This window comes from Choloepus didactylus, chromosome 26, assembly GCF_015220235.1.
Source record: "Choloepus didactylus isolate mChoDid1 chromosome 26, mChoDid1.pri, whole genome shotgun sequence".
In the NCBI taxonomy this organism is placed as follows: Eukaryota; Metazoa; Chordata; class Mammalia; order Pilosa; family Megalonychidae; genus Choloepus; species Choloepus didactylus.
Genome location: NC_051332.1, coordinates 12,853,222 through 13,141,579, shown reverse-complemented (window position 1 = coordinate 13,141,579; position 288,358 = coordinate 12,853,222). Strand labels below are relative to the sequence as shown.

The following is a 288,358-nucleotide window of genomic DNA, read 5'->3' as shown; positions in this document are numbered from 1 at the left end:
GAAAGGGATGATATTGACTGTGTTTTGAAACCTCAACTTCTGTATGAGATGAGAGGAAGAAATGTTTATTTGGTGCAAAATCTATATTTTATTTAGTATGCTATATAGTTTAATTTGTATGGTCGGTTTATTTGAACAACTTAATTACAGAGAACCTTGATTTGCAGGTGAGATCTTGTTGGTTTGTACAGGTTACCATGAAACCCCAATACATCCCAGTGTAATTTGGGCAGAGAATAAAAATTACTTGCAAAACTCCTGGAGGACCTGGAGAAAATTGTGGAAATATTAAGCCTCCACACCTTGGGATATCCTGATATTCTCACAAATGTTGGGGGCTATCATTTTTGTAAGCCAAAACCTCAATCTTAGTGCTTACCCTTATGAAGGTTGTTAGTGCAGAGGCAAATCCTATTTATAACTGTGCTTAAGATTTACCCCCAGAGAACCTCTTTTGTTGCTCATATGTGAACTCTCTCTCTCTAAGCCAACTCAACAGTTAAACTCATGACCCTCCCCACTATGGGGGACAGGACTCCTAGGGTTGTAAATCTCCCTGATAACATGGGACATTACTCCTGGGAATGAGCCTGTACCCCACATGATGGGATTATGAAAGCTTTCTTGACCAAATGGTGGAAGAGAAATGAAAAATAAAGTTTCAGTTGCTCAGAGATTTCAAATAGTGTGGAGAGGTCATTCTGGAAGTTATTCTTATGTGTTAAGTATATATCCATTTTTAGTTTTTAGTGTACTGTAATAGCTAGAAGGAAATACCTGAAACTGTTGAACTGCAACCCAGTAGCCTTGATTTTTTAAGGTGATTGTATAAATATGCAGCTTATATGATGTGAGTGTGTGATTGTGAAAACTTTGTGGCTCACTCTCCCTTTGTCCCTGTGTATTGACAGATCAGTAGAAAAATGGGGGCAAAAGAAATGAATAATAGCAGGGGAAAAGAGGTATGGGATGTTCTGTGTGTTCTTTTTTACTTTTATTTTTTTTTCTTATTTTAATTTTTCTTTTTTGGAATAATGAAAATGTTAAAAAAAATTAATTGTGGTGATGAATACACAACTATGTGATGATACTATGAGCAATTGTTTGTACACCTTGGATGATTATATGGTATGTGACTATATCTCAATAAAATTGCTTTAAATACAAGATCACTTTCTTCTAATTGGCAATGACACATTCATCATTTTCTTTAAGGACTCATAAGAAGTACCTTTAGAGATCATACTTCTACCAATAGTCTCTTCAAAACAATCTAGGCCTTTTCCATCAATCTCCTCAGAATTCAAGAATATTCTGCTTATCCATGTAAAAAACATTCCAACATATCTGGTACCTGCAAACTCAGCAGTCCCCACTTTTCTGGTACCAAAATCTGTTCCAGTTTGCTAAAGATGTCATTATGCAAAATATCAGAAATAGGTTGCTTTTATACAGGTGTTTTATGTTACAAATTTACAGTTATAAGGCCATAAAAATGTCCAAACTACGATATCAACACCTTAACTGAAGAAAGGTCAATAGCATTCAGAGCACCTCTGTCATCTGGGAAGGAACATGGGTTGTGTTTCCTGGTCTTTTGCTCCCATGGTTCTTGTTTCAAAATGGCTGTCTCCAAAACGTATCTGTGCTTCTGTCTCTCTTAGCTTCTTTCTTACTCTGCTTGGTTGTCCTAGGGTGTTTCTCTTTAAGCATCTATGAGTCATTTCTTAGCTTCTCCAGGGCAAACTCTGGGCTTCGTTTCTTAGCCCAGCCTCTACAAATCTACTCCTGTCTGCATCTCCCAGTGTTGACAAGTGTCGGTCTCTGTGTAGGATCTCAGTTATCTTAAGAAATCTAACAGTCTAATTTAGATCTACCTTGAATGTGTGGGGTCATATCTCCATTGAAGTTGGTAATCAAAATATCCCACTGTACAAGGTTGAATTCAAAGATCATGGCTCTTCTGGGTTCCATCACAGCTTCAAAATGGCACACCAGATAAGGTAGTTTGTGTGTTTTCTTAGCAATTTTTCTGCTTCAACTAAGTTCTCAAATTTGTTGGCAAACAGTTGTTCTTATAATCCTTTTATAATCATTTTTATTTCTGTGGGGTTGGTTTAAATGCCCTCACTTTCATTTCTGATTTTAATCATTTGTATACTCTCTCTTTTCCTTTGTCATTCTAACCAAAATTGTGTCAATTTTATTGATCTTTCCAAAGAACCAACTTTTGCTTTTTATTCCATTCATCTTTATTTTTTGTTTAATTTATATTTACTGTCATCTTTGTTGTTTCCTTTATTTTCCATATTTAGGGTATGGTTTGCTCTTATTTTCCTAATTTCCCCAGAAATAAGGTTAGGTCTGTGCTTACAGGTATTTCTTTTATGTAAGCATTTAAATTTGTAAATTTCACTCTCAAACCATGTGTTTTGGTATATTTTTGTCATTTTCATTTACCTCTTTATAACTCCTAGGTTTCCTTGTGATACCTTCTTTGACCAATTTGTTTACAAGTGTGTTTAATTTTCACATAATTGTGAATATTCAAGTTCTCACACTGTTATTGATTCTAGCTTCATTACATAGTGGTCTGAAAGGTAGAGTGTAAGATTCCAATATTTTTGAATTTTTTGAGATTTGTCTTGTGACTTAATACATGGCCTATCCTGGAGAATGACACATGTGTACTATTACAGAATGTGTATTCTATTGTTGTGTGATGTACACAATACAGATATCACTTAGATATAGTCAGTTGATAGTACCATTGATGTCCTCTTTTTCCTTATTGATTTTCTGCCTAGATTTTCTATCAACTATTGAAAGTTTCATATTGAAGTCTGCTATTATTACTGGAACATTTATTTCTCCTTTCAAATCTGTCAAGACTTTGTGTGTTTTGGGTGCTACTTGAGTGCATATATATTTATAATTCTTAAGTCATATATAATTATATATATAATTATATAATGCCTTCCTTTCCCTTGTAGAATATTTGTTTTATTAGAAAAGTTGTGGTTTACATAAAAATCATGCAGAAATTATAGTATCATGTCCCCTCCAGACACAAATGAATTTCCCCATAATTAACATTGTGCATTGTGTGGTACTTTCAATAAAACTAGTGAAAGATATTATTATAATTATACTTTTTAATGTAGTCCATAGTTGTAGATAATCAATATACACAAACACTGTTCCTCTACTCTCCTCCTCCCACCATTTTGTTGTATTTGCTGCCTTTATTTATTGCAAAACCATGATATATATCAATATCACATATTATCAATACCTTTAATGAATTTGCATTTTAGAGCCTAAAGAAGGAAAAATGGTGTTACAAAGCAAAATTACAATCCAAAACAACTGGCATTTTTAATTATCCAAAAGGCTTCCTTTACTGGAGATATTTTAGCTGTCACTTTAGTACACTGTATAGTTTCTTTACTTTTCAGTCTGAAGATCTCTTTTTTGCTTTGCTTGTATGACAGGTGTAGTAGTGACAAATTTCATTTGTTTTCCAGAAAAATGCCTTAATCTCTCCCTAATTTTTGAGAGGGTCTTTCCAGATATAAAACTTGTGATTCAGAATTGATTTCATTCAATGCTTTAAATATTTCATAACCACTGCTAAATTGTCTCCATGATTTCTGAAGAGAGATAATTGTTTAATCTCATTGAGGGTCCCTTGCACATAGCATATTGTTTTCTCTTGCACCTCTCAGAAATCTCACCTTATACTTGGCAATTTAGAATTTACCACATTGGTTCAGGGTATGGTTCTCTTTGAGATTACTTTATTTGTGGTTTGCTGGGATTCTTGAAAGTGTATATTACATCTTTTGTTAAATTTTTGAAGTTTTATTATATTATATGTCTTTTAATATCCTTTGTCCCATTTATTTGTTTCTCCTCATTTTAGAATCTGCATATGGTGAATACTTGCATGCTTGTACTGATCTTCTTTACTTTATGCTCCTCACTCATAATCACATCATTTGCCTTATCTTCTGATAACTGATTCCTTATTTTACCTTTTCTAATGTATTGTTGAAACCCTCTGAGAAGAATTTATTTCAGTTATTGTGATCTTCAACTCCTGTATTTCTGTTTGGTTCCATTTAATAAGCTCTCTCTCTTTATTGGGATTCTCATTTTGTTTGTTCCTCATTTTTCTGATATCCTTTAATTCTTTCATCATGTTCTTGATCATCCTGAAGATTATTTTATGTGCTTTCTGATGTAACCAAAGACTTGTCTTTTTCTTTGACAGTTCCTGTATTTTGTTTTTAGTTTTGAAGCTTCTTTGGATGAACCATATGTCATCTTTTTTTTTTTTTGTCTTGTAAGTTTTTGCACACTATATGTTTGAATGTTTTAACATGTTAACTCTGGAATTAAGTCCCCAATTTATCTGTTCTTTAAGTTGGTATCAGGTAGTGATAAGACAGAAATATGCTTAAGTATGAGAAACTAACCAAAACAAACTGATGCAAAAAAAAAAAAAAAAAAAGCAGAAACACACACATACACACACCTTTCACAGCTTTTGCAAATTGGCTATTTTTTAGCTGGTGTTCTCCTTCAAAGTGTAGCTCTCCTCTCAAGATAAGACCAAAGCATATATAGGGGATCCTTTCCATTTTTTCTATACCAGTTTCTTTTCATTGTAATGTGCCTGTAGCCTTAACAAATTCCCTGTTTACAGGGATCTGAATATTCCATCTTTTTCCCATGAAATAATTCCCACTCATGCCCCATTCTAGCTGTACAAATTATGTATTGAATGGGTAATCTTTTCACTATGCTTTTTCAATTTGATTGATTCTGCCAAAGATTACCTGTGAACAAACAGCTTCTGTCTGCAGGGCAAGGTTTTGAAGGTTGAGCCATAGATAACTGTCCTGTTTCAGTACTTTAGCCTGTCGCCCCATAGATTGTCACCAAAATACATGCACATTTGTCTGGATACAGGAGCTACTCTGCTTCCTGTAGAACAGGACTTGAGACCCGCAATGAGAGCACAGCCAGCTCCACACCATGAAATGGAGGGAGGGGAAGAGACCAGCATGCTCTCAACCTCCTCCTCCAGTTTATTAAGTGCTGTTTCCTTGATTCAGTGCTCATGCAGTTACTGTGTACAGTTGTTTCCCAGAACTTTGAGGAAGTTGTCTCTGCTGTGTTTTTTTGATAGCTTTCCAAGATTTTCTGGAAGAATGGAAGCCTGGAGATTCTTACACTACTATTTTGACAACCTGCTCAAAATATTCATTTTTGAGAGAATAACTGTCAAAAAACAATGTCTGACTACCTGTTGTCTGTTTGTCAGTAATGAACCTATTTAATTCCTCATATCAATATTTTTCTTCCTCTCTTTGTTATTGATTAAACTAGGTAAGAGTTAACTTATTTGGTTGTTTTTTCTCAAGGAAAACTATTTGCTTTTGGCAATTTTTGCCTTTGTTTGTCTATTTTTTACATCTTTGATTTCTATTTCTTTCCTTATTAAATTTTCTTTCCATTTTTAACTTGAGAACCACTAGGCATTTTTTTCCTGGATTATTAATCTGGAACTATAAGTCATTTCTATTTAGAACTTTCTCTTTTTCTAGTATAAATACTTACAATTTGTTCTTCTCTCTAGGTACATTGTTATTTATATTCCATTGTTGTCTTTCACTATCACTCAATTTGAAATATTATTTAAATTTCTGGTTTTTATTTTGATTCACAGGTTGTTAAAATTTGTTTTTTTTTTTTTTAGTTTGAAAAGTTTTGGGCATTATTGATATTTGATTTAATGTCACTGTGGTCAGAAAACCTATTTGGTTAATTAAATCCTTTCCAAATCATGGATGCTTGTTTAATGACTCAGTAGGTAGTTCATCCTGGTATATTATCAAGTGAAATGGTGACTGAAAGGAATATGATATAGTAATACACACCTCTGGGAATTTGAAATGAACAAACCTGGCAAAAGCTAAGTATGGTGATGATTAAGCTTAACTTAAACTCTCACCAATTGTGCCAGTACTGTGAGACATTATCCCTGTTTTGTGAATGATGAGTGGTTTCTTGTAAAAGTGAATAACACGTATCATATGAACAGTGCTTCCTGTATTTATTATTTATCCAATGTGACTGAAAGCTTCATTCAAAGGAATGTGTAAGACTTTACAACAGGTTGATTATTAACCAAATCATGACTAGGTCACAGGAAATAATTAAAGCAAAACTGTTAAACAAGTGGTAAATAATTATAAAATTTAACGTTACTCAAAATTTAAACTGAGCAGACAACTGTACACTTAACAACAGGTATCAACCTCATAAATATATTAATTTCATTTTGAAAAAAATTACTTTGCACAAAACATTGACAATTGCACGATGTAACTGTCCATTGCATGTATATAAAAATTTAGAGCAGAAAAATTTACTTATGGTAAAATGAATGAATAAATGAATAGACTAGTTGTTACCTCATTAAATGTGAGATATATGAGAATTTAATAGGACATGCCAAGGGAATTCTCCATGGGATCATTGTAATATATTTTATTTTTTTACATGTGGCATAACAAGTATTCTACATCTCTCAAATTTATTTCAATAATATAGACAATTTTCATACCTTCTACTGTAATTATGAACAGAAAAGTAAAAGTAGTATACTAAGATAATTATCTTAGTTAATGGTGTGCATCTTGAAGTGTTTACAGTAAAGAGTATTGATATTTGCAATGAAAATATTTATAAAAGTAAAAAAAATGGTTTAAAAAACCAGTGGATTGATGAACAGATATTTGGCAAAATATATATAACAAAATGCTCATAATACAATTAACTAAATCATTTTGTGTAAATGTGTTCACTCTATAATTCTTTCATGTTTACTATATGTAAATTCTTCATGAAATGAGTTGTACAACCAGATGCAAATTAAAATTTTTAAACAAATAAGCCTACAAAAATTTTAAGAAATGTAGTGTTATTCAAAGAAGTGGACAGCAAATTTTATATGGTGCCATGTTCAGGTATCAAAAATAATAATTCTGCATCGTACATCATATAGAATCAAGTTGAATTTCTTTGGAATATGTAACATTTTAAATAATTCCTTTAGTTTTATTTTAAAAACCAAGAGTGGTGACCATATATTTGCTTTGAAAGTTATTTTAAATGGAAAAGCATTTAAAAAGACTGCATTGTTTAATGCCACAAACAATAACAGTCTCTAACAAACATTTCTTTTAAAAAGACATAGTCATTTGTCAAGCTTCTCATATGATGACAGTAATTTAAATTGGTAGACATAGACTTTGTAACAGGACAATAAGTATATGAAAGAGGTATAATGAGAAAATTTAGAAATTAATGCTCTTTTTGAAAGTTTGGAATATATTTTTCAATGTTAATTTAAAACATTGAGATGCTCACTTTTCATAGTTTTCTTCTTATCCAAAGTTATTCATGCACTAATTGCTTTGTAAAATCCATGGTAATATTGTAGAAGTATAGAAAAATATGCATTGAGAACATATACCAAAAACTAACAGGATATAAGAATGAATATATGTTTATATGTCTGAATAATATCATTATATTAGTTACAAAATGTATTATGTCTATTAATTTAGTATTATAATTTCATATAACAGCTGAGTGTGGAAAAAATTTTATGGTGTTCAGATTTCTTCCTATTTGTTGTTTATACTTGTTTATTATTTCCTACGATACTGATTTTTAAAATACAAATGCATTAATTTATAGCAGCAAAGTTATTTTCATACTAAGTTAATGACAAAAACAGAATAAACGTATTAAAATATCCATCAAAACATTATCTTTGAGCTATAAATTGACCTCATCTATCTTTTTATTTCTCATCCATTTATGTATACTTACTTTCTGCTATGAGAAATGTGTAGATGGGTTAGGGATTTTAATGAATGCCTTTCATTTTTTTTTTCAACATTAGTGAAAATATCACATGCATCATTTAGCTTAATATTGGACAAGACAGCTAGAAACATCTTTAAGGTATATAACATAAAGAAATAAATATGGGTGAGACACTGAAAAGCTGTTCAGAAGAAACAGACTAAAATGAATCTAAACATGGATATTGAAATAATGGTAAAATCAATTAAAAGAGAGCACCTCATCCCAGTTTGTAGGTACCAGGCATTTATTCCCAGTCCAAAGTTAACCAGAAATTACCCTAAAGAAATGTAACAGGAAAAATAGAACACTATGGGTTTTCTTGAGTGGGTATTATTCTTTCTCCATTGGAATTTATGGACTTCCAGAAGCTCTCTCCACACTTAATTTCAAGTCAGTTTTGCCAGTTTTCTAGTTCCATATGTGACATTGCTCCAAACTTGAATTCCTTTGAAACACCACAAATCATGGGAAAACCATAAGCACAATACCATTATTTTGATATAAGAAGAGTTTATTTGGGTTACTAGGTTCAATACTATATCTACAAATCTACAAATACATAACAATGAAAAATAATTTTAATGGAATGAAGAGGCTAGTTTTATATCCTAATTTAGTATGTATGTGGAAAATAATGTGCAATGAAAAATGAACAAAGAGTAAACAGTGGCCTGGGTGGAGCAAGATGCTGGAGTGGTGAGGTGTAGGTTTTAGTTACTCCTCCAGGGCAGTATGTAGAAAGCCAGGAACTACATGGACCAGACACTGGAAAGCAATTTGACTTTGGGCACACTTCATAAAACACTCATGAATGCATGGAGCAGCTGAGATCAGCAAAAACTGTAAGATCTCATGGCCAGGGGACATGTGCCCCTCCCTGCCAGGCTCAGGAGGGGCTATCCATGCTGGGAATAAGGAGGGAGAAGTTCAGTTGTGGGTCTTATTGAAATCTCAGGTGGCTGATCCAAACTCCAAACATAGACCAGACACTGCAGTATCTGGGAGCAGTCAGCCCAGCAGAGAGGAGATAGGGCTAGCAAAAACAGCAAGGAAAACACAAAAATAGAAGCAGAGATTTTTTGGGGTTCTGGTGAAAATTGAACAGGGAAGGACAGGGCTCAAGCAGAGTCAGGTTCATTTGCAAATCTGGAAGCCTAGTTTCCTTGTCTGAAGAGCCAGTTTCTCTGCTTTCCTGATTGTTCCTTAATGTCTCTAATCTCCTTGTCTTTTAGCATTTCAATAACCCATTAGATCTGCAAGGAGGACCCTTCTTTTTTTATCTTTTTATCTTTTTCTAAAACAATTACTCTAAGAAGCCCATTAGAGAAAGCTTCAAAGATTTGCAATTTGGCCCAGACAACAGCAGATCTGAGAGATCTGAGACACAAGGCAATAAGTCCAGTGGCTGAGAAAATTCACTAAACACCACAACTTCCCAAGAAAAGGATGGCATCCTCTTGCAGCCATCTTACCAGTGGGCAGGGAATGCTCCTGCCTGGCCCCAGTGCCATAGCCCAGAGCTGCCTCAAACAACCCAGTGTGAAGGAAGTGTTTCCAAAATACACACACACCACAATATCAGGCATGGACAATAGCCTTTCCCACTCCCTCAGCTAATTGTCCCAGAGCTGGGAAGGCAGAGCTTTGTGACAATGGGGAAATTAACATGCCCCATTCAGCCATCCTATCAGCAGACTTGGAATGCCCCTACATAGCCCTGCAGCCCAGAACTTCCCTTGGTGGACAGCACTCACCTGTGACATAGCACAGTCCTTCCTCAGCAGAAGACCAAGGAGTGCATGGATTGCAAGAGGGACCCAGTCAGAAGTCCCAGGGACCATAAGCCAATACTAAGGACTTGTGGATCAGTGGCAGAGACAAACTATGGCAAGACCGAATTGAAGGATTAGACTATTGCAACAGCTTTAAATCTCCAAGAATACCTGAGAGATTTGATTGTTAAAGGCAACCCCACTCCCTAAACACCTAAACACACACCCCATACGCAGGGCAGGTAACACCAACCACACACACAAGCTTCATGCACCAATTGGACCCCACAAGCCTCACTCCTCCACTCACCACAAAGACAAAGTGGGGGAGTACAGGCTTGGGAGGAATAGGTGGTTGCAGATGCCAGCTGCTGGTTAGTTAAGTTGTACTCCATGAAGCTGTAGATCTGACAAATTAGAGATAATGGTTTGAATCAGACTACATATCCTAAAAGAACCCTATCAAGTTAAACAAATGCCAAGAGGCCAAAAACAACAGAAAAGTTTAAACCATGTGAAAAAAAAAACACGATAATGATAACCCAAGCCCAAAAACACAAATCAAAAGATTAGAGGAGACACATTACTTGGAGCAATTAATCAAAGAACTAAAGATGAATAATGGAAGCATGACACAGGATATAAAGGACATGACTAAGACCCTAGAAGAGAATAAGAAGAAATTGCAAGGTTAAATAAAAATTAGATGATGTTATGGAAATAAAAGAAATGGTTGACCAAATTAAAAAGATTCTGGAAACTCATAGTACAAGAATAGAGGAAGCTGAGCAGTGAATAAGTGACCTGGAGGATGACAGAATGGAAATGAAAGAACAAAAGAAAGACTGGTGGAAAAACAGAAAAAAATCAAAATATACCTCTGGGATATGATAGATTATATAAAACACCCAAATATAGGACACATTGGTGTTCCAGAAGGAGAAGAGAAGGGTAAAAGTCTAGGAAGAGTATTCAAATAAATTGCTGGGGAAAAACACCAAAATCTTCTAAACACCAAAAATACACAAATCATAAATGCCCAGTGAACTCCAAATAGAATAAATCCAAATAAATCCACTCTGAGACACACTGTGCCAGTTTGAATGTATTGTGTCCCCCAAATGCCATTATCTTTGATGTAGTCTTGTGGGGCAGACATTTTGGTGCTAAGATTTGCTTGGAATGTGTCCCACCCAGCTGTGGGTGATGACTCTGATGAGATATTCCCATGGAGGCATGGCCCCATCCATTCAGGGTGGGTCTTGATCAGTGGAGCCATATAAATGAGCTGACTCAAAAAGAAGGAACTCAGTGCAGCTGTGAGTGATATTTTGAAGAGGAGCTTGCTTGCTGGAGAGGAATGTCCTGGGAGAAAGCCATTTTGAAGCCAGAACTTTGGAGCAGACACCAGCCACGTGCCTTCCCAGCTAACAGAGGTTTTCCAGATGCCATTGGCCATCCTCCAGTGAAGGTACCCAGTTACTGATGTGTTACCTTGGACACTTTATGGCCTTAAGACTGTAACTGTGAAACCAAATAAACCCCCTTTTTATAAAAGCCAATCCATCTCTGGTGTTTTGCATTCTGCAGCATTAGCAAACTAGAACAGATTTTGGTACCAGAAGTGGGGTGCTTTTGCTGCTGTGTTTGCAAATACCAAACATGTTGGAATGGCTTTTTAAATGGATAAAGGGAATATTCTGGAAGAATTGGGAGGAGCTTGATAGAAAAGACCAAAACTGCTTAAAGAGACAGTTTATGGAAATATGGACTCTAAAGATACTTCTGATGAAGACTTAAGCAGAAAGGATGAATGTGTTTTTGCAAACTGGAAGAAAGGTGATCATTATTTTAAAGTGGCACAGAATTTGGCAAAATTGAGCCCTGGTTTCAGATGGAAGGAAGAATTTGAAAGTGACAACCTGGAATATTTACCTGAGGAGATCTCAAGACTACATGTGGAGGATGTACCCTGGCTTCTTCTTGCAGCTTATAGTAAAATGCGAGCAGAGAGAGACAAACTTAGAACTGAACTCTTCCATTCAAAGAAACCAGAAGCTGATGGCTTGGAAAATTATGAGGTTCCAGAGGGTGGAATCCCAGAAGCTACAGCCTAATGTGAGGATGTAACCAAACATGGAACCCAGCCACCATGGAGATGGAATTATCCAGAAAGGATTTGTGGAAAGTCCAATTGTCTGATGGCTTTGACCCCTGCATGCTTCATGTGAAGCCAACAGAATTTTGGTGAGATCTTTACAGACAGAGCCATTGCCAGTCTGGACTGGAGAAGACAGACAAGGAACAAACTGAAAGAAAAATCTCTTCAAAGACAGAGCCATGGAGGTTGAGGTCTGGAGTCAAGAGGTCTTGGCCTGAGAGAGTGGAGTGGCCCACATGCATGGAAAGGGTGAGTTTGCCCTGGAGGTCGAGGGCGGGCCTTCCACCTCAATGTTCTGGAAGAGTTTTGTCACCTGAGGTCCCAAAGAGGGTGGAGCACATTCCTGGGGAATTGGGGAGAGCCTGGATGCCACCACACTGTTCTGAAGGAGCTGAGCATGTGCCCCAGAGATGGAAGGGAATCCAAGAGCTGCCCCAATGTTTGAGGAGGGTGGGGCTGAGAAGGTGGAGTCCCTAATGTGTGGATATGTTGGAGCACTCACGCAAGTGTTTGGAGAGGAAAGGGCTGCCACAAACGCCCTTAGGAAGGGTTAGGCTCCTGCTCTCTCAAGCTCCAAGGATGCAACCTTGCTTTGTTAATGACTCTCAGACTTTGAAATCTAATGGAGTTTGTCCTGCAGGTTTTAAGAACTGTTTTGGTCCTGTTAACCCTGTTTTCCTCAATCGTTCTCCTTATAGCAATGGGAATGTTTATCCTATGAATGTCTCTCCTTTGTGTATTGGAAGCACATAACATGTTCTAAGTCCACAGATCCAAAGCTAAAGGAGAATTATGCCTTAGGACCCACCAAGCCTGTAATTGATTTTGATAGGATCTTATACTTAACTTTTGTTACTGAAATGATTTAAGCTTTTGTGATATTGTGATGGAATGAATGTATTTTGTACTTGGAAAGATAATGTCATTTCGGGGTCCAGGGGGTGGAATGTGTCAGATTGAATGTATTGTGTCCCCCAAATGCCATTATCTTTGATGTAGTCTTGTGGGGCAGACATTTTGGTGCTGATTAGATTTGCTTGGAATGTGTCCCACCCAACTGTGGGTGATGACTCTGATGAGATATTCCCATGGAGGCATGGCCCCACCCATTCAGGTTGGGCCTTGATCAGTGGAGCCATATAAATGAGCTGACTCAAATAGAAGGAACTCAGTGCAGCTGTGAGTGACGTTTTGAAGAGGAGAAAGCTTGCTAGAGAGGAATGTCCTGGCAGAAAGCCATTTTGAAACCAGAACTTTGGAGCAGATGCCAGCCACATGGCTTCCCAGCTAACAGAGCTTTTCTGGACACCATTGGCCATTCTCCAGTGAAGGTACCCAATTACTGATGTGTTACCTTGGACACTTTATGGCCTTAAGACTGTAACTGTGTAGCCAAATAAACCCCCTTTTTATAAAAGCCAATCCATCTCTGGTGTTTTGCATTCTGCAGCATTAGCAAACTAGAACACTGTCAAATTTGGAAGAGAAGGAGCAAGTTCTGAAAATGGCAAAAGAAAAGCAAGTCACCACATGCAAAGGAAACAGCATAAGACTAAGTAGTGACTACTCAGTAGCCACCAGGGAGGCAAAAAGGCAGTAGCATGACATATTTAAAATTCTGAGAGAGAAAAATTTCCAACCAGGAATAATTTATCCAGCAAAGAGCTCCTTCAAATTTGAGGGAGAGCTTAAATTTTTCACAGACAGGCAAATGCTGAGAGAATTTCCTAACAAGAGACCTGCCCTACTTGAGATACTAAAGGGAGAACTACTGACAGAAAAACAAAGAAAAGGGAGAGAGATATGGAGAAAGGTTCAGAACTAAAGAGATTCAGCATGGATATGTTAAAGGACATTAAGAGAGAGAGAGGGAAAAAATATATCTGACAAACATAAACCAAGAATAAGATAGGTGATTCAAGAAATGCCTTCACTGTAATAATGTTGAATGTAAATGGATTAAACTCCCCAATCAAAAGATATAGACTGGCAGAATGGATCAAAACGAATGAACCATCAGTATGTTGCATAAAAGAGACTCATCTAAGACACAGGGACACAAAGAAATTGAAAGAGAAAGGATGGAAAAATATTTCATGCAAGCTACAGCCAAAAGAAAGTAGGAGTAGCAATATTAATCTCAGATAAAATAGACTTTAAATGCAAGGATGTTAGGAGAAACAAAGAAGGCCGGTACATAGTAATAAAAGTGGCAATTCAACAAGAAGAAATAACAATCATAAATGTTTATGCACCCAATCAAGTTGCCATAAAATACATGAGACAAACACTGGCAAAACTACAGGAAGCAATTGATGTTTCCACAATGTGGGATTCTTCAACATAACTCTCTCCTACAGACAGATCAACCAGAGAGAAGACCAATAAGGAAATTGAAAACCAAAACAATCTGATAAATGAATTGGATTTAACAGACAATATAAATTATTACATCCCAAATCACCAGGATACGCATTCTTCTCTAGTGCTCATGGAACTTTCTCCAGAGTAGATCATGTGCTGGGACATAAAACAAGACTCAATAAATTTAAAAAGTTAAAATTATTCAAAGCAAATTCTCTGACCACAATGGAATAAAGTTAGAAGCCAATAACCATCAGAGACTTAGAAAATTCAGAAACACCTGGAGGTTAAACAACATGCTCCTAAGGAATCAGTGGTTAAAGAAGAAATAGCAAGAGAAATTGCTAAATATATAGAAATGAATGAAAATGAGATCACAACATACTAAAACTTATGGGATGCAACAAAAGTGGTACTTAGGAGGAAATTTATAGCACTAAATGCATACATTGAAAAGGAAGAAAGAGCCAAAGTCAAAGAACTAATGGATCAACAGAAGAAGCTAGAAAATAAACAGTAAACCAATCCTAAACCAAGTATAAAAAAAAGAAATAACAAGGATTAAAGAAGAAATAAATGACATAGAGAACAAAAAAACAATAGAGAGGATAAATATCACCAAAAGTTGGTTCTTTGAGAAGATCAACAAGATTGACAAGCCCCTAGCTAGACTGACAAAATCAAAAAGAGAGAAGACCCATATAAAGAAAATAATGAATGAAAAAGGTGACATAACTGCAGATCCTGAAGAAATTAAAAAAATTATAAGAGGATATTATGAACAACTGTATGGCAACAAACTGGATAATGTAGAAGAAATGGACAATTTCCTGGAAACATATGAACAACCTAGACTGACCAGAGAAGAAATAGAAGACCTCAACCAACCCATCACAAGCAAAGAGATCCAATCAGTCATCAAAAATCTTCCCACAAATAAATGCCCAGGGCCAGATGGCTTCACAGGGGAATTCTACCAAACTTTCCAGAAAGAACTGACACCAATCTTACTCAAACTCTTTCAAAACATTGAAGAAAATGGAACACTACCTAACTCATTTTATGAAGCTAACATCAATCTGATACCAAAACCAGGCAAAGATGCTACAAAAAAGGAAAACTACTAGCATATCTCTAATGAATATAGATGCAAAAATTCTCAACAAAATACTGCAAATCAAATCCAAAGACACATTAAAAAAATCATACACCATGACCAAGTGGGGTTCATTCCAGGGATGCAAGGATGGTTCAACATAAGAAAATCAATCAATGTATTACAACACATTAATAAATCAAAATAGAAAAAAATTATAATCTCAATAGATGCTAAAAAAGCATTTGACAAAATCCAACATCCTTTTTTGATAAAAACACTTCAAAGGGTAGGAATTGAAGAAAACTTCCTCAATATGATAAAGAGCATATATGAAAAGCCCACTGCCAGCATAGTACTCAATGATGAGAGACTGAAAGCTCCCCTTCTAAGATGAGGAACAAGAAATTATGCCTGCTGTCACCACTGTTATTCAACTTTGTTCTGGAAGTGCTAGCCAGGGTAGTCTGGCAGACAAAGAAATAAAAGGCATCCAAGTTGGAAAGGAAGAAGTGAAACTGTCATTGTTTGTAGATGATATGATCTTATATCTGTAAAACCCTGAGAAATTGATGATAAAGCTACTAGAGCTAATAAACAAATTTAGCAAAGTAGTGAGATACAAGATTAGTGCACATGAGTCAGTAATGTTTCTATATGCTAGAAATGAATAAATTGGAGAGACACTCAAGAAAAAGATACCATTTTCAATAGCAACTAAAAAAATCCACTACCTAGGAATAAATTTAACCAAAGGTGCAAAAGACCTACACAAAGAAAACTACATACCTCTATTAAAGAATTAGAAGGGGACCTTAGAAGATTGAAAAATATTCCTTGTTTATAGATAGGAAAGCTAAACATTATCAAGATGTTAATTCTACCCAAACTCATGTAGAGATTCAATGCAATCCCAATCAAAATTCCAACAACCTACTTTGCAGACTTGGAAGAGCTAGTAATCAAATATATTTTGAAAGGGAAGAAGCCTTGAATTGCTAAAGACACTCTAAAGAAGGAAAACAAGGTGGGAGGACTTACACTCCCTTACTCTGAGGCTTATTATAAAGCCACAGTTGTCAAAACAGTATGATACTTGCACAAATATAGACATATTGATCAATGGAATCAAATTGAGAATTCAGAGACAGACTCCCAGATCTATGGTGACTGATCTTTGATAAGGCCCCCAAAGCCATTGAACTGGGACATAATAGTCTTTTCAACAAATGGGGTTGAAGGAGTTGGATATCCATATCCAAAAAAAAATGAAAGAGGACCCCTACATCACACCCTAAACAAAAATTAACTCAAAGTGGGTCAAAGATCTCAATATAAAAGACAGTACCATAAAACTCCTAGAAGATAATGTAGGGAAACATCTTCCATACCTTGTATTAGGTGGCCACTTCCTAGACTTTACACCCAAAGCACAAGCAATGAAAGAAAAAATAGATAAGTGGGAACTCCTCAAGCTTAGAAGTTCCTGTACCTCAAAGGAATTTGTCAAAAAGGTGAAGAGGCAGCCAACTCAATGGGAAAAAATTTTGGAGACCATGTATCTGACAAAAGACTCATATCTAGCATATATAAAGAAATCCTGCAACTCATGACAATCAAACAGACAGCTCAAAGACAGTTCTCTGAAGAGGAAGTACAAATGGTGAGGAAATACATAAGAGAATGTTCAGCTTCATTAGCTATTAGAGAAATTTAAGTTAAGACCACAATGAGATACCATCTCACACCAATTAGAATGGCTGCCATTAAACAAACAGGAAACTTCAAATGCCAGAGAGGATGCAGAGAAATTGGAACTCTTATTCATTGTTTGTGGGACTGTACAATGGTTCAGCCACTCTGGAAGTCAGTCTGGCAGTTCCTTAGAAAACTAAACATAGTGTTACCCTTTGATCCAGTGATTGCACTTCTTGGTATATACCCAGAAAAACTGAAAGCAGTGTCGTGAACAGATATCTGCATGCCAATGTTCATAGCAGCGTTATTCACAAATGCCAAGAGATGGAAAGAACCCAAATGTCCTTCAACAGTTGAGTGCATAAATAAAATGTGGTACATACACATGATGGAATATTAAACAGCTGGAAGAAGGAACAATGTCATGAAACATATGACAATGTGGATGAACCTTGAAGACGCAATGCTGAGTGAAATAAGCCAGGCACACAAAAGAGAAATATAATATGCTGTCACTAATGTGAACATTGAAATATGTAAAACAAATGGTTGGTAATGTAGAATGCAGGGGAACTAGTGATAGCAATTAAGGAAGGGTGAATTATAACCCAATAAGAACAGATAAGCTATCATGGTAAATTTAACATTCTAGGAATGCACAGGAATTACTATGGTCTGTTAATTTCTGATGGGTAAGGTAGGAACAAGTTCACAGAAATGTTGCTATGTTAGGTTACTTTCTTGGGGTGGAGAAGGAACATGTTGGAAGTAAGGTAGTTAGGTTAGTTGTCTTTTTTTTACTCCTTTGTAATGGTTGGTTTGAAATGGTTTTTTAATTGTATGTTTTTAAAAAATTTTTATATAGCTGATTAAAAAAAGAATTAACTAAAAAACAATTGAAAAAATATGCAGAGCCCACTTGAGGAGCTGGTGGAGTATGCAGGTATATTGGGCTTCCCCACCTCAATTGTTGCTGATGTGCTCACAGACATAGGGCACTGGTGGTTTGATGAGCTGAGCCCTCTACCACAGGACTTGCCCTTGAGAAGACTGTTGCTGCAAAGGAGAGGCTAGGCCTCCCTACAATTGTGCCTAAGAGCCTCCTCCCAAATGCCTCTTTGTTGCTCAGATGTAGCCCTCTCTCTTTAGCTAAGCCAAGTTAGCAAGTGAAATCACTGCCCTCCCCACTACATGGGATATGACAATGAGGGGAGTGAATTTCCCTGGTAATGTTGAATATGATGCCCAGAGAGACATCTAGACCCACCATCATAGGATGGAGAAAATCTTCTTGACCAAAAGGGGGATGTGAAAAGAAATGATCTGCAATGGCTGAGAGATTCCAAAAGGAGCTGAGATCTCACTCTGGTGGGCACTCTTATGCACAATATAGACAACCCTTTTTAGGTTCTAAAGAATTGGAATAGCTAGCAATAGATATCTGAAACTATCAAACTACAACCCAGAACCCATGAATATTGAAGATGATTGTATAAAAATGTAGCTTATGAGGGGTGACAATATAATTGGGAAAGCCATATGGACCACACTCCCCTTTGTCTAGTTTATGGATGAATGAGTAGAAAAATGGGGGAAAGAAAAAGAACAAAAAACAAACAAAAAGACACTCAGTGTTCTTTTTTAGTTTAATTGCTCTTTTCCACTTTAATTTTTATTCTTACTATTTGTGTGTGTGTGGTAATGAAAATGTCAAAAATTAATTTTGGAGATGAATGCACAACCATATAATGGTACTATAAACAATTGAATGTATGCTTTGTTTGTTTTGACTGCATGATATGTGAATATATCTCAATAAAATGAATTTAAAAAAGAGTAAATTGTACATTTCCCAGGCCTTAAAAATATGTTTAACAAAATAAATTAAGTGAAGTATAGGAACATTTTCAGAGAAAATTTAAAGATCTAAAGGGAAAAACAAAACTATTTTACAAAGAGTTCTGAACAAAGAATTCCAATGTCTGGAAAACATAAGAAAACACAGAAATTGGAGGAAAGAATATCATAAATAAATATTGACTCTATGCTTTTAAGAGAATCTTATTCTTCCATTTGAAATGTCATACAGAAAAGATTTTTTAAAATACTAAACAATTGAGCATGATGATTCAGACATAAAAGATAAATAAATCTTAAATAGAATATCATACTCAGGAAAATATGAATGTGATAGGAGGATGAAAAATGTCAGAAATATCAAGTATTCATCTCCTGAATAAGCACATATACTTTCTGAGCATACTACACAAATACAATTATTATTAGAGATCCATTTCAAAGACTTATGGAAGGAGATATTAACCTTATGGATGCAAATAAGGCATAAAATGTAATATTGCAAATTCAAAAAAGAGGCTAGGAAGATTTGGAAGGTAGTTTGGTGGAAAAAAATGGATTTCAATATAGTAGAATAGAATATATTCAAAAAATTAGGGATTTCATAAATTAGCAATTTTGTAAAGATTTTATAAAATATGAGTGATATAAAAATACCATATTTCATAAGCAAACAGTATTTATCTAAGAAGTATAAATGGTTTAACATTAGGCAGTTAAATATATTAATATTGTATTACATCCTAACTTATATGATGTTATCTTATACATGATATGATTATGCCTTGTTTGCCGAAGGTATATCTATCTTGATGAAATACTCATTTTGTTGTTTATCATGCAACATAGTGAGGTAATAATAGGCAAGAAAATATGTAAGAATCTAATTTTTAAAAAATTTGCATTAGCAGCAGATTAAATATAAAGTGATCAATAAGTATAATAAAATCAATTTTAAAAATGTATTACTTAAAAGTCTTTAAGAAGAAAATTGGCTGCAATAAAGTGAATAAATAAATACCCTAAATAGTACAAATTCACATAAAATGGATTTTAATAAAGTAATTGAATATAGAATGCTATATATATATATATATATATATATATATATATATATATATGTAGTTGTGATATAAAAGATGTTAATGAGAAAAACAAAAATTTCATGGAGAGATATTAAAGAGCTAAACAAATGAGAGTTTGTCCACATTTATTGATTGGATGACTCAGTATCATAAAATAGTCAAGTATATTAACTTATAAAATGACAGTGGTATAAAAATCTTAGCATATATTTTTCTTTAGAATTTGACAAATTGTCCACAAGTATTCACAGATATCCCAAACAACCTAAGCTTCTAAAAGGAAAGAAAAGTAGAAGGGTTTTCCTAACACATATTTAGTCTTGCTATAAAATAATAGTAATTAAACATTATGGTATGTGAGCAGAAGTATACAAGCAATGTGATAGAATAAACAATAAATATTGAAGATTCAACAATTACAAAAACCATACTGCACTGCTTTGAAATGGCATGTATAATTCAGTGAATTGGGTGAAATTATTTGAAAACTAAAATTGTATTCATATTTCTGAACATATGCAAAGAAACTGAAAGCAAATGGAAGAATAAAATGTGACAAACAATAGCATAATATTTGGGAAAATATTCTGAACCTTAAAGAGTGGAAATAATTTCTTAAAAAGAGGAGGAAATGGAGGGGAAAATGACATATAAATTCAAACAATGGAAATGTGCTTGTGAATTTGATTACACTAAGATGAAGATTTTCTTTCTAGGGTCAACCATAAAGCACAAAAATGTAAACCAAAAAGCAAGGAAAAACAAATATAACTCATAATACTGTTAAAAAGGACTTTCATAGAAGGAGAATCACAGATACTTCATTTATCCATTATCACCAAAGGAAACTAAAATGTATAATAATAATGAGGTACTGCTACAAATGCAGTAAATTGTAAAAAGTAAAACTGGAAACACAAATTGTAGATGAGGACATGGAGCAAAGGAAATATATATATATTAATATTTTGTGTATAGAACTTGGTAAAACTTCTTTGGAAATCTGATATTGTTTCAGTCAGCTACAACCATGTTATGCTGCCATGACAAAAAAATCCCTTAAGTATTTGTGTTGATTCACACAATTTATTTTCAACTCGTGCCATATGTCCCTTTTTTATTGGCTATGGCTTTACTCCACACCACACAAATTCTATGCCCAGGCTATTGGAGCAGCATGAGAACCAATAATATCTCATTTAAAGATATTGCAATGATATGCACATATATTAGCTCTGAAATCCATAATTCTTACTTTTCCTCACAATTGATAGGCAAAAAAACCATCACATGACACTATTGGCTGTAATGAATTGTGGCAATATTGACCTATCTTAGCAGGGGCATTGCATCTCAGAAGGGGTATCCCATATATTGAATTGTGGTCCAAACTCAGCTCTATTTATTAATTTGCCAAAACTTGTGCTATGACTGTGAGTTTACAATCAGAAGAGTGGTTAACTGTATAGTGGAAGAAAATTTCTTGAATCCAGAAGGGAAAAAGCAAACTTATTGGATTCTCAGTGTTCACATCAGCACAAAACTATGTTTTTAACTTGAAATGTGATTTGAAATATAATATATTCTTCCTTAAAATTAAATATATATTTTTTATATATATAGCCACAGTAGTCTTCAAAATACAGATTAAATTTAGTAGTAAACTCCATTCCACAAAATCAACAATTCATTAATATTTATCATTCTCTTTACATTAATATTTTTCATTCTCTTGAGGTTACTGTCAAAATATTGAATATTTGTCCCTAATTTCTGAAATATGCTGATTCTAATTTTCTCAATATTCATTGCCTCTGAGGAGTCAATCTCCTGATAAAGTTCCATGTGTTTATTCATTCCTGACCATAGGCAATTACAAGAATTTACCTGACTGGCCACATAAAGGAAAGCTGACTTCCCCATATCAGAATTGGTGCACAGCTGGAGCACTGTTGTCTCAGATAGGAATTGTAGACAGGACTCAAGTACCCCTGGCGAATAATGGTGTTGTGCATATACAATTCCTAGCTGAAGTACCTCCGTAAGGAGTACTCCATATCAGTGACCCACAGTGGAGGCCTTCCTCAGGCTCCTCTTCTAATATCTCCTTACTGCAAGGAGGTGGTAGAGAACTTGAGGATACTTTCTCCATTCTAAGTACTCAGTATTTAAACTCTTGGCCATTGGATCCAAAAGAGTGCAGGAACATTTTGTTCAGTGCTCCCTCAGTGGTGAGATTACACCATGTCTGTGCTGATCCATCTGACACTATGTTGGTGGTACTGTTGCACAGGGAAAAAGAACCATTGTGAGTTGGTGTCTTTCTTCAGGTTATCCTGTAACTTATGCTAACTTAGTAAATTGTTAAAGGCCACACTCTTACTTTCATTTTCTCTTTGACTCTTTTTGCAGCTACCTTTGATGCCTGAAAGGTTAGCTTCATTCTTGATAACAGTGACAAAGGGTTCAGAGTAGTAAATTAAGCATAATGCCATACTGGAAAAGCAGAATGACTTTAGATCCTGTGGGGTACCCATTGGGGGTACTAACATAGGCTGCAAGGCATTCTGGAGAGATGCTAGTAAATCATTATCAAGAATTTGAGTTTCTCATAGAACACTTCACCAATGGATGCTACCTGAATTCAATGGTCACTGTCAAAATGTGGTGGATCATATGGAGGCATATTTCCAGCCAGCCAATAGGTCTGGAGAAATGCTAGTAGAGGCTGTGGGACATTCTTGGAAAGAACAAGTGGATGGTGCATATAAGAATTGTGGTTCAGAAGGGGTCATTGGATGGTATCTTTAGGCCCAGACCACCTGATAGAGCTTGCTCACTGGGCCGGTTTAACAAGCTAAATGAGTAATTTGAAATAGTTCAGTGGAGGAATTCCATAGTCATTGCCCAAGGCCCTCCAATAATGGGACAACTGAAGGTCAGTGGTATCCATGATCAGAGCAAATCTAAGCAGGTACTTTAGATACTGGTCACAGGTGACTATGATTCTGACCACCCCTGTCAGCAAGATACAGGGGAAGGGATGATGGTGTCAGGTTTTAGGGTGAAGACTTCCACCAATGGGACCTTTGAAACAGCTCAATTATTGGTGGACCCCTTCAGGCCTCTACCAACCTACATTTTATGGCCCCACTTATAAATGTATTATTGGTACTAAGGTACTGGCTGAAGGTGGGGGTAAATGAATTATTTTTAGACCACCTAGCAGCATTTTCGCTGACTCAGGTCTGTTATTTACCCTGGCCATTTGACCAGGCTGCTGACAAGACTCTAACTTGCGTATTAAATGAGATCCCCTACAGAAGAAGATATGTGGATGAATATAAATTCTGCTGTTTAATAAGCTTTGGTTTACTCATGTGGACATTCAAAAGAAAGTTTCCGATGCATTTGGAGAGGCGGGGCAAGATGGCAGACTGGTGAGCTGTAAGTTTTAGTTACTCCTCCAGGAAAGTAGGTAAGAAGCCAGGAACTGCGTGGACTGGACACCACAGAGCAATCTGTCTTTGGGCATACTTCATACAACACTCATGAAAATGTCGAACTGCTGAGATCAGCGAAATCTGTAAGTTTTTGCGGCCAGGGGACCCGCGCCCCTCCCTGCCAGGCTCAGTCCCGTGGGAGGAGGGGCTGTCAGCTCCGGGAAGGAGAAGGGAGAACTGCAGTGGCAGCCCTTCCCGGAAACTCATTCTACTGATTTAAACTCCAACCATAGATAGACTGAGACCAGACACCAGAGAATCTGAGAGCTGCCAGCCCAGCAGAGAGGAGACAGGCATAGAAAAAAAAAAAAAAAAAACACGAAAAACTTCAAAATAAAAGCAGAGGATTTTTGGAGTTCTGGTGAACACAGAAAGGGGAAGGGTGGAGCTCAGGCCTTGAGGCGCACATGCAAATCCTGAAGAAAAGCTGATCTCTCTGCCCTGTGGACCTTTCCTTAATGGCCCTGGTTGCTTTGTCTATTAGCATTTCAATGACCCATTAGATTTCTGAGGAGGGCCCCCTTTTTTTTTTTTTTAATCCTTTTTTCTTTTTCTAAAACAATTACTCTAAGAAGCCCAATACAGAAAGCTTCAAAGAATTGCAATTTGGGCACCTCAAGTCAAGAGCAGAACTAAGAGAGCTCTGAGACAAAAGGCAATAATCCAGTGGCTGAGAAAATTCACTAAACACCACAACTTCCCAAGAAAAGGGGGGTGTCCGCTCACAGCCACCATCCTGGTGGACAGGAAACACTCCTGCCCATCGCCAGCCCCATAGCCCAGAGCTGCCCCAGACAACCCAGTGTGACGGAAGTGCTTCAAATAACAGGCACACACCACAAAACTGGGCGTGGACATTAGCCTTCCCTGCAACCTCAGCTGATTGTCCCAGAGTTGGGAAGGTGGAGCAGTGTGAATTAACAAAGCCCCACTCAGCCATCATTTGAGCAGACTGGGAGCCTCCCTACACAGCCCAGCAGCCCAGAACTGCCCTGGGGGGACGGCACTCACCTGTGACATAGCACAGTCATCCCTCAACAGAGGACCCGGGGTGCACGGCCTGGAAGAGGGGCTCACTTGCAAGTCTCAGGAGCCATACGCCAATACCAAGGACTTGTGGGTCAGTGGCAGAGACAAACTGTGGCAGGAGTGAACTGAAGGATTGGACTATTGCAGCAGCTATAAAACTCTAGGATCACCAGGGAGATTTGATTGTTAGGGCCACCCCCCCACCCCGACTGCCCAGAAACACGCCCCACATACAGGGCAGGCAACACCAACTACACACGCAAGCTTGGTACACCAATTGGGCCCCACAAGACTCACTCCCCCCACTCACCAAAAAAAAGGCTAAGCAGGGGAGAACTGGCTTGTGGAGAACAGGTGGCTCGTGGACGCCACCTGCTGGTTAGTTAGAGAAAGTGTACTCCACGAAGCTGTAGATCTGATAAATTAGAGATAAGGACTTCAATAGGTCTACAAACCCTAAAAGAACCCTATCAAGTTCAGCAAATGCCACGAGGCCAAAAACAACAGAAAATTATAAAGCATATGAAAAAACCAGACGATATGGATAACCCAAGCCCAAGCACCCAAATCAAAAGACCAGAAGAGACACAGCACCTAGAGCAGCTACTCAAAGAACTAAAGATGAACAATGAGACCATAGTACGGGAGACAAAGGAAATCAAGAAGACTCTAGAAGAGCATAAAGAAGACATTGCAAGACTAAATAAAAAAATGGATGATCTTATGGAAATTAAAGAAACTGTTGACCAAATTAAAAAGATTCTGGACACTCATAGTACAAGACTAGAGGAAGTTGAACAACGAATCAGTGACCTGGAAGATGACAGAATGGAAAATGAAAGCATAAAAGAAAGAATGGGGAAAAAATTGAAAAAATCGAAATGGACCTCAGGGATATGATAGATAATATGAAACGTCCAAATATAAGACTCATTGGTGTCCCAGAAGGGGAAGAAAAGGGTAAAGGTCTAGGAAGAGTATTCAAAGAAATTGTTGGGGAAAACTTCCCAAATCTTCTAAACAACATAAATACACAAATCATAAATGCTCAGCGAACTCCAAATAGAATAAATCCAAATAAACCCACTCTGAGACATATACTGATCACACTGTCAAACACAGAAGAGAAGGAGCAAGTTCTGAAAGCAGCAAGAGAAAAGCAATTCACCACATACAAAGGAAACAGCATAAGACTAAGTAGTGACTACTCAGCAGCCACCATGGAGGCAAGAAGGCAGTGGCACGATATATTTAAAATTCTGAGTGAGAAAAATTTCCAGCCAAGAATACTTTATCCAGCAAAGCTCTCCTTCAAATTTGAGGGAGAGCTTAAATTTTTCACAGACAAACAAATGCTGAGAGAATTTGCTAACAAGAGACCTGCCCTACTGGAGATACTAAAGGGAGCCCTACAGACAGAGAAACAAAGACAGGACAAAGAGACTTGGAGAAAGGTTCAGTACTAAAGAGATTCAGTATGGGTACAATAAAGGATATTAATAGAGAGAGGGAAAAATAAGGCAAACATAAACCAAAGGATAAGATGGCCGATTCAAGAAATGCCTTCACGGTTTTAACGTTGAATGTAAATGGATTAAACTCCCCAATTAAAAGATATAGATTCGCAGAATGGATCAAAAAAAATGAACCATCAATATGTTGCATACAAGAGACTCATCTTAGACACAGGGACACAAAGAAACTGAAAGTGAAAGGATGGAAAAAAATATTTCATGCAAGCCACAGCCAAAAGAAAGCAGGTGTAGCAATATTAATCTCAGATAAAATAGACTTCAAATGCAGGGATGTTTTGAGAGACAAAGAAGGCCACTACATACTAATAAAAGTGGCAATTCAGCAAGAAGAAATAACAATCGTAAATGTCTATGCACCCAATCAAGGTGCCACAAAATACATGAGAGAAACACTGGCAAAACTAAAGGAAGCAATTGATGTTTCCACAATAATTGTGGGAGACTTCAACACATCACTCTCTCCTATAGATAGATCAACCAGACAGAAGACCAATAAGGAAATTGAAAACCTAAACAATCTGATAAATGAATTAGATTTAACAGACATCTACAGGACATTACATCCCAAATCACCAGGATACACATACTTTTCTAGTGCTCACGGAACTTTCTCCAGAATAGATCATATGCTGGGACATAAAACAAGCCTCAATAAATTTAAAAAGATTGAAATTATTCAAAGCACATTCTCTGACCACAATGGAATACAATTAGAAGTCAATAACCATCAGAGACTTAGAAAATTCACAAATACCTGGAGGTTAAACAACACACTCCTAAACAATCAGTGGGTTAAAGAAGAAATAGCAAGAGAAATTGCTAAATATATAGAGACGAATGAAAATGAGAACACAACATACCAAAACCTATGGGATGCAGCAAAAGCAGTGCTAAAGGTGAAATTTATAGCACTAAACGCATATATTAAAAAGGAAGAAAGAGCCAAAATCAAAGAACTAATGGATCAACTGAAGAAGCTAGAAAATGAACAGCAAACCAATCCTAAACCAAGTACAAGAAAAGAAATAACAAGGATTAAAGCAGAAATAAATGACATAGAGAACAAAAAAACAATAGAGTGGATAAATATCACCAAAAGTTGGTTCTTTGAGAAGATCATCAAGATTGACAAGCCCCTAGCTAGACTGACAAAATCAAAAAGAGAGAAGACCCATATAAACAAAATAATGAATGAAAAAGGTGACATAACTGCAGATCCTGAAGAAATTAAAAAAATTATAAGAGGATATTATGAACAACTGTATGGCAACAAACTGGATAATGTAGAAGAAATGGACAATTTCCTGGAAACATATGAACAACCTAGACTGACCAGAGAAGAAATAGAAGACCTCAACCAACCCATCACAAGCAAAGAGATCCAATCAGTCATCAAAAATCTTCCCACAAATAAATGCCCAGGGCCAGATGGCTTCACAGGGGAATTCTGCCAAACTTTCCAGAAAGAACTGACACCAATCTTACTCAAACTCTTTCAAAACATTGAAGAAAATGGAACACTACCTAACTCATTTTATGAAGCTAACATCAATCTAATACCAAAACCAGGCAAAGATGTTACAAAAAAGGAAAACTACCGGCCAATCTCCCTAATGAATATAGATGCAAAAATCCTCAAAAAAATACTTGCAAATCGAATCCAAAGACACATTAAAAAAATCATACACCATGACCAAGTGGGGTTCATTCCAGGCATGCAAGGATGGTTCAACATAAGAAAAACAATCAATGTATTACAACACATTAAAAACTCGAAAGGGAAAAATCAATTGATCATCTCAATAGATGCTGAAAAAGCATTTGACAAAATCCAACATCCCTTTTTGATAAAAACACTTCAAAAGGTAGGAATTGAAGGAAACTTCCTCAACATGATAAAGAGCATATATGAAAAACCCACAGCCAGCATAGTACTCAATGGTGAGAGACTGAAAGCCTTCCCTCTAAGATCAGGAACAAGACAAGGATGCCCGCTGTCACCACTGTTATTCAACATTGTGCTGGAAGTGCTAGCCAGGGCAATCCGGCAAGACAAAGAAATAAAAGGCATCCAAATTGGAAAAGAAGAAGTAAAACTGTCATTGTTTGCAGATGATATGATCTTATATCTAGAAAACCCTGAGAAATCAACGATACAGCTACTAGAGCTAATAAACAAATTTAGCAAAGTAGCGGGATACAAGATTAATGCACATAAGTCAGTAATGTTTCTATATGCTAGAAATGAACAAACTGAAGAGACACTCAAGAAAAAGATACCATTTTCAATAGCAACTAAAAAAATCAAGTACCTAGGAATAAACTTAACCAAAGATGTAAAAGACCTATACAAAGAAAACTACATAACTCTACTAAAAGAAATAGAAGGGGACCTTAAAAGATGGAAAAATATTCCATGTTCATGGATAGGAAGGCTAAATGTCATTAAGATGTCAATTCTACCCAAACTCATCTACAGATTCAATGCAATCCCAATCAAAATTCCAACAACCTACTTTGCAGACTTGGAAAAGCTAGTTATCAAATTTATTTGGAAAGGGAAGATGCCTCAAATTGCTAAAGACACTCTAAAAAAGAAAAACGAAGTGGGAGGACTTACGCTCCCTGACTTTGAAGCTTATTATAAAGCCACAGTTGCCAAAACAGCATGGTACTGGCACAAAGATAGACATATAGATCAATGGAATCGAATTGAGAATTCGGAGATAGACCCTCAGATCTATGGCCGACTGATCTTTGATGAGGCCCCCAAAGTCACTGAACTGAGCCATAATGGTCTTTTCAAGAAATGGGGCTGGGAGAGTTGGATATCCATATCCAAAAAATGAAAGAGGACCCCTACCTCACCCCCTACACAAAAATTAACTCAAAATGGACCAAAGATCTCAATATAAAAGAAAGTACCATAAAACTCCTAGAAGATAATGTAGGAAAACATCTTCAAGACCTTGTATTAGGCAGCCACTTCCTAGACTTTACACCCAAAGCACAAGCAACAAAAGAGAAAATAGATAAATGGGAACTCCTCAAGCTTAGAAGTTTTTGCACCTCAAAGGAATTTCTCAAAAAGGTAAAGAGGCAGCCAACTCAATGGGAAAAAATTTTTGGAAACCATGTATCTGACAAAAGACTGATATCTTGCATATACAAAGAAATCCTACAACTCAATGACAATAGTACAGACAGCCCAATTATAAAATGGGCAAAAGATATGAAAAGACAGTTCTCTGAAGAGGAAATACAAATGGCCAAGAAACACATGAAAAAATGTTCAGCTTCACTAGCTATTAGAGAGATGCAAATTAAGACCACAATGAGATATCATCTAACACCGGTTAGAATGGCTGCCATTAAACAAACAGGAAACTACAAATGCTGGAGGGGATGTGGAGAAATTTGAACTCTTATTCATTGTTGGTGGGACTGTATAATGGTTCAGCCACTCTGGAAGTCAGTCTGGCAGTTCCTTAGAAAACTAGATATAGAGCTACCATTCGATCCAGCGATTGCACTTCTCGGTATATACCCGGAAGATCGGAAAGCAGTGACACGAACAGATATCTGCACGCCAATGTTCATAGCAGCATTATTCACAATTGCCATGAGATGGAAACAACCCAAATGTCCTTCAACAGATGAGTGGATAAATAAAATGTGGTATATACACACGATGGAATACTACGCGGCAGTAAGAAGGAACGATCTTGTGAAACATATGACAACATGGATGAACCTTGAAGACATAATGCTGCGCGAAATAAGCCAGGCACAAAAAGAGAAATATTATATGCTACCACTAATGTGAACTTTGAAAAATGTAAAACAAATGGTTTATAATGTAGAATGTAGGGGAACTAGCAGAAGAGAGCAATTAAGGAAGGAGGAACAATAATCCAAGAAGAACAGATAAGCTAACGTTCTGGGGATGCCCAGAAATGACTATGTTCTGTTAATTTCTGATGGATATAGTAGGAACAAGTTCACAGAAATGTTGCTATATTATGTAACTTTCTTGGGGTAAAGTAGGAACATGTTGGAAGTTAAGCAGTTATCTTAGGTTAGTTGTCTTTTTCTTACCCCCTTGTTATGGTCTCTTTGAAATGTTCTTTTATTGTATGTTTGTTTTCTTTTTAACTTTTTTTTTCCATACAGTTGATTTAAAAAAGAAGGGAAAGTTAAAAAAAAAAAGAAAAAGAAAAACAAGGAAAAAGAAAAAAGATGTAGTGCCCCCTTGAGGAGCCTGTGGAGAATGCAGGGGTATTCGCCTACCCCACCTCCATGGTTGCTAACATGACCACAGACATAGGGGACTGGTGGTTTGATGGGTTGAGCCCTCTACCATAAGTTTTACCCTTGGGAAGACGGTTGCTGCAAAGGAGAGGCTAGGCCTCCCTATATTTGTGCCTAAGAGTCTCCTCCTGAATGCCTCTTTGTTGCTCAGATGTGGCCCTCTCTCTCTGGCTAAGCCAACTTGAAAGGTGAAATCACTGCCCTCCCCCCTACGTGGGATCAGACACCCAGGGGAGTGAATCTCCCTGGCAACGTGGAATATGACTCCCGGGGAGGAATGTAGACCCGGCATTGTGGGACGGAGAACATCTTCTTGACCAAAAGGGGGATGTGAAAGGAAATGAAATAAGCTTCAGTGGCAGAGAGATTCCTAAATGAGCCAGGAGATCACTCTGGTGGGCGCTCTTATGCACACTTTAGACAACCCTTTTTAGGTTCTAAAGAATTGGGGTAGTTGGTGGTGGATACCTGAAACTATCAAACTACAACCCAGAACCCATGAATCTCGAAGACAGTTGTATAAAAATGTAGCTTATGAGGGGTGACAATGGGATTGGGAAAGCCATAAGGACCAAACTCCACTTTGTCTAGTTTATGGATGGATGTGTAGAAAAGTAGGGGAAGGAAACAAACAGACAAAGGTACCCAGTGTTCTTTTTTACTTCAATTGCTCTTTTTCACTCTAATTATTATTCTTGTTATTTTTGTGTGTGTGCTAATGAAGGTGTCAGGGATTGATTTAGGTGATGAATGTACAACTATGTAGTGGTACTGTAAACAATCGAAAGTACAATTTGTTTTGTATGACTGCGTGGTATGTGAATATATCTCAATAAAATGATGATTAAAAAAAAAAAAAAAAAAAAAAAGAAAGTTTCCTACACTGACAAAGGGAACATAACTTACAGAAAGACCATGCCTCTTGGCCAGATGTGGAGAATGACTTTTCCTCCACCCCAGAACAAGTGGATGTATGCCTATTGCCTCCTGGAACCATGAGAGGATGGTCCATGGGATTCAGACATGGTCCTGATATGTTCCTGCATTCAAGGAGTGCTGGCTGCCTCAGAATACACAGAACAGATTGAAAAACCTGACCCACCTGCCAGACCCTGAACAAGATTAAAATGCTTCTCAGCTTTCCAACCCAATGAATCAGGTTATTCTGAGACATTCTGAGCAGGCAGATCATATTGGGTCTCTTATTCCAGGGCCATACTGGTTCCTGTCTACAGTCGCCACTTTCTTCAGGTTTGGGTTTTGCCATTTCTGTATGCTTCACTAATTCAAACCATGCTATCCAGGCCCTATAAGACCATATTTATTTCCTCTTTTGTTTAGTAAACATACTGCACTTAAAACAGGTGCAGGATTATGATCCAAACTGCACATCACTGACCCAATCAGGGGTATAAATAATCTACAATCTGTATCACCAGAAGCCTCATGCATAGTGTCTTCATTGACAATTAAAAGGTAGACTTAAGTGACTGTTACATGTAGACAAGAAAACAGAAGTCCAGATTACACATCTCAGGTGATCTGACCTCTATCACAATGCAGCAATTCCCTGAAAGAGCATTTCTCATCTTCACATATGTTTGATCAGAATGTCTTCCCCCCTCCTATAACTGTACAATTTTCTTTACAGTTATTGATGACTTGATATCTATGGAGGGAGGTCCTTTCAGGGCCTTTTGTATCATCCAGTACTTCATATAAAAATAACATGGATGAGACATTACAGTAAATATTAAGTGGAAAGGTGTAGGAAATTATGGAAACCTATGGTAAAATTATTTTAAATATTCAGGGTTTATGCTTAGCTCTTTTAAAACATGATTTATGTTTCTGATTTAGTTATCTGAAAATGATTTTCTGTGAAGTGGTTTTGTGCCTTTGCATTCAACTTTTGCATAAAAATATCTAGAAAAGACTACGAAATGTTTACATAATATTTATAAATGTGAAATCTTCTTGAAATTGTGGGCCTCTGATAATCCTAAAACAAGGACTATATTAAATGACTGGGATTAGACTGGGAACTAAGGACAGAAGGCCCTACAGTGGGATATAATAATGGGAGCCAAGTTAGAGTCCATTAATATATATCCTTCTTGGGTTTCCCTAACATTATTAAAACATTATTTCCAGGCCTGACTCTTCATGTGCCTCTGAGATTGGACTTCTAATGAGTAGCCTAAATATCATAAAACTGTCCTAGTGCTGGAAGACATTCATGTCAGCTTCAACTTAATGGCCAGTGATGAATTGTACCTAAATTAATGCCAGGTCAACTTAATACAAAAGCCAGATTATATACCTTTTTATAAAATATCAAATAAAAATATGGTAGAGCAAAAAATAAAATCAAAAGGGAAGAAAAATCACAGAAGTCTATTCCTCATGAATTGAGTTGCAAAAATCATCATTTACTTGCAAACTAAATCTAATGAAAATTAAAAGAATTATACAAAATGATCAAATTGGATTTAATTCATTATAGCAGCCTGCTACAAAATAAGAACAGAGTATCATAAATAACACTAATAGAATGAAGAAAAAAACATACTCATCTCAAATAATGCAGGAAAGGCATTTGATTAAATTTAGAAAACTTTCCTAATAAAAACTGTCAGAAATTTACTAATAGAAGGAAGGATTCATATTAAGATAAAAGGCATATATGAAAAACTGACAACATCATACACCATGGTGAAAGACTGAAATCTTTCCTTCTAATGTCAAGAACAAGACAAGAAAGCCTAATGTCACCATTATTAAACACTGTATTGGAAGAACTAGCTAGGGCAGTAAAACAACAAAAAGAAATTAAAGTCCCTCCAATGAAAAATAAGAGGTAAAACTCTCACTATTGGCAAATGATATAATTCTACTCATTGATATTCCTGAAAAATTTACAAGAAAAGATGCTAGACTTAATAAAGAAATTCAGCAAAATGATGGGGTGAAGATCAATATGGAAGAATCAGTAAATATAACTTAAATCAGTAAACAGAATGCCAAAGAGGAATTATTTTAAAAATCCATTTAAGTAGAAATTAAAAGAATGAGATATCCAGCAATAAATGCAAGAATGATGTTAAGGTCATACAAGTAGAAAACAAAAACTATCATGAAATATATTAATGAGGATCTAAATAAATGGAAGGATCAAATAGATTCTAAGCAGAAATGGAAAATCAAATCACCAATTCATATGGAAGTGGAAGAGACAACTATTCGGCAAAACCAACCTTAAATCTGGAGGCTTCATACTTACTGATTTTTCATTAACTTTATTTATCAAAAAATAAAAATATCCAGATAAAATAAAACAAAGGAATAGGAAAAACAAATATCCTGAAATAATGTTCACTGTTTCCAATATGCTCCTGCCATACCACAAGAAAATTAACAAACAATAGCCATTCCTGAACATTCCCATATCATTAAGATTACATGAATATCTTAACAGTTCCTATTAGATTATCATCCCCCCTTCACTAACTGCTATCTCTAGGTCCCCTATATTCTACAATAAGATTTCATATTACTGGTAACATAAAATGTCTCTCCCTTTGTATCTGACTTATTTCATTCAACATTATGTCCACAAGATTCACCCACATTTACATATGCTTCATGACCACATTCCTTCTCACTGCTGCATAGTATTCCATTGTATGTATGTACCACAATTTTTAATCCACTCATTTGATGTAGGGCATTTAGATTGTTTCCATCTGTTGGCGATTGTGAACAGTGCCATTATGAACATGAGGGTGCAAATATCTGCTCATGTCACTGCTATCAAGTCCTCTGTAGAAATACTGAGAAGTGAAATTGCTGTATAATAGGGTAACTCAATATTCAGTTTTTTAAGGAACCTCTACACTGTCTTCCAGAGTAGCTGAACCATTATACAGTCCCACCCAGCAATGAATAAAGAGTCCCAATTTCTCCACATCCTATCCAGCATTTTAGTTTCCTGTTTGTTTCATGGCAGCCATTCTAATTGGTGTGAGATGATACCTCATTGTGGTCTTGATTTGCATCTTATGAATATTTAGTGAAGATCAACATTTTTCATGTGTTTTTTAGCCGTCTGTATTTCCTCTTTGGAAAATGTCTTTTCATTTCTTTTTATCATTTTATAATTGGGCTGTTTATACTATTTTCATTGAGTTGTAAGATTCCTTTTATATAGAAGATATCAGTCTCTTATCAGATAGATGATTTCCAAATATTTTCTTTCTTTGTGTTGTCTGTCTCTTTAAGTTTTTGACAAATTACTTTGAGGTACAGAAGCTTTTAATTCTGAGGAGTTCCCATTTATCTCTTTTATTCCTTTCATTGCTTGTGCTTTAGGTGTAAGTTCTAGGAAGCAACCTAATACTAGGTCTTGAAGAGGTTTCCCTACATTTTCTTCTAGGAGTTTTATGGTGCAGTCTCTTCTATTGAAATCTTTGATCCATGGTGAATTATTTTTTCTATAGGGTGTGAGGTGGGGGTCTTCTTCATTCTTTTAGATATAGATAGCCAATATTCCCAGCCTCATTTGTTGAAGAGGCTGTTACATTCCAATCCAGTGGATTTTAGAGCCTTATCAAAAATTAGTTAAGCATAGATCTAGGGGTCTGTTTCTGAATTCTCAATTTGATTCCATTGGGCAATATCTGTATCTTTGTACCAATACCATGCTGTTTTCACTGTTGTGGCTTTATAGTAGGCTTCAAAGTCAGGCAGTAAGTCCTCCCACTTAGTTTTTCTTTTTTAGAATACTTTTAGCAATTTGAGGCATCTTTCCCTTCCAAACAAATATGATGACTAACTTTTCCAAGTCTGAAATGTAGATTGTTGGAATTTTGATGAGAATTTCATTAAATCTGTAGACCAGTTTGGGTAGAATTGACATCGTAACTATGTTTAGCCTACCTATCCATGAACATGGACTATCACTCCATCCTTTTAGGTCACCTGTTTCCTTCAGTAGAGTTATGTTCTTTTCTGTGCAGAGGTTTTTTTTTTTTTTACATCCTTCATTAAATTTCTATTGAGAATGGGATCTTTTCCTTGAGTGACTCTTCAGTTACATCATTTCTACTGTATAGAAACATTACTGATGTGCATTATCTTATGTTCCACCACTTTGCTGAATTTGTTTATTAGATCAAGGAGATGTGTCATCAATTTCTCAGGGTTTTCCAAGTATAAGATCATATCATCCACAAATAATGAGAATTTTGCCTCTTCCTTTCCAATTTGGATGCCATTTATTTCTTTCTCTTGCTGAATTGCCCTGGCTAGAACTTCTAACACAATGCTAAATTATAGTGGTGAAAATGTGCATCCATGTCTCATTTTGGATCTCAGAGGGAAAGCTTTCAGTATCTCACTATTGAGTACAATATTGTCTGTGGGTTTTTCACATATGCCCTTTATCATATTGTGGAAGTTTCCTTCAGTTTCTCAATTTGAACTGTTTTTATCATAAAAAGATGGTTGATTTTGTCAACTGCTTTTGCAGCATCTATTGAGATGGTTGTCTGATTTTTCCCTTGTGATTTGTTAAAGCATTTATTACATTGATTGAAGTTCTTATGTTGAACCACCCTTGCATACCTGGTATGAACCCCACTTGGTCAGGGTGTATGATTTTTAATGTATCTTTGAATTTTATTTGCAAGTATTTTGTTAAGAAATTTTGCATCTATATTCATTAGGGAAATTGGCCCATAGTTTTCCTTTCTTGTAGCTTCTTTATCTGGCTTTGGTATTAGAGTGATGTTAGCCACATAAAATAAAGTAAATAATGTTCCATTTTCTTCAATTTTTTGAAAGACTTAAGTAGGAATAGTGTCAGTTCTTTTTGAAAAGTTTGGTGGAATTCTGTGAAGCCATTTGGGCCAGTGGAACCTTTTTAAGAAATGATTGGATGTCTTTACTTGTGATTAGTTTGTTGAGTTCTTCTACTTCTGCCTTATTCAGTCTAGGTTGTTTGTGTGTTTCCAGGAAATTATCTATTTCCTCTAAATTATCTTGTTTGTTGGCATAGAATTGTTCAGAGTATTCTCTTATGATTCTTTTTATTTCCTCAGGATCTGTAGTAACATTCCTTCACTTATTTATTACTTTGTTTATTTGGGTCTTCTCTCTTTTTTACTTTGTCAGTCTAGCTAAGTGTTTATTGATTTTGTTGCTCTTCTCAAAGAACCAAATTTTTGTTTTATTTATTCTCTCTTTTTTTCTAATTCATTTGTTTCTGTCTTAGTCCTTTTTGTTTCTTTTCTTCTGCTTGCCTTAGGATTGGTTTGCTGATCATTTTCTAGCTTCTTCAGTAGTTCCATTAGCTGTTTGATTTTAGCTCTTTCTTTCTTTCAACACATGCGATCAGAGCTACAAAATTCCCTTTCTATGTTGCATTTGCTGCATCTGCTAAGTTGTGATGTGTTGTGTTTTCATTTTCATTTGTCTCTAGATATTTAGTAATTTCTCTTTCATTTTTTTCTTTTTTTAAATTTATTTATCAGAAAATTAAAAAAGAAACAATTCAAACAAAAAAGGAATAAGAAAAACAAATAACTTAAAATAAATGCATTCCTTCCAACATGTCCCTAACCTATCCAAAGAAAATTAGCAAACCATAACAAAACAAAGGAATAATAAAACTGAATAACCTAAAATAATTACATTGCTTCCAACATGTTCTTACCATACCCAAGAAAATTTAAAAACCATAATCTTTCCTGAGCATTCCTATAACATTGTGATTACCCTCAATAGCATATCTGTTCTTATTAGATTGTCATTCCCCCTTCACTAGTTGCTCTCTATCTCTGGGTCCTCTATATTCTACAATACATAACATTTATTTTACATTTTTCACAGAGTTCACAATAGTGGTAACATTAATCACTGCAGTTCTATAAAAAAGCTCACAAGCAGAAGGACCTCAGAGCAGCTGAGAGCGGCAATTTGGAGAACAGCACATGTAGCACAATGTTGAATTACAGTGATGAGAGCAGGCATGTTTGTCTCACCCCTGATTTTAGAGGGAAGACTTTCAATCACTCATCATTGGGTACTCTGCTGGCTGTGGGTTTTGCATATATGCCCTTTATCATATTTAGGAAATTTCCTTCAATTCCTATCTTTTGAATTGTTTTTATCAAAAAAAAGATGCTGGATTTTGTCAAATGCTTTTTCAGCATATATTGAGATGATCATTTGGTTTTTCTCTTTTGATTTGTTAGAGTGTTGTATTGCATTGACTGATTTTCTTATGTTGGACCATCCTTACATGTCTGTAATGAACCCCACCTGGTCATGGTGTATGATTTTTTTAATGTGTCTTTGGATGCAATTTGCAAGTATTTTGTTGAGAATTGTTGTGTCTATATTCATGAGGGAGATTGGCCTGTAGTTTTCCTTTCTTTACCTGGTTTTGGCATTAGAGTGTTAGCTTCATAAAATGAGTTAGATAGTGTTCCATTTTCTTCAATTTTTTTGAAAGACTTTAAGTTTGAATGGTGTCAATTCTTTTCTGATAATTTGTTAGAATTCCCCTGTGAAGCCATCTGGCCCTGAATATTTGTTTGTGGGAAGCTTCTTGATGACAGATTGGATCTCTGTGCTTATGATTTCTTTTTTGAGGTCTTCTATTTCTTCTCAAGAGAGTCTAGGTTGCTCATGGTTTCCAGGAAATTGCCCATTTCCTCTATATTATCTGGTTGTTGGTGTAAAGTTGTTCATAGTATCCTCTCATTTTTTTTAAAATTTCTTCATGATCTGCAGTAATGTTGCCTCTCTCATTTATTATTTTGTTTATTTGATCTTCTTTCCTGATTTTTTCAGCTAGCTAACAGCTTTTCAATCTTGTTGATCTCGAAGAACCAATTTTTGTTTTTTTTTATTCTCACTATTGTTCTATTCCATATGTCATTTATTTCTGTTATAATCTTTACTGTTTCTTTTCTTCTTCTGGGTTTAGGATTAGTTTGCTGTTCATTTCCCAGCTTCAGTTGTACCATGAGTTCCTTGGTTTTATCTCTTTCTGCCTTTTTAATATATGCATTTAGAGCTATATATTTCCACTAAATACTGCCTTTGCTTCATCCCATAAATGTAGAAAAGTGGTGCTCTCATTTTCATTCATCTTTAGATATTTAACAATTCCTTTTGCTATTTCTTCTTTAACCTGCTGATTGTTTAGGTTTGTTTTGTTTAACCTCCAGATATTTGTGAATGTTCTAAGTCTCTGATGGTTATTGACTTCCAGTTATACTCCATTGTAATAGAGAATTTACTTTGAATAATTTCAGTGTTTTTAAATTTACTGACCTCTGTTGTTTGGCCCTGTCTATGATCTATTCTGGAGATAAATACCCAGGCACTAGAGAAGAAAGTGTATTCTGGGTGATTTGGGATTTAACATTCTATATATATCTTTTAAGTTAAATTCATTTTTCACAATTTTTAAATTGTCATTTTCCTCATTGGTGCCCTGTTTGGTCTATCCATAGAAGAGACTGATATATTGTACTCTCCTAGGTTTATTGTGGAAACATCTATTGCTTTCTTCAGTTTTGCAATATTTGTCTCATGTAGTTTGGGGTACCTTGATTGGATGCATAGTCATTTATGATTTTTATTTCTTCTTATTGAATTGTCCCTTCTGTTGGTATATAGTGTCCTTGTTTGTATTTTATAGCATCTTTGCATTTAAGGTCTATTTTATATGAGATTAATATTGCTACTCTTGCTTTCTTTTTGGATGTAGCTTGCATGGAATATTTTTTCCATCCTTTCACTTTCAATTTCTTTTTGTTTCTGGGTCTAAAATGAGTCTCTTCTAAGCAACATATTGATGGTTTATATTTTTTCATCTATTCTGCCAATCTATATTTTTCAAATGGAGAGTTTAATCCATGCACATTCAATGTTATTACTGTGAAGGCAGTTCTTAAATCAGTCATCCCATCCTTTGGTTTATATTTGTCAGGCATATTTTCCCCCTATCTCTTTATTTCCCTCAGTGTACCCTTACTAAAATTCTTTATTTCTGTGCCTTATTCAGACCTCTCTTTCCTTTCTTTTATACTCCCTTTAGTAATTTCTGTAGGGAAGGTCCCTTGTTAGCAAATTCTCTCAGCATTTGTTTTTCTGTGAGGGTTTTAAGCTCTCCCTAAATTTTGAAGAAGACCTTTGCTGGATAAAGAATTCTTGGTTGGAAGCCTTTCTCTTTCAGAATTTTGAGTATGTCATTTCACTTCCTTGTTGTCTCCATGGTGGCTGCTGAGTAGTCACTACTTCATCTTATGTTGTTTTCATTGTATGTGGTGAATTGCTTCTCTCTTGCTTCTTCTCTTCGCATTTGACAATCTGATCAGAATATGTCTCAGAGTGGGTTTTCTCAGATTTATTCTGTTTGGAGTTCATTTGGTATGTATGATTTGCATGTTTATGTCATATTCATGGGTTGTTAATTTTTCCCAAAAAATGTCTTTGAATACTCTTCCCAGTCCTTTTCCATTCCCTTCCACTTCTGGAACATTAATGATTATTATATTTGAGTGCTTCATTTGGTCCATCATATCCCTGAGATCCATTTTAATTTTTTTTTATTTTTTCACCTTTCATTATTTGTGTTTTCATTTTCCATCACCTGAGCTTTGAGTTTGCTAATTTTGTCACCTACTTCTTCAAACCTAGTGTTATTTGTCTCAAGAGTCTTTTCAATTTGATCAGGTTTCTTTTATTTCCATAAGATCCTCTGCTTTTTTAATTTACTCTTGCAAATTCTTCTTTATGGTATACTAGGATCTCCTTGATGTCCTTTATATCCTGAGCCGTGGTATTGGTGTTTGTGATTACTTCTTTGATTAGCTGCTCCAGGTTCTGTGTCTACTCTTGTTTCTTAATTTGGGCATTTCAATTATCCATATCTTGTGGATTCTTCATATGTTTTATAATTTTCAGTTCTGTTTGGTCTCTTGGAATTTGCTTTTCTTGATATGATTCTTTTAGGATATACAGGCTTATTAAAAATTATCTGTAATTTGGCAGAGCTACAGCTTGGTGGAGTGAACTTTCCCTAACCTACCAGCAGATAGTGCTCCCAAACCATCTCTTACCCTCATTCCAGTTCTTCCCAACATTGTTTATTCAACAAGTAGAGTCCAAGCCATGTGGAAGTCCAACCAGTATACATATTTTCCATGTGCAGGGTGGACCACCAGTCCTGTGGGGGGGCATGCCCTGTGTAGTTAGGCAGGGAGGATGGCTGTAAGACCCTGTACTTCCAGCCATTCTTTGGGCTTTGGCTGGAATACCCTGAGGCTGCAACATCTGTCTAACCCTTCAGCTCAGTTTTCCCACAGTCCCTCTCTGCCGTGGGCCCACAAGCCCCTGGGATTGATGTAGGGATCCTGGCAGTTCCATGTGGCACCCCTGCCTCTATGCTTTGTGCCCCACAGGTTTCTTCAGAGGAGGGCTGTGCCCTATCTGAAGCCAGGTGAATCCCAGATTCCCTTGAGGAAGCTCTCAGGCATGGGGCTGCAAAGGTGCATCTCCATGTCCACTGCAAAGGTGTCTCCATCTGGCATGGAAACTACCCACTTCCTTGATCATCCAACTACTTCAGTGGCTTGTTCCTGGCTCAGTGATCTTAAGTGTGGGTGTGCAAAGGGCTATGACCCATGCCAGCTACTGATGTTAGTGCCTGGGGAATGGAAGACTCCCCACCCTACTTGATTCTGGCTCCCTTTGCCACCTCCCTAGACACTTCCAGGTCTTACTCTAACCTACAGCCAAACACAGTCTCATGGTTTCTCCCCTCTCTGGGGTGACTCCGGCTGCCAATTTCCCGGCAGCTCTCTGGGTGAAGCACTCACACATCTCAAAACACAGTCTCTCAGTTTCTTCAAGTGCACAGTCACTTTGGATGTAGAAGACACTGCCCAGTCTGTGGAACCCAGGAACAGCTATTCTGGAGAACTTTCTGTCTTTTATCTAGTGTTTTTCACAGAGGAGAATTTTGCTCTATCTTTCCCAAGATGTTATCTGCCATCTTGGATCCCTCTGCAATTTCTTCTTTGACCCCAATGGGTGTTTTATCATGTGTTGTTTAACCTCCATATATTGGTGAGTTATTTGGTTCTTTGGTAGTTATTAAATTCTAGTTGAATTCCATTGTCAGAGAAGATGTTTTGAATAATTTTAATGTTTTTAAAATTATTGATTCTTGCTTTATGCACCAGCATATGATCTATCCTGGAGAAAGTTCCATAAGCACTAGGGAAGAATGCATATCCTAGTAATTTGGGATGCAATGTTTTATATATATATAAAAAGTCTAATTCATTTATCACATTGTTTACATTCTCAATTTGCTTACTGGTCTTCTGTCTAGATGATCTATCTCTAAGATACTGTGTTGTATTGAAGTCTCCCACAATTATTGTGGAAACATCTACTGCTTCCTTCAGTTTTGACAATATTTGTCTCATATACTTTGGAGAACCTTGATTGGATGCATAAATGATTAAGACTGTTACTTCTTCTTGTGGAATTGTCCCCTTTATTACTCTGTAGTGTCATCCTTTGTCTCTCATAACATCCTTGGATTATAAAGTCTATTTTATCTGAAATTAGTACTGCTTCCCCTGCTTTCTTTTGGCTCTACTTTTCATGGAATATTTTTTCCATCTTTTTGGTTTGAATTTCTTTGTCACTAGGTCTAAGATGACTCTCTTGTAAACAACATATTGATGGTGCATATTTTTATTCCATTCTTCCAATCTATATCTTTTAATTGGGGAGTTTAATCCATTCATATTCAATGTTATTACTGTGAAGGTTGTTCTTGAATCAGCCATCTCATCCTTTAGTTATTTTTTTTTAGATAAATTCAAAGTTAGATGAATAGTTGCAAAAACAATACTAGCCCCATACACAGAATTCCATCATACCCTGACCCCCCTCCCCCGATAGCTCAATCCACCAACTTTAGCATGCTGTCACATCACTATTTCGCTCCCTCCCTCCCTCCCTATCTATCATCCATTGTATTTCTCTGTCTTCTGAACTTATGAGAGTTAGCTGCACACATCCTTGAACATACACTATAATTCACGTATGTACTTAGCATGAATAAGAATATTCTTTTATGTAATTCCATTAAGCACAGCTAAGTATAAGAGATTCAACAATGATACAATGCTTACATTCTATATTTCCTTTTCCTTATGTCTCAACTGTGTCCCTTTGAGCCACCTGTCCTCCACCCTCCAATCCCATCCAAGTTCATCCTTAGCATTCAATTGTCATCTAGTTAGACTGTCTTTTTTTTTTTTCTTTTTTCAATTGTGGAAACATATATACGGCCTAAATCTTCCCATTCTGCCCCCTCCCTAGCCTTCCATTAGTGGCATTAATCACATTTAGAATGATGTTATGCTGTTTTGCACTATCCATTACTAGAAATTTCCCTTTGCCTCAAACAGCAACCCTACACTCCTTTCTTAACTCCCCATTGCCCCTTCCCCCATTTCTCTTGACCCAAACTCTACTTTTCATCTCTATGGTTATATTCTCTGATAATATCTTTGTGTTTACTGTGGGGCTTAAAATTAACCTCTTAAATCTCTATTAATCTTGTTTTTCTTTGATACCACCTTCATGTCAAGAGGGCACATAAACTATGTTCCTATACTTCTTCATTCCCCCACCTTTATATAGTTGTCTAAAATTGCATATTTTACATTGAGTTCAAAACCACTGATTTGTCCTTAGAGTTTGTGTATTTTTTATCATGTAGGAAGTAAATAGTGGAGTTATGGTTCAAAAATTATTGACTTCTATTTGTATTCCCTTGTGTTTGGAGAATGTCTTTTGAGTATATTCAGTTTTTTTTTTAATTTTTTGAGGCTTGTTTTATGTCCCATTTTATGGTTTCTTCTGGAGAAAGATCTGTGATCACTAGAGAAAAATGAGTGTCCTGGTGATTTGGGATGTAAGGTACTATATATGTCTGTTAAAATTCTCTATATCTCTTTCTCCTTTCTTTGTCTCTCTGTTGGTAGGGCTTTCTTTAGAATCTGAAGTAGGGCAGGACTTTTATTGGCAAAGTCTCTCAGCATTTGTTTGTCTGTGAAAAATTTAAGCTCTCCCTCAAATTTGAAGGAGAGTTTTGCTGGATAATGTATTCTTGGCTGGAAATTTTTCTCTCTCAGAATTTTAAATATGTCATGCCACTGCCTTCTTGCCTCCATAGTGGCCACTGAGTAGTCACTACTTAGTCTTATATTGTTTCCTTTGTATGTGGTGAATTGTTTTTCTCTTGCTGCTTTCAGAACTTGCTTCTTCTCTTCAGTATTTGACAGTCTGATCAGAATATGTCTTGGCATGGGTTTACTTGGATTTATTCTATTTGGAGTTCACTGGGCATTTATGCTTTGTGTGTTTATATTGTGTAGAAGATTGGGGAAGTTTTCCCCAAGAATTTCTTTGAATACTCTTTCTAGACCTTTACCCTTCTCTTCCCCTTCTGGGACACCAGTGAGTCTTAAGTTTGGATGTTTTATTTTATCTATCGTATCCCTGAGATCCATTGTGATTTTTTCTATTTTTTCTCCATTCTTTCTTTTGTTATTTCATTTTCTGTTCTGTGGATTTATAGGACACTGAGTTGTTGTTCAGCTTCCTCTAGTATTGTATTGTGAATATCCAGATTCTTTTTAATTTGGCCAACAATTTCTTTTATTTCTGTAAGTTCTGCTATTTTTTTATTTACTCTTGCAATGTGTTCTTTATGCTCTTCTAGGGTCTTCTTTATGGCACTTATATCCTGAGCCATGGTCCTCTTGATGTCCTTTAAATCCTTTGCCATGTTTTCATTCTTTGATTGTAGTTCTTTTATTAATTTTGTGAGGTATAGAGTTTCTTCAGAAATCTTGATTTGTGTGTTTGGAGCTGGATTCTCCATATCATCTGGTTTTATCATATGCATTAAGATTTTCTGTTGTTTTTGGGCTCTTGGCATTTGTTTTGCTTGATAGGGTTCTTTCAAGTTGTATCAGAAAAAAAAAGGGGGGATATCAATCTAATTTTTCAGAGATACAGTTTGGTGATGTACACTTTCTCTTACTAACCAGCAGATGGCATCTGTGAGTCTTTAATTTGTTAGAATTGCAGCTTGGTGACATACAATTTTTCTAACTAACCAGCAGATGGTTTCCATGAGTCACTGATTCCCCTCAAGTCAGTTCTTCCCAACTATGTGGTATGTGGGGATCTGATTCTTTTGGGATTCAATTGGTGCACTTAATTTGGGTGTGTTGTTGGTGCTGTCTGCCCCCAACGAGGGGTATGTGCCTGAGTGGTTAGGGAAGAAGGGCAGGTTTAATAATCAAATCTCCCAGGCGTTCCCGGAGATTTAAGCCTGTTCTCTGCCACTGATACAAAAGTTCTCAGTATTGGTGGAGGTTCCCTGGGATTTCTGAGCAGTTCCCCCCTCCCTGCTGTGTTTTTCCAGGATCTCTGTTGGAGGGGGGGTGGGCTGTGCCATGTCACAAGTGAGCGCCGGCCTCCAGGGAAGCCTTGGGCCACTGGGCTGTGTAGGGGTGTTCCCAGCCCACTTCAAAGATGGTTGAATGGGACACGTTAACTTCCTCCTTTCTGCACAGCTCCACTCTCCCAGCTCTGGGACAGTCAGCTGTGGGTGTATTCAAGGCCACTGTCCATGGCCAATATTGTGTCGTGTGAGTGATGCTGCTGGAAAGACTCCCTGTCAGGCTGGGTTTCTCGGCTAGGCTCTGTGTTGTGTGTTCAGCCAGGCAGGAGCAGCCCCACCTACTGGGGTGATGGCTGGGAGGCTGGGCCTCTTGGCTGGGCTCTGCGCCGTGTGCTCGCCCTGGGCAGGAGCAGCCCTGCCCACTGGGGGACCGGTGCAAGCCGTGCATCTCTTCTTTGTTTCCCTGGACCCAAGACAATCAGCAGTGGTTGTGGGAAGGGGTATCCTCCACCCCAGACACCGAGGCGTTAGTCTAGAGCACTCCCGTCTTAGCTGCAGCTGTTCCCAGGCTTCTTTCATATATATATATATATATTTTAAAGTCCAGCCCACTGTTTCCCCCCAATGCAGCATGGCCAAGGGATTCAGCTTACTCACTCACTCATTTCAGATTGCAGACTCCTGGTTTCACCAAAAGCACATTCCCTGTGGCTTTAGCAGAACTTGTCCAGCTGGTGCTACTTTGGAAGTGGTGTCCTGGGACCTTTCTGGTTTTTTATCTAGTGTTTTCCATGAAGGTGTTTTTTTCTTTGTCTCACCTAGTCGCCATCTTAGGTTCCTCCTTCTCATCCTTTAGTTTTTATTGGTCAGATATATATTTTCTCTCTCTCTCTATTTCCTTTAAGGTATCCTTACTAAGATTCTTCAGTTCTGGACCCTACTTCAGACCTCTTTCTCCTTCCTTCTTTCCTCAGCTGGTAGAGCTCCCTTTAGTAGTTCTTGTAGGGCAGGTCTCTTGTTAACAAATTCTCTCAACATATGTTTGTCTGTGAAAATTTTCAGCTCTCCAATTTTGAAGGAGTGATTTGTTGGGTAAGGAATTATTGAAAGGCAATTTTTCTCTTTCAGAATTTAAAATATGTCATATGACTGTCTTGCCTCTGACATGCCTGCTGAATAGTCAATCCTCAATCTTATATTGTTTCCCTTGTATGTGGTGAACAGCTTCTCTGTTGCTGGTTTCAGAAATTTCTCCTCTTCAACATTCAACAATCTGATCAGTATATGTCTTGGAAGAGGTTTATTTGGATTTATTCTATTTGAAATTCATTATTTATGTTATTTAGAAGAATTGGCAAAATTTCCCCAATACCTTAAAATACTCTTTCTAGCCCTTTATTCTTTTTGTCCCCTTCTGGTACACCAATAACTCTTATATTTGGCACTTCACATTGTCTATAATTTCCCTGAGATACATTTCAATTATTTTTATTTTCTTCACCATTTTTTATTTTGTGCTTCCTCTTTCCATCACCTGATCTTCAAGTTTTCTAAGTCTGTCCTATACTTCAAATCTAGTGTTATGTGTCTCAAGAATATTTTTAATTTGATCAGTAGTATCTTTTATTTCCATAAGATCTGCTATTTTTATTTATTCTTTGCAAATTCTTCTTTATGCCCTTCTAGGGTCTTTTTCATATCCTTTATATCCTGAGCCATCTCTTTTTGTTCTGAACTATAATATTAATGTTTGTGAGTAATTCTTTGACTAGTTTTTCTGGGTTTTTCATTTGGACATTTGGGTTTTCCATACCTTCTAGTTTCTTCATAAGCTTTGTAATTTTCTGTTTTTTTTATGGCCTCTTGGCATTTACTTATCTTGATAGGGTTCCTTTAATGTATATGCAGAATTATTTAAGCAGTTATCCATACTTTGACAGAGCTACAGCTTGGTGGAGTGCACTTTCCTGACCTATCAGCAGATGGTGCTCCTGAGTCACTTTTTACTCTTAAGTCAGTTCTCAACTTTGTTTATGTACTGTGTGGGGCACAGATGTAGAAGGTAGCACAAAACAGTAAGTGTAATTAACAGAGCAGAGTGTGAGTAGGGTTGGAAAAGAAAGCGTAGTGGCATGTAAGACACCAGAAGGAAAGAAAAAAGGACTGGCACTGGTATAATGTAGCAAAACCTAGAGTGAACAATGATGGTGATTAAATGTACAAGCATAAAAATGCTTTACAGAAAGGAGAAAAAATGAATGTCAACATGGTAAAGTGTTAATAATGGGATGTTATATTGGAAATTATAATCAATTCAAATTAGTATCTATAGTTAAAAACATTATAATATAATTCCATGAAATTTAACAAGGGTGATATACAAAATAAATGTCAATAATAGAGGTATATAAGGGAGGGGTCTGGGATTCTTTGTGTTGTTTATGCTTTGTATTGTATTGTATTTTGTATTTTGTATTTTTATTCTCCATTTTTCCCTTTTTTCTTTGCAGAAGAAATGGGAAGTCCTCATATGAGTTCTGATTGTGAATGCATAACTATGTGATTGTCCCAAGAAACATTGATTGGTTACTTGAGATGGATTGTATAGAGTGTTAATATAGTTGTTTAAAAAACAAATAGAATGATACAGATGCTGGGGAAAATGTAAAGGGCTGTACATAACTCTTGTTAAGGAAGAAGAATGGTGCAGCCCATCTGGATGGCAGTGTGGTGGTTTCACCAGAGACCAAGCATATGGCTGCCATATGATCCTGCAACCCTGTTAATTGATATATCCTTGAAAGAACAAAATACAGGGTCAAGGATGTACATTTGCACAGTGGCAATTTAGGCAGCAGTATTCATGACTTGCAATAGATGGGGGAGGCCTAAGGATACATCAACTAATGAATCAAAGAGCAATCCGTGGTTTATACATACAGGGGACAATTTAGCATCTGCATGAAGTCATGAAACTGTGAGGTATGCAAATAGATGAAACTTGAGGATAGTATGTTGAGTGAAATAGTCCAGAAATTAAAAGACTAATAATATAATGCCTCACTAATATGGACTCAATTTAATGTGCAAACTCTGAGAATTGAATTTGAAAGGATGGGTTTTCAATGGAAGATTTATTGTAAAGGCTTCTAGATTGTAACATCTACAGTAGTCACATAAATTCCTGTGTTGTTATGGTTATTTCTAAATTTTGAGATGCTGTGTTCTTTGTGTATAATTTTGTCATTCTCTGAAACACTTATGGGATGCAGCAAAGGTGGTGCTGAGTGGGAAATTTATTACCCTAAAAGTCTATTTTAACAGAGAAGCAAGTACAAAAATCTAGGCATTAATGGTGCACCTGGAGGAACTACATAAAGAACAGCAAGATAACCCCAAATAAAACAGAAAGAAAGAAATATCAGATATGTAAGTGGAAGTAAATGAAATGATAACAGGAAAATAATAGAGACAATCAAGAAAACCAGAGGTTGTTTCTTTAAGAAAATCAATAATATCCATGGACCTTTAGGTAGACTGAGAGAGAGACAGAGATGAGAGAGAGAGAGAGAGAGAGAGAGAGAGAGAGAGAGAGAGAGGGAATGCAAATAAATAAAATCAGAAATAGGAAAGGAGACTTAACTATTGAGTTTGCAAAATAAAAGAGATGATGAAAGGATACTATGAATAACATTTTGCTAATAAACTAGACAACTTAGACAAAATGGACAACTCCCTTGAAAAGCATGAGCAACCATCACTGACTCAAGAAGAAAGAGATGATCTCAGCAAACAAATTACAAGTGAAGAGATTAAGTTAGTCATCAAAAATCTCCCAAAGAAGAAAGGTCCAGGAACAGATGGCTTCATATGTGATTTCAACCAAGGAGTCACAAAAGAATTACTAACAATCTTGCTCAAACTCTTCAAAAGAATTGAAGAGGAGGGAAAGCTACCTAGTTCACTCTATGAAGCCAACATCACCCTAATACCAAAGTCAGAAAATGATACTACAAAAACAAAAATTATAAACCAATCCCTTTAATGAGTATACACACATGCAAATATCTTCAACAAAATACTTACAAATTGAATACAGCAGCACAATTAAAGAATTATACACCATGAACAAATTGGATTTATTCAAGCTATGCAAGACTGGTTCAGCACAAGAAAATCAATTAATGTAATGCACCACGTCAAAAAGTCAAATTGCTAAAACCACATGATCATCTTGATCAATTCAGAAAAGGCATTAGACAAAATTCAATTTAATTTTCTGATGAAAACAAAAAAGGATTGGGATACAAGGGGTCATTCTCAGTAGGAAAAAGGCAATATATGAAAAACCCACAGCTAAAATCATACTCAGTTGGGAAAGACTGAAAGTTTCCATCTAAAATCAGGAATAAGACAAGGAGACCTACTGTCAACATTGTTATTAAACATTGTGTTGTAAGTTCTGACTAATGCAATTAGGCAAGAAAAAGTAGGAAAGTCATTCAAATTGGAGAGGAAAATGTAAGACTTTCACTATTTGCAGATTACATGTTCCTATATGTAGAAAATCCAGAAAAAATCTACAGCAAAGCTTCTGCAGCAAATATATGAATACAGTAAGCTGACAGGTTATAAAATCAACATGCAGAATCAGTAGTGTTCCTATACACAAGTGATGAAAACATGAGGTTGAAATGAAGAAATTAATTTCATTTACAATAGAAATCAAAAGAATCAAGTGTGTAGGAATAAATATAACCAAGTTCACAAAGGGCCTATACAAAAAACTACAAGAAATTGCTAAAATAAATTGAAGAAACCCCAAAAATGGAAGAACATACCACATCCATGGATTGAAAGATTATAAATTGTTAAGAAGTCAATTCTACATAAACTGATTTATAGATTCAATGGAATACCAATTAATATAGTAACAACCTACTTTGAAGAAATAGAAAAACCAAAAACCAAATTTATCAAGAAAGGTAGGTTGCCCTGAATGGCCAAAAAATATCTCAAGACAGATGATTGAAGTGGAAGGTCTAACCCTTGACTTTAAAGCATATGACAAAGCTGCCATAGTGAAAACAGCATGGTACAGGCATAAAGATACATATACTGACCAATGAAATCAAATAGAATATTCAGAAAAACAACCTCTCATCTATAGATAATTGATCTTTTATAAGGTTTTTAAGCCAATGCAACTGGGACAGAGCATCCTTTTCAATAAATGGTTTTTGGAGAACTGGATATCCATATCCAAAAGTATGAAAGAGGACTCCTATCACAGAATGTACACAAAAATTAACTCAAATTGGATCAAAGAGCTAAATGTTAGAGCCCAGATCATACAATTTTGGAAGAAAATATAGGGAAGTATTTTAAATGTCTTGTGATAGGACATGGTTTCCTAGACTTTACATTCAAATTTCAAGCAATGAAAGAAGTAATAGATAAATGAGATATCAAATTTAAGCACTTTTGTACATCAGAAGATTTTGTGGAAAAAGTAAAAAGGCAGCCTACACAATGGGAGACAGTATTTAGAAACCACATAACAGGTAAAGATTTAATATCCAGTATATAAAATCTAAAGTGATCCTACAACTCAACAAGAAGACAAACAACCCAATTTAAAAATGGTCCAAAGACATGAACAGAACCTTTATGAAGAGGAAATACACTGGCTAAAAAAATGTGAAAGGATGCATAACTGCACTTGCTATTAGGGAAATGCAAACCAAAATTGCAATGAGATATCATCTCTCACCTACCAGAATGGCCATTACCCAAAAACAAAAACTTACAAGTGCTAAAGGGGATGTGGAGAAGGAAGCACACTTATTCACTGTAGGTGGGAATGTAGAAAGTTGCTCCCACTTTGGAAGCCAGTGTGGCAGTTCCTCAGGAAGCTAAGTATAGAATTTCTATATGAAGCAGAGATTCCATTATTTGGTATATACTCATAAGAACTGAAAGACAAGACAAGAACGGATGTTTGTAAACCTATGTATATAGAAGCATTATTCATCATGGCCAGGAAATGAAAACTGTACAAATGTCCATCAACAGATGAGTGGATATACAAGCTGTGTTAACACATATGATGGAATATTACACAGCTGAAGACAAAATAAAGTCAAGGAGCATATAATAACATGAGTGAATATTGAGGATATTATTTTGAGCAAAATTAGCCAGAAATAGAGGGAAAAGTACTGTATCAATTAATTAATATGAATTAAATTTTATGAGTAAACTTTGTTAAAGCTGAGAACACAGGTGATAGAAAAGGGGTAGAGATCAGAATCTGATGATGAAGGAGCATAGAATGTTCAACAGGATTGATGGCATGGATCCAGAAATGGACATGAGAAAATAACGTGATGGTGACGCAAAATTGTAAGTATGCTGAACAAAGGTGACTGTGAGTGAATTTGAAAGAGGAGGTCTAGGGAGATGTATGACAACAGAAGGAAAGATAGATGATAAAGGCTGGGACTGTATAACAGTGAAACCTAAGGTAGCCAATGATGGTGATCAAATGTACAAATATAAAGATGTTTCTACATGTGGGAGAACAACTGTATGTCAACTTGGCAAGGTTTTGATAATGGGATGGTATTGGTGAAATATGTGAGCAATGAAAACTAGGGTCTATAGTTAATAGTAACATTGTGATATGCTTCCATTAATTGTAACAAAGGCAATATGCCAAAGCTAAATGTCTATAAGATGAAGATATAAGAGAAGGGTAAGGGATTCTGGGTGATGGTGGTGTTGTCTGACCTTTTAATTGTATTGTATATTATTTTATTTTAATATTTTCTATCTTCTTAGTATACTTATTTTAATTTTTGGAGTAATGGTTCAATTGTTGATTTTTGTGATGAATGCACAAATATATGAAGATACTGTGAACAATTGATTGTACACCATGGATGATTATATGCTATGTGTATATACACATATACATCTAAAATACTGCAGATGAAAAAATAAACAGATACACAACTGTTGGAGGAAACACAGAGAGAGTGGTGTAACTTGTCACTTTTGGTGGGGAAGTAGAATGTTGCAGCCCATCTGGAGGGCAGTGTGATGATTCCACAAGAAGCTAAGCATGGGTTGTCATAAGTTCTTGCAGCCTCACTCATTATTGGGTATATGCTTGAAAGAACTGAGAGCAGGGATGCAAATAGACATTAACATATTGGCATTTATGGCAGGAGTATTCATGATTTGTAAGGGATGGAGGTGGCCTAAGGGTACATCAGTGATGAAGAGAATGTTGAAATGTAGTGTCTGCATACAATAGAATTTTTGAGTGACTACAAGAAGGAATGAGATTGTGAGGCATGCAAACAGGTGAATGGATCTTTGAGACAGCATTTTGGGTGAAATAAGCCAGAAACAAAAAGACAAACATTATAATGCCTCAGTAAAACAGACTAAATATATTGTGTAAACTCTGAGATTTGAATCTTAGAGCATAGTTGAACAAGGGAAGACTTATTGCAAAGATTCCTATACTGTAAGTTCTTACAGCAGTTATATCAATTCCTGAGTTGTATTGGTTAACTCTAAACCCTGAGATGCTGAACTATTTGTGTATAACCTGATAGGTCCCTGGAACTGTGAGTGTCTTGTGACACCTGAGACTCAGAGCTAGAGTTCAGCAGATATGAATGTCACTATTAGCTCACATGGCAACAGTTTAAAAAGCTTAAAAAGGGGTCAGACTTCAATTAGAGGTAATTGAAGTACATTATATCATTTCACACCTACTAGAATGAAGCAGATCTTGTCAGAAATAAGGCAATTCAAACTAAAGGATAAAGGACTGTATTGGCTGGGTTTTAAACCTTCAAGTCCTGTGCAATACCAAAGGATGAGGTTTATTTGGTGTAAAATGAAATTTTCTGAAGTACACTGAATAATTTAAATTTTATGGTCAGTTCCTTAAAACACCATAATTTCATGGAAATTTGAATAGGGATTGAGATCTGGTTGGTTTGTACAGATTAGTGTAAAACCCAATAGATCCCAAAGTAATTTGGGCAGAGAATAAAAATGTATTTGCAAAGACCTCCTACAGACTGGGGAAAATGCAGAAATATTAAACTTCCCCTCTGATATTCTCACAAACATTGGGGACTACTAAGTCTGTAGGCTGAGCCCTCTATCTTGGGACTTGCCACTATGAAGGTTTTTTTCTGCAAAAACAAGGCTAAGCATACTTACAATTGTGCCTAATGGGTATCTCCAAGAAAACCTCTTTTGTTGCTCAGATATAGCCTCTCTCTCTCTAAGCCCACTCAGCAAGTAAAGTCCCTGCCCTACCCCCCATTTGAGATACGACTCCCAGGGGAGTAAATTTCCTTGGCAATGTTGGACATGATCTGGTGATGATACTGCATACAGCATTGTGGAATTGAGAAGGTCTTCTTGATGAAAAGGAGGAAGAAAAATTAAACAAAATAAAGTCTAAGTGGCTGAAGGATTTCAAAAGACATTGTGAGGTCATTCTTCATGTTATTCTTACATGTAATATAGATATCCCTTTTTAATTTTTAGTGTATTGGAATAGCTGGAAGGAAATATCTGAAACTGTTGAACTGCCACCCAGTAGCATTAATTCTTTAAGATGATTGTATAGTTATGCAGCTTACACAGTGTGACAGTGATTATGAAAAACTTGTGGCTCACACACCCTTTTTCCAATGTATGGACAGATGAGTAGAAAAATGTGAACAGAATTTAAATGAATAATAGTGGGTATAGGAATTTGCTAAGTTTTGGGTGTCCTTTACTTTTATACTTATCTTATTTTCTATTTCTTGAAGTAATATAAATGTTCAATAATTGATTTTGGTGATGAATGAACAACTATATAATGGTACTGTGAACAATGATTGTACACTCTGGATGATTGTAGAGTATGTGAATATATCTCAATAAAACTGAATTTAAAAACAACATATTGAAAGTTGCTGAACTTCACTGACTATGAGGAAAATACAAATCAAAACCACAATTATATATCTTCTCACACCTACTAGAATGGCCAATTTCCAAAATACAGAAAAGTACCAGTGCTGGAGAGAATGTACAGAAAGTGGCACACTTATTCACTGTTGGTGGGAATGTAGAATAGTACAACTACCCTTAAAGGCAATGGAGCAGTTTCTCAGAAACCTAAGTATAGAATTGCTATATAATACAGCAATGTCTTTACTAGGTACATATTTGGAGGCACTGAAGGCAGGGACATGAAAGAACATTTGCACACTGATTTTATAATGGCATTATTCACTATTGCCCAGAGATGGAAACAGTCTAAATATCCATCAATGGACATATGGGTAAACAAACTGTGGAGTATACATTTGATGGAGTATTATGTAGCTATAAGGCAAATAAAGTCACAAAACATATAAAAATGCAGATGAAACTTTGGGACATTTTGTTGAGTGAAATTAGCCAAAAACCAAAGTACAAGTATTGTATGGTCTCACTAATATGAATTATCATTAATGAGCAAACTTTGGGATTTAAAGTTGAGGACACAGGTTATTTATAGACAGAAATAGGGTAGAGATTGGGCATTTGATGCTGAGGCTGTATGGAATGTTCAGTAGGATTGATTGTAAATATACATAAATAGATAATACTACCTGATGGTTGCACAATGTTGTAAGTACACTGAACAATGCTGAGTGTGAGTATGGCTGGAAGAGAAAGGCTAGGGACATGTATGATAATACAAGGAAAGATAAAAGACTGGAACTGTAATCCTAGAATGGATAATGATGGTGATTAAGTATATATTTATAATAATGTTTTCACATGAGGGAGAAAAAATGTCAACATTGCAAGGTGTTGAAAATGGGAGAGTATTTGGAAAAAGTCAATCAGTGCAAATTAGAGAGTATAGTTAAGAGTAACATTGTAATATTCTTCTATGAAATGCAACAAAGGCAATATAACAAATCTAAATATCAAGAAGAGGGGGATAAAAGGGAGGGGTTTGGGATTCTTGGTATTATTGTTTCTCCTTTTTATTTTATTTTATTTACTTTGCTATTTTTTATTTTTCATGTTTTCCTCTTCTTTCTTGGCAGAAGAAATGGAAATGTTCTTATATAGATTGTGGTTGTGAATGCATAACCATGTCATTATACCAGGAACCATTGATTATATACTTAGGATGGATAGAATGATGTATAAATAAAACTGTTTGAAAAATGAACAGAAAAGTAGAAGTGCTGGAGAAATTGTGGAGAGAAGGATGTAATTATTCATTGTTTGTGGGGAAATAGAATGGTGCAACCCATCTGGAGGGCAGTGTGTTGGTTCCACTCATCCCACAGGAGGCTAAGTATAGGGTTGTCATATGATCCTGCCACCCCTTTATTAAGTTTATACTTGGAATAACTGAAAGCAGGGATATGAATAGACACTTGTGCACTGGTATTTATGGTGGCAGTATTCACAACTTGCAATGGATGGGGGTGTCCTAAGTGTATATTTACTGATGAAGGGAAGGGAAATCAGTGGTGTGTCATACAATAGCATATTGAGCAGCTATAAGAAGGAATGATGTTATGAGGCATGAAACTTGGTGAATGAAAGTTAAAAACAATATGTTGAGTGAAATAAGCCAGAAATGAAAAGAAAAATATTATAGTGCCTCACTAATATGGACTTAATATAATGTGTAAACACTGAGAATTGGGTTTGAGGGTATAGGCTCTCAGGGAAAACTTACTGTAAAGTTTCCTATAATGTGAGTTCTTACAGAAGTTACCTCTATTCCTGAGTTGTTAAAATTATTTCTAAATTCTGAGATGCTGAGCTATTTGTGTATAACCCAGTCATTCCTTAGATCTTTGGGTATCTGTGTGCACCTGAGCCTCAGAGCTAGAATTCTGTAGCTATGAAAGTCTGCACTACCACATACAGCAACTGTTAAAGAAGGTGAAAAAGAGGCTTCAGTTAGAGATATGATTGAATCTACTCTGTTTAGGTCTAAGGCAAATGAGACAGAAGCATATAGGATGATATTGTCTGTGTTTTATAACTTCTACTTCTCAGTGAGACCAAAGGAAGAAATGATCATTTGATGTAAAAAAAAAAAATATATGTTTTCTGTGGCATACCATATAATGTAACTTGAATGGTAATTTTATACAAAGACCATAATTGCATGGAACATTGAATAGAGAGTGAGAACTCCTTTGTTTGTAAAGGTTAGTGTGAAGTCCAAATACATCCCAGAGTAATTTAGGCAAAAAATAAACAGTATTTGCAAAGCCCCCTTGAGGGGCTGCGGAAAAATGTGGAAATATTAATTTTCCCCACCTGTGGATTTCCTGATATTCTCACAAACATGGGGGACTACCTAATTAGTAGGCCAAGCCCTTGGTCTTGGGGCTTGCCCTTATGAAGTTGGTTACTACAAAGAAAAGTCAAAGTCAAGGTATAATTGTGCCTAATTGTAACCCCAGAGAACTTCATTATTTGCTAAAATTATTGCCTTTGTCTCTAAGCCAACTAAGCAGGTGAACTTGCTTCCTTCCTTCCTATGTAGGGCATGACTCCCAGGGGTGTAATTCTCCCTGGGAATTTGGGAAACGACGCCTGGGCATGAGTATGGATCCAGCATTGTCATACTGAGGAAGTATTCTGGACCAAAATGAGGAAGAGAAATAAAATAAAATAAAGTTTCAGTGACTGAGAGGTTTCAAATTTGGAGTCAAGAGGTCATTCTGGAGGTTATCATGCAAGGTATAGATATGCTTCTTAGTTTTTAGTGTATTAGAATAGCTAGAAGGATATGCCTGAAACTGTTTAACTGAAATCCAGTATCTTGATTCTTCAAGATGATGATATAACTATATAGCTTATATGGTGTGACAGTATGATTGTGAAAACCTGGTTGTCCATACTCCCTTTATCCAGTGTATGGACAGATTAGTAGAAAAATAGGGACAAAAGTAAGTGAATAATGGAGGGAAGGATTATTAATGTTTTTGGGTGTTCTTTTTTACTCTTATTTTATTTCTATTTTTATCTTTAGGGTTAGTGAAAATATTCAAAAATTGGTTGTGCAGATAAATGCACAACTATACGATGATACTATGAACAATTGATTTTACAGTTTGGATGATTGTATGGTATATGAGTACATCTCAATAAAATTGCATAAAACAAAACTTTAACTTCTGTGTGTGATCAAAAGAAGAGATGTTTTTTTGGTGCAAATTTTATATTTTCTTTAGCACACAGTGTAATTTAACTTGTATGGTCATTTTGTTCGATTACCATAGGTATCTGGGACCTTAAAAATAATGAGTGAGCTATTGTTGGTTTCTATAGCATGATGCAATGTCCTGACACATACCAGACTAATTTGGGCAGAGAAGTACTTGCAAAGCCCCCTTTAGGGACTTGATAAAAATGTTGAAATACTGAACTTCCCCAATGAGTAATACTTGATATTCAAAAAACGTTGGAAATTTCCTACATAACTACTTAATAATACTTTGAAAGATGTTTTCTTTTGTATATATGTTATATTTCACAAAAAGGAAATTCCTGATATTCCAAAAACTTTTGAATTTCCTATAAAACTACCTGTTAAATCATACTTTGAAAGACATTATATTTTTGTACATATATTTCACAATAAGGAAATAACTGAAATGTTGGAAATGTAACCCTAATATTAAAATTTGCTATGTAACTCCTTGTTAAATTGTGTTTGGAAAGTTATCACTTCTATGTATATATTCTATATTCTATAATAAAATAAAGATTTGGGGACCACCAATTCAATATGCCAAGTCCTGATCTTGGAGTTTTCCCTTATGACACTTATTCATACAAAGATGAAGCTAAGCTTACTTATAATTATGTCTGAGTCACCCCAAGAAAACCTCTTCTTTTGCTCACATATGACCTCTCTTTCTAAGCCAACTTGGCATGTAAACTCATTGCCCTCTGACCAACATAAGACATGATACTGGAGGATAAATCTCCATGGTAACTTGGGACATTACTTCTGGGATGAGCCTGGTGCTAGCATAATGGGATTGACAAAGACTTCTTGGAACAAAAGTAGGGAGAGAAATGAAACAAAATAAAGTGTACATATCCGAGAGATTTCAAATAGCATTGAGGGGTCATTCTGGCAGTTATTCTTATGCAATATATAGAAATACCATTTTAGTATTTAGTGTATTGGAATTGCCAGAAGGAAATACCTGAACTTTAATCCAACAGCCTTGATTGTTGAAGATGATTTTATAGATATATAAATTTTATGGTAAGAATGTGTAATTGTGAAAACCTTGTGACTGACATTTCCCTTACCCACTGTATGGACAGATAAGTAAGAAAAAAAAGACAATAAATAAATAAATAACAGGGGTGGATAAGTGTTATGGGATATATTGGATGCTCTTTATAATTTTATTCTTATTCTTATTTTTTGATGTAATGAGAATGTTCAAAAATTGATTGTGATGTTGAAGACTCAACTATTTGATGATACTATGAACTATAATACATTTTGGATGATTATCTGGTATGTGAATATAGCTCAAGAAAATTTCATTACAAAATGGTCAAAAGGCATGGATAGACACTTTTCCAAAGAGGAAATACAAATGAAAGTACAATTTGTTTTGTATGACTGCGTGGTATGTGAATATATCTCAATAAAATGATGATTAAAAAAAAATAAAATAAAAAGCACATGAAAAGATACTCAACTTCACTAACTTTTAGAGGAATGACAAAACCACAAGGAAATGTCTCACACTTACTAGAATAGACAGACATTAAAAAACTCAAAAACCTACAAGTACAGGAGAGTATGTGCATAAATTGTTGCCCCTTTTGTGGGACTGTAAGTGGTGAGGAATGGGAATGTAAAATGGCATGGACACTTTGGAAGGCAGACAATCAGTTCCTCTGGAAGCTAAGTATAGAATGATGTATGCTCCAACAATCCTACTACTAGGTATATATACAGAAGTACTTAAAGAAGGGACATGAACAGACATTTGCACACTAATGTTTATATTGGCAGTACTCATGATTGCCAATAGATGCAAAGAACACAATATTCATAAATGAATGAGTAGATAAACATACTGTGGTATACACATATATGATGGAATATTGTGCAGCTGTAAGACAGGTTAAAATCATGACACATGCAAAAATTTGGATGAAACTTGAAGACATTGTGTTGAGTGAAATAAGCAAGAAGTAAAAGGACACTTTATCGTCTTCCTAATATGAACTAACTACAATGAACAAACTCTGAGAGTTAACTTATAGAGCTCATGTTATCAGGAGATAGAAAGATAGCAGATTGTTTAATTGATGCTTAAGAAATATAGAATATTGAACAAAGTTGATTGTAGTGGTTTGAAAATTGATAGCACTATACTGTGTGATGGTAGCAGAATTCTGTAAGTATAATTAACAAAACTGAATGTGAGTATGGTTGAAAACAGTAAGGCTAGAATAATGTATGTCACCAGAAGCAAGCTAGAGGATTCAAACTGGGACTGCAGAATTTAGCAAAATCTAGAGCAGACAATATTGGTGGCTAATTGTACAAATATAAGAAGGTTTTTATATGAACAAGAACAATGTATGTCACTATCACAAGGTGTTATAAATGGGATGGCATATGGGAAAATACAATTAATGCAAACGAATGTCTTTACAGTAACACTGTAATATGCTTTCACTAATTATAACAAAGGAATAGACCAAATCCAAATGTAAAGAAGAAGGGAATTTAAGGGAAGGATATGGGCTTTTGGTTGTTGGTTTTTTTCTTCTTTTTTTTGGAAGAAATTGGCATGTTCTCATAAAGATTTTCGTGGTGAATTAATAACTATGTAAGCCATTGATTGTACACTTAAAATGGATTGTGTTCTGTGTGAAAAAGACTTAAAAATTAACATAAAACTACAAGTGATGGAGGACAGCTGGAGAAAATTGTACCTATACACTATTAGTTGATAAGTAGAACTGTGCAGTCCCTCTGGAAGGCAGTGTGGTGGTATGGAGTTGCCATATTATCTGTCAATCTTGTTACTAAGTGTATGCCCAAAAGAACTGAAAGCAGGGACACAAATAGACATTCCACACTGGTCATATGGAGACATTAATATGATGGCCAAAGGTTGGGGGTGGGTATATTGAATGATGACTAGAAGGGTGAACTGTTGTATATACATATGATGGAATATTATGCAACTACAGAAAAGAAGTTGTGAGGCATGCAATGATATGAATGAACTTTGAGGACATTATATTCAGTGAAATAAGCCAGAAATAAATAAAAAATATTATATGGTCTATGATATTGTCTGTATGCTAAAACTTCAACATCTGTGTGAGAATAAAGGAAAAGATTTTTATTTGGTACAAAATTTAAATTTTCTGTAGCACACTATCTAATTTAACATGTATGTTCAGTTTACTTAAACAACCTAAATACATGGAACTTAGAATAGGGAATGAGATCTTGTTATGACTCACAGATATGAGCCTGTCCCTGGCATCATATGATTGAGAATGTCTTTTTGACCCAAACAGAGAAAATAAATGAAAAAATTAAAGTTTCAATTGCTAGGAGATTTCAAATAGAGTTGATAGGTCATTCTAGGTGTTACTCTTAAAGAAGCTATTAGCTCACATGGCAACAGTTTAAAAAGCTTAAAAAGGGGTCAGACTCCAATTAGAAGTAATTGAAGTACATTATATCATTTCACACCTACTAGAATGAAGCAGATCTTGTCAGAAATAAGGCAATTCAAACTAAAGGATAAAGGACTGTATTGGCTGGGTTTTAAACCTTCAAGTCCTGTGCAATACCAAAGGATGAGGTTTATTTGGTGTAAAATGAAATTTTCTGAAGTACACTGAATAATTTAAATTTTATGGTCAGTTCCTTAAAACACCATAATTTCATGGAAATTTGAATAGGGATTGAGATCTGGTTGGTTTGTACAGATTAGTGTAAAACCCAATAGATCCCAAAGTAATTTGGGCAGAGAATAAAAATGTATTTGCAAAGACCTCCTACAGACTGGGGAAAATGCAGAAATATTAAACTTCCCCTCTGATATTCTCACAAACATTGGGGACTACTAAGTCTGTAGGCTGAGCCCTCTATCTTGGGACTTGCCACTATGAAGGTTTTTTTCTGCAAAAACAAGGCTAAGCATACTTACAATTGTGCCTAATGGGTATCTCCAAGAAAACCTCTTTTGTTGCTCAGATATAGCCTCTCTCTCTCTAAGCCCACTCAGCAGGTAAATTTCCTGCCCTACCCCCCATTTGAGATACGACTCCCAGGGGAGTAAATTTCCTTGGCAATGTTGGACATGATCAGGTGATGATACTGCATACAGCATTGTGGAATTGAGAAGGTCTTCTTGATGAAAAGGAGGAAGAAAAATTAAACAAAATAAAGTCTAAGTGGCTGAAAGATTTCAAAAGACATTGTGAGGTCATTCTTCATGTTATTCTTACATGTAATATAGATATCCCTTTTTAATTTTTAGTGTATTGGAATAGCTGGAAGGAAATATCTGAAACTGTTGAACTGCCACCCAGTAGCATTAATTCTTTAAGATGATTGTATAGTTATGCAGCTTACACAGTGTGACAGTGATTATGAAAAACTTGTGGCTCACACACCCTTTTTCCAATGTATGGACAGATGAGTAGAAAAATGTGAACAGAATTTAAATGAATAATAGTGGGTATAGGAATTTGCTAAGTTTTGGGTGTCCTTTACTTTTATACTTATCTTATTTTCTATTTTTTGAAGTAATATAAATGTTCAATAATTGATTTTGGTGATGAATGAACAACTATATAATGGTACTGTGAACAATGATTGTACATTCTGGATGATTGTAGAGTATGTGAATATATCTCAATAAAACTGAATTTAAAAAAAACATATTGAAAGTTGCTGAACTTCACTGACTATGAGGAAAATACAAATCAAAACCACAATTATATATCTTCTCACACCTACTAGAATGGCCAATTTCCAAAATACAGAAAAGTACCAGTGCTGGAGAGAATGTACAGAAAGTGGCACACTTATTCACTGTTGGTGGGAATGTAGAATAGTACAACTACCCTTAAAGGCAATGGAGCAGTTTCTCAGAAACCTAAGTATAGAATTGCTATATAATACAGCAATGTCTTTACTAGGTACATATTTGGAGGCACTGAAGGCAGGGACATGAAAGAACATTTGCACACTGATTTTATAATGGCATTATTCACTATTGCCCAGAGATGGAAACAGTCTAAATATCCATCAATGGACATATAGGTAAACAAACTGTGGAGTATACATTTGATGGAGTATTATGTAGCTATAAGGCAAATAAAGTCACAAAACATATAAAAATGCAGATGAAACTTTGGGACATTTTGTTGAGTGAAATTAGCCAAAAACCAAAGTACAAGTATTGTATGGTCTCACTAATATGAATTATCATTAATGAGCAAACTTTGGGATTTAAAGTTGAGGACACAGGTTATTTATAGACAGAAATAGGGTAGAGATTGGGCATTTGATGCTGAGGCTGTATGGAATGTTCAGTAGGATTGATTGTAAATATACATAAATAATACTACCTGATGGTTGCACAATGTTGTAAGTACACTGAACAATGCTGAGTGTGAGTATGGCTGGAAGAGAAAGGCTAGGGACATGTATGATAATACAAGGAAAGATAAAAGACTGGAACTGTAATCCTAGAATGGATAATGATGGTGATTAAGTATATATTTATAATAATGTTTTCACATGAGGGAGAAAAAATGTCAACATTGCAAGGTGTTGAAAATGGGAGAGTATTTGGAAAAAGTCAATCAGTGCAAATTAGAGAGTATAGTTAAGAGTAACATTGTAATATTCTTCTATGAAATGCAACAAAGGCAATATAGCAAATCTAAATATCAAGAAGAGGGGGATAAAAGGGAGGGGTTTGGGATTCTTGGTATTATTGTTTCTCCTTTTTATTTTATTTTATTTACTTTGCTATTTTTTATTTTTCATGTTTTCCTCTTCTTTCTTGGCAGAAGAAATGGAAATGTTCTTATATAGATTGTGGTTGTGAATGCATAACCATGTGATTATACCAGGAACCATTGATTATATACTTAGGATGGATTGAATGATGTATAAATAAAACTGTTTGAAAAATGAACAGAAAAGTAGAAGTGCTGGAGAAATTGTGGAGAGAAGGATGTAATTATTCATTGTTTGTGGGGAAATAGAATGGTGCAACCCATCTGGAGGGCAGTGTGTTGGTTCCACTCATCCCACAGGAGGCTAAGTATAGGGTTGTCATATGATCCTGCCACCCCTTTATTAAGTTTATACTTGGAATAACTGAAAGCAGGGATATGAATAGACACTTGTGCACTGGTATTTATGGTGGCAGTATTCACAACTTGCAATGGATGGGGGTGTCCTAAGTGTATATTTACTGATGAAGGGAAGGGAAATCAGTGGTGTGTCATACAATAGCATATTGAGCAGCTATAAGAAGGAATGATGTTATGAGGCATGAAACTTGGTGAATGAAAGTTAAAAACAATATGTTGAGTGAAATAAGCCAGAAATGAAAAGAAAAATATTATAGTGCCTCACTAATATGGACTTAATATAATGTGTAAACACTGAGAATTGGGTTTGAGGGTATAGGCTCTCAGGGAAAACTTACTGTAAAGTTTCCTATAATGTGAGTTCTTACAGAAGTTACCTCTATTCCTGAGTTGTTACAATTATTTCTAAATTCTGAGATGCTGAGCTATTTGTGTATAACCCAGTCATTCCTTAGATCTTTGGGTATCTGTGTGCACCTGAGCCTCAGAGCTAGAATTCTGTAGCTATGAAAGTCTGCACTACCACATACAGCAACTGTTAAAGAAGGTGAAAAAGAGGCTTCAGTTAGAGATACGATTGAATCTACTCTGTTTAGGTCTAAGGCAAATGAGACAGAAGCATATAGGATGATATTGTCTGTGTTTTATAACTTCTACTTCTCAGTGAGACCAAAGGAAGAAATGATCATTTGATGTAAAAAAAAAATCTATGTTTTCTGTGGCATACCATATAATGTAACTTGAATGGTAATTTTATACAAAGACCATAATTGCATGGAACATTGAATAGAGAGTGAGAACTCCTTTGTTTGTAAAGGTTAGTGTGAAGTCCAAATACATCCCAGAGTAATTTAGGCAAAAAATAAACAGTATTTGCAAAGCCCCCTTGAGGGACTGTGGAAAAATGTAGAAATATTAATTTTCCCCACCTGTGGATTTCCTGATATTCTCACAAACATGGGGGACTACCTAATTAGTAGGCCAAGCCCTTGGTCTTGGGGCTTGCCCTTATGAAGTTGGTTACTACAAAGAAAAGTCAAAGTCAAGGTATAATTGTGCCTAATTGTAACCCCAGAGAACTTCATTATTTGCTAAAATTATTGCCTTTGTCTCTAAGCCAACTAAGCAGGTGAACTTGCTTCCTTCCTTCCTATGTAGGGCATGACTCCCAGGGGTGTAATTCTCCCTGGGAATGTGGGAAACGACCCCTGGGCATGAGTATGGATCCAGCATTGTCATACTGAGGAAGTATTCTGGACCAAAATGAGGAAGAGAAATAAAATAAAATAAAGTTTCAGTGACTGAGAGGTTTCAAATTTGGAGTCAAGAGGTCATTCTGGAGGTTATCATGCAATGTATAGATATGCTTCTTAGTTTTTAGTGTATTAGAATAGCTAGAAGGATATGCCTGAAACTGTTTAACTGAAATCCAGTATCTTGATTCTTCAAGATGATGATATAACTATATAGCTTATATGGTGTGACAGTATGATTGTGAAAACCTGGTTGTCCATACTCCCTTTATCCAGTGTATGGACAGATTAGTAGAAAAATAGAGACAAAAGTAAGTGAATAATGGAGGGAAGGATTATTAATGTTTTTGGGTGTTCTTTTTTACTCTTATTTTATTTCTATTTTTATCTTTAGGGTTAGTGAAAATATTCAAAAATTGGTTGTGCAGATAAATGCACAACTATACGATGATACTATGAACAATTGATTTTACACTTTGGATGATTGTATGGTATATGAGTACATCTCAATAAAATTGCATAAAACAAAACTTTAACTTCTGTGTGTGATCAAAAGAAGAGATGTTTTTTTGGTGCAAATTTTATATTTTCTTTAGCACACAGTGTAATTTAACTTGTATGGTCATTTTATTCGATTACCATAGGTATCTGGGACCTTAAAAATAATGAGTGAGCTATTGTTGGTTTCTATAGCATGATGCAATGTCCTGACACATACCAGACTAATTTGGGCAGAGAAGTACTTGCAAAGCCCCCTTTAGGGACTTGATAAAAATGTTGAAATACTGAACTTCCCCAATGAGTAATACTTGATATTCAAAAAACGTTGGAAATTTCTTACATAACTACTTAATAATACTTTGAAAGATGTTTTCTTTTGTATATATGTTATATTTCACAAAAAGGAAATTCCTGATATTCCAAAAACTTTTGAATTTCCTATAAAACTACCTGTTAAATCATACTTTGAAAGATATTATATTTTTGTACATATATTTCACAATAAGGAAATAACTGAAATGTTGGAAATGTAACCCTAATATTAAAATTTGCTATGTAACTCCTTGTTAAATTGTGTTTGGAAAGTTATCACTTCTATGTATATATTCTATATTCTATAATAAAATAAAGATTTGGGGACCACCAATTCAATATGCCAAGTCCTGATCTTGGAGTTTTCCCTTATGACACTTATTCATACAAAGATGAAGCTAAGCTTACTTATAATTATGTCTGAGTCACCCCAAGAAAACCTCTTCTTTTGCTCACATATGACCTCTCTTTCTAAGCCAACTTGGCATGTAAACTCATTGCCCTCTGACCAACATAGGACATGATACTGGAGGATAAATCTCCATGGTAACTTGGGACATTACTTCTGGGATGAGCCTGGCGCTAGCATAATGGGATTGACAAAGACTTCTTGGAACAAAAGTAGGGAGAGAAATGAAACAAAATAAAGTGTACATATCCAAGAGATTTCAAATAGCATTGAGGGGTCATTCTGGCAGTTATTCTTATGCAATATATAGAAATACCATTTTAGTATTTAGTGTATTGGAATTGCCAGAAGGAAATACCTGAACTTTAATCCAACAGCCTTGATTGTTGAAGATGATTTTATAGATATATAAATTTTATGGTATGAATGTGTAATTGTGAAGACCTTGTGACTGACATTTCCCTTACCCACTGTATGGACAGATAAGTAAGAAAAAAAAGACAATAAATAAATAAATAACTGGGGTGGATAAGTGTTATGGGATATATTGGATGCTCTTTATAATTTTATTCTTATTCTTATTTTTTGATGTAATGAGAATGTTCAAAAATTGATTGTGATGTTGAAGACTCAACTATTTGATGATACTATGAACTATAATACATTTTGGATGATTATCTGGTATGTGAATATAGCTCAAGAAAATTTCATTACAAAATGGTCAAAAGGCATGGATAGACACTTTTCCAAAGAGGAAATACAAATGAAAGTACAATTTGTTTTGTATGACTGCGTGGTATGTGAATATATCTCAATAAAATGATGATTAAAAAAAAATAAAATAAAAAGCACATGAAAAGATACTCAACTTCACTAACTTTTAGAGGAATGACAAAACCACAAGGAAATGTCTCACACTTACTAGAATAGACAGACATTAAAAAACTCAAAAACCTACAAGTACAGGAGAGTATGTGCATAAATTGTTACCCCTTTTGTGGGACTGTAAGTGGTGAGGAATGGGAATGTAAAATGGCATGGACACTCTGGAAGGCAGACAGTCAGTTCCTCTGGAAGCTAAGTATAGAATGATGTATGCTCCAACAATCCTACTACTAGGTATATATACAGAAGTACTTAAAGAAGGGACATGAACAGACATTTGCACACTAATGTTTATATTGGCAGTACTCATGATTGCCAATAGATGCAAAGAACCCAATATTCATAAATGAATGAGTAGATAAACATACTGTGGTATACACATATATGATGGAATATTGTGCAGCTGTAAGACAGGTTAAAATCATGACACATGCAAAAATTTGGATGAAACTTGAAGACATTGTGTTGAGTGAAATAAGCAAGAAGTAAAAGGACACTTTATCGTCTTCCTAATATGAACTAACTACAATGAACAAACTCTGAGAGTTAACTTATAGAGCTCATGTTATCAGGAGATAGAAAGATAGCAGATTGTTTAATTGATGCTCAAGAAATATAGAATATTGAACAAAGTTGATTGTAGTGGTTTGAAAATTGATAGCACTATACTGTGTGATGGTAGCAGAATTCTGTAAGTATAATTAACAAAACTGAATGTGAGTATGGTTGAAAACAGTAAGGCTAGAATAATGTATGTCACCAGAAGCAAGCTAGAGGATTCAAACTGGGACTGCAGAATTTAGCAAAATCTAGAGCAGACAATATTGGTGGCTAATTGTACAAATATAAGAAGGTTTTTATATGAACAAGAACAATGTATGTCACTATCACAAGGTGTTATAAATGGGATGGCATATGGGAAAATACAATTAATGCAAACGAATGTCTTTACAGTAACACTGTAATATGCTTTCACTAATTATAACAAAGGAATAGACCAAATCCAAATGTAAAGAAGAAGGGAATTTAAGGGAAGGATATGGGCTTTTGGTTGTTGGTTTTTTTCTTCTTTTTTTTGGAAGAAATTGGCATGTTCTCATAAAGATTTTCGTGGTGAATTAATAACTATGTAAGCCATTGATTATACACTTAAAATGGATTGTGTTCTGTGTGAAAAAGACTTAAAAATTAACATAAAACTACAAGTGATGGAGGACAGCTGGAGAAAATTGTACCTATACACTATTAGTTGATAAGTAGAACTGTGCAGTCCCTCTGGAAGGCAGTGTGGTGGTATGGAGTTGCCATATTATCTGTCAATCTTGTTACTAAGTGTATGCCCAAAAGAACTGAAAGCAGGGACACAAATAGACATTCCACACTGGTCATATGGAGACATTAATATGATGGCCAAAGGTTGGGGGTGGGTATATTGAATGATGACTAGAAGGGTGAACTGTTGTATATACATATGATGGAATATAATGCAACTACAGAAAAGAAGTTGTGAGGCATGCAATGATATGAATGAACTTTGAGGACATTATATTCAGTGAAATAAGCCAGAAATAAATAAAAAATATTATATGGTCTATGATATTGTCTGTATGCTAAAACTTCAACATCTGTATGAGAATAAAGGAAAAGATTTTTATTTGGTACAAAATTTAAATTTTCTGTAGCACACTATCTAATTTAACATGTATGTTCAGTTTACTTAAACAACCTAAATACATGGAACTTAGAATAGGGAATGAGATCTTGTTATGACTCACAGATATGAGCCTGTCCCTGGCATCATATGATTGAGAATGTCTTTTTGACCCAAACAGAGAAAATAAATGAAAAAATTAAAGTTTCAATTGCTAGGAGATTTCAAATAGAGTTGATAGGTCATTCTAGGTGTTACTCTTAAAGAAGCTTCAGCCAGATATTGCAATTTGCCACAGTATGCCAAGCCCCAACTAACAGTATTCCTGAGAACCCTAAAGACTACCCTGGTCTCTATCTAAGACTATGAAATTTTGCTTATTAAGTTTATTGTTTCAGAAACTTAAAGACTCCAGGTTATTTCTATGCCGGATAAGCCCTAAAGCCCAGAGTTATCAGTCTCTCCAAGAACATCATCCAGTTAATTCCTCTTCCCTGTATTGTTGAAACCCCTTTTGAGGATTAACAAGTTAGAATTTTCATTTCCCAGATACCCCTACTGATTGAAAGAAAGATCAAAGGAGGGGGATGAGCTGTAATGGAGGAGCTAGGACTTAACAAATGATTATGATTATTGACTCATTATATAGATGTTTATTTTTAGTTTCTAGTGTATTAGAGTAGCCAAAAGGAGATACATGGTATTGTTGTATTGTAACCAGTAGCCTTGACCTTTCATAATAACTGTATATATAGCTTCTATCATGTGACTGTGTGAGTGTTTAAACCTTGTGACTGACACCACCTTTATCTACTGAATAGGTCAATAAGTAATAGAATATACATGCATGAAAAAAGTAAAGGAAGAAAGTATAATTATCTTCCCTGTGTAGTATTTTCAAGAAAAGGAAGCTAATACTGCCTTTTTATCCTGGGAAAGCAGTTGGAAGATAATATGAAATAATTGAAGAGAAGGGAATGAATTCCCTGGTGGACTGAAAACTTAAGTATCTGTCTTACTGTGGAGATGCAGAATAGGGGTTTTCTTGGAATGAAAATTCTTCTAATTTACACAGCATCTTTGTGTCTTCCTGAGAAACTACAGAGGGTAAGGTTTAAATAAAATCACATTTCAGAGTAAGAATGAGTTCTAGATTTAAAGAATGCTTCTAGAAAGTAGGTGGAAGTGAATTAGTTAATTTTGATTAAAAACTCTCTGGAAAGAAACATATTTTCAGGATCATTTGGCAACATACATGTTATCTGTAAAATTATCATAATATTGATTCTCTATTGAGGTTCAGCAATATAACATGTTTGAGTGTCATATTTAAAAGTGGGTATTATGATGACTTTGAGGTACTCTCATGAATGCTTTTGATGTGTTCCTTAGCTCTAGTTAATTTAATCTTTCCCTTCGTTTATCAGTAGTGATAAGGCTTCCAACTGTGTGTTAGGTACTGCTTTTTTTTAAATGAAGATGAACTTACAAAAACATACAAGACAAATATTTGCCTTTCCAAAAACCTACAATCTCACTGGAAGTTTATCCTCTTCAGATACATGAAAAGTGGTGAAATAAAGAACCTGATGAGATGCTCTAATATATTGCCAGCATTTCCATTGACGATAGTGAAGATAAACTATTTCTTAAATGGTCTTTGTTCTGTTTCATAAACACTCTTTTTCATTTTATCCTTAAAATATTCCTTTGTAAATTGTGGTACCCTCCTTTTGAAACTGGGCAACCTTGGATCTACAGTCTGATTCACTCAATGACCAATTCTGTGACAATGGAATTTCAAAAGAAAAAAGGAGCTTTAATTATAGGGCACAATACAAGGTTAACAGGAGGCTAAAACCTCAGATCTGTCTCCTAAAACTGCAGAGACTTGGATAGTTTTATAATATGCAAAGGCAGGGAGGCTTAGGTTAATGAGCAAGGTGGCTGTATCTAGCCTAACATGTTACTTCTTTAATACTTATCAGGGGGCTACATGCAGGGGTACCAGGCTTTGGAGTTGTACAATAAGAGGAGAAGGTTTCATTGAGTCCAATTACAGATTTGAGTTATGGAGTCTTGGCAGAGCTAGTAATGAGTTACAATGTAAATGCCATTATCCAAACAATCAGGTAACTGGATTACAGGTATTTACTGCTTCAAAGATTAACAGACACTTAGATAAGTAAGGATTTGCTGAGTTTGCTGACAGAGCCAGTTATAAGTTTTGAATAAATGTTACATTCTTCAAAAAATTTACATTTACAGACAAGGTCTATATAGCTACTTAATAAAGCATTATTGAATCTTTCAGGAACACAGATTGCTGTACAGTGCCTTACAGTAGTTATAGGTTTTTGATTCTGCCTACTTCAAAAGTTACAGACTGTAGTTCAGTGAGGTGCTCTATATTTAAAGTATTTGTCTTGTGGCTACATCAAATGTTATCACACTTTTGGATTTCAGTTATTTTAAGGATTGGTGATTATAATATATATATTTATATACATAAATATGTCAAGAATGTAATATGAATAAAAGCTAGTTTTATAAAGTAATTCAGTTGCTAATAAAAGATAACACATGATTGTGGGTTTGCAGGTTTCACTTTCAGGAATAAGGAAATCAAGGCAGAAGTGGTAAGTTATCTGTGTCAGCTCACAGATGGGAAAGAAAAATATGAATTGATTTTTTTCTTTTTCATTTCACATTGGGATTCCTAAAGTTAGAAATAAATTGTGGATAGGAGTCAGTGGGAGAAGAGTGGCAGGACACATCCAAGATATTTGAGAGGCAGGCTTAGGGCACATTCTCTTCTAATAATTGCAGGACATATTCATGGATGCTTTACATGTGCCATGTGCTCTTCTAAGGCCTTACATCTGTTTTAAATTGTTTTACTAGACTTCAAATAGGTCTAAAAATCTATTTATGCAAATTTGTTAGAAATAAAGGATTTTTATAATACAATTTAAAGCAACATTCTCACAGTTTTTAAAAACAAATATGACTATTTCTCATCACATAACCTTCCTGGTAAACTCCACAGGTGACCATTATCCCCCTATTGCTGTGCATCATTCCCTTTCTTCTGTATTTGTCTTCACACTAAAGTTCTTGTGATATAACATTTGCATAGATCAAACTTTATATAAAAGGTTTCATGCAAGTGTAACATTATGATCTTTGTTCATTCATCATTCCATTCCTGAGGCTCATCAGTGCTACTACCTGTCATAATGGTTAAAAATCCTATTGTTAATGTGTATTCAGATTCTATTTTGCTATTAGAGACAAGGTCACTGTGCTCAATCCTGCTGGAGTGACCATGTTTTGTTGGTGTTGTTTATTTTCTTTTGTTTGTTCCCTGATAATATATGTTGTAAGAGGTTGTTATCAGTTTAGCAACCAGGGTTGATTATAGTAATAATTACAATCATGGCATCTTTTTACATAAGGACTTGCTTATTTTGTTTCCAAATCAGGACACTTAATGTGTCTTTTCCATTATTTGACTCAGTACTCTTTTTTCAATTTCCAGCCATGGCATCCATGAATTTGAGATTACTGTTGCTATGGAAATCAATGCCTTACCACAGTATCAAGAAATCTAAGATTTAGAATAGTGATGCAGTTTAGACACAGAAAAACCACTATTAAAAAAATACTGAATGTGTATACTGTTTCTGCTCACAAAGTAATGGAGTTTTTCTTTTTACCAGAAAAACTAAGTAGAATATATAAAATAAATACAAATAAAAGCAGAAAATAATGAAGGGAAAAATGAATGCACTACAGGAAAAAGATTTGAAAGCAGAGTACAAAACTTTGTACTTTATATTATGAATATTTTGAGATGTTAATAAGTATACTGAAAAGTAAAAATATGTCAATAATAGAAATCTATTCAAGACAGATTGTTTTTTCCCTCCTGCTCAAAAGCTGACACTTAGATTGCTCTGACTTGTTTGTGAATAAATAGTCCTGCATAACTTGGAGTTCCAAAAAGTTTTTCACCATTGATACATCTTTGTTAGAGTACATGTAAAAATCTTATAGAACAACAATTCTCTCTGGAACACATTCTAACATCACCTTCATCCTGTTTAGCTGACACCGGTCTTCAAAATTTTGTCTGATCTTCCTTTTGAAAATAAGAAGTATGCTGATTCAGTCCAAATTTCTTCCTAGCTAAGAAGAAACATCCTGTTTTATCATAGAAACATTTTTAACAGAAGGCTCTTGAAGAAATATTCATGTGATCTTATTAATATAAAAAGTATTAGGTGATGCAGTACTCAATATCTTATTACCAGGAAAATACTATAAAATTTTATATGGCCATTTTTTGTCAAGTTCTCTGATAAGGGAAGATAATTTTACATCAAAGATGTGAAGGAAACTGTAAAGCAATGAAGAGACATACAATTATATATACAATTATATAAATTCAGCTTAATTAATAATGGAACTGAGAAAATTAAGAATATTTGGTTTATATATGTGTTATTCAGTTCTATTTCAAACTTGCATCACATAGCTGTGTTTAAAACTATATTGCTGAGAGAGGCAGAAGATGGTGGCTTAGAGAGGAGTGGAAGCTAAGTAGTCCCCCTGGAACAACTAAAAAAACCCAGAAGCAACTAGTAAATAATCCAGAATAACTGTGGGGGGACAAATGAGACCATCCACTCATCATACACCAACCTGAATTGGGAGGAATGCCTTAGATCACAGCATAAAATCTGTAAGTAAAACCTGTGGATCCAAGTCAGGAGACCCCCTCCCCCATAGCCTGAGCTGCAAAGCCTCATGGCACCAGAAAGAGCTCTCTCCCAGCAAACGAATATAGCTCAGCTGAGCACTAACTGGGGTTTTAAGTAGCGAGTGTGAACTGCTCACTACAGGTACGAATCCCCAAAAAACAGAGGCTTTGGGTGATGACTGACCTTGGAGAGCTGGGGGGGTCACCTCAGACTAGATCTGAAGGGGACTAGCTGTTTCTTCTTTGGCTCAGTGGAGAAAGCCCATGCCATTTTCAGTTCCCAGGAATGTGACTCAGAGAAGTATGGATATAGCACAAGCAGAGAGAGAGAGACCATTGAAATGCTAATGACCTCCCCATAGGGGGTCTATCTTCTCTAAGAGGAAAGGGATGGGGCCCTTTCCATTCAGAACCAGACCCCAGAGCCTGGGGGAACATGGTCATACCTCCTCATACCAGTCAAGAATTATAGGCTAACAGGTGCTACATGCTGGGCAGAAAAGCACAGTGACCCGAGGAATCACAGGTGGAGCAATTTTGTAAGGCACACCCTCAGGGAAACCAGATACTGAATATTTCTTCCCTCTGGGACCTGAGCCTGTTCTGGTCTGGGAAAACCTGATTTGGATAACCAAGGAAACCATGCCTAGACAACAGAAAATTACCACCTACACTAAGAAAAACAAAGTTATGGCTCAGTCAAAGGAACAAACGTACACTTCAACTGAGATACAGGAATTTAAACAACTAATGCTAAATCAATTTAAAAAGTTTAGAGAAGATATTGCAAAAGAGACAGAAGCTGTAAAGAAAACACTGGGCATACATAAGGCAGAAATTGAAAGTTCAAGAAAACAACTAGTAGAATCTATGGAAATGAAAGGCACAACACAAGAGATGAAAGACACAATGGAAACATACAACAGCAGATCTCAAGAGGTGGAAGAAAACACTCAGGAACTGGAGAACAAAACACCTGAAAGCTTACATGCAAAGGAGTAGATGGAGAAAGGAATGAAAAAATATGAGCAAAGTCTCCAGGAACTTAAGGATGAAACAAAGTTCAATAATGTACGTATCATTGGTGTCCAGAAGGAGAAGAGAAGGGAGAAGGGGTAGAGGCAATAATAGAGGAAATAATCAATGTAAATTTCCCATCTCTTATGAAAGGCATAAAATTACAGATCCAAGAAGCACAGCATACTCCAAACAGAATATATCTGAATAAGCCTATGCCAAGACACTTAATAATCAGATTATCAAATGTCAAAGACAAAGAGAGAATCCTGAAAGCAGCAGGAGAAAAGCAATCCATCACATACAAAGGAAGCTTAATAAGACTATGTGTAGATCTCTCAGCAAAAACCATGGAGGCAAGAAGGAAGTGGTGTGATATATTTAAGGTACTGAAAGAGAAAAACTGCCAACCAGAAATCCTATATCCAGCAAAGATGTCCTTCAAATATGAGGGAGAGCTCAAAATATTTTCTGACAGACAATGAGAGACTTTGTGAACAAGACACCTGCCTTACAGGAAGTACTACAGAGTGATAGGAGTAGACAGGAGTACAAGGTTTGGAACACAATTTTGGGAGACAGCACAGCAATGTAAGTACACTGAACAGAGATAACTATGAATATGATTGAGAGGGAAAGGTTGGGAGCATGTAAGACACCAGAAGAAAGGAGGAAAGATAAAGAATGGGACTGTGTAAATCAGTGAAATCTAGACTGTTCAACAATTGTGATAAAATGTACAAATATGTTCTTTTATGAGGGAGAACAAGCAAATGTCAACCTTGCAAGGTTTTAAAAATGAGGAGGCATTGGGAAAGGGATGAAATCAATGTAAACTAGACTGTAGCAAACAAAATCATTGTATTATGCTTCCTTTAATGTAACAAAGGTGATATACAAAGGTAAATTCAGATAAGAGGGGGGGATGGGGAGGCATGTTATACACTTGGCATTAGTGGTGTTGTCTGACTCTTTACTCTACTTTGATTTAAGGTTAGTTTTCCTTCTGCTACTTCCTAGCTGTCATTTTTTTTCCTCTTTCTTTTGCCTCTCTACCTTCTTCGACTCTCCCTCCTGCCTTGTGGAAGAAATGTAGATGTCCTTATATAGATAGTGGTGAAGGTGGTTGTGCAACTTTGAATGTATTGTGTCCCCCAAATGCCATTATCTTTGTGGTTTTGTGGGGCAGAAGTTTTGGTGCTGGTTGGGTTTGCTTGGAGTGTGCCCCACCCAGCTGTAGGTAATGATTCTGATGAGATGTTCCCATGGAGGCATGGCCCCACCCATTCAGGGTGGGCCTTGATCAGTGGAGCTATATAAATGATCTGGCTCAGAGAGAGGAAACTGAGTGCAGCTGGGAGTGATGTTTTGAAGAGGAGCAAGCTTGCTAGAGAGGAACATCCTGGGAGAAAGCCATTTTGAGGCCGGAGCTTTGGAGCAGACGCTGGCTGCCTTCCCAGCTAACAGAGGTTTTCTGGATGCCATTGGCCATCCTCTGGTGAAGGTAACCGATTGCTGAGGTGTTACCTTGGACACTTTGTGGCCTTAAGACTGTAACTGTGTAGTGAAATAAACCCCCATTTTATAAAACCCTCTCCATCTCTGGTGTTTTGCAATTTGCAGCATTAGCAAACAAAGACAGATTTTGTATTTGGAAAGAATATGTTTTTCTGGGGTCCAGGGGGTGGAATGTGCTGGTATGAATGTATTATGTCCCCCAGAAAAAGCCATATTCTTTGATGCAATCTTGTGGGGCAGACATAATAGTGGGGATTAAGTTGGAATGTTTGGATTAGGTTGTTTGCATGGAGATGCGCCCCACCCAACTGTAGATGATAACTGATGGGATATTTCCATGGAGGTGTGGCCCACCCATTGAGGGTGGGCCTTGATCAGTGGAGCCATATAAACATGCTGACTTAAAGAGATGGAATTCAGTGCAGCTGTGAGTGACATTTTGGAATAGGAGCAAGCTTGCTAGATAGGAGCGTCCTGGGAAAAAGCCATTTTGAAAGCAGAACTTTGGAGCAGACATCAGCCACATGCCTTCCCAGCTAACAGAAGTTTTCCGGATGCCATTGGCCATCCTTCATTGAAGGTACCCGATTACTGATGTGTTACCTTGGACACTTTATGGCCTTAAGACTGTAACTGTGTAGCCAAATAAACCCCTTTTTTATAAAAACCAGTCCATCTCTGGTGTTTTGCATTCCACAGCATTAGCAAACTACGACAGTGGTGAACACATAAATATGTGACCATACAGAGAGCCATTGATTGTTTACTTAAGATGGAATGTATGGTGTGTGAACAAAACCATCTTAAAAAAATGGGTTGATGACAAAACCTCAAGGGCAATATCCTGAGTGAAATAAGCCAGACACATGACAAATATTGCAGGGTCTCACTGATAAGAACTAATTATAATATGTAAACTCATAGACATGGAATATAAGGTACCAAGATATAGGACAAGGCTTAAGAATGGGGAGTGGTTGCTTAGTATGAGCAGAATGTTCAACTAGGATAAACTTAAATGTTTAGAAATGAACAGAGGTGTTGGTAGCAAGATGTGAGAATAACTAACAGTTCCAAATGTTGCATGAATGAGGTGGAAAGGGGAAGCTCAGAGTCATATATGTCACCAGAAGGAAAGTTGGAGGTCAAAAGATGAGAATGCATAAAACTGAATCCTATGGTGGGCAGTGTCTATGATTAACTGTACAAATATTAGAAAACTCTTCCATGAACCAGAACAAATGTATGACAATACAACTAGAAGTTCATAATAGAGGGGCATATAGGGAAGATATATATACCTATTACAAACTGTATACTACAGTTAGTAGTATATCAACATTCTTTCATAAACAATAACAAATGTACTATACCAACATTATGAGTCAACAAATTGAGGGAAGTTGGTTACAGATATCGGAGGATTCCAGTTTCCTTTTCTTCTTTTTTCTTTTTTCATCTTTGACTTTATTTCTTGTCTGTAGTAATTAAAAGGTTCTAAAAATTGAACAAAAATTAAGTGCGGTGATGGATGCACAGCTATGTGAGGGTACCAGGGGCAACTGATTGCACACTTTGGATCTTTGGATAATTGTATGGTATCTGAACAATCCCAATAAAAATTAAAGAAATTAAAAGCAGTGACATATGCAGATGTCAACTGTTATGGCTACAACATCATAGGCATGAAACTTTTGAATTATCTCATGTATTCTCCAGGCTATACTAATTGTTCCAGTTCTCATCTAGGAGAAATGAACCTGCTTCATCTGAAATCTGAATCTGGTCCATTACCTGACCCTATATATAATAGACAGTAGACAGCAAGATTAATAGACTTAGGTTACTAGATTTTGATGTGGATTTTACACAGAAATACACATCTTAGATGCCATTTATGAAGTTTATATACATGTAGACATGAACATACAATCACAGAGAAACATATATTATGTTATGTTATAAAGCATGTTGAAAAGAAAATGTGTGAAAATGTCCATGGCAGAGTGGGGAGTGGAAGAGATTGCCTTTAAAAAAAAGAGTAAAGTCCAGATACAAATTTGGTTTCTTATGAACAATGTTAAATGCAGTGGAAATGTTCCAAAATGCTAACATTTTATAAGGAAATAACTTTGATCCCATAATAAAATAACCACTTATCCTTTGTAAGAGAGAGGATGAAGACGTACAATTTTCAGATAACCAAGGATCAGAAAGTATATATTTTGTTTGTGGGAAGATGGAGAATAGGAAACCCCAGGATTCAGTCCACAAAGCTGAACAGCTATTAAACAGGGATAAACTGTATGAAACAACTATTTTGGAACCCCAGATTCCAGTAGAATACAATACAGAAATAAGGAAGAGCATAAGAAAGATGCTAGTAAATTAAGGGCTGCATGCAGCCAGTCTGTGCTCCATTTGTTGGTTCCTGGAAGTATTTCAGCTAGGAGAAACTCATCTAGAAAAATTTCCTCTGGCATACCAACCCTTCCAGAATTTGCCTGTCAGATGAAAGCAACATGAGACAAGGAAAGGAGTATAAGAAACTGTTGAGGTGGATAGTTGGGGCAAAGACTTACCTACTTTTAACACATTGGAGAGAGAGGTCTATCTTCTGGGAAATAAAGAAATCATACAACAGCAGATGTGAATAGGCAGAAGAGGGAATCAGTGAATCAGAAGGCAGGAAAAATTAATCATACAGTTGAAAGATCAGATACAGAAAAGAACAGAAAAAAATGAGCAGTGCTTCTGAGACTAGAGTGAGAGCATGACATATAGGTACATATGCATCATGAGTGTCCCAGAAGTAGAAAAGAAGGTAAAAGGGGCAGAAAGAGAATGTGAGGAAATAATGACCAAAAATTCCCCAACTCTTATGGAAGACATAAATTACAAGTCCAAGAAGAACAACATACTCCAAATAGAATAAAAACTAGAAGACTTGTTCTGAGAAACATATTTATCAGAATTTCAAGTGCCAAAGATAAAGACAAAATCCTGAGAGCAACAAAAGAAAAGAGATTTGCCATACACAGGGGATCCTCAATAAGGCTAACTACTGATTTCTCATCAGAAACCATGGAGGTAAGAAGGCAGCCATATGATTTATTTATGTAATGAAGAGAAAAACTGTCAGCCATATATTCTTTATCTGGAAAAGCCAACCTCCATAATTGAGGGAGAGTTTAAAATATTCACAGATAAAAATAAACTGAGAGAGTTCATCAACAATATATCTGTCCTACAGGACTTTAAAAAGGGAGTTCTTCAGGTTGAAAGGAAAGTTCAAGAGAGAGTGGCTTGGAGTAGAGTGAAGAAGTAAAGATATTCACTTAAGGTAAATAGTAGCATAATTTTAAAACCCAATGGTACTTTATCCTCACTATATAACACTACTCTAATCCCTATTAGAGACAAAACAAAGTTGAATAGAAAAAATATTTTCTGAAAATTTACAAGTGAAATATAAAGAAGGAATGTGGGACAGAAAATATACTGAGAGGAAATGGAGAGATATATGAGCAGGGGTTGCATGTGTTTTTAAAGCTAAGGAGTAGATGGCATCACAGGTGAAATTCTACCAAACATTCCAAGAAGACTTAATACAAATCGTTCTCAAATTCTTCCATAAAATTAAGCAGAAAATGAGGAAGAAGATGGTGGCATAGAGAGGAGGGGAAATTACTTTGTCTCCCTGGAACAACTAATAAACAAACAGGAATAATTAATAAATAATCTGAAATAACTGCTGGGGGACAAATGTGATTGTCCATACATCATACACCAACCTGGATTTGAAGGAACGTCTGAAATTGCAGCATAAAATCTGTAAGTAAAAACTGCAGACCTGCACTGAGAGCCCCTCCCCCACATTAGCCTGAACTGCAAAGCCTCACTGTGGTAGACAGCAGCACTATCTGAACAAGTGAATATACCTCAGCCCAGATCTAACTGAGGTTTTAATTAACAAATGGGGACTGCTCAATACAAGCTGAGTCTCCAACAAGCAGACAGAGGCTTTAGGTAACAACTGACCTTGGAGAGCTGGAGGACCTCTTTGTGAGGGAGAGGGAGCCCAGAGGACCAGGTGCTATCTCTGGATGCTGGGTGAAACTGAGGGTGGCCAAGAGAACCTGCCATGAAGGAAAGTTTTATGTCCATTTTTTGGCTCAATGGAGAAAGCTTCAGCCATTTTCAGTTCCCAGTGCTTTCTCTCAGACAAGGTTGGAAATAGTAGAAACAGAGAGATCATTCAAATGCAAATGATATCTCTCTAGGGAACATATCTTCCCTAAGAGGAAAGAGGTAGTGCCAAGCTCTTCTACCCACATTCCATTCAGTAGAAGACCCCAGAGCCTGGGGGAAACAGCCATACACCACACCAGTCTGGAGCCACAGTCTGACAGGTGCCACCTGCTGGGCAGAAAAGCACAGTGACTTGAGGCTTCACAAGGTTGGAAGACCTGATAATATTGTCTCCTTCCAAGACCTGAGCCCATTCTGGTCTGGGAAAACCTGATTGTGGTAACCAAGGAAACCAGATGCCTAGACAACAGAAAACTACAACCTATACTAAGAAAAATGAAGTTATAATCCAGTCAAAGGAACAAACGTGCACCTCAACTGAGATACAGGAAATGAAACAACTAATACTAAATCAATTCAAAAATTTAGGGAAGATATGGCAAAAGACATGAAGCATATAATGAAAACACTGGGCATCCATAATGTGGAAATCAAAAGTTCAAAAAAACAACTGTCAGAATCTATGGAAATGAAAGGCAGAATACAAGAGATGAAACACACAATGGAGACATACAACAGCAGATCTCAAGTGGCAATAAAACCAAAACACTCAGGAACTGGAGAAGAAGACACCTGAAAACACAAAAGTACAGATATGGAAAATAATTGAAAAATATGAGCAACATCTCTGGGAATTGAATGACAAGATGAAATACAGGAATGTACATGTCACAGGTGTCCCAGAAGGAGAAGCAAAGGGAAAAGGGGCAGAAGCAATAATAGAGGAAATAATCAATGAAAATTTCCCATCTCTTATGAAAGACATAAAATTACATATCTAAGAAGTGCAGTGTACCCCAAAGAGAATAGAATATGCATCATTCCACAGAATACCTCTAAGTTTTCAATAGCATTTTCATATAGTGGTGACAGTCAGGTATGTCTTAGTTTAGGATTTCCCAGAAGCAGACCTTGAGACAGAGAATTGAAGTAAGTTGTTTAACTGAGATTAGGTGCACACAAGGTTGATAAAGGGTGTCTTCTTATGTGAATTATCACAGTTGGTGAACACAGCCTAAGCCAGTGGCCCACCTTGGGGAAAGTATATGAAATAAATTCCTCAGAATCATCTCTTTCAATGGGGCAGGGTGGTGAAGCACATTGGCCTTGATTGACTTTCACCAGTGGTTGCTTGAGAGCTTCTCTGTTTGAAGATTTCTTTCTCTGACACTTCTAGCCTGTTACACATTGATAGAACTACCTTCCTTGGAGGTTGAACAAGTGTGAGTGGGGCTAACAGCACAGGCAGAAAATTCCTATGCAAGAAAGAATAGTCTTCACACCCACCTATTGCAATAACAGAATAATCCAGTGTTTTATATCCTGATCTAAATAAGCTCATTGTAAAAAGGCATAAGATCTCTGAGATAATCAGAAAATATGACTATGGATAGGGTATTTCATGACATTCTGGAAATACTATCAAATTTCTTAGCATAATAAGTTATCATGGTTATATAAAAGGGGGTATAGACTATAGAGATAATGCACAATGAAGGAGTCACAGTATGTGTAAGATTTGTTTTAACTACTTCTAAAGAATTAAGTGTCTGGAGGCATATTGAGGGGGGCAGAGGTAAATCCAGATTTGATGGGCTCATGGTAATTTCTTACACATCTGTTCCAGTTTGCTAATGCTACCTTTTTCAATATACCAGAAATGGATTAGCTTTTATAAAGGGGGTTTATTTGGTTACACAGTTACAGTCTTAAGGCCATAAATTGTCCAAGGTAAGGCATCAAATGTGTCTCTCAACTGCAGCTCTTCAAAATGTTATTCTTAGTTGCTCTCCTTTGGCTGAAGCTTTGAGCTCCTTCTGTCTGAGTTTTTATAGGGCTCTAGTGAACTAATCAAGGTCTATGCCAGGTGGGCAGGGCCACATCTCCATGGAAATTATCTAATCAGGGCTATCACCTAAAGTTGGATGGGTCACATCTCCATGGAAACATTCAATCAATAGTTTCCAACATAATCAACACTAATACATCTGTCCCCACAAGACTGCATCAAAGAATATGAAATTTTGAGGTAGATAATACATCCAAACTGTCAAACCATCTCTCTGTCATTTCATGTTTATTAAGAAATTTACAATCATGTCTTAATTCCAGCAACCAAAACAAGAAAAAAAAAAAAATAAAGAGAAAACTTTCCCTCCTTATGGTGACCTTCTCTGATCTCTTCTAAGAAAAATATTTGAGCAGATATTTCATGGAAAAGGAGACCCATGTGGCTGACAGACATCTGGAATAGTGGTCAAGGATAGAATTTTAGCACCATTCAAATGGAAAAAGTAAAATATTTAGAAAATATCAAATTTTCATTAGCATGTGCATGAGTAAAACCACTTAGTATTCCTGATGAGAATGCAAGCTGGTATGAGGACTTTGGAAAATAAATGAGCATTGTCTTACATATGGAAAATTCACATTTCATAGAGTAAAATATTTACATTTTTGTGCATGTATCCAAGGAAGATTTTCTCTGGTTCCACTAGAACTTATGTGAATATCCAAGAAAAAAAGGAAAACTTATTTTCAGCAGAAATATGGAAAGACTAAAGATATATCCAAAGAAAAATAGATATATAATTTGTGGTGTCTTCAAATAATGGAATGTGTTACAACATTTAAATACAATTCACTACAGCAATCCAGAACAAAAACAAAAAACAAAAAATTAAGGTGAATATCTGTAATATAATGGCAATATAGTACAATCAGGAATGTTAAATTCTACAAAATAGCTTTTCTAAAATTTTATAAAACATTAAAAATTAAAACAAAAGATGTTTTAATATCTATATATAGATGAGATATAACTAAATGGAAAGGGGAACAAAGTGATACTGTACTTTGGGTTCAGGATGTGAATTCTTCTGGGAGGGGAAGTAGGGAAATGCCATATAAGAATGTCTCATTTTAATTGCAAACTTCTGTTAATTTCCTATAATTCATAGGACAAGTCAACATGCACTTTTAACATAATTAAAAGCTAATGAGAAATATTCAAGGTAAATGGAAATATGAGAGCATCTTGCCAGAGAATGTTACATATTTGAGATAGACATTAAAGAAGACTCACATCAATGTTCATGGATTGGTGATTCAAAATTTTTTATCTATGTTTTTCTCCAAATGATCAAATGATTTAGTATAATCACAAACAAAATCTCAAACTGTTATCATGAGTGTAATTGGCAAGCTATGAACATTTTTATCAATGCAAAAATGGCCAAGAACAGATAAAACAATCTTAAAATAGAACAAAATTTCAAGAAATCCCCTGACAGTAATTAAGACAATGTAAAACCATAGTTATATTAATGTGCAGACATGAAATTTCAGAAACAATCTTCCATACTCTGGATACCCCAGAAGGGAGATCCCTGGGTAATAGTTTATAACCACTGTTACTTTGTGGATTGCCATTCCCATCCCTGGGAAACAGAATTTTGTAAAACAATGAGTACATCTGGAAGAATAAATGGACAACTTGATGATGTGTCACAAACTTAATCTATGGCAAATTCAAGTGATGACTCAACCATACAGAACTATCTTCCAAGATCCATAAAAACTGGTCAACTTTATCAACTTTATCCTGTCCCCCATTGTCCATCATTTTCCCTGTAGGAAATCATCTCCCCACATTTTCAGGTTGCACATTCACAGACATTGAGTGCTCTGACATTTTAATCTTTTTGAAGGGGGGTCAGGTGTAGGACCCAGACACAGAGAGCATCAGAGGTAGTCAGCACAGAGACTGAACAGAGGGGTCATGAACTCAAAGATCCTGGTGTCAGAATAAGTTCATGGGATCATAGGTGGTACACTAGAGGGATGCTGTGGATTGAACCATTCCCTCCATACATACAGGTTCAAGCCCTAATCCCCAGTCCTATGGACATTAATCCTTTACTAAAAAGGATCTCTAAAGATGTTATGGTTTAAAGTGAGGGCAAACCAAATCACGGTGGATCTTAATCTAATATGAATGGACTTATAAAAGGAGTAAATTTAGAGACATTAAGGGACAGAGACAGAGACAGCCATGGTTATATGACAGAAGCATCTATAGAGTTATGGAATGTCTATGAGCCACTAACAGAACATTATAGACACTAGATAAGTCATGATACTGCCAAAACCTTGATTTTGCACCTCAAGTTTCCAAAAGTGTGAGAAAACATATTCCTTTGATTAAGCCAGCCAATGTGTTTGGAATTTGTTACAGCAACCCTGGAAAACTCTTGTGACTATGTATACAAGAAATAGCAAATTATCATAGACATTGAATTTTTATTGATATAAATATTTTCTTACTCTCCAATATACTGTAAAATAGCTAAGGCACTGAAAATGCCTGAACTGCAACACAGACATATGTTAACTTTTGATATACTCAGAAGGCAAAATTTATAATCATTGTAAACCACTGAGCTATATTCTTGACATCTGTTAACTTTTGAAGTAGCCCAATGCAAATAACTGCAACTGCTATAACTCACTGACCTGTAACCCAGATGCTTTGATGTTTTGGTGATGACAACTTATTGTGTAACTGTATAATCCTTGACTTGTAACTGTAAGGCCTTATGATAACTCATGATTGGCTCTGCCTGTATCCCTTGTCTTGATAATGTAGTCTTGTGATCATGTAAACAGCTCCTTAATGTTTATAAGTGAAGAAACCTGGGTCAGCCCAGAGCTAACCTACCTCAATTCCTACCTATCTTACTAGAAAAAGCTATTTCAAAGCAGAATTTTTCCACCTGATATGTGCTGTAGCTTAAACCTTAACCTATATGTGACATATACCTTAATATAGTACTAAAATCACATCCATTGTTACATTAGGTTTACTATATTCTTACATATATTCTATGATTAAGCATGTAAACAATATGTGCATGCCCAATAATTAGAATATGTCTAACTTTGTCATCTAGACCCATTATACTCATTATCCTAAACTTGCCTGCATTTGTCTGAATGCTACAAAACTGTCAAAGTTTCTGCAGTTCAGGAAGATGGATCTGAGGTTTCTACCTCCTGTTCTCCTTGCTTTGAGCATTGCAATAAAAGCTCTTTCTTTCTTTGAAATCCTAATGTCTCCAGATTGTTCATTGAGTGCATTTTATAAAGCACCACTGTCTTCTGAAGTTTGCTGAGGACAGATCCCAATTACAGCCTGGATCAATAAGGGAAAATACAGGGAGATTTCTGAATGGTTATCTTTCTTTGTGATATGTGCCTCAAGTAAGCTATTGCATAAATCACAGGGAAAGAGAAATCCTTCTCCTTTGGAAAGGGAATGGCTATGTTTACTGTCTCTGAAGGTTTAGAAAATTTTGGTGTATTTTTAAGGTTTTAAGATCAGCTCTCACCACCAAAATGATACTGATGTATGTCTGGGGTCCTGCTTTTTTCCTGTCAGCACTCTGATTTTGATACAAGGGACCTGAAAGGAACAAGAATCATCTTCCAATGCCTCACTCACAATTAACTCCTGAACATAATTTTGACATATTCTCCTTTGTGACTGAATATGAGCATCTTTCAACAGCTGCTGCAGGAACTCTGTTCATTTTTTTTCTTGAAAATGTCTAGAATTTACTTAGAAGTTGGCTGATTTAAATTAATAGTTTCCTCCTTTCAATCTTTGATGATTCTTAACAAGACCCAGATTAATAAGAAACCCTTATAATTTTCATTGCCCCATCCCATTAAATTGCTACAGCTACAAAATAACCCAATTTATCCCATTTCATCTAATTCTTATCTAGTTTAACCACAAGGTAAGTTCCCTGCATACCAGGTTTATCTACCCAACTCTACATCAATAACCATGTCTCATCTTTAGAGTCTTCTTCCAGAACAATTCCTACTAACATATCCCCTTGTCTTACAATTCCCAGAAAGCAAAGTTTGAGGAAAAGACTTGGGCACTACTACTTCATGAGCGAGAACCATATAAGGGAGCAGGAGTAAAGTAGAAAAGAGCAAGGCAGGGAAGGAAGGAGCACCAGCAGAGAAGTAATTTCAAAGTTGGCCACAACAAAGTTCCACTAATAGCTTCTTTGCATGTGACCATTTTTTGCAAACCCATATAACATTCCTGTAACAGAGTCCTCCTGGGAAGGAGAAAAGAAAAGAAATTATCCATGTGATCTCATCTATTAATTCCTCATTTCTGTATTGCATATGAAGGTATGCTAAGCATCTTCAATGATATTTGTTGTCTCAATGAAAAGAGAAGCCCAGACAAAAGGAATATAATGCAAGTATGACATTAGGCTCTATTGAGCTGTTTGCATCAATAACTAGTCTCCTGAATTCACAGGTGAATTTAACAAGTTAATCTCCATTTTTAGTTATAAGGAATAATAATTCTCTTGCAAGTTGGACCCTCAGAGATATGTGTGAGAACTGACACTGACCCTGTATATATTTCTCCAAGGAAGGCCATCAAATGGGGGATTATAGAGAATGAAAACTGGGATGTTGTGATTCTGAGTCCTTGGATAAACATCCTCATTATTTACAAAAATCCACATTGCTCTGCAATGATTTATAGGAAATCTATCATTGAAAATTAATAAAGTATATTAAATCATATGAGGAAATTGACCTCAGAAATGAAAGAGTCCAAGAACACCAAATTTTTGTTTAAAATACAGTAACTGAGTATAATGATCAGCTAACAAGTTATTTTTTAGTTTCTTTAAATGCTTGCATATTAAACAAAGAGAAACAAGGAATAAAGTCTCCACTGCCCCTAACTTTTTATGTTTGAGAGTTTGCCACATAATCCAAATCACCAATAGGCTTGCTGAATTTACAATTAAGTTTATTTTAATTTAAATACCTTATGAAATAAGGGAATTTGTGTTTTCTTCTATTATTCAAAATATGTTCAATGAAATTTGTAGAAGTAAGTTGAAGAGCTGTTGAATTTTTAGCCACCTGGAAGCCTATATAATTCTACACCAAAGGGGATAGGATGTGCACTAAGGAAGAGAAAAAAGCACTAATTACTGGCAACTATGTGTCTCTGGCCTATGTGTGGGGGAAAGGATGTTAATTGGAAGAGCAGTGTTTAGGCAGTTATTAAAGGAGGCATCTGGGATTGTGACAGAAAACTTTTAATGAATTGTGACAATGCAGATCACCCAGAGAGCATTATTAAATAACTTTCCAATTAACATGGGTTAAAACTTTAGTCCCCTTGGAAGTTGGAATTAATTGGCTTATTAATCTAGTAAAGGGATTGAGAGAAATTCTCAGAGATCAGTAAGGATCTTTATTAGCAAACTCAAAGGAGACAAAATTGTGTGGTCACCATGGATAATGCCTGGCAGAGAAGTGAATCTCAGAGCAGTAAACATAACCCTTAAACTGCACATCATACCAGTTAACTGTAACCCATTTTTGTTCAGTGTAAAATGATTACTAGTTATATGATAAGCTTTTATCTGTTAAACACTGTCTCCTGCTGTCCAAAGAAAAAGGAATATAGTCAAATTGCATTAACTCAAATTCAGATGCAGAAGATATTAGACCAGTTTTTGAGTATTAAAAAGAACAAATTTCCATTTTAAAATGCATTCATGATATTTAATTGTAAGATATCTATTTCATATTAATGAAACCTAAGTTAGATATATCACCTCTAGGAATACTCTGATAATTTATTTCATCACCACACTTTATAACAGGCCATTATGTATCCATGAAGAGATACTCCTTTTGGATTTAAAGACTATTCAGGATCCAACTAAATAATTTCCTCAACTTAATTTTACACTGCCTTTTCAATATTCAATCAGACACAAATGATATTTTTCAATGTCATAATACTTTCATAAAAAGAGTAAATGCTGTGGTGATGTCACCAACATGGTACTGAAAATCTCTCCCCAGAAAATCAATGAAATATAAAGGACAATTCTGAATTTTTCAGAATTAGGAGGAAAACAGATTGGAGAATGTCCTATAAATGTTGAATTGAAGACAGGGATAAGTATCAGGTAGGAATATCCTGTTGCAGACCAGCAGGTCCTCTTCCATACCCCTCACTCAATCACCCACAGCAGCTGGGATTCATTACACTGGGGAGACAGAATACAAAATCTCTCATAGCTGTTAGACCCCCACCATCTGGAGACCCAGGGGACAGGGAAGGACATTTCAAGGCCCAGATCAGTGAGGGACAAAATCTGAGAGAACATGGACAGAGACTGTTTTTCCAACCCTGGGTCCAAAACCCCTTTCCTCACCCCTGAGTAAAACAGCAGGGGTTAGCAGTTTCCTTGCCTGGGGGATGGCTGAAAACTGGTTCATCTGTGGGTGTCCTGTGCCACAAATAAATTGAGGGAAATAGTCCCACATTGATACAAATTTTGCTCAGCAAAATAAGGGCACAGGAAACCCATAGTTTCAGCCTCTTCATTCAAAGGCAGCCTGAACACTAAGGCAAATTCCTTCTGTGGATGATCAATTTACCAAACATTGACAAGGGAATAAAAGTACTCTTCATAGGCTATTTCAATCTCACTGGAGCTGGTCTAGATTGCTGTACAGTAATCTGTACATTTTGGCTTGGAAATATGGATGAATCCACTGTTATAGTAGTGCCCTAAAACAAACCCAGATCCTGCTGGTAGATGAAAAACACAGCACTGCTGGAAGCCAGCAGACTGTTTTACCACACACAGAAATTTTGTTGTGGTGTCCAGTGCCTAACCTCCATGCCTGAGGACACTCAGAAAATCAGATGCCTTGACGCCAGCAAAAAGTCATGAATCACACCAGGAAGAATGAAGATATGGCCCATTCAAAGGAGAAAACTAACACCTCAACTGTGACACAGGAGTTGAGACAGCTAATTAAAGCTATTCAAGCAAATCTTCTAAATGAAGTCAATGAGTTGAAGGAAAATGTAGCAATTGAGATGAAGGATATAAAGAAGGCACAAGTTATCCATATAGAAGAACTTGAATGCTTGAAAAATCAAATGACAGGACTTATCAGAATGAAGGGCACAAAGGAAGAGATGAAAAACACAATAGAAAGATACAACAGCAGATTTGAAGAGGCAGAAGAAAGGATTAGTGAAATAGAAAACAGGACATCTGAGACCCTACAAATAAAAGAACCAACAGGGAAAAGAATGGAAAAATATGACCATGGTCTCATGTAACTGAATGACAACATGAAGCATATGAATATGTATGTTATGAATGTCCCAGAAGGAGAAGAGAAGGGAAAAGGGGTAAAATGAATAATGGAAGGAATAATCAATGAAAATTTCCCAACTCTTATGCAAGATATAAAATTACAGATCCAAAAAGTGCAGCATACCCCAAACAGAATAGATCCACATAGACCTATTCAAAGAAATGTACTAATCATATTGTCAAAGTTCAAAAGGAAAGAGGGAATTCTAAAAGCAGCAAGAGAAAACTATTCCATCACATACAAGGGAAGCTCGATAAGACTAAGTGTGGACTTCTCAGCAGAAACCATGGAGGTGAGAAGGCAGTGGTGCGATATGTATAAGACAGTGTAAGAGAAAAAACTGACAAACAAGAATTCTATAACTGACAAAACTGTCCTTCAAAAATGAGGGAGTATTTAAAATATTTTCAGATAAACAGACACTGAGAGAGTTATTGAAAAGTGAACTTGCTCTGAAAGAATTACTAAAGGGAGTTCTCCAGACAAATAGGAAAAACAGGAGAGAGAGGTCTGGAAAAGAATGTAGAAATGAAGATAGCATAAAGGGTAAACAATAGGGTAAAAAGAGAGAAAAAATAAGATAAGACAGATAAAAATCCAAAAGAGAAAATATCTGGAAAATGTACTGCCATTACAGAAAAATACATTAACTGTTAATGAATTAAACTCCAATCAAAAGCATAGATTGGATGGATGGATGGAAAAGAGGACCAATCTGTATTTTGTGTGCAAGAGACTCACATAAGCTTCAAGGACAAAAACAGGTAGAAAGAAAAACAGAATAAAGCAGGGGTAACTATACTTATATCAGGCAAATTAGACTTCAATGGTAAAATGAAAGAGGCAAATAAGAACAGTATGTATTAACAAAAGGGATATCTATAACAATCATAAATATCTATTCACCAAGCCTGACCTAAACATTAGTGTTAAGGTCATAAAGGTATTAGAAGAAAATGTAGGGAAATATTTTTAAACTTTGGTGATCGGAGGTGGTTTCCTGGACCATACAACCAAGGCACAACAAATGGGATCTCCTCACAATTGAACAATTTGTGCATCAGAAGACATTGTCATGAAAGTAAAAAGGCAGCCCATGACCTGGGAGGCAATATTTGGGGACCAAATATCTGATAAGGGTCTAATATCCAGAATATATAAAGAGATCATACAACTCAACACCATAAAAACAAAGGACCCAGTTTAAAAATGGGCAAAAGACATGGGCTAACACTTTACAAATGGCTCAAAAACATATGGAAAGATGCTCAACTTCACTAGCTATTATGGAGATGCAAATCAAAACCACAATGAGATAATAACTCACACCTACTAGAATGACCATTTTCAAAAAAACAGAAAACTACAAGTGCTGGAGAGAATGTGGAGAAAGAGGCAACTTATTCAGTGTTGGTGGGAATACCCAATGATCCACTTTGGAAGTCAGTCTGGCAGTTCCTCAGGAAGCTGATCATAGAATTACCATGGGATCCAACAATCCCATTATTAGGTATATAATTAGAGGAACAGGTTGCAGGGATACTAATGGACATTCGTACACCAATGTTTATAGTGGTATTTTTCATGGTTGTCAAGAGGTGGAAACAGCCCTAATATCCATCCAGTGGATGAGTGGCACACAGCTGTAAGAAGGAATAATGTTATGACACATATAATGAGGATGGACTTTGAGGACAATTTGTTGAATAAAATTAGCCAGAAACAAAAAGACAAATAGTATAGGGTCTCATAAATATGAACTAACTATAATAAGCAAACTCTGCATGCTAAACTTAAGAACACAGTTTAACAGGAAATAGGAAGAGGGAGCAAATTGGGCATTTTATGGTAAGGAGTACAGAATATTCATGAGGATTGATTGGAGCAATCTTGCAATGGATAACACAATACTTGCTGATGATGGCATAATAATGTAAGTTTAATGAAAAAAGTTGAGTGTGGTTATACTTGAAAGAGGAAGGTTGGGGGCATGTATGACACCAGAAGGATAGGTAGAGAATAAAGGCTGGGACTATATAGCTTAGTAAAACCTATAATAGACAATGATGGTGATTAAATGTACAAATTTAAGAAAGTTTTTACATGACAGGGAACAAATGAATGTCACCATGGTAAAGTGTTCAAAATGGGATGATATACAGGAAAATACAATCAGTGCAAACTAGGGTCTATAGTTAACAGAACGGTGAAATATTCTTCCATTAATTGCAACAAAGGCAATATATAAAAGTAAATTATTAGATGGGAATATAATGTAGGGATATGGGATTCTTGTTGATGTGGTTGTCTCTCTTTTTTTACTTTTTATTTTTTTATTGTTTATTTTTTATATTTTCCTCTTCTTCTGTTGTGGAAGACAAGGAAATGTTCTCATATGGATTGTAGTGGTGAATGCATTACTATGTGATTATACCAGGATTCATTTGTTCACATAGGATAGATTGTATGATGAATAAAATTGCTCATAAAATAAGCAGAAAGGTACACATGCAGGCAAATTTGTGGTGAGAGAGACATAGCTATGCCCTGTTGGTTGGAAAGTAGAACAGCAAACCCCTCTGGTGGACACTGGGGTGGTTCCACAGGAGGCTGGAGGTGGGCTGCCATATGATCCTGCAACCAAATTATGTGATGTATACTTGCAAAAACTGAAAGCAGGAACCCAAGTAGACATTTTCATATTGATGTTTATGGTGGCACTATTCATGATTTGCAATGGATGGAGGTGGCCTAAGGATATATCAGTGAATGAATGGAGGGATCAACTGTGGTGTACAAATACAAGAGAATATTGAGCAGCTGCAAAAAGAACTGAAGTTGTGAGGCATGTAACTAGGTAAATGAATCTTGAAGACATTACTTTTTATGAAATAAGCCAAAAATGAAGGGAAAAATATTGTCAGCCCTCACTAATATAAACTAAGTATGATGAGCAAATGCTGACAATTGAATTTTAGAGCATAGGTTATCTGGGAATAGAATGGGGGCAGAAATTGAATGATCAATGATTTAGCAGTTCAGAATATTCAATAAGACTTACTGTAAAGTTTCCTAGATTGTAAATTCTTACAGCGGTCATATCTATTCTTGAGTTATAACTCATTTCTAAATTCTGAAATGCTGTGCTCTTTGTGTATAACCTCTTAGTTCTGTGGGAATTTGGGTATTTGTGTGACACTTGAGACTCAGAGTTGAGAGTTAGGCACTTTTTAAGGGAGTATTACCCCATACAGCAACTGTTAAGCTGAAAAAGATATCAAACTACAGTTAGAGATATGAATGAAACAGACTTGGTTAGGACAAAGGTAAATTATAATATAAGATAAAGGATGATTTTGACTGTACTTAAAACTCCAACTTCTGTTTGACACCAAAGAAAAAGAGATTTATTTGATAATAAATTTACATTTTCTCTATCACACTTTTGTTGTTTGCTAATGCTGCTCTTATGCAAAATACCAGAGATGGACTGGCCTTTATAAAGGGAATTTATTTGGTTATAAATTTATAATCCTAAGGCCATAAAAGGGTCCAAGCTAAGGCATCAATATGAGTATATGTTCACTGAAGGAAGGCCAGTGGTGCCCAGAAAACCTCTGTTAGCTGGGAAAGCACATGGATGGCATCTGCTGATCCCCAGTTGTGTTCAGCTCCTGTGTGTTTTTTCAAAATGTTTCTCTTGGGATGATTTTTTCTCTTAGCTTCTCCAGAGAACACACTGGGATAGCATCCCTTAAGGGTCAGCAAAAATCTGTTTTCAGTGGCCAACTCCAAAATGTCTTTCTTGGCTGCAGCACTAAGCTCCTTCTGTCTGAGCACTTATAGGGCTATAGTTATTTAATTAAGACCCAAGCTGAATGGACAGGGTTGCACCTCAATGGAAATAATCCAGAGTTATAACATCCAGTTGAGTTGGTCACATCTCCATGGAAACAACTTAATCCAATGATTCCAACCTAATCAACACTAATATGTCTGACCCCACAAGATTGCATTAAAGAACATGGAATTTTGGAGGACATATCTCATTTAACCTTTCTGATCAGTTTATTTTAAAAATGTAACTACAAGGAATCTAGAATAGAGAAGGAGTTCTTGTTATTCTGTACAGGCTAAAGTAATATCCCAATTTCATCCCAGATTATTTGGGGAAGAAAATTAAAAATATTTGTAAAGTCCCTTTGAGGGACTGGGGAAAATAGTGGAACTGTTAATCTTTCCAACCTGGGAATTCCTGCTATTCTCTCAAGCAATAATTACTACCAATATAATAAGTCAAGCCCTTTATCTAGTGGTTTGTGCTTATGAAACTTACCTCTCCAAAGGCAAAGCTAAGCTTACTTATAACTATGCCTTAAAGTCGCCACAGAAAACTTCTTTTTGGCTCAGATGTGACCTATATCTCTAAGATAACTTGGAAAATTTACTCTAACTACCCCCTACATGGGAAATGACATGCAGGGGCCTGTATCTCCCTGGCAACATGGGACACAACTCCCAGGGATGAGCCTGGACCTAGAATCATGGGATTGAGAATGTCTCCTTCAACAAAACATGGAAAAGAAATGAAAGATAATAAACTTTCAGTAGCTAAGAGATTTCAAATAGATTCAAGAGGTCATTCTGAAGGTTATTTTTATGCATTATATAGATATTCCATTTTAGTTCCTAGTGTATTAGAATAGCTGGAAGGAAATACCTGAAACTGTTGAATTATAATGCAGTAGCCTTGATTCTCAATCATTATTGTTTAACTATGTATCATTTATTGTGTGACTGAATGTGAAAAACTTGTGACTGACCCTCCCTGGGTAAAGCATGTGGGCAGAAGAGTAATAAAATAAAGACCAAAATATATGTATATAAATAATACGGGGGGAATGGGTTATGGGATATTTTGATTGCTCTTTTTAATTTTAATTTCTATTTTTTTATTTTTATGATATTTGGGAGGAGTAATGAAAATCTTCTAAAATTAATTGTGGTGATGAATATACAACTATATAATGACACTGTGGACCATTTATTTTACACTTTGGAAAGATTAAATGGTGTGCAAAATTGCAACCATAAAGAATAAATGCTTAGTCTATCTTGAAATACTTCAAATATGCAGACAAAATTAGCAATGATGTAATAATACCTAACATTTAAGATTATCTTATTCAAAATTATACAATATTTTTCCTAACACTTTTCCTTAAAAATATGACATACAGACACAAGTAAAGCCTTTGATGCTTTTCTTAGTCCCACAGTTATTTCTTCCTCCTTCTACTACTCCAGTAGTAATCAAAAGACTAATAAATTCTTTAGTAGTCAATCTCTATGCATAATGAATACTGATTTCTTATTCAAAATGCATTCTGTTATCCAAGTCAGAAAACTACAAACATGATTTTCCAGATTCCCCTTTTTATTTGGTCCCCACATGTTTAAGCTGCTCTGCCAGTTGGAGCTCCACTTCTGTGATTTGAATGGGGGAAGTAGAGTTCACATGTCTTCTGTCTTCATTGACAGTGGCTGATATGAACCAAAATAAAGGAAGTCAGAGCAGGCCACTTTCTCTGCTGCATACTTTTAGCATCCATTCTCACTTTCTGTGTAAAATGCCCCCATGGTGGATTGGTTCTGAATTATACTGGTGTGGGGGAATGAGTAGAATCCCTAGATTCTTGGCACCAAATTCCCTTAGAGAAAACCCTCCCATTCAATTTGCTGCAATTTAGCATGAATGAAAAAAAATGCATGTGAAATTTTTGGTTAAATATATATAAATCCGCAAAGATTACTTAAAATTAATGAAACATTTTTGAAATTTCAGCATAAGATATGCTATATATAGTATAATGAAGCTTGCACTTTTGTATATTTATTTAATGTGAATAGTTATGGAGAGATGCAGTTGTACATAATTCATTTGAATTGCTGAACTGTATTCCATTGTTAAATTTCCATCATAATATATTTAACAATCTCTCTGTTAATAGGCATTTTGGTCCTTCCCACAAGCTATACAAGAAATGTAGTGCATGCGTCTTCTTATGCAAATCTATAGGTATCTAATTTGTTTATCTCCTATCATTACTAAAGGCAAGTATCTCTAAAATATGTATTTAGTTTTTGTTTCCCCTTCCATTAATGGTGTTTATAAAGTGCCAAATATTTTCTAGTGTATAGGACTGATATTGAGCTAATATTTTATGGTTGGATCCTAATAATTAGATGAGTTTGTAATGCTTTAATGGATTTCTTATATATTTTATTACATTCTCTATGTAGATGATCATATCATCTTCACAATTTGGAGGATTTTCACTTATTTACAATGGTTTTGTATCATATTTATTTTTACTGTCTCATAGCATTATTTAGTACTGAAATACAGTGTTAAATAAAAGATTAAAATCAAATGATTTATACTTATGATTTTATTTGCCTTGAAATCAATGTCCAAATTTCATATCATGTTGTCTTAAATTATATATACACATACATGTATATGTTTTGTGTGTATATGTATAATATATATATTATACATAATCTTCTTTTTATTGTGTTAAGCAAGTTTATTTCTCTTTGTACTTGGCTAATGACTATTTTTTAAATAATGAGGTGAGTTAAATGTTCATGGACTCTTTTTTTCCTTTATATGATTTCACTTTGATAATTTATTAATATGACATAATATATTGAATTGAATTATGATGTTCCATGTCAATTCAATAGAGAAAGAAAAAACTAAGTATCCATAAAACAAATAAAACTTAAGCCTAACCACAAAAATTATTTCAACATGGATCATTTACATATAAAACCAAGATGTAGGACCATAAAAATTCTCAACAATAGGAAACTGTACTCATAAACACAAAAATGCAATAGACAAAGATATTTTCTTTTTCTATTCTCCTAAAACATATGGTAGGGAATTTTTTTCTACCTTTCATTTCTGGTAAAAGCATATTGTAAAATCATCTGAACCTCATGTCTGCTGGTGTGGGATAGTTTGATTATCTATTGGATAATTTTAAAAGTGATTGGTTCATTTTTGTTTTCCATTTCCTCTTGATTACATTTTGTATATTTTTAATTTTAGAAAAATTCTCTCCATTTATTTGGTTTTAAGATCTTTAGCAACTTTGTTGAGCAAATTCTATGATGTTTAAGAAAATACTCTGAAATTTTATAGCCATTTACTTTTGATTTGTGTGTGTGCATGTGTGTGTGTGTGTGTGTGTGTGTGCATATGCCAGTATTGTCTTTATTTTCTCTAATTGGATCATTTCTACTAGAGATATATTTTGATTGTTAACATTTAATAAGAACTATATTTTAATGATGTTGATGCCATCTAATCTTTTTTATTTGATTAATTTTTATTCTTATCTCTTGCAGTTTAATTTTAAAATATTCATCTCTAAAGTCTTAGTAAATTATAATTTCTTTCTCAAAGTATGAAATATTTAGCATTGTGTTTTCACATTTCCAAGTCCTTAACAAGTTTCTTTGAAGTTTTTGTTATAGATTTTAATTATACCATTATCAGAAAATGTCTACATTTATCAATTACTTGATATTTGTTGCATTTTTTCATGATTTTTTATTTTCAAATTTTGCATTTTATCTTTGAACTTGAAAATAATTTAACTTTACTATATTTATTATATGTTTTAGTGAGTTTTCTAAGATTTTTATTTTTTGGTTCAATACATTTAATAATATGTTCAAACTGCCAAATTGTTTTATTGCCACTGTGAATTTATTATTTCCAATATAATTATTTAGGATTCTAAAAATATATTCTAATGGAACCACTAGGCAAGGAAAATAAATAAAAGCTATTGAAATTGGAAAAGAAATGTTAAAGTATCTCTATTTAGAGAAGTATGATTTTATATATACAAAATCCAAAGAAATCCACAAGAAAATCATTTGTGCTAACAAATGAATTCAGCAGAGTTGTGTGCTACAAGGCCAACATGCAAAACCATTTATTCTCACACACTAGCAGAGAAATTCCGCAGAGTAGATTAAAGGGAAAAAATTCCATTAACAATAACATCTAAAAGAATAAAATATCTAGGAAAAATGTATATAAGGATACAGAAGACTTTATGTTGAAGACTGCAAAACACTACAGAAAGAAGAACTAAATAAATGGGAAGATATATTAGGCTCATGGATTGGAACAGTTAACATTGATAATATGTCAATATTACTCAAAGTAATATACAAATTCAATGAAATCCCTATCAAATTTCCAGCAGCCTTTTATGGGTTTTTTGTTTGTTTTTTGTTTTTGTTTGTTTCTTTTTTGTTTGTTTGTTTTTGCAGAAATTTGGAAGCTGATCCTCAAATTCATTTGGAACTGAATGGGGCAATGAATAGCACTATTGATTTTGAAAAAGAAGAACAGGTTTGGAGGACTCACACTTCCTGATTTCAAATTGTTTTACAAGTCAACAGTAATCAAAACAGTGTGGTACAGGCCTAAAGATAGACAAATATAACAATGGAATGGAATTTGAAATGCAGAAATAGACCCACACATCTATGACTAATTGACAAATAAGGTAAATACATGCAGCAGGTAATGAATGACCTCTTCAAGGGAAACTGGATATCCATATGCAGAAAAATGAAGGTAGACCCCCATCTCACAGGGTACTCCAAAATCAACTCAAAATGTATGAAGGACCTAAATACAAAAGTTAAAACTGTAAAACTCTTAAAAGGTAATATAGGATCTGCTTAATGAGCCCTGGAGCACAGCTATGGTGGAGAAACCAATGCCAGGTGGGCCCCCACTATCACTCCCTCTCCTCCTTCCAGCCCCTTATCCTGTCTAATTAGTGCTGTCTGCCCTGAGTTCCCAGAGAGCTGCCCAGAGTTCCCAGAAGCCACAGGTGGTGAATATTAATTCTGCTGGAAAGGAAAAGAGTAATATGCTTCCCAAGTTCAAGTGCCACATCAATGATGATGATGTCACTGTTTCTGTGAAAATTGAGAGGAGAAATAGTTTGGATGATGACTGGGATGGAGAGGAGGATTTTTTCCTAAGGGGAACTTCTGGACCAAGATTTGGACATATAAATAATAAAATTAAGCATGTTCGGAATCAAGTGAATGGAGTTATTGAGGACATGCAAGAAATTTTTGCAAAGGTAATTGAAAGAGGGGATAGACTATATGAAATACAGGGAAAATCAGAAACCTTATTGTATAATGCAACTACTTTTATCAAAAGATCCAAACAGCTTTGAATACAAATGTTATGGCACTGATTCAAAATAAAAGCTATCATTGTTTTGTTGTTGTTATTTTGCTAGTAATTTTCATTCCTATAGTTGTGAAATACCACACTTAATTTGATGAGAGAGCTCTTCATTAAAAATGATCTGGGATAATAATAATAAAAGATGGCTGCATAATTTAAATGAAACCCATATATATAACTTTCAAAACTTCTTTTTCAATAAACTAAGAGGCAAGTATCATTTCAAAATGGAGCACTGAGAATGTCAAATTATCTTCTACTCTTTGAACAAAACGTGATTTTAATAATTATGTTTAAGACAAAAATAACCAGCCTCTATTTTGCCATATTCCAGGGATCTAATTTGAAACTAGATATTGCCAATTAATTATTTGTGTATATAGTTAAAAACTGATGGTAATATTTCATAATATTATTTTAATGGCATAAGGATTTAAATTATTGCATCATGATGGTGGGTCATGGTGGAGGTGAGGAAATATTTGTAGAGCACCAAATCCTTATGCTAAAAGAGATACACAACTATACGGTCAATATTTACAAGTCTATATTCTTCTTTCATTAGTTACTCTGCAAGTAATTTCCCCAGTGTTTATAGGTGTCACAAAAGCTAAATATTGTAAATATTGCTGTCTTCACATAGAACTAAAAGCATTCCAATAATCCTGTTTTAGAGTCTATAAGGGAAGGGATAGAATTTATTTGGTTATTTGGATTATGGAAATGGGAAATATGAACAATGTAGAATGTATGGTATGAAACCATAATAGTGGAGATAATGAAATTAATGATGACTGTAAATGGAGGTTTGAAAATGACCTAATATAGCTGCAAATAATGATCTGGACTGTTTTCAGTTAACTGCCATAGGGAGGGGCTAGCCATAATGTGAGTAAATGAAATTCACAGGTAACTTATTCCCTAACTTTATTTTAATTAATAGCTTTCCTCTTTAACTTCAGCTAGTGCTTTCCCCAGAAGGTTGAAAGCAGCAAAATTGTCTCTGTAAAATGGGATACATTTGTTTTCCCTTGATCATCCACTGGGAGATGCATATTGTGTCAAATCAGTCACCACTAATGAGGAATCAAAAATAAGGAGCGGGAGAGGCGGGGCAAGATGGCAGACTGGTGAGCTGTATGTTTTAGTTACTCCTCCAGGAAAGTAGGTAAAAAGCCAGGAACTGCGTGGACTGGACACCACAGAGCAATCTGTCTTTGGGCATACTTCATACAACACTCATGAAAACGTGGAACTGCTGAGATCAGCGAAATCTGTAAGTTTTTGCGGCCAGGGGACCCGCGCCCCTCCCTGCCAGGCTCAGTCCCGGGGGAGGAGGGACTGTCAGCTCCAGGAAGGAGAAGGGAGAATTGCAGTGGCTGCTCTTGTCGGAAACTCATTCTACTGATTCAAACTCCAACCATAGATAGACTGAGACAAGACACCAGAGACTCTGAGAGCAGCCAGCCCAGCAGAGAGGAGACAGGCATAGAAAAAAAACAACACGAAAAACTCCAAAATAAAAGCAGAGGATTTTTGGAGTTCTGGTGAACACAGAAAGGGGAAGGGCGGAGATCAGGCCTTGAGGCGCATATGCAAATCCCGAAGCAAGGCTGATCTCTCTGCCCTGTGCACCTTTCCTTAATGGCCCTGGTTGCTTTGTCTATTAGCATTTCAATAACCCATTAGATCTCTGAGGAGGGCCATTTTTTTTTTTTTTTTAAAATCCTTTTTGCTTTTTCTAAAACAATTACTCTAAGAAGCTCAATACAGAAAGCTTCAAAGAATTGAAATTTGGGCACGTCAAATCAAGAGCAGAACTAAGAGAGCTCTGAGACAAAAGGCAATAATCCAGTGGCTGAGAAAATTCACTAAACAACACAACTTCCCAAGAAAAGGGGGGTGTCCGCTCACAGCCACCATCCTGGTGGACAGGAAACACTCCTGCCCATCGCCAGCCCCATAGCCCAGAGCTGCCCCAGACAACCCAGTGTGACGGAAGTGCTTCAAATAACAGGCACACACCACAAAACTGGGCGTGGACATTAGCCTTCCCTGCAACCTCAACTGAATGTCCCAGAGCTGGGAAGGGGGAGCAGTGTGAATTAACAGAGCCCCATTCAGCCATCATTTGAGCAGACTGGGAGCCTCCCAACACAGCCCAGCAGCCCAGAACTGCCCTGGGGGGACGGCACTCACCTGTGACATAGCACAGTCATCCCTCAACAGAGGACCCGGGGTGCACAGCCTGGAAGAGGGGCCCACTTGCAAGTCTCAGGAGCCATACGCCAATACCAAAGACTTGTGGGTCAGTGGCAGAGACAAACTGTGGCAGGACTGAACTGAAGGATTAGACTATTGCAGTAGCTTTAAAACTCTAGGATCATCAGGGAGATTTGATTGTTAGGGCCACCCCCCCCTCCCCGACTGCCCAGAAACACGCCCCACATACAGGGCAGGCAACACCAACTACACACGCAAGCTTGGTACACCAATTGGGCCCCACAAGACTCACTTCCCCACTCACCAAAAAGGCTAAGCAGGGGAGATCTGGCTTGTGGAGAACAGGTGGCTCGTGGACGCCACCTGCTGGTTAGTTAGAGAAAGTGTACTCCACGAAGCTGTAGATCTGATAAATTAGAGATAAGGACTTCAACTGGTCTACAAACCCTAAAAGAACCCTATCAAGTTCAGCAAATGCCACGAGGCCAAAAACAACAGAAAATTATAAAGCATATGAAAAAACCAGACGATATGGACAACCCAAGCCCAAGCACCCAAATCAAAAGACCAGAAGAGACACACCTAGAGCAGCTACTCAAAGAACTAAAGATGAACAATGAGACCATAGTACGGGATATGAAGGAAATCAAGAAGACCCTAGAAGAGCATAAAGAAGACATTGCAAGACTAAATAAAAAAATGGATGATCTTATGGAAATTAAAGAAACTGTTGACCAAATTAAAAAGATTCTGGACACTCATAGTACAAGACTAGAGGAAGTTGAACAACGAATCAGTGACCTGGAAGATGACAGAATGGAAAATGAAAGCATAAAAGAAAGAATGGGGAAAAAAATTGAAAAACTCGAAATGGACCTCAGGGATATGATAGATAATATGAAACGTCCGAATATAAGACTCATTGGTGTCCCAGAAGGGGAAGAAAAGGGTAAAGGTCTAGGAAGAGTATTCAAAGAAATTGTTGGGGAAAACTTCCCAAATCTTCTAAACAACATAAATACACAAATCATAAATGCTCAGCGAACTCCAAATAGAATAAATCCAAAAAAACCCACTCCGAGACATATACTGATCACACTGTCAAACATAGAAGAGAAGGAGCAAGTTCTGAAAGCAGCAAGAGAAAAGCAATTCACCACATACAAAGGAAACAGCATAAGACTAAGTAGTGACTACTCAGCAGCCACCATGGAGGCGAGAAGGCAGTGGCACGATATATTTAAAATTCTGAGTGAGAGGAATTTCCAGCCAAGAATACTTTATCCAGCAAAGCTCTCCTTCAAATTTGAGGGAGAGCTTAAATTTTTCACAGACAAAGAAATGCTGAGAGAATTTGCTAACAAGAGACCTGCCCTACTGGAGATACTAAAGGGAGCCCTACAGACAGAGAAACAAAGACAGGACAGACAGACTTGGAGAAAGGTTCAGTACTAAAGAGATTCGGTATGGGTACAATAAAGGATATTAATAGAGAGAGGGAAAAATATGGCAAACATAATCCAAAGGATAAGATGGCCGATTCAAGAAATGCCTTCACGGTTTTAACGTTGAATGTAAATGGATTAAACTCCCCAATTAAAAGATATAGATTCGCAGAATGGATCAAAAAAAATGAACCATCAATATGTTGCATACAAGAGACTCATCTTAGACACAGGGACACAAAGAAACTGAAAGTGAAATGATGGAAAAAAATATTTCATGCAAGCTACAGCCAAAAGAAAGCAGGTGTAGCAATATTAATCTCAGATAAAATAGACTTCAAATGCAGGGATGTTTTGAGAGACAAAGAAGGCCACTACATACTAATAAAAGGGGCAATTCAGCAAGAAGAAATAACAATCGTAAATGTCTATGCACCCAATCAAGGTGCCACAAAATACATGAGAGAAACATTGGCAAAACTAAAGGAAGCAATTGATGTTTCCACAATAATCGTGGGAGACTTCAACACATCACTCTCTCCTATAGATAGATCAACCAGACAGAAGACCAATAAGGAAATTGAAAACCTAAACAATCTGATAAATGAATTAGATTTAACAGACATCTACAGGACATTACATCCCAAATCACCAGGATACACATACTTTTCTAGTGCTCACGGAACTTTCTCCAGAATAGATCATATGCTGGGACATAAAACAAGCCTCAATAAATTTAAAAAGATTGAAATTATTCAAAGCACATTCTCTGGCCACAATGGAATACAATTAGAAGTCAATAACCATCAGAGACTTAGAAAATTCACAAATACCTGGAGGTTAAACAACACAATCCTAAACAATCAGTGGGTTAAAGAAGAAATAGCAAGAGAAATTGCTAAACATATAGAGACGAATGAAAATGAGAACACAACATACCAAAACCTATGGGATGCAGCAAAAGCAGTGCTAAGGGGGAAATTTATAGCACTAAACGCATATATTAAAAAGGAAGAAAGAGCCAAAATCAAAGAACTAATGGATCAACTGAAGAAGCTAGAAAATGAACAGCAAACCAATCCTAAACCAAGTACAAGAAAAGAAATAACAAGGATTAAAGCAGAAATAAATGACATAGAGAACAAAAAAACAATAGAAAGGATAAATATCACCAAAAGTTGGTTCTTTGAGAAGATCAACAAGATTGACAAGCCCCTAGCTAGACTGACAAAATCAAAAAGAGAGAAGACCCATATAAACAAAATAATGAATGAAAAAGGTGACATAACTGCAGATCCTGAAGAAATTAAAAAAATTATAAGAGGATACTATGAACAACTGTATGGCAACAAACTGGATAACGTAGAAGAAATGGACAATTTCCTGGAAACATATGAACAACCTAGACTGACCAGAGAAGAAATAGAAGACCTCAACCAACCCATCACAAGCAAAGAGATCCAATCAGTCATCAAAAATCTTCCCACAAATAAATGCCCAGGGCCAGATGGCTTCACAGGGGAATTCTACCAAACTTTCCAGAAAGAACTGACACCAATCTTACTCAAACTCTTTCAAAACATTGAAGAAAATGGAACACTACCTAACTCATTTTATGAAGCTAACATCAATCTAATACCAAAACCAGGCAAAGATGCTACAAAAAAGGAAAACTACCGGCCAATCTCCCTAATGAATATAGATGCAAAAATCCTCAACAAAATACTTGCAAATCGAATCCAAAGACACATTAAAAAAATCATACACCATGACCAAGTGGGGTTCATTCCAGGCATGCAAGGATGGTTCAACATAAGAAAAACAATCAATGTATTACAACACATTAAAAACTCGAAAGGGAAAAATCAATTGATCATCTCAATAGATGCTGAAAAAGCATTTGACAAAATCCAACATCCCTTTTTGATAAAAACACTTCAAAAGGTAGGAATTGAAGGAAACTTCCTCAACATGATAAAGAGCATATATGAAAAACCCACAGCCAGCATAGTACTCAATGGTGAGAGACTGAAAGCCTTCCCTCTAAGATCAGGAACAAGACAAGGATGCCCGCTGTCACCACTGTTATTCAACATTGTGCTGGAAGTGCTAGCCAGGGCAATCCGGCAAGACAAAGAAATAAAAGGCATCCAAATTGGAAAAGAAGAAGTAAAACTGTCATTGTTTGCAGATGATATGATCTTATATCTAGAAAACCCTGAGAAATCAACGATACACCTACTAGAGCTAATCAACAAATTTAGCAAAGTAGCGGGATACAAGATTAATGCACATAAGTCAGTAATGTTTCTATATGCTAGAAATGAACAAACTGAAGAGACACTCAAGAAAAAGATACCATTTTCAATAGCAACTAAAAAAATCAAGTACCTAGGAATAAACTTAACCAAAGATGTAAAAGACCTATACAAAGAAAACTACATAACTCTACTAAAAGAAATAGAAGGGGACCTTAAAAGATGGAAAAATATTCCATGTTCATGGATAGGAAGGCTAAATGTCATTAAGATATCAATTCTACCCAAACTCATCTACAGATTCAATGCAATCCCAATCAAAATTCCAACAACCTACTTTGCAGACTTGGAAAAGCTAGTTATCAAATTTATTTGGAAAGGGAAGATGCCTCGAATTGCTAAAGACACTCTAAAAAAGAAAAACGAAGTGGGAGGACTTACACTCCCTGACTTTGAAGCTTATTATAAAGCCACAGTTGCCAAAACAGCATGGTACTGGCACAAAGATAGACATATAGATCAATGGAATCGAATTGAGAATTCAGAGATAGACCCTCAGATCTATGGCCGACTGATCTTTGATAAGGCCCCCAAAGTCACCGAACTGAGCCATAATGGTCTTTTCAACAAATGGGGCTGGGAGAGTTGGATATCCATATCCAAAAGAATGAAAGAGGACCCCTAACTCACCCCCTACACAAAAATTAACTGAAAATGGACCAAAGATCTCAATATAAAAGAAAGTACCATAAAACTCCTAGAAGATAATGTAGGAAAACATCTTCAAGACCTTGTATTAGGAGGCCACTTCCTAGACTTTACACCCAAAGCACAAGCAACAAAAGAGAAAATAGATAAATGGGAACTCCTCAAGCTTAGAAGTTTCTGCACCTCAAAGGAATTTCTCAAAAAGGTAAAGAGGCAGCCAACTCAATGGGAAAAAATTTTTGGAAACCATGTATCTGACAAAAGACTGATATCTTGCATATACAAAGAAATCCTACAACTCAATGACAATAGTACAGACAGCCCAATTATAAAATGGGCAAAAGATATGAAAAGACAGTTCTCTGAAGAGGAAATACAAATGGCCAAGAAACACATGAAAAAATGTTCAGCTTCACTAGCTATTATAGAGATGCAAATTAAGACCACAATGAGATACCATCTAACACCGGTTAGAATGGCTGCCATTAAACAAACAGGAAACTACAAATGCTGGAGGGGATGTGGAGAAATTGGAACTCTTATTCACTGTTGATGGGACTGTATAATGGTTCAGCCACTCTGGAAGACAGTCTGGCAGTTCCTTAGAAAACTAGATATAGAGCTACCATTCGATCCAGCGATTGCACTTCTCGGTATATACCCGGAAGATTGGAAAGCAGGGACACGAACAGATATCTGCACGCCAATGTTCATAGCAGCACTATTCACAATTGCCAAGAGATGGAAACAACCCAAATGTCCTTCAACAGATGAGTGGATAAATAAAATGTGGTATATACACACGATGGAATACTACGCGGCAGTAAGAAGGAACGATCTGGTGAAACATATGACAACATGGATGAACCTTGAAGACATAATGCTGAGCGAAATAAGCCCGGCACAAAAAGAGAAATATTATATGCTACCACTAATGTGAACTTTGAAAAATGTAAAACAAATGGTTTATAATGTAGAATGTAGGGGAACTAGCAGTAGAGAGCAATTAAGGAAGGGGGAACAATAATCCAAGAAGAACAGATAAGCTATTTAACGTTCTGGGGATGCCCAGAAATGACTATGGTCTGTTAATTTCTGATGGATGTAGTAGGAACAAGTTCACTGAAATGTTGCTATATTATGTAACTTTCTTGGGGTAAAGTAGGAACATGTTGGAAGTTAAGCAGTTATCTTAGGTTAGTTGTCTTTTTCTTACTCCCTTGCTATGGTCTCTTTGAAATGTTCTTTTATTGTATGTTTGTTTTCTTTTTAACTTTTTTTTTCATACAGTTGATTTAAAAAAGAAGGGAAAGTTAAAAAAAAAAATAAAGAAAAAAGACAAACAAGGAAACAAAAAAAAGTTGTAGTGCCCCCTTGAGGAGCCTGTGGAGAATGCAGGGGTATTCGCCTACCCCACCTCCATGGTTGCTAACATGACCACAGACATAGGGGACTGGTGGTTTGATGGGTTGAGCCCTCTACCATAAGTTTTACCCTTGGGAAGACGGTTGCTGCAAAGGAGAGGCTAGGCCTCCCTGTATTTGTGCCTAAGAGTCTCCTCCTGAATGCCTCTTTGTTGCTCAGATGTGGCCCTCTCTCTCTGGCTAAGCCAACTTGAAAGGTGAAATCACTGCCCTCCCCCCTACGTGGGATCAGACACCCAGGGAAGTGAATCTCCCTGGCAACGTGGAATATGACTCCCGGGGAGGAATGTAGACCCGGCATCGTGGGATGGAGAACATCTTCTTGACCAAAAGGGGGATGTGAAAGGAAATGAAATAAGCTTCAGTGGCAGAGAGATTCCAAAATGAGCCGAGAGATCACTCTGGTGGGCACTCTTACGCACACTTTAGACAACCTTTTTTAGGTTCTAAAGAATTGGGGTAGCTGGTGGTGGAAACCTGAAACTATTAAACTACAACCCAGAACCCATGAATCTCGAAGGCAGTTGTATAAAAATGTAGCTTATGAGGGGTGACAGTGGGATTGGGAATGCCATAAGGACCAAACTCCACTTTGTCTAGTTTATGGATGGATGTGTAGAAAAGTAGGGGAAGCAAACAAACAGACAAAGGTACCTAGTGTTCTTTTTTACTTCAATTGCTCTTTTTCACTCTAATTATTATTCTTGTTATTTTTGTGTGTGTGCTAATGAAGGTGTCAGGGATTGATTAAGGTGATGAATGTACAACTATGTAATGGTACTGTAAACAATCGAAAGTACAATTTGTTTTGTATGACTGCGTAGTATGTGAATATATCTCAATAAAATGATGATTAAAAAAAAAAATAATAAGGAGCCTAGATAATCTGTATATGGGGTTATCAGTAAGTAAGTAACAAAATGCTAGGTTGCCATGTTTATTTCAGCCTCTTTTTATAACCATAAGATGTGCTATAATGCTAACTTTAAAATGTGCCAACATCCTTCTGTTGTTTAAGCAAGTCAAAGTGAAAATACATAATACACAACTGTAGATGGGGAGGAAGCTTCATAATAAAATTGGAAATTCCAGAAAACCTGGTGTACATGGACATCTTGAGAACATATATAACTCACTAAATTTGAAATAAGTTTAGTAGAAAATAGCAGTATTTAAATAGGAAAAAAATGATCCTATAGAGTTTTATTTCTTTGTTCATTTTAATTCAAAATATATGAAATGTAGAACTTTTTTTAATTCTACAGGATTAATGTTAAGAGTCAAAAATGTTCTGTGTAGAATGGGAAGTAATTTGAAGGGAGAAATCCAATAAGAGATACTCAAGACAACTGCAAATTATGAATATCTTAATATAACCACTAAATTTTATAGTTTGCTAAGAGCAGTAAAAATGTCTCTGGTCTCATCACTCTTTGCAGATGTTAATTAATATAAACAACTTCTGAACTGCCCATAAATCCTTTGACAAAATATGATTAAATCCCAGACAAATGAGCATTTTTAGAATTTCAGTAACTGAAGTTGAACAAGGGAAATGTTTTAACTGAGTGATTAAAATCAATCCTAATGTATGTAAGTATATATGTTCTTTGTTTGATATTGGAATTAGACTTACAGATGGTCAATTTCCTAATAATTGGTGTGGAAAACATGTTTCTGTATGATATATACTAGTGAAGGTGAAGAATATTTCTCAAAAACCGTTTCAGCCAGAATCCACATTTGTAGTGTTTCTTTGAATAAAGTACATCATTTTAAAGAAAGAATTATAAAATTAAAGGAAATTATAAAATTACTTCACAAATTGTTTTTTTCTAAAAATAAAGGAAATTTTTAATTAAAAAATATATAAATAAGGGCAAATCATCATGACCTCGGATTTTTACATATGACTTCAAAAGCAGAAGTAACAAAAAACAACCTACAGAATGGGGGTAAATGGTTTCAAAACATACATAAGATAAGGGCTTAATAGCCAGAATATATAAAGAACTTTTACAATGCAACAACAAAAAACCATTCAACAGAATTTAAAAATGGGCAAAAAACTTGAATATACATTTCTCCAAAGAAGATATGCAAATTGCCAATAAACACATGCAAATTTGTTCAACATCATTAGTCACTTAGAAAACACAAATTAAAACCATGATATACTACTTCACACCCACAAGAATGGCTATTACTGAACAAATGGAAACCCTAATGTAAACCATGGATTATAATTATTAGTACAATTATAAAGATATTATTTCATCAATTGTAACATATCACACTAAGGTAAGGTGTCAATAATAGGGCTGTATATGGGAATTCTGCATTTTATGAATATTTTTTCCATAAATCTAAAACTTCTCTAATAAAAAGTGATTGAAAATGGAAAAAAGCTTTGGAGAGAATGCGGAGAAATTTGTACTCTAGAATATTGATAGTGGGAATGTAAAATAATGCAGCCTTTGAAGAAATCATTATAGTGATTCCTCAAAAAGTTGAATATAGAATTACTACGTGTTTCAGCAATCCCATTTCTAGGTGTATATCCTAACAGGTTTTCATAGAGATATTTGTCTATCCATGCTTATAGCAGCATTATTCACAATAGTCAAAAGATGAAAACAACACAATGTCTATCAACAAGTTAATGGATAAACAAAATGTGATGCATATACACAATGGAATATTTTTTGATCATAAAAAAATGAAGTTAAGAGACATTCTGCAACCTGGAAGAGCCTTGTAAACATTATGTTCAATGAAATAAGCAAGACACATAAGGACAAAAATTGTTTATCACTTTGATGAATAGAAAGAGTACATTTGCAGAAGCAGAAAGCAGACTATAAGTTGTTGAAGGAAGAGGATGGGGTATGGGGAGGGAAAGAGAGAGTGCTTGTAAATATTTAAAAATAAATAAAATAAGTGGGTGAAACATAATAGGAGTGATCTGGAGATATAAAAGTATCTCAGCCAGTTGACAAGAATCTTCTGCAAGCACTGATCCATGAAGGATAAAGAGAAACTTCCCTAAGATTTCCAGGTGAAATAGGAAATAAGTATTCATACTTGTTTTGGAAGATAGGGTGGGGTGGGTTAGGTCACCACCACTATAGAGAATAGCAAAGCTATCACCTCCACACCATTTAAAAATGATCTGTTCACAAATGCATTCAATATTCTACCATTGGTTCTAGAGAAACATATTTGTGACCAGGGGCCCATGGCTGGGGCTTCTATTCAGTAGGAATAACCATCTTTCCATACAACAATCATCATAATGTAGCAAGTACACTCTTTTAGTTTCCTGGCTGTTAAAGCAAATACCATACAGTGGGTAATATTAACAACAGGAATTTATTGGCTTACAGCTTCAGAGGCTAGAAAGCTTGATTCCTTCTGGGGTAGGTATCACCTGGCTGGTCAGCAATCTTTGGGTTTCCTTGACTTTTCTGACACATGGCAATGCACATGGTCATGTCTTCCCATTTCTCTTTGGGCTTCTGCTGATTTCCAGCTTCTGGCTGCTCCCTGTGGCTTTTGTCTTGTGTCCAATTTCCTTTGCTAAGGAGGACCTCAGTCATACAGGATTAAGGGCCACCTTTATTCATTTTGGGTACATGTTAACTAATAATATTTCAAACACTCTATTCAAAAATGGTTTCACATCACAGGACCAGTGGTTGGAACCTGAATATGACTTTTGTGGAGGACATAATTGAATCATCATGCATATAGTAAATAATAGTAATGACAACAATAATAATAAATATAAAGTATAAATCCAAGTTGAATCACAAGATTCAGATTTAGATACAGAATATAGGTATTATTATTTTCAGTCATTAAGTAAGAAAATTTAAGACAATTTGCATCAATTTCTGTATTCACATTTTTTTTTCATCTCCCATGCCTGTACTTTGAATGCATGTATCTTCTTAGTGAAGTTAGAGTCTTCTCATTTCCTGTAAAAGAATCTGTGTATGTGAAAATCTTTCAATATTTTTATTTACAGAAAATGTGTTTTTTTATCCCATATTCTACATGGACATATGCATGGATATTATTCTCCCTCAGCAATTGGAATGGGATACTATAATACACAGATGTGATTTCATATTATTTAATTTGTCTCCTTCCTCCTACAGTTTTTCATCTTTTATTTTTTCACTTCTTTCTCTGAAAGTAGATTTATTTTCTCATTTTTCTTAAGTTCAATAAATATTTTATTTAAAGACTATTTTGTGTTTTTACCTTATAAAACATGCAGTTATTAACTGTCAGAAAACTTACACATTTCATAGTAGTTATTACGCAAACATATATATCTTCTACTATACTGTTGGGTTCCAGTTGGTAAACCTAAAATTCCTATTTTCTCTTATATAGCCTAATCATGAAAATCCAACTGACAGCTGAATAGAGGAAAATACTCAACATTATCCTTTAGCTGGAAAATGCTTAGTATAGACTTTGTTAACTAGAAATGTTTATTATCATTTCACTGAAGCAGCTTTGGATTCATTTCAAGCCTAAGAAAACTTCTTGGCAGAGTTTGCTGTAATTAATCTCAGAATTTTACTCTCTGTTCCTGGTTACATTAAAGAAACCTTCCAGCTCTCCTTTCAGGGATAAAGATAACATACAAAGTGGGATGAAAACACAATATAGGCTAATATCAACACCTTCTTACCTGCGGAAGGACAAGGTCAAAGCCTGAATGAGGGGAGGACCTCTAAGATAAAGAATATTCTGACAAAACAGCTTTTCCTTTTCTATTTTTTCTTTCTTTTTCTTTTTGTTTCTTCTTCTTTCTTCTGGATCCCAGCCATTTCTTTATGTCTTTGGGCTATACAAGCCCAGATAACCCTTCTCATTCTGAATTGGTTTTGGAAAATTATCTCCTCCAGTTCCTTACATGTGCATCTGTAATAAAACTCACTGTCTCACCAAAACAAAGAGACTTGCTTCTCTGTTTGATGGGAGTTCAGATGGGCCAAAACATGGAAGACTACATTTTTCTGATGGTAACAGAACTACGTAAGTGATTCTTCATGTGTGTTTTTAATACAGGTGATTATTCAACTTGTGCCTTCTAAAGAGATTCCTGTCCCATAGTGAGACTGTCCTTATTCAAATACTGTTAATAAAAATTCTGGTAAAATACATGAAATGAGTTCTAGCAAAATATTTCATGCTGACATCTTTAATTCATGTATCAAAAATATATGTATTTCTATTTAGTACAAAGTATCTATTATAGGATGAACTATATACCTTTACACAAAGCTTTAACATCTTCAATATATTCCTAAATGTTTATAAATATGAATTATCAGTTATTCAATAAGATATCATTTCTGGGTAAAACATTTTCCCATAATATTTGGTATCTTCTTGGGAGTTTTCTGCTATGTTCCTAGTGTGAAAATAAAGATTTTTGAGACTTCAGCATGTTGATAGAGATTTATACTCAGTGTGAGTTATTTGATGTTTCATTTTACTCTTAGGATTTCTCTTTTCTCTATGTACCTCAATGAGTTGTGAAGAATGATTCCTGATAGAAGGTTTTCCTACATTCATTATATTCATAGGATTTCTATCCCTTGTAGATCTCCTGATGTTCTTTGAGTTTTTACTGCCCTGAGAATTTTCTACATTCATTACATTAATAGGATTTTTTTCCCTTCTCATTGAGTTCTCTGATGACTAATGAAGATTGGCATCTGAGATGAGGTATTCTCACATTCATTTAACTTTTAGTGCTCCTCCCTATTACTGAGCTCTCACTGCCTGACATGTACAGAAGTCAATGCCATGACACTGGTATTTTGAGAAAAGAAAGAGCTTTAATGCAGGGTCCACTAGTCCAGAAGCCCTGGAAAACTGTCTCTTAACCATTAACAGTAGAAAGTGAAAAATTCTGAATTTTTTTCACTAACTTTAATGAAAGCTCTGTCCAAGCTGCCATCATTGCTGTTTTACTCCACACACTAAACACTCTGGCCTTGTGTCCTTAGCATATGGCATAACATTTGTTTGGGGAGTCCAACTTAGAAAACCATCTTTTAAAATCCATGGCTTTTCTACTTGTTTCGGCATGATTAATTTTGGCTTAGTAATGCAATATTCCACTTGGACAAGGTTGTCATACATCTCCAGCATTGCATACCTGTACAGGGCTGAGTAGGGCTAAGCTGCTGTCAGTTCCCAGAGTGCAACCAAAAATCCTTTCCATGAATGGCAATGATTCCTGAACCTCTATTTCTATATTTCTAGAAAATGTACAGAACTATGAAGGTGTTGCTTTGTCTTCTGAAACTTGTCTCAATCCTCCCATTGTGTTACCTGTTGAAATGTCTTCCTGATGTTACCTGTTCTAGTTTGCTAATGCTGCCATTAGGCAAAATACCAGAAATGGATTGGATTTTTTAATGGGGGTTTATTTGGTTATAAATTTACAGTCTGAAGGCCATTAACATGTCCAAATTAAGGTATCAACATAAGTATACCTTCACTGAAAGAAGGCCAGTGGCATTCAGAAAATTTCTGATGGTGGCAAAGGCATGTGGCTGGTGTCTGCTGATCCTGGATTGTGTTACAGCTCTTCTCTCACCTGCTCTCCAAAATGTCACTCTCAGATTCTCTGTGGTCCTTCTGCTTGTCATCTCTTTTACAGGACTCCAATTATTAAATTGAGATCAACTCTGAATGGGTGTAGTCCATATATCCATGGAAATAAATCAAATATTTCACCCACAGTTGATTGAGTCACATATCCATGGAAATATGAAATCAAAAGATTACAGCCTAATCAACACTGATACATCTGTTACCACAAGACTGCATCCAAGTACATGGCATTTTGGGGGACATAATACATCCAAACTGGCACATTCTACCCTCAGACCACAAAATGACATGGTCTTTCCATATACAAAATCCATTCATCCTATCACAATATCACAAAAGCATAAATCATTTCAGTAACAATAGCAAAGTATAAGATCCTATCAAAATCAGTTACAGGCATGTTCTGTCCTAAGGCAATATTCCCCTCTAGCTGTGGACATGTGAAAAATAGAAATGTTATCTGCTGCCAATATACAATGGAGGGATAGTCATAGGATAAATATTCTTGTTGCCATAAGGAGAAATTTAAAGGAAAACACAGTTAATAAGACCAAAACAGTTCTTAAAAACCACAAGGCAAATATCATTAGATTTCAAAGTCTGAGAGTCACTTATAGAATGACATTTTATCCTTGGGGCTTCAGAGAGCAGGATTCCAACCCTTTACAAAAGCCTTTGAGGCTGCTTTTTCTCTCCAAATTCTGGGGTGAGTGCTGCAATATATCCACATATTGAGGAGACCACCTTCTTGGCCCTACCCTACTCAAACATTAGGACAGCACATGGAATCTCTTCCATCTCCAGGGTACATACTCAACCTGTTCAGAACAATAGGGTGGTGGCCAGGCTCTCCTCAATTCCCCAGGAATGTGCTCCATCCTTTCAGTGGTAGCACCCTTCCTGACCATCCAGGCAGAAGGTCCAACCTCTGGCTCCAGGGCAAACTCACCCTTTCCATATTCATGGGTTGCTTTGCTCTTCTTGCCTGAAATTTCTTGATTCTAGACCACAATTTCCATGCTTCTGTCTTTGAAGTAATTTTTCCTTCAATTTGTCCCTTCTCTGTCCCCTCAAGTCTGGACCAGCTGTGGTTCTGTCTATACAGAGCTCATAAATCTTTCAGTCTTGGCAGCCAGTTTATAGGGGTCAAAACCATCAAACAATAGCACTTTTGACAAATCCTTTCTGGATAACTCCATCTCCAATCCTGACTTGTACTGAATTGGTGGTCAGGTTCCATGTTTGGGTAAATCCTCACATGGGGCTGCAGATGATTCTGGGGTCTCACTTTCTGGAATTTTCTAAACTATCACTTTCTGGTTTCTTTATATCCAAGAGTCAATTTCTCAGCTTATCTCTGCCTGCTGCATTTTACTATAAGCTGTCCAAATTAAGGTATCAACACAAGCATACCTCCACCAAAAGAAGGCCAAAGCATCCAGAATATCTCTGCTAGCTGTGAAGGTATGTGGCTAGTATCTACTGATCCCAGATTTTGTTCCCCTTCCTCTCTCAGCTGATCTCTAAAATATGACTCTCAGCTGCTCTGAGATCCTTCTGTTTGTCAGCTCTTTTATAGGACTCCTGTCATTAAATCAAGACCCACCCTGAATGGGTGGGTTCCATATCTCCATGGAAATAATTTAATCTAACATTTCACTCACAGTTGATTGAGTCGTGTCTCCATAGAAACACTCAATCAAAAGATTCCAACCTAATCAACACTAGTACATCTGCCCTGCACAATACTGCATCAAAGAACATGGTGTTTTGGGTGGACATAATACATCCAAACTTCCACACTATCCAAAATGCTTGTGGACATGATATCAAGGGTCTGCCCTTTCTTGGCCTCTGTTCTAGTTTGCTAATGCTGCCAGAATGCAAAACACCAGAAATGGATTGGCTGTTATAAAAGGAGGTTTATTTGGTTACACAGTTACAGTCTAAAGGCCATAAAGTGTCCAAGGTAACTCATCAGCAGTCAGGTACCCTCACTGGAGGGTGACCAATGGTGTCTGGAAAACCTCTGTTAGCTGTGAAGGCACATGGCTGGTGTCTGCTCCAAAGTTCTGGTTTCAAAATGAGTTTTTCTCAGGATGTTCCTCTCTAGGATGCCGTCCTTCAAAAATGTCACTCTTAGTTGCTCTTGGGATATTTGTCCTCTCTCAGCTTCTCTGGAGCAAGATTCTACCTTCAATGGCTGTCTTCAAACTGTCTCTCATCTGCAGCTCTTGTGCTTTTTTCAAAGTGTCCCTCTTGGCTGTAGCAGCTTGCTCCTTCTGTCTGATCTTATACACTGCTCCAGTAATTTAATTCAGACCCACCCTGAATGGGCAGGCCAACACCTCCATGAAAATTATCCAGTCATTATCCACATTTGGATGGGGCACATCTCCATGTAAACACTCAAAGAGTTACAGTCTAATTAACACTGATAGGTCTGCCCACACAAGAGTACATCAAAGATAATGGCATTTGGGGGACATAATGCCTTCAAACTGGCACAGCCTCTTTCTCCTTCACTTTGAATTTCCTATAAGGATAAGCATTCTTAGGTCAGTTGCCTGATTTTACTGATGGGATTCTTTTTCCTAAGGTTCCCTGCTTTTTTTTACAAAAGATGCTCCTTTTCCTGGGAATCAGAACCTGGGCTAATTCATGTCAAGCCCTTGGTTGCACACCTCACACTTACTGGCTCTTCCTAGAGTAGAGAGGTCACACAGTTTTATACTTGTGCTAAGGAAGAACTTCCCACCCCACCTCCACCAGCCTCACCTAGTTAGCCAGTCACTCAGAGTATACTCATGTCAGATCTTTAATTAAATTTAATCCTGGTGTTTTACATTTCAAAATTCTATTAAAAATGGAATTAAAATTTTTCATTTCTGAATGTTTGTCCGTAATAGACATACAATTTTTACATTGGTCGTCTGTCATGCAAATAGTCTAAATTAATTTATTATGTGTTGTAATTTCTGTAGGTTTGCTGATTATGTAACATTTTCTGTTTTCTGTTATTTGAAGTTTTACTTTTCTCTTCATTAAATTTAGGCATTAGTGTCAGTTTGGATATATTATGTTCCTGAAAAGCCATGTTTCAATCCAATCTTGTAGAATATATGGATTAGATTGTTTCCAAGTAGATATGGCTCACCCATCTGTAGGTAAAAAAATATGATAGAAATACTTCCATGGAGATATGGCCCTGCACATTCAGCATGGGTCTTGATTCATTTACTGGATTCCTTTATAAAGGGCCAAAAAGGCCCAGACATTGCTGATACTGACACATAGAGATGCCTGGAGATGTGGACTGAAGGACATTTGAAGATGCTAAGCTAAGAAATGAGGCACAGAGTTTGCCCTGGAGAAGTGATGAGAGATCCAGAGACATTTTTCAGAATGTCATTTTGAAAGACAACCTAGGAGCAATGGAGCAGCAGATGCCAGCCATGTGACTTCCCAGTCAACAGAGGTGTTCTGGACACCATCAAACATTTCTTCAGTGAAGGTATTCTCTTGTTGATGTCTTATTTTGGACATTTCACATAATTGATTTCTGGTTTCTTTGTTTTAAAGGAGCAGATAATTTGGCAAACTGAGTTCTGGTGTGGATGGAAGGCAGAATTTGAAAGCAACAACCAGGGATACTTAGATGAAGAGATCTCCAAACTACATGTGAAAGATATAGCCTGGTTTCTACTTGGAGTTTATAGTAAAGTGTGTGAGGAAGGAGATAGGCTAAGAAATGAACTTTTGGGTTCAAAGACACCAGAAATTGATAATCTGAAATTGTCTAGGCTTTCACATCAGGTTTTAATGAAACCTAGAACCAGCCAGCCATTACAACTAGGATTGGAGATGGAGTTACCAAGAAAGTATTTGTGGAAAGTCCTACTGTCTGACAGTTTTGGCACCTGGAATTTGCATGCCAAGCCAACAATTTTGTGAGATCTGTATAGAAAAACCATTGTGGGTCTGGACTGGAGGGGGCAGAGAAGGAATAAATTGAAGGCAATATTTCCTCAAAGACAGAAATGGAGACTGTGTTGTAGAGTCAAGAAATATTGAGCAAGGAGAGCAGAGAAACCCATGCCAGGCAAAGGGTGAGTTTGCCCCAGAGACAGAGGCTGGGTCTTCTGCCTCAATGCTCAGGAAGAGTGCTGCCATCCCTGGCCACAGGGAGTATGTAGTACATTCCCTGTGGACTTGGGAGAGCCTGATCCTCACCACACTGTTCTAAAGGGGTCAAGCATGTACCCTAGAAATGGAAAAGAGTACAGATGTCACCCCAATATTTGAAGAGTGTGGGTCCAAGAAGAACATCATCTCCCCAATGCATGGATATGTTGGAGCACTCACCCCAACATTTGCATAGAAAAGGGCTGCTGGAAAGGCCCTTGGAAAGCATGGGACTCCTGCTTTCTCAAGCCCCAAGGATAAAAGAACATTCTGTAAATGAGTCTTAGACTTTGAAATCTAATGGAGTTTGTACTGCAGGTTTTAGGAATTGTTTTATCTTTCCTGTGAACCCTCTTCTCCTTTCAGTTTCTACCTATGGCAATTGGAACATTTTTCTCATTACTGTCTCTCCTTTTTATATTGGCAGCAGATCACTTGTTCTAAGTTTCACAGATCTATAGCTAGAAGGGAATTTTGCATTGAGATGGAACATTCCTGTAAATGATTTTGATAAGAGCTTATGCTTATATATTGTTATTGAAGTGATTAAGTTTTTGGTATTGTGAATTAATGATTGTATTTTGATATTTGGAAGAAACATGTATTTTTGGAATCCAGTGGTTGGAATTTGCCAATTTGTATATATTATGTCCCCCAAAAAGCCATGTTTCAATCCAATCTTGTGGGATATTTGGATTAGGTTGTTTCCATGGAGATGTGAGTCACACAACTGTAAGTGATAAACTCTGACTGAATATTTCCATGGATATGTGGCCCTGCACATTCTACATGGGACTTGATTAGTTTACTGGAGTTCTTTCAAAAAAGCCACACAGGACCAGATGTTTGCCCATGCTGACCCATAGAGATGATTGGAGATGTCTACTGAAGGAGACTTGGACATGCCAAGCTAAGACATGAGGCCCAGAGTTTGCCTCAGAGAAGCTCAGAGAGACCTAGAGACATTTTGAAGAATGTAATTTTGAAATGCAACCTGGGAGCAAAGAAAGAGCTGATACCAGCCACATGCCTTCCCAGCAAACAGAGGTGTTCTTGATGCCATTGGCCATTTCTTCAGTGAAGTTATTCTCTTGCTGATTCTTTAATATGGACATTTTCATGGCCTTCTGACTGTAAATTTCTAACCTAATAAAACCCCTTTATAAAAGCCAATCCATTTCTAGTGTTTTGCATAATGGCAGCTCTAGCAAACTGGAACGGCTTTATTTTTATTTCATATTTCTTTTACTTTATCCCAGAAAGCATCTACAATATAATGCTGAAGATAAATTATGAATTTGGTGTATGTGTTAGGAAGAAGGTATTAAGTCTTCCATTATGAAATTTAAATTTTTTTTGTAGACAGTCTTTAACAGATTAAGTTACCTTCTTCTTCTAGTTTGCTGAATGTTTTTGTCATGAAAGGGTGTGGTATTTTTTCAAATGTTTTCTTTTTTTGGCATGTATTCATCTAAGAATATGACTTTCTTCCTGTGTTCTGGTAATATGGTGAATTGTGTACATTCAGTGAAGATATAAAACCACTAACATTCATCTATAACCCTCAATTGGTAATAAAGTACTATTTTTTATAAATTGTTAGATTCTGTTTGCTAACAATTGCTAAAGATATTTTGACATATAAATGAGGTATGTTTTTCTGTATGTTTCATTAATTTTATGACTGACTATATTTGATGTTAGGTATGCTAGCCTCATTCATCTCTGATTTTGGTAGTCTGTGTTATTTCTCTTTTTTGATATTCATCAGTCTTGCTGGGGGTTATTTATCTGTATTTCCTTAATCTTAAAATTTATAGGTTGAGAGGGACTTCCAGGAAGATGGTGGAATGGAAGAGGCAGGGCAAATTTCTACTCCATGAAAAAAACTTGAGGAAGGACAGAGAGCACCTAGAACAGTGGCTCCAGAGTGTGACAGACCAGAATGGGACCTCTATAACACATAGTGGGGATGTGGATGAAAATGTAGAGAAATTTTTTCTCTAAGGATGGGGTAAGTTTATTCAGCTGGGACTGATGCTGAGGGCTGGTGGCTGTACCTGGCTGCAAATCACAGGGAGGAAGCAGTTTCCACTCCCCATGCAACCATCTTAGCAGTTGGCTGGGGAAACAACCCTTCATAGCCCTTCAGCTTGAGATCCCATGAGAGAACTCTGGATTCAGCAGACTTGTGGTGACTGCATTTACTCTTTCTCCATGGAAACCTGTGGTGTGCAAAGGTGAGAACCAGGGAGAGGCAAGGGTGTTAAGTGGATGTACCAGGAGCCCCTCCACAACTCCAAAGCCTCATGAACATATGACATACAGGGACTCCAGGGCATTTGATCTGGAGGCTGAGATGTGTAGACCCACAGAATTACAGTGGTCAACTCAGAGGCCCAGGAAATATCAGATCCACTGTGCCATTGAGCAAAATCTCTGGGGTAATGAATAGGGTCTAACCCCACCCACAGGGCTGGCAGTCCCCAGTTTACAGGGAGAACTGGTGCACTTATTGGATACACACCTGGTTTGAATCCTGCACAGGGCAGAGACAAATTTGGGGGAAAGATGGCTTGAAGGTAAGGGGTGGTGCCAGAGTGCCATCTGCATAGAAGAGAGGCAAAGTGCACTCAAGCAAGCTGTGGCTCTGCTAAACTATAGAAAAATGTTCAAATAATCCTGCATATCCAAAAATAACATTATTAAGATAAGTAAATGCCCCCAAACCAACAGAAAATCTAAAAACACATGAATGCCAAGGTAGATATGGACAAGCTAAATGATCAATTAATCCATCATTTGTGGCTGGTTAATAAACCAGAAGACTGGTTTATTAAATCAGCAGTCAATTATGGTCAAATGACTGCATCTGTAGCTGATTACATCAATGATGTGTCTTCCACAATGACAGAATTCAATCAGCTGGATTTAATTCAATGAGTTGAAGACTTTTAAGCAAGAAGAGAGAGAACCTTCAATTATTCAACTAGCCAGTGTCTCCTGTGGAGTTCTTCAAGTACCTTCATTGGAGTTACCATTTCATTGCCTACCATATGGAATTTCATCTCGTGTATTCTGCCCTACAGAATTTAGACTTGTGCACCCCCATAGTTTTATAAGCACTTTAATAAAATCATATTTACCGATATCTCCAGTTGGTTTCATTTCCCTGGAGAATCTTAATTAATACAGCTTGATACCAGCAGTGGTTCTTGAGAAACAGAATCTTAAAATGGGCTTTTACAATTGGTTTTCTACTCTGATTAGATTCCAAGGCTCTGATGACTTAACTTCCAATAATCAAGATGGCACTGACAGCTGATGTGTAAGCTGGCAATGGAGATTCACAAAATATCACCATCTGATTATCCTAATCATATGCTTGTATGAAGCAAGGCTTTGGGTGACAGTGTTTTTGACACCTTAACAGAGTTTTGCAGAGTTAAGTCGTAAAATTATGTTGGCTGATTGCTCTTAGACATGCTGGATAAAGTAATAAGAGAAAGGGAAGAGCTAAAGGCTTCAAATTTAAAACTTTACACCATATAACAGCTGTAAAGATTTCTATGTGTGCCTTGAAAGAAAATCTTATTTCCTGTGACTGCAGGCTTGAGATTTCTGAAAACCGGACCCAGAGTCTTATTGTGCTAGTATCAAATTTACAACATAAACTAAAATCTCAACCTTGCAGGGTGTCTGCTGTTAAAATAAAGGCATTGATTGGAAAAGAATGGGATCCTGAAACTTGGGATGGGGACATATGTATTGAAAATAATGGCAGTGAGGATAGTGAAACCCTGGTTCTGCTGAGTCTTTGTTAGATGTACCTATAGAGGTCTATCATGAGGAATCTGTTCTCACCTCCAGTCTGCCCTAGGGAGACTGCCATCCAAACTCCACCTAAAGAGATTAACCCTTCAGTGCCTGCTAAACCTGTAATTACTTCCCCTGAGGAAGCACCCATCATTCCTCTCTCTGGGGACATTGATCCTGTTTCACAAGATGAAATTGCAACAGAATGCCCTGAGGTACATGGTTTGAAGTATACTTCTAATTCTTTTAATGACCCACCACCAACACCAGTCTTTGCTTCAAGACCTATAACTAGACTAAAGTCCCAACAGGCCCTGAAGGGTGAGGTACAAAGTGTGATCCATGAGGATGTATACTCTACTCTGAAAGAACTGCATGAGTTTTCCAACTTATACAGATAGAAATCAGGGGAATGTGCATGGGAATGTATATTAAGGGAATGGGATAAAGGTGGAAGGAATATAAAGTCAGATCAGGGTGAATTTACTGATATGGGCCCACTAAGCAGATATTCTGCATTCAATGTTGTAGATTTACGGGTTAGAAAGTGTGTTAACCATCTGTCTGGATGGTTAGCTGAAATATTGATCAAAAGTTGGCTCATGTTACATGAGGTTGAAATGCCAGAACCGCTGTGGTATAATGTAGAGGATGGGATACAAAGGCTTAGAGAGATTGGAATGTTAGAGTGGATTTATCATGAAAGACCTACTCACACAACCCTGGATTGTCCAGAGGACACACTTTTTACCAGGACTGTGAGTAATAAATTTGTGAGACTAGCTCCATCATCCCTGAAGAGCTCTGTAGTCACACTTCTCTGTGGGTCAGATATTACTGTGGGATCTGCTGTCATGGAGCTGGAATATTTAAACACACAGCATAATCAGATCCTCAGTTGGCAGAAGCCACTAAAGGGCACATGCTCATGGAATTCTCTGGTCTTACCATGTTCCCCATCATCCAGGCAGGTGGGTTGATAGAATGGTGGAATGGCCTGCTGAAGACTCAACTATGATGCCAACTAGGTGGCAATACCTTGCAGGGCAGGGGCAGTGTTCTCCAGGGGGCTGTGTATGCTGTGAATCAGTGTCCACTCTTTGGTGTTGTTTCTCCCATAGCCAGACTTCACAGGTCCAGGAATAAAGTGTTGGAAACAGGAGTGGCACCACTCACTATCTCTCCTAGTGATACACTAGGAGAATTTTTGCTTCCTGTCCTTGCAAACTTAAGCTCTGCTGGTCTACAAGTCTTTGTTCCAAAAGGAGGAGTGCTTTCTCCAGGAAATAATAATTCTACCTAACTGGAAATTAAAACTGTCACCTGGCCACTTTGGGCTTCTTCTGCCTCTGAATCAACAGGCAAGGAAGGGGTTTGCTGTACTGGCTGGCATGATTTATCCTGATTATCAAGAGGAAATAACATGGCCACTACACATCAGAGGTAAAGAAGAACTTACTGCAACAACAGAATCCAGGCAGGACTACCAATGGCCAAGAAACTTCAGGAATGAAGGTTTGGGCCACCCCACCAGATATAGAACCATGGCCATCTGAGGTGCTTGTTGAGGGTAAAGGGAACATGGAATGGGTAGTGAAAGACAGTAGTGATAATATGAATTATGGCTGTGTGACCAGTTACAGGTATGAGGACTATGATGGCATAAATGTTTCCTCCTCATTTTGTTATGAGTATGTTTGTGTTTATCTGTAAAGCAAATATCCTTGCCTTCTTCTCTGTCTTATTCCCTTACCATATGAAATAAGATGTATTGTTCATTTTTCAGTATTTAAGTTAAAGGAAATCAATTTTAAATGTCAATGTCACCTAAAGACCTGCACCCTGTTCTGGAGAGATTTAGTGCATTTCTGGTTGTATGCAGGACAGCAGAATATGTTAGGCAAAATATCTCTGTTACTTTCTCTACTAAGAGATAAGATATGGTTTAAGGTGATGTGTATAATTGCCATGTTGAGAAGGGGTGGACTATGATGGTTAGGTTCATGTGTTCACTTAGCCAGGTGGTGGTATCCAGGTGTATGTTCAAGAAAGCACTGGTCTAACCATTACTGCAAGGAAATTTGTGGCTGGTGAATAAAATGGAAGCCTGGTTTATTAAATCATCAGTCAACCACCTGCAGCTGTGACTGAATACATCAATGAAGGACATTGCTTCTCCAAAGAGAGAATGCACTCAGCTGGATTTACTCCAATCATTTGAAGACTTTTAAGTGAGACAGATAACCTTCACTTCTTTGGCTGACCAGCAAAGCTTTCCTGGGGAATTCATTGAAGTTGTCAGTTCATTGTCTGAGCAGTTCATCAAACACATTCATTGGAGTTGTCAGTTTGCGTCTGAGGAGTTCATCCATCTTCTTCATTGGAGCTGAAAGCCTGCTGGCTGCCCTGTGGAATTTGGTCTCATGCATATCCACAGTTGTGTGAGACACTTTTATAAATCTTATATTTATAGATATCTCTTGAATCTGTTTCCCTAGAGATTCCTAACTAGTACACAAATTCTGAGAGAATTTCTTAACAAGAGACCTGGCCTGCAAGAAATACTATAGGGAATTTTGTAGGATAAGAAAAAGAAGGGAGGGAGAAGTCTGGATAAGTGCACAGAACTTAAGAAGATTACCAAGAGTAATGCAGGAAAAAAAGAGAGAGGGGGAAAATAGATCTGACAAAGAAAAACCAAAGGATAAGATGGCTGGTTGAAGAACTGCCATCACAGTAAGAATATTGAGTATGAATGGATTAAACACCCAATTAAATGATACAGACTGGTGGAATGGACTAAAAAGTATGACCCATTAACAGACTCATCTTAGACCCTGAGACTAAATTCAAAGGGTGGAAAAAACATTCCAAGCCAGCTGCAACTAAAAGAAAACAGGGGTAGCTATACTAAAATCAGACAAAATAGGCTTTAAATACAAAAATGTCATAAGAGAAAAAGAAGGACACAATATATAAATAAAAGGGACAACTAACCAAGAAGGAATAACAATTAAAATCCTTATGCACTCAATCAAGGAGCTCCAAAGTACATGAGACAAACATTGACAAAACTGAAGGAAGACGTAAACATGTCCACAATAATAGTGGAAAACTTCAATATATCACTGTCTTTTATAAATAGAACATTGAGACAGAGGATCAATATGGAAATTGAGAACCTAATGATGTGATAAATGAGTTAGTCTTAGCAGATATATATAGATCATTATGTTATAAATTACCAAGATATTCATTCTTGTTCACTGCACATGGAATGTTCTCTAGGATACATCATGCACTGCGGCACAAAATGCATCTTAATAAATTTAAAATGATTGAAATTATTCAAATCACATACTCTGAACATAATGGAATTAACTAGAAATCAATAACCATCAAACATCCAGATCTTTCACAGACATATGGATGTTATGAAACCCACTCTTAAATATACAGTGGGTCAAAGAAGAAATTGCAAAGGACATTGGTAAATATCTGAAGATGAATGTAAATGAGAACACATATCAAAACCTAGGGGATGCAGTGAAGTCCGTGCTGGGAGGGAAATTTATAGGTCTAAATGCATACTCACAAAGGGAAGAAAGAGCTAAAACCAAAGACCTGACTGAACAACTGAAGAGACTAGAGAATTGCCAGCAAACTAGACCCAAAGCAAGTAGAAGAAAAGGAAAAACAATATAAGAGCAGACATAACTGATCTAGAAAACAAGAGCAGTAGAGAGAATAAATGAAACCATAAGTTGTTTCTTTGAGAAGATCAAAAAGATATGACTGTAGCTTTGTAGCCAAATAAACCCCCTTTATAAAAGCCAATCCATTTCTGATGTTTTGCAAAAGGATAGCATTAGCAAACCAAAACACAGCCATTATGCAAAATATCATAAATGGATTGGCCTTATAAAGAGGGTTTATTTGGTTACAAAGATACAGTCTTAAGGCCATAAAGTGTGCAAGATAAGGCATCAACAATCAGGTATCTTCATTGGAGAAATGCCATTGGCATCCAGAAAATGCCCGTTGTCTGGGAACTTATGTTGCTGCCTTCTGCTTTCCTCCAGGTTACATTCCAAAATGGCATTGTCCAAAATGTCAGCATCAGTATTCAATGGCTATCTTCAAAATGTATCTCTAAGTTGCAGCACTGGGTTCTTTCTGAGATTTTATAGGGCTCCAGTGATTTAATTAAGACCCATGCTGAATGGACAGGGCCACACCTCCATGGAAACAATATAATGAAAGTTATTACCCACAGTTGGGTAGGTCATATCTCCATGAAATCAACCTAATCCAAAGATTCCCACCTAATAAACACTAATACATCAGCCCCCACAAGATTTCATTAAAGAACATGATATTTTGGGGTATATAAAACATCTAAACCAGCACAGTATTCAATTTTGAGAGACTGAAAATCTCCCCCCCTAGGATCAGGAATGAGCCAAGGATGCCCACTGCACAACTATTATTTAACATTGTGCTAGAAGTTCTAGCTATAGCACTTTACCAAGAGGAAGAAATAAAAGGCATCCAAATTGGATTTGCAGATGATATGTTCCTATATTTGCAGATGATATGTTCCTATATTTGGAAAATCCTGAGAAATTGACAACAAAGCTACATGAGCTAATAAATAGAGCACAGTGGCTGGATACAAGATTAAATCATCAATAATGTTCGTATACAATAATAATGACCTAATAGAAGAGACAATCAAGAAAATAATTCCATTCACAATAGCAACTAAGGAAATCATCTACTTATATATTAAGTTAACTTGTAATGTAAAAGATTTCTACACAGAAGATTACAAAGTGTTACTAAAATTGACCACAGAGGATCTAATTAGCTGGAAAGGTATTCCCTATTCATGAATTGGAAAGTTAAATGTTCTTATGATGTCAATTGTACACAAATTGACCTACAGATCTAATGCAATTCCAATCAAATTTCCAGCATCCTTCTTGGGAGACTTGGAAAATCTATTTATCAAATTGATTTGGAAGAGAAAGGGGTCCCAAATTGCCAAAAATATTCTAAAAAGAACAAAATGGGAAGAGCTACACTTCCTGACTTTAAAGCCTACTATATAACCACAGTGGTTAAAACAGCATGGTACTGTCACAGAGATAGACGTAGTGATTCATAGAATTGAATCAGGAGTTCAGAAATAGACCTCTAGATCTATGGTGAACTGATTTTTGATAAGGCCCCCAAACCCACTGAATTGCAAAAGAAGTCTCTTCAACAAATTGGGCTGGGAGAACTGCATATCCATTTCCAATAGAAAGAAACAGGACTCTACCTCACATCACATACTAAAATTAACTCAACCTGGATCAAAGATCTTAATATATGAGGTAGTACTGTAGAACTCCTAGAAGACATTATAGGGAAATGTCTTCAAGGTCTAGTAATAGGGGGTAGTCTCTTAGGCTTTATACACAAAGCACAAATAATAAAAGAAAAAAATAGATAAATGGGAACTCCTTAAAATCAAAATCCTCTGCATCTCAAAGTACTTTGTCAAAAAGGTGATGAGACTGTCAATTCGGTGGGAGACAATATTCAAAACCATATATCTGATAAGAGACCAGTATCCAGAATATAAAAAAGAAACCTTGCAACTCAACAATAGTACAAACCGCCCAATTATAAAATGGGCTAAAGATATGAAAAGAGAGTTTTCTGAAGAGGAAATACAAATGACTAAAAAACACAAGAAAAAATGTTCATCTTCATAAGCTATTTGGAAATGCTAATCAAAACCCCATGAGGTATCATCACACAACAAGAATGGCTGACATGAAACAAACAGGAAAATTCAAATGTTTTGGGGAATGTCATGAAATTGGAACTCTTATTCATTGCTGGTAGGAGAGTTTAATAGTACAGCCTTTGTGGAAGCAGTTTGGTGATTCCTCAGAAAACTAGATATTGAATTACCCTATTATCTGGCAATTCCACTTCTCATTGTATACCCAGGAGATCTGAAAGCAGTGACACAAACAGATATCTGCACACTGGTATTCATAGTGGCATTGTTCAAAATTGTCAAGATGGAAACAATCCAAATGTCCTTCAGCAGGTGAGTGGGGAAACAAAATGTGATATATACATATGATGGAATGCTATACAGCAATAAGAAGATATGAGGTCCTGAAACATAGGACAACTTGGATGTACCTTGAAGACATAATGCTGAGTGAAATAAGTCAGATACAAAAGGAGACAAATTGTATGTGTTCTGGTTTGTTAATGCTGCTGTTATGCAAAATAACAGAAATGGGATTTGCTTTTATAAAGGGGATTTATTAAGTTACAAAATTACAGTTCTAAGGTCATGAAAGTGTCCAAAACTAAGGCATCAACAAGGGGATAACTTCACTGAAGAATGACTGATAGTTTCCAGAACACCTCTGTCAGCTGGGAAGTCAGGTGGCTTACATCTGCTGTTCCTTTGCTCCTAGGTTGCATTTCAAAATGGCATTCTCCAAAATGTCTCTGGGCTTCTCTCTCTTAACTTCTTCAGAGGAAATTCTGTATTAGCATCTCTTAGCTAAGCATCTCCAAACATCCTTCTGTCCACATCTCCAACCACCTCTAAACATCAGTGTTAGCTCTGATGCATCTCTAAGCATCTTTAAGCATCAGCAAGTGTGTGGGTCGGTGTGTCCTGGCTTAGACTATCCTGGGGCATTTTCATCTCTCTGCTCTGTGTGAGCTCCCTTTAAAGGACTCCAGTAAGCTAATCAAGACTTACCGTGAATGGGCAGTGATAAATCTCCATTGAAACTTTCTATCAAAAGGTCACACCCTAATCAGAAAGCTTTTTAAATCTTCCCCCACAAGACTACATTAAAGAATATGGCTTTTGGGGGGACATAATATATCCAAGCCAGCACAGTATGTTACCACTGGACCGTACGTGAACTTCCTGGACAATGTAAAATCAGTGTCTTATAATGTGGAATATAGGGGACTTAGTTATAGACAGAAATTAGTGAAGGACAATTGTAACCTAATATATTCAGTCATATTAATGAAAGTGAACATAAAGGCATGGGAATGGACATATGTGATGATTTCTTCTTAATTGGAATATAAGCATCAGAGCTGCATTGAAGGTGTACATGATCTAATGTATTTGTTTAAAGGCATGTATCCCACAGAATAGCTGTACAAATATACATGAATGCTTTCATGATATTCTTATACATTTTGACACTGGTACAAAGAGTTAAAGACAGAGTGGTATATCATAAAGCTATCTGTTACACATTAGGGACTATAGTTAATAGGAGTGCCTTACTAGTACCACACAAATACTAGGGATAATTAATTAGGGGTAGATAAGATCTTTGGGGTGTTTTGGGTCATAGTAATTGTTTAACATTCAGAGTGATGAAGATTGTTAAGATAATGTGAGACATTGTCTTGGACATAACATATTTTATATGAAATTAGGAACCCCCTACTTAATAAAGGCTTGCTCTTGTGAAACTTATGGATGTAAAAGGGAGGCTAAGCCCACTTATAATTAGGCATAAGGGTCACCTCCAGGTAACTTCTTTTGTTTTTCAGATGTGGACTTTCTCTCTCTAAGCTCAACTTGACAAATAAATTCATCACCTTCCCCCTATGTGGGATATGACTCTCAGGTATGTGAGTCTCCCTGTCAATGTGGGACAGAGATTCTAGGAATGAGCCATGTTACTGAGAGATAGAGAATGTCTTCTTGATCAAAAGGGGTGGTGGGGTAAATATAACAAAATAAGGTTTCAGTGAGATTAATTACTTACACAGTCTTGTGCTACCATCACCAACATCCATTATCCAATCTTTTACATGACCTCAATGAACCTCTGCATCCAGTAAGCAATAACTTTCCCTTTCCCTCACCTCTGTTGGTCAATTTTTATTAATGTTTTACATTTACTTGGAGAAAATGTTCATCCTGTGTTTGTTTACTTGTTTCAGTTTCTTCTTAAGGGTATACCAATTACATAAGGCTCATTAACTTTCTGGAAGAAATATTTTATCCTTACCAAAATTTATGGGCTTAACATATAATTATCTGATAGTTGTGTTATGAAATCTACTTTTCAGATGATGCATGAAATTGATACAAGGATGAAGTTTCCTAACTTTACTAGTTGTGTCCTTTCCATCCACTCTCAGAGAAGATTATTTGAATGGCAAAACATACAGAATTCTAGCAACTCAGTACCTTTTTTCCAAGCACTGGATGTTGAGAATAATAACCAAGGTAATCAATCTCTTCTCCTTGGACAGATTTCTGGTGACTACTTAAATCTCTCCAGAGTCTCTGGACATGGTTCAAGGATTTACATATGCTAATCCAGTTATCTCAAATAGCTGTATGATACTTGTACTTTGAGCTCTACATGAGGGAAGAAATTTATTACCTTTTTCTAAAATATTTCTCTTTTGGAAATAAGATGGAACTGAAATTCCATTTAACTCCCATTCATTATTGAAGATAAATATTTCTTGGAAACTCTCAGTTATTTCTCCCTGTATTTTAAAAACTGGTTTATTTCTTACAAAAAGGAAAGTGTTTCATCTTCAAACACCTAAGAAAAAACATATTAGAAGAAAGTGTGTAAAACTGTAAATGAAACAATATAATATATATACTGTATGTATGTATTTTGTGCTTTGTCATGGACCTATATTTTAAATTATGGCTAAATACTTGAGCAACTATTCAGGACTGAGCATAGAAAATGCTTTAAAAATGCTATACCTCATTGCTATTGCATCTCTCATTTAACCAATTTCCCATTTACTTATGCATTAATTTAACTTTCTCTATTTGACTTAATAATAGAAATATGTCTTATAAAATTAAAGATGGCTTTGAATTAAGTAAAAAGTTCCAATACATTTTGCAAATTAAAATAGTTATTTTTTAATAAATAAATCTTAAGTTTGATACATTAATTAGTTCATTTATTAATCAAGTGTTTTGTTGCTATTCTTTGAGCAATGCTGTAGTATGATTTTGGGATACACATATTTTTAAGATTAATTCAAAGGCCTAATTTGTAGTGAAATCTAAGTAAATGAACTCAGATAGGTATAACAAACCCTAAAAATTGAAAACAATATTTACAAAATGTATAAAATATTAATAGGAACTTGCACACATTTGATATTGAGAAACCTTGAACTGTGGAACTGAGGTTTTAAGCTAGCACATTTCCCCAACCATTTCCTTAAGTTTCCTTAAACTCGTTGTTCCTCAACCTGCAGATTAGGTGGTTCAGCACAGGAGTGATGATAGTATAAAAAGCAGGCACAACCTTATTGTGGTTAGCTAACCATGATACATGATTTGGATCCAATGTAAAAAAAATAGCAGCTCCATAAGAGTCCCACAACAGCAGGTGGCAAAAGCCTTCTTGCCAGCTTCTGTTGATTGCATGTGGAGAGTAGCAGTAAGGATGAGACTATAGGAAGTCAGGATGAGGGAGAAGGAGACCAGGAGCAATAACACACATCAGATATTCATTACATTTTCAGACTGAAGTGTCAGTACAAGCCAAGTGCACCAGCATGGGGGACTTCACAGAAGAAATGACTGATCTCATGTGCACTGAAAAAAGGGAAGCGCAGGGTAGTGGCAGCCTGCATGAGCCTGTTAGCTGCTCCAAGGAACCAGGACCCTGCTTTCATATGCAAGCATAATTGCCACTTCATGAGGACAGAATATTGCAGTGGGTGGCATACAGCCACATAGTTGTCATAGGACATGGCTGCAAGGAGGAAACTCTCTCCACCACCCAGAGTGAGGGAGACAAGTATCTGTAACCCACATTCAGCAGAGAAGTTGGACATCTTGCCAATCAGAATTCAGCAGATAGTTTGGACACAATGGTGAAAATCAGCATCATGTCCATGAGGGAGATCTGGCTCCAAAGAAAGTACATGGGTGTTTGAAGGTGGAGGACCCAGTGAATCATGAAGATCATGAATGCACTCCCCAGCAGGGAAACTCTGGCTATTGTCAGCACCACTGTGAAGAGTACGATGTGGCATCTCTGTGCCTAAAGAGTCCTAGGAGAATGAAATAGGAGACGGTGGCTCTCTTCTCCATGATTTCTGCTGGAGTTCATAGAAAATGTAAATATAATTAAGGAAGGGGTTTTCATCATTCTACTACACTTAATTTGACTGTGTAACCTGGAAATACACTGGATTCAAAGAACTAACTTCCCATTTAATATTTTCCCTTATTACTTCACTCCTCTATGGTTAGACATTTAAAATAGTTCAACTGAAATAGAAAAGCTGTAAAAGACTAAATGATAATTAACAGTTGTTTTTAGTATTTTTACATTATTTGTATGATTATGATTGTCTTTTTGTTGTGTGTACTGGATCAAAAAACAACCAGTTGAGAAAAGTAACACTCAATTTAGGAGCCTATAATTTATATTTGCTTGAGTCACAGATAATTTAAATGCAAGTTTTTGAATGTATAAACATATTCAAATTATTGTAAAATAAACAGGAAGTTACAATTGTTTTATCACTGGTTAAAAAGAAAAAAGAATGGAACAGATGCTTAAGAATAAAACAAAATCTCCCTTTTGAAGAAAAATCATAATATACAAAATAATCTTCCTTTAATTAAGTAACTGTGCTTACAAGATTTAAAAAATTCACACATTCTAGTTTCTCACTTCTAGCCCTGGACACTTTGGTGTCCGCCCCTCACACTTGGAAAAAATATAAGATCATTCCTCAGTCTTTTAGGGCTTCTATACATGGCCAATTACCATTTTCACCCACACAATATACTGCCATGGAGATTTCAGGATTCAGAGAACATAAATAGATTTTTGGTTGTTTTCTTCAAAGTATCAGTATACCTGGATGTTATTTATCTATTCTAGGCCATTTACTCTAGGTCATTATTTGGACAAAATCTAAGCAATTTTGTGTCAATTAATCCCAAACCCATGTATTTTCTGATGCCTGTGGGGAAACTGACTATATTCACCTTCTCCATATTTACACTTACTTGTAAGCACAGGCAGATATTTAATATGCTATCTTATAGAATTTCATTCCAAAATATCCTTTTCCCTTCTTTCTTTCATTCTTCTTTCCACAACCAAAGTGTCTATATGTCCACAAGTTATTGGAATAATATGGTCAATCACTTGAAACAACCAAAAATTCTCAATGAAAAATTCAACTAAAACAAATCCATCATTTGACTTCTTTGCATATTCAAGAAAAGGTTTTAGCCTGATGATTCAGATCATTTCTTAGACCTTCAGGTTACCAAGTGTACAGTAAGGAAGACTTTTACTTTCTATCATTTACAAAGGAAAGTTTACAAAAATAACTGCAATTCAAAATTTTCTTGTAAAACAATCACATCATAAACATGAATAATTTGAAATGAATTTCTAAAATAATAGAAATGTAATTCTCAAACTAGACTCATCTCCATAACCCATAACAGGGGATCAGAGAATCATAGATAACACACACACACACACACACACACACATATATATAACACATAATATATATAATATTACTGAATCCTTTTAATAGGCCAAATAAACCTGTTTTATTCCATCAGTTTGGAGGGTACTGCTTGCTTCCAGGCCCTGGTAGTGGAAAGTCCAACGTGATCATTGAAAATTTCTTACACCTACAAAATAACTTCCCTGGAGCAATGCCACTTAAATGGCAATTTGCCTTTGGCAAGGAAGCAAGGATTCAACTATTTCTTAAGGTGTGAGTGATTGCAATGAGATAATTTACTCTTCAGGCTTTGCTAAAAGCTAAAGCAATATGAGTGAGAATGTGGAAAGATATGAAAGAAAGGAACTGTAAAGATGAGGCTGGAATTAATGAAGGTGAAAACTGGAATTCTGTTCATTGGTACTCCTTGAACTGACCAAATGAGACCTAATTGTCTGAAACAAATATCCACTTTGTGAAAATATCTGACAAGAACAACAGATTTTATTCACTGAGCATTCCTACATGTTAGAGAATGTGCTCAATATTTTATATGTATTATTTTAGTTAAGATTCAGAGTCCTTTGATCTGTGAACTACATTTTACAAGAAAGAAAACATTGTTAAAGATTTTATGTTACATGCCTTGATTTAACAGTTCTGAAGAAGCAGTTAGAAGAGATTTGAAGTTTAAATCACTTTGGATTTGTCATTTTAAAATGCTGGAGAACATGGGAATCACCCAGAGTTCTTGTTAAACACAGGGCCAAGACTCAGTAAGTTCCTTAATATATATGTTCTAAAGTGGGATCTGAGAACTTATATTTCAACAAGCTCCTAGATGCTGGTGATGCTGCTGCTTCTGATACTGCATTTGAGAACACCTGCCTTAAGTATCCTAAAGTTGAATTTTTACTCTATCCTGAGCTGTTTTTCACTGCTTTGGTTACCTAAACACTAATCATTTCCAAATTTGGGGTGTTTTTTTGTTGTTAAATATTTCTTTAGTCCTTACCTTTCCAAGACCTTAGATACTCATTAGCAATGAGCTTTTAAATGAAAATTTCTTTATACTTATAGTGAGGTGCACCAAGTATGGGTGATACCAGAGCTGTTTGAAAGAATATTTCATTAGTACTTACAGGTACTAAAACAGAAAGTGATAGTGTGCCCCAAATGGGGAAACACATCTGGAGGCTGGATTCAATGAAACAGGTGGGGAAAAGAGGGACACAGTGAAGCTGGGGATTCTGCCTTTTTAGTATTATAGGCATGGTGCTCTAACAGTTGGTCAAGGAAGAGTGGGAATTGAGGGGTTTGTATTTAACATTGGTGGGGAAACAAAACTAGGCTAGACACAGGGAAGAGAGGGAAAATATTTTCATCTTTTAAAAGCACATTTCAGGGACCCAACAGGAAGGTCTAAAATGCAGATGTATCAAATCCTGACAATGAAAATCTCTGATGTTATTACTGATCAGAGATGCTGAGGCATCATGATGGTGTGAAAAACAGTCCCTATTTTATTTTAGTTCACTTCAAGCATCATATTCTTCTCTATAAAATATTTATAATAAAATTCCTTACTTGTAGGAATATTAGAAAGATTAAATGAAGTATATGTAAAGCACCTGAAGGGTTATTTAGACGATAGTAAATACTGTGTATCACCATCAATTATCAATATCATTGTAATCATTTAAATTAGAAACAAGGTCTCTGTGATAGTTTGAAGCTGTTACGTACCTTGGAACAAGGTCATGTCCTTTTAATCCATTCCTGTAGGTGCAGATCTGTTGTAGGTGAGAAATATTGGTCAGGTTATTTCAATGACCCAGCTCACTCAAGTTGGCTCTTAATTCTTTTACTGGGCTCCTTTAAGAGAGATGAAATTAAGAGAAGCCCACAGCAAAAAGTCCAAGAGAAGTTAAGAGAGGACCCACAGAAGCTCAGAGAGGAAGCCACTGAAATAAGAAATCGATGAAACCTGGGAAAGAATGACAAGCAACCACCAGTCATGTGCCTTGCCATGTGACAGAGGTATCCCAGATTATGGCAGTCTTTCTTCAGAGTTCTCACCTATTGATGTCTTAATTTGAACGTTGTCATCACTTTAGAACTGTAAATTTATATGCTATTAAATCTCCATTGTAACAACAAACCCATTTCTTGTACATTGCATTCTGGTATTTCCTAAAACCTGCAGTACATACTCCATTATATTTTATTGTCTGAGAGTCATTTTAGAATGATGCTTTATTCTCAAGGCTTGAGATAGTGGCTGTGCCACCTTTCCCAAAGGCAGCCTTTTCTCTCCAAATGCTGGGGTGAGTGCTAAAACATATCCACATATTGGGGTGACCACCTTCTTTTCATCTCCACCTTCCTCAACCATTTGGGTGCCACCTGGGCTCTGCCTTTCTAAGGAAAAGGCTCTCCCCTCTCTAAACAGTGGGGTGGTAGCCAGGTAGTCCCCAATCCCTGGGGAATGTGCTCCACCCTCTCTGAGGCCTGGGATGGCAGCACTATTCCTGAGCATGAAGGAAGAAGGCCCACCCTCTGCTTCGAGTCATATTCACCCTTTTCACAAGCAGGGGATGCTCTGCTCTCCTTCCTGAGATTTCTTGACTCCAAACCTCAATTTCCATGGTTCTGTCTTTGAAGAAATTTCTTCCTCCATCTTTCCCTTTTCTGTCCCTTTTAGCCCTGACTGAAAGTGGTTCTGTTTATAAAGGTCTCATAAAAATTTTGTTGACTTGGCATGAAGCATAGAGGGGTCAAAATTTTCATGATAGGCTTTCCACAAATCCTTTCTGGATAACTCCATCTCTAATTCTGGCTTGTACTGAAATGGCTGGCTGGTTCTAGGTTCCATTAATTCCTCACATGGGATGATAGCCTGTGGGGTTTCACACTGTAGAAGCCCAGTTTTCCAAACCATCAATATCTGGTTTCCTTGTACCCAAGCTCAGTTCTTACCTTTCTCTTTCCTTTCACCTTTTACTATAAGCTGCAAGGAGAAAGCAGGGTACACCTTCTCAGCTAAGTATCCCAGCTATCACTTTCAAATTCTGGCTTCTATCCAACACCAGGACTCAGTTTTGCCACATTCTGCACCATTTTACAACAAGGATCACCTTTCTTCCAGTTGTCAATGACACATTCATCTTTTCTGTTTGAAGCCTCATCAGAAGTATCTTTAAAGGCCATATTTCTATCAAGAGTCTATTCAAAGCAATCTAGGGTTTTGCTATCAACCTTCTCACAATTTTTCTGGAATCTGTCCCTGGTCCATATAAAAAGCCATTCCAATAAGTTTGATATTAACAAACTCAGCAGCACCCCACTTCTCTGGTACCACATCCCCAATCAAATATCCTATATGGCCTGTGCAGAAAACAGATTGGTCTTGAGGATAGCAGTGGATTATTGTAAGCTTAACAAGGTGGCTGCTCCAATTGCAGCTGCTATTCCACATGTGGTATCATTGCTTTAGCAAATCAACGTATGTCCTGGTAACAGCTATGGAGCTATTGATTTGGCAAATTTTTTTTTTTTTTTTTTTTTTTTTTTTTATAGCTGTTAATAAGGACCACAAGAAAGAGTTTACATTCAGCTGGCAAGGCCAGCAGTATACATTGACAGTGCTAACTTAGGGGTATATAAACTCCCCAGCCCTATGTCATTGTATTATCTGCAGAGATCTTGATTATTTATTCATCCCACAGGACATCACACTGGTCCATTATATTGATGATATCATGTTGATTGGACTTAGTGAGTAATAATTAGCAACTACTCTAGACTTACTGGCAAGGTGTTTGTGTTTTCAGGGGATGGGAGAAAAAACCAACAAAAATATAGGGGACTTCCACCTCAGTAAAATTTCTAGTTGTCCAGTGTTGTGGTGCATGTTAAGATGCACCTCATAAGGTGAAGGATAAGCTGCTACATCTGGTACCTCCTGCAACCAAAAAGGAGGCACAATGTCTAGTTGGCCTCTTTGGATTTCAGAGACAAAATATTCTTCATTTGGGTGTGCTACTCTGGCCCATTTACCAAGTGACCAGAAATCTTCTAGAATTGAGTGGGGACTGGAAAAAGGTAAGACTCTGTGACAGGCCCAGGCTTCTGTGCAAGTTGCTCTGCCACTTAGACAATATGATACAGCTGATCCAAAGGTGTTGTATGTGTCATGGCAAATAGAGATGCTGATTGGAGCCTTTGGTGGGCTCCTATAGAAGAATCACAGTGTAGGCCCTTAGGATTATGGAGTAAAGCAGATAACTACTCTCCTTTTGAAAAACAGCTGTTGGCTTGCCATTGGGCCATAGTAGAGATAGAATAATTAACCATGGGTCACCAAGTTACCATGAGACCTGAGTTGCCTATTATGAGCTGGGTGTTTTCTGACCCAACAAGCCATAAACTTGGGCATGAACTAAAGCACCCCATCATAAAATGGAAATGGTTCATACAAGATAGGGCACATGTGCACCCTGAAGGCACAAGTAAGTTACATGAGGAAGTGTCCAAAATGCAGACTGCCCCTACTCCTGCCCCATTGACTTCTCTTTCCCAACCCAGAGCTTTGGCTTCTTGGGTAGTTCCTTAAAATCTGTTGACTGAGGAAGAGAAAATTCAGGCCTGGTTTACAGAAAATTCTGCAGGATAATCAGGTACCACCCAAAAGTGGACAGCTGCAGCACTGCAGCCCATTTCTGGGATGACCCTGAAGGATAGTGGTGAGGGGAAATCCTCACAGAGAGTGGAACCTAGAGCAGTGAATCTTGTTATTCATTTTGCTTGGAGGGAGAACTGGCCAAAGTATAGTTGTATACTGATTCATGGGCTGCTGATAATGGTTTATCTGGATGGTCACGGTCTTGGAAAGAATATGATTGGAAAATTGGTGACAAAGAAATCAGGGATAGGTATGTGGATAAAAGTTTATGAGTGGGCCAAAAGCATGAAGATATTTGTGTCCCATGTGAATGCTCACCAAAGGGTGAATTCAGCAGAGGAAGATTTTAATAATCGAGAGTATAAGATGATCCATTCTGTGGATACAAATCAGATTCTTTCCCAAGCCACTTCTGTCATTGTCCAATAGGCTCATGAACAAAGTGATCATGGTGGTAGGGATGAAGGTTATGCATGGGCTTGGGAACATGGACTTCCACTTACCAAGGCTGATCTGGCCACAGCCACTGCTGAGTACCCAATCTTCCAGCAGCAGAGATCAACACTTAGTACCAGACATGGCACTGTTCTCTGAAGTGATCAGCCTGCTACCTGGAGGCAAGTTGATTACATTGGACAACTTCCATCATGGAGCTAGCAGTGATATTTTCTAACTGGAATAGACACATACTCCAGATATAGGTTTGCCTTCTCTGCATGCAATGCTTCTCCCAAAACTACCTTACATGGACTAATGGAATGCCTTATCCACCATCATGATATTCCACACAGAATTGCTTCCTTTTTTATTTTCAATTGAACCTTATTGATATATATTCACATACCATACAATCATTCTAGCTGTACAGTCAACTCACACAGCATTACTACTGATCAAGTAACCCACTTCACTTCACAGTGAATGAAGTTCAGGAATGGGTACATGCTCATGGAATGCTCTGGTCTTACCCTGTTCCCTATCATCTAGAGGCAGCTGGGTTGACAGTACAGTGGAATGCCCTGTTGAATACTCAATTATAGTACCAAATAGGTGGCAACACCTTCCAGGGCTTGTGCAGTGTTTTCCAGTAGGCTGTGTACACTCTGAGTTATCATCCACATTATTGTGCTGTTTCTCCCATAACTAGGATTCATGGGTCCAGGAATCAAGGGGTGAAAATGGGAATGGCACCACTCACTATCACTAGGAAAAATTTTGCTTCCTGTCGATGGTCAATAAGCCTTATTTCCAAAAGGAGGAGTGCTCCCACTAGGAGACACAATAATTCCATTGAACTGGAAATTAAGACTGCCACATGGCCACTTTGGGCTCCTCTTGCCCCTGAATCAACAAGCAAGGAAGGGAATTACTGTACTGGCTGGGGTGATTGAGCCTGACTATCAAGGGGAAATATGGCTGCAACTACAAAGTGGATGAAAATAAGAGTTTCCTAGAATTCAGGAGATCCCCTAGGTTGTCTCTTAGTACTTCCATGCCCTGGGGTTAAATTCAATGGAAAACTGCAACAACCTAATCCACTCAGTGCTACTAATGGCTCAGAAACTTTAGGAATAAAGGTTTGATTCACACCACCAGGCAAAGAATCATGGCTAGCTGAAGTGCTTGCTGAGGATAAGATGAACATGGTATGGGTAGTGGAAGGGGTAGTGATAAATGTGAACAACCATGTGACCAGTTACAGAAATTAGGACTGTGATAGCATGAATATATTTTCCTTGTTTTGTTATGAGTATATTTGTATTTTTCCATAAATCAAGTATCTTTTTTCCTTCCCTATCTTATCCCCTTATCATAGGATGCAATTTGTATTGCTAATTACATAGTATTTAAGTTATAAGATATCAAGTTTAAGAGTGAATATTTCCCAAGGACTTGCACCCTATTCTGGAGAGATTAGTGCATTTCTGGTTGTATGAAGGACAGCTGAGTATTGTTAGATGAAACCTACATGTGGTATTCTGTTTTACTTAGAAATTAAATATGTTTTAAGGTGATGTGTATAGCTGCCAATTTGACAAGGGGTGGAATGTGATGGTTAGGTTCATATGTCAACTTGGCCAAGTGATGGTGCCAAAGTGTTTGGTCAAGCAAGCTCTGTTATAACCATACTTCAAGGACATTTGTGGCTGGTTAAAAAATCAAAAGGCTGGTTTATTAAATCACCAGCCAATTTACTGCATCTGTGATTGATTAAATGAATGGAATTTGTGACTTCTTCAATGAGAGAATTCAATCAGCTTTATTTAATCAAATCAGTTGAAGAATTTTTAAGGGAGAACTGAGAGAAACTTCCTTTCTTCTTTTTAGCTAGCCAGTGTTTCCAGGGGAGTTCATTGAATACCTTCATCAGAGTTTCCATTTTGTTGCATGCCATATGGAATTTGGATGTGTGCATCCCACCATATGGAATTTGGACCCATACATTCTTCTGTATGTTATTTGGATTCATGCACCCCCATAGTTGTGTGAGACACTTTTTTGAACTCTCATATTTATGGATACCTCTGGTTGGTTATGTTTCCCAAGAGAACCCTAACTAGTCTAGCATGGAAATCTGTCCTTCAGCCTGTATTATTGACAGGACATGCCAAATGACAACCAATAAGACCATTAATTTCAAACACTATAGAATAGAAGCTGGAATGCTGATATGAACAAATTCTCTATATTGTGTGATACTTCTGTGGAAGTTTAGACTACAATTTGTTCCAAAAATTTGTGATCACCACCTAGCAAGATTTGTAGGAATTTTGGACCAGAGAACTTCCATTTGATGGGAAGTTGCTAATTTGCTATCAGGAACTGACTAAAATTTTCCTTATGAATGAAAGACACAAAATGATCTTTAAACATGAAATATCCATATATTGGGTAGTGTGCCAGTTTGAATGTATTATGTCCCCCCAAATGCCATTATCTTTGATGCAATCTTGTGTGGGCAGATGTTATCAGTGTTGATTAGATTGTGATTCTTTGAGTGTTTCTTTGGAATGTGCCCGACCCAGCTGTGGGTGATGGCTCTGATTGGATGGTTTCTGTGGAAGTGTTGCTCCACCCATTTGGGGTTGGTCTAAGTTGAGTCACTGGAGCCATATAAATGAGCTGATGGACAGAGGGAACTCAGTGCAGCTGCAGCTGTGAGTGATGATTTGAAGAGGAGCTATAGCCAAGAGGGACACTTTGAAGAAAACACAGGAGCTGCAGATGAGAAAGCAGACTCTTGCTGTAGAGAAGCTAAGAGAGGACAAATATCCCAAGTGCAACTAAGAGTGACATTTTTGAGGAACTGCAGCCTAGAGAGGATCATCCTGGGAGAAAGCTATTTTGAAATCAGAACTTTGGAGCAGATGCCAGCCACGTGCCTTCCCAGCTAACAGAGGTTTTCCAGACACCATTGGCCATCCTCCAGTGAAGTTAACTGATTGCTGATGTGTTATTGTTGGACACTTTATGGCCTTAATACTGTAACTGTGTAATGAAATAAAACCTCTTTTATAAAAGCCAATCCATCTCTGGTGTTTTGCATTCCAGCAGCATTAGCAAACTAGAACAGGTGGTTTCATAGGAGTGCTCTAATAGTGAAGGCAATGACCAGATTTCCACGGTAAATAAGATGGTTGATATAGGAACATGCTACTGAGGAAATGCAAGCAGGTACGAAGAAACAGGGTGTCTCTGTTCCTCTAGGACAAAACAACTTTGGAATCAAGTCAGTAGATGTTGGATTCTATTGCCATTTGTGTGTGTACCTATAAACAGCTCTAGATTGACCAGTAAGAGCTGATTTTTAAAAGAATGTAAGTTCTGTGGTAAGTGGACATCATCCTGTTTAGAAAACCAGCACCATGAGTGATGAAGATAAAAACAAATCAGGTTGGTATGCTGAATTCCATGCTGTTTGCCTCTATATCTGGGTTTTTATCAACTCATGGGTAGTGTTCAGTCGGTGTGGCATGTGTACAATGAAAGAGTGGCCTAATAAAAGTGTATCCCAAGGAACAACCCCATAGAAACCACTAAAGGAATCTGAGTGGAGCATTAAAGTAGGACATGTTGATTCCCATCAAAAGATCTACCTTCAGGGATAGAAGGTGATTACAGCCTATGAGTACATAACCTGTTGTTCTTGCTTGAGGTGCTCACCAGGTCCATGACATCAGTGGAAAATGAGGGGTTACAGTAATGGAAAGATGAGGTGTGTCTTATTTTCCAGGCTGAACTACTATAAAATTTATTAAACCACACAGTGGGTTATCTTAAACAATGTGAATTCATTGTCTTCAGGGTTTCAGAGGCTACAAGGCTTGCTTCTTCCTGGGATTGACAGCATTCTGGTGGGCTGGCAATTTTTAGGGTTTCTTGGCTTTCCCATCATATAACAATTACCTCTCCTTTCCCTTTTAGGTTCCTGGTCATTGCTGGCATCCAGCTCTCCCTCATGGTTTTCTCTTTCTAAGGCCTCAAGTAAAAATATGAAGACATATCCTGATTTGGTTGGCAACAGATTAACTAACATTTACATATTTAGAAGGTCCTATTTGCAATTGGTCAACATCCACAAGAATGATATTAAGATTAAGTAACTGTTTTCTTCTGGTTTACATAACACAATCTGCCACTAGCTGAATATGGACATATTTTTCTTGCACCCTCTGAGGCACACAATGTTGATAACAACTATTCTGTTGGCAAAAAGAGACATAGAGACTGCAGATGACTATGGGTAAGATTTCCTAGCAGTAATGCTCTGGACATAGCTAGCAAGTTAGACAGATACTGGTAGCTCTATAGATGAATACTGACAGAAATTACACTTACTCTAGACTGGGTTTTACATAGCTAGTAGTAGGGGCAAATGATCAGAGTATTATAAAAGAATGAGAACAGAAGATACTGTTGTAATTTGGACCACCAAGTCATGTTTCTTCAGAACAATGAACACACACCCTTAGAGTGATGGTTTGATAGGAAATTGAAGTAGGTGATAGGAATATTAGTTTTCTAAAGCTAGGAGATACACAGGCATGATGGGCTGGCTTGCACACTTTCAAGAGTACATACCCAGGACCAGGGCTGCAACTGCAAGTGCCAGAAGCAGAGATGATTCGGGGAAAGACAAATCAGAGCCAACTTTTTTAGACTCTGACATTTTATTAGAGATGCCAAAATTCTGCTGTAGCAAAGGAAACCAGAACAGAAGTAACATTAGGGTTCTAGGGATGTTAAAAAAAAATTTATAGCCATAAAAAAGAAGTTAACTTGACTTCTATTGTTTGGATGTGGATTTGCTATTGTCATGGCCCAAGGGGGCTTTTCAGCTGAAGGACTAGAGAAGGCAATGGGCAAGGTTTGAGACAAGAGCTTTTATTCAAGGCTTACTTACAAGGAAATGGAATTCAGTTATATTGCTCTGAATGGCAGTAAGTTCAAAGCTCAGTGTGTAGGTATTCTACACTACGGGGGACTGGTCAGTCTGGTTATAAGGGCTTGAGACAAAGACATTCCAAAGGGTATGAGAGAATAAGCATGGGAGTGGGGATCTTATAGATTACATTTAGCACTGGAAGCCTGATTTTACAAGGACAGTAGGTCAAACCTTATCAGACCTAACTTACACAAGCTGCTTTGTGCAGTCTTCAAGGCCCTTAGGGAAGGCCCTGGGATAAGACATACATGACCCACCACTATGCAGCAATTTGCATTCACCATAGTACAGACATTGCATCCATAATCCATAACAATACAGTAGACAGCAGTGTACAAGTAAACCAGTATATATAGACAGTAACCTTATTAATAAGTGGTACCATGGCCAAGTTAAAGAATTAAACCATTTGGATGAAGGAACATTGGATAAATATTCAATATTTTATAGATAGACTTTAAATTTTACATAACTTTGGCCACAGAAATAAATTTCCTTTAAATAACTTATGCTTTATACCTTTAAGATTAAACTTTTTAGAATAACACTAAATGCTCAAAACACTTTAGTTAATGCATTATTGAAACAGTAGTATACAATTTTAACAGGAATTAATGGCACATGTAGGCATTAACTGGATAGTTTAATATATAAGCTAATTTTTATTAGATAGAATTATTCCAGGTGAGAGGATTTTAAATATTGTATTTTCTCCCCTTGGAGTAGCAGGGAGTCCTTCAGTGTCAGATTGACAGCCAGTTTGGGGCATAATGATTGTGTAAAAGATTGTGCATACTGTCCCCTGGGGAGTGGAGGACCCGGATTTGTAAAACAAAAATCTTTTGGCATTTTATGTAATTCTAATATCCTATGGGCTTAGGATTCTCAACCACTGTGACTGCATGGGCCAGAACCAGAGACAATTGACCTTATTTTCTCCAAATTCTAGTGCTTGTGGCAAAGGCAAGAGTAAATTGTTATTGTTATGTCAGTGTAGTTGTAAGTTTGCTGGTCTGTTTACCTGAATTCAGAAGCCTTTCATGGGTCCAGTGGTTACCATCTCATCATGAGTGGGGGCAGCCACCTTAGGCCAAGTGTTGATACTGATTAGTGTTGAATACAGTCATTGAGTTAATTGCTGTAGGAAACTTTTATCAACTTTCAAGTGTTCTTTTAAAGGGCCATTCATTCTCTCAATCAACCTTTCTGCAGTGGGGTTGTAGGGCAGGTGGAATGTCCAGAGGATATCATGTTCAGCAGCTGAGGCCTGGGTTAGCTGCCTGGTAAATGAGGTCCCTCTAACATTGTCCACCTGTGTGGGGACCACAAAGAAGACAGTTAATTTTTGTAGGCTACATATTGTATCCTGTTTTTTGGCCTTGCCCACCAGGAAGGCCAGCAGCTGTTCTGTAGCTGTGTCTATGGTGGTAAAAGGAAATTTTTCCCCTTCAGACAGATCAAGGGGTCCAAGATAGTATAATTGCCACCAGGCAATAGGGATCTGGTCTTGGCTGATGTGCCCAAGATTGTGAGGAAGCATTCTGGGCTGTCACAGCAAGCAGGAGAGCAAGCATCCCCAGTAGTTGAAACTGCTGTGCCAACCTCCACAGGGTATATTTTCCTCAGTTCCCTATTTTTCAATGTAGTCACTCAGCAGCTTCATGGGTTGATGATGCTAAACTGCAGATCTTTGCCAGGGCATCTGCTTCTATGTTACTTGGAATTGAATTGGTGTTATGGGCAGAGAAATGAAAAATGGTTACCTTGAATTTGTGAAAAATGACCATCCATATAGACCATAGCTCAGCCCACTGGCTGCTTTGAAAAGGTCCAATCTCCCAACAGTTGGTGTCAGTACTGGGCTGGATAGCCATGGCTGTCCAGGTAGCAGGCTGCCCATCTGCCTGTCAGTACACCATGCAGAATCAGGTAAACTCCATTGTCTTTCAATGTTGGGTATGGAAGGAGCCACCTCAGAAGGGTTGATAGGAAGGAGGACATGTTGCTCTTTTACAGAGGAGACTGGTCCTAAAATTTCATGTCTCTCTACTCAAGGGAATTTTGTTAAAAATGCTGCATTGTAGGAGGTAGGCTTTCCATTTTGTCAGCATGCTTAGCTGAGCACTCCATGAATGGAGTTTGCTTACAGTTTCATGTATCCACCACTGAATGAGTATGGCCATCCATCAGGTCACTGGGCACCTCTGAGTGAGCCCTTTCATTTTTAACAGAGCATTATAAGCTTCACACAATTGTGTTTCCAAAGTGTTCTGAGTTCTGCACCCCTCCATAGTTGGGACCACAATCGAATAGGAACACATTGACTATTGCCTTTGCCACAAACCCCACCCAAAGCCAATATTGGCACTGGTCACATTCAATACACAGGGTACATTGAGTTCCAACCCCTTAAAGACTGTGCTTGCATAGTAGTTCAGGTCACTTTTTTAAACACAGATTGCCATGGAAAAATCTCATTCCCATGTGTTTCCTTTTCTAATTAGGGTATACAAACATTTTAGAATTTGTGCTAAATAAGAGTATAGACAGTTTCTGATAGCCTAATAAACCAAGAAAAGCTATTAATTGTTTAGGAGTATCCAGTGTAGGATAACTTTGTATTTTATCAATGACAGCTGGAGACATGGCTTTAGTTTTAACCAGCCAGACAGTACCAAGGAACTTGACAGAATGTCCAGGTGCTTGTAATTTGCTTTGATTTATCACCATTCTTGACTTTCAAGGTGGGTCACCACTATGCTTTCAGCAATTTCTAGTTCTGGGAAAGAATTACTGGTTAACATATCATCAATATAGGGAAACATAATGACATTTTTAGGGGGAATCATTTTCTTTAAATCTTGTGCTACCAATCCATGGCAGATGGTAGGACTGTGGAAGTATCCTTGAAGAATTATAGCAAGTGTCCATTATTGTTGTTCCCATGTGAAGGTGGACACCGGCTGGATGTAGGGGTCTAAAAAATACTAAATGCTTTTGCAAGGTTTAAAACAAACTGAAATGGGCTTAATTAAGTACATATATCCTACAAGAAAGTAGCTATAATCAGTACAGCTGCAAACAAAGGAAGAGTTACTATATTAAGTTTTCTATAATTAACAGTAATTGGCCAGATACCATTAGGTTTTTTCATTAGCCAGATGGGGCTAATAAATGAACCATGTGTGGGGATTATAATGCCTACTCTTTCTAATTCTTCAACAGTGGCAGTATTTGCTTGATGGTCCCTGGTAGTTTGTTGTGATGTATTACCACAGTACATCTAGTGGAAGTCACTTTTGATCAGGAGCTGCTGCTTGGGTCATGGCAGCCTTCACACCGTCTTCCCTTACTGGGGTATCAGGTCATTGAATTTACTCTGCCTTAAACTTTTGTTGGACCAGAGGATGAGCAGGCTTACTTTTCTTAGTTTTACTTTACGAACCAGACAGTAGCTCATCCTCTTTTGATGAGGAATTGACAGGGTCCCACACTTTATGGTCCCAGTTAGGAGAAGCTAGGATAAACCTAATTTGCCCTTTGGGCAGCTTATGCCCTCTTACTCTAGTGTACAGACAAGCCTGTATCTCTAAACTTTTATTCAGATTGTCCTTCAATTCTGCTTGGGTCAATTGCACATCCCTTTCTAACTTCAATTCTTCTTCTAAAAGGCAGACTGCCACATAGCCTATTAATGTCTTTTCTGTAGCTCCACACAGTCTCCAAGAGTGGACAGGTTACTGCTGCAGCAGCCTGGCGGCTATCCTTTTTCTCATGAAAACATAATAGTCCTGTGGCCTGTTGCAGGAAGGCTATTAGTCCATCCAGAGAGTTGTAAACATTTCCATATGACCTTGGCAGATTTCATTCATCTAGGAAGGTAGACGTCACTCCTCACATAGATGTCCCTTCATTTAGGTGGGTGGGTATCCCTCCCTATATAGACATCACAGGCCACCATGTATCCCATTCAGGAATTTCCCCCTTCACTTCCAGAAGTTCATGATGTCAATGCCTGGGTTTTCTTCTGTCTCCAGGATTGAGTGTCATGGTCCAAGGGGGCTTTTCAGCTGAAGGATTAAAGAAGGAACCTGGCAAAACCTAAGAAAGGAGCTTTTATTCAGGGCTTACTTACAAGGACATGGAAGTCATTCATTTTTGCTCTGATGGCAGCAAGTTCAGAGCTCAGTGTGTAGGTAACCTTTGCTTTGGGTGCTGGGGTGGGACTGATGAGTTCACTTATAAGGGCTTGAGACAAAGACATTCCAATAGGAATGAGAGCATAAGCATTGGAGGGGGGAGGTCTTGTAGATTACATTTAACACTGGATACCTGATATTACAAGGATAATAGGTCAAACCTTAATTGACCTAGGCCATGCAAGCTGCTGTGTGGATAGTCATCATGGCCCTTAAGGAAGGTCCTGGGTCTGGGGCTTCCACATCAATCCTATTGGGTTGGTTTAGGGCAGGTGAGTTTTATTTTTTATTTGATCAAAATAATAAATTCAGGGCTTGATTGACTATCTGGTTCTGCTGTCTTGGTGGGGATTTCAAATTTCAAAACATAAAGAGGAAATTCAATATGGCATGTTTTTTTGTTTGTTTGTTTCCCTGTCATTAAGGACTAGACCAAAGATGTTAGTATCTCATTCAGTTTAGTTTGCTCTTCTTTTTCTAGTTCTTCCTGTTTTGAGGTTAGGCATCTCATTTTAAGTCTATCATTTTTCTTAATTTAATTTATTGAGCTTGTTCACATACCATTCAATTACCAAAGATCAAAAGTTTATAATCAATTACCCATGTTACCATCTTATAGCTATGCATACATCAACACAATTATTTTTTTCCAATTTCTAGAATATTTTTATTACTCCAGAAAAGAAACAAAGACAAAAAAAAAACTCAAAACCTGCCATAACCCTAACCACACCCTCCTCTATTATTGACTCATAGTAGTGGTATAGTATATTTGTTACTGATGAGGAAAGAATGTTAAATACTGCTAACTGTAGTGCAGAGTTTGCAATAGGTATGTTTTTCCCTATATACCCCTTTACTATTAACTTCTGGTTATAGTGTCATACATTTGCTCTAGTTCATGAAAGAGATTTCTAATATTTGTACAGTTAGTCACAGGCATTGTCCACCACAAGATTCACTGTTTTATACATTCCCATCTTTTAACCTCCAACTTTTCTTCTGTTGACATATGTGACTCTAAGCTTCCCCTTTCCAACACATTCACACACCATTCAGCACTAATTATTCTCACAATAACATGCTACCATCATCTCTGTCCATTTCCAAACACTTAAGCTCGACCTAAGTGAACACTGCTCATAATAAGCAACCACTCCCCATTCTTTAGTCTTGGACTATATCCTGGTAACTTATAATTCATGTCTATGATTTTTCATATTAAAATTCATTCACATCAATGAGACCATGTGATATTTGTCCTTATGTGTCTGACTTATTTCACTCAAGGTAGTGCCCTCAAGGTTTCTTCATCAACCCATTTTTAAGACAGTTTTGTTCACCCACCATACTTTCCATCCTAAGTAAATAATCAATGGTTCCCTGTACAGTCATATATTTATGTATTCAGCACTATCACCACTATCTATATAAGGACATCTCCATTTCCTCCACAAAGAATGAAGATGAGTCAAAGAAGGTAGATAGACAAAGGAAAAGAAAAACAAAGGAAAAAAGCGACAGCTAAAAAGCAACAAAAGGAAATATAGAATTAACCTAAAGTAGAATAAGAGTCAGACAACATAACTAATGCCAAGAATCTCATATGCCTCCCTTATGTCCCCCTCTTAAAGGCATTTAGCTTTGGTATATTGTCTTTGTTACACTAAAGGAAACATAGTACAATGTTTCCATTAACTATAGTCTCTAGATTGCATTGACTGTATTTTTCCCCATTTTTAATGTCTTGCAAGGTTGACACTCATTTCTTCTCCTTCATGTAAAAATATATTTGTATATTTTATCAAAATTGCTGAGAACTCTAGATTTCACTGAGTTATACAGTCCCAGTCTGTGAAAGAAGGGGAGCACAACTCTGTCCTCAGTGTCCATGCAAAAGAAAGTTTTATTCTACTCCTTTCTACAGGTCTTTATAGCATACAAGGTAGTTTTCTATGTGACTGTTCTCATGTACATTTTTTCTAAAGCCATGAGGTGGATTTACATATCTTTAGTCTTAAGGGACAATTCCTTTGGGGGCTAAACAGGAAACAGCAGGGGCAGGAGGCAGGAGACAGGAGCCCAGGAGCCCAGCAAGAGCTCAGAGACTATTCCCTTATCTAAATTGCAGTCTGCTTTCAGACATTCAAGGCTTTTGGCATTTTCCCATTCTGGAGCCTGCCTTCAGGCTTCCAGATTTTGGGAAATGGGCCCTATGTATAATCTATCAAGCCAGGGGACCTTCTGTGTCTCCACATATCCCCCCTTTTTATTATGATTACGGTTTGGTGTAGTGACATAAAACTTATACATGGAGATATCATGGGGCTTTGGGAATGGGTGCCACATCTCCTTAGGCTGGTCCATCTGCACTGGAGTCAGCTTTGGGAGGTATCTTTGTGCAGTTGTTACAGAATCATTGGTCCTCTGGGAAGCAGGATGGTGGGCTTCAGGGTTCCACTGGGCTGTTTTGTGACAGATAACATTTTAAAAATAACTGAAATTATAATTATTAGTATTGTATTGTTTCATGTTATGCATAGTAGGAACCAAAAGAAGTTTAGAAGTTTTTAATTTTTATAGCATTGTCTAAACTTTTTTTTTTTTGCAATTTATATCATACTGCATGAATTTAATTATTTTTAGTAGTTTATTTATTTATTTATTTTTCTAAGGTGAAAGAATAAATTCTTTGTAACTGTTGGGAATAAAAAGATATTAATTAGGTTTTGACCTTGAGAAAGTAAAATGTTAAAAGTTATTAGGTTTGAAACAGTATAGATATATATATTTTAGTTAGTTAAAGTTAAGGAAAAGACTTAGCTCTTTTAAAAGTAAGAAGACAATATTTTTAAACAACCAAGGACATGATAAACTTAACATACATTGTGTAAGAAGTTATTTTGATAAAAGAGACTTTTTCATCTTATACTGATTACTTAGAAAAACACTTTTACAACCTTTTATCAAGAGATAACACCTTAGTAATTTAAGGAAACCTTTTCTTAATAAAAACATCAGGAGACTGTAACATGAGGAGCTTGCAGTACAGTGAGGAGAGTTTATATTTTGTGAATTATTAGGCATATACCCACAACATTGAATATTAATTACTGCTTTGGGTGGTGGTTAAAATATTTAATGTTATTTTGTTTTATAAAACCACCTTTTTATTTAAGTTATGAGGTTTTATTGTTAAGCAGTGCTACTAGTTTTTACCATTTTTTAATTTTGACCACAGAAATAACTGTTTTCACAAACTTTCTACAGCTTTCTGTACCTATCTTTCAAGCTTGACTACAGAAATAAATTTTCCACTCTACAAACCTTCTACAACTTTCTGTACACATCTAAGCTTTATCCCACATTCCTAACCTTCCAGGCTTTATTTTACATTCCTGAACAATCAGTCATTTAGGACAAAGCTACTTGCTTTTTTCCCTTAATTAGAAAAACATACTTTATACCTTCTATACAACCTGCTATCACCACCAAAATTAAACTTCTTAGAATGATGCTAAATATTCAAAACAAAACATTCTCTATAGAGAGAGGGAGTTAAAGTTCTCAGATTCCTTAGTAAAGATATTTTATGACACTTGTTTGATAATTTGTACTTTTGCTGATTTTTAAAATGTATTAGTTACTTTTGATGTTCTTTTAGCAATTTTAGGTTTTGTAAAGACCCTTTTGAGTAGGTCTTTTTGACTTCTTAATTTAAAAACTGATAGGCTAGCACACTTACATTATTATTTCTTTTATTTTAATTGCTTTGGAAGTTGATATTAAAGCAGAGGTGGAAGTTCTGCATGTATTTTTAAAATGTAACTTTTCTTTTAACTTACAGATTTCTTTGTCTTTTTTGAGACAGTTTGCTATAGCTAGCCATACCACACATAAAGGCCAGCTGGCTACAGCTATAGCTCATTAACTATTTTAATGACACTTTTTAAATTTAGACTAATTATTAAGAATAGTATTTAAGAAATATGTAACTGGCACATTTTGAGAGCTTCCTATGGCTGAACAACAGCAAAAGAAATTATAAAGACAGAACATAGGAGTAGGAGATGTTTAAACGTAACTGGTTTTTTCACACAAATGCAAACTGTGCAAACTACATAAAATTTAAAAGGAGAATTAGAAACTTCGGGTTATAGTTAGTGGGGATGAAACCCACTGAGTTTGCATGCATGAACCTTGCATTAACTTAATTAGCTTTACTACACAATAGACTAATTGAAATAAAAGAAAGCAAAGTGAAGACAATAAACAAAAATTACACACTTACCCAGTACAGGGAATGTTTGAATTGTAAAGCTACCTTAACTCAGATGCATTTAGGCATTTGTATGTGGCAGACACTTTCATCTGGACTTTCCAGTCCCGGTACTCTAGTAAAAATTTCTGGGCAACTAGTTAAGCATAATGAGGCAAACAAAATTTCTGGCTAATGCTGCCTTGTGAAGACAGCAATGCAAAACTGGTGCAGCACTTTTAGGGAGGGAAGGCAGCAGTGGTGGCAGTGGCGGTGGCACTGGTGGTGGCTGTGAAGGTGGCAGTAAAGGAGAAAGGGGAAGGAGCAAGGTCATGGTTGTTTCCCCTCTGCCTTTATCAGCTGGCGGTATGGGGACCGAGGGCTTGGGGGGAGGGAGGCATTTATCAGAGAGAGCAGTGGTTTCTCTTTCAGGGACCTCAGTTTTAGAAATCTCAGTCTTGGCAACATGCATAGGGGCCAGAGCAGTGCCAATAAGAGCCCATGTAGTAAATGTTTTAGAGGAAACTTTTTGTCCTTGCTTAAAGTGGCACTTTAAATTTTGTCCAGCATCTGGACATCTAAGTCTAATGTGCCTTCCTCAGGAAACAAAGGGTTATGTTGAATAACATCATACAATAAAGAGTACAAATTATTTTCTGAAACAGAAGATTCACTAGCCTGCAGCAGCCATTGTAAAACTAAAACATACTGGCTCTGGGGAACACTGAGAGACAGACTCATATCGTTGAGTGGCTGAAACTACTGACCCACCACAAGACAACTCGCTTGTACTTACTGAGCATCTTCCAAACATCATGGTCAGGATTAGTGAGCCTCACATGGGGCACCGATTGTGAAAGAAGGGGAGCACAACTCTGTCCTCAGTGTCCATGCAAAAGAATGTTTTTTCTACTCCATTCTACAGGTCTTTATAGCATACAAGGTAGTTTTCTATGTGACTGTTCTCAGGTACTTTTTTTCTAATGCCATGAGGTGTATTTACATACCTTTAGTCTTAAGGGACAATTCCTTTGGGGGCTAGATAGGAAACAGCAGGGGCAGGGGGCAGGAGGCAGGAGACAGGAGCACAGAAGGAGCCCAGCAAGAGCTCAGAGAGTATACCCTTATCTAAATTGCAGTCTGCTTTCAGACATGCAAGGCTTTTGGCCTTTTCCCATTCTGGAGCCTGCCTTCAGGCTTCCAGATTTTGGGAAATGGGCCCTATGTATAATCTATTGAGCCAGGGGACCTTCCATGTCTCCACAGCAGTCTTTAGCTTTCTTCTTTCCCTCCATTGTCCCACATGCTTCTATACTTCCTTTTTCACCATACTCATCTTTGTTCAGTGTACTTACATTGCTTTGCTATCATCACTCAAAATTGTGTTCCAAACCTCTCACTCTTCTCTTTTCCTTTCTGTTTGTATTTCTCTATTTAGTACTTCCTGTAGTGCAGGTATTGTGTTTACAAACTCTCTCATTGTCTGTTTCTCAGAGAATATTTTAAACTCTCCCTCATAGTTGAAGAACAGTTTGCAAGATATAGTATTCTTGGTTGTTGGTTTTCTCTTTCACAATTTTAAACATATCACACCACTTCCTTCTTGCTGCCATGGTTTCTACTTACAAATCTGCACATACTTTTACCAGCTTCCTCTGTATGTGATGGAGCACTTTCCTCTTTCTGCTTTCATGATTGTCTCTTTGTTTTTGATGTTTAATAATCTTATTATTGTCTTAGCATAGACATATTCAGATCTATTCTGCTTGGCTATGCTGTGCTTCCTGGATCTGTGATTTTATGTCTTTCATAAGCGATGGGTAATTTTCATTGATCATTTCTTATATTATTGCTTCTGCCCCTATTCCCTTCTCTTCTCCTTTTAGTACACCTATGATATGTACATTCGTGTGCTTCATGTTTCATTCAATTCCCTGAGACTTTGCTTATATTTTTCCATTCTTTTCCTTATCTGATATTTCATGTGAAGGATTTCAGTTGTCTTTTTTCTCCAGTTCCTGACTGTTTTCATCTGCATCTTGATATCTACTGTTGTATGTCTCCATTGTGGTTTTCATCTCTTTTGTTTTGCCTTTCATTTCCATGGTTTCTGCCAGTTGTTTTTTCAAACTTTTGATTTCTGCCTTATGTTAGCTCAGTGTTTTCTTTATAGCCTTCATCTCTTTTGCTGTATCTTTTCTGAAATTGTTGATTTGGTTTTTGATTTGAATAAGCATATTTCTTTGAAAATCCTTAATAGACTGCTTCATTAAAGTGAAACAATATCTCAACTACATCTTGACTGAGGTGTAAGTTTTTTCCTTTGAGTGGGCCATATCTTTGTTTCTCCTAGTGTAGATTGTGGTTTTCTGTTTTCTAGGTATCTCCTTTCCTTGATTACCCCAATCAGATTTTCCCAGAACACAACAAGTCCAGATTTCACAGTGGGGTTATATTCAGTTTCACATCTCCCTGCAGGTTTGTCTTGTAGTTTGACAGACTTTCCTTTGAGATCTCTAGCTGCTGTGCTTTTCCTAACCTGCCCAGCCCATGGTGCCTGTCATCCTGTTGCTCCCCACTGGTTTAAGGAGGTGTGGCCTCTCTACTTCCTGTTTTGGCTGTTTACTCCCAGGCTCTTCGGTCTTGTTATGAAGGGAAAGCTGAGCCCCACCTCCTTACTCTTAGAGAAGATACACACCCTAGGGTATTATCATCTGCATTTGAATTGTGGTCTCTCTGACTCTGTTGTATCCCCCCTTTCTGGGTAAGAGCACTGAGAACTAAAAATTTCTGAGGGTATCTCTGCTGAGCCCCTAAGGTTGAGAGAGAGAAAAGGTACAGAAATTACAGAAATCCCCTTTTTAGAGCCAGTAGACAGCCCCCTTGTTTTATTCATCAGCCAGTTGTAACACCTGATCTCCTTGTCTCCCCCTCCTGGGACAGATGAGTTGTCTGGTTCTTTATGGTCAGTCATCATTAAAAACCTCTGTCATTTTGTTGGAGTTTTGTAGCTTGTATTCAGCAGTCCATATTTCTTAATTAAAACTCCAGTTGGAGCTCAGTTGAGCTATATTCACTTGCTGGGAGAGTGCTGCTTTATACCACATTGAGGTTTTGCAGCTCACCCTGCCATGGGGGGAGGGGGTTCCAAGCATGTGTCCACAGTTTTTACTTACAGATTTTATGCTGCATTCTCAGGCATTCCTCCCAACCTCAGTTTGTGTATGATGTGTGGACAGTCATTGCTGTCCCACAGCAGTTATTCCAAATTAGTTACTAGTTTTTCCTGGTTGTTCATTAGTTGTTCCAGGGGAGTAACTAAATTGCACTCCTCTCTATGCCACCATCTTGCCCCCTCAGCCTGAAATCTATATTTTTATAATCTAATGTAAGCATTTAGAGCTATGAACTATCCTCTCAGCATAGCCTTTGTTGCATTCCATAAATTTTGGCATGTTGTGTATTCATTTTCATTTCCCACAAGGTAGTTCCTAATTTTACTTTTGATTTACTCTTTACCCATTAGTTATTTAAAATTATGTTGTTTAATGAAAACATAATTTTCAATTTTCCTTTTCTCCCTCTTTTATTTTTTTCTAGGTTCATTCCTTCACGGTTGGAGAATATACATAGTATGATTTCAATATTATTTTTAATTTATTGAGACTTGTTTAGTGACTCAACATATGATACACCCTGGAGAATGACCCATGTGCACTCAAAAAGATTGTGTATTCTGTTTTATTTGGGTACATTGTTCTATGTGTGTGTGTGTGTGTGTTAGTTTTAGCTAGTTTAGTGTTATCATTCAAGTTCTGTACTTCCTTTTGACATCCTGACTAGATTATTGAGAGTGGTGTGTTCAAGACCCCTAATATTAATATAGAACCTTCAATTTATTCCTTCAAATATATCAATATTTACTTTCTATATGTTGGGGCTCTGAAATCAGATGCATATTTAATTAAAATTGTTACATCTTCCTGTTGAATTGTTCACTTTGTAAGTATATAATGACTATATCTGTCCCTCATAAGTACTCATGAATTTGATATATTTACTAGTGTAGCCATCCCATCTGTTTTTGTTAATATTTGTGTGGTATATTTTTTTCCCATCCTTTCACACTCAATCTACATGTATCTTTGAATTTAAGGTGAATCTCTTGCAGACATCTTATAGTTGGGTCATGTTTTTTTATCTTTCTAATATTTGACTTTTGATGAGAGAGTTTAATCTATTTACTTCTTTTTAAGTAATTTTAAAGAAAAAATCTTGACAAATATTTAATTCTTTCTGATGCCATTATCTTGCCTGAATCCTTTCTTTTTTCCTATTTGCATTTTCTTCTGGATTTTGCTTTTATTATTCACATTTTGATGTCAATTTTTATGGATTGGTATAGTGCATGTGCTGTTTATTTAAATATTATAAAAACAAAGAGATCATCAGGAATAGAAACACACTGTCCACACTATCATGTAGACAGACTAGAAACAACAAATGGAAAAGAATCATTAAATTGCTTGACTTGATATCCAATCTTGTGAAGTTCCCCTTTCTTTTTTCTGTTGGGGGTAAAAATAGGACCAGAGATATGGAAGGGGCTCCCCCACTCCCTTGGTTGTTGAGCAAATGAACAGTTTCTAGTGTTGTAATATATATATATATATATATCTTGGAGTTCCAAAGGAAAAAGGAAAAAAAAAATACCCTCTTTGAAGCAGGGTTCAAAGTTTTAGTTCTGTAATTACTGTGAACAAACCTGGATATTAAAAGGAAACCACCCCTGGAATTTCCCTAAGGCAGCAAAAGGCTGCCAGAAGCCTGCCTCTGGAATAGCAAGAATCTTTGCCAATTGTCACGATCACAGCTTTAAGTGAAATAGATCTAATAATTGGAAATAATTAAAAGTAGGGTGTAGAAACTTCCAAATCTCACAGTCCTTTTAAATTCAAGTTCAACAATATAAGTAAACCTTTATCTTTGTCTCACCTCTGTCTGAAGTCCTAAGCACCTAGGGCAGCTGTGGGGGAAGGGCTGGTGTAGAAAGATGGGGGGTATGTAGTTTAAAATTCTTTTTTTTACTGGGCCTGGAAGTTAAACATATTAGGTATAGAAAAAATACTGCATAATAGGACATGTTTGCTAAAACTATTTTTTTTGTATCTTCCTAGAAAAATCAAGCCATCTTCCATTTGTCTTCTCCTGGGGAGGCCAACAATGGTCTTTTACGGTGTGTCCCCAAGTCTATGCACATAGCCTGGCCATAAGCAATGGTCTCCTGGCAAAGGATTAGCCAATTGAAAAAGTCCAACAACTGTAACTAAACAGTAACCCTTTTTAAGGTTTAATGTTTCCCTGCACCACAAACACCAAAGCAACTAAAGTCTTTCTTGATATTGCTGAGGCATTGGAGACCTTTGTTCCTCACTTAGCTCAAATGTTAAAACCTTTGTGTATCTTGATTAGTAAAGGCTATTCCTGGAAATGTAATACCTCCCAATAGGCTGCATTAAAAAATGCAAACAGGGCAGGAGCACAGGCGCAAGCATTGGGGGGTGGGTGTAGATCTAGTCCTGCCCTGTGAATTGGATGTAGCCAGCACTAATACTGGCTTTTGGTGGGGTCTGTGAAAGAGGCAACATTCTAAATGAATGTCCCTTGGCTTTGGTCACCATTATGAAAAGGGGTGGAACTGAAATACATCCCCTGAATAAAAATAATTGTGTGCTGCATATATTTTATTGCAAGTGGAGGGGCTGATGCAAAGATGCCCAGTCACCTTAAAAATGGCCATCCCTAGTCAGGGGTCAATTACTGACATAGCTTCTAAGCCACAGTCTGGCAGTGCCCAGCTGAGCACACTGGCTAGGTGGAGAGCTTACTTGCTACAGTACAGCATTTTCAATACCAGCCCTCTGAATGCAGAAATGCATGAGACTCTTGGACCAGGACCCTATAAAGAGGATTCAGCAGCTAAAATTGCTGCACCTGAGGAAGCTGTTGAACTAACAAGAATTGTGGGAAGCCTGTTAATGGTGAAGGATAGCTGTTGCCAGCAGCTTGTGGGCATCAGTAAAGTGTGCCCTTTGTGCTCCCTGTGTCAACCATTTAGCCTACCACACCAGACAGGACACATGGGCTACATAAGTCCCTTTCTGTTCTCAAGGTATAATTTTACTGCCATAAACAGGGTTACTGGACTTTTGTTAGCTTTTCCAGTGGGGAAGGCAAACCAGCAAGTTGGAAAGAGTATGCTCTCTGTATGGCATACCTACACAAATAGACAGTGATTTGGGGACACTTGTCTCTGAACAAATGACCCAAGCATGGGCTATGGAGCATAAAATCTCAACAACAAAAAGGTGTTATCCAGGCCCTAACACTCCTGAACTAGAGCTGCAACCCCAGCTCCTATTGAAATGCTAATGGTGGGACAAATGCTAGCACTAAGAACCCAAGTTGAAGAGGAAAATAGGTGGGGAAATAGTAATAATTTATTGTTGCCTTTGTCTTAGACCATACAAAATGGAGAAAACAAGGTCAATTGCTCTTGGTGCTGGCCTATGCAGCCATGATGGTTAGGAATCTTAAGTCCCTGGGGAATAGCAGTTACCAAAAATATTGTAATAAGACCTGAATGCCTGTCCACCAATCCAGGGCCGCCTATTCCCTTGGGAAACTTATGCATAACTATGTGGAAATCAGGAGATATTACTCCTTATTATTCCCAATAAACAACTTTCTTTTTGCTTAACACACACCTTCCTGCCTCAGCAGTAATTCATGCCCCAAAATGAACTCAATGTTGGGCTTGCACAGACTTGCCACCTTTAGGTGTTACTTATTTTTATTGGACTGTGACCACTGTGAAATGGACTGCATGGAATAACTTATTGGCCTGGCAGAATTCAGCAATTCTAATTCCCTTTCTTGGCCATGGAGGTATCTCTTTGGTGAAATTATCTCTGTAGGGGGGACTTCTATTGTTCTGTTGTCTGTGAATGCAATGTCTGTCCTATGGTAAATGTAGTCACTATGTTGGGGTGGATAGTAGGTGCCCAGGGCCCAGGCCCCTTCCCCTCCATAGTGATTTCATATAGCTACCTACTTGACCAGGACAGATGTTAAAAGTCATCAGACCTCTCCAGGGGAGGAAAAAATGTATTGTTAACAAGGCATTGAAACTCCCCTCTCCTGACCACTGTTGATAACATATCTCCACACACTTGTGTTGCAAGACCTTGCTACAACTTTTTGCACACCATCCTTGTCCTGTTATAAACCAACTCCTGACACACCCTGCTGCTTTTGCAGAGCACTAGCTTCCATCTTTCCTGGCCAACTGCTGCTATGGAACCATAACTCCTATCAGTCCTACTAAAGTCATGTCTGACTCTGTGCCTGGCATGTTCTTGATCCTAGGGCTAAGCTGTGTTGTGACAATAGTTTAAAGTGATGTTTTTCTCCCATGTGTCACTTTCTCCTCTGGCAATTGTGTCCACATCCATAAAAACATATTTAACTTTCTAAGATGAGTAGATCAATGCAAAAATCCATGCTTACCTTTTAAGAACTTGGATGTGGAACCTGTCTATGCATATTTCTTCACATGACAAGAAAAGAAAATGATTAGATCACTGTCTTTCTTTAAGCTTCCTATCAAAAAAAAGAAAAGAAAAAAGAGATCAAGGGCAGTGCTCTTTAAAAAATGAAATTCAATATTTAAAACTGATAACAGAAAATCTGTGATTGGAGGCAGCCCTGGGCCCTGGATCCCAAGTTTCCACCAAAAACTGTATTTTGGGTGCTGTCCAGAGAATGTCCTCTGATGCTTAGTGGATTTCCTCCCTGTGGCTATGACTTGTCATTTACCAAACCATGCATTCCTGTCACCATGACAACTGCAAATAAAATGAGTCACATCTTTACTCTTCATATTTTATCTAAAATCACTCTATTTTTATCTAATATTAGAAGACATACTTAGCAAAGTTGGCAAAAATTCTCTAGACATTTTTTCATATATATATCTGCTGTTCTGGTTCTGCTGCAGGCTCAATATTTGTATAGGTTCTTGAGATACCTCCACCCTAGGCCTAAGTTGGGTGTTCTGAACTGTTTATAATGAAACAAGTATCTTTTTGAAAAAATAGAAAGGCAGGTGACAAGCCACTCAGAAGCAAATTTCTAATAAAACAATAGCTTTTGCAACTGTGCTTTGATTTTAAAGATTCTTTTATTCCCATGTCTTTTTTAAAGATTCTCATGATTTAGGGGGATAAAGGAATAGTTAACAGAGAGAATGTTAAAAACTAGGTGAACAGATAAATTTGATTGCATACTTTTCTAAGTTTTCACTTTCTTCTCATAGAATTTTAAATCTATACTGTAACATATATTTGAATTTTAATAGTGATCATGGATTATATTTATTAAAACCCAGGGATATCAAATAAGTTTAAAGTCATCTTTGCTATTTCTTGATATTATTTGTGTTCCATTAATTTCTTTTGTTTAATCCATGTACACAATCACCTGGTCCCCACATTTCCCTTATAGGTAAAGTGGATATCACAATAAATGACTGAGTCATTGCATGGATTCTAATATAGGAGAATTGCACAGATTGTACAGTCTTAGGAAAAGGACTTCTTTCTTAAAGAAATTATGGTATGGCCAAAGGAAAATGGAGAAAGAAGCAGAGACCTATAGAAATTGTTGAAAATATAAATCTGAGAATAGGAAAAGACACAAGCCCACCACACCAAGGAGTGTATTGGAATCTTTAGTTACTTAAAGAATGTAATTTAATAGAGAACTTACTGAAAGAGTTGATTAAAGTTTCCAATTCATGGCTCAGATGGACACAAATTAGGAATATGTTGTGGGAAACTATAACATATGAGTATATATTTAAAAATAAAAAGCATTAGTTGCTACAATTATTTGATGAAGTTTCACAGTGTGTCAATTCTCTTCTTGAAACTGCATTTCAGCAGTGTGGAACTGTGTTCAATACCAGCAACTATTATCAAAAATGGAAGAAGAGACAGCCAGAAAAGACCTTGGCACATCTCTGGACACCTATGCTGTGGAAAATATCAAGGGTGGGTCCTTATCTACATTTGCTTTTCCACATTCTGGCACTTGTTCAACTAGGTGGGAATGCTGAAGGACTGTGGCAAGCCCTGAGGGGTTTTTAACTATTATCTAAATCTTGATGTCACCACAGTGACATCTTTCCTGGCCCACTGCCAGGAAATATGAATGTAGATCATACATACACATTTCTGGATAATATTATTTATCCCCTTTTAATCAATTCTACTGTTAATGAACATATGTGAATATCACAGGATTTAACTATTGTAAATACTGCTGCAATGAACTTTCTTATCCATATGTTTGGAGACCATATGGAAGAATTTCTGTTGGATGTGACCCAGGAGAATAGGTGCTAAATCACAGGACATGACTATGTTTATTTTTAGTATAAACTTCCAAAACATTTCCAGATGGATGACCCCACTGCAGACATTACAAACTTATGTGAGAGTTCCAAATTAAGTCTAAGTCTGTTATAAATTCAGTGTTTTTGTTGCTCAAATTAACAGAAATGTAGGAGTTTTAAAGGGAAACAATTTCCAATGTTGTCATATATCATTTCAAAATAATTTTAAAAGCAATTGCTCACAGAATAGCAAGGAAATAAACACTGTCTCTCAGTTTCTATCACTATGAACTTACAATGGGTTCCTTCTTTCAAGGTTTCAGTGATTTATTGTGGAAGTCCCTGACTGTGGTCTTCCACATGGGGAGTGGAAAACACTTTTGGTGTTGTTGCTGCCCATCATCATGATTTGAATCATCTTAGCAAAATGTGTTTCATTAAACATTAGTCCAACCTATTTGAACAGCAGCCATGCTAGGATCCTCCAAATGGGAGGTGTACATCTTCTCATCTCTTAGCATCACAGAAGAGGCTGTGGGGTGCATGGAGGGCAGGAAAACCCTGAAGAACAAACTGTTTCTTCAACCCCACATCCCATGCACACTATTTCCCATTATGAAAAGTTAATACTTAAAGAACAACAATGTTTTCTGAGTAGACACCCTGCATCCTTGTGGTATAATATATTTATCATTGAGAATCTGCAATCATCCCTGCTGCCTAGCCTTGTGTCATCTGATGTCAACAGGGATCAGATTTTTCTACCGCTGATATGTTTCAGTACTTCCCACTAAAGGAAAACACAGACAAACATCCCAAGTGACAAAGGAGGGCCTCAAACTAAAAATTTCCTCTATGATACTTGGGTAAGACCTGGAGCTTTCTGAAGTTGAAGTGAATGATGCAAAAAAGTTGTCTCCAAAACTGGCTTATTGTGGGCAACTCAGAAAGTGATGGGCTTGCTTCTTATTCACTACTCAGTGGCCCTCCTTAGTACCCACAGCCCTTTCACAGGCTTATGAGCAAATTAGTGTTATCTACAGCAAAGAGAAGAAATTGCCCAGATTATAGTTTTTACCATGTAGCCAATGAAGTTGGGGTTATAAACTGTGCTCTCCGTTTAGAAAATTACTATCAATTCTATATTAAAAATTCTAATTTTTCTCTTGGTCAATCAATCATTGAATACAAAATCACACAGTTCTTCTTTGGGAGAAAATTGAATCCAAGAGAAATACCCCAATAGCCAAATTCATATTGTGTATTGTAATGTGACAATTGCCTGCTCAGGTGGCTGAATTTCCCCATGGATTACCTTGAATTTTTAAAGCCTTATAGATGATATAATGATGATGATGTTGAAAATGATGATGATGATTAACAAGTTTATTGAGATACATTCACACACCGTAAAACCCATGCAAAGTATATAATGAATGGCTCACAGCATTATTGTATAGTTGTGCATTCATTACAAGAATTTCAGAATATTTTCATTATTCCCCCAAATTCCATAACACTTTTTCCCCTTATTATTTACCCTTAGCCTTGGTATGGTACATTTGTTACTGTTGATGATAGAATATTAAGATATTACTGTTTGTGAAAGTTTGCAATAGATGCATTTTCCCCCACATACCACTCTATTAACTCCCTGCAATAGTGATGGACATTTGTTTTAGTTCATGAAAGAATATTTTTATACTTGTGCTATTAATCCCAGTCATCATCAACCACAGGGATCACTGTATTATACAGTACCATGTTTTATCCTCTCCTTTTCCTTCTAGTGACATACATGACTCTAAACTTCCCCTTTCAATGACAATCATGCACATAATTCAGTGCTGTTAATTACTCTCACCACAATAGGCTACCATCACTTCTATTCACTTCCAAACATTTAAATTCAACCTAGTTAAATATTTTGCCCACATTACACAATTGCTTCCCATTCTATAGCCTCATTATATCTCCTGGTAACCTTTTTTTTTCTGGATTTTAACTCTATGAGTTTACTTATAGTTACCTCATATCGGTGAGATCATACAATATTCATCCTTTTGTATCTGACTTATTTCACTCATCTTAATGTTGTCAAGGTTTATCCATTTCATGCTTCAGGTCTACATTCCTTCTAACTGCAGAATAATATTAATAACATTTTTATCCATCCATCAGTTGACAGACACTTGGGTTGCTTCCTTGTTTTGGCATTTGTGAATAATTCCAGTATGAACATTGATGGGCAAATGTCTTTTTACATACCTGCTTTCAGTTCTCTTACATTTTACTTTCCCAACAAAAATGAATGTGTTCCTATTTCTTCACATCCTCTCCAACACTTGCAGTTTTCTATTTGTTTAATGGTGACCATTCTGGTAGTTGTGAAATGATATCTCAATTTGGTTTTGATTTGCATTTTCCTAAAAGCTAGCAATGTTGAGCACCCTTCTATAGACACAATAGGTTCTTCATGTGTTTCTAGAAAACAGTGCATTTCACCAAAGTTGTTGAGTATTGTTGGCATCTAGTTGTTTATAGTATCTTCTTATGATCATTTTTATTTCTCTGGGTTTTGTGGTAATGACCCACTTTCATTTCTGATTTTAATCATTTGCACCATTTTTCTTTGTCAGAATAATAGTTTTTCAACTTTCTTGATCTCAAAGAACAAACTTTTGGGTTTTTTTATTCTACTCATGTTTTTTTCTCAATTTCCTTTATTCTGCTCTTTCTTCCTTCTGCTTGTTTTGAGATTAGCTTGCTTCTCTTTTTCTTGTTCCCCCAGTTGTGAAATTAGATTTTTGATTTTAGTGATTTCTTCCTTTTTTTAGATGTTTAGAGCTATAAATATCCATCTATCACTGCCTTCATTCCATCCATAAGTTTTGATATGTTTTGTTCTCATTTTCACATATCTTAAGATATTTACTAATTACCTTGCAATTTCTTCTTTCCATTGACTGTTCAAAATATGTTGCTTAATCTCCATGTATTTGTGGATTTTCTCATTTTCCACCTCATTAATTTCCAGCTTCATTCCATTGTGGTAATAGAAATACATCATATAATTTCAAATTTTTAAATTTATTGAGACTTGCTATTTGGCCCAAAAATTGTTCTATTCTGCAGAATGACCCATGGCCTCTTGAGGAGAATGAATATCCTGCTGTTTAGGGGTGTAATGTACCATAAATGTTATATCTAGTTCATTTATCATGTTATTCAATTTATCTCTTTCCTTATGATGCTCTCTCTAGATGTTCTATTGATGAGTGTGGTGTACTTAAGTCTCCAACATTACTAAAGAGACAATGTATTTTTCCCTTCAGTTTTGCCAGTGTTTGTCTCTTACATTTTGGAACACCCTGGCTAAATGCATAAATATTTATCATTGTTTTTACTTTTAGTGGATTGCCCCTTGTATTATTGTCTCATAACATTTTTCTACTTAAAATCTATTTTGTCCAATATTGTATAGCTACCCTAGCTATTTTTTGGTTACTATTTGCATGGAATATCTTTTTCTAGCCTCTCTCTTTCAACCTATTTATATCATTGAGACTAAGGTGAGTCTCTTATAGACAACATATACATGGCTCTTTTTTATCCATTCTACCAAATGTGTCCTTTGATTGGAGAGTTTAATACATTGACATTCAATGTTCTTACTGTGAAGGCAGTACTTCAACTATTTTATCCTTTGGCTTTAACATGTTATATTTTATTTATATCTCTCTTTTTATCCTCTCAGGCACACTTACTGAAAGTCTTCATTTCTACACTCTCTTCTGAGTCTCTATTCTGTCTTTTATATTCAGCTGATATAACTTCTATTAATATTTCTTGCAGAGCAGGAGTCTTGTTAATGAATTCTCTCAGCTTCTGTTTATTAGTGAATATTTTAAACTCTCCCTCATTTTTGAAGAACAGTTTTGTCAGATAAAGAATTTTGGGCTGGCAGTTGTTTTGCTTTCAGTAGCTTAAATATGTTATACCATTGCCCTCTTGCCTCCATGGCTTCTGAAGAGAAATTGGCACTAAATCTTATTGCAGTTACATTGTAGGTGATGAATTGCTTGTCTTTTGATGTTTTCAAAATCCTCCATTTATCTTTGACAGTTGATATTCTGAGTGATATGTCTCAGAGAAATTACTCTGCATTTATTGGTCTTGGATCTTTATGCCATTCAAAATAGTTGGGAATTTTTTTGCCATTACTTCATTGAACATTCTTTCTGCCTCTTTTCCTTGTGGGAAACCCATGACATGTATGTTTGTGAGCTCCATGTTATCATTCTACTTTCTGAGGCCCTGCTCAGATTTTTCCATCCTTATTACTATACGTTCTTTTTTTACTTTGATTTCAGATGTCCTGTCTTCTAAGATGCTATCATCTGCTGTTGTTTGCCTTTAGCATATTTTTAATCTCATCTATTATGCATTTCTATATCTTTTCTTTGCATGCTTTCAATTTCTTCTTTATGATCACCCAGTGCATTATAGATATCTTTATGCACATTTTCCTTCTTCTCCTTGAATTGGTTATATTTGTTTGAATCTTTTTGAGATGTTTCAACTTCCATATCTCTCTAACTTTTTAATTTTTTCCTTTCACTGGTCACATTCTTGTTTCTTAGCATGGAATATAATTTTTTGCTTATTAACTGGGCCTCTGATTATGTTGAAAAGATTATGTTTTTTCTCTCTTGTCTAAGATTTTGTTGTCATTAGGGTTCCTGTTACAGCTCTTGACACTGAGCTTTTATTTCTGACCCCAAACAGGGCCAGGGTTCCAGGCAGAGGGTGCAGAACAGCTCCAATGGGACCTAGGAAGAGTAGGAAACAGCTTCCCAAGATGGCAGATTGCCAGCCTGCCAAACAGATGGTACTCTGGCAATATACTCCTCATTGGCCATACAAATTTCTGAAATTGGATATTTTTCCTGAATATGAAATGCATTCATTTGAAAACATATATGGGTAAAAGACAAGGGAGTTTCACATGGCTTAGTACATCTGTTTGATGATGGGGAATTACAGACTCATGTCTCCTGGGAAGCTAATCACTGACTCCCTGTTGCAATGTTGTTTTGCCTGCATGGAGGAGGACAAAAAAACAAGACACAGAGAGAAACCACCCATGCCAGTTTAGTCTGGGAGGCTAGGACCATAACAGTGATATTTCAAACTGTGGGGGACTTCCCATAAAGTAAAATCACCTAGAAGACTGTCCAGGAGGCCATAACTTCCCTCCAGGTAAAGGAAAAACACTTGGCTGCCTATTCCTGGTTAGGACAAGAGGCAGTCCTTCCTTTGACAGCAATACAGGGATTAACAAAATGAGAGCCTGCCCAGGGTAAGACCCTTGTATCCTTCCTATTCTCCTCAGGAAGTAATGTGGGAATTGATAAAAAAGACCCACCACAATTTCCTGCTTTGGGGCCAAAATCAACAGCACAGCATCAGTTATTTTCACTGAGCTATCCCAGAAGGATAGAAGCCCACCAATGGGAAGCTATGACAGATGGGCCATGAACCAGAAAAAAAAAAAAAAAAAACAACCAAGGAGACACAAGAAGGGAGAAGAAACCACCCAAAGAACAATTTGCCTATGGTTACCAAATCAGGGGATAAACAAAGCAGAAAAGGAAAGGATCCTTACAGAAGAACTGCCAATGTTTATGGGACAGAAGATATTTCCTGTAAGTAAGAGATTAAGGCCCTATTAGAAGACATAACAGAGCAGGAGGAAAAAGGCTCACAGACATGGAAACATTTAGAAATCTTCATTGGCCTAATGAGAAACAGATACAGTCCAGGAAAGAGGAACATGTGGATTGCCAAGTTTTCCTTGTGTATGGACCAGGATGGTGAGGACAATTCTGACTGTGAACATGATGAATCAGATAAGTAGGATGCTCCTTATTGCCTGTAACCTGATCTTACTCCCTTTAAAAAGAATGTTTAGGGATCAAAGACTCTGGGTGTCCCCAAGGATCAGAAGTCCCCATAAGGTGATTGGGGAAAGAGTGGATACAAACCCTCATGGGTCTCTTAAATACAGTTGCTCAAGTGGCATATATCCCAAGCCACTGCAGAGAAATCAATACAGTGGGTAACAAGGAATTCCTGCAGACAGTATGGCTTGGTTCATGGAGGAAACTGCAAAACTCAATAGAGATGAGTTTTGTAATGCAATTTTATTGAGATATATTCATATACCATATAATCCATCCAAAGTATAAAATCAATGGTTCATGGTATCATCATATAGTTGTGCATTCATCACTACAATCAATTTTAGAATATTTTCATTACTCCAAATAAAGAAAAAAAAGAATACCCCAAACAACATCCCATAATCATATCCCCTTACTGTTATATATATGCCTTATATGCGTCTTTATTTTATTATTCATCTGCCCATACACTGGATCCAGCAGTGGTGATCACAAGGTTTTCACAATCACATGGTCACACAATAAAATGTATGTAGTTATGCAATCAAGAATCAAGTCTAGGAGAGGAGCTAAGGTGGTGGCATACAGAGAAGTGGAAGACTGTTAGACCCCCCTGGAACAATTCACAAATGACCAAAAAACAAGTAAATAACCTGGAATAACAGCAGGGAGACTAATGTGACTGTCCACTCATCATTCACCAACCTGAATTGAGAGGAATGCCCAAGATTGCAGCAAAAAATCTGTAAGTAAAACTGTGAACCCACACTGAGAGCCAAGAGCCAAGAGCCCCTCCCTCATGGAATTCTCATGGTGCTAGAGAGCAGCACTCCCTCAGCCCAGCTCCAACTGGGGTTTTAATGTTAACTGCTCAATACAGACAGCAAATCCTCAACAAGCAGAGGCTTTACATGGCAACTGACCTTGGGAGAGTTGGGGGATATATATGTCTCAGGATGGGGAGCCCAGATGATTGGTTGCTATCTCTGGCTGATGGGTGAACCTGGGAGCTTTTCTGTCCCTTTCTCTCTCTGTGGAGAAAACCTCAGCCATTTTCCGCCTGCAGCACTTTGCAGAAAAGACAGCCTCAGTCATTTTAAAATCAAAACACCTTGATCAGCAGAGTCAGAGAAACAAAGAACTTATTGATATACAGATGACCTCTCTGGAGGGGTCATAGCTTTCCAAGAGGAAAGGGAGGGGCCCAGCTTTACTGCCTGCCTTTCTGGAACCAGACCCCAAAGCCTGGGGGAGGAGAGCCACAGGTAACACCCTCTTACACCAGCTCATGACAGGATGACAGTTGTATCAATCTTCTGAGAAAAACCATCAGGGAAATCAGATACTGAATATTTCCTCCTTCTGTGACCTGAGCCTGTTCTCATCTGGGAAAACCTGATTGGGGTAGCCCTACATCAAGAAAAATGAAGCTATGGCCCAGTCAAAGGAACAAAAGTACTCTTCAACTGAGATACAGGAATTTAAACAACTAATGCTAAATCAATTCAAAAAGTTTAGAGAAGATTTTGCAAAAGAGATAGAGGCTGTAAAGAAAACACTGGGCATACATAAGGCAGAAATCAAAAGTTCAAAAAAACTAGTAGAATCTATGGAAATGAAAGGCACAACACAAGAGATGAAAGACACAATGGAAACATAGAACAGCAGATCTCAAGAGGCAGGAGAAAACATTCAAGAACTGGAGAACAAAACACCTGAAAGCCTACATGCAAAGGAGCAGATGGAGAAAAGAATGAGAAAATCTGAGCAACATCTCTGGGAACTTAAGGATGAAACAAAGTACAAGAATGTATGTATCATTGGTGTCTCAGAAAGAGAAAAGAAGGGAAAAGGGGCAGAGGCAATAATAGAGGAAATAATTAATGAAAATTTCCCATCTTGTATGAAAGATGTAAAATTACAGATCCAAGAAGTGCAGCATACACCAAACAGAATAGATCTGATTAGGCCTACACCAAGACACTTAATAATCAGATTATCAAATGTCAAAGCAAAGAGAGAATCCCAAAAGCAGCAAGAGAAAAGCAATCCATCACATACAAAGGAAGCTTAATAAGACTATGTGCAGATCTCTCAGCAGAAACTGTAGAGGCAAGAAGGAAGTGGTGTGATATATTTAAGATACTGAAAGAGAAAAACCACCAACCAAGAATCCTATATCCAGCAAAGCTGTCCTTCAAATATGAGGGAGAGATCAAAATATTTTCTGACAAACAGACAATGAGAGACTTTGTGAACAAGAAACCTGCCCTACAGGAAATACTAAAAGGGAGCACTACAGAGTGATAGGACAAGACAGGAGTGTGTGGTTTGGAACACAATTTTGGTAGATGGCAGCACAGCAATGTAAGTACACTGAACAAAGATAACTATGAATACAGTTGAGAGAGGAAGGTTGGGAGCATGTGAGACACCAGAAGAAAGGAGGAAAGATAAAGACTGGGACTGTGTAGCTTGGTGAAATCTACAGTGTTCAACAATTGTGATAAAATGTACAAATATGTTCTTTTATGAGGGATAACAAGCAAATATCAAACTTGCAAATTGTTAAAATGGGGAGGCATTGTGGGAGGGATGCAATCAATGTGAACTAGAGACTGTAACTAACAGAATCATTGTATTATGCCTCTTTTAATGTAACAAAGGTGACATACCAAGGTAAATGCAGATAAGAGGTGGAGATAGGGGAGACATGTTAGACACTTGACATTGGTGGTGTTGTCTGACTCTTTACTTTGATTTAAGGTTACTTTTCCTTTTGCTACTTCCTAGCCATCATTTTTTTCCTTTCTTTTGCCTCTCTAACTTCTTTGACTCTCCCTCCTGCCTTGTGGAAGAAATGTAGATGCCCTCATATAGATAGTGGTGAAGGAGGTGAACACATAAATATGTGACTATACAGAGAACCATTAATTGTTTACTTAGGATGGAATTATGGTGTGTGAACAAAACCATCTTAAAAAAATGGGTTGATGACAAAACCTCAAGGGCAATATAGTGAGTGAAATAAACAAGACACATAAGGACAAATATTGCAGAGTCTCACTGGTAACTAATTATAATATGTAAACTCATAGACATGAAATATAAGGTACCAAGATATAGGACAAGGCTTAAGAATGGTGAGTGGTTGCTTAGTATGAGCAGAATGTTCAACTAGGATGAACTTAAATGTTTGGAAATGAACAGAGGTGTCTGTACCAAGATATGAGAATAACTAACATTGCCAAATGGTGCATGAATGAGGTGGAAAGTGAAGCTCAGACTCATATATGTCACCAGAAGGAAAGCTGGAGGTCAAAAGATGGGAATGTATAAAACTGAATCCTATGGTGGGCAATGTCCATGATTAACTGTACAAATATTAGAAAACTCTTCCATGAACCAGAACAAATGTATAACAATACAACTAGAAATTAATAATAGAGGGGCATATAGGGAAGAAATATATACCTATTGCAAACTATATACTACAGTTAGTAGTATTTCAATATTCTTTCATAAACAGTAACAAATATACTATACCAACACTATGAGTCAACAATTGAGGGTGGTTGGTTAGGGATATGGGAGGATTTGAGTTTCCTTTTCTATCTTTTTCTTTTTTCTTCTTTCACTTTATTTCTTGTCTGGAGTAATGAAAAATTTCTTAAAATTGAACAAAAATTAAGTGCGGTGATGGATGCACAGCTGTATGAGGGTACCACGGACAACTGATTGTACACTTTGGATCTTTGGATAATTGTATGGTATCTGAATAATCCCAATAAAAATTAGAGAAAAGAATCAAGTCTAATGAATAAGAATTAAAAAGATTCTGATTATTTCCTCCTAGCTATTCCAATACACAAGAAGATAAAAAGGAATATCTATATAATGCATAAAAATTATTTCCAGAAAGAACTCTCAATTATATTTGAAATCTCTTAACCACTGAAACTTTGTTTTCTTTTCCCCCTTTTGGTCAAGAAGTCATTCTCAATCCCGTAATGCCAGCTTCAGGCTCATTCCAGGAAGTTATGTTGAGAGGGAGACTTACACCCCTGGGAATCATGTTCTGCATAGGGGGGACAGTAGTGAGATGAGTTTTTGTCATAGACAAAAGACTTTGTAGGCACATACTATGGATAAGAGGCAGTAATTCTCAGGCATGATATAGCAGATGAAACCACTTTTGTAGCTGTGGAGAAACACCTGTGCAGTGTTCAGATATCCAAGCAGACACCAATCAGTTCTTGGTACCTCATTTACAGCACAAGTGACCCCCAAAAAATGGCACAGTCCCACCCAACAGAGTTGGGATGAGAGGATACTAGAGTGGAAAACTCAAATAAAAGCTACAAAAATTCCATCAGGAAGAACTTACTGTGTGGTGACACCACCTAAAGGTATTTCAGCACTAAATATTGCAATGTAAGGAAAATGAGGCACTGGAGCACATGACAGGAAATATTGGACTTTGAGCGAGTGGAGGACCAGGGAGCTCCCTATTTAGACCACAAGTTCAAAATTCATGTCTCAACATACCTGTTCTATTTTCTCACTGGAATGCATTCACCATGGGTAGACTGCAGTGGTATTACCAGAAAGGCACCCTGATTCCTAATTGAAGGTGATGCAGATGTTGTCCTCCAGAAAATTAGACACTCTGATTATTGGCATTCTGTAAATTGAAGACTCCCTATGACTACAAAATACATTCTGTTCCTTGTTTGGTGTGATCTCCGTGTTGTTGGCAAAAGCCTTTCTGCAATAAAATACTAATGTATGGAATGACACTGACAGGTTCTGAACTTGGGAATTTTCTGGCCAATGAAACTACAAGTCCCCATGCCATGTCTTGCGTTATTTAAATAATTTTGTTTTTAATTTCTACAAAATTATGAAAACATTAAGTATGTTAAAAGAGGAGTATTTACATATCATAAAACCCTATTTTCTGGTTTGCTAAATCTGATGTTATGCAAAATAACAGAAATGGATTAGTTTTTATAAGAGGGACTTATTAGGTTACAAGTTTAGAGTTCTAAGGCCATAAAAGTATCCAAACTAAGGCATCAACAAGAGGACACCATCACAGAAGAAAGGCCTGGGAAATGGATCACCTCTGTCAGCTGAATACATATTTGGTTGCTGGTCCTTTGCTCTGGGGTTCTGGTTTCAAAGTGGACTTCTCCAAAATGTCTCTGGGCTTGTCTCTCTTAACTTCTATCTCTCAGCTCCTGTGTATCCATGCTTATTCTCTCAGGGCATTTCTAAGTGTCTGGGGGTCTTCTTAGCTTCTTCAGGGCAAACTCTAGGTTTCATCTCTTAGCTTAGTAACTCCAAAAGGCTTTCTGTTCTGCATTTCCAAGTGTCTGACAGCTGCACCTGCCTCTTAGGTCTCTTAAGGAATCCGGTAAACTAATCAAGATCCACCTTGAATGGGCAGGGTCACAACTCAATGGAAAAATCCTAATCAATAGTTCCCACCCATAAGTCTGCCCCAAGATTGCATTACAAACATGGCTTTTTATCGGGTGCATAAGAGACTCAAACCAGCACACTCTAGTTGTAAAGTGTTTTTATTTATCAGTGTTTGCATTCATCCTTGCCATGAACATATATAATACTAAGACAATAGTAAAGAATAATAACATTGTATTCTAGATTTTTGAGTTATTATTCCAAGTTACTTTCTGATTGATTCAAATCTTTGTGACTGCAACTGCATAGAAAGAAAATTAGAATATGGCAGACATTAGATTTTCAGCAACAATATTTGTTGTTCATATATACACAAGAACCAATCAATGAATTAACCTCACTTCAGAATGCTTTTTAGAAATTCAAAACTCAGTATACCCATTCACTGCATACTTTGTACTGCTATCATACATAACATCAACAGTAAGTCTTGTTCAAAAGCTTGAGTCTGTGCTGAATTTTGTGCTCATGGGCAACATAAAGTATTTCATTTTCCACTATGAATTTTCTGATGAGAAATCATGTTGCTGATATTTCTGAATGGATTTTAGGATTTTTCTTTCCTCTGTATATGAAAATTAATGTTAAAGGAATGAGTGATCACTGATTTCATGCCTGTATTCATGACACTGATAAGAGATTTATAAAGTGTGAATTCTCAATTGCCCTACAAGTGTGGGAGTACAAATAAAAAATTTTGTGATTTTTCATGAATAACATCTCCAGCATGAAGTACCTGGAAATTCCTCAAGAAGCTCCTTCATCTGGTAAAGATTTGTCTATCAATAGGAGCAGAGAATGAAGACCCTCCAACTTCCATTAAACATATAACATGAGTTCTCTCACATTGTATATCAGACCTTCTTACTAAATTCTTTGCCACAAAGGTGACATGATTCTAATTCTCTCCAGCATGAACTGGCTTACATTGATGTAGAAAGAATGATTTAAAGCTCTACCAGATTGATGGCCAATGGTGTTTCCTCAGTGTGTGAGTTGTCTGGTATGTTTAAAGGATAACTCAAGGACTGAAATCCCTTCAATATTCAAATCATTTATGGTATGAGTTCTCTCACATAATCTAATAGGTGAACATTGGCTGAAGCCTTTCACATATACTGTTCATAAGGTTTCACTCAATTTGAGTTCTCTCAAGTTGTCTAAGTTTACAAAAATAAACTAAGTTTCCCATGTAGATGATATTCTTATGGTATCTTTTCCTGGACATTTTGCTATGTTTTCTAAAACCAGAAGAGTGGGTGAAGGCTTTCTGACATCAAACCTTTCTCAGAAGGTTTCTCTCCAGTGTCAGTTCTCTTACATTGTCTCAGATGAACATATTGTGACAGCTTTCCCACACAGAAGACATTCACATGTGAGTGTTATCAAGTACTAAGGCTAGAATAACAGGTGAATACCTTCTCACATAGATGACATTCATAAGGTTTCTCTCCAGTGAGTTCTCTCATGTCTTCTAAGGGAATAATAGTGAGTGAAGACTTTCCCACATAGATGGCATTCATATGGTTTCTCTCCAGTGTGAGTTCTCTCATGTTGTCTCAAGCTAGAGAAATGACTGAAGGCTTTCCCACATAAATGACATTCATAAGGTTTCTCTCCAGTGTGAGTTCTAATGTTGTCTCAGGTGACCATATTGAGTGAAGGCTTTCCCACACTGAAGACATCCATATGGTTTCTCACCAGTGTGAGTCCTCTCATGTCATTTCAGGGAAGAGAGATAAGTAAAGGCTTTCCCATACAGATGAAAATCATGTTTCTCTCCAGTGTGAGTTCTCTCATGAGCTGTAAGGGAAGAACACTGAGGAAAGGCTTTCCCACAATGATGGCATTTGTATGGTTTCTTTCCACTGTGAGTTCTCTTATGTTGTCTCAAGCTAAAGAAACAACTGAAGGCTTTCCCACAGAGTTGAAATTCATAAGGCTCCTCTCCAGTGTGAGTTCTCTCATGAGCTCTAAGGGCAGGACATCAAGTGAAGGCTTTCCCACATAGATGGCATTCATATGTTTTCTTTCCAATGTGAGTTCTCTCATGTTGTCTCAAGGTAAAGAAATGAGTTAAGGTTCTCTCATGTAGGTGACATTCATAAGGTTTCTCTCCAATATGAGGTCTCTCATGTACTCTGATGCCAGAATAGTGAGTGGAGGCTTTCTCACACAGATGATATTCATAGGATTTCTGTCCAATATAAGTTTCATTGTAATGTGTAAGGACAGAGCTTTCAACAAAGGATTTACCAATTAGAAGACATTCATATGATTTACTTCTAGTGTGAAAATACTTTTGTTGATTAAAAGATGACTGGTCATCAAAGGGTTTTCCAAATAGATTGCTGAAGTAGGTTTTATTTCCCTTGTGATTTAACACAGGTTGAGTAAAATCTTCTGGCAATTCACTACACATAATTCCATTCTCCTGAGTACCAGAATTTGGCTTCTGTGAAGTAGTTGAGAGACTATAAAAGGTTTGTTCATAAAAATCAATTCATATACATATGAATTCTAGAATAATCATTCCGTACATATCCAATTAATATCTTTCCTCTATTAGTTACATACCATGTTATTTTTCTGCATGCAGAGATCTTCTCTTTTGTAGCATCTAAACTGCACACATCAGTTTTGAAGACATTATAATGTTTCAAAGATTTGGTATATGAGCCATGCTTATACAATTATATTTTTATTAAAACCCAGGTTATCCTTTTTCATTGAAATTAATTTTCTTTAAATTCAAACTATCACAGACTTTTTCTGGAATAGCACTTAAACCAAACTACAATTAAGTGATTGCACTGAATTACTAATTTATTCCACTTCCAGATATCTATTTGGAATACTGGAGCTCAACACCATGATTCTTACCAATTATATGATTGTAAATGTGTCTTTCCTGCAGATATGTTGCATGGAGAGCACGTCTTGTTTTTTCAAGCCACCTTCACTGCCTGAAACAATTGAAAAGAGAATTAAATGCTAGACTAGCATTAGGGAAATGAAAATGCTGAAAAGAACCACATGACCCTATAATTGTTTCAAATATGACACTTACCTGGGAAAGAACATCAAATTAATTATTATTTTAGGGAGTAGAAAACATGAAATTGACAATTAGAAGAGATGTTCAAGATGGAAGCATAAGAAAAATTACTTTTAAAATAGTATGTTGGGAAGCTAAAGGGAGGGAAAAACACTGAAGAGGAGTACCAGGAAAAGGGCCATTGAGTGAAAGTTTAAATTCAATAGTACATAAACATCCATTTCCCCAAAGCCATAGACAATTGAATACAGATTATTGAATAAGAGAATAAAATGACTACACCTGTGGAAAATTTCCCCCACATCATCACCTATATTTCAGAATATGTAGTTTACCTTAGGAAATCTGCAGGTGATATTTCAAGAACCTACTCAGTCACTGACAAGGATCTACCTTGTCATGAAGGACAGGTTCCTAGAGCTCACCTGAATTCTGGCTTTGGAAAAATCTAATTCCTTCTTTCATCAGTTTCTCTACTTGATCAAACTTGGAGGCTACATCAGATTTGCAGATCTGTTTTCCTGGTTTTGAGAAAAAATAAATAGAATTTTGAGTTCTCTGCACTTAGTGTATTATCAAGTCCAGGAAAGATGTTTTAGTTTCCTATGCTGCTCAAGCAAATATCATGAAAGTTGTTAAACAATGGGAATTTATTAGCTTATGGTTTTGAGGTCAGGAAAATATCCAAATCAAGGCATCATTGGGGCAATACTTTCTCCACAATACTGTGGCATTCTGAGGCTGGAAGCTGGTGACACTGGGTCCTTAGCCTGCCACATGGGATGACACATGGCAGCATCTCCTGGTCTCTTGCTTCTCTTCTGGGTTTCATGGATTTCAGCTTCTTACTTCTGATGGGTTTCCATGTGTCTGAATTTTATTCTTTTATAAAGGACATCAGTAATTGGATTAAAACCCATCCTGATTTAGGTGGGATACACCTTAACCCAAGGATCCTTATCCAAAGTTCATACATACAGTCAGTATACAAAGGAATGGATTAGAGGTAAGAAAATGTTTTTCAGGGGTACATACAACTTCAAACCATACTCCAACCTCTGGATCCCTAAAAGACCTGTTCTTTTTATAGGCAAAATGCATTCATTCCATCATAATATCCCAAAAGACTTAAATCGTTTCAGAAGCAAAGCTTAGTACAAAGACCAAAATCAGTTATGGGTGTGGTCTGTCCTGGAGCACAATTATCCTCTATGGATTTGTGAAATCTAAAGAAGTTATCTGCTTCCAATGTACAATGGAGGGACAGGTATAGAATAAACATTTCCATTCCAATAGGGAGAAATTGAAAGGAAAACACAGTTCATGGTTCCAAACCCTGCAAGGCATACTCCATTACATTTGAAGGTCTGACAGTCACATATGGAATGATATTTTGCCCTCTGAAACTGAAGAAATGGCAGCCTGTTCTGGTTTGCTAATGCTATTTTGCAAAACACCAGAAATGAGCTGGATTTTATAAAGGGGGTTTATTTTGTTACAAAGTTATAGTCTTAAGGTCATAAAAGTGTCTAAGCTAAGACATCAACAACAGGTACCTTCACTTAATGGCCAATGGCATTTGGAACATCCCTGTTGTCTGGGAAGGCTCATGGCTGGCATCTTCCTTTGTTCCCAGTTTGTTTTTGAAAAGGCTTTCTTCCAGGACATTTCTCTCTAGGCATCTTGGGGTATTCTCTTTGTTTCTCCCAGGCAAATTCTGGATGAAGTCTACTTTCAATGGCAATCCCCAAAATGTCTATCTCAGCTACAGCAGCACTGAGTTCCACTTGTCAGCCCTTTTATATAACTAACATATATTAAATATTTTTGGCATTGTTTATTAAGCAATTGCATCATTTGTATAAGAAAATAAATGACTCATATGAAAAGGTTAATGAAATCTAATTTAGACTCTCCCTTTCCTGCCAACTTGAAAATTTCCATCACATTCCAGAGGAAGTTGGGGAAAGTTAGTTTCTATAGTATGAGAAATTGGACTTCAATTAAACTATTAGAGGAAAAATACCCATTTCTTCCAGACAGAAACTTTAGCCTTTATTTTTCTTAGAAGGCTACAACAAATTACATGTTGTTATTAAACATCCTTTAGCTTTTTAGTTAAAAATTCCTGTTATGTATCATAATAGGACTCAATGCCTCTGATAATCATACTGTATTGTAATTGTTTGTTAAAATTAGTAACTATATTAATAATTCCCTATAAAATAATGTTTTCTAGCTATACTTATTATGCAAAATAAATCTCACATTTAAATATTCAAATTGTTTTTTGTCACTGAGAGATTATTGTCTAGTATATCTTTGAATCTTGTCATCTTTGATTTCAAACTCATACAGTAAAATTGTATAGAAAACCTGAAGGCAGTTGTAGACCATTAGGATACCTTATTGCTTGGGATATGATAGCCTAATTGTTATTGCAGATCTCTGATACAATTATATTCAGCATCTGTCCTATTAATTGAGACCCACTATGTGCCCTGCAGTGTACTAGGCTCTGGGAATACAGAAGGCAAAACAAACTATATAGTTCCTGCTCTTGTAATGCTCACAGTCAGAGCAGAAAAAGGAGGTGTTTTTTTAACATTGGTTTAACATCACAGAGACACATGTAAAATCATGATGAGTGCTACAATCAGAGGATCAAAGGGTGTGATTAGAGTCTCCAGGAAGTACTGAGGAATTTTCAAGCCAAGACCTGAAGAATAAGAAAAGTTAGTTGGGTGAAGGTCATGTGTTATTGTAATGGTGGGGACAAGCAGGAGGACATCATGCCTGAAGTGACAAGGACCATGACTAGAAGAGGTCAGAGAGCTTCAAGTATACAAAGTGATGTGAGTTGACTCTGGATCATACAAGCCTCCATAGCCATTAGTGAGGATTTTTGAGTTATAGGAGAGTAATATGAAGTTACTGAAATATTTGAAGTGTGAGACTGACAAGAAAAAGTTTACATTTTAGAAAGATCATTTGGCAATGTATGGAGAAAGGTAGATGTGGGGACAACACAGTTAAGATGCAGAGAAACCAGCATATTGAAGTTTGGTCTTTGGGGGCACTAGTAGCTGAGAGCAGTAGCTTTGCTTCTAATTTGTTGTCAGAGTTGGGACCCACTTGTTTAAGAGCAAGTTGTGGTGAATGACCCCTAGTTTGTGGTCAGTCCTTACTTTAGAGATTGCAATTAGATTGTGATCTGGTTACAGAGACTTTTGCTGGTGGGAGAGACAGTTCCTGGTGCATGTAGCTGTGGCATTGGGAAGGATCTAGCTCAGACATTTTAGTGCATTTTGTGGTGGACTGGCCACTTGGTGATTTGGGCATTCTAAATTGTTTTCAAGCTTCTGGTATTTTCTGATCTCATTGCTGAGTGGGAAATACTCAAGCAATCCCCAGAAATGGTCCCAAAAGTGGTTAGAGAAATTAGTATAAGAATAAGTGAATAGGATATTGTCTGACTTTTGTTTGGTTGTTGTTTTTAGGACATGGATATAAGTGTGAACTCTTGGATAGATAAATAATTTGCAGAAGCTCACATTGAATATTTTGTCTTTGCAGAGACATCTTCCTCTAAATTGTGTCCAGTACTGCTTCAGACTAGGAATACTCTGCAAATTGTTAGTATCTTGTTTCCAGACCCAATTTATGATATTACCAGTTATTTGACTAAGTTGTTGTAGCCAAGTTTTTCTGACCTAATTTTTGGAGAGTTCTCAGAGCTTCTGTTGCCAATTCTGTGCTGATGAAGAGTCCTCATGTGCTTTGTTTTTGACTCTGTGCATGGTGCAATCCACAGTGTCAAAGAACTGGTGTTTACTTTTGTGGTTTTGACACAGTGAAGGAAAAGCAGGTCATAACTCACCCATTTGCCATTGGACATACCCCTATGCCTAGCAAACATTGATTTAGGTCCTCATATGATATTTAGATATGGCTTAAATAATTTAAATATGTTAAATAAGTTTGCTTTGTGTTTCTCCATCTCAGTCTCTAACATTTCTATAATTGGATTGATGGGCATTTTTAAGGTTATTAGTCAAGGTCTTTAACATGAATGCTTTAAGAATGGAATTCTTATCTGTAGATGATAATGTTAGCATATTTTACTAGTTTATTTAATAATTTATTTCCTACAGTAAAGTTCAAAGATGTCAAAGGAAGAAGGTATATACAGAAATTACATCATTTTAATCACTTCATTGGAATATCTGTGAAAGGAAGTAACAGATTATTAAGGACTATTAGAGAAAGAGCTCTGCCACCTCCAGCAAAGTCTTCTGTGTCAAAGAGAAGCAAATGCCGGATACATTCTTGATCCAGCAGTAATGAAGAAAACAAAATCCTAACAGGACTTTCACACAGAGTTAAGCACCATTAGCATATTGAGGCATTTTTATAGAAATTGTTCCTTCCATATTATTAAAAATTTTTTGAAACCCAACTTCTTGGATGTATAATCTTCCATAAGATGGCCATAGTATTATCTGTTTAGTATTTCTTTGTTGGAATATAGAAAATTGGTAAGAAACTAAAAGGGAGGAGAAAATGAAAGAAGAAAATCCATACTCTCATATTTTTTCAGGTAACCACTATTAATATTTTGGTATACATCCTTTCAGTCTTTTTTACTCATATAATTTTAAGTGACTTTATATTTTATTTTCCCCACATACTAACATATAATGGATTTCTTTCTGTGTCATTACATACACTTCCATAATATGTTGTTTCTAAAATTTTAAGCATTTTAAAATGGTTTATAAGGGTCAAACACATACAGAAATTTAAAGTTATCAAGAAAAATATTTTAAAAAGTGAAAAATCTTTAAAACTTCAAACCCACCCACAAGGTACCTCCATTACTTGGTGAAAAGCCTACTAAATATTTCAATATATGTACATTTATACAACCACACACAGTTTTCAAAATTACATATGGTGTTATCTTTTTCCTCACTAAATAATCTGGTTTGGAGAACTTTCTACTTGAACAAATTAGGTATGTACTTTTCCTTTTATTATATGCATAATATTCCATAATATATTACTTATTTTTCCATCTGTTATTGATGAATATTTAATTTTTTTCCATTATTCAAATAGTATGATTTGTGCTGTATGAACATCATTTTATCAGAGCATTTCCACTGTTTTCTAATTACTTAGAAAAGTAATTGCTGGACCAGTGTGCAAGACATCAGGATTTTTGATATATACTCATTTGAGAAGGTTATATCAATATCCATTTTTATAATATTATAAATATTAAATATATGCTATTTATTATGCATTGTGCTCTTAGGTGAAAAACATTGTGCTAAGTAACATAGTCATTGAGTGGCAGAGTCAGGAGCAACACTGGGGGCTTCCTTTTTGATCCCTTAGCTATAATAGTTACCATGACCGGTGTATGATATGCCTGGTTTTTGGTGTTTTTGTTTATTTGCATTCCTACCAACGAAGATTTTAATCTCAATTTATTTGACCACAATTGACTTGAGAATTTTTACAAAATTTAAAGTCCATTTGTGTTTCTTGTCTTGTGAATTTACCTTTCATTTATTTATCTACTATTTGCTGCAATATTTTGTTTTTGCTTATTGATTGTCCTGAGTCTTTTATACTTAAAGCACAATATTCTTTGTCCCATACACTGAAGATGTTTTCCTAGTCTTTATTCTCTATATTTGTGCTTAAGGAAGTTTATATTTCTGGATGTTATCCCTAAAAAGCACATCTTTAGAGATATCTTTCTACCTATGGTTTGGCTGAGCTAATGCCATGAGGCTCTAGCACCACTTAATTGGTGCTCAGGGGTTCTCAAGATAGTCCAGTGTTCCCATACTCAGAAGGTGGAGGGTGGAGGAAAGCTAAATAAAGACATGTCCTGAATTCTGGACAAGAAATTTCTCACAGAGGTTGCCTAAACCAAATATGGCAGCATTCTCTATTTCATGCATTAATAAAGGTCTCACAATATATTAAATCTGATTTTGCACATATTTATAATTCTATCCATTGTACTCCATGCAGGTTTGTTAGAATTCTTCTGGAAATCACTGGGCAAAGTTGTATTTATTTGCCTATGCAGTAAGCCATGCTTCAGGGCAATTTTTGTGATTACATCACAGTTGGTTCTGGTCTTAGAAAGAATATTTCTCTCAACTGGACATTAGTTTTAAATGGCTTTACTTAGGTGCAATCCACAGACTTGGATTTCCAGAACAATGGCTTCTGGCGTAATGGATTAAAGAAAATATTTAGTGAGGAAACTGAGAAAGGGAATGGCAAATTATCATGCTCATATAAAGAATGAAGTTTGCATTTAATTATTTGTGATCCCTAAAATCTTATTTGACATGTTATTTCAGTGCCCTGGATTGTAAACTGATAACCTGAGACACTAAGTATTTCCTTCAAAAATTTCTAATGTACTATTTGGAAACCTTTACTTTATCATTTAACTTTTTCTATTTCTTTGTTCTGTAGAAGAAGAAGGCAGAGAAATTTATTAAAGAAAATTAAGAGTCAATTACTTAAATTAGAAAAAAAAAGAAGGAAGAAAGATGGAATAATTTATCCCTGTCAATTGAGAAGGAAATTAAAGACAATCCTAATTCTGGAATAAAAAGACTAGAAGATTTTCTCCAAATATGCACTGCTAAATCTGTAAAATTTACTGCAGAAATGGTAGGATTGTATGTGTTTTTGAAATACTGATTGGAACATTGTCTAAAACTATGTATATAAATATATAAATTTTATAAATTTCTTGAAATAATGATTGGTAAGGACAGAGCAAAAGAATTTCAATTGGCCACATATTCTGGTTATCCTGTCATGTAATGTCCTCAGAATCCCTTTCTGATGTCTAAGAGGATTTCCTTTTGTTTGATCCAGTAATAATGTCAAAGTCACTTTGTGTGTTAGGTTTTGATGGATAGATTCAGTCTGAAATTCAATTCAGCAATCAGTTCTTCAGATCTAGGCATGAGCTGAGTTAGGTGCCAATGAGAATTCTGAACAGAAGTGCCTGATACCTACTGTTAAGAGTCTTTCTTGGGTCTTGGGCACATGCTCAGATAACTGCAAAATAATAAAATAACCACAACTAATTCAACAATAGCAAATAATATTTAATGACCATTTGCTATATTCTAGAAAAAAATATGTGTGTGTGTTATGTATGCTTATAGTCTCATTTAATTCTCTCAGTCTTTTGAGATAGCTTCCATTATCTTGATATTATACATAAAAATATAGGTTTCATGATAATCAATTATGTGCACAAATGTCAGTGACAGGGCAGGATTTTAAAATACCACTCTACTCCAGAGTATATGCACAAATTAAATTGCAAAACAAGCTCAGTATTATGGATAAGGACAAAAGAATGAATGTTTTTGATTGGAGGGAAGATAAAAGACATTTTTCTCTTAATTGTAGTCTGAGGAATGTAAATAATAAATGAGTAAACAAGGAATGGCCATCTTTTTTAAGAAAATCAATTCAGCCCAGACTTCATATTAATTCTTGTGATTAATAATTATTGTCATTATTGTACCATTTTTACATGAGTAGTTTACCCATTGAGTAGAATTATTTAAGTAAAATAATTAGATTTGTTAAGATAAAACACCATAATTAAATTATATAGATCCATATAAGAATATTTCCTTTACTAAAGACACCCTTAAAAGGTGAGTATGAGTTCCTTAATTGACAATAAATTTTTCATTTGAGGTAATGCTCATAGTTAACCATTATCAAACAATATACCAATTTTTGGTTTAAAATCTAATTTAATATTGCATTTTACATACATTCTTACAGAGAATGGTACTGCCATATTAAACTGCATTTTTCTAAATATTATAGTGATGATATAGCATCTATTATGTTCCTTTTATCAGAATCATGAATATGTTAAATAGAATAGAAATATCACCCTTCCTTGGTTTACTCTGGAATAGGGTTATATAGTTTTAAAACTTATAAGATATTAAAAGATAATGAAATGATACTTATGAAGCAAAGCAAGCAGCAATATGACTGACAGAAAAAAATTTCCATGAATAGAATAAATATTGTAAAATAGCCTGAAAATCCAATATGTAATACTTATTTTAGATGGTGGAATCAGGTACCATGAAGGGTTTTTGTGTATATTCAGTTCATATGGGAGCAGCTTGCTTTCAGTTAACACACATGGGTCCTTACTTATTTCAAGAAGAAAGAAATGATCCAGATCCCAGGGTGCTACTTTTATACCAGACACATGACAGGCATTTATCTAAAGCTCTGTGGTCTGGAAAAGCCAAGAAACTCTATGGAAGTAGTTAGATGGGACCTCATTATGTGAAACCACTTTTCACTATATAAGTCATTATAGAATGCAACATCACATCAATGAAAGTAAACCATGCCTTGAACTACAGATAAAGGAACAGAGGAAAAGTCAGCTGCAATAAAAAATAGTGGTCCTGTTAAATGGTAGAACATGGATGAAAAACTAGACAAATTCCAGTTAGACTGCTCTTAACTATTTAACTATTTAATCAATAAATGTATCCACTTAATTTCACATCTCTTAACTATTTAACTATTTAATCAATAAATGTATCCACTTAATTTCACATCTAAAGTATAGTGCCTGGTATAGAATTATATTGGGCAACATTTTACTGTTTTTTAAAAGTAGTAGTGTTTTAAGATTGTCCAAATGTTTAACAGTCAAGTCATTTTAGCATATCATAATATATTGTAAGTATATGGCATATATATATATATATATATATATATATATATATATATATGCAATTGAAAAAAACAACTGTGCTTTTCTACATCTTGATCGTTCACTGGCCATTAATATATGGACAGAGAAATGGAAAGAAAAAGAATAGCAGATTGTGGTAATTCTGAATCCAACTTGAGGTTCCCCAATTTGAAGAGCTGGCCACAGGGCATCATGGGCAGGCCTGTTGCAATGATGTCTGTTTTACTAGAGTATTTTTTTTCAGATTTAAATGAGCAATTTTCTAGGAGAGGTGAGATATGAATTGAGTTAACTATAAATGACAGAAAATCATGATTCCCATGATTTACCACCATTTTGAACTTGAATACAAATTAGCCTTAGATACATATAGTTGAAGTTAAATTAAAATTTGACAATAAATATTTTTGTTAAATATGAAATCTTGATGTGGTAGACATTAGTGAGTCTGCTGTAATTGTTGGTCCCACTTCATCAGGGAAAACATATGCTTCTTACTACTGCATGGAGAATATCCTGAGAGACAGCAATGAAGGGGGAGCTGTATATGTTGCTCCAACAAAGGTATCTTTTCCATACAACACTATGTATCTTACAGTACTTTTTCTCAAATTGAATCCTGTGCCCTTAATCATAGAGAGACACCACAGTGTACAAGCTCCACTGTTACAAAATTGTGGGTTTGAGGTTTTATGTACTGTGAGAACTTGGGCTGGTTTCTTACCTTAGTATCTGCGCTTGCAATAAGAGGATAAGAGGGCTCACTTCATCCTATTGTTCTGAGTATTAAATGAGATGATGTGGTTTGGGTGTAGAAGATGATCAATAAATGGTACCAATCAACATCATTTATTTATTCTAAGGCTTAAACCTCCTTAGAAATTTAGGTCCAGCACTTATTACTGAAAAGTGTAATAAGAGAATATTGCTGAAAGAAAGTACTTGAAATCTGTGACTAGGGCTATATGACTTAAGACAGTATAGACTTGTTTGTGAAAGGGAGAGAGAGGGAGAAGTAACTCTCTCCAGTTTTGCCAGCTCTGTGGATGGATAAATGTTCTGTGAAAGATTTTCTGCAATAGGTTTCTTCCTTTACAGAAACTTGTGTAAAATGTGGTCAAGTGGCTTTGGGATAAATCAAAACATCTCTCTGCATCTAGAAAAGGATTCAGAGTATTCCTCCTTCTTGCTTTTCCAAGGAGAATAGTCAATTGCTAGCCTTGAAGATGCACTGAGTGAAGAGATTCAGAGTGCTGCTATTAGGAGGGAAAGTCTCTATATTATGGCCCAGTCCTCTCAGTTAACAAATGAGGAAATTGAGGCTTAGGGAGATTAAATGATATGATCATAATATAGTCAATTAGGTATTTAAAAATATTTTGTGATAATCAAAAAACACCATCTAATTTTAATCTATCTGAATATATATCACATTGATGTGGCTTAGTAATTTTGTTTGCATTTTCAACAGGAGTATACCTTCATCAAAGGAAGGCCATTGGTGTCCAGAAATCCCCTGTTAGCTGGAAAGGGATGTGGCTAGCATCTGTTAATCCTGGGTTGTGTTCCAGCTCCTTTCTCAGCTCCTGTGCATTCTTCAAAATATTGCTCTTGGGGTGTTTTTTCCTCTCTTATCTTCTCTGGAGGAAATACTAGGCTAGTGTCAGCAAAAGTCTTCTTTCCCCAGCCATCTCTAAAATGTCCTGCTTAGCTGCTCTCCCAAATGTCACTCTTAGCTGCTCCAAAGTCCTTCTGTTTCCTGAGCTCACTTATAAGTTGCCAGTGATTACATCAAGACCCACCCTCAATGGGTGGGGTCCATATCACCATGGAAACAATTCAATCAAATATTTTGCCCACAGTTGATTGAGTCACACCTCTATGGAAACAATCAAAGGATTCCAATCCAATCATCACTAATATGTCTACCACCCACAAAATTGCATCAAAGAACATGGTGTTTGGGTGGACATAATACATCCAAATCAGCACAACTGATGATAGCACATTTTTACAACTGTACTATTAACTATATTCCATAGTTTAATGTAGATTTCACTATTCATGTAGTTCCATTAATTTTAAAAAAATGTATTCTGTTACCATATATTCAATTTAACATTTCCCCTTTTAATCACATTCAGATATATATTTCAGTATCATTAATTATCTTTACAAAGTTGTGCTATCATCACCACCATCCAAAATCAAAATAATTTTAATCATTCCAAACAGCAACCTTGTGCATTTTAAGCCTTAACCTTCCATTCTCTATCCATACCTGTTCCCTAATAACCTATATTATAGATTCTGACATTATAAGTTTGCTTATTCTAATCTTTTGAAATTAGTGAGATGATATAGCTTATATCCTTTTGTGTTTGGCTTATTTCACTCAACATGATGTTTTCAAGGTCCATCCTTGTTGTCACAGGTATCAGGACTTCATTCTTTTTTACAACTGAATAATATGCCAATGTATATATATATATATATAACACATTTTATTTATCCATTTGTTGGTTGATGGACACTTGGGTTTTTACCCTCTTTTGGCAATAGTGAATAAAGCTGCTATTAACATCAATGTGAAAATATCAGTTCATGTTCCTGCTTCTGATTCTTTTTGGTATATACCTATTAGTGGGATTGCCAGGTCATTTGGTATTTCCATACTTAACTTTCTGAGGATGTGAAAAATTGTCTTTCACTGCAGCTGCACCATTTTGCACTGCTACCAGCAATGAATGAGTGTTCCTATTTCTCTGCATCCTCTCCAACACTTTTATTATTTTTCAATTTTTTAATAGCAGCCATTCTAATGTGCATGATTTGTTATCATATTCTGGTTGTGATTTGCATTTCCTTGATGGCTAATGAGGTTGAGCATCTTTTTAAGTGCTTTCTGATCATTTGTACACCTTTCTTGGAGAGATGTCTAGTCATGTCTTCTGCCCATTTTTGAAATGGTCATTTGACATTTTGTTAAAATGAAGGATTTCTTTATATATTCTGGCTATTAAACTTTTACTGGATATATGGTTTCCAAATATTCTCTCCCATTGAGTAGGCTGCTGTTTTACTTTCATGACAAAATTCTTTGAAGCATGAAAGTTTTTTTTTTTAATTTTAATGAGGTCATTTATCTATTTTCTCTTTTGCTGCATGTGCTTTGGGTATAAAATCTCAGAACCATTACCTAAAACAATGTCTTGAAGATGCTCCCCTATATTTTTTTCTAGGAGTTTGATAGTTCTTGCTCTTATATTTAGGTCTTTGATCCCATTTTGAGTTGATTTTTGTATATGGTGTGAGGTGTTCTCCTTTTTTTGGAAAATGGAGATCTAGTTCTTCAAGCATTATTTGTTGAAAAGACTATTCTTTCACAATTGAATTGTCTCTGTCACATTTTCAAAAACCAGTTGGCCATAAAAGTGAGGGTTGATTTCCATTGATCTCTATATCTGTCTTTGTGCCAGTACCATTCATTTTGATTACCATGGCTTTGTAATAAGTCTTAAGATAGGTAAGTGTGAGTCCACCAGCTCAATTCTTTTTCAAGATGGCTTTCATTATTCAGGGTTCCTTACATATTTATATAAATTTGGTGGTTGGCTTTTCCATTTCTGCAAAGAAGGTTCTTGTTATTTTGATTGGGATTGCATTGAATCTATAAATTTCTTTGGGTAGGATTGACATCTTAATTTTATTTAGTTTTCTGGTCCATGGACAAAATATCCTTCCATTTATTTAGGTCTTCCTTAATTTCTTTTAGCATTGTTTTGTTGTTTTCTGTGTATATGTCCTTTACATTCTTGGTTAGATTTATTCTTAGATAGTTGATTCTTTTTGTTGCTATTGTAAGTGGAATTATTTTCTTAATTTCTTCATCCTATTGTTCATTACTTATGTATAGAAGCACTACCAATTTTGGGGTATTGAGCTTGTGCCTCACTACATTGCTCAGTTCATTTATTAGCATTAGAAGCTTTGCTTGGATTTTTCTGAATTTTCTGTATACAGGATCATGTCATCTGCAAATAAGGAAAGATGTACCTCTACCTTTCAAATTGGATGCCTTCATTCTTGCCCAACTGTTCTGGTTAGAAATTCCAGTACAATGTTGAGTAAAAATGGTGAAAGGGGGCATCCTTGTCTTGTGCTAATCTTGGAGATTCAGTGTTTCACCATTAAGTATGATGTTAGCTGTGTGCTTTTCATATATTCCCTTTATCATGTTGAGAAAGTTTTCTTCTATTCCTAGTGCTCTAAGTGTTTTTAACAAAATCCAGAGGTGATGAATTTTGTCAAATGCCTCTTATGTATCAATTGAGATGATCATGTGATTTTTTCCATTATTCTATTAATGTGGTATATTACATTAATTTATTTTCTTATGTTGAACCAACCTTTCATAGCAGGGATAAATTCCAGTGGGTCATAGCATGTAATTAAAACATTTGATTTGGTTTGCTAGTATTTTGTTGTGAATTTTTACACAGTCCCTCCTGGCCTGCCCAACGGATGCAGCCCTTCAACTATTGTCCCCCACATCCCTGAGGAAGTGTAGTATCTTTTTAAATGTAATTTTATTGAAATATATTAACATACCATACAACTATACAAAGTATAAAACAATTGTTCACAGTTTCATCATATATTTGTGCATTCAACACCACAATCAATTTTTGAACATTGTCATCACTCCAAAAAATAAAAATAAAAATAAGAATAAAAAATAAAAGTAGAAAACACTCAAATCATCCCTTACCTCTCTTCATCCCTAATCCTTTTTTAATTAAAATATATTCATATAATATAGAATCATCCAAAATATAAAACAATTGTGCACCATATCATCATATAGTTGTTCTTTCATCACCACAATTTTTGAACATTTTTATTATTCCAAAAAATAAAAGTGAGATTAAAAATGAAAGTAAAGGGAACACTCAAAACATCCCATATCCCCCTCCTCCATATTATTCACTTATTTTTGTCCCCATTTTTTCTACTCATTTGTCTACACACTAGGTAAAAAGGAGTGTGAGCCATAAGGTTTTCACAATCACATGGTAACCTCATATAACCTATATAATTATGCATTCATCTTGAAGAATCAAGGATACTGATACTAAAAACTAAAAAGGAATATCTATATAACACTTAAGAGCTACCTCCAGAATGACCTCTCAACTCCAATTGAAATCTCTCAGCCCTTGAAAGTTTATTTTGTTTCAATTCTCCTACCCCTTTTGGGCCAAAAGTCTTTTGAAATCACATGATGCAGGTTCCAGGCCCATCCCTGGGAGTCACAGTCCACATTGACAAGGAGATTCATACCACTGGGAGTCATGTCCCATGTAGGGGGGAGGGCAGTAAGTTTACATGCTGATTGGGCTTAGAGAGAGAGGCCACATCTGAGTCACAAAAGAGACCTTCTGGTAGTGACTCCTAGGCACAATTATGAGTATGATTAGCTTTTCTTTGCAGTATCAAGCTTTGTAAGGGCAAGCCCCAAAATCAAGGGGTCAGCTTACTAAGTTGTCAGTCCCTAATTCTTGTGAGAATATCAGGAATTCCCCACCTTGGGAAGTTTAATATTTTCATATTTTTCCACTGTCCCTCAAGGGGGCTTTGTAAATACTTTGTATTCTGTGTCCAAATTACTCTGGGTTGTATTGGGGCTTCATGTTAACCTCTAAAATCAACAAGTTCTCACTTCTCAGTCAAGGTTCCTTGTAATTATATCATTTGAGAAAACTGCCAATACAAGTTAAATTATATAGTGTGCAACAGAAAATATACATTTTGCACCATATAACCATCTCTTCCTTTGGTCCCACACAGAAGTCGGTTTTAAAGCATGGTTAGTAACATCCTGTACCCTTTAGTCAGCTCTACCCTAATCTCAGGTTCATTTCATTTACATCTCCATATGAAATCTGGTCTCCTTTTCAGCCTCTTTAGCAGTTGATTCATGGGGAAATGCTGACACTTCCAGAAGTCAAACTTTGACTCTGAGTCTCAAGTGCCACACAAACATCTGAAGTTCCAGGGACTGACCATGTAACACACAAATTGCTCAGAGTCTCAAAAATTTAGAAGTAACTGTTACACCTCATGAACAAATGTGATTGCTGTAGGAACTTATAATCTAAGAACCTCTACACAAGCCTTCCCCTTGTAGCCCCCACTGAAGCTTATGTCATTTCCTTTCACATCCCCCTTTTGGTCAAGAAGATGTTCTCCATCATGCTGCCAGGTCTAGATTCCTCCCTGGGAGTAATATTCCATGTTGCCATGGAGAATAACTCCCCTGGGTGTCAGATCCCATATAGGGGGGAAGGCAGTGATTTCACCTGCCAAGTTGGCTTAGCTGGAGAGAGAGGGCCACATCTGAGCAACAAAGAGACATTCAGGAAGAGGCTCTTAGGTACAATTACAGGCAGGCCTAGCCTCTCCTTTGCAGCAACAGTCTTTCCATGGGCAAGTCCTTTGGTACAGGGCTCAGCCCGTAAAACCACCAGTCCCCTATGTCTGTGAGCACATCAGCAATCACTGAGGTGGGGAAGTACAACACCCCTGCACTCTCCACCAGCTCCCCAAGGGGGCTCTGCATATTTCTTTCATTTCTTTAATTAAATCTTTTTTTAATTAACTTTATTTAAAAAATTAAGAAGAACACACAATAAAAAACATTTCAAACAAACAATAACAAAGGAGTAAGAAGTAGACAACTAACTTAAAATAACTATTTTACTTCCCACATGTCCCTATTCTACCCCAAGAAAATAACCTAATATAGCAACATTTCTGTGAACTGGTTTGTACCACACCCATCAGAAATTAAAAAGGCATTGTCATTCCTGGGCATTCCCAGAATATTGAATTTACACATAATAGCTTATCTGTTCCTATTGGATTATCATTCCCCCTTCATTAATTGATCTCTATCACTAGTTCCCCTACTTTCTATATTATAAAACATTTATTTTACATATTTCAATGTTCACATTAATGGTAGCATATAATATTTCTCTTTTTGTGCCTTGCTTATTTTGCTCAGCATTATGTCTTCAAGGTTCATCTTTGTTGTCATATGGTTCATGACATCATTTCTTCTCACTGCCATGTAGTATTCTATCATGCATATAACACATTTCATTCATCCACTCATATGTTGAAGGACATTTGGGTTGTTTCCATCTCTTGGCAATTGTGAATAATGCTGCTATGAACATTGGCATGCAGATACCTGTCCATGTCACTGCTTTCAGATCTTCCAGTTATATAGCAAGAAGTGCAATCACTGGATTGAAGGGTAATAATATATTTAGTTTTCTAAGGAAATGCCAGACTGACTTACAGAGTGGTTGAACCATTATAAAGTCAAACCAACAATAAGAGTTCCAATTTCTCCACATCCTCTCCAGTATTTGTAGCCTCCCATTTATTTAATAGCAGCCATTCTAATTGGTGTGAGATGGTATCTCATTGTGGTCTTAATTTTCATCTCTCTAATAGCTAGTGAAGTTGAAAATCTTTTTCATGTGTTTTTTGGCCATTTGTGTTTCCTCTTCAGAGAACTGTCCTTTCATACCTTTTGCCCATTTTATAATTGGGCTATTTCTACTATTGTTATTGAGTTCTATGATTACTTTAGATATGCAAGATATCAGTCTTTTGTCAGATACATGATTTCCAGCAATTTTTTCCCATTGAGTTGACTGCCTCTTCAACTTTTTGACAAACTCCTTTGAGGGACAGAAACTTCTAAGCTTGAGGAGTTCACATTTATTTATTTGTTCTTTTGGTGCTTGTGCTTTGGGTGTAAGGTCTATGAAGTGGCCACCTAATACATGGTCTTGAAGATGTTACCCTACATTATCTTCTAGGATTTTTATGGTACTGTCTTTTATATTGAGATCTTTGACCCACTTTGTGTTAATTTTTGTGTAGTGTGTGAGGTAGGTGTCCTTTTTCATTCTTTTGGATATGGATATCCAACTCTCCCAGCCCCATTTGTTGAAATTACTGTTATTACACAGTTCACTGGCTTTGGGGGCCTTATCCAAGATTGGTCAGCCATGGATCTGGGAGTCTATCTCTGAAATCTCAATTTGATTCCATTGATCAATATGTCTATCTTAGTGCTAGTACCATGCTGTTTTGACTACTGTGGCTTTATGATAAGATTCAAAGTCAGGTAGTGTAAGTCTTCCCACTTCATTTTTCTTTTAAAGAGTGTTTTTAGCAATTTGAGGCATCTTCCCTTTCCAAATAAAGTTGATTACTAACTTTTCCAAGTCTGCAAAGCAGGTTGGTGGAATTGCATTGAATCTGTAGATGAGTTTGGGTAGAATTGACATCTTAATGACATTTAGCCTTCCTGTCCATGAACATGGAATATTTTTCCATATTTTAAGGCCCCCTTCTATTTCTTTTAGTAGACTTATGCAGTTTTCTTTGTATATGTCCTTTATATATTTGGTTAAGTTTATTCCTACGTACTTGATTTTTTTTAGTTGCTATTGAAAATGGTATCTTTTTCTTGAGTGTCTCTTCACTTTGTTCCTTTGTAGCATATAGAAACATTACTGACTTATGAGCATTAATCTCTTATCCCACTACTTTGCTAATTTTTTTTATTAGCTGTAGTAGCTGTACCATTGATTTCTCAGGGTTTTCCAGATATAAGAACACATCAAATGAAAATAATGACAGTTTTACTTCTTCCTTTTCAATTTGGATGCCTTTTATTTCTTTGTCTTGCTGGATTGTGATGGCTAGTACATACAGCATGATGTTGAATAACAGTGGTGACACTGGGCATCATTTTCTCATTCCTGATCTTAGAAGGAAGGCTTTCAGTTTCTCACCATTGAACACTATGCTGTCTGTGGGTTTTTCATATATGCTGTTTATCATATTGAGGGATTTTCCTTCAATTGCTACCATTTAAAGTGTTTTTATCAGAAAGGGTTGTTGGATTTTGTCAAATGTTTTTCAGCATCTATTGAGATGATCACTTGATTTTTCCCTTTTGATTTGTTAATGTGCTGTAATACACTGATTGATTTTCTTATGTTGAACCATCCTTGCATGCCTGGAATGAACCCCACTTGGTCATGGTGTATGATTTTTTAATGTGTCTTTGGATTCAATTTGCAAGTATTTTGTTGAGGATTTTTGCATCTATATTCATTAGGAAGACTGACCTGTAGTTTTCCTTTTCTGTAGCAACTTTGCCTGGTTCTGGTATTAGACTGATGTTACCTTTATAAGATGAGTTAGGCAGTGTTCCATTTTTTTCAATGTTTTGAAAGAGTTTAAGAAAGATTTGTGTCAGTTCTTTTTGGAAAATTTGGTAGAATTCCCCTTTGAAGCTATCTGGTCCTGGGAATTTATTTGTGGGAAGTTTTTGATGCACAATTGGATCTCTTTGTTGTGATTGGTTGGTTGAGGTCTTCTATTTCTTCTCTGCTCAGTGTAGTTTGTTCATATGTTTCCTGGAAATTGTCCATTTCCTCTACATTATCCCATTTGTTGTTACAAAGTTGTTCATAATATCCTCTTATAATTATTTTAATTTCTTCAGGATTTGCAGTAATGTCACCTTTCTCATTCATTATTTTGTTTATATGGATCTTCTCTGTTTTTGTTTTGTTAGTTTAGCTAGGGGCTTTTCATTCTTGATCTTCTCAAAGAACCAACTTTTGGTGTTATTTATTACCTCTATTGCTTTTTGTTCTCTATGTCATTTATTTCTGCTTTAATCCTTGATATTTCTTTTCTTTTACTTGGTTTAAGATTTTATTGCTGTTCATTTTCTAGCTTCTTCAGTTGATCCATTAGTTCTTTGATTTTAGCTCTTTCTTCCTTTTTAATGTACACTTTTAGTGCTATAAATTTCCCCCTCAGTACTTTTGCTGTATCCCACAGGTTTTGATAGGTTTTGTTATCATTTTCATTTGTCTCTATATATTTAACCATGTCTCTTGCTATTTCTTATTTAATGCACTGATTGTTTAGGAGTGTGTTGTTTAACCTCCAGGTATTTGTAAATTTTCTAAGTCTCTGATGGTTATTGACATCTAATTGCATTCCATTGTAGTCAGAGAATGTGCTTTGAATAATTTCAATTATTTTTAAATTTACTGAGGCTTGTTTTATGTTACAGCATATAATCTATTCTGGAGAAAGTTCCATGAGCACTGGAGAAGAATGTGATTTTGGATGTTATGTTCTATATATGTCTGTTAAATCCAATTCATTTATCAGGTTGTTTAGGTTTTCAATTTCCTTATTGGTCTTTTGTCTGGTTGATCTATCTATAGGAGAGAGTGATGTGTTGAAATCTCCCACAATTATTGTGGAAACATCAATTGCTTCTTTTTGTTTTGCCAGTGTTTGTCTCATGTATTTTGTGGCACCTTGATTGGGTGCAGTAACATTTATGATTGTTATTTCTTCTTGTTGAATTGTCCCTTTTATTAGTATGTAGTGGCCTTCTTTTTCTCTCATAACATCCTTGCATTTAAAGTCTATTTTATCTGAGATTAATATTGCTACTCCTGCTTTCTTTTGGCTGCAGCTTTCATGAAATATTTTTTCCATCCTTTCATTTTCAATTTCTTTGTGTTCCTGTGTCTAAGATGAGTCTCTTGTATGCAACATATTGACGGTTCATTTTTTTTAGAGATCCATTCTGTCAATCTATATCTTTTAATTGAGGTGTTTAATCCATTTACATTCAGTTTTATTACTGTGAAGGCATTTCCTTAATTAGCCATCCTATCCTTTGGTTTATGTTTGTCAGATATATTTTTTCCCTCTGTCTCTTAATGTCCTTTAATGTACCCATACTGAATCTCTTTAGTACTGAAACTTTCTCCATCTCTCTCTCTCCTTTCTTTGTTTCTTTGTCAGTAGGGCTCTCTGACAGTTTGAATGTATTATGTGCTCTCAAATGCCATTATTTATGATGTAATCTTCTGTGGGCAGAACTATCAGTGTTAATTAGATTGTAATTTTTTGAGTGTTTCCATGAAGATGTGCCCCATCCAACTGAGGGTGATGACTCTGGATAATTTCCATGGAGATATTGGCCACCCATTCAGGGTGAGTCTGAATTAAATTACTGGAGAACTATATAAGATCAGACAGAAGGAGCAAGCTGCTATAGCCAAGAGGGATGCTCTGAACAATTCCCAGAAGCTGGGAGAGCAACTGCAGTATGAAAGTTGCTGTTGAAAACAGACCCTTGCTCTGGAGAAGTTGAGAGAGTACAAATACCCCAAGTACAACTAAGTGACATTTTTGAGGAACTGCATCCTAGGGAGGAACATCCTGGGAGGAAGCCATTTTGAAACCAGAACTTTGAATCAGATGCCAGCCATGAGCCTTCCCAGCTAACAGAGGTTTTCCAGACACCATTGGCCATGCACTAGTGAAGCTACATGTTTGCTGATATGTTACCTTGGACACCTTATGGCTTTAAGACTGTAACTGTGCAAGCAAATAAACCCACTTTATAAAAGCTGATCCATTTCTGGTGTTTTGCATTATGGCAGCATAAGCAAACTAGAATAGATTTTGGTATCAGAGAAGTGGGGTGTTTGGTGCTGCTGAGTTTGGAGCAGCTTTTTAAAGGGATAAGGGGAAGTTTCTGGAAGAATTGTGGGGAGCTTGATAGAAAAGGTCTAAACTGCTTTGAAGAGATTGTGGAAATATGGACTCTAAAGATACTTCTGATGAGGTCTTGAGCAGGAATGATGAATGTGATGTTGCAAACTGGAAGAAAGGTGATGCTTATTTTAAAGTGGCAGTGAATTTGGCAAAATTGAGTCCTAGTGTTGGATGGAAGGCAGAATTTTTTTTATATTCATTTTATTGAGATATATTCACATACCATTCAGTCATACAAAACAAATCATACATTCAATTTTTCACAATACCATTGCATAATTATGCATTCATCACCAAAATTAATCCCTGACACCTTCATTACTACACACACAATAATAACAATAATAATAATTAAAGTGAAAAAGAGCAATTAAAGTAAAAAAGAACATTGGGTTCTTTTGTTTGTTTCCTTCCCCCATTTTTCTACTCATCCATCCAGAAACTAGACAAAGGGGAGTGTGGTCTCTATGGCTTTCCCAATCACATTGTCAGCCCACATAAGCTACATTTTTATACATTCAGCTTCAGGATTCATGGGTTCTGGGTTGTAGTTTGATAGTTTCAGGTATCTACCACCAGCTACCCCAATTCATTAGAACCTAAAAAGGGTTGTCTATATTGTGCATAAGAGTGCCCACCAGAGTGACCTCTCAGCTCCCTTTGGAATCTCTCAGCCACTGAAGCTTATTTCATTTCCTTTCAGTTTCCCCCTTTGGTCAAGAAGATGTTCTCCATCCCATGACACCAGGTCTACATTCCTCCCTGGGAGTCATATTCCATGTTTCCAGGGAGATTCACTCCCCTGGGTGTCAGATCCCACATAGGGGGAAGGCAGTGATTTCACCTGCCAAAGTGGCTTAGCGTGAGAGAGAGGGCCACATCTAAGCAACAAAAAGGCATTTGGGAGGAGGCTTTTAGACACAATTATAGGGAGGCCTAGCTTCTCCTTTGCAGCAACAGTCTTCTCAAGGGCAAGTCCTGTGGTAAAGGGCTCAACCCATCAAACCACCAGTCCCCTGTGTCTGTGAGCACAGTAGCAACCACTGAGGTGGGGCAGGCCAATACCCCTGCATTCTCCACTGGCTACTCAAGGGTGCTCTGCATATATTTTTCCTTGTTTTTTTTTTTAATCAACTGTATAAAAAATAGAAAAATTTAAAAAACTTAAAAAATATACAATAAAAGAACATTTCAAACAGATAATAACAAGGCAGTAAGAAAAAGACAGCTAACCTAAGATAACTACTTTACTTCCAACATGTTCCTACTCTACCCCAAGAAAGTAATCTAAAATACCAACATTTCTGTGAACTTGTTTCTACTATATCCATCAGAAATTAACAGAACATAGTCATTCCTAGGCATTCCCAGAACATGAAATTTACCCACGATAGCTTATCTGTTATTGGATTATCATTCCCCCTTCCTTAATTGCTCTCTATCTCTAGTTCCCCTACATTCTACAGTATAAACCATTTGTTTTACAATTTTCAAAGATCACATTAGTGGTAGCATATAATATTTCTCTTTTTGTGCCTGGCTTGTTTTGCTCAGCATTATGTTTTCAAGGTTGATCCATGTTGTCATATATTTCACGACATCGTTCCTTTTTACTGCTGCAAGGTATTCCATCATGTGTATATACCATATTTTATTTATCCACTCATCTGTTGAAGGACATTTGAGTTGTTTCCCTCTCTTGGCAATTGTGAATAATGCTGCTAAGAACATTGACATGTAGGTATCTCCTCATTTCACTGCTTTCAGATCTTCTGGGTATATACTGAGAAGTGCAGTCACTGGATTGAAGCGTAAATCTATATCTAGTTTTCTAAAGGACTGACAGACTTCCAGAGTGTCTGAACCATTATACAGTCCCACCAACAATGAATAAGAGTTCCAATTTCTTCACATCCCCTCCAGTATTTGTAGTTTCCTGTTTGCTTAATGGCAGCCATTCTAATTGGTGTGAGAAGGTATCTCATTGTGGTCTTAATTTGCATCTCTCTAACAGCTAGTAAAGTTGAACATTTTTTTCATGTTTCTTGGCCATTTGTATTTCCTCTTCAGAGAACTGTCTTTTCATATCTTTTGCCTATTTTATAATTGGACTGTTTGTACTACTGTCACTGAGTTGTAGGATTCCCTAATATATGCAAGATATCAGTCTTTTGTCAGATACATGGTTTCCAACAATTTTCCCCATTGAGTTGGCTGCCTCTTTACCTTTTTGACAAATTCCTTTGAGGGACAGAAACTTCTAAGCTTGAGGAGTTCACATTTATCTATTTTTCTTTTGTTGCTTGTGCTTTGGGTGTAAAGTCTAGGAAGTGGCTGCCTAATGCAAGGTCTTGAAGATGTTTCCCTACATTATCATCTAGGAGTTTTATGGTACTTTCTTTTATATTGAGATCTTTGATCCATTTTGAGTTAATTTTTGTGTAGGGTGTAAGGTAGGGTTCCTCTTTCTTCCTTTTGGATATGGATATCCAACTCTCCTAGTCCCATTTGTTGAAAAGACCCTTATGACCCAGTTCAGTGACTTTGGGGGCCTTATCAAAAGTCAGTCAGCCATAGATCTGGGGGTCTATCTCTGAATTCTCAATTCATTTCCATTGATCTATATATCTATCTTTGTGCCAGTACCATGCTGTTTTGACAACTGTGCCTTTATAATAAGCTTCAAAGTCAGGGAGTGAAAGTCCTCCCACTTCATTTTTATTTTTCAGAATGTCTTTAGCAATTTGAGGTATCTTCCCTTTCCAAATAAAGTTGATTATTAGCTTTTCCAAGTCTGCCAAGTAGGTTGTTGGAAATTTGATTGGGATTGCATTGAATCTGTAGATGATTTTGGGTGGAATTGACACCTTAATGACATTTAGCCTTCCTATCCATGAACATGGAATGTTTTTCCAACTTTGAAGGTCCCCTTCTATTTCTTTTAGTAGAGTTATGTAGCTTTCTTTGTATAGGTCTTTTACATCTTTGGTTAAGTTTATTCCTTGGTACTTGATTTTTTTTAGTTGCTATTGAAAATGGCATCTTTTTCTTGAGTGTCTCTTCTGTTTGTTCATTTCTAGCATAAAGAAACATTACTGACTTAGGTGTATTAATCTTGTATCCCGCTACTTTGCTAAATTTGTTTATTACCTCTAGTAGCTGTATCATTGATGTCTCAGGGTTTTCCAGATACAAGATCATATCTTCTGCAAACAATGACAGTTTTACTTCTTCCTTTTCAACTTGGATGTCTTTTATTTCTTTGTCTTGCCAGATTGCCCTGGCTAGCACTTCCAGCACAATGTTGAATAACAGTGTTGATAGTGGGCATCCTTGTCTTGTTCCTGATCTTAGAGGGAAGGCTATCAGTCTCTCTTCATTGAATACTATGCTGGCTGTGGATTTTTCATATATGCTCTTTATCATATTGAGGAAGTTTCCTTCAATTCCTACCTTTTGAAGTGTTTTTATCAAAAAGGGATGTTGGATTTCATTGAATGCTTTTTCAGCATCTATTGAGATGATCTTTTGATTTTTGCCTTTTGATTTGTTAATGTGTTGTAATACATTGATTTTCTTATGTTGAACCATCCTTGCATGCCTGGAATGAACCCCCCTTGGTCATGGTGTATGATTTGTTTTTAATGTGTCTTTTGATTTGATTTGCAGGTATTTTGTTGAGAATATTTGCATCTATATTCTTTAGGTAGAGTGGCCAGTAGTTTTTCTTCTTTATAGCATCTTTGCCTGGTTTTGGTATTAGACTGGTGTTAGTGTCATAAAATGAGTTAGGTAGTGTTCCATTTTCTTTGATGTTTTGAAAGAGTTTAAGTAAGATTGATGTCAGTTCTTTTTGGAAAGTTTGGTAGAATTCCCCTGTGAAGCCATTTGGCCCTGGGCATTTATTTGTGGGAAGCTTTTTGATGACTGATTGGATCTCTTTGTTTGTGATGGGTTGGTTGAGGTCTTGTATTTCTTCTCTGGTTTGTCTAGGTTGTTCATATGTTTCCAGGAAATTGTCCATTTCCTCTCTGTTATCCAGTTTGTTGGCATACAATTGTTCATAGTATCCTCTTACAAGTTTTTTAATTTCTTCAGGACATACAGTAACGTCACCTGTCTCATTCATTGTTTTGTTTATATGGGTCTTCTCTCTTTTTGATTTTGTCAGTCTAGCTAGGGTCTTGTCAATCTTGTTGATCTTCTGAAAGAATCAACTTTTGTCATTATTTATCCTCTCTATTGTGTTTTTTTTTTTGTTCACTATGTCATTTATTTCTGCTTTAATCCTTGTTATTTCTTTTCTTGTACTTTGTTTAGGACTGGTTTGCTGTTCATTTTCTAGCTTCTTCAGTTGATCCACTAGTTCTTTGATTTTGGCTCTTTCTTCCTTTTTAATATATGTGTTTTGTGCTATAAATTTCTCCTTGAGTACCACTTTTGTTGCATCCCATAGATTTTGGTATATTGTGTTCTCATTTTCAATTTTTCTCTATATATTTAGCAATTTTGCTTGTTATTTCTTCTTTAACCCACTGATTGTTTAGGAGCATGTTGTTTGATCTCCAGGTATTTGTGAATTTTCTAAGTGTCTGATGGTTATTGACTTCTACTTGTATTCCATTGTGGTCAGAGAATGTGCTTTGAATAATTTCATTTTTTTTTAAATATATTGAGGCTTGTTTTATGTATCAGCATATGATCTATTCTGGAGAAAGTTCCGTGAGTGCTAGGGAAGAATGTGTATCCTGGTGATTTTGGATGTAATGTTCTATATATGTCTGTTAAATCCAATTCATTTATCAGATTGTTTAGGTCTTCAATTTTCTTATTGGTCTTCTGTCTGGTTGATCTATCATTTGGAGTGAATGATGTGTTGAAGTCTCCCACAATTATATTGGAAACATCAGTTGCTTCTTTTAGTTTTGCCAGTGTTTCTCTCATGTATTTTGTGGCACCTTGATTGAGTGCAGAAACATTTATGATTGTTATTTCTTGATGAATTGCCCCTTTTATTCATATGTAGTGGTCTTCTTTGTCTCTCATAATATCCTTGCATTTAAAGTCTATTTTATCTGAGATTAGTATCATTACTTCTGCTTTCTTTTGGCTGTAGCTTGGATGAAATACTTTTTCCATCCTTTCACTTTCAATTTCTTTGTGTCCCTGTGTCTAAGATGAGTCTCTTGCATGCAACATATTGATGGTTCATTTTTTTTTTATCCATTCTGTGAATCTATATCTTTTAATTGGGGAGTTTAATCCATTTACATTAAATGTTATAACGGTGAAGGCATTTTTTGAATCAGGCATCTTATTCTTTGGTTTATGTTTGTCATATATCATCTCTATTAATATTCTTTAATGTACCCATACTGAATCTCTTTAGTACTGAAGCTTTCTCCATGTCTCTCTCTCCTTTCTTTTTCTGTCTGTAGGGCTCCCATTAGAATCTCCAGTAGGGCAGGTCTCTTGTTAGCAAATTCTCTCAGCATTTGTTTGTCTTTGAAAAACTTAAGCTTTCCCTCAAATTTGAAGGAGAGCTTTGTTGGATAAAATATTCTTGGTTGAAAATTTTTCTCTCTCAGAATTTTAAATATGTCATGCCACTGCCTTCTCACCTCCACGGTGGCTGCTGAGTAGTTACTACTTAGTCTTATGCTGTTTCCTTTGTGTGTGGTGAATTGCTTTTCTCTTGCTGCTTTTAGAACTTGCTTCTTCTCTTCCATATTTGACAGTGTGATCAGAATATGTCCCAGAGTGTGTTTATTTGGAGTTATTCTATTTGGAGTTCACTGGGCATTTATGATTTGTGTATTTATGGTGTTTAGAAGATTTGGGAAGTTTTCCCCAACAATTTCTTTGAATACTCTTCCTAGACCTTTACCCTTCTCTTTCCCTCCTGGAACACCAATAAGTCTTATATTTGGATGTTTTATATTATCTATCATATCTCTGAGGTCCATTTTGATTTCTTCCCCATTCTTTCTTTTGTTCTTTCATTTTCTATTCTGTCATCTTCCAGGTCACTGATTTGTTTTTCAACTTCCTCTAGTCTTGTACTATGAGTATCCAGAATCTTTTTAATTTGGTCAACAGTTTCTTTAGTTTCCATAAGATCACCTATTTTTTTTTTTTATTTCCTCTTGCAATGTTTTCTTTATGCTCTTCTAGGGTCTTCTTCATGTCCTTTATATCTTGTTCCATGGTCTCATTGCTCTTCTTTAGTTCGCTGATTAATTGCTCCACATACTGTGTCTCTCCTCTGATCTTTTGATTTGGGTGCTTGGGCTTGGATTATCCGTATTGTCTGTTTTTTTTAATATGTTTTAAAATTTTCTGTTTTTTTTTTTTTTTTTTTTTTTGGCCTCTTGGCATTTGCTTAACTTGATAGGGTTGTTTTAAGATTTGCAGACTGATTGAAATCCTTATTTCTACTTTGTCAGATATATAGCTCCATGGAGTTCACTTTAACCAGCAGGAGGCATCCATGAGCCACCTGTTCCCCTCAAACCAGTTCTCCCTTGCTTTGTCTTTGTGTTGAGTGGGGGAGTGAGTCTTGTGGGGTCCAATTGGTGTACCAAGCTTGTGTGTGTATTTGGTGTTGCCTGCCCTGTCTATGGGACATGTGTCTGGGCACTCAGGGAGGGGGTCGTCTCTAACAATGAAATCTCCCTGGTGTTCCTGGAGTTTTAAAGCTGCTGCAATAGTCTAATCCTTAAGTTCAGTTCTGACACAGTTTGTCTCTGCCACTGACCCACAAGTCCTTGGTATTGGTGTATGGCCCCTGAGACTTGTGATTGGGTCCCTCTTTCAGGCCATGCACCCCCAGGTCCTCTGTTGCCAGATGACTGTGCTATGTCACAGGTGAGTGCAATCCCACCAGAGTGGTTCTGGGTTGCAGGGCTGTGTAGGGAGATTCCCTGTCTGCTGAAAGGATGGCTGAATGGGGCATGTTAATTCACACTGCTCTGCCTTCCCAACTCTGGGACAACCAGCTGAGGGTGCAGGAAAGGCTAATATCCATGCCCAATGTTGTGGTGTGCACATGTGTTATTGGAATCACTTCCATTACACTGGGTTGTCTGGGGAAGCTCTGGGGTATGGGGCCAGTGATGGGCAGGAGTGTTTCCTGTCCACCAGCATGATGGCTGTGAGAGGATGCCCCCTTTTCTTGGGAAGTTGTGGTGTTTAGTGAATTTTCTCAGCCACTGGATTATTGCCTTTTGTCTCAGAACTCTCTTAGTTCTTCTCTTGTCTTGACCTGCTCAAATTGCAAGTCTTTGAGGATGTCTGTATTGGGCTTCTTAGAGTAATTGTTTTAGGAAAAGAGAAAAAGATTAAAAAAAAAAAAGTGAAAGACCCTCCTTGCAGATCTAATGGATTACTGAAATGCTAAGAGACAAGGCAATTAGGGCCATTAAGGAATGGTCCAGGGGGCAGCGAAACCAGTTTTCTTCTGGATTTGCATATGATCCTGACTGCCTGAGCTCTGCCCTTCCACTTTCTATGTTCACCAGAACTCCAAAAGGCCTCTGCTTTTATTTTTGGGTTTTTCTTGCTGTTTTTACTGTCTCTATCTCCTCTCCACTTGGCTGGCTGCTCCTGGATTCTCTGGTGTCTGGTCTCAGTCTATCTATGATTGGAGCTTGGATCAGTAGAATGAGCTTCCAATAAGAGCCACCTCTGCAGTTCTCCCTCCTCATTCCCAGTGCTGATGGCCCCTCCTATGAAACTGAGCATGGCAGGGAGGGGGTGTTCCCTGGCCACAAAAACTTACAGATTTTGCTGATCTCAGAAGTTCCATGTGTTCATTAGTGTTGTATGAAGTATGCCCAAAGTCAAATTGCTCTGTGGTGTCCATTCCATGCAGTTCCTGCCTTTCTACTTACTTCCCTGGAGAAGTAACTAAAACATACATCTCACCACTCTGTCACCTTGCCCCACCTTGAAGGCAGAGTTTGAAAGTGATGACCTGAAATATTTAGCTGATGAGGTCTCCAAGCATTATATAGAAGAAGCCTTGCTTTTACTTGCAGCTTATAGTAAAATGTGAGAGGACAGATATAAGCTGAGAAATGAACACTTTGTTTCAAAGAAACCAGAAATTGGTGGCCTGAAAAACTCTGGGCTTCCAGGTAGTGAAACCCCAGAAGCTACAGCCCAACATGAGGATGTAACCAGACATGGAACCCAGCCACTTTTTCAGTACAAGCCAAGATTGGAGAAGTAGTTAAGCAGAAAGAATTTGTGGAAAGTCATATCGTCTGATGGCTTTGACCCCTGTGTGCTTCATGCAAAGCCAACAGAATTTTTGTGAGCTCTTTATAGACAGAGCCACTGCTGGTTAGGACTGGAGGAGACAGACAAGGAACAAATTGAAGGAAAAGTTCTTCAAGGACAGAGCCATGGATGTTGAGGTCTGGAGTCAAGAGGCTTCAGGCTGGGAGAGCAGAGTGGCCCACAAGCATGGAAAGGGTGAGTTTGCCCTGGAGATTGCAGGTGGGCCTTTAACCTTGATTCTCTGGAAGAGTTTTGCCACCCCAGGACACAAAGAGGGTGGAGCATATTCCCAGGGGAATCCAGTGAGCCTAGCCACCACCCCAGAGCTCTGAAGGGGTTGAGCATGTTCCCCAGAGATGGAAGGGAATCGAGGTCTTGCCTCAATGTTTGAGGAAGGTGGGGCCAAGAAGGCTGTCTCCCCAATGTGTGGATATGTTGGATAACTCACACTAGCATTTGGAGAGGAAAGTGCTGCCAAGAGGCCCTTAGGGAGTGTTAGACTCCCACTCTCTCAAGCCCCATGGATACAACTCATTCTATAAATGACTCCCAGACTTTAAAACACAATGGAGTTTGTCCTACAGGTTTTAGGAACTGTTTTGGTCCTGTTAAACCTGTTTTCCTTATTCTTTCTCCTTATGGCAATAGGATCGTTTATCTTCTGAATGTCCCTCCTTTGTACATTGGAAGCACATGACTTGTTCTAAGTTCACAGATCCACACCCAAAAGAGAATTATGCCTTAGTACTGACCATGCTTATACTTGATTTTGATCGATCTTGTACTTAACTATTGCTACTAAAATGATTTAAGTTTCTGTGATGTTGCGGGTTGAATGTATTTTGTATATGGAAAGAAAATGACATTTTGGAGTTCAGGGGGTGGAATGTGACAGCTTGAATGTATTACATCTCCCCAAATGCCAATATCTTTGATGTAATCTTGTGTGGGCAGACCTATCCATGTTAATTAGATTGCAATTCTTTTAGTGTTTCCATGGAGATGTGCCTCACCCAATTGTGGGAGATGACTCTGGATAATTTCTATGGAGGTGTTGGCCCATGCATTCAGGGAGGGGCTGAATTAAATTACTGGAGCACTATATAAGATCAGACAGAAGGAGGAAGCTGCTACAGCCAAGAGGGATGCTCTGAAGAATGTCCAGAAGCTGAGAGAGTAACTCAGTTTGAAGATGGCTGTTGAAAGCAGACACTTGCTCCAGAGAAGCTGAGAGAGTACAAATACCCAAAGTACAACTAACTGACATTTTTGAGGAACTGCAGCCTAAAGAGGAACATCCTGGGGGAAAGCCATTTTGAAACCAGAACTTTGGAGCAGACACCAGCCACATGCCTTCCTAGCTAATGGAGGTTTTCCAGACACCAATGGCCATCCTCTAGTGAAGGTACACGATTGCTGATATGTTACCTTGGACACTTTATCTCTGCTAGATAAGAGGTCAGTGTTGAAGCAGCAAGTGACATGAAAGGCATTAGGTTTCTGAACAAAATGTAAGATCATCTGTCATGAAAGATAGATGATGAAGCCAAATGGCAGGCAACAAAAGAAGTTTATTGAGAAAAACCGCAGGGTGGCTCCAGCCAGCAGATAGAGATTGCTTGGTGGGAAAAACTGCATGGTTGGGTGGAAGGATTCTTTTTTTTATAGGGCTTTCTGTCTATTAGGAGGTTACACAGTACCTTGGAATGTAAGGTATGTGAGATTTGGCCAATGGGGGATTACACATAGTTTATCTTGTAGCTTGGCAATGCTTGGTTTGTAGATTCAAACAGGAGATGTGGGGAAGGGAGGGAGCAGAAGTGAAGTGTGAACAGGAGAAGTTACAATGAAATGGGAGAGGTAGGGAGTAGTGATGCAGCCCCTGGTCTGATCTGCAGTCTGGCTTTACAAAAGAGGGAAATTGGGGGAGTGGACCAGGGCCCAGACTTAACAATAACAACCCCACACACGCAATAAAACAAAGACAGAAATAAAATCAAAACAAACAACAAAAACACCTCTCTTGAATTAACATTTCAGTAAAGGAATAGCCAAACATCCAGGGGGTCAAACCAAGAATGAATGATTCTTTTATTTCCATCCTGCTAGGTTGGAGATGTTCAGGATTCCATACAATGCAATGAGTCATGTTTAAGTAGAGAGTTTAAGGTTTATTAGAGGAAGAAAGCAGGTGGTGGGATCCAGGAGAATACAAGAAAGATAAAGGCTATGGCTCTCTATCTGAGAGCAGCATTTTTAAAGGAAAACCCACATTGGGATGGGAGGGTGTTGGGGGGGAATTGTGCCTGCTGATTGTGTTCTGTGCCTCAACTGGGTGAGTGCCTATCAATTTCTGGGCTGGTTGGTTGCTAGGGTTCTGACACAGTATTCTCCTTAGAAAATCAGCTGCATTATCTATCTAGGGAGAGCAGGCCTTTCTGGTTGTTCATCTTATGGACATATCTGACCTTGCCTTACCTGCCTTTGAGGCACCACTGTGGCTGGAACAGCCTTGAACAGCCTTCATTCTTTAGTTTATGGGGCACCTGTTTTCTGTGAGATAAGCAGCAGGGCCCCTGGATCAGACATTCCTTCTATATGTTAGACTCCTTTTTCTGGGGTCTGACATTCCTGCCTTTTATTTTTAATAAAAATTAGTACTGGTTTGGGTTGAATTTTGGGTTAACATTTTAACTTAGTTCAAAGCATCCTTTGTAGGGAATAGGGGTGTCACACTCTTAGCTACTTCTGGCTGAGTGTGGACAGAGCTGGGGAAGAGTTGCTTTGAACTAAGTTCTAGCATTGTTAGATTGATGTTTGGATATCTTCTGCTGGAACTGGGTGGTAGTGAGGCTTTTGCTGTGGCAGGAGCAGATTTTCAATTTTTATTTTTTTTGCAGCAGTAGCATGTTTTCAGAGTTTTGCTGGTTAGTCATGGCTGCTATTGACCTATTGATAAATTTAATTAGACATTGTAAGAGGCAAGGAGCAAAAAGGAAAATTAATATAAGGATAATTACTGGCCACATAAGGGGGAGTAGAATAGCTTGTAGAGGCATAGAAAAGAATGAAAAAAGTTTGAGAGAAAGTTTTATTGAATATTTCTTACTTACTCAGACTTACTCAGCAATTACATCCCTCCTTTTCATGAAACCTTTTCTTATTTTTAAGAAACGGTATCTTCTGAGCATCTTCTATAAAAGGGAAAGTGGGTGGAGATGTTTTTTATTTTTTGTAACTGCTTTTTGTTAAGCAAGTGTGAATAAGTTTTTATATTAATCTGGAAGATGCTCTGGACATAAACTCACAGATACAATACAGGCAACAACAAGATAAACAAATGACCAGCAGAATAAAAACTATTGTAATAAGAGCTATTTTCTATTTCATGGTAAATTCATTAACCACTGAGTAAATACATTTAGTTTACTATAAGTTTAACATGACTATTATTATCTTGCATATGATTTAGTATCAAAGACACATTGTTACATTTATTTGGAAGGCTTTATATTAAAGCAGAGGTGAAAGTCCACATATTTTTTAAACTGTAACTTTTCTTTTAACTTACAGATTTCTTTGCCTTTCTTGAGACAGTTTTCTATAGCTAGCCATACCACACATAAAGTCCAGCTGACTGCAGCTATAGCTTATTAACAATTTTAATGACACTTTCCAAATTTAGACCAATTATTAAGAATGGTTTTTAAGGGAGATGTAGCTGGCACATTTTGAGAGTTTCCCATGGCTGAGCAATAGCAAAAAAATTATGAAGACAGAGCATAGGAGTAGGAGCTGTTTAAATGTAACTGGTTTTTCACATGAATGCAAACTGTGCAAACTGCACAAAATTTAAAAGGAGAACTACAAATCTGGAGTTATGGTTAGTGGGGCTCAAACCCACTGAGTTTGCATGCATGACCCTTGGATCAACTTAATTAGCCTTACTGCACAATAGACTAATTGAAACAAAAGAAAGCAAAGTGAACACAGTAAACAAAAGATTACACACTTACCCAGCACAGGGAAAGTCTCGATTACCTTAACTCAGATGTGTTTGGTGTTAGTCTGAAGTGGGTGCTTCCACCTGGACTTCCCAGTCCCAGTACTCTAGGAAAAATTTCTGGCAGCTGGTAGGCACAGAGCTGAGGGGTCCAGAGGAGCTCCACAGCTGATGAGACATGGATCAGGGCATTTGAAAATGGTTTTAAATAGTTCGGCTCACCTGATCTCACTTAAAATAGAGAAATAAGTTTTCTTTTTGTTAGAGGAGAGGAAAATTTTTAGGTAAGTGACTTGTGGCTTAGAAATTTTTTTTTTTTTTTTATCTTTGGAAACTTTATATCCTTTCTGTTGGAAGTAGTTAAGGAGAGTGACTGTTTTTGTGATAAGGTTTTAAGGAACTGCACAGGAGGTCATCTACATATTGAAGCAGCTTACTGGGATGTAAACTTAGTGTTTGTAAATCAGAGGCTAAACATTGTTAGGGATGGGGATAGTTGGTTGATAGTAAAACAGCAGGAGACAGCAACTTGAGGAGTTCTCCCCTTATTCATTTATCCTCCGGTTGCACCAGGTGCATGTGCTCTGGGCTTGCGCTGCACACCCCTGCCCAGGAGAGGTGGGCTGGAGTGTGAGATGAGGGGAGGGGTACAAGGATGGTGAGCAGGCTGTGTGTGGGTGGGGTGAGGTGAGGAGGCAGCAATGGGATGAGAAGTGAGGGGAAGGGGTTAAGGGTGAGGGAAGGGGAGTGGAAGTGGTTAGAGAGGAGTTACGAGGGAGATGGTTTGCAGGGTTAAAGAAGCAGAAGCTGCTTAAAGGCTTTTCAGGGTTAACTTTTGTAGACAAGAAAGTGGAAGATGTAGAAGGTTTTTTTGTGAAGGAGGAGGATTTGGTAGGAGGCAACAGACTGGCACAAAGATATCCAGGACTGAACAGTTTAGAAAGCTTGAGATTAGGAGCTACAGACCACTTGCCTTTGTGCCAAATAAAATTATTAATTTCAGTGAGAATTTGCCAATTGAAAGTGCCATATTCTGACTAATGTTTTTGTTGTTCTAAAGGATACTGCAGCCAAATTTTATTCATTCTACTTCCCCTTTTAATTGAATTTTAAACATCTGAGGGAGTAGATTTAGGAGGAAATTCAGTTTTGGAGCTACTGAAAACTGACTCTATATTACCTATGATTATTTAAGAAATTTAAGAGGCTTGTGGTTTGTTAGGGAACTTTGCTCATCAGAGGCTTATGGAGATCACCTGTGAGAGACCCATGGCTCACCTGTTCCTGTAGAGGCTTACAGAGGACACCCAAAACATTGCTCAAGTGAGACTAACAGCCCAGATCCATATGACCCATTACAACAACAAAGCAGGCACTCCTGGTTTTCCATTGGGGGTCAGGAAATCATGTGCAGTCTTTTGCCCAAGGCATCCCCCATGTTACTTTGACTGCTGCAAAGGGGAAAGATGTTCACAGAGCATCAGAGAGTTTTGACTGGGTGCTCAGGTTTTCCTAGGCTTATGAAGCCAGGTGCTGCATTAAAGTGGGCCAAGGTGCCACAATTGTGGGGGCCAGGGGGTCCACAGGATGCCAAATGAAACTCCCAAGGGGGGATCTGGGCAGAAAGACATCACTTACATACCTAGGGCCAAATTAGTTGTAGATATTTGAGAGCCATGAGGGTAAGCCAGCATCACATCAAGGTGGTCTGAGTTGATGGACTCAAGCCACTGAAAGCATGGAAAACTGAATGGTTGTAGTTCAGGGAGCAGAGTCAACTGGAAGGCTGCCCCATTGCCCCAAGGGGCTGGGAAACTCAAACCTCAGTTGAACCTCCATCCTGGGCTTTCAGCACCAAATGTTAGGTCAGAGTCATTCAGGAATCCACACAACATGCGAGTCATGGTTTAACTAGGGCATTTAAGGTTTATTAGAGGAAGAAAGCAGGTGGTGGAAGCCAGCAGAAAACAGGAAAGAAAAATAATGGCTATGGCTCTCTATCTGAGAGCAGCATTTTTAAAGGAAAAACCCACATTGGGATGGGAGGGTGTTGGGGGGAAGGTTGCCTGCTGAGTGTGTTCTGTGCCTTGATTGGGTGAGTGCCTATCAATTTCTGGGCTGATTGGTTTCTAGGGTTCTGACACAGTATTCTCCTTGAAAATCAGCTGCGTTATCTATCTAGGGAGAGCAGGCCTTTCTGGTTGTTCATCTTATGGACATGTCTGACCTTGCCTTACCTGCCTTTGAGGTACCACTGTGGCTGGAACAGCCTTGAACAGCCTTCATTCTTTAGTTTATGGGGCACCTGTTTTCTGTGAGATAAGCAGCAGGGCCCCTGGATCAGACATTCTTTTTATATCTTAGACTATCTTTTCTGTGTTCTGACACATCCCACCCATATTAAATTTATCAGAAAACCCAGTTGACTCAATCTCTATCTTTGTCACTGTCACTACCACCATAGTAGTTCAAGCCATCACCACTCTTTATTTGGACAATTGCAAAAATCCTTTCTTTGCTTTCTGCTTTGGTGATCTCCTCACAGCTGCCAACCTACTTTATTAAAACATAAATTTGATCTTATAAATTTCTCTGTTTCAAACATGCTATATGACTTCCAGTTGCAAGCAAGAATAAGACAAACCTTGTCTCAGAGATTTAAAGCTACTTCCTACATTTTTTTAATTTTTTAATTTTATTTATTTTTTTACATTCATTTTATTGAGATATATTCACACACCATGCAGTCATACAAAACAAATCATACATTTGATTGTTCACAGTACCGTTATATAGTTGTATATTCATCACCAAAATCAATCCCTGACACCTTCTTTACCACACACACAAGAATAACAAGAATAATAATTAAATTGAAAAAGAGCAATTAAAGTAAAAAAGAACACTGGATGCCTTTGTTTATTTTTTCCTTCCCCCATTTTTCTACTCATCCATCCATAAACTAGACAAAGGGAAGTGTGGTCTTCATGCCTTTCCCAATCCCATTGTCACCCCTCATAAGCTACATTTTTATACAATTGTCTTCAAGAATCATGGGTTCTGGGCTGTAGTTTGCTAGTTTCAGGTATCCACCACCAGCTACCCCAATTTATTAGAACCTAAAAAGGGTTTGTCTATATGGTGCATAAGAGTGCCCGCCAGAGTGACCTCTCAGCTCTTATGGACTCTCTCTGCCAGTGAAGCTTATTTCATTTCCTTTCACATCCCCCTTTTGGTCAAGAAGATGTTCTCCATCCCACGATGCTAGGTCTAAATTCCTCCCTGGGAGTCATATTCCATGTTTCCAGGGAGATTCACTCCCCTGGGTGTCTGATCCCATGTAGGGGGGAGGGTAGTGATTTCACCTTTCAAGTTGGCTTAGCTAGAGAGAGGGCCACATCTGAGCAAAAAAGAGGCATTAGGGAGGAGGCTCTTAGTCACAATGATAGGGAGGTATAACCTCTCCTTTGCAGCAACAGACTTCCAAAGGGCAAGTTCTATGATAGAGGGCTCAACCCATCAAACCACCAGTCCCCTATGTCTGTGAGCACATTAGCAAAAACCAAGGTGGGGCAGGCGAATACGCCTGCATTCTCCACCAGCTCCTCAAGGGGGCTCTGCATATTTTTCCTTGTTTTTTTTTAAACTTTTTTTAATCAACTGTATAAAAACATTAAAAAATTAAAAAATTAAAAAAGACATAAAATAAAAGAACATTTCAAACAGACCATAACAAGAAAAAGACAACTAACCTAAGATAACTACTTTACTTCCAACATGTCCCTACTCTACCCCAAGAAAATAACCTAATATAGCAACATTTCTGTGAACTTGTTCCTACTATACCCATCAGAAATTAACAGACCATAGTCATTCCTGGGCATTCCCAGAATGTTAAATTTACCCATGACAGCTTATCTGTCCTTATTGGATTATCGTTCCCCTTTATTAATTGCTCTCTATCACTAGTTCACCTATATTCTACATTATAAACCATTTGTTTTACATTTTTCAAAGTTCACATTAGTGGTAGCATATAATATTTCTCTTTTTGTGCCTGGCTTATTACACTCAGCATTATGTCTTCAAGGTTCATCCATGTTGTCATGTTTCACAACATCGTTCCTTCTTACTGCCATGTAGTATTCCACCATGTGTATATATCACATTTTATTAATCCACTCATCTGCTGAAGGACATTTGGGTTGTTTCCATCTCTTGGCAATTGTGAATAACACTGCTATGAACACTGGCATGGAGATATCTGTTCATGTCACTGCTTTCCATTCTTCTGGGTATATACTGAGAAGTGCAATCGCTGGATCAAAGGGTAACTCTATATCTAGTTTTCTAAGGAACTGCCAGACTGACTTCCAGAGTGGCTGAACCATTATACAGTCCCACCAACAATGAATAAGAGTTCCAATTTCTCCACATCCCCTCCAGCACTTGTAGTTTCCTGTTTGTTTAATGGCAGCCAATCTAATTGGTGTGAGATGATATCTCATTGTGGTCTTAATTTGTATCTCTCTAATAGCTAGTGAAGCTGAACAGTTTTTCATGTGTTTCTTGGCCATTTGCATTTCCTCTTCAGAGAAATGTCTTTTCATATCTTTTGCCCATTTTATAATTGGGCTGTCTACTATCATCATTGAGTTGTAGGATTTCTTTATATATGCAAGATATCAGTCTTTTTTCAGGTATATGGTTTCCAAAAATGTTTTCCCATTGAGTTGGTTGCCTCTTTAACTTTTTGAGAAATTCATTTGAGATACAGAATCTCATAAGCTTGAGTTCACATTTATCTATTTTTTTCTTTCATTTCTTGTGCTTTGGGTGTAAAGTCTAGGAAGTGGCCACCTAATACAAGGTCTTGAAGATGTTTCCCTACATTATCTTCTAGGAGTTTCATGGTAGTTTCTTTTATATTGAGATCTTTGATCCTTTTTGGGTTAATTTTTGTGTAGGGGGTGAGGTAGGGGTCCTCTTTCATTCTTTTGGATGTGGATATCCAACTCTTCCAGTCCCATTTGTTGAAAAGACCATTATATCCCATTTCAGTGACTTTGGGGATCTTATCAAATATCAGTCTGCCATAGATCTGGGGGTCTATCTCCAAATTCTCAATTCAATTACATTGATCAATTTCTATCTTTTGCCAGTACCATGCTGTTTTGACAATTGTGACTTCATAATAAGCTTCAAAGTCAGGAAGTGTAAGCCCTCCACTTCGTTTTTCTTTTTTAGTGAGTCTTTAGCAATGCAAGCCTTCTTCCCTTTCCAGATAAATTTGATTACTTGCTTCTCCAAGTCTGCAAAGTAGGTTGTTGGAATTTTGATTGGGATTGCATTGAATCTGTAGGTAAGTTTGGGTAGAATTGACATCTTAATGACATTTAGCCTTCCTATCCATGAACATGGAATATTTTTTTCATCTTTTAAGGTCCCCATATGTTTCTTTTAGTAGAGTTTTGTACTTTTCTTTGTATAGGTCTTTTACATTTTTGGTTAAGTTTATTCCTAGGTATTTGATTTTTGTAGTTGCTATTGAAAATATTATCTTTTTCTTGAGTGTCTCTTTAGTTTGTTCACTTCCAACATAGAGAAACATTACCAACTTATGTGCATTAATCTTGTATCCCACTGCTTTGCTAAATTTGCTTATTAGCTCTAGTAGCTGTATCATTGATTTCTCGGGGTTTTCCAGATATAAGATCATATCATCTGCAAACAATGACAGTTTTACTTCTCTCTTTCCAATTTGGATGTCTTTTATTTGTTTGTCTTGCTGGATTGCCCTGGCTAGCACTTCCAGCACAATGTTGAATAACAGTGGTGATAGCAGGTGTCCTCATCTTGTTCCTGATCTTAGAGGGAAGGCTTTCAGTCTCTCACCATTGAGTACTCTGCTGGCTGTGGGTTTTTCACATATGCTTTTTATCATATTGAGGAAGTTTCCTTCAATTCCTACCTTTTGAAGTGTTTTTATCAAAAAGGGATGTTAGATTTTGTCAAATGCTTTTTCATCATCTATTGAGATGATCATCTCATTTTTCCCTTTTGATTCATTAATGTGTTGTAATACATTAATTGATTTTCTTATGTTGAACCATCCTTGCATACCTGGAATGAACCCCACTTGGTCATGGTGTATGATTTTTTTAATATGTCTTTGGATTTGATTTGCAAGTATTTTGTTGAGAATTTTTGCATCTATATTCAATAGGGAGACTGGCTTTTAGATTTCCTTTTTTGTAGCCTCTTTGCCTGGTTTTCGTATTAGATTGATGTTAACTTCTTAGAATGAGTTAGGTAGTGTTCCATTTTCTTCAATGTTTTGAAAGTGTTTAAGTAAGACTGGTGTCAGTTCTTTTTGGATGGTTTGGCAGAATTCCCCTTTGAAGCCATCTGGCCCTGGGCATTTATCTGTGGGAAGCTTTTTGATGGCTGATTTGATCTCTTTGCTTGTGATTGGTAGGTTGAGGTCTTCTGTTTCTTCTCTGGTCAGTCTAGGTTCATATTTTTCCAGGAAATTGTCCATTTCCTCTACATTATCCAGTTTGTTGCCATACAGTTCTTCATAGTATCCTCTTATAATTTTTTAAATTTCTTCAGCATCTGCAGTAATGTCATGTTTCTCATTCATTATGTTGTTTACATGGGTCTTCTCTCTTTTTGATTTTGTCAGTCTAGCTAGGGGCTTGTCAATCTTGTTGATCTCAAAGAATCAACTTTTGGTGTTATTTATCCTCCATATTGTTTTTTTTTCTCTATGTCATTTATTTCTGCTTTAATCCTTGTTATTTCCTGTCTTCTGCTTGGTTTAGGATTGGTTTGCTGTTCATTTTCTTCCTTCTTCATTTGATCCATTAGTTCTTTGATTTTGCCTCTTTCTTGCTTTTTAATATATGTATTTAGTGCTCTAAATTTCCCCCTCAGTACCACTTTTGCTGCATCCCATAAGTTTTTGTATGTTGTGTTCTTAATTTCATTAATCTCTCTATATTAAGCAATTTCTCTTGCTATTTCTTCTTTAATCCACTGATTGTTTAGGAGCATGTTGTTTAACCTCCAGGTATTTGTGAATTTTCTATGTCTCTGATGGTTATTGACTTCTAATTGTATTCCACTGTGGTCAGAGAATGTGCTTTGAATAATTTCAAACTTTTTAAATTTATTGAGCCTTGTTTTATGTCCCAGCATATGATCTATTCTGGAGAAATTTCCATGAGCACTAGAGAAGAATTGTGTCCTGGTGTTTTGGGATGTAATGTTCTATATATATCTGTTAAATCCAGTTCATTTATCTGATTGTTTAGGTTTTCAATTTCCTTATTGGTCTTCTGTCTGGTTGATCTATCTATAGGAGAGAGTGATGTGTTGAAGTCTCCCACAATTATTGTCACAAAATAATTGATTCCTTTAGTTTTGCTGGTGTTTGTCTCATGTATTTTGTGGCACCTTGATTGGGTGCATAAATATCTATGATTGTTATTTCTTCTTGTTGAATTGCCCCTTTTATTAGTATGTAATGGCTTTCTTTGTTTCTCATAACATCCTTGCATTTAAAGTCTATTTTATCTGAGATTAATATTGCTACACCTGCTTTCTTTTGGCTGTAGCTTGCATGAAATATTTTTTTCTATCCTTTCACTTTCAATTTCTTTGTCTTCCTGTTTCTAAGATGAGTCTCTTGTGTGCAACATATTGATGGTTCATTTTTTTTTATCCATTCTTCAAATCTATATCTTTTCATTAGGGAGTTTAATCATTTACATTCAATGTTATAACCATGAAGGCATTTCTTGAATCAGCCATCTTATCCTTTGGTTTATGTTTGTCATATATATTTTTCCCTCTCTCTATTAATGTCCTTTAATGTACCCATACTGAATCTCTTTAGTATTGAACCTTTCTCCATGTCTCTCTGTCCTTTCTTTGCTACTCTGTCAGTAGGGCTCCCTTTAGTATCTCCAGTAGGGCAGGACCCTCATTAGCAAATTCTCTCAGCATTTGTCTGTGAAAAATTTAAGCTCTCCCTCAAATTTGAAGGAGAGTTCTGTTGGACAAAGTATTCTTGGTTGGGAATTTTTCTCACTCAGAGTTTTAAATATATTGTGCCACTGCCTTCTTGACTCCATGGTGGCTGCTGAGTAGTCACTACTTAGACTTATGCTGTTTCCTTTGTATATGGTGAATTGCTTTTCTCTTGCTGCTTTCAGAACTTGCTCCTTCTCTTCCATATTTGGCAGTGTGATCAGAATATGTCTCACAGTGGTTTATTTGGATTTATTCTATTTGGAGTTTGCTGGGCATTTATGATTTGTGGATTTATGATGTTTAGAAGATTTGGGAAAGTTTCCCTAACAATTTCTTTGAACAGTCTTCCTAGGCCTTTACCCTTCTCTTCCCCTTCTGGAATACCAATGAGTGTTATATTTGGAGATTTTATATTATCTATTATATCCCTGAGGTCCATTTCAATTTTTTTTTTATTTTTTTCAACATTCTTTCTTTTATTCTTTCATTTTCTGTTCTGTCATCTTCCATGTCACTGCTTCATTGTTCAGCTTCCTCTAGTCTTGTACTATGAGTATCCAGAATGTTTTTAATTTGGTCAACAGTTTCTTTAATTTCCATAAGATCATCTATTTTTTTATTTACTCTTGCAATGTCTTCTTTGTGCTCTTCTAGGGTGTTCTTGATGTCCTTTATAACCTGTCCCATGCTCTTCTTCATGTCCTTTATGTCTTGTGCCATGGTCTCATCATTCATCTTTAGTTATTTGATTAATTGCTCCAGGTACTGTGTCTCCTGTGATCTTTTGATATGGGTGCTTGTGCTTGGGTTACCCATATCATCTGGTTTTTACATATGCTTTAAAATTTTCTGTTGTTTTTGGCCTCTTGGCATTTGCTTAAGTTGTTAGAGTTCTTTTAGGATTTATAGGCCAATTGAAATCCTTATCTTTAATTTGTTAGATCTACAGCTTCATGGAGTACACTTTAACTAATGAGCAGGTGGCATCCATGAGCCACCTGTTCCCCTCAAGCCAGTTCTCTCCTGCTTTGTCTTTGTGGTGAGTGGGAGAGTGAGTCTTGTGGGGTCCAATTGGTGTACCAAGCTTGCATGTGTAGTTGGTGTTGCCCACCTGTATATGAGGCATGTCTCTTGGTGGTCAGGGAGGGGGGCAGCTCTAAGAATCAAATCTCCCTGGTATTCCTGGAGTTTTAATGCTGCTGCAATAGTCTAATCCTTCAATTCAGTCCTGCCAGAGTTTTTCTCTGCCACTGACCCACAAGTCCTTGGTATTGGCATATGGCCCCTGAGACTTGCAAGTGGGTCCCTCTTCCAGGCCATGCACCCACAGGTCCTCTGTTGTGGGATGACTGTGCTATATCACAGGTGAATGCCATCCCCCCAGGGTGGTTCTGGGCTGCAGGGCTGTGTAGGGAGGCTCCCAGACTGCTAAAATATGGCTGAATGGGGCATGTTAATTTACATTTCTCTGCCTTCCCAGCTCTGGGACAATCAGCTGAGGGTGCAGGGAAGGCTAATGTCCATGCCCAATTTTGTAATGTGTGCATGTTATTGGAAGCACTTGTGTCACACTGGGTTGTCTGGGCAGCTCTGGGCTATGGGGCTGTCAATGGGCAGGAGTGTTTCCTGTCCACCAGGATGATGGCTGTGAGAGGACGCTCCCCTTTTCTTGGGAAGTTGTGATATTTAGTGAATTTTCTCAGCCACTGGATTATTGCTTTTTGTCTCAGGGCTCTCTTAGTTCTGCTCTTGCCTTGACCTGCCCAAATTGCTAGACTTTGAGGCTTTCTATGTTGTGCTTCTTAGAGTAATTGTTTTAGGAAAAAAAGATAAAAAAGGGCCCTCCTCACAGATCTAATAGGTTACTGAAATGCTGAGAGACAAAACAATTAGGGCCATTAAGGAAAGGTCCATGGGGCAGAGGGATGGTTTTTTTTCTGGATTTGTATATGAGCCTCAGGGCCTGAGCTCTGCCCTTACCCTTTCTATGTTCACCAGAACTCCAAAAAGTCTCTGCTTTAACTTTGGGTTTTCTTACTGTTTTTGCTATCCCTATCTCCTCTCCACTGGGCTGGCTGCTCCCAGATTCTCTGGTGTCTGGTCTCAGTCTATCTATGATTGGAGTTAGGATCAGTAGGATGAGTTTCCAATGAGCCACCACTGCAGTTTTCCCTTCTCATTCCCAGTGCTGATGGCCCCTCCTCCCATGGGACAGAGCCTGGCAGAGAGGGGCATGGTTCCCCTGACTGCAGAAACTTACAGATTTTGCTGATCTCAGCAGTTCCACATGTTCATGAGTGCTGTATGAAGTATGCCCAAAGTCAAATTGCTCTATGATGTCCAGTCCATGAAGTTCCTGGCTTTCTGCCTACTTCCCTGGAGGAATAACTAAAACATCCACCCTACTGTTTTATTTTTAAGCTCCTCCCTATCGATTGATTTTATTATCCCATCTCTCTTCCCTCTTGAGGTATCCAATAAGAGGAAAATAAATAGAGGCTAAAAATGACAAGATAGGTAGGAGATGGATCACATACAGATAGATGCCTTAGCAGCATGGGGCCTGATTTTGGTTTCTTGAATATGCCAAATGTACTATGCCTTGGGGTCTTTGCATAAGCATTTTCTCCACTACAATACTCTTTCCTCATATTCGCACAGCTGGTTGCTTCTGTGCTATTTTGTGCTTCATCAAAATAACACAACTTTATAAATGCCTTTCATGAAGATCAATTTTAAAGTTGTCTTCCAGGTCCTGTTTAATACATTGTATCATATTACTTATCTTCATAGTTTTTCCCCCTTGTTTATGTATAAATTGTTTTGTTGATGTATAACATGCATAAAAGTATAAAGTCACAATTATAGAAATTACTTGGAAATTTTTGCCTCTTTTTATATTACAAGTTCTACAAAAACAAGGACTTTTTCTTCCTGTGTCTATATTGGCACCTATGTGATTTGTTAGTTTCTAGTATAAGAAGGAAACAATATCTAGCATGCTTTTTTGTAAACAAAGTTTTCTCCTAAACCAGCCACACCCAATTGTTTACATAATGCCTATAGCTGCTTTCTCCCTAGAACAGCAGATTTAAGTAGTTGCAACTGAGATAATATCCTGCAAATCTAAATGACGATTTGGCCATTTAAGAAAAAATTCCCAAACTGTTTTAGGTGATCAAGAAGGATTTGTTGAATTCAAAAGACATACTAGAGAAAAACAATATATTAGAAATTTTAGCTTTTTAATTGCTTGCTCCTGAGAACCATCCAGCAATTAGGACATAGCTTTCAGAAATAAGCTTACTGTTAAATTCCAACAATAATATCAATTATTATATGGGTAGTATAGTACATGAAAGTATGACAATGCCAAATCTTACAATGCTTTCATTTTGTAGTCAGATTTTAAAAATGCTTAAAAGAATATGGTTTTGATTCTAATTCAACAAATTTATCAAATATTAAAAGAGCAGTGTAGTTGAAAAGAAAAATATCAATCTGAGGTCTTAAATTATCAGATTATTCAGTCAGTATCAGTGTTCAGTATTGAATCATCAAGGTGACATGGAAACAGTTCAGATAAAATCTGTTGGTACAGGATCTTTCACCCCATCCCACAGGTAAATGATTCAAAATTAAAAGATAAAATGGTACTTGAAATATTAGTCCTTAATTATTTCCTCAGTTTTAAGAGCAATAAAACTGGCAATCTTGAAGAAACCATGAGACAAAATTAATGTGCATAACAAAGGTGAAAATATCCCATTTGTTTCTGAATTCTATCTTAAAAAGTCAAGCTTTGTTTTAGGAACTCTTGTCTTTCCAGTAAGTGTGCTTCTATTTGGAAAGATCCAGAAGTGTTTCATTGGTTTGTCAGAGAATCAAGGAGAAACAGGGAGTTAAGTGCTATATTTTGTTACATGGAAACATATAAGCTACAGACTGATGATGGAGAGAATTAGTCAAATGCAGCGATGGAAATTTAAATGCAAGATTCTTGATCACAGAAAATTGCTTGTTATTTGGACATTGTTGGGGATGTGTTTTTCTATATCAAATATATCCTTTCATAGAGTACTAATTTTTTTAGCAGAATTGTCATTTTTTCACTGAAATATGCCCTCAGTTATACACTGCAACAATCTGCATATACCTTAATTTGCGATCTTGTGTCTCTCGAGTTTTCATTTCTCCCATTTTGTCTTTCTGACACTCTATGTTCTCTCAATCTAATCAACTAACTATAAATTTCAGGGTCCATGCTGAAAGCCTAACAGTGTTAACCTGCCACTTGTTCAGTCCATAATTGTGAGATTCCATGAGTAATAGCCCTTTACCAGAAGTATTATGTTTCCAATGACTCCTTTTAAATGAAATAATATACTTGATTGGCATTGGAAAATGCATATTTAACCATAGTTCTAAAGCTGAAAAACTAGAGGAAAACCTCAATTTACCAGTCTAATTGCCCAGAGCAGAACCTACTTTGCAATAAAGTCAATGTGTATCTATCTAAGTTGTTCCTTGAAATTAAACACTATTAATCAGGTAGTTTCTGAGAGTTTGAATTTGTAAGCCTTTAGTACCCTAAACACAGACTTAAAAAAGTTCTCAAAATTATAAAGTAAAAGAGTAAAGCAGTGTTTTAATATCTTGACAATCTCTATATCATTGCTGGGTAAGAAACTTCATCTCAAATGCCCCAGATCAAGTTGTGCATACCTTAATATTATATTTATTGCTTCTAATATTTACTCTATGTTAGGTTGAAGTCATTCAAGAATCCACACAATGCAGCAAGCCAAAGCTTTATGTAGAAAGTTTAAGATTTATTAAAGGAAGAAAGCAGGTGGGAGCCAATGAAAAGAAAGAAAATGGCTCCAGCTCCCTATCTGAAAGCAGCATTTTTTAAAGAAATAAAACACATTGGGAGGGAAGGGTGTTGGGAGGGAAAGGTGTCTGCTGAGTGGTGACCTGTGTCCTGATTGGGTGTGGGCTTATCAACTCTTGGGCTAATTGGTTGCTAGGGATCTAACTCACTACTCTTCTTTGAAGTGCAGATGTACTATCTACGTGGAGGGAGCAGGCCTTTTCTGCATGTTTATGGTCTTTCATCTTATGGACGTATCTGATCTTGCTTTATCTGCCTTTTGGGGGTTGAGGCACCACCATGACTGGAATTTCAAAAACAGTCTTCAACCCATATTTTATGGTGCATCTGGTTTCTATGAGATAAGCTGTGGGGCCCTGGGTCAGAAATTCCTTCTATATGTTAGATGTTTTTCTGGGATCTGACATTCCTGCATTTTACTTTTAATAAAATTGGCAAAAGTGTGGGTTGAATTTGGGTTAATGCTTTAATGAGCTCAAGGCAAACTTTGGAGGGAGCAGGAGAATTGTGTCCTTTCTTTAGCTACTTCTGGCTGTGTAGGGATACAGTTGGGGGAAAGTTGCCTTGAACAAAGCTTTAGCATTATTAAATTGATGTTTGGGCATCTTCTGCTAGAACAGGCTTTTAGTGATGCTTTTGCTGTGACAGGAGCAAATTTTTGAATTTTTGTTGCAACAGGAGTATGTTTTCAGAATTTTTCTGGTTAGTTATGGCTGCTGTTGACCTATTGATAAATTTAATTAGACATTGTAAGAGGCAAGGAGAAAAAGGAAAATTAATATAAGGATAATTAATGGCCTAATAAGGGGGAGAATAGCTCATATAGGCATAGAAAAGAATGAAAGAAAATTTGAGAGAAAGTTTTTAAACTAAGATCCATCTACATTTGCTAGACTATCTTTTATTATGCTTATATATTTTTTTTTGTTTTTGTTTTTGTTTTTGTTTTTTACATTTTTTATTGTGAAATATAACATATATACACAAAAGTGATAACTTTCAAAGTACAATTTGACAAGTAGTTAGAGAGCAAATTTCAAAGAATGTTATGGGTTACAGTTCCGCCATTTCAGTTATTTCCTTCTAGCTATCTTAATACCCTAGAAACTAAAAAAATATATTTATACAAAAATTCAGTATTCATAAACCTTTTTTATCCTATCTTATCTGTTGCTACCCCTTCCTCTAGCTTGGTCACTGTCTCAGTCTTCAGGGATGTCTGGACAGTGACGACCCTAGCTTGTTCATACTGTAAAGGGGTGTCTACATTAGGGCAAAGGGGGATGCATCTGTTTGATGTTCTTGAAGAAGATGTTGCCTCTGGGTTTTGGGACTTATGTGGCATAGGAACACTCTGGAGGTTCTAAGTTTCTGAGAAATAAACTTTGTGAGTGAAACTTTTATAGAGCCTCACAGAGAGTTTTTTAAAAGGGGAAATCCTTGAATCACTTTTCTCACTTGGCCTCCATGACACTATATCTCCTGGTTTCCCTTCTGCCTCATTGGCTACTGTTTTTTCTAGACTATTCCTCCTCATCTCCTCAACAGCGGAGTGCCCCTGAGCTCAGAATCTATACTTCTTCTCTTCTCTTCTCTTCTCTTCTCTTCTCTTCTCAGCCACTTCCGATACTGATCTCTCCCAGTTATTTGGCTTTAACCACGATCTATGTGCTGACTTCCAGAGTTTATCATCTATATCTCCTGAGTTACACATACAGCTGTATACTAGACATTTCCACTTGAATGTCTGAAAAGCATCTCAAACTTAGCATGTCCTAAAACAAAGTCCTGATTTTTAATCCAAGACTTGATTCCCATATAATCTTCCTCATCTCAGTGTGGCAATTCCACCTTTCCAGCTGCTCAGACCAAACACCTTGGATTCATTCTTGACCTCCCTCCTTCTGTCATATGCCACATCTAATCCGTAGCAAATCCTGGCACCTCTACCTTCAAAATATATTCAGAACTGAACAGGTTTCCACTATAGTGTCACATCCAAGTCATCATCATCTCTGGGTAATTGCAACAATCTCCTACCTTCCTTCTTCCTTCCTTCTGCCTTTATCCCATGTAATCTAGTACTAACACAGCAGCCAGAGGGCTCCCTTTAAAATATTAAGTCAAATCTCATCCCTTCTTGGTTCAAAATCCTCTAAGACCATCCCAAGTCATTCAGAGTAAAAGCCAAAATCCTTAGAATGCCCTGTAAAATGGCATAGCCCTTAGTGATAGATTGAGATATGTACCACAGTTATGAACCCCAGAAAAAACACGTTCTTAATCCATTCTTGTAGGTGTGAACCCATTGTAAATAGGACCTTTTGAAGATGGTATTTTTGGTTACAGTGTTGCCAACTGTATCAGGATGGACCGTTTTGTTTTGTTTTGTTTTAAGAGTTTTATTCACAAACCATATAATCCATCCAATGGCCCTTGATATAGTCATATAGTTACTCATTCACTACCACAATCAATATGAGAACATTCTCATTTCTCAAAAAAAAATTCTATGCCTCTTACACCCTCCCCCATTATTGACGCTTATCTTTATTACAATTGATGAAAGAACTATAGTCCTTATAGTCCTTATAGTTTGCATTAATTGCATTTTTCCATATATCACCCTACTGTTAATGCTTTGTAATAGTAATGTACATTTGTTCTAGTTCATGTAAGAAACTTTCTTATATTCATACAATTAACAACAGTCATCATCCACTATAGGTTTTACTGTGTTATACAATCCCATGTTTTATCCTCTAGCTTTCCTTCTAATGACATACACTACCCTAGCCTTCCCCTTTCAACCATACCTACATTCAGAATTGTTAGTTACACTTACAGTATTGTGCTACTATCACAAACTATTGTGCTATCCATTTCTGAACATTCACTATCACCCTTATTAACATTCTTTACAAATTAAGCACCATCTGCCCATTCTCTACCTTCTTTCTATCTCCTGGTAACCTATACTCCAGATTTTTAACTCCCAGCGTTTACTCATTATATTTAGCTCATATTACTGAGACCATATTTGTCCTTTTGTGTCTGGCTTATTTCACTCAACATAATATCCTCAGGGTTCACCCATATTGTTGCATGCCTCAGGGCTTATATTTTGTTATAGTACTTGTAAGTTTTGTTTGACTTGTCCTGTATTATTGATGTAAAAACAACAGGTTTCATTTATTATTGCACAAGTTCATCTTGCTGTTGTGGTTAGAATGTTTAGTGCTCTTTTATTTTGTATGACTACTTTAGCTAAACTATTTAAAGACTGTTTTTGTTTTTCTAATGCCTTGATAGGGCTTCTATAACCCCAGACAAAGAAATGGCCAGAAGCCAGAAGAAAGCAGAAAGAAAAAAAAATAGAAGAGAGAAAGCTGTTTGGTTGGCATCTTCTTGTTATTTTCAGGTCCTCCCCTCATTTAGGCTTTCTTTTCAAGGTCTTGATTATGAGACCATATGGATAAATCCCTCACCTCTTCCCACAAGCAATGCTGGGAAAGTTTTTGGGAATAGAGAATAAGTTTTTGTTGTTCAGATTAGAGCAACAGCAAGTTATTTTAACAAAGGATTTTCATGGTCAGAATAACTTAAAGCTGCTTGAGTGAAGTGATCTTAATGAAGTTTTTTCCCTCTATTGGCTATTGAGTACTATATTAACCATTTTCTAACTAAAGAATTATATTGAATATTTTCTACTGATCCAGCTATCGAATTCCCCCTTTTTATGAGACTTTTTTTGAATTTATAAGAAACAGTATCTTGTGAACATCTCGTATAAAAGGGAAAGTGGGTGGAGGTCTTTCTTCTTGTAACTGCTGCTTGCTGAGCATGAGTGAAGAGGTTCTTATATTAATCTGGAAGATGCTCTGGACATAAACTTACAGATACAATACAGGCAACAAGACAAATAAATGACAAACAATAAAAACCATGGTAATAAGGGCTATTTTCTATTTCATAGTAAATTCATTAACCACTTAGAAAATGCATCTAGTTTACTATAATTTTAACATGATGATTATTATCTTGCATATGATTTAATATTGAAGAGACATTGTTATATTCATTTGGTATATATGTGTAGCACTTAATGCTAATGAATGCTCAAGTTTGTTTTCTTGAGCTGCATTTGGGTGTTAAGTTTACAATGCCATACATGCTGTCTCCTCATAGGAGCAGGCTATAATTTTAATTATGTTTCTAGGTTTCAACCACATCACACTGGCAATTACAGCTTTGGGAGGTATCTTCTTTGTACAGTTGTTGTACTGCAGCATCATTGGTCCTCTGGGAAATGGAATGGTGGGCTTTAGGGTTCCATTGGACTGCTTCACAGCACCCTCTGGCACCATGCAGCAGAGCCAGTTTGGAGGCAATGTTCACTGAAAATCTAAAGTGATTGATACTTTTCTGGCAGGCAGAGGCAAAGGTGTTTGCAGTAAAAGGTGTTTTTAGTAACAGCATGTTCTCATCTACTTCTGGAGCATGTCTATGAGATGTGTTTAACCCATGTATAGTTCTAGGGAACACAGAAATGGGTCTCACCAATAACTCTGATGGGGAGAGAGCATGCAGGCACAGTACTAGGAGCTTGGTGTAAACATGCAAGCACTTTAATTAAAACAGAGGTCTAATTTTTTTATGTTTTTACTAGGGTTATGTTAGATAATGGGTAGAACATAATTTATACACTTGCTTCTTTTTAAAAGTCTTTCTTTGCTGTTGTTGAGGATGAAGCTCTGACTTGCAGCTAACTGCAAGCATTTTCAGAAAAGCATTAGAGTAAAACAATATAACTCACAGGAAATTTGGCTGTTTTTGTGACAGATAACACTTTAAAAATAACTAAAATTATAACTAGTAGTACAATGTTGTTTGATATCATGCACATTAGTAACTAAAAGAAGGTTAGAAGTTTTTAATTTTTATAACATTGTTTAAACATTTTTTGCAACTTATATTACATGAATTTAATCATTTTTAGCACTTTATTTTTTTTTCAAGGTGAATGAACAAATTTTTTGTAACTGTTGGGAATAAAAAGATATTCTTTAGGGCTTGACCTTGAGAAAGCAAAATGTTAAAAGTTATCAGGTTTGAAACAGTATTTTTTTTTTATTTAACTCTAGTTAAGGAAAAGACTTAGCTCTTTTAAAAGTGAGAAGACAATATTTGTAAACCACTAAGGACATGATAAAGTTAACATGAAGTGCAAGAAGCTATTTTGATACAACAGTTTTTTTGCCTTTTACATTGATTATTCAGGAAAACAATTTTTTATAACCTCTTACTAAAAAATAACACAACAATCTAATGAAAACATTTTTAAAATAAAAGCACCTTATAGTTTATATCAAAAGTTACTAAAATGATTTTTGAAATTGTTTTTAAGCAAACATTTTACAACATACAATTGCCATGATGAGAAGTAGGATAGGAGAAGCAGGAAGAGAGTGGCTGGGTTGATAGTAAAACAGCAGGAGTATATTTTGTGAATTATTAGGCACATATATACAATGTTGAATATTAATTACTGCTTTAGGTGGTGGTTAGAATATTTAATGCTATTTTGTTTTATAAAACCATCTTTTTTAAGTTGTGAGGTTCTATTGCTAAGCCGTATTACCAGTTTTTACTATTTTTTAACTTTGACCGCAGAAATAATTGTTTCCACAGACTTTTTACTGCCCCCATATCCATTTTTTAACTTTGACTACAGAAATAAATTTCCCCCTTCACATACCTTCTGCAACTTTCTGTGTTCATTCAGGCTTCATCCCACACTTTTAAACAGTCATTTAGGACAAAGCTATTTTCTTTTTCCTTTTAATTAGAAAAACATTCTTTATACCTTTTATACAACATGCTATTCCATTGAAATTAAACTTGCTAGAATAATTCTAAATATTTAAAACACTTTAGTTAATGCATCTTGAAAAAGTAATAAACAATGTTTTGGCAGGGATTAATGGAATGTATAGGTGTTACATTGTTTCTCTTAAAAAATACACACAATGATTTAACTTTGCATGAATTTTGAAATTTATGAAAATATTTTGTTTTCATAGATTTGTTAAATTTTTCCAGGCATTATGGCTCTATGTACACATTTATTATTATATCACTGAATGAGGGTGAAGCCACAAATAAGCTTTATAGTTTTGTATAACAATTATTAGAATATTTGAGAGAGATTTTTAATGCTTTTGCTATTTGCTATTCTATGGCTGCTCCTCTATGCTTACCTTTTATGTGCCATAAGCAAGCTTCCTCAGCAGGTGTGGGACATGTTAGAAGGATATGGGCTGAAGCCTTTGCTTTGTGGTTACTAGGAGAAGTTTTCCAAATTTAATTAGTTACATGGCAAAGTATTCTCTTATATTTTTTAATGTAGTGTCCCAACTTAATACCGTTAAATGTCTGAAGTTTGATGACAAGTTGAAGTGAAGAAACTACATATTTTTTACATACTCCAGGTTTACCACAGTGATTACCAAGTAACTGATGGATACATTTATTTAAATTCTTTTGTAAATTTTATTGTATCAGCTGAGAAGGACTCAAGCTGTTTTTTAATTTGGCTCAAGTTTGAGAGGGAGAAGGGAACATGTGAGTGAAAGGAGGTGAAAGGGTTGGGGAGTTTGGGTAAAGTACTGGAGAGGGGAAAAAAGGTAGGTGTTAAGGTAGGAGAGGACTTATTAGGAACAGGGTAGGTTTGGGAGAAGAAGAGGGAAGGGAAGTAGAAGTTGGAGAGGAATCAGGAGGGGGAGTATTTGAGGTAAGAGAGGGAGGGGGTAGGTTTAGGAAGGGAGGGGTTAAGAACAAGGGTAGAGGAGCAGAAGGGGTTAGAGAAGAATGGGGAGGGAAAGTATAGTCAGGAGAGGGATGGTCCACAGGGTTAAAGGAGCAGAAGCTGTTTAAATGCCTTTTAGGGTTAGGAGGTTTTGCAGTTTCTGTAGAGGGGGAGTGGAAGACTTGGAAGGTTTTTATGAAGGAAGAGGATCTGGTGAGAAGTGACAGAGTGGCACAAACATAGCCAGGACTGAACCGTTAGAAAGCTTGAGGATAGGGAGCTTCAGACCATTTGCCATTGTGCCAAATAAAATTATCAAGTTCAATGAGAGTTTACCAATTGAAAGTGTATTTTCTGGCCAAAATTTTTGTTGTTCTAAAGGATATTGCAGCCAAATTGCATTATAGAAATGAATAAGGGTTTTTCGTTTTACCTCCCCTTCTAATCGAAGTTTATTGAGATTCCGGAGTAATATCTGAGGGGAGTAGATTTAGGAGGAAATGCACTTTTGGAGTCACTTAAAAGTGACTGGATATTACCCATGATAATTTAAGAAATTTAAGATGCTTGTTGCTTGTTAGGGAACTTTGCTCATGGGAGGCTTACAGAGATTGCCCATGAGAGGCTCACAGTCCCCTGCTCCTTTGGATGCTTACAGAGGCCACCCAAAATGTTGCTTAAGTGAGACTAACAACCCAGATTTATACAATCCCTTGCAACAACAAAGCAGGCATCTCTGGTTTGTTGTTGGGGATCAGGAAATTGTGTGCAGTCTTTCACTCAAGGTGTCCCCTGAGTTACTTTGACTGCTGCAATGGGGAAAAAATGCTCTTGGAGCATCAGAGAGTTTTGACTGAGTGCTCAGATTTTGTAGGCTTATAAAGCTGGGTGCCACATTAGAGCAGGCTTAGGCACCACACTGGGGCAAGCTGAGGTGTCCCCAGGACACTGAATAAAACTCTCAAGGGGAGGATCTGGGCAGAAAGACATTACTTATCTAGGGCTGAATTAGTTGTAGATATTTGAGAGCTGTGAGGGTGAGCTGGTGTCACATCAAGGTGGTTTGAGTTGATGGACTCAAGCCACTGAATGCATGGAAACCTGAATGACTGTGTAGTTTGGGGAATGGAGTCAACTGGAAGGCTGCCCTATTGCCCTAAGAGGCCAGGAAACTTAAACCTTAGTCAGTCCTCTGAATGGGGTAGACTGAGAGGCAGTCCTGTTGCCCCTAAGGGGCTGGAGACTCAAGCCTCTGTCAAACTTTTGCCCCAGGTTTCAGTGCCAGATGTTAGGTTGGAGTGATTCAAGTAGCCGCACAACACAATGAGTCAAAGTTTTAAGTAGAAAGGTTAAGATTTATTAGAGGAAGAAAGCAGGTGGGATCCAGCAAAAAGAAAGAAAATGGCTCTGGCTCTCTTTCTGAGAACTGCATTTTTAAAGAGAAAGAAAGAAAAACCATGTTGGGAAGTGTCTTCTGAGTGGTGTCCTGTGCCTGTGGGCTTCTCATCTTTTGAACTGATTGGTTGCTAGGGTTCTAATGCACTACTCTTCTTTAAAGTGCAGCTGTGTTATCAATTTGGAGGGAGCACACCTTTTGAGGGTTGAGGCACCACTATGACTAGTTTTTAAAAAGCCTTCAACCCATATTTTATGGCCTATCTGGTTTCTATGAGACAAGCTGCAGGATTTCTGGGTGAGAAATTCCCTCTATATGTTAGACTCTTTTTCTGGGTTCTAACAAGAACCAATATTGACACATCATTATTAACTAAATTCCTCAGTTCATTAGATTTCCTCATGATTCCTGAATGACCCATTTCTGTTTCAGCTTTCATCCATGACACCACATGACATTTTGTCATCACATCTCCTTGGGCTATGCTTGGCATTGATGGTTTGTCAGACTGTCCATGTTTGCTGACCTTGGCTATTTGAGGATGACCAGTCTGGGACCCTGTAGGAGGCCCCTCCATGAGCATTTGTCTGACATTCTCCTTGTATGTAGACTTGGTTATGGGTTTGGGAGGAAGACCACAGAGGTAAAGTGCAGTTTCCATCACAGCCTATCAAGAGTGCATGCTCTCAACAGGACTTATCACTGAAGATGTCAACCCTGATAAGATGGGATAGTTTAATCACTCAGATATTGCCAAGTGTCCATATACTCAGGAGACACACTGACCTGCCCTTGAGGGCTAAGTCTGAAGCAGCATCAGGAGTCTGCATAGGGGTGAGCATCGGTGTCTGCAAACCCAGGCCCAGCCCCTGGCACCTCAGCAGGTTAGGTACCTGCTGGTGGCCAGGCAGCCCTCAGCTCCTCAGGAAGTTCAAAGAAGAACATGGAGCCAGGTGCTGACCTGAGTGATGGTGCAGTGAGCTCATCGTAGCCAGCTTCCTCCCATAGGTGACCAAATGTTTCACAAGTGATCAGTGAAGTATCTGGGGGTGGTCTCCTTACAATGTGCCCAAGTCACAGAACTAAGAAAATAATATAGACAGGGAAAACCCAGCAATTTTTCTTAGAAATCAACTTCAAAAAGTATGACATGTAAACACTTGTCATTAGAAAACAACCAAGAGAGGTTCATTTTTATTTTAGAGTGGTTTTTAATTTTGGACAAGAAATAACCACTGAGCTATAATTTTCATGACATCATAATGTCCTTCAACTCAATCAATCAATGCATATTTTTAGTCTCTGACCAATGATTACATATTTCTCATGACAGCTAATGCAATGGAATTTCAACAACTCAAGAATTTGAACAATTTTAAAATTTATTTAGATGAGATATAATCTTCAGCTACTTTTGCTTTTCCTAATTGAAAACACTACTTTTCAAAAGGATGATGTTGATTTATGAAAATATTCTGTGATGAAGATTCTCCCCCACTGATTTCAAGGTTATCTCATGACCCCAACACATAACCACAACTTACACCATGTAAGCCTCATTATCCATAGGTACTGTTTAATAAAATTTTCTTCAGCTTCTAGCACATGCAAGGATTTGTCCTATGGTGGGGAGAAACCTCAAGACTGTGCAATGGTCTCTCCCCCAGAGGGTTCCACATTTGCAAGAAGCAGTCCAGCATGAGGCTCACTTGCCCAAATACAGCAAGCAGAGGACACAGCCTGTGAGAGCCATGTTCTCAGTTTGCAGAGAGGAGACCAGAAAAGTAGACCTTGTTCCAGGAGGGAGAAGAACTGCATGATGACAGGAATAGGTAGGAAAGTTCCCCTGGGAAGGGCCATTTACTAGGAGGGAAGGAGGTTAAAACACAGGGGGTTCTGCCTGTGCCACTCAATCTGCCCCAGCAGAAAGCTTCTGGATGAGAGCAGATTCATGCACCTGTGTGCCTTGGAGTGACTGGATGGATTTGGCATAGTGGAGGCTGAGTTGAGTGCAAAGTGTGGCCCAACCAGGAGGGGGGAATGAGGAAATCTGATAAAAAACAGGGGGTCATGGTGGGCAGTAATGCTAGGGGCAGGAGAGGTGCTCCTGCCCACCAGCCAGGTCTCTGTGTGATCTGGGACAGAAGACTGCACTGAATGGACCCCAGAGGCAAATATCTCAGGACCCCTCTGAGAAAGACAGTCTCTGTGCAGACTTTTGGTTGAAACAACCTGACCCCAGCCCTGCCCTCAAGTCCCACACGGATGCAGGATTCAGGATGCCCAGGTGCAACCTGGCCTGGCACTGGCTGGGAGGACCCTCCCATTTCCTGGGCATCTGTCTTGGAACCTACCTCCCACCCAGACCTGAGTGCCTGAGACTCAACAGCAAACACTCATCCAAGTGCAGTCAGCTCCCCCCACTGAGTCCCCTCTAATCCAAGAGACACAGGACACCTCAACACCACCCTTCAGGGTACAGGAGGACAGTTCCAGTCTCAAATCTGTGCCCTGGGGCCTAGGTCATCCTTTAACTCCCCTTCCTGGCCCTCTTTCTTCTTCACTAGTTCCATCTACCCAAAAGGAGGGTCTGTGCTGAGGGCTTAGGCTGTATAGAGGCCTCCAGGTCAGACTGGGGGAGTTATAGGCACTGCAACAGAGGGGGCTGCTCCATGTGACCTCCTGGAAAATGTCCAGTGGAGAGCCATAGAAATCATCTCTAAAATGTTTACTGGGGAGGGTCCCCTTTGAGCCCATGGCAGTGGCACAGTGGTGTTACCCTAAATCTCATGTAAGAAAATTAAGGCCTTGAACACATGCCAGGCTGAGACATCCACACCTGAACACACCACCTTGGTGTGCATTGGGATGTCACACTGTCTCAGGAGGTTCATGTTGAACCTGCAGATGGAGATGCAGGAATCTGCCACCTGGCATGTCACAGTCATCTGTCCCTAACCCCCATGTCCCCTCTGAAGTGGGCTCTGGACCACTGTATAGCCAGGCCACACCCAAGTTGTTTGCAAAAAACATTTGTTTCCTCCTTGTAAAATTTACATCTCAAGATGGAGGCATCCAGATTCACCAGCTTGTGGGTCCTGCAGAGGGGCTGCTCCTGCCTCTCAGCCAGATTACTTAGAAGATCCCACCTGGGGGCACAAGAGAGACTGAGACATCTGGAGCTCACTGGCTGCACCTGAGTGCTTCATGCCTCACCTGTTGCACCTGTTTCAGTGCTCCACTTGCCACACATGAGGCCTCTGTTCCTCACCTACTGCACCTGTGTCAGCACCAGCTCAGGGCATGGCCTGGGCTCAGCACTGGCTCAGCCACTCAGCACCAGTCACTGCAGAGTCCCACTGCTGGGATCATGAGCTGCTCTAGGTCACCTGTCATGCCCAAGCCAGGTGGGCAACTATCACAATGACTTTATCTTGGTTTTACACAGCTGGGGGACCTCAGGACCGGGTGGGGCTGCAACAAGTAAAGCAGAGCTTGGGGACTGAGCTGAGAAATCCAAATGCTAAATTAAAATAAATGAGATGAGGATTCAGGCTGAGAAAAGGGCAGATGGATGAGGTACATGCTCCAGCAGGATGGGGAGAAAAACTCTTCTGCTTCTCCCACAGACAGATGGAAACCCTAAGACCCAGAAAGGGACAGGCCCTGAGAGGTCCTGAGCAATACATGCACCCCAAATTTACCCAGCCCTGACTCCTGGGCCTGAGCCCTCCCACCTCTTTGGGGGCCTGCCTCAACACACCTGGCATTACAGACACAGGCACTGGCATGGAAGAGGCTTCCAGGTCCCTGGCTGACCTATGTGAGCAGGTCATCACTGCCCTTCACCTGAATGCACAGCAGCTCAGTGGCCCCCATGTCCCCAGGAAGCATTCCCATAGTGAGTCTTCCATGCACTGGCGGCTCAGCACCTGTATCCAGGGAGTCCACATCTGGTGTCTCAGCATGTAGGTGGTGTTCCCCAGGGTAGTGCCTCACTGGAGCTGCCTGCAGATCGCAGAAGCTACTGCAGGTCCCAGCAGTCCCCATACATGAGTCCCTGCCCTCAAAGTGCCTGACCTGGACCAGGCCTTTGCAGGGATGCATGCCCACAAGGAGACTCAGGGACTCCTCCCTGGCCAGGCCTTCAGAGCAAGAACAAAACAAAGAAGGCATTTCCCTTTAAAATTTTTGAGGATTAAAAGAAGTTAAAACTCACTTTAATGCAAATCCCTATCTTTATATCAAATGTCCCTATCATTATTATATCTCATTTTAGTGAACTCAGTTGCTTTAATGAAATGAAGTTAGCAATATGTGAGCATCTTTCCCTTAAAGCAGTCAGCTGATGGAGAGGCAGTTGGTGAATAGTGCTTGTGCTGTACCTGGAGCCTGGAGACCTGTGGGGTGCAGCAGACACTCACTTGGAGGGAGGGTGCAGCAGAAAGAAGGGAAAGAGCCATCCCTGGTAACTATTCTGGAGTCACACCAGCCAGCAGTCTCAGGGAAAGGGGCGTGCAGTCTGAGACCTCATCTGCTACATGGGTGAAATCTCCTCCCCAGACACCACCAGGCAGGTGCCAAGGGCCATGGGCTTTCTGCAAGCTTGTGTGAGATGCTGTGGGCATGTTCTCAGTGAGGCCTGAGCTCTGTGGTTGCAGAAGGAGGGCGCTAGTCTGCACTCACGTGGAAGATTTGACTGAAGACCTGGGATTGCTCCAAGCTCATGTGTGTCATGAATAGTAAGATGTAGCAATTTAATTCAAACTCCTAATTTTTCTCTAGGAATGGGTCCTATGGGCAGAACTAAGGACTCACTCTCCTCTTTCTGGGGGGATGTCCATCCTCAGGAAATCAGCCAGTATTCAAGGAGAGTGGCTAAAATAAATCATGGGACATGCACACAATGGAACATGAGGATGTCCTTTAAAAAGATGGTATAATTGAGTTAAGTGTAGGCAAGCCAATATGAAAAATTGGCTAAGAGAAACACAGCAAGCCAGTAGAAAGCATGCCTTATGTGAAAGATACTCTCACCTGTTCATCTCTGCAAAGGAAAGTGCTCATTGGACATAAACCATATCATCAGAACAGTTCATTTCTGGGACACAGAATGTTAGATGGTTTTTCAGTTTCTTTTTGTGCATCACCTTACTTTCTACATAATGTAAAATGAACATGGATTACTCTTCTAAAGAGAATAATTGCAATGTATCAAAATGCACCCAGGACTGGGTACCTAATTTGCAGGGCTCAATGCAAGTGGAAATGCCAAACCCTTGATAAAGATTAAGAATTTTGAGATGGCAACTGAAGTGTGGGTCCTTCTGAGCTGTTGGATGATGATGCTGGTTCTGGATGTGCCAGATGAAATGTTATAGGGAGAAGCACCTGGGCTGTCAGCCCTACATGGAGGCATGGGGAGGCTGTACAAGTCAGAAGGGGAGGCCCAGATTCTCTCAAGAGACACAGATAGACCTCCAACACAGTAGGAGACCCTTGTCAGTCCACAGCACTCCCATACCCCACTTCAGGCATGGCCCATAAAGACTCCTTTCCTGGGATCCCAGAATGATTCCTCCCACAAGATGGCAAATGAATTTGTTCAACCACACTGATCATATTTTAAGCCTTTTAGCAAAACATCCCAAACAGCTGCACAGAAAGGAGATGCTGGCCATTGTGCTGTGGAGGCTTTGGATACTCAGAGGGAGGGGAAGAGACAGACAGCTTGGGAAAGGAGGTTGGGGGCAAGAGACAGCAAAGCTAAAGCCTTGCAGCCAGAAATAGGACAGGGATATGGCCTGAGAGGCAGGAAAAGAGAGAAGTCTGGGTCAGATGTTTTTGCTCCATTTGATCTTGATCTGGACCCTCTGCCAACAACCTCACAGATCCTTCCAGCCTCCAACTGTCTGGCTGACTCTGTCCAAGTCATGAATATGTACCAACCAGTTGGCCAGTGCCTGTGAGTCCATTGAGGCTGCTTTGCAGGGCTGGCCATGAGCAGCATGACACAGATGATTGAATGGATAACCAGATATCTGCCTCCTTCCAGGACTTTCACCACCCTCCAGGGCCACCCTTAGAACTGGGAGGTATTAACAGCTCAGCACTGAGTGTACATGGCATCATGCAGGTCTACTGCTCACCAGGCCTTGGTTCTGTCTTCTGCTGCTAAGTTCCCATAAGTCCAGGTGTGTCAGCTGAGGGATGGAGAGGAAAGCAGTGAGTCAGGCAAAGGGACAGCAGAGGGTTAGGTAGGGAGAAAGCAGATGGTCTGATGGGGAGAGCAGATGGTCAGGTAAGGGATGGGCAGGGTCAGCTAAGGGGAAGGAAGAGAGACAGGTAATGGAAGTTCAGGGGGTCAGATAAGGAGAGGGCAGGGGGTCAGACAGGAAGGTAGTGGGTCAAGTAAGAGGTCAGAGAGTCAGTGTCAGTGTTGAGGATTTAGCCATCTCACCTCTGAAGGCTGGACTGGTGTAACCACAGGATGCCTGAGGAAAGTCAGGGGACTGTGGACAAATGTACTGCAGAGTCTAGAGAGAATAGGTTCAAGAACTAATGGGAAGAGAGTGGTCAGGTGGAAGAATCAGATCAGGCCACTGGGGGATGGTGAGAGTAGGTGAACATTAGCTTCCATGGGTAGCACTGAATTCTGACTGGGGATCCTAGGCAGGCAGCTCCATCTGAAGACTGGAGAAATCCCAAGGTCTCTGGAGTAGAGGTAGTTGGTCAGAAGGCCATCAGGGGCCTGAAGGAGAGGCCTGGCAGGTCCTGGTGAGGCTCTTGGAATTTATCATGGGATCACTGGGAAGACATGAAAGAACTTGAGCATGTAGGTCATAAAACCATATTTGTGTTTTTATAAGATTGTTCTAACCTTAGAGTGGACATGGTATGTTGGGGCCTATTAGCAAAAGCAATAGATCCAATTAGGAAGCTGGTACAGAAGACCTGACAAGGATTCTGATGTCTCAAACTTGTCCAGAAAAGTAAGGAAACAGTAACCAAGAAGGTTAAAGGGATGTCCATGCATTATAGCCACTTGATTCCTGGCTCATTAAGAAAGGAAAAGAGAAGCATTGAGGATAAAGACCACATCTCATGTGGATGGGGACCATCCACCCAGATAGGAACCAGGGGAGTTTGTGAGGAAGACTTGAAAATGTCCAGAACATAATTGGACCAAGAAATCTAGAGAGAAAGCTGGTCTAGAAATAAATACCCAAGATAGTCAAAATCAGGAATACAAGTCAGGAGGCCTAGAGTGGAAAGGGCAGGAAGATAAGAGATCTTCAAGGGAGACAGCTCTGAGAGAAACCTTCAAGGAAAGAGTCACAAGGACGCAGAGGTGCCTATGAAAGCATCCTGAGCAGGGCCAGACTACCTGAGAGATCACAGGTCCCTCTGCCCTGACTCTGTTTCTCCAGTGGGCTCACATATATCTCTGTCCAGACCCCCTTCCTTCTGGGAGCTCAGATATCCCTCTACCCAGACCCCCTCCATCCAGGGAGTTCACAATTCCCTCTGCCTTCACCCCATCCCCCAAGGAAGCTCACAATTCCTACTGACTGTACACCCTCCCTCCATGGAGGGACAGGAAAGATCTGCTACCCAGTGGGGTGAGCCCAGCACTTGGGGGCCTTGAGCTGGCTGAGGCCTCACAGAAGGCAGGGTCATCAACCTCCAAAGCCTGCCAATGTAGTGACTCAGAAAACACACAGCCTGCCTGACATAGGAGGCCAAAGGGCTGCACCCTAGGAATGAGACTGAACCAGAAGATCCAGTCAACCCATGGACCAGGAATGCTGAATCATCAAACTGTAACAAAAATTGCAGGCTTTGGACTTTGACTCATATTAAACCATGAGACTTGGAGAAGTGAAAAGAAAAAAAAAAATTCCTTCTAAAGGAAGATAGCACCAGTATGCTCCAGTTATTCCTTCAAATAATTTTCCAATTCAATGTTCATGTTTTCAGCTGTCTCCACCAGAAACAGCAGAAATCTCTGGCTCCAAAGAGCCCCAAATATCATGATTACCTTTCTGGGCTTTCCTGTCTTTTGGATCTTGGTCTTTCAGTAATCACTGTCTTGCCAGCTCTCAGTGCCTTCAAAAAAAATGGGGTTTTGTTGTTATTCAGTTCTTCTAGTTTTCTCAGATGCAGGTTTAATCTAAGTGATTCACTCAAAGTGGAAGCCCAGGGTTTCCCTTTATGTGTTTTTAACATTTGTTTGAAATTCCATTTTTAATGTTGAAAGAAAAGCACTAAGATACAGACCCCTGGTGAGGAGAGCAGAGAGGAATGGGCCATCCGTGTGTCAGCACCTTGGACAGAACCACAGCCACCCTGCTGGCTGGAAGAAGCACTGACTACTCAGCTCCAGCTGTCACACCAGACATTATCCACCAGTCTGCTATGTTGGAGGCCCCAGTGATGGAGACAGCACTTCCCCCTCACTCTTGATGCAGTGTTTGGAGATGTGCAGGGCAGCTGTGAGGATTAAGTTCTGTATATTTGGAAGTGTCTGGCATGTGGAAAGATTTGACGATGTTCATTGTCTCCCCTTGTCATTTTATTACTGTCCATAACTCTGTAACTATGAAGGTCATTAAACTCCAGTGAACCACAGTTTACCTGATATATAAAATGGGAATAACAACAATAGTATCTGCATCCTTGGGCCAAAATGATATCACGTGCATGAAGAACACTTTGCAAACTATGAAGTGCTGTGCACATTTGTGCTATTTTTAATCTCTGAAACACTTGGAATTTCTGTGTCTAAAAGAGACAATATAACAGAGTGGTTTAGAGTTCAGGAACAAGATAGTCTATGTTCAAACACTGCTCTGTCATTTAGTAGCTGTGACAATTTAACCTTTGTCATATATTATCACCCACTATCTTCAGAAGCATTTACTCTTTTCCAAACATAATGTTGAGTGAACCAAAGGAGAACATGAAATGACACATACTGTTTGGTTCCATTTATATGAAGGTAAATGAAACAGGCCAAACTACCTTCTGGAGTTAGGTGGTGGAGATTGTGGTCACTGTCTGGGGTGGTGGGTGGTTGGAGCATTGGGGTCTTCTGATATTCTGGTGGTATCTGCTTCTTGATGAAGGGTGTATTTAGTTCCTGAAAATTCAACAAATTATATACTTAATTTTTTGGACATTTTCTACACTTCAATAAAATATACAGACACAAAAATATCTACTCCCTTTAAAGTCTAGAGAGTGGGAGAATGCTGAAAGGGCTGAAAATTAATGCACCACAAAGGTGGGGTTAAGATGAAAGGTAGACAACTCTGCAGATAACCTCACTACCATCCCCCCTATGTGGGACATATTTCCCAGGGGTATAATTCTCTCTGGCAATGTGAAACATGACTCCCAGGGATAAGCATGGCCCTAGTATCATGGGATTAAGAATGCCCTTTTATCAAAAGGGGGAAAATAAATGAAACAAAGTACAGATTCAGTGGCTGAGATTTCAAATACAGTTGAGAGGTCTTATGCATTATGTAGATATTCCTTTTTAGTTTCTTGTGTATTAGAATAGCTAGAAGGAAATACCTGAAACTGCTGACTGTAACCTAGTAGACTTGATCCTGGATAATGATTGCATAACCATATAACTTTTATCATGTGACCATGTGATTGTGGTCTTGTGACAGACACTCCCTTTATCCAGCATATGGGCAGATGAGTAATAAAATAAAGACAACAAATAAAAATAAATATTGGGGGTGTTAAGCAGTATGGGATGTTTTTGGTGTTCTTTTTTTATTTTTGTTATTAGTATGATTAATTTTTTGGAGCAATGAAAATGTTCTAAAATTGTGGTGATGAATGCACAACTATATGATGATACTGTGAGCCTTTGATTGTTTATTTTGTATGCATTATATGATGTATGAATATATATCAATAAAATTGCCTTAAAAATAAAAGATCAAAGGCAGAGAAGGTCCAGTCAGGCCTTCCAGAGACTTAAATGTGTCCAGGTTGTAGGTGTGACCCTCTAGGCAGAGGAAATACTGATATCCTGGCTGTGTCTGGGGTATTTACAGGTTTTTGTTATGTGACAAGAATAAGCAGACTTTGAAGTGTGCTCTGGTGAAACTGCAGACCCTGCCAGGAATGAATGGTGGCAGCCTGCTATTTGCAGGAAAACTTCACAAATACCAAAATTTCAGGTGTCTGCTGAGGCAGTGAAAGGCTCAAAATGCCTCAGCCCCCTCCCCTGAGTCTAATTTTAAAATGAGGAAGCCCAGCTCAAGGTGCACAATTGACACTGTCTCCTTACCTCTTGCCTCAGCTGCAGATGCCCCAGCCCTCAGACCTAACTGCTTGTTTGAAATTGACTCCACCAGCTATGTCCTTAGTGAATTTGATAGGTCATTAATTTCACAAAGTTCTACACTAGACCAGGGCCTGGGCATTCAAGATAAGCCTCCAGGTCTCTGGACCCATTCCCTGCCCTGTGTCTCACTGCTGGCTAATGAGACAGAACCACCCAAATTTTTAATGGATGAGGAGCCTGTCCAGGAACCTCCCAAGGCTTTGCTGCTTGGCCACTGTCAGACCACTCCACTCTCTTTCTAATGATACCCTGGTGAAAGCAGCACATAGGTCTCCCAGCACTAAAATCTTTTCCCATCAAATTTTGCTTGGATCTTTGTAAAATGGAAATTTGGGCACCAAGAGGTTTGTGAACTACTCCCTAGTTGTGTGCAGAAGCAAACTTTTTCTCAGAAACAGGGCTCAGATGGGGTCAGGGGGGCATCAGATGTCCTAGAGAATTTCTTCTCAATAGCCCAAAGAATGCTGTCCTCCAGGAAATCTGGCTGGTTACCACATAGGTGCCCAGGTCTGCCTTCCACAGCTTGCCTCCATCTCTGAACCTCTTCTTTGCCCCCTTTGGTCACACTGGCCACAGTGACTTAGGGTCCCATCCTGGGCACACTGATCACATGGCTCCACCAGAACACTCTCTCCTGGCACTTCACATCATTCCACCTGTCCTCCAATTTGCAATTGGGCTTTGGTCTGACTCCTTCTCTGGGCTGTCAGCTCAATGGGGGCTACTGTCTGCCTCACCAAGACTTCCCCAGCATCTGCCACAGAAGTCACATGCCTTCCAGAGTACTTAGGATGTGCCCTGACCAGAGATGGCATGTGCCTTTTCTATTTCAGCAAAGAAAGAACTAAAGCAGTAAAACTAATATCAGTACCTATTTTAAGCATTTTTATTTTGGAAAAAGAAATAAATTTTACTTGATAAATACTGGAAAACACAAAGAAGTAAAAGCTTCCCTGATCCAACCAATAAAACTCTAGTCCAAGAGAGAAACATCCTCAGTTGGGAGCTCTGTATGTGGGCCCTGGCATGGACAGGCCCTGTGTGTGCACCTTGGCTCACTTTCCTTCACAGGAATGTGTGAGGCAGCCCTCGAGCTTTCCCACTTGCTGGGTGAGACATCTAGCCCAGAGAGTTGCACAACTTCCAAAAGTTGCATAGTGGTGACCCCAGCAGGATGGCCTCTGTGCCCAAGCTCAAACCTCATCTTCACCCAGAAGGTCACTCCACCACCTGAGAAGTCATGGGTTATCCCACATGAGGCCCTCTACCTTGTTCTTTCACAGTTAAATCCTGGCCAGTTGGACTCCCAGTCTTTCTGAATATTTCCTCAGTTTAGACAAATCTAACTCTGTGCACAAAAATCCATTTTAACATCAGAGACATTCAGGCCTATTGCCTGGGCCATACCCCCTCTGCCTGTCATTGCACATGAGTCCTTGCCCATAAACTACTGTCCTGTCACATGTTCCATCAACAGAAGGCTAGAGGTGGCTGAAATGGGTCCCACCACAGACACTTAGGTGGCTTCCTAGCACCTGCCTTTTCAAAGAGAGCCCTCTGTTCACAATTGAACTATTTCTACAGGATGGTCTTCAAGAACTGTAATAAAATTGGTGTGAGATAAGACATAAAAGTTTTCATCTACACTGCCAAATTGCATTCCAAAATTCAGTGAGAACCTATGTTTCCAAAGAAGGTAAATGGAGGATACTGTTTGTCCTGCTGATCCACAGGTCTGCTCTGACATTTTCTCCTTCCTGGCTGTCCCTGCACATTGCCCTTGGAAATCCTGAGCTGTTTCTTGCCAGGCCCAGTTGCTGCTTTTCTTTCTGTTTTCAAGCTGCCCTCACCAGGGAGGCTCACTCTAATCTCCAGACCCCCACCTCCCAAATTTTACTGGTCTACATGTCCCCAGACACTGAGTCTGGTCCTTCAGTGCAGGCCCAGGGCCACCATGCTTGTCCGTGCACCCCACTGACTGAAGGAGGCTCTGAACTTCAGATAAGGGGCTGAAAACCAGCCTCCCCTTCTCCAAGGAGTCAAGCTTCCAGAACTTCCACTGTGGGGATGGCTCCTCATGACCCCTGTTTCCTCCAGCAGAGACACCTAGCCACCAGATAGAGAGTGGCTGGAGAGGGCCTAGGGAGGCAAAATTGGAGGCCAACACTGCACATGGGCAGTCTGCCCTGGAACCCAGAACATAAGATCTGAAACAGATTCATCTGGGGACCCCTGCGTTTGATTTGGGCCCCCAGCCTTTCCAGTTCTGTGTACTTAGGGAGGGGAAAAGAGTGGAGGAAACCTGCTGAGTATGCACACTGAGTGGGACCACACCTGCCCAGCACTGATACTTGTTGGCACACACTCACACCTCCACAGGGACTCACCCTGGGCTCCTAGACTCACTGTTACCTCCTGCCATTTTGGACCTGAGCACTTGCTCCAGGAACATCTGCCTTCACAGCCACAGTCAGAGAGGTCCTGACACCAGGGTCAGGGCCACACCTGAGCTCCAATCCTGCCCTGGAGCACCACCCCTGACCTTTGGTGTGTGTCTCCAGAGCTTCCTGTCCAGAAATGTGGGTGGGGGTGGGGGTAGGGGTAGTGTTGGAGGTAGGCATCTGGCAGTTTGCCAAGCCAGTGCAGTTGAGTTTCTAACTGGGAGGGGTTGGGCCGTTCCCATGGGATTCCCTTGATTCCATGTGAAAGCACACAGGGCAGCTGCCCCCCACTGCACCCCTGCACCCTCCTGCCCCTCTCTGAGTCCCCACCCTGTACACCCTTGTGCAGGCCAAGGTCAGGTAGGAGGTGCATCCTCAGGGCCCCCAGGATGCAGCAGAAGTGCACACATCACAGCTAGATCAGTTAATAAAGTTCAAAGATCTCAAATCAATAATGTAACTTCACAATTTGAGGAGGTTTATCAACATAAGACTAAATCCAAAGTTACCAGAAGGAAGGATACAATATTAGAACATAGATAAAGGAGCTACAGAATAGGAAAACAATTAAGAAAATCTGTGAAACTAGATTTTAGGTCTTTCAAAAGCTCAATAAAATTAAGAAGCAATTAGTTACACTGCCCCATCCCCCAAAATGAGAAAAGACCCCTATAACTAAAATAAAAAATGAAAACAGTGACTTACATTCTGACCTTACAGAAATGAAAGGATTATAAAAGAAAACAGGCTGGAAGGAGGTAAATGACATGGTGGAACTGTAGCCTATAACATACTTTGGGATTTGGTCTATCGCTGCTCATTGAATTTTGCCTTGAAGGTCTTCACCTTTCCGTACATATTTTCTGTTGCATAATAGGGAAGGGATGGGACTAAGATTGTGTAACTGTAATCCAATTACCTGTATAACTGCATGTTGAGATGAACATCAAGAGTTGACACCTTTCTGTATATATGTATGTTATATTTTACAATAATGGAAATGGCTGAAGTTGTGAACTGTGACATGACATTCTTTCAAATTTGTTCTCCAACTACTGGCAAAATCATACATTGAAAGTTATCACTGTTATGTATATGTTAAAGCTCACAATAAAAAATAAAAAACACAAAATACAAAAATACAAAAAGAATACAAACAACAGTTGTATGCCAGCAAAGTAGATAATCAAGATGAAATAGACAAATTCTAGAAACACAAATTACCTATACTGACCCAAAAAGTAATTAAAATCCTGTAACAATTACAGAGAATAGATCAGCAACCAATAAACTTCACAAGAAAGAAACGTTATTGGACCAGATGACTTCACTGTTGAATTCTACCAAGCAGCTAAAGAAGAATTAACACAAAATCTTCTCAAACTCTTCCAAAAACTGAAGAGGAGGGATTACTCACTAACTCATTCTATGTGGAAAGCATCTCCCTCAAGCTAAACCAGACAAAGAGACAAAGACAGCACAAGAAAAGGAAATTATCATCAAATTTCTCTTATGGATGTAGATCCAGAATTCCTCAGCAAAATATTAATGAGATAAATCCAAAAGCTTATTAAAAGGATTATAAACAAAGACCTAGGAATGCTACAGTGGTTCAACATAAGAAAATCAATGTAATACACACTAATAGAATAACAACAACAAAAAAGGCAAACAATACATGATCATCTCCACCACATTAACACAATAACAAAAAAATCCAGAACACATATCATCTCAATAAACATAAAAGAATTTGGCAAAATTCAAAACAGTTTCATGTGGAAAACACTTCTAACACTAGGAAGAGAAGGAAACATGCGCAACATGATAAAGGCCATTTATGAAATCCTCACAGCTAACATCATACTCAATGGTGAAAGACTGAAAGCTTTCCCCCTAATATCACAAACAAGACAAATATGCCCACTTTCCTCAGTGCTATTTAACACTGTACCAGAAATTCTAGTCAGAGAAATTAGGGGAGAAAAAGAAAAGGCATCCAATTTGGAAAGGAAGAAGTAAAACCATCTCTATTCCCAGATGACATGATCATATATATGGAAATCCCAAGACATTCAAAGAAAGCTACTAGGGATAACAAATGAATTCAGTAAAGTTACAGGGTAAAAAATCAACAAAAGACTCTATTGTGTCTCTGTACCCTAGCAATGAACAATCCAAAATGGAAAGTTGGAAAAATAATTCCATATGTGAAAACATTTAAAGGAATAAAATATCTAAAAATGAATTTGAGCAAGAAGATGAAAAACTTGTACACTGAAAACTAGAAAACACTGCAGAAAGACATCAGAGAATACCTAAATAAATGGTAAGATATCCTGTATTTGTGGATTGGAAGACTTAATACATTACTAACATATCAATACTATCCAAAGTTATCTGCAGATTAAATGAAATCCCTATCAAAATTCCAGCAGTCTTACTTTGCAGAAAAATAGGTAATCCTCAGGTTCATACAGTATTGCAAGTGGCTCCAAATAGCCAAATATTTTTTAAAAGAAGAATGAAATTGCAAGCTTTACACCCCCAATTTCAAAACTCACTATAAAACTACAGTAATCAAAACAGTGTAGTACTGGCATGGAGATATTCATATAGACCAATGGAATAGAATTGAGAGCCAGAAATAGTCCTCCACATATATGGCCAATTGATTTTCAACAAGGGTTCCATGTAAATGTGATCTGGAAAGAATAATCTCTTCAAGAAATGGTGCTGTGATAACTAGATATATACATGCAAAAGAATGAAATTGGACTCCTATCTCATACCATACACAAAAATTAATTCAAAATGGATCAAGGCCCTAAATATAAGAGCTGAAAGCACAAAATCTTAGAAGGTAACATGGGTGCAATCTGCATACCCTATATTTGGAATGGATTCTTATATATGACACCAAAAGCCCAAGAAATAAAAGTAAAAATAGTTAAATGGACCATTATTAAAATAAAAACTTTTGTGCATCAGACATTATCAGGGAAGCAAAAGGCAACCCACAGAATGGGAGAAAATAGTTGCAAATCATATATCTGATAAGGGCTTAACATCTAGAATATATAAATAACTCCTACAGTTCAGTAATGTAAAGAAAAGCTAACCAATTAAATGCTGGGCAAACACTCAGCAGGTAAACTTATGGCTTTCCCCCCATGTTGCCCATGACCCCCAGGGGTGTAAATATCCCTGGCAACATAGGACATGACTCACAGGGATAAGCCTGGACCCAGCATCGAGGGATTGAGAAAGTCTTCTTGAGCAAAAGAGGAAAGAGAAATGAAAGGGAGAAGAGAAATGAAACAATATAAAGTTTCAATGGCTGAGAGATTTCAAATGGAGCCAAGAGGTCATTCTGGGTGGTATTCTTATGCATTGTATAGATATCCCTTTTTAGTTTTTAGTGTATTGGAATAGCTAAGAGGAATAACTGAAACTGTTGAACTGTAACCCAGTAGCCTTGATTCTTGAGGGTTATTGTATAACTTTGTAGCTTACACAGTATGACTGTGATTATACAAGTCTTGTGTCTCGCACTCCCTTTATCCAATGTATGGAAAGATGAGTAGAAAAATGGGAACAAAAATTAAATGAACAATAGAGGGGGTGGGGGTGGGACGTTTTGGATGTTCTCCTTGTATTTTTTTCTTATTTTATTTTTTTTTTTAGGGTAATGAAAATGTTCAAGAATTGATTTTGGTGATGCATGTATAGGATGGTACTGTGAACAACAGATTGTACACTGTGGATGATTGTAGGGTATGTGAATATGTGGAGAGCCGTCTCCCGGGACGGGCATAGTGCATGCGCTGTAAACCTGCTCCAAAGTCCCCCCGCCCATCGAATGAGCCAAGATGGCGCCCATATCCTGCTTCCGCTTATGACGTGCACACTCACTATTCCTATCTGCCAATTGAGTGCATATGCGCGGCGCTAGATCATTGGTTATGAGTAGAGTACTTAAGAGTTTGCCCAAGCGAACCTCGGAGAGACAGCCCACTAGGAGCCGTACCTGACGGCCACATCGAGGCTGCTCTCCCGCGAGGCACTCTGCCCCGCGTGGAAACCTGTAACAGAGAATGCTTATCTAGCTTCAGTAAAAGACTTGCTCTCGCAACCGCCGTGTGGCTCGAGTCGTGACTTCCAGCCAGGTCAGTTTGCGTGGTCTGCATCTCTCTCTCTCTCATCCCTTGTTTCTCCCCTCGCCGGCCGGGGAACAGGGGTCGAGCGGGGCGGCGCCGGACAAGTGGTGGCCCGTACGGGGAACGCTCCTCCTCCTGCCTCGCTCTCGACGGTCCCTCTGTGAGGAGAGCAGCGCTGCGCATCGAGCTTACGGCGGACTTCCCGCGCCTGATCAACGCGAGAAGGTGAGTGCGTCTTATTACATGATAGTTAGGGCCCGTGGGTTTTCAGGTGACCCCGGGGGACTCGGAAGAGCTCTCCGAGTGACTGAAGTATAGTGCCGACTGCAATCATGGGGCAGTCCGGAAGTTCACCTCTCTTAGCTCCCTTAAAGAACCTTTTGAAACAACGGGGTATCTCGGTCAGGAAAAGCTCCCTTCAGTGTTTTCTTGATGATGTTGATACTTTTGCCCCTTGGTTTGCCTGCACCGGCAGCCTTAGCCTACCCTCTTGGATGAAGCTCGGTCGCGACATAGACCGAGCGCGCCAGACGGGCGTGTGTATGGACCCGATTCTAGTACCCATATGGGAGACCGTCCGTGCGGTCCTTGAACTAGAATCGGCTGCCGGCCTAAGCCTGTCCTCTGCCTTGCAAGAAGCACGGTGCGCGCTCCAAGAAACCCAGTCAGTTTCGTCAGCGGACGGCTCCTATAAGGGCAAACCGCCGGAGTCCAGTGACTCTGACTCAGAGTCAGATAGCGATACTGACGAGGAGGCGGAAGCATCCCCGCTAATTGAGTGGGAGGAGCCTCCCGCCACACCCGTGCGGCCTTCCGCCCCGCCAATGTCTACCGCTGCACCCCCAGGGACACCCCAGCTCCCAACTGACGCCTTGGGCGGTCCCACCAAAGGACCTCGCCGAGAGCTCCCTCTAGTGGCCATGCCCAGTAAATGTAATTATCCTTTGCTGCCAGACCCGGAAACCCCGATGGGCCGGTCAGGGGAGGGGCAACCTTTGCCGTACCCCCCGCCCGAGTACAAAGGCCCTGACCCGGTGCTCAGCTGGGCCAGAGGCTCTGTTTGTGTTTTTCCCCAGGAACCAGGACGTCAACCAGTGTGGGTTCCGGAAAGACTGGTGAGAACCGTGACATCACCTGAAGAAGCCAAGGAACAGCTGTCAGAAACGCCAACGAATATACAACCTGAACCATTAGACCAAGCCTCCGACCCTGCTGATGATGGCGACGACCGACAAGACGATAATAGTAGGACTGACCACCCCGCGGTTGCCCAAAAAGAGGATCGGTAACTCTGTTCTTTGCTCTCCTATAGCAATCCTTCTAATCTGCCTTTTTCTTTTTTTTAGTGGAACTGTGGTAGCGCAGGAGAGTGGTCTTTGGGGCCTGTGGCATCATCCCCCGACCCTGGCCCCATTCTCTGCTGGGTCTTCCGCCTCTCCTGTGTTTTTCACTCGTACCCTGTCTCTAGGTCTCCACCACCTGCCTTCTGACAGAAATATTTCCTCCACAAGCTTCAACGAGTCCTTCCCCCTCACCAATGACACACTGATCCTCTCTTTTGCTAACCTCTCTGTCAAGGTTGTCAACACCACAGTTGCGGCGAATGCTACTTGTGAAACTGGTAATGGCGAGTTAAGTAAGGGAGTCTTGCTTGAATTTCTTAACGTTACAGGGAAGAGCCGCCAGTCTTGTGAAGGGATCTTGAGTAAAAATGAGACTCAAAGGTGCCTTTTCCTTCCGGGGTTTGCTCCTACAGTCTGCAACCGTTCCAAAGACCCGGATGCCTCGCCGCCCCGCTATCCTAGTGTATCGCCCAAGTTATGTCTGGCTCCCCGTCAAGGCAACCGACTGGGTTGGCCCTGTTTCTCAAGTTGTTTCACTTAACAATATCCCCTTCTCTAAGTCTAGGCGTCCAAGAGGCATACCTTACCCGAGACGTGCTACGCCGCCACAATCAGATGCTGAACTTAAATTTCCAGGCCATTCAGAAACTCCTAGCGGAGATAGATGAACTTGGACTAGAAATAGATGGACTCTGGAGAGTTCTCCAGCAGACGTGTGATACCCGATGGTTATTCGGGAGGCTTTGTGTCACCCCGGTTAGGGTGAACTTGACAGAGGAGCAGCAAGATGTCGCCGAGTGGCTCAAGGACACTTATCTCCCCAACTTCACCAATCTCTCCGACCAAGTGAAATCCGACCTTCAGGGACTTGAGAACATTAGGAAATTGAAGCCTATTAGTTTCGACCTTTCCACACTGGGCGAGACTGTAAAAAATCTGTGGGACCAAGTCACCTCTTGGTTCTCTTGGCCCAATTTGACTAATTGGATTCTCTTGATGGTGGGACTATTGGTGGGATTAGTCATTGTTAAATCTTTGCTAGAACGCCTGTTTCAAGCGCGGCAGTACCGTGTTACCACTATGATGGCTATGTCCTCCACCTTTGATACCCCCAACAGCGACCATTCTGATGGCCATACCCCATCCTGGCCGCCTCGGGCGGGGCACTCGGGAGCGAGGTTTGTAGCTAAGCGCGCAGCTGTGTCCCGGGTATAACGGGCGACGCCAGCAGTCATAATTTTTGTCTCAGGTAGGTCCCTAAGGCAGAGTCATAGTTGTGGCCAGACTTGACTCTAGCCAATGCATGGGGACGCCTAGTGACGCCTCCGACTCTGGTTAATGCTATCCCTGCCCCCGCCTTTGTCCCCCAGTTGCAAGGCAAAGCACTGCAGGGAGAGTCATGTTGTTTCCAGCTCACGGACTCTCCTGTCTCCATATGAGGTGAGCATTCTGGTCGGTGCTAGAGGCTCCGCCGCTAAATGGCTGAGACCTAGTCCAGACTCCCCAAAGCACCGGAACAAATTGTGAGCCATCTGGGTTCACGGGAGCACACTCATCACTGGGGACACTGGGTCGATATAAATAATAAAGGGGGAGATGTGGAGAGCCGTCTCCCGGGACGGGCATAGTGCATGCGCTGTAAACCTGCTCCAAAGTCCCCCCGCCCATCGAATGAGCCAAGATGGCGCCCATATCCTGCTTCCGCTTATGACGTGCACACTCACTATTCCTATCTGCCAATTGAGTGCATATGCGCGGCGCTAGATCATTGGTTATGAGTAGAGTACTTAAGAGTTTGCCCAAGCGAACCTCGGAGAGACAGCCCACTAGGAGCCGTACCTGACGGCCACATCGAGGCTGCTCTCCCGCGAGGCACTCTGCCCCGCGTGGAAACCTGTAACAGAGAATGCTTATCTAGCTTCAGTAAAAGACTTGCTCTCGCAACCGCCGTGTGGCTCGAGTCGTGACTTCCAGCCAGGTCAGTTTGCGTGGTCTGCATCTCTCTCTCTCTCATCCCTTGTTTCTCCCCTCGCCGGCCGGGGAACAGGGGTCGAGCGGGGCGGCGCCGGACATGAATATATCTCAATAAAGTTGAATTGGAAAAAAAATGCTGCATAAAAGGCTTGAACAGGCATTTCTCCAAAGAAGGCATATAAATGGCCAAAAGTCTCATGAAGAGATACTCAACATCATCAGCCATGAGGGAAGTGCAAATGAAAACAAAAATGAGACACCATTTCATACTCACTAGGATAAGTATTTATTTAATGGAAAATAATGTGCTGGTGAGGATGTGGAGAAATTAGAATCCACATGCTTTGTTGATGGGAATGTCAAATGGTGTAGCCAATGTGCAAAATAATATGGCATTCTACAAAAAGTTAAACATAGAATGACCATATGACCGAGCAATTCCATTCCCAGGTATATATCCAGAGGAACTGAAAACAGGGACTCAAACAGATACTTGTGCACCAGTGTTCACAGTTGTATTATTCACAATAGCCAGAGTTGAAAACAACCCAAGTGTCCATCAAGAGTGAATGGATTATTGAGGTGTTGTATATACATCTGTGCTGGTTTGAATGTATTATGTTCCCCAGAAAAAGCCATATGCTTTGATGTAATCTTGAGGGGCAGATATATTAGTGGGGATTAAGTTGGAATGTCTGGATTAGGTTGTTTGCATGGAAATGCACCCCACCCTACTGCAGGTGATAATTATGATGAGATAATTTCCATGGAGGCATGGCCCCACCCATTCAGGGTGGGCCTTGATCAGTGGAGACATATAAATGAGTGGACAAAAAGAAGGAACTTGGTGCAGCTGAAAGTGACATTTTGAAGAGGGGCTACAGCCAAGAGATGGTTTGAAGATGGCCATTGAAAGCACACTCTTGCTCCAGAGAAGCTAAGACAGAACATATACCCCAAGTGCAACTAAGAGTGACATTTCTGAGGAACTGCAGCCTACAGAGGAACATCCTGGGAGAAAACCATTTTGAAACCAGAACTTTGGAGCAGAAACTGACCACATGCCTTCCCAGCTAACAGAGGTTTTCCAGATGCCATTGGCCATCCTCCAGTGAAGGTACCCAATTGCTGATGTGTTACCTTGGCATTAAGACTGAAACTGTGTAACCAAATAAACCCCCTTTTATAAAAGCCAGTCCATCTCTGGTGTTTTGCATTCTGGCAGCATTAGCAAACTAGAACAGATTTTGGTACCAGAGAAGTGGGGTGATTTGCTGCTGAGTTTGCAGATACCACACATGTTGGACACTTTATGGACTTAAAGCTGTAACTGTGTAACCAAATAAACCCCCTTTTATAAAAGCCAATCCATCTCTGATGTTTTCCATTCCAGCAGCATTAGCAAACTAGAACATCCCATGGAATATCATTCAGCCATAAGGAAACTATAAGTTCTTATGCAAGCTACAACATGGACAATGCTTGAAATCATTATTGTGTGAAATAAGCATGGCACATAAGGAAACTTAATGTATGATTCCAGTTACATATCCAGGAATAGCAAGTGCATAGGGACAAAAAGATTAGAGGCTACCCAGAGATGAGGAGGGGGTGTGGTAGTTTTTGTTTGGTAGGTACAGTTTTTGTAAATTTTAGAAATTTTGAAACTAAATAATAAAATCCAAACCCAACTCAACTACAGACTAAGACTGACTCCACCTCCCACACCAAAAGCCTAGCAGAAGAGGAGTGCTATTTGTGAAACAAAAATACTATTCATCTCCCTTTTTACCATCCTACAGAATATGTTGGCTTTTTGCCAATATTACCACCAAAAAAAGCAAGAGAATTAAAAAAAATCAAGAAAGAAGTGATCAACAAAACTAAACTCAGATACCAAATCCAAATTTTAGAACTATCCAACAGGGAAATTAAATTAACTATAAATTATGTTAAAGGCTTTAGTGGGAAAGGTGGAAACAGCAACAAGAATGTAGAAACATAGGAAAAGACAACTCTTTCTCTCTCCCTCAACATGAAAGAGATGAAAAATGCCTTCTATGAGCCCATCTGGAACTTCAATTCAGCCATGGGAAGAATCAATGAAGATAGGTCAATAGAAGTTATCCAAACTGAAATACAAAGAAAAAAAGTAAAATGAAACAGAACAGGACTTCCAAGACCTGTGAGACAAGATCAAATGTCCTAGCAAATGTGTAATTGGGATTCCAGAAGGAGAAGAGCAAGAACAGAGCAGAATCAATATTTGGAGATGGCTTAGAAATTTCCAAAAATAATAAAATACATCAAACTAAAGATTAAAGAAACTCAGACCCAACAAGCAGGATAAACATCAAATGCATACATACACACACAGACACATACACACATGCATGTACACACACCTAAACATATCTTCAAACTGCTGACATGACATATAGAGAAATAAAGATCAGGATTACAGTAAACTCTTGTCAGAAACTATGCAAATTAGAAGATAGTCTTTCAAGTGATTAAAGGAAAACCACTTTAATCTAGTAAAATTCTTTCCAAAATGTAGGCAAAATGAAGACTTTTCAGAAAAACAAAACCATTTAATAAAGAAAGGATAGAAAACACCCAGCAGATTCACATAATACATGTTAAACTAGTTCTACAGGCAAAGGAATTACACCAATCTGAAAATTGGATCCACCAAGGAAATGAAGAACATAGGAAATGATGAAAATGAGTTGGAAAATAAAACTCCCACTTATTCCTTTTTTAACCACTCTAAAAGATTATCAATTGTCTAAAGAAAACCATGGCAGTGCATAGTGCATTATGGCATAAGTGAAATTCAAAAGTATGACAAAAAGAGCACAAAGGATGGGAGTGGGGACTTGGCAGCATACTGTTTGTGAGGCTCTTATGCTACAAATGTATTGGTACAATGTTCTTTGAAGGTAGAGTAGATGTGTATTGTAAACCCTCAGGTAACCACTAGAAAATAAAAAAAAAATAAATATTGGTAAACTGACAGAGTCATTATGTAAATTGTGTTCCTGAACATAGCATCTGGCACAAATGCCCAAGAAACAGAACTTGGACTTTAAGCTTCTTGTCTCCCACCCCATATCCATCTTAGGATCAGAGGGAAAGAAGAATTGTAGCCAGCAAAGGCGGCTTTATTTGGTGTATAACCCTGCTGCTCTGTCCCCTTGGAGCCTGAGCCAAAGAAAAAATCAGTAGTGTTGATTCTGTTTATAGTTAACATTTTGATATTTTTTTCATCATGGATATTCTAACATTAATTTCAGTTTTTTAAAATACTGCACCAAAATGTTACTTATCTTGATTACTGAGTTTTCAGTTCCTCTCTCACCTCACCCTAGTCCCAGCCCTGCTGGGGATAAAAAGCATTCAGGCAAACCTGGTCTGAGCCCTGTGGACCCAGGCTGCAGAGAATGTGGGCTCCCACCTGCTGTGTTGCTCTGAGGAATGAGGCTGGAGCCCAGGGTTTTGGAAGAGGAATTTCCTAGGGGAGCCTGGACCCTAATCCATGTGAGAGGCACTGTGGGCTGTGGTCTCCCCTGAAGAATCTGTGTTCAACTGGAGGTACAGGCTCATCTGACACTCTGAGCAGGGTTGTAAGTCTGAATCACTTCTGTTACAGCAAGGAAAAGGGCTATTCCTAACTACTTCTGTTTCAGTGTGTTGGGGCAACTCTTTTTTCTCTTCCCTGCTCCCACTTCCCTCTGCCTTCTATGGACACTCTCTGGTCCTGAAGAAAGGACTGACTGAACCACTCTCTCAAGCTCCTGTTTATGTACCTTCTGTCCTTCATGGACTACCACCCAGGACATTAGAAACTCCCTCTTCTTTCTATGTTTCAGAAAATGGTCCAGAAGGACTGGTGCCCAACACATGTCAGCACTCCTAATAGACATACAGATATTAGATAACTCTCTCCAAGAGACACTACCCTGGGGGCCACTGAGAAGGCCTCAGGGTGGGCAGCTGGGTCAGAGGCTTCCTCAGAGGAACCCCCAGGAACTTAATTCCATGGAGTAGAGAGGTAGGTCCATTAGGATGCAAGTCTAGATGGTCTTAGAGCCTCCTGAAGATCAGGAGTTTAAAAACTGTGTCCCACTAACTATGGGGGAAAGTGCAGGACTTGCCCTATAGTTTCTACAGAGGAAAAGGAATACAGAGGCACTCCCTCTACCAGATTTGAATGTGTTAACAAAATAATGATGATGACCACTATCACCTTAAATGACTGAAATTCATGAGACAGATCCTATCATTATCCCCAGTTTTCAGAAGACAGAAGGTACAGAGAGGATCAGTAAATTGCCCAAGGACACAGAACTGTTATGTAATTGACTGAAGAGTCAACCCCAGATCTAGTCTAGATTCAGGGGAGAACAGAAAATTCAGAAGTAGATGCAAGTATGTTTAAGATGTGCTAACAAAGGCATTTCACCTTAGATTGCAGAAGGACAAAGAGCCTATGTTTACACTGGGTATTGGTTAAACACATGCAGGCACTACCTTTTGTTGGTATACCAAGCTCCATTAGATATGAAGGTTATAAAGCATTGTCCTGCTCTAACATACTTACAATTTGACTTCTGAGAAAATGGGAGAGTTGGTGAGTCAGAGTGGGCTTCTACTCCTTGAAGGAAAATAGAGAGGGGTCAGAGGATGCCTGAGACCACAGATTCAGGGTGTGAACAGCCACTGAAGGACCCCTACAGTACATGGTGGGGACATGAACCAAATTGTGAAGAAACTGTGCCTTGAGGGATGTGGTATTTGTTCAGCCAGGACTGCCTCCTGGGCTAGCAGCAGTGAGGCTGCCAGGCAAGGGAGTGAGCAACAACTCTCCACTTCCATGTACCCAGCTTAACAATTAAATGGTGATGTAATCCTCCATAGTCATAAGGCCAGGGGCTCTCATGGGGAACCCAGGGAAGGCAGAAGAAGGGTATTGAGCTCATTTACTCTCCCCCCCACACAGGTCTGGGTGGTACACAGGCAAGAAACTGGGATAGGAAAGGGTTCCACATGGAAGCTTCAGGAGGCCCTCCCACACCTCAGACTCACAAGCACATGGCAGGCACGTCTGAACTGGGAAAGAACAGTCTCTTTAACAAATGGGGCTGGGAGAACAGGAAATCCATATCCAAAAGAATGAAGGAAGACCACTACCTCACACCCTATACAAAAATTAACTCAAAGTGGATCAAAGATGTCAATATAAGTGACAGCATAATAAAACTCTTAGAAGATAATATAGGGAAATGTTTTCAGACCCAGTAACAGGAGGTAGCTTCTTTTACCTTACCCCCAAAACACAAGTGACAAAAGAAAAAAAAAAAAACAGATAAATGGGAACTCCTCAAAATCAAAAGCCCCTGTGCCTCAAACAACTTTGTCAAAAAGGTGAAGAGACAACCAAATCAATGGGAGAAAATATTTGGAAAACATATATCTAATAAGAGACTGATATCCTGCATATAAAAAACCCTACAGGTGGGGCAAGATGGTGGAATGGTGAGGTGTAGGTTTTAGTTACTCCTCCAGGGCAGTAGGTAGAAAGCCAGGAACTGCATGGACAAGATAGACACCACAGAGCAATTTGACCCTGGGCATACTTCATACAACACCCACAAACATGTGGAAGAGCTGAGATCAGTGAAATCTGTAAGTTCTCATGGTGCAGAGACCTGCAACCTTCTCTGGCAGGCTCAGTCCTATGGGAGGAGTGGCCTTCTGTGCTGGAAACCAGGAGGGAGAACTACAGTCACAGCTCTGACTGAAAACTCAGATTGCTAATCAAAAATTCCAAACATAGATAGACTGAGACAAGACACTAGATAATCTGTGAGCAGTCAGCCCAGGGGATAGGAGATAGGGCTAGCAAAAACAGCAAAAAAAAAAAAAAAAAAAAAAAAGCGCAAAAATAAAAACAGAGACTTTCTGGAGTTCTTGTGAACATAAAATGGAGAAGGGCAAGGCTCAAACCGAATCAGGCAAATATGCAAATCAAGAAGGCAAGGACCCTTGTCTGAAGAGCTCCTTTTCCCTACTTTCTTGATTGTTCCTTAATGGCCCTAAACTCCTTGTCTCCTAGCATTTCAATATCCCATTAGAGCTGCAAGAAGTGCCCTTCTTTCTCTTTTTCTTTTTTATCTTTTTCTCTTTTTCTAAAACAATTACTCTAAGAAGCCCATTACAGAAAAGCTCAAAGACTTGCAATTTGGGTCCAGACAAGAGCAGAGCTAAGATAGCTCTGAGAGACAAAGCAATTAAGTCTTGTGGCTGAGAACATTTACTAAACACCATAACTTACCAAGAAAAGGGGGACATCTCCTTACAGCCATCTTTATGCTGGGAATGCTCCTGACTGATGTCAGTGCCACAGACCTGAGCTGCCCTAAACAACCCAGTGTGAGGAGAACTTCCCATGGGGGATGACACTCACCTGTGACATAGCAGTCTTCCCTCTGCAGAGGTCTTGGGAGGGCACAGCTTGGAATAGGGACCCACTCATGAGTCTCAGGGACCATAGACCAATACTAGAGACTTGTGGATCAACAGAAGAGACAAACTGTGGTGAGACTGAACTGAAGGATTAGACTATTGCAACAGCTTTAAATCTTGAGGAACACCTGGGAGACTTGATTATTAAAGCCATCCTCCCTCCCTAACTGCTCAGAAACATGCCCCACATTCAGGGTGCACAGTACCAATTGCATATGCAAACATGGTGCACTAATTGGACCCCCACAAGACTTACACCCCCACTCACTACAAAGACAAATTTGGGGACAACTGGCTTGAGGGGAATAAGTAGCTCATGGATGCCACCTGCTGGTTAAAGTGTACTCCACCAAGCTGAAGATCTGACAAATTAAAGATAAGTGTTTGAATCAGTCTACATACCCTAAAAGAACCCTATCAGAGAATATAAGGTGGCAGCATAGAAAGGAGTGGAAGCTAGTTAGCCCCCCTGGAAGAACTGAAAACAAAACAAGAAACAACTAGTAAATAATCCAGAATAACTGTGGGGGAACAAATGTGACCATCCAATCATCATACACCAATATGAATTGGGATGAATGCCCAAGATCACAGCATAAAATCTGTAAGCAAAAACTGTGGATCCAAGCCAGGAGACCCCTCACCCACAGCCTGAGCTGCAAAGCCTTGTGGTACTAGAGAGAAGCTCTCTCCCAACAAGTGAATATAGCTCAGCTGATCTCCAACCAGGGTTTTAATTAGCAAGTGAGAACTGCTCACTACAAGTGATGAATCCCCAACAAGCAGACACAGGCTTTGGGTGACAACTGACCTTGGAGAGCTGGGGGGTCACCATGGACTAGCCCTGAAGGGGACTTTCTGTTCCTTTTTCTGCTCAGTGTAGAAAGCCTCAGCTACTTTCAGTTCCTAGTGCTCTGACCCAGACAAGGATGGAGATAGCACAGGCAGAGAGAGACCATTGAAATGCTAATGATCTCCCCCTAGGGAGATCTAAGAGGAAAGGGGTGGGGCCCAGCTCTACTACCCACCTTCCATTCAGAACCAGAACCCAGATCCTGGAGGAAAACAGCCATGGGACACAGCTCCTTACACCAGTTTGGAATTACAGGCTGACAGGTGCCACCTGCTGGGCAGAAAAGCACAGTGACCTGAGGCATCACAGGGTGTACCAATTTTCTAAGACACACCTTCAGGGAAACCATATATGGAATATTTCTTCCTTCTGGGAGCTGAGCCTGTTCTGGTCTAGGAGAAACTGACTAGGGTAACCAAGGAAACCATGCCCAGACAACATAAAAGTACAACCTACACTAAGAAAAATGAAGTTATGGCCCAGTCAAAGGAACAAACTTACACTTCAGCTGAGATACAGGAATAGAAACAACAAATAATGAATCAATTCAAAAATTTTAGGGAAGATATGGCAAAAGTACTGAACTATAAAATGAAAACACTGGATGTACATAAGGTAGAAATTGAAAGTTCAAAAAACCAACTGGCAGAATATATGTAAATGAAAGGCACAACACAAGAGTTGAAAGAAACAATGGAAACATACAGCAGCAGACCTCAAGAGGCAGAGGAAAACACTCAGGGACTGGAGAACAAGGCAACTGAAAGCATACATACAAAACAGGAGATAGAGAAAAGAATGGAAAAATATGAGCTATATCTCTGAGAACTTAAGTACAAAAATAAAAGCAAGAAAGTACATGTCATTTGTGTCCCAGAAGGAGAAGAGAAGGGAAAGAGGTGGAAGCAATAATAGAGGAAATACAGAAAATTTCCCATCTCTTATGAAAGACATAAAATTATGGATCCAAGAAGCACAGCATACCCCAAACAGAATAGATCTGAATAGGCCTATGCCAAGACACAATAATCAGTCTATCAAATGTCAAAGATAAAGAGAGAATCCTGAAAGCAGCAAGAGAAAAGTGATCCATCACATACAAAGGAAGCTTAATAAGACTATCTGCAGATTTCTCAGCAGAAACCATGGAGACAAGAAGGAAGTGGTGTGATATATTTAAGATACTGAAAGAGAAAAATCACCAACCAAGAATCCTATATCAGGCAAAACTATCCTTCAGATGTGAGGGAGAGGTTAAAATTTTCTCTGACAGACAATGACAGAGTTTGTGAACAAGATACCTGCTCTACAGGAAAAACTAAAGGAAGCACTGCAGACAGAAAGGAAAAGACAGGAGTGAGAGTTTGGAAAACATTTTTGGGAGATAGTAACACAGCAGTGTAAGTACACTGAACAAAAATGTGAATATGGTTGAAAGAAGAAGGCTGGGACCATGTGGGACATGAGAACAAAAGATGACTGACAAAGACTGGGACTGTGTAACTCAGTGAAACCTAGGGTGCTCAACAATTGTAATAAAAGGTACAAATATATTTTTACATGAGGTAGAAAAAATGAAAGTCAACACTGCAAGATGTTAAAAATAGGGTGGGATTGGGGGAAAAAAATCAATGCAAACTAGAAACTATAATTAACAGAAACATTGTATTATCCTTCCTTTAATAAAACAAAGGCAATATACCAAAGATAAATGCATATGGGGGGATAGGGGAAGGGTATGGACTCCTAACATTGGTGACATTGTCTTGAAGTGGGTCCCTTCCCCCTTGGCCTGTAACATTTGCAGAGTAAGAATGTTGTGTAAGTGGCATTAAGCCATGAATAGAAGGAAGTGAAACTGCAGTTATACACATCAGCCAAGCATAACCATTATAACAATCAACAATTGCACCATTTCCAAGTGAAACTTTTTGTAACCAAGTGAAACTTTTTGTAAGATTTCTAAATGCCAACCTTGCTAAATTGTCTTTTGTAACCAATAGCTAACTGCCAATTCTTCTTCTGTTAAAATAGCTTGCTTGCATTTCCAGGATGTCGTTTCTGTCTATATAAGGCACCAGCACACACAGGTCGGGGCTGCTCACTGATTTCCCTGTGTGGGGTGACTGTGAGCAGTCACCAGCCAGCTAATAAAGGCTCTTTAAATTCTGTTTGGTTGTCTCATATTTTAACTAACAGGCACCATAACATTTGAAGGCCCCAGCGAGATATCCTCAGTATTTTCCAAGGCTCATTGGTCGAGATAAGATCTGACTACCGGCCCTCCCCCAGGGGATGCACGCTGAGAGATGTTCCTCAACCCCGGCAGAGAACTGGGTGGTCAAGCCTCAAAATTCAAAAATCTGCCTCTGGAGCCATCTGGACATGGGTCCACAACAGTAAGAGATCTCTAATCTGGTCTGGTGGGGCACCCCTCTGGGTCTTTAGGAGGGCTGGACGCAGCCATAACTCCGAGACCCAGCCTCAGACCACAACAGTGGCCGGTGGCCTCAGGTTCAGGTTCTGGTTCAGGTTTGAAATTAGTCTCTTAGCGCAGACCTAGTCTCTGTTTTGTCTTTTATTGTTAGTGTCTTTGTTCTGTTCTGTTTCTGTTTTGTCAACTGTCAGTCCCACAATGGGTCAGTCTCCATCTTCCTCCACTTGCTCTCCATTGCAGTGTTTCTTAAAAAATTTTTCAGGACTTCCACCAACGAGCTGCAGGGTTGGGTGCCACGGTCAACCCAGGTACTCTTCAGACCCTTTGCAAGCTTGAATGGCCAACTTTTCCAGACTCTAATTGGCCCCCTGAGGGCACCCTAAATTTGCCAATTGCTTTTCAGGCTCAAAGAGTTATTTATGGAAGACCAGGACATCTGGATCAGATTCCCTATATTGAAACCTGGATTGACGTCCTCTCTGACCACCCCAAATGGCTTAAAAATTGCTCACCACCCAAACCATCCCAAGCATGAAATGTGCTCGTCCTAAAGGGGCAGCCCAGAAGGCCCCCGGTCCTTAACTCCCCACAGGATAGTCCCTCCTTATCATGGCCCCCACCTTATTCTGTAGGGTCCTCTCTCCCAGCCCAGGGCCCTCTGCCCCCAGCTCAGAGCCCTCCACCCTTAGCCCAGAACCCTCCCCTCCCAGTCCAGGACCCACTCTTCCTAGCCCAGGGCCCATTGCTTCCAGTTCAGGGCCCCCTACCCTGAGTTCAGGAGGACCCCTTGTTCCTACTCTGGATTCCATTACACCCCCAGCAACTCTCTCTAGCCCCCCACACCAATTCCAGAAGTTCATACGGGCTGCATGGTCAGGTCCTTGTCCCCGCTCAATTACCCCTGAGACAAGTCATTCAGGGCCCATGTGAAGACCCAAAACCCTTTATAGTCTATGTTCCTTTTTCCACCAGTGACCTGTACAATTGGAAAAATCAAAACCCCTCTTTCTCTCAAAACCCCCAAGGACTAATCTCTTTGTTGGAGTCCGTTTTCTTTACCCCTCAGCCCACATGGGATGACTGCCAACAACTTCTGCAGACCCTTTTCATGTCAGAGGAGAGAGAGAAAATCCAAGCCCAGGGACAAAAATTAGTCGTGGAGCCAGACAGTCTGCCAACCACAGAAGTAGACTGCCTTGAGGCTGTTTTTCCTTTCACTCAACCCTGGTGGGACCCTAACACGGATCAAGGTAAGAAGGCTCTCGAACGGTACCACCAGACTCTAATGGGGGCTCTCCGAGCAGTGGCACGTAAGGCTACAAATATGTCCAAGGTAACTGAGGTGACTCAGGGGGCCACTGAGTCCCCTGCCGCTTTTCTAGAGCACCTCCAGGAGGCTTACCAATTATACACCCCTATAAATCTGGAAGTGCCAGAAAACAGACGAGCAATTAATATTGCCTTCATTGCCCAGTCAGCCCCAGATATAAGAAAAAAATTACAAAAGTTAGAAGGCTTTGAGAAAAAAGTACTGAGCGAGTTGGTAAAAGTTGCTCAATGAATCTTAAATAATAGGGAAAGTTCCAAAAACTTAAATAAAAATTGACAAAGGTCCTACTTGCCATGAGTGAAAATCCTTGGGCAGTTAAAATACTGAGTATCAGCAAAAAAAGGCACAGCTTTGCGTTTCACAGGCCTCTTATCTTGAGTACAATATAACTGAAGAAAAGAAAACATTGTCTGATAAATGCATTCAAGCCACCCTCCAAATTCCAGCACCCCAGACAAAGCGGCAAGTCCAGGAGTTTTTAGGAGTGGTTGGGTATTGCTGGCTATGAATTCTTGGAGTTGCCAAAATAGCCCGCCCTCTTTATGCCAGTACCGGGGGGAAGGACGCAGAGCTGACTTGGACTGATAAGGAGGAAGGAGCCTTCCAGACTCTTAAAAAGGCACTTACTCAAGCCCCAGCCTTAGCACTCCCAAATCTCAGAAAACCATTCCAGCTGCATGTAGCCAAGGCACAAGGGACAACAGAGGGAGTGTTAACACAGCACTTAGGGCCATGGAAATGGGTCGTAGCTTATCTTTCAAAGCGCCTCAATCCAGTTGTGGCAGGTTGGCCTAACTGCTTCCGAGCCATTGCGGCCACAGCCTTGCTAGTTAAAAAAGCATCTAAACTCACCTTTGGGCAAAAACTGCAAAAGCCCCCAGACAGGTGGCTCTCTAATGCAAAAATTACTCAATACCAAGTCCTTTTCCTTGATTCAGCCAAAATAAAGTTTCTTCAAACCTCAGCTTTAAACCCAGCTACTTTGCTGCCAGAAAATAATCCCAGCCAACCCATTCATGACTGTCAAAACCTTAGCAGCAACCACCAACCTGCATGAAGACCTAACTGATCTGCTGCTTCAAAACCCAGACAAAACTCTCTATACTGACAGGAGCAGTTTCACTCAAGACGGGACTCGGGTCACTGAAGTGGCAGTAGTAACAGCCTCTAAGGTACGTCTGCACAAAAAACTGAGCTAATAGTCCTCACCCAAGCTCTCCGAGGGGACAAGGAAAAATGCCTCAAAAATACCAGAGCTTTTAATAGCCCTTTAGCTTCCCAGAGCAGTAGCCATAATCCACTGCAAGGGACATGAAACCTCAAATATTCCCAAAGCAAAGGGAAATACTTTCACTGACCAGACAGCCAAAGAAGCGGCCCTAAAACCAGTGGGGCCCCTTCAAGTCTTGCCCCTCCTACCACCCCAGGTACTAAAAGCTGCTCCAACTTACTCAGACTCTGACATTTGTCTAGGTCAAGAACTCCAAGCTAGAGATGATCCAAAGGGGTGGAAAATTCTCCCCGACTCTAGAATCCTCCTACCAGAGGCACTGGGAAGAAACTTAATTTTACAAACACATCAGAGTACACACCTGGGAGAAACAAAATTAGCTAAATTACTAAGAACTAACTTTTACATACCTAAGCTTTTTCAGGCAGCAAAGGAGGTAAGCAGGAGATGTCACATCTGCGCTCAAGTCAACCCAAGTCATGTAAGTACCCCTGCTACCCCAGGTCATCACCTAAGAGGTCAGCTCCCAGGAGAACAATGGGAAATCAATTTCACAGAACTGTCTCCTGGACCAGGGGGATACAAATACTTACTTGTGCTAGTGAACACCTTCTCAGGATGGGTTGAGGCCTACCCAACTTGGTCAGAGTCAGCCCAGGTAGTAGCAAAAAATTATTAGCTGAAATTATCCCCTGGTTTGGCCTACTGGTAGCAATGGGGTCTAACAATGGTCCGACTTTTATAGCCCAAGTTACCCAAAACTTGGTAAAAGCTTTGAGAATCAAATGAAAATTACACTGCATATACAGACCACAAAGCTTAGAGCAGGTAGAAAGGATAAATTGGACACTTAAGGAGACCCTCACCAAACTTAAATTGGAGACTGGCAGAAACTGGGTGAGCCTCCTTCCATTTGCTTAGACTATTTAGATTGCATAAACCAAAAATATTTAAAGTTGATGCTGAGAGCAACAAAGATTTCTCACTTCAGTCACATGTCAATTTTGCATTTGCTATGACTTTGGTGCATATTCTTTATTCAAATTCTCTTTCCATATATGACCACATTCAATGCCCAAGCTATTAGAGAGACTGCATATGGATTGTCACTTGTTCTTATGTCAGAAAGAGATGGTGTTATAATAAAGTCCTCATTGATTGGCTCTTAAACCTAAATTTATTATTTTTGATAATGTTTTATTGGTCAAAGAATGTCAACTGACCCAGAAGGCTATTAATCTTTCAATCCTCCAAAGATTCAGCAGAGAGACTTCCAGAAGATGTCAGTTAGGAGACATGGGGCAAAAAAAAAATCTCCATGAAAAATACTAGATAAAAGGCAGAAAGTGACCCTGAACACCAGTTCCAGCAATGCACAAGCTGGGCAAGATCTGCTAAATCCACAGGGACCATGCACTTGCTGAAACCAGGAGTCTGCATTCTGAAATGAGTGAGTAAGCCTGCTGAATAACAAGCAGCAATGCTGCAGTCTGCAGTAGCTGTGGGTTGGTGTATGGAGTTCAGCTAGCTTTAAAAACCCAAAGGCAGCTGTGGATACAGCAGCAGGAACAACACAGTGAAGTACAGTGGGAACTGCTTCCCCACAATCTTTGGGAATGCCTCAGTATCTGCCATGGATGATAGCCTTTCATGCACATGCTGCTAATTTTCTCAAAGACAGGAAGGCAGAATTTAGCCAAAAGGAGAAAATACTGATGCCCACAACAGCCATCTTCCCAATGGGCTGGGAACACACCTACCTGGTGCCAGCACCACAGTCCAGAGCTGCACCAAAAAAACCCAGTGTGATGAGAAGCATTTCCAGCAAAACACACACATGCCCCAATATCTGCCCTGGACAGTAGACTTTTGCATACCCACAGCTAATTTTCCTGGAACTGGAAAGGTGGAGCTGTGAAGAAAGGGGGAAATTAACATGCCACATACAGCCATCCTTTCAGCAGGCTGGGAATGCTCCTATGTGGCCCTGTGACCAAGAAATTCCCTTGGGGGATGGAGATAACATGTGACATAGCTGCCTTTCTTCAGCAGAGCCCTAAGAGGGCATGGCTTGGAAGAGGAACCCACTTGGAAGTCCCAGGGACCATAGGCCAATACCAAAGACTTCTGGATCAGTGGCAAAGACAAACTGTGGTGAGACTGAGCTGAAGGTTTAGAATCTTGCAACAGCTTAAAATCTCAAGGAAAACCTGGGAGGTTTGATTAAAACCACCTTGCCTCCCTAAACACTCAGACACACACCTCACCTTCAGTATGGGAAGCACCAACTACAGACACAAACTTAGTGCACCAATTGGACCTCCACAAGATTCAGACCCCCAATCACCACAAGGAAAATGTTGGGAGAACTGGCTTGAGGGGGAAAGGTGGCTTGCAGATGCCACAGGCTTGTTAAGTTAGAGAAAGTGTATGCAGCATGCTTTAGATATGACAAATTAGAGATAAGTGTTTTAATAATCCTACATATCCTAAACAACAAAAAAAAACTCTATCAAGTAAAGCAAATGCAGAGGCCAAAAAAAGAAAAAAAGAAAAAAACCAGAAAATTTTAAAGCATATGATAAAAACAGACAATATGGATAACCCAAATCCAAAAACCCAAATCAAAAGATCAGAGGAGACACAATACCTGGAGCAATTAATCAAAGAACTAAAGACAAAAAATGAGAGCATGGCACAGGCTATAAAGGACATGAAGAAGACCTTAGAAGAGCATAAAGAAGAAATTGGAAGAGTAAATTAAAAAAAAAAAGGATGGTCTTATGGAAATAAAGGAATCTGTTGACCAAATTAAAAAGATTCTGGATATTCATTGTTCAAGACTAGAGGAAGTTGAACAATGAATCAACAAGCTCAAGGACAATGGAAGAGAAAATTAAAGAAAAAAGAAAGAATGGGAAAAAATAAAAAAAGTCAAAATTGACCTCAGGAATATGATGCATAATATAAAACATCCACATATAATACTCATTGTTCCAGAAGGGGAAGAGAAGGGTAAAGGTCTAGGAAGAGTATTCAAAGAAATTGTTGGGGAAAACTTCCCAAACCTTCTAAACAACATATATACAGAACTCATAAAGGCCCGCCAAACTCCAAATAGAATGAATCCAAATATACCAACCTGAAGAAAAGTTCTATTAAGATTCTAAATTACTGAAGAGAAGGAGCAAGTTCTGAAAGAAGCAAGAGAAAAGCAATTCTCTGTTTAGAAAGGAAATGGGATAAGACTAAGTAGTGACTACTCAGAAGCCACCATGGAGGTGAGACAGCAGTGGCATGACATATTTAAAATTCTGAGAGAGAAAAATTGCCAAGAATTCTTTATCCAGCAAATCTCTCCTTCAAATTTGAAGGAGAGCTTAAATTTGTCACAGACAAACAAATGCTGAGAGAATTTGCTAAATGGAGGCCTGTCCTGCTTGAGATACTAAAGGGAGACCTACCAACAGAGAAACAAACAAAAGAGGGAGAGAGATGGAGAATCATTCAGTACTAAAGAGATTCAGTAATGGTAGGTTAAAGGACATTAAGAGAGACAGGGAAAAATACATCTGAAAAACATAAACCAAAGGATGGCATGGCTGATTCAAGAAATCCCTTCACAGTAGTGTTGAATGGAAATGGACTAAACTACCCATTAAAAGACAAAGATTGGCAAAATGGATAAAACAAATATGAACCATCAATATGTTGCTTACAAGAGACATATCTTAGACACAGGGACACAAAGAAACTGAAAGTGAAACAATGAAAAAATATTTCATGCAAGCTACAGCCAAAAGAAAGCAGGAGTAACAATATTCATCTCAGATAAAATAGATTTTAAATGCAAGGATGTTATGAGAGACAAAGGCCACTACATACTAATAAAAGTGGCAATTGAGCAAGAAGAAATAACAATCATAAATGTTTATGCACCCAATGAAGGTGCCACAAAATACATGAGACAAACATTGCAAAACTAAAGGGAGCAATAGATTTTTCCACAATAATTGTGGGAGAATTCAACATATCACTCTCTCCTATAGATAGATCAATGAGACAAAGACCAATAAGGAAATTGAAAACCTAAAGAATCTGATAAATGAATTGGATTTAACAGACATATAGAGGACATTACATCCCAAATCACCAGGAAAGATATTCTTATCCAATACTTACAGAACTTTCTCCAGAATAGATGATATGCTCAGACATAAAACAAGCATCAATGAATTTTAAAAAATTGAAATTATTCAAAGTACATTATCTGACCACAATGGAATACAATGTGAAGCCAATACCCATCAATGACTTAGAAAATTCACAAATACCTGGAGGTTAAACAACACACTCCTAAACAATCAGTGGGTTAAAGAAGAAATAGCAAGAGAAATGGCTAAATATATAGACACGAATGAAAATGAGAACACAATATATCAAAAGCTATGGGATGCAGCACAAGCAGTACTGAGGGGGAAATTTATAGCACTAAATGCATACTTCAAAAAGGAAGAAAGAGCTAAAATCAAAGAAATAATAGAGCAACTGAAGAAGCTAGAAAATGAACAGCAAACTAAACCTCAACCAAGAAGAAAAGAAATAACAAGGATTAATGCAGAATGAATGACATAGAGAACAAAAAAAACAATAGAGAGAATAAATCACAAAAAAGTTGATTCTTTGAGAAGTTCAAAAAGATTGACAAGTCCCTAGGCAGACTGAAAAATCATAAAGAGAGGAACCATATAAACAAAACAATCAATGAGAAAGGTGACATTACTGCAGATCCAAAGAAATTAAAAAATTTTGAGGATACTATGAACAATGGTACACCAACAAAAAGGATAATATAAAGGAAATGGACAATTTCACAGAAAAATATGAACAACCTAGACTGACCAGAGAAAAAATAGAAGACCTCAACAAACCTATCAGAGCAAAATGATCCAATCAGTCATCAAAAATCTTCCCACAAGTAAATGTCCAGGACCAGATGGCTTCACAGAAGAATTCTATGAAACTTTCCAAAAATAACTGACAGCAATCTTAAACTCTTTCAAAACTTTGAAGAAAATGGACCACTATATAACACTTTTTATGAAGCTAACACCAGTCTAATATCACAATCATGCAAGGAAGCTTCAAAAAAGGAAAACTACAGGCCAATCTCTCTAATGAATATAGATGTGAAACTCTCAAAAAAATTCTTGCAAATCAAATCCAAAGACACATTAAAAAATCATACACCATGATCAAGTGAGGTTAATTCCAGGCCTGCAATGATGGTTCAACATAAGAAAATCAATCAACATGTTACAAAACATTAACAAATCAAAAGAGAAAATCAAATGGTCTGATCAATACATGCTGAAAAAGCATTCAACAAAATCCAACATGCCTTTTTGATAAAATCACTTCAAAATGTAGGAATTGTAGGAAATTTCCTCAATATGATAAAGTACATATATGAAAAAAACACAACCTGCATATATACAATGGTGAGAGTCTTAAAGTCTACCCTGTAAGATCAGGAATGAGACAAGGATACCTGCTGTCACCACTGTTATTGAATACTGTGCTAGATATGCTAGCCAGGGCAATCTGGGAAGACAAAGAAGTAAAAAGCATCCAAACTGGAAAGGAAGAAGTAAAACTGTCATTATTTGCAGATGATATGATCTTATATCTGGAAAACCCTGAGAAACTGATGATACAGCTACTAGAGCTAATAAATTTAGCAAAGTAGTGGGATACAAGATTAACACACATAAGTCAGTAATGAACTAGAAATGAATGAAATGAAGACACTCAAGAAAAAGATACCATTTTCATAGCAACTGAAAAATCAAATACCTAGGAATGAACTTTACTAAAGATGTAAAAAGATGTATACAAAGTAAACTACATAACTCTACTAAAAGAAATAGGAAGCGATCTTAAAAGATGGAAAAAATGTTCCATGTTCATGGATTGGAAGGCTAAATGTCAATAAGATGTCAATTCTACCCAAATTAATCTACAGATTCAATGAAATCCCAACCAAAATTCCACAACCTATTTGAAGTCTTGGAAAAGCTAGTTATCAAATTTACTTGAAAAGGGAAGATGCATCAAATTGCTAAAAACACTGAAAAAAAGAAAAACAAAGTGGGAGGACTTATACTCCCTGACTTTGAAGCTTATTATAAAGCCACAGTAGTCAAAACAGACTGGTACTGGCACAAAGATGGATAGATTGATCAATGAAATCCAACTGAGGATTCAGAGCTACACCCCAGAATTATGGCCAACTGATTTTTGATAAGACCCCCAAAGCCACTGAACTGGTACATAACAGCCTTTTCAACAAATGGGGCTGGAAGATATGGATATCCATATCCAAAAGAATGAAAGAGGACCCCTACCTCACACCCTATACAAAAATTAACTCAAAGTGGATCAAAAACTTCAGTATAAAAAGCAGTACTATAAAACTCTTAGAAGGTAATGTAGGGAGACATCTTCAAGACCTTGTATTAAGAGGTCACTTCCTAGACCTTACACATAATGCACAAGCAACAAAGGAAAAAATGGATAAATGGGAACTCCTCAAACTTAGAAGTTTCTCTACCTCAAGGGAATTTGTCAAAAATGATGAAGAGGCAGCCAACTCTATGGGAAAAAAAATGTTTGGAAACCATATATCTGACAAAAGTCTAATATCTTGCATATATAAAGAAAGTCTACAACTGAATGACAATAGTACAATTGTAAAGTGAGTAAAAGATGTGAAGAGACAGTTCTCTGAAGAGGAAATACAAACGTCCAAGAAACACATGAAGAGAAGTTCAGCTTCACTAGCTATTAGAGAGGTGCAAATTAAGACCACAATGAGTTACCATCTTGCACCAATTAAAATGGCTATCATTAAACAAACAGCAAACTACAAATAATGGAGAGGATATGGAGAAATTGCAACTCATTCATTGCTAGTGGGATTGTATAATGTTTCAGGACTCTAGAAGACAGTCTGGCAGTTCCTTAGAAAACTAGATATAGAGTTACCCTTTGATCCAGCAATTGCACTTCTCAGTATATACCCGGAAGATCTGAAAGCAGTGACACAAACAGATATCTGCATGCCAATGATCATCACAGAATTATTCTTAATTGCCAACAGATGGAAACAACCAAAATGTCCTTCAACAGATGAGTGGATAAATAAAATGTGGTATATACACACAATGGTATACTGTGTGGCAGTAGAAGGAATGATGTCTTGAAACATATGGCAATGTGGATGAACCTTGAAGACATAATGCTGAGTGAAACAACCTAGGCACAAAAAGGGAAATATTATATACTACCAGTAATGTGGAGATTGAAAAATGTAAAATAAATGGTTTGTAATGTAGAATGTAGTGGACCTAGTGATAGAGAGCAATTAGTGAAGGGGTAACAATAACACAGTAAGAACAGATAAGATATTGTGGGTAAATTTAACTTTTTGGGAATTCCCAGGAATGGATAAGCTTTGTTAATTTCTGGTGTTGTAGGAACAAGTTCACAGAAATGTTACTATATTAGGTTTCTTTCTTAGGGTAATGTAGGTACATGTTGGAAGTAAAGTAGTTATATTAGGTTAGTAGTCTTTTTCTTATTCCCTTGTTGTGGTTTGTTTGAAATGTTCTCTCATTGTAAGAATTTTTTTAATTTTTTTGAAATAGCTAATAGTTAACTTTTTTAAAAAATGAAAAAAAATATGCAGTGCCCCCCCTGAGGAACTGATGAAGAATGCAGGGGCATTTGGCTTCCCCACATCTATGGTTGCTGATGTGCTCACAGATATTGGGGACAGGTGGTTTGATGGGCTGAGCTCTCTATCACTGGACTTGCCCTTGGGAAAACTGTTACTGCAAAGGAAAGGCTAGTCCTGCTTATAATTGAGTCTAAGTGTCTCCTGCTGAATGACTCTTGGTTGCTCAGATGTGGCCCTTTCTCTAGCTAAGCCAACTTGGCAAGTGAAAGCACTGCTCTCTCCTCTACATGGGATCAGACACCCAGGGGTGTAAATCTCCTTGGCAACATGGAATATGACTCCAAGGGAGAAATCTAGACCTGGCACTTCCAGATGGAGATAATCTTCTTGACTGAAAGAGGGATGTGAAATGAAATGGAATAAGTTTCAGTGGCTGAGAGATTCCAAAAGGAGCCAAGAGTTCATGTTGCTGGGCACTCTTATGCACAATGTAGATAACCCTTTTTAGGTTCTAATGAATTGAAATAGCTAGCAGTAAATACTTGAAACTATCAAACTACAACCCAGAAGCATTGAATCTTGAAGATGATTGTGTAACAATGTAGATAATGAGGGGTGATGGTGTGATTGGGGAAGGCTTGTGGATCACACTCCCCTTTGTCCAATGTATGGATGGCTGAGTAGAAAAATTGGGCAAAAAAAACACATACCCAGTGTTCTTTATTACCTTTTTTTGTTATTTTCACTTTCATTTTTATTCTTATTACTTTTTTGTGTGGTAATAAAAATGTTCAAAAATTAATTTTGGTAATGGATGCACAACTACATGATGGAACTGTGAACAATTGTACACTTTGTATGACTGCATGATATGTGCAAATATCTCAATAAAATTGAATTAAAAGTGACTCAGCAGAGAGGTCCACCTTTTAGTTGCATGAATATTTTGAATAAAATGCAAATGAGGCCTCATTAAATTGCATATACACCTGCTATTATCCTACATTTCCTGCTGAGAGTGATTGCCTTGAAGATGGCAGAAAAAATAATACAAAGAGAGAAACTGTATATTTCTAATATTGGCAGATTTATTAATATTAAAATTATTTTATAACACTCATTGAAATCTAAATGTGATTTGGAATATAATGGATTCTTCCTTATCCAATTAATAATATTTAGATAGGGTATCCTGATGAATATTGTTTAAATTGAGCATGTTAAACTTTGCTCAATAAAGTAATCAAAAACATTGATATATATTCATTTCCTTGAGGTTACTGTAAAATACTTGATTGTAATTGGACATTATTTCTGAAAGATATTGATTTTAATTTCATCAATATTGTTCCCCTCAAAAGTGAAAATTTCCCTCAGTTAATAAAACAATCGTACCAAACACCTATCACTTACCTTCACTGCTTCAGTTGATACCTAGTTGGAAAGGCAAAGACTTCACTTGGAATTTATTACAAATTATTACAGATTTTTATTAGTCCTAAAATCATAATTATATCCAGCAAATTAATACTATCTACTATTTAATATATATAGCATTCTGACAATAATTGTTCCCCAACAGCATTATATATCCTTTTTTAAATAAAGAATATCAAATTTCAAGCATTCCTTATCATAAACTCAACCATTTCCATGTGCTTTCTGTGAAGCATATAACTCAGGGAAAAAAACATATATTTTTCAATTTAAATTATCACTTTCCCAATACTTAATTTCCATTAAATTCATATGAATATATGTGGTATGAGTGAAGAAACAAAGAAAGCATTGCAGCATAACAAAGGTCACAGCTAAAGATTCACTCATTTAGGAACACAATAAATGACAGATGTAATGTGTTATATGTAGTTTCAATTATATATACTTTTCAGTTAATATTATTTGGATAGTTGGAGATTCATATAGGATAAAATCAATTTCACTCCTACCTCTCACCATGCACAATTGATGTAGTATAATGACTAAGTATAAAACTCAAAACTTATCACTTTGGAAGCTAACATTTCATAATGTCTTCAGAATACCAACCTAGATAAGTGTTTTTCAGGAAAGAAATAAAGCAAAGTCCAATAAGGAAGATTAATAAATTTGATTATATTAGAATTGGGAATTTCTGTCCCTCATAGGATATAGAAAAAACAATATTTTATGAAACCAACTTTGGAAATGTGTCTGTAACAAATAATTCACACAGGAATTTTACAGAGAGGATTCAAGATTATCATTAAACTACATTAAAACTTAAAAAGTTATACATATATATAGGCATATGTATGCATATATACATATACATACACTAAGCACATTAGACTTATTTGAAATATCTATCAATAGAAATTCTTAACGAAGAAGTTAAGCTGCAAGAACTCTCAAAGATTAATGATGACTTTCAATTTGAACAAACTGTTTAGAATATAATGTGGCATACTATTAATTGGGTTAAGCTCTGTTATACTTGAGTGAGCCCACAAATTCAGTGTAGATCTACTTATTCATGATGTCTGTCCCTTTTCTCTGAGCTACAGATCTTCACAATAGAACCCAAACTGATGAAGAACCATCACCCAAAAGTAAAAGAGAATACAGACAGTGGCCAAGAATATTACAGCCCTTTAGTCTACACTTTTCCTTCTTTTGTCATTATATTGTATGAGTTAGGTATATGGCCAAACTTAACACTAATGGATTACTTGTATACTATCTTCTTATAGGAAAGAGAACTAACATGTTAATAATTCAATCTACCTCAAGCATACTATATTAAAGTTAAAATTTTGCAAAGACACAAAATAGGCATGCATTATGAATGTGTGACAATTTTTTCTATTGTAGGCCAATGAGGTTAAGGATCATAAAGTAATGTAGAATTTAAAATTAAAAAGTGGGTAAGCTTTTTTGTTTTTTTTTTGTTTTTTTTTTTTTTTTTTGGCTTTTATAAAAAGGGGGTTTATTTCACTACACAGTTACAGTCTTAAGGCCATAAAGTGTCCAAGGTAACACATCAGTAATCAGGTACTTTCACTGGAGGATGGCAAATGGCATCCAGAAAACCTCTGTTAGCTGGGAAGGCATGTGGCTGGTGTCTGCTCCAAAGTTCTGGTTTCAAAACGGCTTCTCCCAGGACATTCCTCTCTAGCAAGCTTGCTCCTCTTCAAATAACATCACTCACAGCTGCACTCCGTTCAGTCTCTTTGAGTCAGCATGTTTTATATGGCTCCACTGATCAAGACCCACCCTGAATGGGTGGGGTCACACCTCCATGGGAGTATCCCACCAAAGTCACCACCCACAGCTGGGTGAGGCACATTCCAAGCAAATCTAACCAGCACCAAAATTTCTGTCCCACAAGACCACAAAGATAATGGCATTTGGGGGACACAATACATTCAAACTGGCACATTCCACCCCCTGGACCCCAAAATGACAATATCTTTCCAAATACAAAATACATTCATTCCATCACAATATCACAAAAAAACTTAAATCATTTCAGTAACAAAAGTTAAGTACAAAATCCCGTCAAAATCAATTATAGGCGTGGCCAGTCCTAAGGCAAAATTTTTCTCTAGCTGTGGATCTGTGAACTTAGAACAAGTTATGTGTTCCCAATATACAAAGGAGAGACATTCATAGGATAAACATTTCCATTGCCATAAGGAGAAAGAGTAAGGAAAACAGGGTTAACAGGACTAAAACAGTTCCTAAAACCTGCAGGACAAGCTCCATTAGATTTCAAAGTCTGAGAGTCATTTACAGAACAACTTTGCATCCTTGGGGCTTGAGAGAATGGGAGTCTAACCCTTCCTAAGGGCCTTTGTGGCAGCCTTTCCTCTCCAAATGCTTAGGTGAGTGCTCCAACATTTCTACAAATTGGGGAGACCACCTTCTTGGCCCCACCCTCCTCAAACATTGGGGCAGCTCCCGGATTCCCTTCCATCTCCCGGGCACACGCTCAACCCCTTCAGAACAGTGTGGTGGCAGCCAGGCTCTCCCCAATTCCCTGGAAATGTGCTCCAACCTCTTTGGGACCTGAGGTGGCAAAACTCTTCCAGAGCATCGAGGTGGAATGCCCACCCTTGACCTCTGGGGCAAACTCACCCTTTCCATGCATGTGGGCTGCTCCGCTCTCCCAGCCTGAGACCTCCTGACTCCAGACCTCAACCTCCATGGCTCTGTCTTTGAAGAGATTTTTCCTTTAATTTTTTCCTTGTCTGTCTCCTCCAGTCCAGACCGGCAATGGCTCTGTCTATAAAGATCTCACAAAAATTCTGTTGGCTTTGCATGAAGCATGCAGGGGTCAAAGCCATCAGACAATAGGACTTTCCACAAATCCTTTCTGGATAATTCCATCTCCAATCTTGGCTTGTACTGAAATGGCAGCTGGGTTCCATGTTTGGTTATGTCCTCATGTTGGGCTGTAGCTTCTGGGATTCCACCCCCTGGAAGCTCATAATTTTCCAAGCCATCAGCTTCTGATTTCTTTGAACCCAAGAGTTCAGTTCTAAGTTTATCTCTCTCCACTTGTATTTTACTATAAGCTGCAAGGAGAAGCCAGGATACATCCTCCACACATAGTCTGGAGATCTCCTCAGCTAAGTATTCCAGGTTGTTGCTTTCAAATTCTTCCTTCCATCTGACACCAGGGCTCAATTTTGCCAAATTCTGTGCCACTTTAAAACAAGGATCGCCTTTCTTCCAGTTTACAACAACACATTCATCATTTCTGCTCAAGTCCTCATCAGAAGTATCTTTAGACTCCATATTTCCACAAACAGTCTCTTTAAAGCAGTTTTGGCCTTTTCTATCAAGCTCCTCACAATTCTTCCAGAATCTTCCCCATATCCATTTGAAAAGCCGTTCCAACATGTTTGGTATTTGCAAACTCAGCAGCAAAACACCCCACTCCTGGTACCAAAATCTGTTCTAGTTTGCTAATGCTGCAATGTTTATTTCACTACACAGTTACAGTCTTAAGGCCATAAAGTGTCCAAGGTAACACATCAGTAATCAGGTACCTTCACTGGAGGATGGCAAATGGCATCTGGAAAACCTCTGTTAGCTGGGAAGGCACGTGGCTGGCATCTGCTCCAAAGTTCTGGTTTCAAAATGGCTTCTCCCAGGACATTCCTCTCTAGCAAGCTTGCTCCTTCTCAAATAACATCACTCACAGCTGCACTCCATGAAAAGTGGGTAAGTTTATGGAAAGGGAAATATCATTACTATTACATGTTCTATTAAACTGTGTAAAATTCCCTCATTCCATTTTTTTCCTTTCCAATAATTATAGTTTAGTTTTATTTTTCCCTATGTGAGAATAAGTTCAATGCCCTTATGTTTCTTAAATAAAATTGTGCTTCTTTAACTGCTCATATTTGAGAAGCAAATAAAATCATAGAAAAACATATGAGCATAAATAAAGAGCTACCCTCATGAACTGAATTTTACCAATCTTCTTCCTAAAAATGGGATTCTGTTCTTCTGGGTCTGACAAACTTAAACTCCAAAATTTCTTGTTCCTAAAAGGATGTGTGGGGGTGAAACTTTGGACACAGAATAAACTTTATCTGGTGCAAGTATAACAAGTTAATACAGGCAAGAATTGGAAAATAAGCATTTTTGAACAAATGTAAATGGTCTCTGTTCTGGCCTGTGGGTGCTAGTCTGTCATTGAGACCAAAGTAAACACCAGGAATGGAGTGAGACATATATATTATTATAGAAGCTTACAGGAGTGAAACAAAAGATCAGTCAAGCTGCTCTGGTGGTGGCCAATTCAGAGCTCAGTGTGAAAGTACACCACAATTAGGCAGGATTCAGCAAGGCCAGTTATAGAGGCTTGAAACAAATATTCCAGTTGGTATGAGATAAAGGGGTCTTGTAACATTTAGATTAGCTACATGCAAGGAAGGGAGTAACAATCTCAGTTCTGGGAATCAGTAGACGTTGGAAATATTTAGTTAATACAGGGGGGAGAACTGACCCTCTATGTGTTCCCTCCATTTGAGTGGGGCTGGTTACATTTTGATTAACTGCTCTGGGTAATGCAGGCTGCTGTGAGCTTTAGTTTCACAGAATTCTAAGAAAGGTCCCGGTTCTGGGATCCCACAATCTTGATATAGCAGCAGTAGGACCTGAATGTGAATCAAATGTCTGAAATCCAACCATAATTTGTCCAACTGCCTATTCAAGATTGAATAACATTTTCAGTAAGCATGTTCTTGTCATGTATCCTGGGAAATCTTTAAAAGAATTTTAATACAAGTAAATCCTTATTAACAGGACCTAACAGGAGAAATGTTTGATTGTATATAGGGCAAAAAATTTAAACACTAAACCCATTCAACTACACTATAAAAACAGTGAACCCCAAGTTAAACCATGAATGATAGTTTATAGCACAATTATAAAAATATGTTATCACTAATTGTAACAAGTATTCCACACCAATGCAAAGAGTTAAGAATAGCTTTGTTTATTGGAATCCTTTATTTCATGCATAATTGTTCTGTAAACCCACAGCTTCTCTAATAAAGAAAAAATACACTTATATTTTATCCTAAATGAAAACAGCATCAAAATACAACTCAATATGTACAAAACTTAAATCCTCAGTGATGAAGACAATGAGATGGTATTCATGAATTGATATTTATACAATTTAGAAGATAACAGGTCACAGTTGGTGTCAGATCAGCAGGAGAAGAAACCGTAGGTAATAATGAATATGGATATAGAAACAGAGGTTGATGTTTTGGACATCTTAAAATTCAGAGAAATGGTGCCTTTAGCTGAGAGAATGAACATGTAACATTGAGTCCTGCAATGCTGATTTAGACTTTGTTTAGGCTCCTCATATTAACACCAACAGTACTCAAGCCTTCAGCAATCTACATTTTGCAGGCTTAAAATATCTGAGGGGGTCTCTGGGCAGAACTTGTTAATTGAAACCTAGAAGAAAGTGTCTCCCTATGTGGATTGGTGGGGCAATCTCAAATTGTGGCAGCTCTCATCCTGCATATTGTTAAACAAAAGCTTGTCAACCATTTATCTACAATGTATGGAGATCCAATCAGCTCTCAGGGGGCCCATTCAAGGTTTTAAACAAACATCTCAAGACTGAAAAGCATTGGAATAAATACAAATTTTAAATAATAAAGAAGATAAACATTTTTAAATGAATGCAAATACATTGAGACAATTAAGAGGACAATGGGACAGTATAAAACCTTTAGTTAGTTTACTCTAAAGTACAAAGGATGACTTTGCATCTGTATTTGTTATCAGAAAATAAATCACAGTCTTAAAATTGCTAGAATGCTAAGGGTAATTATGTGTGTGTATTTACATAATTTTAAGCATTAAATATATCATGTAAGATAATTTTTAAAAAATGAAGATCATTTTCCATATTATGGAATTAAAACACATGTATGTGGGAAATATGCAAGCAATAAATGATCATCTTAATTTCAAAATAAAAGTGAACTTGGTGTCACAAAAACTATAAGAGAAAAAAACAAAAAATCCTTCAGGTGAGTAAAACTTAATTTTCTTGATTGACATATGGATTACTGACCTAATCCATACCCATGGAGGGTACATTAATTAAAATACACATTTAGAAATACCAGTATATGGCTTCATAAATTCTTTTAATAAAATATCAAATTGCACAAAGAATATTAAAACAGGAAGAAATAGGACACTGTTTTTTCAGTTGCTGAATGTAGGCTGAAGTAAAATGAGTACTAATTGCTTAATGCAAAAAATTTTCTGGATAAAGATTCCAATGTAAAAAGGCAACCATCAGGGAAATTTAACATGTCTCATTCAACCATTTTTGAAGCAGACTGGAATGCCCCTGCATGACCCATCAGCCCAGAGCTTCCCTGGAGGCTAGCACACACTTGTGATGTGGTGCAGCCCTCCCTCAGCAGAGCTCCTGGAAGAGCACAGCAGGGAAGGGGAACCCACTTGGAAATCCCAGGGTACCTATGCCAATAACAAAGACTTGAAGGTCAGTGGCAGAGACGGTTGGTGGTGAGACTAAAATGAGGTCTTAGACTCTTGCAACAGCCTTGAATCTCTGGGAACACCTAGGAGGTTTGATTATTAAAGCTGCTCCCCCTCCCTAACCCCTCAGACACACAGACCTAATTCAGGGCAGACAGCACCAACACACCCAAATTTACTGCACCAGTTGAAACCCATGGGAATCAGATCCCCATGAACCACAGGGACAATGTTGGGGAAAACTGACTTGAAGAGAATAGGTGACTCACAGATGCCATCTGCTGGTTAGTTAGAGAAAGTATACACCACTAAGCTGCAGTTCTGACAAAGTACAGATCAAGTAAAGCAAATGCCAAGAGGCCAAAAACAACAGAAAATCTTAAAGCATATGATAAAACCAGATGATATGGAGAACCCAAACCCAACACCCAAATTAAAAGATCAGAAGACACACAGTACTTGGCACAATTAATCAAAGAACTACAGACAGGCAGGAAGAGCATGGCACAGGATATAAAGGACATGAAGAAGAGCATGGCCCAGGATATAAAGTGCATAAAGAAGACCCCAGAAGAGCATAAAGAAGAAATTGCAAGACTAAATAAAAAAATAGAAGGTCTTATGGAAAATAAAGAAACTATAGGCCAAATTAAGACTCTGGATACTCATAATACAAGACTAGAGGAAGCTGAACAACAACTGAGCCTTCTTGAGGACCACAGAACAGAAAATGAAAGAACAAAAGAAAGAATGGGGAAAAAAATTAAAAAAAATGAAATGGATCTCAAGGATATGATATATTAAAAAAAAATCCAAATTTAAGACTTATTGGTGTCCCAGAGGGGAAGAGAAGGGTAAAGCTCCAGAAAGAGTATTCAAAGAAACTGGGGAAACCTTCCCAAAACGTCTACACAATATAAATATACAAAGCATAAATGCTCAGCAAATTCCAAATAGAATAATTCCAAATAAACCCACTCCAAGACATATTCTGATCAGACTGTCAAATACTGAAGAGAAATAGCAAGTTCCCAAAGCAGCAAGAGAGAAGCAATTCACCACATACAAAGGAAACAACATAAGATTAAGTAGTAACTACTCAGAGCCACCATGGAGGTTAGAAGGCAGTGGCATGACATATTTAAAATTCTGAGAGAAAAATTTCCAACCAAGAATACTTTATCCACCAAAACTCTCCTTCCAATTTGAGGGAGAGCTTAAATTTTTCACAAACAAATGCTGAGAGATTTTGCTAATAAAAGTCCTGCCCTACTTCAGATACTAAAGGGAGCCCTACTGACAGAGAAACAAAGAAAGGAGAGAGACATATAGAGAATTTTAGCAAGCATATATAGAGTATTCATCTCAGGTCACCAGGACACACATTCTTCTCTAGTGATCATGGATCTTTTTCCAGAATGGACCATATGCTGGGACATAAAAACAAGCCTCAATAAATTAAAAAAAAAATGAATTTGTTCAAAGCACATTCTCTGACAACCATGGAATACAAATGGAAGTCAATAACCATCAGTGACTTGGAGAATTCACAAAAAACCTGGAGGGTAAAAATGAGGGGGAGATGAAAACATTCCCAGATAATCAAAAGTTGAGGGACTTCATCACCGCTAGATCAGTCCTATAAGAAATGCTAAAAGGAATTGTGTAGGCTGAAAGAAAGGGACACTAAACAATTGACTGAAACTACATGGAGAAATAAAAATTTCCAGTAAAGATCACATGGTAAATGTAAATACCAATACTACTTCATTTTTGATTTGTAACTCCACTATTTACTTCCTACATGGTCTAAAATACATAAACTGTAATGATAAATCAGTGGTTTTGGACTCAAAGTAAAATATGTAATTTTTGACAAGAACTACATAAAGGTGGGGGAAAGATGGAGTATAAGAACATAGTTTTTTGTGTCATGTTGAAGTTAAGTTGGTATCAAAGAAAAAAAGATTGTTACAGATTTAAGATGATAAATCTAAGCCCCACAGTAAACACAAAGAAAATAACACAGAATATGACCATAGAGATGAAAAGTAGAGTATGGATTACAAGAAGTGGGGGATGGGGCAATGGGGAGTTAAGAAATGAGTGTAGGGTTTCTGTTTGGGTTGAAGAGAAACTTCTAGAAATGGATGGCAGGAAGGTGATAACATTGCAACATTCTAAATGTGATTAATCCCACTAAAGGAATGCTGGGGGGGGTGGAATGGGAAGATTTAAGCTGTATATATGTTTCCACAATTTAAAAAAAAAGACAGTCTAAATAGATGACAAATGCCAAGGATGATCCTGGATGGGATCTGAGGATGGAGGAGAGGCGGCTTAAAGGTACACATATGGGACATAAGAAAAAAAAAAGGAAATATAGAATGTAAGCTTGGTATCATTGTTGAATTTCTTGAACTTCTTAGCTGCACTTAATGGGATTGCATAAAAGAATATTCTTGTCCATGGGAAAGGTATATGTGAATTATATTGTTTGTTCAAAGACATGTGCAGCTTGCTCTCATATGTTCAGAGGACAGAGCAATAGATGATGGATGATAGGGAGGAAGGGAGGGAAAGAAAGAAATTGGGGTGTGACAGGATGTTAAAGGTCATGGATCAGGGTATTGGGGAAGGGGGGTTCGGGTATGATGGAGATCTATGTATGGGGTTTGTACTGTTTTTGCAACTGTTCCTGTAAGTTTGAATTTATATCAAAATAAAATTTATTAAAAAAATGCAACCTTCATGAAATTCAATTCTCAGGTTTAAATGACTAATTAATATAATCCCCAGAATGCTGGTTCAGCCTGTGAGAATCAGAATAATATAACTCTTTCCACATGAAGAGGAAAAATTTTCATATCTTTTTTGGTGGGAAAAGTGTATCATATAATATAAGCAATATCTGATATTCTGAAAGCAAAATCAAATTCCATTTGTAGCCACATCTCACTCTGTAGGTCAAAATTAGAGATACCTAAAGAGATGTCAACCCACTCCAATAAAACTGTCAGTTTACCCAACAGGAGCACATCTTATTCAGCACTGGACAGAACCATATTATACTCACAAAGAGAAGAGTCAGAGCAAGGTCAACTTCACTAGTGGGAATCAGGTCTCCATTCACAGCAGGTCCCAAACCCTGGCCAATGAAGGGAGCTAATTTCAGCATAGCCCCCCTCTGAGTTTTTGTGTCTTTCTTGAGGAACATGGCCCCCCCCCTTAGGTCTGGGCCCCACATTTCCCTCTTTTGTAAAGTCAGGTTTCCCCCCTGATTTCATGGCATTTCTCCTATTTGTGTCTCACTTCTGCTCCCCCTTCTTCTCCACCTCTTCCACTTGAATCTAAAATAGAGGAATTGCCAAAGTTACAAGATAAACTGTACATTCCCCTATTGGCCAGAGCTCACATACCTTACATTTCCAAGATGATGTGTAACATCCTGATTGGTAGAAAGCCCAATATAAAGAAATCTCCCCTCCTGATTTCATGGCTTTCCCACAAAGCAGTGCCTTTCTGCTGGTTGTGGCCATCCTGGGGCTTCTCTCAATAAACCTTTTATTGTTGCCAGGCATTTGGCCTTGTCACCCATCTTTCTAAACAAACTACCTTACATTTGGTCCAGAAACATGGGAATGTGAGGCAACACCTACCTTTGCCATTTAAACATCAACACCAACCTCTTATCCAGACTAGGGATAAGCCATCTACTTATGCCCTGAATTTCTCTTCCATGCTGCACTTAAAAAATCCTAAGATGAGATAGAGAATGGGAGGTGGAAATATCCCCTCATCCTGGTTCTTTCCAGGAATAATTCTCTTCTTTGGATCTCAAGAGTGACTCATGAGGATGCCTATATTGTTCACCTCATGTCCACTGAACTTAAAAGGTTATTCTTATCCTCAGGCTCCCCTCAGCCCTCCTTATGAGCAACACATCCTCCATCCCACCATGGGACACCCCCATAGGTTGCCTTGTAAATGCATGTGGTCAATGTTGTCTGGCCCAATACAAATTAAACAATATCTCTAAGTTGCCTGAAAATGGGACCTTTGATTCCTAAATTCTCACTAAACTTGACAGATTCTGTCAGCAGAATGGCAAATGAAATGAAGTTCTATATGTCCAAGTTAACTTTCACAGAAGCCACAGACCCTCCTTCTGCTCCTCCTGCTCTACCTTCCAGATCTGAATTCTTCAATCCCCCCTTCCAAAGAAATCCTCTTCTCTAAGCCCCTCACCTGTTTCAAGCCCTCTTAAAAACTCCTCAGCCTACCCCCCCCCCTTGCAAGAAGTGTCTGCACAACAGGGGCTCATCAGCATCCCTGTTCAATTCTCTCTTTCTGGCCTTTACCAAATTAAGAAATGCCTAGGCTTGTACCCTACTGACCCTACTCAATTTCTTAAAAAAGTTCAGTAACTTAGTGTGTCCTATTACCTTACCTGGTGAGATCTCCATTTCATTCTCTCTACCTGCCTCACCCCCAAGGAGAAGGAACAAGTATGGCTAGCAGCTCAGACTCATGCAGACAGGATAAATAGACAGGACACCAATAATAGCTCCATTAAAGATACCACAGTGCCTCAAGAGGGGCCTGATTGGAATTATCACGATGGATACCTAGCAGTTTCACAACCTTATAACAACTTGCCTCACTAAGAGACTGCAGATGGCCATACATAAAGCAGTTAATTATAATGAACTGAGAAAACAAAACTCCCAACAGAATAATGAAAGCACAGCAGATTTTCTGGCTAGACTCCAAAAAGCCCTACCATGATATAATATCCTTAACCCAGACTAATAAAAAAATTTAATTGATGTAACCTATAAGGCCTTTAACAATAGAAATGTAAAAAGCCCAGCAGGAAACCAAACCACCAAAGGGAGCTAATTGATCTGGCCTTTAAGAAATTTCCCAAAGGAAAACACCACTGGAAGCCTGTTTTAAATGCAGACAGCCAGGGCACTGGCCAAGTAATTCTCAAATCCCCAACTCTCCTCCCAGGGCCATGCCCTCTCTATAAGCATGAGGGTCATTGGAAGCCTTACTGCCCCTGGGCCCCTCAAGGCATGGGAATATCAGTTACTTCCTCAACTAAATCCCCTAACTTCAGTCTCTCAGAGCTCTTGGGACTAGCAGCAGAAGACTGAAGGGACCAGGGAACCCCACAAGGCCCTCTAATGATCTCTCACACAAAACTTCAGGTAACTCAGTAGCAGGCAAGCCACACACAGGGAACACTTACTCTGCTATCCCTAAATATAAAGGGCCAACAAACAAATCTTCCCATTTGCTGGGAAGACCAGAAAGTGCAAGGGAATATTAAGACTTCTCAGAACCTCTGCTAACCATATCCCAGGCAAAACAGAGCTGGTCTACATCCCCTACAAGGGGAACCAGCCCTGTTTAAGTTGAGAAATATGAATAACCCAATGTTTAAAGCAGTGCTCTAAAACCCACAAAGATCTTGCTGGCCAGTGAAAAATGGAATAACACTTGGAGCCAGCAGACCTGTTTTACATGAACACAAAGACCTTACTGTGGTGCCCAGTGCCTAACCCAAGAGGCAGGTTGCTGTGGGCACAGTTTTGGGGAGAGACTGCAGGGCAGAGCAAATCTGACATGTGGACAGGAAGAAAGACATATAGGCAGGGAAATACCCAGAATAACAAAAGCCGAAAGTTCTGATCAGTTAATCAGAAGCTATGTTAGAGTTCTAGAATAAGTTAAACTGTATGCCAAAGAAAAGATAAAGAAAAAAATACCAACCAGAAAACCCTAGGTAAAAGTGTGGAAACAACTTCTGGAATGAACTAATCAAGGAAATCAGATGCCTAGAAAAAATAATTATGAGTCACACTAAGAAAAATGTAGCTATGGCCATAAAAGAACAAACTAACACTTCAAATGAGATACAGGAGTTGAAACAACTAATGAAAGATGTTCAAATGAACATAATCAATCAATTCAAAACACAAATCAATGAGTAGAGGGAACATATGGCAAAAGAGATGAAGGAAATAAAGAAGACATTGGTGACTGAAACTGGTACTGTGGACCATAACTTTCTTGGAGGTTACCAATGTGACTATTTGTTGATGCATGCTTTGAAAGTTGTAATGTTTTGCATGTATGTTGTGTTATGCAGTGAGGAGGTAGCTGAAACTGTGGAAATGTAACCCATACCATTCATTTAACTTTGCTCTCTAACTGCTTGATGAAATGCACTTGAAAAGTTGTCAATTCTACAATAAAGAAGGATTAAAAATTAATAATGAAAAGGTAATATTGGGCAAACATAAGGAAGAAATAGGAAGTTTGAAAAAACAAAGGCAGAATTTTGGTAATGAAATGCACAATAGAAGAGATGAAAAGCACAATGGAGACATATAACAGCAGATTTCAAGAGGCAGAAGAAAAGATCAGTAAACCAGAGGACATGTCATCTGAAATCCTATCCATAAAGGAACTGAGAGGGAAAAGAATGGAAAAATATGAGCAGGGTCTCAGGGAATTGAATTAAAACATGAAGTGCATGAATATATATGTGTCATGGGCATCCCAGAAGGAGAGGAGAAGAGAAAAGGAAGAGAAAGAATAATGGAGTCAATATTCACTGAACATTTCTAATGCTTTTTGAAAGACATAAAATCACAGATCCAAGAAGCATTGCAGAATGACCCAAAGAGAATAGACATTAATAGAACTACTCCAAGACACTAACCAGATTGTCAAATGACAAAGACCCAGAGATTCTAAAAGTAGCAAAAGAAAAGCAACCTATCGCATGCAAGGGAAGCTTGATAAGGCTATGTACAGATTTCTAAGCAGAAATCATGGAGGTGAGAAGTGGTGATATGATATATTTAAGATACTGAAAGAGAAACACTGCCAGTCAAGAATTCCATATCTGGCAAAACTGTCCTTCAAAAGTAAGAGAGGGTTGAAAATATTTTCAGGCAGACACTGAAAGAGATTGTCAAAAAAGAGACTTGCTTTACAAGAAATTCTAAAGGGATTGCTACAGGCTGATAGGAAAGTACAAAAGAGAGATATGCAGAAGAGAGAAGAAATGAATGCTATCAGGAAGAGTAAAAGGACAGGGAGAAAAAAAGTTATGACATATAAAATCCAAAACACAAATTGGTAGAAGAAAGTACTGCCCTTACAGTAATAACAGTAAATGTTAATGGATTAAACTACACAATAAAAAGACATGCACTGGCAGAACAGATTAAAAAACAGAACCAATATACATGTGGTCTATAAGAAACTCACTTTAGACACAAGAACAAAAATTGGATGAAAGTGAAAGGTTTGAAGAAGAAGACATTTCATGCAAACAACCAGAAAAAAAGCAGGAGTAGCTATATTAAAATCAGACAAGTTAGACTTCAAAAGTAAAACAATTAAAAGTGACCAAAAAGGACACTATATATTAATAAAAGGGTCAATTTATCAAGAAAACATAACAATCATAAATATTTATACACCTAGCCAGAGTACCCCAAAATGTATGAGGAAAACTCAGAACACTGAAAGGAGTAGATACCTCTACAATAATAGTTGGAGAATTCAATACACTGCTCTCATCAATGGACAGAACATCTAGACAGAGGATCAATAAGGAAACAGAGATGTTGAGTTGTACAATTAAGAAACAATCACAATAGCAGAGAAACCAGTTTTTCACGGAAGGGCTCTCATCCTCTAGATTTGCATATGTGCCTGATTCTGTTTGAGCCCTGCCCTTCTCAGTATTATGTTGACTGAAACCCCAAAAATCTCTGTTTTTATTTTTGTGGGTTTTTTTTTTTTTTTTCTGTTTTTGCTAGCCCTGTCTCCTCTCTGCCAGGATGGCTGCTCCCAGATTCTCTGGTGTCTGCTCTCAGTTTGTCTATGGTTGGAGTTTTTGTTCAGGTGTCTGAGTTTGTTAGTGTTGCAACTGCTGTTCTCCCTTTTGGTTCCCAGCACCAATGGCCCCTCCTTCTTTGGGACTGTATCTTGCAGGGAGGGGCATGGAACCCCTGGCTGGGAGAACTTACAGATTTCACTGATCTCAGCTGCTCCACATGTTTGTGAGTGCTGTATGATGTATTTCCAATTCAATTTCCTCTGCAATGTCTGGTCCACACAGTTCCTGATTTTCTACCAACTGCCCTGGTGGATTAACTAAAACCCACACCTCACCACTCTGCCATCTTGCCTCATCTGCTTCCATTGTATTTTGATTATTGTGGCTTTGTAACATGATTTAAGATCAGGAAGTGTGAATTCTCCAAGTTTATTCCTATTTTCCAAGATAGAAATTATTTATTTTGTTACCCTTAACCTTCCAAATAATATTTATGATTGGCTTTTCCATTTCTGAAAAGAGTATTGTGGGAATTTTGATTGACATTGAATTCATAAATTGCTTCAGGTAAAATGGACATCTTAATGACTGGTTTAGATTGTAAAAGCCACTGAAATGCATTATATCATAAATAGGTTAACATTTACTATGTGGATTTTTTAACTTGCAAGCTTACAGTTCTATGTCTGAGAAAAATGTCTAAATCAAGAAGTCATAAAGTTAATACCTTCTCTCTGAAAACAGGCTAACAGCTGTCCTGTACTACTCTGTCAGATGGCAAGGCACATGGTGGCATCTTCTGGTCTCTTCCTTCTCTTCCATGTTTCATTCCTTCTAGCTTCTGGCTACAGTGGCTTCCTCTGTTTCTGCGGCTTTCTTTCCCAGTGTTGTGTCTTTATTCTTTGTGTTACATCCTTTTATAAAGGACTCCAGTAAGACAATAAAGAACCACATGGATCATGCCTCATCTGAAATAATCCAACCAAAAGGGCCCATCCACAACAGGTTTACACCTACAGTAATGGATTAGCTTTAAGGACATGATTTTCTGGGGCCATTCAACTTCAAGCTACTACAACAATAGTCTTCCAAATTCATGAACATTGAATATCCTTCAATTTATTTATGACTTTTTTGATTTCATTTAACAGTGTTCTGTAGTTGTCTGTGTACAAGTAATTTGCACACTTGGTTAGATTTATCCTAGATATTTGATACTTTGGGTGGCTATTGTGAGTGGAATTTTTTCTTGATTTCTCTTAGGATTGTCCATTCCTTGTTTATATAAACACTATGGACTTTTGGGTGTAGATCTTGTACCCTGCCACTTTTTTGAACTCATTTATTAGCTTTCACGTTTTTGCTGTGTAGTTTTCAGGACTTTCTGTACATAGGATTATGTCATCTTTAAATAGAGAGAATTTCACTCCTTCATCTGCAATTGGATGACTTTTATCAGTTTTGCTTGCTTAGTTGCTTAAACAAGAATTCCACTACAATGTTGAACTACAGCAATGAGAGTAGACATCCTTGTTTGTTCCTGATATTAGGTGGAAATTTTTCAGTCTTTTATCAATAAGTAGAAAATTATCTGTAGAATTTTCATATATGTCCTTTGTTATGATAAGGAAGATTCCTTCTATTCCTAGTATTCTAAGTGCTTTTATCAAGAAAGAATGCTGGATTTTGTCAAATGACTTTTTGGCATCTGTCAAGATGGTCATTTCTTTTCTCTTCATTGTGTTAATGTGGTGGATCACACTAATTGAGTTTTTATGTTGAACCAACCTTGCCTACCAGGGATAAATACCAACTGATAATGGTGTATGATTTTTTTAATATGCTGTTAGATTTAGTTTCCTAGTATTTTTTTTAGGATTATTGCATCTATATTCATAGTATATTGTTCTAGAATTTTTCATTTCTTTTGGTATCTTTATCTAGTTTTGTTATGAATGTAATGCTGACCTTGTAGAAAAAATTATGGAGTCTTCAATGCTTTACAAATTGTTTTGAAAAGTTTGAGTAGAAAGAGAATTGTCTTCTAGGAATTTTTGTTAGAATTTGCCTGTGAATCCATTTGGTTCTGGACTTTTCTTTGTTGGCAGGTATTCTAGTTTGCTAATGCTGCTGGAATGCAAAACACCAGAAGTGGATTGGCTTTTATAAAAGAAGGTTTATTTGGTTACAAAGTTACAGTCTTAAGGCTATGAAGTTTCCAAGGTAAGTCATCAACAATTGGGTACCTTCACTGGAGGATGGCCAGTGGTGTCTGGAAAACCTCTGTAGCTGGGAAGGCATGTGGCTGGCATCTGCTCCAAAGTTCTGGTTTCAAAATTGCTTTCTCCCAGGACATTCCTCTCTAGGCTGTAGTTCCTCAAAAATATCACTTTTAGTTGCTCTCGGGGCATTTGTCCTCTCTTAGCTTCTTCAGAGCAAAAGTCTGCTTTCAAAGGCCATGTCCAAAATGTCTCTGTAAGCTGAAGCTCCTCTCAGTTCCAGTGCATTCCTCAAAATGCCCCTCTTGGCTGTAGCAAGCTCACTCCTGTCTGAGCTTATATACTGCTCGAGTAATGGAGGCCCACACTGAATGGGTGGGGCCATGCCTCCAAAGAACTTATCTCATCAGAGTTATCACCTACAGTTGGGTGGGTCACATCTCCATGGAAACACTCAAAGGGTTCCATTCTAATCAGCACTTAAATGTCTGCCCCACCCACAAGATTCCATCAAAGAACATGGCTTTTTCTGGGAGACATAATACATTCAAACTGGCACAGCAGATTTTTGATTATTGATTCAATCCATTTACTAGCAATTGGTTTCTTGAGATCTTCTATTTC

At 37.7% G+C, this 288,358-nt stretch overlaps 1 pseudogene; it reads left to right on the top strand.

The window, feature by feature from the left end:
• Positions 1-98,163: 98,163 nt before the first annotated feature.
• LOC119520896 lies at positions 98,164-98,585 on the top strand (annotated as a pseudogene).
• Positions 98,586-288,358: the final 189,773 nt, after the last annotated feature.